We start from the raw sequence: 283,304 nt of genomic DNA on the forward strand, positions 1-283,304 counted from the left end.
GTTCTCCCCTGTGTTGGTACTTGAAAAGGGATAATTTACTTGGTATTTGTGCTTGTATTTAATACCTAAGAGGTTTCAATGACTTAATCATGCACATTAAGATAATTTTATGGGGTTTCCTACTTAATAAGTGAAGTTAGTCACCCATTACTCCTTGTTGACTTGATTTTCTTTATTTCTTGGTGAGCCTAAGATGAAGTAAAACATTTCAAAGTAGCTTTTTATTCATTCCTTCTTTTTCCCAATCATCTTTTTTCCCATGCTGCAGTGGAAACTGAAATTGGACTGGCAGGTTTACTGGTCTGTAAGTATTCAAGCTGCCACCTCCTGCCATAGGTAGCAGTTAGTAAAGACAAGTGTCCCTCTTTGTTGCCTTGCTCAAGTTTCAAGTTTAATATATCATACTAGAGGCCTGGTGTACGGATTTGTGCATTGGTGGGGTCCCTCGGCCTGGCCTGCGGGGATCAGGCTGAAACCGGCTCTCCGACACCTCCTGAGGGGGTCCTGGATTATGAGAGCATGGTTCTCAGGTTACATACCACAGCTTGGCAGCTCCTGCATTGAGCATCTACCCCCTGGTGGTCAGTGCATGTCATAGCTACCAGTTGGACGATCGAACAGCTTAGGCTTTTACATATATAGATTAAAAGGAAAAACTAAAGCACGATGACTAGGGGGCCCCAAGCATTGAATGCTGTCCTGCAGCTTGTCAATAATTTATTTTCCTTTCAGGGTTGAAATAACTCAATGGACTTTTGCATTGACATTTCTGATTGTGCCTCAAATTTTAATCAGGAAAACAAAATTTCAGAGGAATACATTCTACAGGCTCCAAAGGGACACTAAAAGGAGGCTCAATGCCTGGGCATTTACACAAAGGAGAAAACCTTATAAGAGCAATTAATTAAGAACTTTAAAAAGTGACAGTGACTCCTGTTAATCTTGCTGCTTAATTGGGGCTTTAAAAATAGCTTCCAGTTAATGGGCCTGTCAATATTCTCTTGGGAAACAATTTCACTGACTTAATCAGTTATAATACTTAGACTGTCTGCTTAAAAATATCTTTCTCTTTATTGCTATTTTAACGAACCAACTTGGTGGGTCATATATTTGTCCATTGAATATCTTAAGGCCTGGTTTAAAGGGGCCCCTCTTACTTTGCCCCTCCCAGTTCCCCAGTAAAGGGCCTTTGGGGTGTGAGAATGTTCTATACTGCTTTATTACCTGAGAAGGAGGTGGTAAAATGGACCTTGAAATTTATTTTATTTTAGATTAGTTACAGAAAAGTTGTGACAATAGTATGAAGAATTCCCATCTACCCCTCATCCAGTTTCCCCTAATGTTTTCTATTTTACAATAGTATAGTACATTTGTCACAATGGACTAATGGATGCAGTATTAACTAAAGTCCATACTTTATTCTGATTTCCTTAGTTTTCATCTAAAGTCCTTTTTCTGTTCCAGGATCCCATTGAAGATACAATTAGTCATCATGTCTCTGTAGGTACCTCTTTGCTGTGACAGCTTCTTAGACTTTCCTTGTTTTTTGATGACCCTGAGTTTTGAGTCAGGTATTTGTAGAAAGTCCTTCGTTAGGATTGAGTTTTTCTCATTATTAGGTTGGGGTTAAGGGATTTTGAGGAAGACCACGGAGGTAAAGTGCCATTCTCATCACATAATCAAGAATACATAATATCAGCATGATTTATTACTATTTAGAAAAATGATTTCAGTATGTTTTTTGAGAGAGAGAGAAGCTCAATGGGCTGCCTTGAGCCTGCAACTCAGGCATGTGCCCTGCTAGGACTTGAATCGGAGACCTCTTGGTACATTGGACAACACTTAACCAACCAAGCCACACTGGCCATGGGGTGATTTATTACCGTTGATCTTAGCCTTGAAAACCTGGCTTGGGTCTTATTTGCCAGTTTTGTCCATTGTAAAATTCCTCCTCTCTATCCAGTACTGCACTCTGCCATGAAAGTCACCATGTGCAGCCTATACTTAAGGAGAGGGAAGTTTTGCTCTCCTTGGAATTTTTCAGAAATAAACTGGTCTTTTTCTCCTCCATTTATTCAACTTATTTATATCACTGTGGACTTACAGATATTTACTGTATACTTGGAGAAATAATCCAGTAATATTTTTTTTTGTTCAGATTGTTCCAGCTTTGACCATTGGGAGCTCTTTCAGTTCACTCCTGTGTCCCATCAATATGCCCCATCATTGTGGGGTTATTGTTATTTTTTTAAGGACTTCTCACATTATGGCACTATAAAATGCTCCAGGCTCATCTTATATAGTTCCTATCTCAATCCCAGAGTCAACCATTTATTTAATGGGCCCTACTTCCTTTATTATTTAATAGTATTAAGGAACCAAGATCTGGGTGCTCATGGCAGAACTATGAAATATATATGTTTACTAATATATATGTATACCAGGATCCATAGTTCATTGCTTCCTATATTCTATATAATTTCATTTTTTAATATTCAGTGCATTTTGTCCCATTGTCTTTGATTATTCTTTCATCTGGAACAGTGAGCCTATTGCCTTTTATAATGGATGCTGTTGACCCCAAGTGACTAATAGTTTTTACTCTACAAACTCACAGTAGAGGAGGGGAATTTTTTTATCAGCTGCTGGTCAAAGGGAGGAGCCAAGCCCAGGCCTTCGTATCCTAATGAGTTAAAGGAGAATGGAGATGCCCTCAAGAAACAGAGCTTCTTGGGTTAGAATCCTGGCTTTACCAGTGTGGCAGATAGAACTGTTTGTCCTCTTTAGTTGTGACTCTCTAGAGAAGAGCTCAAAGGGATTAACAAATGTAATATGCTGGCCGTCCCAGGCAGTGATGGGTTGGACATGAGGCAATGAACAAAAGAAGGAAAGGACAGAATAGAAAAGTTCTGTCCCAGCCTATACTATTACTCCCATGGCATTCTATCCTTTTCTACACTGGGCTTCCATTTCTTGCCCCTGTAGCACCCAATCATAATCTGTTTCTTCACAGGACTCTTCATATTAAATTTCTCAGATCCCTAAACCCCCTCATTTTTGTATAATAGCTACATGGGGCGATTGAGGAAGAGACAATAACCTATGATAATTAATCATCTTGTCAGAAGACTGGTCATTTAACTCTTACCCTTTTGTGGCTTTAATCAACTGAATCCTATGCTAGATAGTGGGGATAAGTGATGAACCAGACACTGTCCCTACTTACCTTAACATGGCCTGTCAAACCTAGCCCATAACTTTCTCACCCATCTACCACCTTCAGTTTTCCTTCTGGTCACACTGGTTTCTTTTAGTCTTGGTTTATCTCACTCCCGTATATCTAAGCGGCCTCAGTTCTACTGACAGCTAACTAAAGAGCCTCAGCTGGTAATATTAATATTTATGTGTTAAAATGTACCTAGAGTAAGGCCATAAAAATATCCTGTTTTTCAATAATACCCAAGTAAAAGTAATGAGATTGCTAGTTTTCTTTAAAAGTTTTTTGACCCCTGACCAGTTTGGCTCAGTGGATAGAGCGTCGGCCTGCGGACTGAAGGGTCCCGGGTTCGATTCCGGTCAAGGGCATGTACCTTGGCTGCGAGTATACCCCCAGTAGGAGGTGTGCAGGAGGCAGCTGGTCGATGTTCCTCTCTCATCAATGTTTTCTAACTCTATCCTTTTCCCTTCCTCTCTGTAAAAAATCAATAAAATATATACTAAAAAAAAAGTTTTTTTGAAACAAAAATCTTGAAAACAAAGGTGTCAGATTTCCATATCATTTGCTAGTGGACATTAAAAGATAGAATATAGTGTACAAATATTTGAAACTAAATTAAGCTTCAAAAAGTACTTAATGAAAATAATGGGTTTGCAGAGGATTTGTTCAAATTTGATACATCCATTAACTAAAATATGTGGGCTTTTGTGTTTTTTTTTCGGGGGGATAACCTGTAAATGTCTTCATATTAGGAAAATTTGTGAAACATCTTTGTGTATAAGTTATAACTGCAGGAGATGCCAAGATAAAACTTAGAACCAGATTTAAATGGATAATTTTAACATGTTCACTCTGGGGCTCTATAAAAACGAATAATCTTTGAAACGATGGTTTTGTCATTTTAGGATTTTTTATGTAAATATTCTTCAGGATGTGTGGCAACATAGAATATTGACAACATTTGCTGTACATGACTATGTTCCAGAACTGCTAATAAACTCATTCTGCACATCCCTTAATCTTCTCAACAGCCCCACAAAGTAACACAGTTAGTGGACCAGGAACTAATGTGGTGTTCAGTGATTCTCCCCAAAGATGGCAGTTGGTTTAGGGCTTTCATTTATAGTGCTCCCAAGTCTTTACAACTAACTCTCATAAATGTCTACTTGTCTGTTGTCATCAACTCATTCAGACTAGCATCTTTCAGTGTCTACTGAAATGTCTGTCCTCTGGTGTCTTTACACCTATTATAGATGCCAAATACTTTTTTTCAGGCCATTAGCATCTTAGCCACTCTTGCTGCAGCTTTGAGGACAATTCCTTTTGCTCTTAACATACACAGAACGTATACAGATATACCCTTTAGCCTTTAAAAGGAGTCCGCATCTACTTTATTCTTTTTCTCATACATATCATCCATGAGCCACATACCCATGAGTCTCAGGTTTTTACAAATGTCCCTCTGGGGAGTCTGAATGGTCACACATCCCCATCCCTATTCTTACCCTATGGTAAGGCTTATCACTTCCTATTCCTTAAGGACCTATTTAATTAGTATTTAAGAGGATAGGAGTGAAGTTGGGTTCCCTTTTTAGTTTCACATGTATACCTGCCAGATTAAGGGGTAAAAAACTTTAATAGGTACACATTACAAACAAACCATTATGTAATATAACACAAGCCATTTCTAGATTATTTAAGAATACATTGAGGATATTTGCAATTAATCTCAAAAATTACATGATCTCCCTATAATGCTAACATGGTGTTTGCTAAAGTTGCTAAGAGTCAAGATTCCTATCCTATCTTCCCCCAAAAGCCTGTAATGATTAATAGGGAAATTCTAGAAGTGTTCCTAATTTTAAAAAAGCTTTGTTGAAAGACAATCAAGACAAGAAACTAAATGTATAAGTCGGGGGGAAAGGTAAACATCCCTTGTAGATGGTGAATTTTCCTAAATGTTATGAGTGTCAACTAGAAATAGTTCGTTCAACTAGCAAGTAAGCAGTTTGAAGATAAACTGAGAGGAAAATAAAACTTGGAATAGTTATGGAGACATGTATAAGTTACATATGAATAAAACATTAAAATAATGATCAATGAAATCTTAAATGGCAAGCTATACCATGTCCAAGAAATCTCAGCATAATTCTCCCAGAGAAAACTAAGATATTTAAGGACTGAATAAAAGTAACGAGTATTTTTGGAACTAGTCAAGTTGATTCTAACATGCATTTGGAAAAATAATATTGTGGAAAATGAGTCAAAGGAAAAGTAGCCCTACCCCATGTGAAAACTGCAAGAATAAAGTGAGGTGGTATTGGCACATGAATATCAATGAATGGAACAGATAAGTCCAGAATAGATCCTGAAAGAAGTTGTAAGAAAAATAAGCAGTTTTTTTCTTACAATTGTGTATTAGCTTGCCTTCTAAGAAAAGCAAAATGAATACATAAAAGGGAAAGATGTGAGTAGATTTTAAAGATTGTGTGTGGAAAAGCACCATACAAGAATAGGTTTGTGGGTAGGTGTTTGCCAAAGATTAATTACTCTTTAATCCAGTTTCTATAAAGCGAAAGCTCAACAACCCAATAGATAAATGAACAAAATAAACAGTTGAAGGATGATGATTAACCTCAGTTAAAGCAATCAGATTTTCGAACAGCTCTGGATAGCGATTATCAAAGGAATGGGGCAACAGGCACTCGTTTGTTGAGTAAATTGGCATAATCAATGAGGGCAATCTAGTTTTTAAAATTAAAACTCTAAGCAATTCCAGTGTAATCGAAATATTTTGTGACGTAAAAATTATATATTCCAATTTTAATGTTAACACAGTCACTCATTTATTGACCATTTATCTGTGGCTGCTTTTTCTGACAGACCACATGGCCCACAAGCCTAAAATGTCATTTGTCCGTCTACAGAAATTTTGCCTGCTCCCTGCTCTAGAACAGCACTATATAATAAAAATTTGCAATGGCAAAAATGTTCTAGCTATCCACTAGCTATATGTAGATAGTAAGATTGCAAAAGGGAATGTAGCTTATGGCTATTGAACAATGGAATAGCTCTACAATGTATGACCTTTAAGCTTTGTTTAGTGTATTACTGCAACAGAACCACCTTAAAATGTACTAGTACAAACAAGTATTAAATTCTATGGGTTGAGCCTCGGCTGGCGTGGCTTGGTTGGGCTTGTCCCATGCACGGAAAGGTGCAGGAGTGTGTATGCAAGAGGAAGACAATCCATGTTTCTCCCTCTCCTTTGTCTCTAAAAGTCAATAAAAATAGATTTTTTTAAATCATGTGGGTTTGCCCTAACCGGTTTGGCTCAGTGGATACAGTGTCAGCCTGTGGACTGAAAGGTCCCAAGTTCGATTCGGGTCAAGGGCGTGTACCTTGGTTGGGGGCACATCCCGAGTAGGGGGTGTGCAGGAGGCAGCTGATCGATGTTTCTCTCTTGTCGATGTTTCTAACTCTTATCCCTCTCCCTCTCTGTAAAAAATCAATAAAATGTTTAAAAAAAAAAAAATCCTGTGGGTTTATTGGGTTCTGTTGGGTGGTGGTGGTCCACATGGGCTTGGGTAGGGATACAGCCATCTGGAGGTTTCAGTTTGCTTGGCAGTTGGCCTTGGCTCCTGCCTGGGAGTTCAGCTGGAGCGTAAACCGAAGTGCCTTGGTTCTTTTGATGTGGGGCCCTTTCATACTGGTTGAGATTCTCATGACATGGCAACTGGGTTCCACATGGGTTGTCACTTCTGTGATCTGTTGGTCAAAGCCAGTTATGGGAACCTTCCAGATCCAAGGAAAGGGAAAATTGATTCCACTATTCCATGAGAAGCGTGGAATTTGTGGCCATTTTCTCTTAAATATATTTTTATTGATTTCAGGGATGAAGGGAGAGAGAAACATCCATGATGTCATCAAATCGGCTGCCTCCTACACTCCCCACAAGGGTTCAAGCCCACAACTCGGGCATCTGCTCTGAATGGTAAATGGAGCCTCCTGGTTCATAGATGAATGCTCCAGCACTAAGCCACCTCAGCCAGGCTTGTGTCTGTTTTTAATTCATGTTATGTGCACACACAAAGTGTATATGTTTTTATAGAAAATCCTTAGAATACACAAGAAATGATTGATAGAGGCTGCCTTAATAAAGGGAAATAGAGATTGGGGAAAACTTTACTTGTGTTCTTTGAATTTTATTATATGTATTACCTATTCAAAAATTTCTTTTTGAGCTCCTTCACCTCCACCACCATGCCACTGCTAAAAGAACCACTGGTTAACAGTTTTCTGTTTTTTAATAACCCAAAGTATAGAAGTGACCTGGTTCCAGGGAATTAAATCTGATTTAAAGCCCTAACCAGTTTGGCTCAGTGGATAGAGCGTCAGCCTGAGGACTCAAGGGTCCCAGGTTCGATTCCGGTCAAGGGCAGGTACCTTGGTTGCGGGCACATCCCCAGTAGGGAGTGTGCAGGAGGCAGCTGATGTTTCTCTCTCATCGATGTTTCTCATTGATGTTTCTAACTCTCTATCCCCCTCCCTTCCTCTCTGTAAAAAATCAATGAAATATATTTTAAAAAAATAATAAATCTGATTTAAAATAATTACATGGTGGACTTCCAGATAATTCTGAGACCACAGCTCTGCTGAAGGCAGTACATATGCTCAAAAGCTGGGTTTAGATTTATATACGTAGAACTGGGTTCAAATCTTGGCTTTGTCACTATTTAGCTTCATGACCTTAATCTCTTATGTAAAACCAGAATAATGGCACTTAACCCCCAAAATTATAATTAACAATGCATTCTCCGCTGCTGATTGTGTGTTGTCAAAATATATGTCCTCAATGCCTCCTGTGCTCAAAACTGCAGCCAGGCTTCATTATGAACTTGAATCCATACTCTATTCTGTTATTTACACTTGATCTTGAAATGGTTATCATGTTAAAGGGTCAGATAATAGACCCTTGCCAGGCAGCTGAGTAGATTAGAGCGTCTTCCAGATATGTCAAAGTTGCAGTTCAATCTCTGGTTAGGACACGTACAAGAATCAACCAAATGAATGCATAAATAAGTGGAACCACATCAATGTTTCTTCCTTTCTGTAAAATCAATTTTTAAAAATGTAAAGGCTTATATAATACTAGAGGCCCAGTGCACAAAAACACTCGGGGGGGTGGGGGGGGTGTCCCTCCGGCTGGCCTGTATCCTCTCGCAGTCTGTCACCCCTCGGGGGATGTCCACCTGCTGGCTTAGGCCCGCTCCCCAGGGGAACGGGCCTAAGCTGGTAGTCTGGCAGCCCAGGAGCCCTCGGGGAATGTCCACTTGCCAGCAGGGAGCAAGCCTAAGCTGCACTCGGACATTCTTAGCGCTGCTGAGGAGGCAGGAGAGGCTCCCGCCACCACCGCTGTACTGGCAGCTGTCAGTCTGGCTTGTGGCTGAACAGAGCTCCCCCTGTGGGAGTGCACTGACCACCAGAGGGCAGCTCCTGCATTGAACGTCCGCCCCCTGGTGGTCAGTGTGTGTCATAGTGACCAGTCATTCCCAGTCGTTCTGCTGTTAGGGTCTATTTGCATATTACCCTTTTATTATATAGGATAGAGGCCTGGTGCATGGGTGGGGGCCAGCTGGTTTGCCCTGAAGGGTGTCCTGGATCAGGGTGGGGCGGGAGTCCCGCTGGGGTGCCTGGCCAGCCTGGGTGAGTGGCTGAGGGCTGTTTTCAGGCTGGCCACACCCCCTTCAGGGTGGGGGTCCCCACTGGGGTGCCTGGAAAGCCTGGGTGAGGGGCTGAGGGCTGTTTTCAGGCTGGCCACACCCCCTTCAGGGTGGAAGTCCCTACTTGGGTGTCTGACCAGTCTGGGTGAGGGGCTGAGGGCCGTTTTCAGGCTGGCCACAGCCCCTTCATGGTGGGGGTCCCTACTGGGGTGCCTGGCCAGCTGGGGTGAGAGGCTGAGGGCTGTTTTCAGGCTGGCCACGCCCGTGAGCTGGAAGCAGGTATCTGGGACTTATTTAACTTCTATAATTGAAACTTTGTAGTTTTGGTCCAGCTAGAAGCTTCCTGGCAACCCATATTCCCAGCACTTCCTTGAGCAGAGGCCACACCTGCTGGAAGCAGGCATCTGGGGTTTATTTATCTTCTATAATTGAAACTTTGTAGCCTTGAGCGGAGCTCAGGGCTGGAAGGGCAGGTGGGAAGCTTGGATTCCTCCATCACCAGGGGCAACCTGAGCCTCCTGCTGCTCCAGGTCCATGGCCACCCCCATCTTTGTGATGGAGTGAGGGTTAATTTGCATATTACTCTTATCAGGATAGCTGTACCAAACTTTTTACTTAGTCCTTTCAAAGTCTCAGTAGGCATTCTTGCTTTGTACCATCATTACCATCCTTGATGCACACAGCACATCCACTCTCTAGTAACACAAACATGAGAAATCTTGTATTTGGCTTCCAAGATATATTTGCTGATGAGCCACTAAGCCAGTGGTTCTCAATCTGTGGGTCACGACCCCTTTGGCGGTCGAACGACCCTTTCACAGGGGTCGCCTAAGACCATCCTGCATATCAGATATTTACATTATGATTCATAACAGTAGCAACATTACAGTTATGAAGTAGCAACGAAAATAATTTTCTGGTTGGGTCACAACATGAGGAACTGTATTTAAAGGGCCAGAAGGTTGAGAACCACTGCACCAAGCAGATCCTCAATAAATAATTACTCAACTGAAAAAGTTTGACTTTTCTTCATAGAATCACCAGATGGCATTACAACCTTACACAAAAGCATGAGTAAATGCATGTTTCTGTCTCTGGAGGAGCAGAGCTTGTGCCATCAAATAACTGGGGACAACACAAAGGGAAGTCTTAACCAAGATAAATTGGAAACAGAGGTTCAGTAAAAAGCATCTGGTTTTGAGTGGAAGACCCAAGATTCTCTGGAGAATTAGGAGCCCCAAAATTTCATTCCAAAGCTTTGTAGTGTGGGCTTAAACATCGTTTATTCAGAGAAGCTTGAAATTCCTTTTCAAAACCTGTAGAAAATCATGGAGATGTGGGGTTGTAGTTCCGCTCTACAGTGGTTTACTTAAAATTTCCCCAGGTACAACTCTAGACCTCTCAACAGATAACTTAATCACGGAAAATTTTAGTCACCTGATTATAATTCTTGTAAGGAAAAAAATAAGGCCTCTTTTCTTTGCTGTGGCCTTCCACAATTTAGAAGCACCTGGTAATTAAGCCCTAAGATTGTTGACTCCTCTGATTCAAACAGCTCCTCTATTCTTACCCAGCGTGGCTCAGTGGTTGAGCATTGACCTATGAACCAGGAGGTCACAGTTTGATTCCCAGTCAGGGCAGATACCCAGGTTGTGGGTTTGATCCCCAGGGTGCAGGAGGCAGCTAATCAATAATTCTCATTGATGTTTCTGTTTCCCTCCCTTTGAAATCAGTTAAAACATATATATTTAAAGATAAGCAACTTTCAAGGCTACATTCTTTTTTTAAAAAAAATATATTTTATTGATTTTTTTTACAGAGAGGAAAGGAGAGGAACAGAGAGCCAGAAACATGGATGAGAGAGAAACATTGATCAGCTGCCTCTTGCACACCCCCCACTGGGGATGTGCCCACAACCAAGGTACATGCCCTTGACTGGAATTGAACCTGGGACCCTTGAGTCCGCACGACGTGCTCTATCCACTGAGCCAAACCGGCTAGGGCCGTGGTTGGCAAACTGCGGCTCTCGAGCCACATGCGGCTCTTTGGCCCCTTGAGTATGGCTCTTCCACAAAATACCACGTGCGGGCGCGCATGTACAGTGCAATTGAAACTTCGTGGCCCATGCGCAGAAGTCAGTATTTTGTGGAAGAGCCACACTCAAGAGGCCAAAGAGCCACATGTGGCTCGCGAGCTGCAGTTTGCCAACCACTGGGCTAGGGCAATGATGGCGAACCTATGACACGCATGTCAGAGGTGACATGCTAACTCATTTTTTTGGTTGATTTTTCTTTGTTAAATGGCATTTAAATATATAAAATAAGTATCAAAAATATAAATCTTGCCGAAACCGGTTTGGCTCAGTGGATAGAGCGTCGGCCTGTGGACTGAAAGGTCCCAGGTTCGATTCCGGTCAAGGGCATGTATCTGGGTTGCGGGCACATCCCCAGTGGGAGATGTGCAGGAGGCGGCTGATCGATGTTTCTCTCTCATCGATGTTTCTACCTCTCTATCTCTCTCCCTTCCTCTCTGTAAAAAATCAATAAAAATATATTTTAAAAAAAATATATATATGTGTGTGTGTATATATATATATATATATATATAAATCTTAGTTTTACTATGGTTGCAAATATCAAAAAATTTCTATATGTGACACGGCACCAGAGTTAAGTTAGGGTTTTTCAAAATGCTGACACGCCAAGCTCAAAAGGTTCGCCATCACTGGGCTAGGGCAAGGCTACATTCTTGCATACCCCTCCTCCCTGCTGTCTTCACAACTCAAGGATAATTCACACCAAGGTGTCTCTAGTTAATATAAATTTCCCTTTCCCACCTCCCCTTCAAACTAGCCTCTTTTGACCCCTTCATAACTTTTGCTCTAAGCATGTTTTATAGGCTTGGGAGAAATACTGATAAGATGTCTCCCTGGGACATCTGTTGGACTGTCTCATGGAAAGCAAACAAAGTAACTTTTCAAGACAACCTGGTATCGCTCAATTTCAACACAAATCTGCCTCCCTTGTCACTTAGCAACTTTAATTGCTTGCTCTTTAAAAACAGCAGCCACCCTATCTTTCCTGCCCTGTAATGACTAGTAATACTTGCCCCTTTTCCTCCCTTGGAAAGTAAAATAAACTTCCTCTCTGCATCTCTTATTTTAGTTAAGAACTTTTTCACAGCCCACATTACCAGTCAAACCCTAACAATTCCCTAATGAAAACTCAGCACTATCCTCTTCATTTTCCTGTTACAGTAAAGGCATGTCTCCTTCCAATCCCATTCTTACATTAGCATCCGTTATGAATTATCCCTCTTCTTCTGTTTTTTAAACCAATCTGTACCTAAGATACCCTTCCTATCAACATAATTGTGCTCAAAATTTCCCATAGTAAAATAAGAAACATAGCCAATCTTTTCTGCTTTGGATAGTTTTAATCTTCCTGCTTCCCATATACTCGGTGTAGGAAGCATGCCTCTATGATTCATCATCATAGAAAAGAAACAGCATGTGGCCAAGTAGTTACTGAATTTCCCCAGAGCAAACAAGATGTGGGGGTTGGGAAGAGGGTGTGAGAGCTTTGCACGTGACTGATAGCATCTGTCCTAGGAAGATTCCCCTAGAAAAGGCCCCTGCCCTTTTTTTTTTTTTTTTTTTTTTTTAAATAACCCAATGGGAGACAGCAGGACCTAGGAGACCGATTAGGAAATAGGTGACCAAAGAGTACTTGGCCAATGAGGAACTGGAGGGGGGACTAAATAAATAGGCTGTGTTCCTGTACAATGGGCGCCTGCTCTTGAGAGTAAGTCATTTTCTCCATGCTTTTGTTTCTTAGTCCATCATTTGAAATTTGGACAGGTAGTTCAGTTTGTTGGTGGGCAGGTGGATTCTGGTCAGAGCACCTGCAGGAATCAACCAATGGGTGCATGAATGGGTGGAGCAATGGATAGATGTGTTTGTTTTTTCTCTCTAAAATCAAATAAAAGGTATTTTGGCTGTCAAGGCAGCACAATTTCGGTGCCTCCTCTCTTTTGCCAACTTTTTTTTTTGCTTTCCCTCCTCTACCCCAACCCCAACTCTTTCTCCTTTGCCATTCAACTCCACCTGATTAGTTTTCCAAGGATTGATCCTAAGTCCTCCAACTCCCATTGCTTCATTTATATCAAGTTGAATTTGCCACTAACATACACCCATTTCCGTCAGCTCAAGAACTGTAAATCCCAATCCTGACTTTAAAAATTGATGCCAGATTCCACGTGCTTATTGTTTCCCCAGCTGAATCATCTTCCAATGCCCCTTAACAGCACTGCTAACCCTAGAGTTGTCATTCACCCATGACCCGTCTCTCCCTCATCTTCCATATCCAATCAAATTAACAGGACTAGCTGCTTTTTTACTAAATTATCTCGCTTTCTACTTGTCTCTAGTCTTCTCCATTTATGCCCCTCTACAATCTTCACATTGGACCTAGGATAATTTTTCAACGATGCGAATCTGACTCGGCATACTTAAGGTTTAAAAATTTTGAGTGCTATTAATCTGGACTTATATTCACTGATTTACTTCAGAAGACGCCTGTCCCTCTGCATTTGCATTTAAAACCCCAGGGAAATAAATGGCCATTTCCTCCAGCCTGATCTATGCAATTTATCAAAATCCGCCTCAGGTTTTTTGTGTGTGCTTTTTTTTTTTTTTTAATCATTGATGTTTCTTTTTTTAATAATTCTTTATTGTTGAAAGCATTGCACATGCCCGCTCCTTATCCCCTATTGCGCCTCGGTGTGTTTTTGTTTGTTTTGTTTTTAACACGTACTAACAGAGAACCAAGTTTTACATTTAGTCAAATTGACCAAATGGCGGTGGCGGTCTTTTCGGTGGGATGGGTTTGCTGTCTTACCTCTCAATGGCCCTTCACAGAACTCCTGAGATTAAAAACCAGCCAGAATGACATAGGTTCCTCCTTCCTATTGCTTCCTACCATTCCTCCGCAAATAATCAGATTTGCCTGAGAGGATAGAAATCGGATCTAAGCCTAGGACTCCCAAGCCTCGCTTCTAACACATACCCTATTTAAATTTTACACCATGCAATTTAGGAGTTTGGAAAAGGGTTTTGTTTGGAGAAAATTGGACTCGAACCCGTAAACTGTAGCTGCTTCCTTACCTCCCGCCACAGGCGGGCTCCTGGATTAGAGAACCACCTCTGCCGTGAGCGCGGGAGTGCAGTGCGCGCACCAGGGAGGGGGCGGGTCCTGGCGCGTGCCGAATGGAGGCCCGAGGTGGGTGGGGGCAAGCTCTCGCGAGAGTGAGCTCTTTGGCGGCTGCTGTTGCTGCCACCTCTTACCAGCGCCGTTGCTGCGGAGGATTGTGGGAGCCTCCGCGTCCCGCTCGTTAGGAGAGAGGTACCTCTCCTTTTCCCTCTCCCTTTCCTTAAGGTAGGCGTGAAGCGGGTAAGAATCGGGGTGGGGTGGCCGGGGGTTCTCTGCGTCCGCCTGGAGGAGGCAGCGACTGCGACAGGGGCTGCGGGGAGCCGGCGGCGCGCCTTACTTGCTCGCTCCCGCTCGTCCGCTCTGCCTCCCTCCGCGCTGCGTACGTGAGCCGCCTCAACGGCGGCCGCCATGTTAGGAGCGCAGTGGCGGCGCAACCAGCCTCCTCGGGCGGCTGAGGTGAGCGGTCCCGGAAGGACATACGCAGCCAGCCATGGGCCCGGGGTGCGGTGAGAGAGTCGGGGGGCGCGGAGGACAGCCAATCGTCCGAGCTTCCCGCGCCCTGGGCTTTCTGTGGGCGGGGGCGGGACGACGAACCCGTTACACGCGAGCTGCAGCGCTGAGAAGGGAGGAGCACTAGAGGCCTGAGGGACCGACTGTCCATAGGGGGCCTGCCGTTTGGGGAGGACAGTTAAGCGAGGGAAGTCCTTGGATAGTGCCAATTCCACGTATTTGCTTTATTTTTTTTTTCTCTTGCGCCTGGAAGTGTGCACTAAAATGGAGGATTTTGCAGATTGAAAGGCTAGGCGGTTTGAGCAGCGTCGCTTTCTTGGTGTCACGGCCTTCGCTCTGCTCCTCGCCCGTCGCCTCGTAGCGCCCCCTAAGATTCCTCTGTCCCCCGCCCACACACATGCGCGCGCTATTTTAGCCGGACCTCGGAAACAATTCGTCCCCACCCCCAGGCGCTTAAAAATGGCCGAAAAATGAAACGTTAACGCTTTTTTTTTGCATTGCGTCGTGGATAAAGCCATCGGCAGTACACTGCGAGGCAGGAGATTTGTTCTGGTTTAGAGGCTCGCCTCACATTCCTTTTCCTTTCATTAAAATATTATCAGTCTAGGTTCCCTGGAGAGGATCGTGTGGTGTGGGACCTTCCGGTTTCCAGACAAAGGGTTTGGAGTACCGTGGTGCAGTCGCATCGCTGTTCTTTCCATTGCTGCTAGCGCTGTGCGATGTTCTATCTACGGGGATGGTCCCCATTTACCGTGGAGGAATGTTTTCTAGGTGTTTATACTGTTCTGTGGGATATTCCTATTGGATGAGTTACAGTTTTCCAGCTAGATATTTCTAGAACGGTTACGGCGATTCCGAAATTTCTAGTCTTTATCAAGCGCGCTGGAGTAATAATGAATGTGGGAGTCGTTCATTTCCCAGGTCGTAGTCATGAGATTTTGTATTGATGCAGCGTTTTGCTTGTTGAGCAGAGCTTGGTTTAAGATTTTTAAATAGACATGGTTTTCTCCCAGGTTAATTCAAACAGTTGTACTCTCCGGCAAAAATAACATGAGGATTAAATGTTCAGAATAAAATTTCCTTTTAAAAACTCAGTGGTTAGTCATCTATGCTGTCTACTGACAATTTTTTCAACATTAGTATTGTTTTAGTCATCAAAAAGGCGGGGAAGGCAGATTTTTGATGCAAAAAAGCTCTATGGTGTGCCTTTCCACATAACTAAAAACGGTTTTTTTCAAACCCGAAATTAAACATAATTGAAGTACTACATGAAGATTTTTCTAGCTGGTTATGTAACATTTGGAAAATGGATCTTTAGCCAGAAGATGTTTGTGTTGAAGTGCATTAAATTTTTTAAATTTCCATTTCTTCCTTTGCATTTAACATATATTTATAACATTAGCGTATACTTTACCCAGAGAGGAATTTTTCTCTTAATTATCTTTACATATCTCCCTTATCAGCTATGTGTAAGTGGTTTTGCTTTTACCTAACATTTTGAACTAATTCGGTAGGATTTAACCACCCTTAATTTGAATTTCGTATGTTAAAGGAGTATTAAAACACTAATTTTACTAATGCTTTTAGGGAAGCGTAAACGCTAAATAATTCTACAAATCAGTGTATGATAAACAAATTTGAACAACTGAGGAATGCAAAGGAAATGTATTACATAATTTTAGAAATAAAATGTTCTGATCGCTAATTTTATAGAAGATTAAAGCCCAAGAGAGGTAATAGATTTATGTACATGAATGTTAGTCACAGTTATTCAGCATATTAAAAATCCAAGAGATTGAACATTTGGAGATCTGCTAATTATAGTGCGGCCGTCAAATGGAAGTCTGTACAGCCATTTAAAACTGTTTAAGAGTAATGATGTGGAAATGATAATGGAATATAGTATTAATTGGAAAGAAAGAAAATGTAGTAAAATTCTGCTGGTGCCAAATTTAATATTTCGTTGTTGTTTAATGGAATGTGTGAAACAAAAAATAGAAATATGTCCAGAATATTAGCTTTGGATAGGTGTTATGGGTGATTTGCATTTCCTTATGTTTTTCTGAAATATCCACAAGAAATTATATTTGCTTTTGTAATGAAGGGTGAAAGGAAACATTTTTTGTAAATGTTAGTTAGAACTGCTTAAAAGACCAGAATTTTGTGATGTTTTGTTTTTTTCCTCATGTATTTTTTAGGGTAATTGCCAGAAGTGAGACACCTTCCTTAGTCTGAGGTGTAGTTTTCAAAAGTGACAAAAAGTAGTAGTGTTTGTTGTGTAAGATACTCTGGTTATTATGTGTAGACAAACATTGGAATCTAAAGACATTCTCATTTTCAAATATTAAGTTTCCTATTATTGGGACTAATGCTAACTAGTTTACAGTATGAACTGTAGCCATTAATTATGTTATGAGCAAAACCAAAGAATTGGATAATGGTTTATTAGATGTTCTTTCAGTTAAAAAGTACTTTGTTTTGGCCCTGGCCCTTCTGGCTCGGTTGGAGTGTCATCCTGTGTGTCAGGAGGTCGTGGGTTCCATTGCCATCAGGGCACCTACGGGAGTGACAATGGATCCATCTCTCTCCCTTTCTCCCTTCCTCCCTATCTAAAATCAATTTTTAAAAATAAATAAGTAAAATAAAAGTACTTCATTTTTATATGCCTCATTTAGAATTGCTTTGTGTCCCACACTTGTGACTTGTTTTGAGTATACTTGACTGGCTTTGGGTAGACAATACTAAGTTCTTTCAGGGTGGGGTGGAAGGGTTGTAGACAGTAGCTTTGCTCTTTTGATTTTTAGCTATGTAGTGGGCCTTTTCACAGGGTCAATAAATTTTTTTTAAAAGCTATTCTAAAGTTTAAAGCCTAATTTATATAAAATACATGCTTTTTTTCTGGGAAGTTTTTTAAAGGGCTTATGTCTGACACTCTTGATCTAGAGTCCCAATTAACCTGTGATTTTTGGTACATCTCTCTCTTTTTTCTTTTTTTTACATATCATATAGCAGATTTAATTAGTAGAAAAACAAAGAAGGGTGCCCAGGATGGGGGCTGGGTGTCGTTCTTCCCAGACATTGCTATTGGATATACTGCTGGATAAGAAGAGCATAGAGGAAAATAAAGACCATCTATGGTAGATGTCATAATGGGCAAGCAATAAATGCAGCAGGTATGGAAAGAAATCAGTTGATAATAGGGTTTGAAATAAGCTCTTTGATTTGCAGTATCATAGTTTGCTAATGAAGAACTTCGTGATTTTTCAAGGTGATTTGTATGTCGTCGTCCCCTCCCCCCCCCCCTTGTGGGGATTAAACATCTTCCTTTGGTATATTAACTCACAGGAGAAGACCCTATACCAAAATGTGAAATTTTAAAGTTGAGTGTTTGAGCAGGCAGTGGTTGGGAAAGGAACAGCAATATCAAATAAATACAAACATTTGTACTTAAAATATTCTTGCTGTGAGGTGTGAAACGTGAGAACAATTTTAATGCTTAACTGTATCCTTGTACAGGCTCTGGTATTCTGGAATGGCACCATGTAGGAGGCAGTTTCACACTTAAACATTATGAGGCACCAAGAAATTTTCATAGCATTCTTGCTAAGGCAAGAAATTAGAAACAACCTTAAATGTTCATCAGTTGCAGAATAGATAAGCATATGTACTGTAACAGTATATTGTAGCGAAATGTAGGTTTAATTCATGTTGAAATCAGTTTCTAAAAGCAGGTAACAATACATATTATTAAGTCAATTTGTAAAAGAAGTTAATGTAAATGTAACATTTTCTAAGATATAAAGTGGTAAGATAAGGGACTATAAGAGGGAAGGAGGAATGCATTGCAAATTGGTATGTAAAAGGTATCTGAGATCATGTTAATGTTCTGTTTCTAATCTTGAATATTTGTATACACTTGTTTGTATAAAAATGCATTTATAAGAAGTGGAGGTGCTGGGCCATACCAGTATTAAATAAGAGGAGAGACACATTCCAGCTAGTAATTTGCACAAGAGTAGCCTCTATAATTGCTCATAAAATGACCTTTCTCATGAGGTGTTGGCAAATGGTAGAAAGTGGGTTTAGGATGCAACCAATATATATGAAAGTCATAGAAAGCCATAATGTGGACTTCATGTGTAAGTAGTAAGGTGTAGTATGTTTTTAAACAGTGGAGTGTAAGATAATGAGTGATGTTTTAGGAAGTTTATATTGGAAGTTGAACATGCATGGATGCAAGGAGTCCAGTTGAAAGGCCGGAGGACTGGTCTCCAATAAGGTTATGGCAGAGGAAATAGAGAGGTAAGGGCTTTGTTCTGGAGAAGGAAAAGGTAATTTAGAGGTAGATTGGCAGTAGAGAAAGAAGGTAGAGGTTTAATTTGTCTGCTTTCACTGTAATTCACTTCTGTTCTTCAATTTTATTTGTCTGGGTTACTACCAGTCTTTAAATCTGGTCTTTTAAGCTTACCTCAGGTTCAGTAACAAAGTTCAAATATGAATTCTGGCTTTGATAGAAATGGATGGGACATAAAGGTACAATACAAGTGTGCCCTGGTCGTGTGGCTCAGTTGGGCATGGTCCCATGTACAGAAGGGTAGTGGGGTCAATTCCCATCAGGGCACGTGTCCCAGTTTTCAGACTGAATCCCCAGGGTCATGCAGGAGGCAGCCAGTGTTTCACTCTCACATCGATGTTTTTCCCTTTCCCTAAAAATCTATTAAAAATCTTTTTTTAATAGGTACAGTACAAATGAAAGATTTGTAAGTTCTTTATTCATATATCTTGGTCAGTCCTTTTATCTCTAAAGTTTATTTTCTCCTTGGTTTTGAGGATCAGATTACATAGATTACTGTGTGTGCTTAGTATGTGTCAGACACCATTCTAGGTGTTTTGTGTAGGTTAATGTATGAAATCTTAAAGGTCTTACAAAATAGGTATTTTTATTCCCATTTTACGGAATTTGGAAATAAGTAATGTGCCCAAAATCACACTGCTATTTTGTAATAGAATCAGGATTTAGATCAAGGCATTTGGGGCACCAAAAATCTATACTGCATTATATACCAAATCAAAGAGTTGTGCACGTGTTTGTGGAAGCAAAGAAAGTAGAACATAAAGTGAATATAGAGGAAAATTGTAAGGTTGCAGAATGGTGCTTGGATGAAAACCACTAATTTTGCTATTTATTAGAGAAAAGAGTAAGCCAAGTTAATATCAGATCAAATCAAGAGTCAAAATTGTTCGGTAAATGGGATAACTTTCTATCCTGTGATATAGGATTATTAATTACTTCTCTTTCTTGCTCTAATCTGAAAATATTTAATGTCTAATTGAAAGTCACTGGGAAAAATTTTTAAAGCTAGGAAGAAGAAAAATATTTCAAGTCTAAATAGGAATCCCTTCTACTGATTAACACATTTTCTATTTTAGCAGCTGAAAGAACTTTGCACCACTTTTATCATTAGCCTAAGAATCAAGAGTGGACTAGAAGTTGAATCCAGATCTGTAAAATGGATAAAGGACAATAGTCTTAAAGCCCTTAAAAATATTTGTGAGCCTTTCTGGCACTGCATTTTATAATGTTTCATCTTTCCTATTGTAATGAGGCACATATTAGATGCATTGCTTTATACAAAGCTGAAATTATTAGAGCTGAGGCTTTATTTCCTAAGGGGTTTACTATTTAAGTTAGTTATTTGTTTATTAAATATATTCTTGCTGATTTCAGAGAGGAAGAGAGAGAAACAAAAATGATAAGAGAGAATCATCAATCGGCTGCCTCCTGCATGTCCTCTACTGGGGACTTAGCCCACAGCCCTGTCATATGCCCTGACTGGTAATCAAACCATGACCTCCTGGTTCATACTAGTATGTCATTGCTCAACCACTGAACCATACTGGCCGGACTATTTTATTTTGAAAAACATTTTAAGTCATGCATAATTATACAATAGATGAAATTATGACACTGAAGAATAGACATTAAAGTATAAGGCTTTAAAGTGACTCAAGCTCTATAAAAAATTGAGTTGTTCCTTAGATATAATTATTTTAAAAACTCAAACGCTTAAATAAAGTAAAATTTATAAATACGTTGAGAAAAGCCGTGGTGATGTGAAGTAACATTAAAATGAAAATTTACTAACGCTTTAAAATGGAAACTATGTTGGTAAACTGTTTAAAAACAGTGGTCGCCAACCTTTCGGACCTCACAGACCACTGGTTAGCAACCTCTGGTTTAAATCACCATTATAAAATTAAGTGAGAAAGCTTTAAATATGGAATAATTAACCTAACCCTGTACGTTATGCAAAGTTCCAGGCACCATTTCCAGTAGATTCAGTAGTTCTCTCATGGATTCCAGGAATCTACACGTTTTTTAAAAATTGATTTGAGAAAGAGAAACATCGATGTGTTATTCCACCCATTTACACATTCATTGGTTGCTTCTTGTATGTGTCCTGACCTGGGATCAAGCCCACACAGTCTTAGAGTATTGGGATGATCCTCTAGCCAACTGAGCTACCTGGCCAGGGCCCAGCCTTGTACTTCAATTGGAAATTAGTAAAAGTTTTGACCACAGGAATGGATGCCGTGTGTGTGTGTGTGTGTCTGTGTGTGTCTGTGTGTGTAATTGGCAAATTAAGTAGCTACCTTTTCAAATGATGCTTTTTTTTCTTTCTCTTTTTAATCCTCACCAGAGGGTGTTTTTAGAGAGAGCGAGAGCAAAAAACATGGAGGATTGCCTCCTACATGCACTCTAACCTGGGCTCATACCCACAACCTTTTGGTGTATAGGACAACACTCCAGCCAACTGAGCCACCAGCCAGGGCCCAAGTGATGCTGCTTTGAAATTACTAATAATGAGCTGCCCCTGCCATCTTTGGTAACATGGTTAGGGCATTTTTACTGTATTATGGTATTGTTATTTGCTACTTTAAACATATTTGGCATATTTTCACAAGAATAAGTTAACAAATCACAAAGATGTTTGACTTTGATAGAACATTTGGAAAATCTGAAAATTTCTTATACCCTTTGTGTTTTTAATTCCCAAAAGGAAAATACTCTAAGAAAATAGTTTCTGACTATTACTTAAAAGTTTTTATGTGAGGTGAAGGCTTAAAATAATGTCAGTATGAAGGCATCTTTTCCTGAATTATCTCTACAAGTTTTGTGGTTCTGAAAATTTGTTGTAATGAAGTAATTCACACATTTAAGAACATAGCTAAAGAACCATATAGTAGTAGATACCTTTAAAACATAGCATTTTTAAATTTTGAATTTAGGAGCTGAATATTTTCTTCTATATTATCTATTTTTCCTTTTTTAAAAAAAAAATATTTTTACTGATTTTAGGGAGAGGAAGGGAGAGAGATTGATAGAAACATCCATCAGCTGCCTCCTACATGCCCCCCCACTGGGGACTAAGCCCATGTGCCCTGAGTAGGAATTGAATCCTAGCCTCCTGGTTCATGAGCCAAGGTTCAACCACTGTGCCATACCAGTCGGGCTATAATATCTTTTAAAGAACTAAAGTTTGTTTATGCGTATTTTAGTAATCCTGCTGAATAAGTAGTCCTTTGAAGGAATGAATAACAGAACTAATGTAATCTTTATGTTACATAGGAGAGTGTCTAAATATGGAACAACCATTTACTTCAAGAACTTTCTGAGTGTGTTAAGCTTTGTTTTCTGAAATATTTTAGTATTCCACTTTTAATTGGAGATGAAAATAAATCCAGTAAAGAATATCAGATAGCTTTTTATAGAGTGGGGAGGATTGAATATTATTCATGAAACTTAATTCTTAACCATACATCCAGATAATATTTGTTAAGATGTTGAATATGTAGCTAACATATTTAGTATTTACAATTAAGTCATAAACTAGCTTTAAGTTCTAGGTTAATTATTTAATAGAATTGTCTATAAAAATGAGTTTTAAGCCTGTTAAAAATTTGAGTATCAGAATGTAGTAAACGATATTTGTGAAGCCTAATTATGGATGATGTTAGCCCCTTTTTCTTATGTTTTCCTGATTTGGGGGATGGAGATACTTTCTTTTTGGCAAGTGAAAGATTCTGCCCTGATTGGCATTTAGAATTTATTATATAAAGATCTTAAATGGGTAAATTAGATTTTGACATTACATTTTAGAATTCTTTCCAAGGAACTACTTTCAAACTTAATAATCTCATAATATGCTATGAAAAAAGAGCTTTATAATTATGAGGGGGAAACCTACAGTAAAATAAGCTAATCTTTTTAAAGTCTTTAATAATTTAGTGAATATTTGTGCCAACTTGAATAGGTAGGTCTTGTTTTTGCGGGGGGGGGGGGGTATTGATTTCAGAGAGGACGGGAGAGGGAGAGAGAGTGGAAACATCAATGATGAGAGAATCATTGATCAACTTAGGCCAGTCTTGTTTAAATGAGCCTTTAAATGGCTTGTCTTATGTTTACCATTGACCAAAGATATTAAAAGAATTATTTTCATAAAAGCTCTTTAAATAGTCATGCCTGATTTCTTTGAATTTCTTTGTTCTAATAAAATTACGAACTTTAAAGTTATTCTTAAATTATAAGTTGTCATGGGATTTACATTGTCTTACCCTTTTTCTGACATCCATTTTCTGTTTTGTCTTAAGGTTATCTTTTACCTTCTCATAACCTTTCTTTTTGCAGAGCCATTGTTTTCATTGAATCTTACAAAGGAAAGTATTTGAGGTCTCTAATCCAACAATCATTTTCTTAAAATATGATGAATTTAAAAATTTTACACATGATCATAATACTATTGTATAATTTCTCTGAGGGAAAAGAATAGTTCTTTTTAAAAACTGGCTTTTCAGTAACACAAAGTTTTGCCTATAATACGAAGATCAAAAACTGCAATTAATAATAACCTTGGTACTTTAAAATACTGATTTTGAAAAACCCTCTAAGTTTTTTTCAATAAAGTATACATGAAAATTTAGAGGGTCCCTGTCAATGTTTTTACATAGTATTTCAACTGCCTTTCTGTACGGCATTTTTAAGACATATCAAAGAAACTTAAAAGAAGTCCACTTGTCTTTATTTTTATTAATCTCATCTTAAAGCTTTAGTAGTTTATATAACCAATCTCATCCAGAACTAGTTTCTTTGGTGTCTTTTCTCAAATTCATCTTTCTTGGTGTACAAAAACATCTTGTAATTCCAGTCACCTCTGATAGATTTTTCTGTGTCCTTTTAACTTTTTTACATCTTTTTGTAAAATGTAGTTCTGCTTGTAACCTTTTTTTTTAATACTTCATCTACCACTGTATTTGTCCAGTGTTTCCTTGCATTATTCTACTATTAGTGGGATTGGTTCCATAATAGACTTGTAACTATTAAATATTATATTGCCTGGTTTTTACTGTAATAAAGTTTTATGTATTGGTGCACTATCAGTGCTTAGGTGTATGGATCATCAAACATATAAAAACTTAACAGAGCCTCCAAATAGGATTCTATAGCAAACAATTTAAAACATCTGTATGTAGTTGCGATTATAAAAAATTGTTTCAAGGACATTTGTTATGTACATCATTTAATATTTTATGAGAATCATATATAAATGCTTTGCAAATTCTTACATACCTGTTTCTGAGATAAAAGAACGATTTAAGAAAGAAAATGAAAATAATTTCATTCAGAAATACATCTTGGGTGATCATATTCAGAATTTAAATTTTCCAGGTGATTTTGACTATTCTTGTGGAAAGTTTCCAGAAGCCTATGCAAGCATGATCTTGTTTTCAGTTTTACCTGTTTTGAACTCTAGAGGTGCTGAAGCCCTGAGCATTAAATGAGTGTTGATGCATGCTAAACTTGGAGAGTTTCACTTCTTTAAATCACCTACACTTCCTGTATTTGGGTTTTTTTCTTGGGAGGTCTCTTATTTCTGTACCGACCACACTTAATTCTTACCTTATAAGATTAGAAATGAAATAAATACTGCCTGATATAGGGTGGACAGTAAGAAGGCAGTTAGTCATACGGCTTATATTTGTGCAGAAATCCTTGAACTGTAGGAAGCCACTTAATTTTCTTCACATCTGTCTTCACCTCCAATTGATTTTGCTACATAAAGGTCTCAGCTATTGTGTTTGGTCTTATATCTTATACTAGGTACTTGACACCTAACTTCATTTACTTGTGATTTTACTTGGTTCTTTCTGATAGTTATTATAGGTCTCATTTTCTAAAGCAGAATACAACTGATTCATCTTTGACTTGTTGACATTGATTTTTGTTTGTTTTTAGTCTTCTCCTGGAACTTAAGCATCATACTATAGGGTGTATTTTTATTCTTCTGAAAGAAGAGACCCATCTATATTTTTACTGAAATTTTGATGTGCTCAGACATCTATCTACCCCTTCAATTGAAATGTTTTTAAATTTAGTATGAAATTCCCTTTAATAGTTAAACTTTAGCATGAAAGATTACTTTTTAAATATCTATATGCAGGCTCTGCATACATCTGGAATCTGTTTTAAGATATATAATAAGTTCCTTGTAAGTTTGAGATCTTAAATGTTTTTTTTTTTATCAACATGATGCATAAGTTTTTTTTCTTTAAAAAACGGCATCTACTTAAAGGGATTTATGACTAAAATTGCTTATTTTTCTACAGAGTTGTCTGCTGGTTCTCAGCTTGAAGAAGATTCTACAGTCCTTATTGATCCTTTTTCTTGGCGTTACCATTTTTTGAAGCACAGTTAATCTAGTTTTCTAGTTTGAGCTTTCTTTTTGGCCATCTTTTAAAAAAAATTTTTTTTTAATCTATAAACTAGCCAAGAGATAGTTCTACAATGTCCAAGTCATTCCAGCAGTCATCTCTCGGTAGGGACACGCAGGGTCATGGGCGTGACCTGTCTGCAGCAGGAATAGGCCTTCTTGCTGCTGCTACCCAGTCTTTAACTATGCCAGCATCTCTTGGAAGGATGAACCAGGGTACTGCACGCCTTGCTAGTTTAATGAATCTTGGAATGAGTTCTTCATTGAATCAACAAGGAGCTCATAGTGCACTGTCTTCTGCTAGTACTTCTTCCCATAATTTGCAGTCTATATTTAACATTGGAAGTAGAGGTCCACTCCCTTTGTCTTCTCAACACCGTGGAGATGCAGACCAGGCCAGTAACATTTTGGCCAGCTTTGGTCTGTCTGCTAGAGACTTAGATGAACTGAGTCGTTATCCAGAGGACAAGATAACTCCTGAGAATTTGCCCCAAATCCTTCTACAACTTAAAAGGAGGAGAACTGAAGAAGGCCCTACATTGAGTTATGGTAGAGATGGCAGATCTGCTACACGGGAGCCACCATACAGAGTACCTAGGGATGATTGGGAAGAAAAAAGGCACTTTAGAAGAGATAGTTTTGATGATCGTGGGCCTAGTCTCAACCCAGTGCTTGATTATGACCATGGAAGTCGTTCTCAAGAATCTGGTTATTATGACAGAATGGATTATGAAGATGACAGATTAAGAGATGGAGAAAGGTGTAGGGATGATTCTTTTTTTGGTGAGACCTCGCATAACTATCATAAATTTGACAGTGAGTATGAGAGAATGGGACGTGGTCCTGGCCCCTTACAAGAGAGATCTCTCTTTGAGAAAAAGAGGGGCGCTCCTCCAAGTAGCAATATTGAAGACTTCCATGGACTCTTACCGAAGGGTTATCCCCATCTGTGCTCTATATGTGATTTGCCAGTTCATTCTAATAAGGTGAGTTAATACAACAGATGCTTCTAATTTCTTGTACATTGTAGTGTCTATTCTGTATTTACCTATATCTTTTACTCTAATTCTGTAGTCTGGTGACACTGAGTTGATCAAGAATTTTTATACTTTTGAGAACACTTTATTTGGAAGGTAATTGGTTTTTGAGCATTTTAAACCAGGGCTTTACATTAATACAATCTGCCGAGATTACTTCTGGCCACAAAACTGTCATCCACTGGGATTATCTTGTTGGTTTTTGGCATCAGTATAATCTTCTTATTCATATTTAAGCAGTTTTTTGTCTGCTTTGTTGAATTGTTTTAAGTATTTTTTTTTTTTTTGCAGTCAATATGCTCTGCCATTCAGGATGCTAGATTTTAGCTCTCCATCTGTCTTGATTGCTGATTTGTATGTAGTAAAGATGGATTCTTGAAAGATTCTCTTTTTTTCCTTATCTGTGGCTATAGGGAAAGAGTTAATGTAGAGCCCTGGTGTTTGTTTCAGTATGTTTTATATTTTAGATTAGTTCATTCTTCCTTTTTTAATTTCCCTTTAACACAAACTCTCATACTATAACTGAAATTTTTCATCATTTTTTTTCTCCTTTTCCACAACTTTCTTAAACATACTTCAAAACTCACTTTTTATTATCCCATATTGCATCTATCCCTTTAGAGACTTGGAAAAATCAGTTACCGCAGTATCCTGCTCTGTGCTCCTCATAAACATATTCTTTTTCTGACTTAGGCTTAGACTTCTGGTATAGTCATTTGAACAAAAAAATATATTTATATATCTCGATTCTCCTTTGCTTTAATTATCACATCTGGCAAAATGGGAACTTTTACAAAATGCTCTTTTAAATATGTTGTCCTTTTCTCTTTCAATGTTTAGATTTTACTTGTTCTCTGATTATTTTTTCAATATACAGTGCAGTTGACTTAAAGTCAACACGACCATCCGTTTTTCCTGATGTGGTGTATAGTTCATTTCTATTTAACTGGGATATGTTGCCATGAAATTGATGGTTACTGTTACATAGGGTATTTTATTTACAGTAACATTTGGAAAGGTCATTTTCTATTCATAACAATTCCGTTTAAATGCATTTTTCAGTGAGTATTGATTTTGAATTAACTAAATCATAGATTATAATCTAGTGTCTGGACCTCAATATTTTTGTCACAGATAATTAAGAGGAGAGACTTATATTTGAGTTTATAGAGTACTTTGAAAAATGTTTTTTAAAAGTAATTCTGAAGTATTAGAAAAATCCTTTGAATTAATGTATGTTTAAGTACACAAATATTTTCATCTATACCAAAATAGATTAACATTAAATGCTAAATTTAAAATTATAGATCAATTTTCATTAAGATACAGAATTTCAAAATCATGGAAATTCATTTGATAGGTGATTTGACTAATGTCCTTTTTCAATTTTTTTGGCTAATACTAAGTATATATTATGGGATGTAGTTTTTGTTCAGTATTGAACTTCAAGTTCTAGGTCTGATGGGAGTTTGCTTAATAAAAAAGTCCATTAAACTTTGGTGACACAAAATGTTTTCATTACTCCTTGCCTTTTTGCAGTAATGGCAATATTGACTGATGTTTTCAGGTAGGATCTCTAAATTCCAAGGAAAATCACTAGTTACATATCTCAAATGAAAGTGATTTTAAGGGACTTAACATCTTTCTTACTGGAGTAATAAATCAAAACCTGTTGTTAGAAGTCTCCTTTTGACTGAGCATAATTTGACCTTGTTGATTGCACATAGAAAATCAATTGAGTAAAGGAACACAAAAGGAAACCACAGGAGGACCTGAATCAGAAAAGTTTGTTTTATATATAGAATTATTTTTTCTCCAAATTTTGCTACCTCTAGTTCCTAAACAGTGATATTAGTAAATAATAGTAAATGGGGTCTAAACAAACAAAAGAACAGTTTAAAAATATTTGGTGAAACTTTGGGTTCAAGAGTAAGATACCCTAACTCTAGTATAAGAGGTACTTTTAACGTGTAAAAATGCTTAGGCCCTACCTAGTTTTGGTTTTCTGACAATATTGGGAATATTTAAGAACTAGTTTAGAGGTCCTTTGATTGCTTAATTTACAAAATGTGTATTTGTAATTTGGACCAATTTTAAGAAGTGTAACCACCTGAATTCTCAATGTAGTTTCCTTAACATAGCTGATGTTTTCTGGATACCTGCATTATTGAAAAAAATAATTAAATTTTTACATTTAGCAGTGGTTCTTACTCTTTTGATAGCTGATGTAGAAACAGTTACTTCAGAGAAAATTCCTGGGGTGAAAGTAGATAATGACATTTTTTAAAATATTTAATCCTGCTCTCTGGTATTGCTGCATAACTTGGAAAATCTGTTCTTTTCACTTACTGGTAACGTTAAGTAACGTACATGATCAGAACTTCTTAGTATGAAATAAGAAACTTTTAGGTGAAAAAACCTCATCTAATTTGTCATCATTTATTATATTTAAGTGACTTTCAGTGATGGTATTGCTTTTCTTTCTTTCAAGGTCATTTTAGAGCATCAAGTTGCTTTTCTATACAACCTCAAATTCCTTTTACTTAAAGAAAACTGGCCTTTCACTGTCTTGTCACTTGAGTTCATATTTTTCCTTTTAGTATTATTCTAGAAGCCCTTATGTTATTCTTTATTCTGCCATTCCAAAAGTGCTTCTCCAAATTATCCTTTCTTATATAACTTGGTTTTCCTACAGAACTTCTGAATTCAAAAAGAGAATCCTTATTCTTTTTTAATCTGATATGAGAGTTAACCTCTATGGAGAATCCAAGGATTTATAAGTTTTTTAAAAACCCTTTACTCTTAATCCTCACTTTAAACCAAACAGTAAAAGATCAGGTGTGGTAGTGCAGATTAGTAATGTGTGGGTTTGGGGTGGTTTGTAACTGATTCTTTCATCTTGGCCTTCCTTCTAGTACTTGAGTCCCTTGAAAGATCAGCCACACTTTAGCGTAAGTTTGAACCTTTTAAAGGGCATGGAGTGTTAGATATAAATAATTTCTGTTCAACTAGTTAGCCTTTCCCTCTCCAATGAATTAGAAGCATGCCTTAATAGGGTAACTTAACTCCTCTCCCAACACACTACTTTTCAAGGATATTTTATAAATAAAATCTGAGGATATTTTTAGTTCCGAAAATTCTAAATTATTTGTTGAGTCCCTCTTCTGTTTTTTATCAACTTTACCTATGGTGCCTCTTGCTTACAGCCATTTTAAAAGTGGCCTCCAACAAGTCAATGGTCTGTTGCTTTGCCTGTAAAACCCTTTTATATCCCAAATAATCTAGTTGTAGAGCCAGCTGGAGAGATCTCTTTGAATTCCTTATTGATAGCCATTATTCAAAAGACAATCTGGATTTGAGAGATAGCTCTTCAAGTTCTGAGAAATGCCATTCTGTTTGGATGTATTTCATCTTGGTTCTCTCATGGGATTTTAGTTAATTCTATTAGAATGTTTGTAAACTTGTAAGATAAATCAGTTTTTTAAATTTAGGATCCTGTCTATAAAAACAATTCTAAAGCTTTTCAAAAAGTTATCTCTTGTAAATTTGGTTCTTTGTTTTAATTCAGCTCGTGAGAGCCTTTTTTTAAAACATTGCCTGACCATGTTTTATATTCCAAATATTGCATTAGGTAGTGTGGATGTTATAAAAGTTGTTGCCTCATTTTGTGAAACAATAATACTCATACAGCAGGAATTGTAAAACAAGATAGCATTCACTAGCAATGTAATAATAGTTCACTTTCTGAGCACTTTCTATGTGCCTGGCAATAAGAAGTTTATCTTTATTTAATTTACTTTTTATAAAACCATACGAGAATATTGCATCACAATGAATTGTTTTGTACCAGAGATTCACATCTAGCAAGTGATGCCTTGGAAATAGAACCAGGCGGTGTGGCAGCAGAGCCTACTTTTCCTAACAACTCTCTTATATTACTTAAAACATTAATCATTTACTTACTTTTTTTAACTAAAGAAACGAACATTTATTTGCATAAAATAGAAAAGTTAATCCCTTTAAATTTGAAATAAATACAAAGGAGCAAATATTGACCAAATGCAGCGTTTCCCTCCTTTAAAAGTTGGGAGCTGGCATTGAAATTTGCTTCTTTATTTTTGGGAAATATAATGGGAACTTAGATTTGGGGTAAATGGGGAATATGTTCTAAAAAAGCCATTTCTATTGAATCATCTTAGCTTTATGTTTGTAGTATACTTGGATCATATCTCAAAGGCTAGATGAAATTAAAACCTTCATGTTTAGCTAATTGTTCACATTTAAAACATACTTTCTAGGAAAGTAGATATAAGCGTGAATATTTTGTCATATTTAGAGTACTATAAAAAAGCAATTCTAATATTTGACATGAATAATTTAGTTTGTTCTACAGCAGAAATTATGTCTAGCTAATCTCAAGCAAGGTCAGTTACTATTCTTGATCTTTATTATTAACTCTATATCTTTTCCCTGTCAGGCCTATTAATATGTTAACCAAGTTATCCAGTTTTTCCAAGAGTGTGCATGTCGTATTTGAGGGCAGGATCAAGATACAGGGATTCAGAGAAAAGATTTTAAATTCAGTGTGATTAGTGAATGTGCAGGTGTTTGTACAGCCTATGATACTGCATATAAATTAACATCCCAGAGTTTGAATGGTTCAAGTGAAAATATTTTAGCTTTATATTTGTTAATTCTACGAATTTACTTTGCTGCAGGAGTGGAGTCAACATATCAATGGAGCAAGTCACAGTCGTCGATGCCAGCTGCTGCTTGAAATGTAGGAGTTTGAAATACCTTTAAAGCATCCTTAATCGTGAATTGGAAACAACCATTGATTGGTTTGGGGGAGTTGGTCATTTACTTGTAATATCCACATTGTTGTTACTGCATAGGCAATGTTTAGATCTGGGATCTTATATGGAATATTAGATGCAGTGATAGTGATACTTTTGTTAATATTCTAGTATAAATAAACATTGGCCTTTTTATACAAATTGAGAGGATTTTTAATAGACTTAAGATAGCTTTTGATACGTAGGGTATTTCAGTAACAATAATACATGCTCTAAAAATATCAAATATACAAAGAAAGGAAAAGTTGATAGAAGTTACAAATTAGTTGTTAAGCAAAAACTTTCAGGATGTATTTTTTTGTTTTGGTATACATTTGTTTCTGAGTTTAAACTAGAATAAAATTGATTTCATGGAGAATCTTCCTGCCTAAGCAGCACACTAGTATCCATTGTTCACTAGTGTTGCAAGTTTCACATATGCCTACCTCTGTTGGGGCTGTCCTTTCTAGTGTGTTCTTGGTACTTATATAGGAAAAGCAAAACCTGTGTGGTTGGTCCTCATTTCCTTATATAGCCCATATTTCTAATTCCTCATACAGTATTGATTCTATTTAAGACTTAGCAAATACAGGGGGGAAAAGTCAACATTAATTACCTACATTTTCACGCAGTACAAAACAAATTTATTTTCATTCCTTTGGATTAATTTGTAGTTTTGAAGTTTTTCTTTGGGAAATATCAATATATGGCATGTTTTAAACTAAATATTTTAAGACTTAGACTTTCCTATAACTTTACTAATAAGTAACCTCTATTTTAAAGGCCAAACAAGGCTATTTTGTGAAAAGGACAGTTTTATTTTAAAGTTAATTTTCTGGTCTTTTTAAAGCTACCCAGAATGGAACCCTGACAATGATACAGGACACACAATGTAAGTTAAAAATTTTAAGCTTTTGTTTGTAAAGGAGATCAATGTAAGGAATTCAGGTTAAACTTTCAAAATATTTTGTATTGAATGTGAAGGCAAAGTCACTGTGGGTGAAATTTTATTTTTTATAATTTTAACGTTGATTAAAAAGTTTATCATTTTAATGAAATCCAATTTATCATTTCTTTTAATTTTTCTGGTATCTTTTGTGTCTCTCGTGTTAATAAAAAGTTTTTACCGCCCTAGCTGGTTTGGCTCAGTGGATAGAGCGTGGGCCTGCGGACTAAAGGGTCCTGGGTTCAATTCCATACTGTGGGTGAATTTTCAGAAACTATTTTATATAGTAATTTTTATTGTATTACTATTAAGAATTTTCTTCATTGCTTCACACATAAATGCCCCCAAAGATTAGAATCATAGTTATATGGGGGTTGTTTTAATAATGAATTTTAATTATTTCTGGTGGACATCTTTATCATGCTTGTTATATTCATGTCTTCACATTACTAGGGGTGATCCCTTCATGTTGCAACAATCTACAAACCCAGCGCCAGGAATTTTGGGGCCTCCACCTCCCTCGTTTCATCTTGGGGGACCAGCAGTTGGACCAAGAGGAAATCTGGGTGATTATAAAATTTGTGTTATTCCCTAAGAAGTTTTGCCATAAAAATAAACTGATTATGGGCAAAAGAAGACTCATTAAACTGTTATTAAAAAATAATTGCATGAAAAGACATGGTGCTCATATTTGTAATATCTTTTTAGTGTTTGAAAGTTGTTCATTTTTCAATTGAAATAGCCTATTAGAGCAAGTATATTTATTACAAGAATAAAAAAGTACTTTTTCCCACATAAAGGTGCTGGAAATGGGAACCTGCAAGGACCAAGACACATGCAAAAAGGCAGAGTGGTTAGTAACTCAACTCTTGCTTTTACTGTAATTACTGTTTTATGAATGATATGCTAATTGAATTTGTGTCATAGTCCTTTCTATTGAAAGACTGTTATAGTTTGAAAGCCATCAGGCTTTTCTATTACTTTGATCAGAGTTAATCTTTAATATGCCTATAGTTGAGAGGTCTCATCTTGATTCAGGGTCTTAAGAACTTTCCTATCCAGTAATGTTTATAGTATTCAATTTAAAAATCAGTGCGGAGACTGTTTTCTGAACCTGAGATCTACCCTTCCCCACTGACGTGATTTCCTGTATAGTTTTTAAAGTCTCTAGAATGTTATATGACAGTGATGGCGAACCTCTGGAGCTCGGCGTGTCAGCATTTTGAAAAACCCTAACTTAACTCTGGTGCCGTGTCACATAGAGAAATTTTTTGATAGTTGCAACCATAGTAAAACAAAGACTTATATTTTTGGTATTTATTTTGTATACTTAAATGCCATTTAACGAAGAAAAATCAACCAAAAAAATGAGTACGCGTTTCATAGGTTCGCCATCACTGTTACATGAGTTGGTATTTTAAACTAGAGGCCCAATGCATGAAATATGTGCATGGGTAGGGTCCCTAGGCCTGGCTGGCAAACAGGGCCATTGGGGGGCTTTTGCCAGCCCCGCCGCCAGTCACCTCCTGCTGCAGGACAATCGGAGGCAGGGGTCCTGCTGACACCCACCTTGGCTAACCTGGGCCTGCGGGCTGGGGGCAGCTTCTGCATTAAGCGTCTGCCACCAGTAGTCAGTGCGCTTCATAGTGACGGGTCTGTTTGCATATTAGGCTTTTATTATATAGGATTCTTAATCTGTTCTGGTTAACATTAGACTAGACTATAAAATTAGTGTGCATAACTTGTTTCATATTGCTTTTAAAGAGATGTATTGACTTGATTCTCTTTCCCAATGAATAGGAAACTAGCCGAGTTGTTCACATCATGGATTTCCAGCGAGGGAAAAACTTGAGATATCAATTATTACAGCTGGTGGAACCATTTGGAGTCATTTCAAATCATCTGATCTTAAATAAAATTAATGAGGTATGAGTTTAAAATACGTATAGTATTTATTCATCACTAATATATTTCCTAAAGACATTATTGCATGGTTTTGTATTAGAGAAATAATTCAATATAATCTTTTTTTTTTCTTTAAAATATTTTTATTCGTTTCAGAGAAGAAGGGAGAAGAGGGCAGGAGAGGTAGAAACATCAATGATTAGAGAAAATCATTGATCGGCTGCCTCCTGCACACCCCCTACCAGGGATTGAGCCCACAACCTGGGCATGTGCCCTTGTCCGGAATCAAACCCAGGACCCTTCAGTCCACAGGCCAATACTCTATCCACTGAGCCAAACCAGCTAGGGCTCAATGTAATCTTAAATCATCAATATGGAATGAAGTAGATGAAAAGCCAATAGTTGAAGTATGATAATATTTAAGTCTTAATGAATATCAATGTGTTCTTTAAATAAAAGAACATATAACAAAACCATTTTTTACCATAGGCTATAATAAGCAAGACAAGTTCTTATGGTATCTCATCAATGTTGTAATGAAACATTATTCAAGGACCTATTCTAATGCTAAATTCTAGTATTAATAGATAATTAGTGAGCTTATAAATTTAGATTCTTGAGCAGTAAATTGTCATTATTAAATTACTATAAGGGCTGTAAATGGATCAATCTTTGGAATGTCATTTAAAACTTTTACCAAAATCATGCCAAATCATTATTTCAAGTCCATTAGGCATAAGTGATAGTTCAGTGCCATGAAGATAAAATCTGGGACGTTTAAAAAAACAGCGTGCTAGCAATGTTGGTTTTTCTCCTTTTAGATTTTTGAAAGTATTTTTTATTTAATGATTGATTATGTCTGGAAAGACTTTGAACAATGTTTGAAATAGTTTTGTTTTTTATGTTTACAATTGCAGGCATTTATTGAAATGGCAACCACAGAGGATGCTCAGGCTGCAGTGGATTATTACACAACCACACCAGCATTAGTATTTGGCAAGCCAGTGAGAGTCCATTTATCCCAGAAGTATAAAAGAATAAAGGTAAATGTCTTTTTTTCAGATTTATATTGCCATTCATTTAATATATCATTTTAATTAACTTTAGCTACTTTAAATTGTTGCTAATAACTAGGATAATATTAACTAATAATTATAGTGTACCTACCAACATTTGACATGCCCGTTTTTCCTATTTACTAAATTAAAGAAACCAGAAGGGAAACCAGACCAGAAGTTTGATCAGAAACAGGAGCTTGGACGTGTGATACATCTCAGCAACTTACCTCATTCTGGCTATTCTGACAGTGCTGTCCTTAAGCTTGCTGAGCCTTATGGGAAAATAAAGAATTATATACTGATGAGGATGAAAAGTCAGGTAATAATACATGTAGAGATTTTGAAAAAGACTATTCCTTAAAGTGCTTTAAGATTTATTTGTGTGTCTGTGTATTCTCATTTTAAATTTAAAAAAAGCACGGGGAAGTAATTTTTTTTATCTCCTCATAGATTAATTTTTTTAGCTACACGATATTTTCTTCCACATTGAAGTAGATGCATAAGGTAAAGCATCGAATAAATGGAAAGTAAAGCTCTCTTTTGCTCAGGCTAGTTAACAGTATTTGTTTCCAGGGTTTGCTTCCAAAAATCTTCCTATGTGTAGGTATTTAATCTCCCTTTTTTTTTTCTCTTGTTATTTCAACTGGGATACTGTTGTTTCAGAGAGAGGGAGAGAGATAGAAATAGAAACATTGATTGGCTACCTCCTGCATATCTCCTACTGAGGATTGAGCCTGCAACCTGGGCATGTGCCCTGACCAGGAATCAAACCCAGCTACCTCCTGGGTACAGTGCTCAACCAACTGAGCCACAACAGCTGGGTTAATAGTTACTTTGTTTAACAGCATTTTTTATATCCTTTCAGATTTTTTTAATAATTTTTTCTTTTCTTACAGAATTTGATTAATATCTACTAAGCTTATTACTTTTTTGCAGGAAGCCTGTATATAGGTAGTTTTATATTTGGTCCTACCTAATAAGTGGATAGAAAGAATAGTAAGCACCATATTATATACAGTTCTCTAAGAAATAATCTTTCTAACTTTTTAAGGCCTTTATTGAGATGGAGACCAGAGAAGATGCTATGGCAATGGTTGACCACTGTTTGAAAAAGGCCCTTTGGTTTCAGGGGAGATGTGTGAAAGTTGACCTGTCTGAAAAATACAAAAAATTGGTACTAAGGGTATGTAGAACTTGATTTGTCTTACGAATATTGGGTTTAGTAATTGAAAGAAAGCAACCTCCTCTTTTTTTTCTGGTCTTCCTTAGTAGCAGAAGTTTTCTATCTGTTGTTCTGTAAAAGCACCTGGATTCTTTGAACAAAGTTCTGCTACCAAAATGTTTATTATCCACTGATTAATTGAAATGTTGATTGTAAAAAAACTGCTGACTAAAGTTACCTTAAATTCTTAGGTATGTTTATAGGGATGGAATAAGCTTAGTTGGTTATATGAAGGATGGTCATCAGTTATTAATTAACTGGATAATTATGTATTCTGCAAGTGAATATTTTAATATGTTAATTTAACGCAAAATTTTGTATTTTTAGATTCCTAACAGAGGCATTGACTTGCTGAAAAAAGATAAATCCCGGTAATTTCATTTTGTTTGTGTGTGTGTAAATAATGGTATATTAAACTATTGTTTTCCAACTCAGAATTAATTGATGTATATCTCCTTGATTTCAGAAAAAGATCTTATTCTCCAGATGGCAAAGAATCTCCAAGCGATAAGAAAACCAAAACTGATGGTTCCCAGAAGACTGAAGGTACAACTGAAGGTAAAGAACAAGAAGAAAAGTCAGGTGAAGATGGTGAAAAAGATACAAAAGATGACCAGGCAGAACAAGAACCCAGCATGCTTCTAGAATCCGAAGATGAGCTACTGGTAGATGAAGAAGAAGCAGCAGCACTGCTAGAAAGTGGCAGTTCAGTGGGAGATGAGACAGATCTTGCTAATTTAGGTGATGTGACTTCTGATGGGAAAAAGGAACCTTCAGACAAAGCTGTGAAAAAAGATGGAAATGCGAGTGCTTCAGCTGCAAAGAAGAAGCTTAAAAAGGTAAAGGAAGATTGTATTGATCTGTTTTAATAGAAAACTAGACAGATAAATGTTTCAAATTATTTACCTTAGCAGATTAAAGAGATTCAGTCACTTATATTAGGTGTGAACTATAATACAAGCATTTAAGTCTAAACTCTGCAATAATTAGATTAAATAGGACCTCTTAAAGTTGCCCAAAAATGACAGTGCAAAAAGAGGACTTCTTAGTAATGAAGGGAAAATACTTAAAACTATATATACTTCTACATTGTAAGTACTTTGAGGCAGCTGTATAGTTCAGCTTGTTTTTTAAAAGATGAGGTATGATTTTGCAATAAATTAACTGACCAAAAGATGATTAAAACATTTCCACTCATTAAAAAATTGTTGAAAGTAAAAATTCTTCCTATATGGGAAATGTACACTTGATCAGATATTTCAGTAACTTTTAAAATATTTTTCTTAGAATAGATGTTACAAATAGCATATAAGATGAATATAAAAATAGGTACATGATACAAGGAACAATAAATAAAGCAAAGACCCATGTTTACTAAGGATAGGAGCATTAAAATGTCTTTGAAGCCACTTACATTAAATGGTTCTTGAACCCTGGCCAGGTACTTAGGTTGTAGTGTGGTCCCGAGGCCAAGGTTGCAGGTTCAGTCATCAGGTCACATACAAGACTCAACCAATGAATGCATACATGAGTGGGACAACAAATTAATGTTTCTCTCCTCGCATGCCCTCCCTCTCTTCCATTTCCTAAAAATCAATACATAAACCCTTTTTTATCTAATAAAAGGCTAATATGCATATTGACCGAATGGCAGAGCTGCCGGTTGCTGTGACACACACTAGTGGTCAGTGCGCTCCCACAGGAGGAGCACCGCTCAGCCAGTGCCCTGAGCTGGGCTGATGACTGGAAAGCACATTAGTGGCGGCGGGGAGCGGGCCTAAGCTGTCAGAGGGCTCCCGGACTGCAAGAAGGTGCAGGCCAGGCTGAGGGACACCCCCACCCTATCCCCAGTGCAGGAATTTTGTACACTGGGCCTATGGTTTTTTTAAAATTAGGTTATTTATTTATTTATTTATTTATTTAATATATTTTATTGATTTTTCACGGAGAGGAAGGGAGAGAGATAGAGTTAGAAACATCGATGAGAGAGAAACATCGGTCAGCTGCCTCTTTCACATCCCCCACCGGGGATGTGCCCGCAACCCAGGTACATGCCCTTGACCGGAATTGACCCCGGGACCTCTCATTCCGCAGGCTGATGCTCTATCCACTGAGCCAAACCAGTTTCGGCAAAATTAGATTTTTTAAATCCTATTCTATGGTTTCTTTCTAAACAACATTCAACTATTAGAAAGTTTTGTGTTGTTAATCCTCACCTGAGGATATTTTTCCATTGATTTTTAGGGAGAGGGAAAGAGAGAGGGTAAGACAGAAACATCAGGGTGAGAGAAACACATCGATTGGTTGTCTCCTGCACTTGCCCTTGAGCAGAATCGAACCTGGGACCCTATCCACTGAGCCAAACTGAGTAGGGCCAACTATTAGAAATTTTTACCTCCAGACTCTTAAAGAGCTTGTGATTATTAAACATGTATTGCATGCTATGCATTTTTGTAAGCTCTTTATATGTTAATTAGCTTAACCCTCACAGTAACCATATGCAACAGATGTCTTCATTATCATTATCCCTATTTCATGAATGAGGAAATTGAGGCATGGAGAAGTTTATTAATTGTCAGTGGCCATACTACTTATAAGTGGTCAAGCCAAAATTTAAGCCTAGGCCATCATTCTCCAGAGCTTGATTTTTTTAAATTTTATTTTTTTAACTGCTACACTGTTTTGGATTGGGTATTCTCTAAAAAACAGTTGTGTCACAAGATACTATTTTCCAGAGGGCATCATTAAGTTATTTATAACTAATCAGTTACTTGATATACTAGAGGCCCAGTGCACCAGATTCATGCACGGGTAGGGTCCCTAGGCCTGGCCAGCGATCGGGGCTGATTGGGGCCTCCCTCTGTTCTGCGCCACCCCCCTGGTGGTCAGTGCATGTCATAGCAAGCAATTGAACTCCCGAGGGGACACTTTGCATATTAGCCTTTTATATCTATAGATGATAGATAGATAGATAGATAGATAGATAGATAGATAGATTTTCTAGAAATATAAAAGTCTCCAAACGCTTAGAATATGACTATCCTCATCTATTTTTTGCTCTCCGCATAAGGCAAGCCTTCAATTATTTAGTTTTAAAACAAGCTAAGTTTTTTAAAATCAGTGATTTTTAGAGGGGAAAAAGTCAGTATTTTGAGAGAATGAATAAAGACAAAGACGCTGTCCCTTTCCCTTTAAGTAAAGCAAATGGAAGGGATGCTGCAGGATAATTGTTGCAGAGTAAATTTGTCTTTCTTAACAGCGTCGTTTCCCAGGGAATATGGAAGGTTTTGTCACTCTAGATGAGGTTGGTGATGAGGAAGATTCGGAGCTTCAGAAACTTCGTAAATCGGGCATGGCATTTAAATCTGGTGACAAAAATGATGATGGTTTGGTTGAAATTAAGGTGGACAAGATCGAGGAACTTGATCAAGAAAATGAAGCAGCGTTGGAAAATGGAATTAAAAATGAGGAAAATACGGAACCAGGTGCTGAATCTGCTGAGAATGCTGATGATCCCAACAAAGATACAAGTGAGAATGCAGATGGCCAAAGTGATGAAAACAAGGAGGACTATACAATCCCAGATGAGTATAGGATTGGACCCTATCAACCCAATGTTCCTGTTGGTGAGATTTAAGGTTTTGTTCTTCTCCTCTCACCCTTCCCAAACTCTTATATAAGATTTTTAAATTGGTCTTACATAAGCTCTGGTAGCATTTTATTTATTTTTGTATAGAATAATTTGTTAATCTTAATTGATATATTCTTTTTTTTCTTACCCAAGTCTCCTGATTTTGTATTATCTTTTGTTATCATTACAGAAATGTATTCTTTTCTCAAAGCTTTCTAAGAACTTCACTGGCTTTTTGTTTTGTTTACCTGTTATGTTTCTGCCTTTTTTAAGAGTATAATTAGGTGGGACCTTGAACATCAATTAAATACAACTATTAACTAATGTCATTTTTTGTTGTTGGATTTTGTTTTAGCTTAGGCCATTTGGACTTCTCACACAAAAATAACATTTGAGAACACTAAATTACTCAGTTTACTGAATTTGTAAGAATATATGTTTGTGTTCTAGGTATAGACTATGTGATACCTAAAACAGGGTTTTACTGTAAGCTGTGTTCACTCTTTTATACAAATGAAGAAGTTGCAAAGAATACTCATTGCAGCAGCCTTCCTCATTATCAGAAATTAAAGGTAAGGCTAAATCTGAAAGAGGACAGTTCTTTTGTGAAAACAAATAGTGTAAGCTAATGGAGAGTAAAGCATGTATATAACATTTTTCTTTATTGATGGGCCATAAGCAGTTTAATTCTAGAAACATCTATTCTGCCACTTTTTATAGTATCTTCTAATTAAATGATAATTTAATAATTTCTAACCATGTTAAAAATTTTGTAATAAAATTAAATTTATTTTTAATATTCTCAAATGGATATTGGGCTGTAATTTGTCTAATTTGGAAAATACTGGGAGCCTGAAGACCAAGTGACATAAAGCCTTTTTAGCTTCATAAAGTACTATGTCCTGTCATACTTAATGATTTTTACATTGACTTTATTATTTACTAATAATGACACTCTTCAGTAAGTTTTATGATTAACAGGATATAAAGTTAAAGGGGTAAATGCATAGAGCAAAAAATAATCCAAATACCTATTTGGATTTTTTTAAAATTCTATTTTATTGTTTAAAGTATTACAAATAGTAGTACATATGTCTCTTTTTTTTTCCCCATTGACCTCCCCCTAGCCTCCCCTATTCCCCGGCACATGCCCTCACCCCTCACCCCTAGTGTCTTGCGTCCATTGGTTATGCTTAATACAAGTCCTTCAGTTGATTTCTTAAAGTGGGTATTTTAGTTAGTGGCTTCTTTAAGGACGGAATAATGAGATGGATAACAGGGAAAAACCCTAAAAGTAGAGGAGTTGAGCACTCATAATTGTAGGTAACTGTTCTGTAACACAAAATTACAAGAGTAGTTAGTCATCCAACATGTTCTATGCATTTATTAGGATAACATTGAATTTAGGAAATCTAGTTCTTTGCAGTATCACATGTTTTAAATGCGTTCTTTGCTGTGAGTATCTTATCATGGATATGAAAAAAGAATGGTGGTTATTTTCAACAGTAGGGATAATTTTATATATTTCATCTGATTAAGCTGTTTGATGGCAGAAACGATATGTATTACCTAGAGATATATAAATATAAAAGTGGTCTCTGGTTGCTTGACACTTTATAAAGAATACCATGCTTTCTAATATTTTCTAGCTATTCTAATTTTCTAGATATTCTATAAGAGGTAGCTCTCTTATTTCCTATTTTAAATGAATTTGTCAACTTTAAGAATTATTATGTAGCCCTGGCCAGGTGCTCAATTGGTTAGCGCATCATCCCCATACATCATGGTTGCAAGTTTGATCCCCAGTTAGGGTACATACAAGAGTCAGCCAATGAATGTATAAATAAGTGAGCCAACAAATTGATGTTTCTCTCTCCCTTCGTCTCTCCCTCTCTCTCTCTCAAATTAATAAATTTTAAAAGTGAGAATAAAGAATACTTTAAAAAATATTATGTAATACAATATCTTGCTAAGGATAAATTACTTGATACTTTCCAAGATGGTAATTTTTCTTCTTTTTAAGGATATAATGGCTTCTAATCTTCATCAATTTACAATAACTACACAGTTGATAAATTTCAGCCAAAAGTAAAGAAACTTTGAATGTTTTACAGTAGATTTATTTTTATTTTATTTTATTTTTTTTACTTTTATTAACGTCTTAACAGATCTTTGGAGTCCAGGAGCTCTAGAGGTTACACATCTAATACAGGGGTCAGCAAGCTACACTTGCAGCCCAACCACCTTCTTTTATAAATAAAGTTTTCTAGGGACACAGCCACAATGATTGTTTATGGCTACTTACATTGTTGTAGTGGCAGAATTGAATAGTTGAAATAAAGACCAAATGGTTCACAGACCTACAAAATTTACTGCTGGCCCTTTAAGAAAAGGCTGCCCACTTGGTTTACTGGAAGGGGGCATTAAATAAATTCATGTCATTTTAACTGATGTTCTTGGAGTGGTAGCAATTCTATGTAACTGTGGTCTTGAGATTTTCTCATCTTCATAAATTAGTGTTAATTACACATTGAAGTGATTGTTTTTCACATTTCACCATTATTTTCCCATGCCTTATTGTAGTGTTTTGGACCATTTTAGTTTTGTACACTAATAGGAATAACTGAATCTTTTAAAATAGTGATAAGATTATAGGTTAAATTACACTCAAATCCCCAAATCTGGATAGACTGTTTTATTTTGGAGTTAATTAATTTGTGTTTCTCTTAAGGAACTCAACACCTTTAAATTTTTTTACTTTTCAGAAATTTCTGAATAAATTGGCAGAAGAACGCAGGCAGAAGAAAGAAACTTAAGATGTGCAAGAAGCTTAACGATTTCAAGGAAAATAATAGTTCTTCGTTTTTAATGTTAACCTTTTTTAAATACAATACTGATAGTTAGAAGAAAACTATTGTACTCTTTTGTTTTAGTGGAAAAATAATAGGTGTCTGTTCTTGTGTTAAGTGTTATAGCAAAAACACATACGGTTAAATTAATGAAGAATTTTTGTTTTATCAGAATGGTAACAGACAAGTACTTTGTAGAGACTGACTTCGTAAGCTACTTGAGACAACTTGCACCACTAAAAAAATGATACGTAGAACTATTCAAAGAAATGAAATTTAGTAGTTCTAAGCTTCAAAGAAATGTCAAAACTTTCGATTCCATTCAATAAAGAACAAAACCAGTTGTATTTTTATTACTTTTCATCTGAAACATTCCACCTTTTAATCTGAGCCTTGCAGACTTTTCATTTGGCGTTTGAAGCTTTTTTTGATTGCATTTCATTTTTTGGTAACTTCATTAACTGAAGTTAGCAATTAAAATACAGGTGCAGTTTTCTTTTAATGTTATGCTGTTGTTTAGGTAATAAGAAATATTAAGTAACTGGCATTAGATTTTGTAATTTTTCCCCTAAGTTTCTGCTAGATTTTGTTTTCTAGTAGTCAATGTATTTTCAGTGAAATGTAAAAATATTCTCATTCTCTTTGACCAGTATTAATTTCTATAGACCTTATTGCTTGTCACTTGAATCCTGTAGCTGTCATACATCTGGTATAAGCAACATTTGATTTTTGAAGTGTGTAGACCATCTTTTCATATTTTCAAGATGTAATTTTACATTTCTGCATTTAAAAACAGTTTGGCCATAATCTAAACGCACGCTTCTAATCCATATACCTGCACATGTGATCTTTGTGAACAGAAATTTGCATGTATTATCTGTGTTTACTTGTAACTTTCTGGTTATATACTGCTTATATCTGTGGATTCAAGTTTCTGAGGTGAAATACCAATAAAAATCTAGGTCATGTTCATTGGTTATACATGTTTGAAATGTTAACCAATATAATTTGTCAGTTGTGGTTTTTATTTGCTGTTACACTTTTTTGCATGTTTTAACAAATTACTACATTTTAAATCTAAAGTGTTCTAAAGAGTGCTACTAAAGATCTGAATTTTAAAGTTTTGGTGCTGGTGGATTTCTTGTTCCTGTTACATAACCAAGAAACGGGGCTGTTTATGGGTTTTTAAAACCTTGGGAGCTTAAAATGCTAAAGACGAAGAAATAGCAAACACTGATGTTTAGGCATGCTTATTTAATAGTCAAATTGGAAATAACATGTAATAGCAAGAATTAGTTGTAGCAGCCTCTTAAGATATGTTAGGATTCTTGGTTTTCAGGATTATCTGTTCTCAATTTTATTTTTTAATTTAAAAAATAACTTATGAATTCTTTTTGAAACACTTAGGTCCAGGTGTATCAAATGATATATCAAATAGTTGGATGCAATTTTATGCTCTTTCTTTGAAGGGTCAGATGATAATTTTTTAATGTAACATGCACAAAAAAATCCTTGCCAGTTTACTTGTGCAGTTTAATTTTGGCCTTTACTAATTACCCAATTTTGTTTAATTCTGACTTTTACCTAACAGCAACAACAAAGCTTTATGTGTACAACAGCATTCCTAATTGTTTTCTGTCAATAATAGCTTTTTTCCCAGAGGTCCTACTTTGTCAGTGTACCAAGTTGTAGAAAAAAATATTTAATATTTTCATAGTATTTAGAAAGCAGAACATCTCATTAACTGATAGTTTTAAATAAACCTGTAATAGCTATTTCTCAGATTATGCAAACCTTTATTTAGCAATGTTTCTACTCAAACTTGCTGTAAAGTTTAAGAACGTTTTTCCCACCTCAATTTTAGTATTTAGTTTAATCTTAAGTCAATTCTTTTGAGGGAAACTCTTAGGAACACCTATTAATTATTATGGCAGGTGTTATTAAGGTTGTAAAAGCAGAAAGAATACACAAATTTTTATCTGGCTTTGTTCGCAGTTGATTTTTGGTGTCTTTAAACAGTAAAATAGGTTCTTGGTGTGTAGTAGAAATCTGCAGGAATGCTGCAGGGTGGTTTTTTTAAAATTAAGTTAATAAAAATGTTTGGAGTCTGTAGGCTGTTGAAGAAAATTTATAGTAGTGTGCAGAGCATTTCTGTACATTCCCTTACTCATCTCCATTGAATATAGCTGAAAACTCAAGGATTGAGTGGAAAGTGCGTGCCCCTTTGGCTCTGGTTCCTATCCTGTGAATGTCGGGTAAGGCTGAGATTTTTTTTCCTTTATACTGTACTAGTGGTTCTCTATAGTAGTGCATCAAAATTACCTGGAAACTGCTGAAACATTGCTGAGTCCTGCTCCTAGAATTTCTGATGTGTTAGGTTTCAGTTGGGTCTCAATTTGCATTTTTAACAAGTTATGGATGATGGTGATGTCAAGAATAGAGGTCACACTTTTGATGAAATTGCTTTACCTATAGCTGAAGTGTTTTGTTTTGTTTTTTAAATATTTTATTGCTTTTTTAGAGGGAGAAACATTGATCATTTGCCTCCCATGTGTACCCTCCTGGGGATCGAACCTGCAACCTGTGTATGTGCGCCCTCACTGGGAATCGAAAAGGGGACCTTTTGGTGCACGGAACGACACTCAACCAATTGAGCCACACCAGTCAGGGCAAGACGTGTTTTCTGATAGGCATTTTCAGTGAGATGTCTAATATAGATACTATTACTTAAAAGAACTGGTTTTGCTATTGTTTCAAATCGAAAATTAAAGGAAACAAAAATAATCTTCATTTGGGGGCCTGGGCAGGCATTTCTGTTTCTTCTTTAAAATATTTTTATTGATTTGACAGAGAAAAGTGTCAGTGATGAGAGAGGATCATAGTCAATAGCCTGCCTCCTCCATGCCCCACACTGGTGTTGGAATCTGCAACCTGGGCATGTGCCCCAACCGGGAATCGAGATGTGACTTCCTGGTTCATAGGTCGATGCTCAACCACTGAGCCTAGTCGGGCAGGAAAGCATTTCTTTAAAAATGGGTGAAGGCCACCCCATTTTTGAAACAAGTCTATCCTTTATTTTTTTGCTCAGAATATTTAAATTGTAATCTTTTGGGGACCTAATGCATTCAGTCAGACATTTCAAGGATGGAGCAGAAACATTAAGTCTTGGGAATTCACTATTTTGCTGGGCCAGAGGGTTTTTTGTTTGTTTTCTTTTATTGATTTCAAAGGGAGGAATGGAGATAGAAACATACTTGAGAGAATCATCAATCAGCCGCCTCCTGCATGCCCCCTACTGGGAATCAAGTTAACAACATAGGCATGCGCCCTGGTTCATGGGTTGAGGCTGTCCCTGAACCACACCAGTGGGGCTGCCTTACCACTCCATCACAATGTAGAAGTTAATGAAAAGCTTCATAAGACCTACTGTGTTAGTTTTGAGTGAACAGTAAAATGGAAGTAGCTACCTCTCACTATCGGCTACAATTAACTTGCTGTGATTGATCCTGGTTAGAGCTTAATTATTTTTGTCTCCTGCGATGAAGCACATAGCTTGAGGTTACACTTGGTGAGAGTTGGGCTTCATTAGCATTCTGGAACTGTTCCTCACTGCCCTGAGCTCTAATGGGCCGGTACATTCAAGGCTGGCCTGGCCAGGAACCACTTTTTTCAATGGGTTTCTCACCTCCAGGTACATGGAAGAAAGCTCAAGGAAAAGTGTCAGGCACCGGCCGAGTTGGGTTTTTCTGTGGGGAAAGAAACTAGGGCCAGGGCTTTGGGGTTGATATTTGAGGATCTCCCACCTTAGATCAAACCTTTTTGAGTAACAGGCAAAAGAAATTAGCATTTATTCTCTTTTATTTTTTGTTAATCCTCATCTGAGGGTATTTTTTCATTGATTTTTAGAGTGGGAGAGGGAAAGAGAAACATTGATGCGAGAGATAGATCGATTGGTTGCCTCCTGCATGAGACCCGACCAGGGCCCAGGCCAGGGAGGAGCCTGCAACCAAGGCACATGCCCTTGACTGGAGTTGAACTTGGGACTCTCTGGTCCTCATGCCGACGCTCTATACAACCTTGTTACTGGGTCCCATGTGCCCCAGTCTCTGGAAAGTTACTCTCAAAGAATAGTGTGGTACTTAAGAGGTAATTAAGGGTACTTAAAATGCTCTCTTGAGGAATATTCTCATTGCAGTGTGAATTTTAGAAGTAATTTTCTCCACATTTCTGCTTTCCAATGGTTACTCCCTAAAACTACTTCACACCATATCAACACCAAATTCTCCCTGAAAATCTGCGTGGCTTTCCCCTCCTGCCCAATTAAATATTCAGATTACCTTTCTTTAAAAAAATACTAATTAGGTAAATGAAGATATAGGTACCAAATTATTTGAGATCATATAGGAAAAATTCTGGATGTGAAGACTCGGGTAATAAGTTTTAAAAGACTTAAAGGACCTAAAATTTTCAGACCTTTTCTTGAACTTAAGAGTTCTTAGGAAGTTTTATAATTATCACAGCATTGAAGAGCTCTAAAGCCAAGTGTTCAGTAGAGAATATGAAAAGGTAAAAGGGCAATCTGTTGTGTGTAGTACACAAAAGTCAACATTCCCACTCTGATAGTAGGACATCTGTAATATTTTAAAATCTCGGGTGCTGTTTCCCAGAATCTGCTTTTCTCACAAAAAAAGCAGAAGTCTGGAAAATCTCTGCATTCTAATTTATTTTGTAGTGCCCTGAGCCTGTGGAAAAGGGATTGCAGTTTAGATGATTATTGGTGTATATATATTTATTTCAGAAAGGGAGAGAGAGAAATATCAATGATGAGAGTGAATCACTGATCAGCTACCTCCCACATGCCCCACACGGGATCAAGCCCACACACCAGGCATGTTCCCCTGACTGGAATCGAACCCAGGCCCCTTCAGACTGCAGGCCGATGCTATCCACTGAGCCAAACTGGCTAGGGCAAACCCATATCATTTTAAGGAGCAGCCAATCTGCCCAAAACCAGCAGCAGGGAAGGGCTTGACTTGGCTGGAGAAGAGGTATTGGCCTCTGCCCTCCAGTACTCCACACATGTAGGCACACATCACCCTTCTGTGAAAACCTTAAATCTGACAAGTTTTTTGTTTGGGGTTCTTTTTTTATACACATAAAATTTGTCTTAACCATTTTTAAGTGGTGATACGATTGTAGTGTACTATCACCTATCCCCATAAATTCATCTTTTAATACTATACCCATTAAACAGTGACAGCAATTCCAGCTCTTCCCAACCATCATGCAAGTTGTCTGTGATTTTTACTACCTCATATAAGTGAAATCAAAATGTCTTGTGTCATTTCACTTAATGTGATGTAGTATACTGCCGAGTTTCCTTCTTAAAGGCTGAATACTCCATTGTATGTATATACTACATTTTGCTTATTCATCCATTGATGGGCACTTGGTTTGCTTCCTTGTTTGAAGTACTATCTGTGCTGCTATGAACATGTATGTATAAATACCTCTTCAAGACCCTACTTCTAGTTGTGAATATATACCAGTAGTGGAATTGCTGGGTCATATGGTAATTATATTTTTAATTTTATCTCCTCCCCGGAATTGTCAACATTCAGAACAGTGGACCACTGCTTCCCTGCACAGTGCTTGGCTCTTACTCAAGACTCAGTAATGCTGTGGTGTACATGTTCTATACATGATACAAGTGAGCACAGCGACAAGGCTATTACCAAACTACTATAGAAATTGGTTAGACTTCATTTCAGGTGTGATTTTTCTGTTTACAAGTTCAAGCTTTCATAGAAATTCAGACAATAAAAAAATATACAGGCGACAGTAAATCCTTCAAAATCTGACCACCTATCCTATCCTATATAATAAAAGGCTAACATGCAAATTGTCCCCTCCGGAGTTCTACCAACCAGGAGTTCGACCTCTCACTATGATGTGCGCTGACCACCAAGGGGCAGCGCAGAATGAAGGAAGGCCCTAGCTGGCAACTGGCAGCCGGAAGGCCCCGAACAGCTCTGATCACTGGCCAGGCCTAGGGACCCTACCCATTCATGAATTTCATGCACTGACTGGGCTTCTAGTATATAGATATTGCTATTTTATCATATTTGCACTTATACTCATGCCTATACTTTTAGGAAATTATAAATGCTGTTGCAGCCTGCTTTGGGGGAAGATTATGGATATTTCACATCAATGAGTATACATCTAATAACTCTTCAAAATATTTTAATTCCCTGTTGATAAGTTTTTAGTTTTTTTAACATAGATATGAATATATACTTAACATCAAACCTGTATGTGGAGTGTTTCAGTCAGAATATCTACATACAAGGGTGTAAAAGGTTAATAAGAAATAATGTAAAATAAAAGGCTAATATGCAAATCAACTGAACAGTGGAATGACTGGCTGCTATGACATGCACTGACCACCAGGGGGCGGATGCTCAATGCAGGAGCTGCTTCTTGGTGGTCAGTGCACTCCCACAGGGGGAGCGCTGCTTAGCCAGAAGCCAGGCTTATGGCTGGTGAGCGCAGGGACGGTGGCAGGAGCCTCTCCCGTCTCAGTGACAGCACTAAGGATGTCCGACTGATGGCTTAGGAGCCGGCTGGACATCCCCCAAGGGCTCCCAGACTGTGAGAGGGCACAGGCGGGGCTGAGGAACGCCCCCCCACTAGTGCATGCATTTTGTGCACCGGACCTCTAGTATAATAAACTTACATGAACTCGCAACTGTAAACTTGCCACCCCTGTATTTTATATGATAAAAAGGTCTGCAGGAAGGTGAGTTCTAAGTCCCTGTGTTTTTTCAAGGATTTCTTCAATCCAAAACTTCCCTAGTCGCTGCATCCCATCATTCTTGAAATAGGGGAGGGTGTATGGTCAATGGGGGGGCGGGGAGCTCCACTCGAGTATCCCAGTATACCCCGCGGCCGCCAGGGCACGTCGAAAGGCCGTTGCGCATGCACATTTGTGCCGCCTGGGAGATGAGACCTTTGAGGTTGCGCGTTCTATCGCGCGCGCTCTAGTGGCCACAGAGAGCAGCGCTGACAGAACGAGGGGGCGGGGCCCACCGCGGCGGAAGTTAAGTCACTTCCGGGCTGGGTGTTTGTTTGGACTGGAGAAGGGAGGCGACGGGCGAAGCGCGCGTCGAGCGGGGGAGCGGCGCTGCCTGTGGAGATCCGCGGAGGCCGACCGGATTCGTTGGCTGCCGTCCCCGCTGCCGTGCACTGGGTGAGGGATTCTCTCGGGCGGAGCGGCGAGTAGGGTGCAACGGACCTAGCGGTCGGACAGTCCCTCGACGACGGCTGAGGGGCTTAGAGGGTCCCTCGGGTTGTTGGCCACTTAGCCTTGTAGCTTCTTAATTTTTTGCTGCTTTCAGCCGAGTATGAGGGATGAGCTTGAATTGACTTACTCTCTTTTTTCTCTAAGAAATGGCCGTCGCTTTTTTTCTCATTGTCATTATTATTTATGATTTGGATCTCGCAGCACTTTATCCGGGTCCTCGGTGGCGCGCGAGGGTTGCTGGGATGGCACTTTCTCGCTCCCTCCTCCCCCCTTTCCAGTCCCTTCGCGCACACACCCCTCTGGTGCTCTTTTCCCCTGCTCCCCCAAGGCCGCCAGGCAACAAAGCTCATTGTTTCTCCCCCAGTTTACGCCTGCGCGTCACCACGCGCAGCCCCTACTCGCCGCGCGTGCGCGTTCCCGAAGCTGGGAGAGGGTAGAGAAAGGGGCGGAGGGACGGCGGGCTGGCGAGCGTCCTGGGGGAGCTTTCTGCAACGGACCACCGGCCTGTACTCTGATTCCCTTTCTCCCGTTTCTTCGCTTAACGATACTCTTGATTTCTAGTTACGTTGCATTCCATGCTCCAGATAGGAGAGCCTTTGTTACCGGAATCCCTAGTCCCCAGGAGGGTTTTGAGCCACATGAACTTTAAGGGCCTGTCCAATTTATGCTTTGATTCTGGTCACCTTACTTTTAATTTCTCTCTGCTACTTTGTGCTACTCCCCACCATCAACAAAAATATATGGCTTATGATGACGTTTTTCAAAACATTTGTTGAAGCAGCCAGCAGTAGTCTTTTCTAGTGATGCCTAAAAGAGGCCTTTTCTGCTTCCTTTCGTTGCCTTGTTTTCCCTACTTTTGCTGTCGCATCATCTCACAGAAACCACAATTTCTGGAAGGAATTTGGCATCTAATTTGCTATGGGAGAAGGTGACAGCTGACAGCTTTTGGCACTTATTTTGACCAAGGACAATTCCCATTTTACTTGTGCTGGCGAGCCTTGTTCTGTACCTTTGTGGCATGATTTTTCATAAATTGCATTTGAGCATTTGATCAGGTGTTAGTTTGCATTCTTATTAAATAGCCTTTGAATTTTCATACCCTGCAAGGTTAGGACCCCAAATAAGAAAAGGGTCTCTATAAGGATTTTAAATTATATTTCCAGTGTTTATTGTTTGTGCTTTTGTTTCCAGTTTATAAAAGAGGATATCCCACAAGTTACTGGGATATCCTCTTTTATGCTACTTGTTAACTGTGAAGTTGAACTTTCCCCACAATATGTGTCTATGACAAATGAAAATAGGTAACTACAAAAATTATAGCGATGTTTGTTTCTCGGATGGGAATTAGACGATGGAGGCTCAATGTAATGGTTAAAAGGCTTGGAAGCTTGGCAGTTTTTATTATAGTATGTTCCATATTGTTCCTTAAGAGTTCGAATTGAGGTACTTAATCTCTACCCTATTTGGGACAGAATAAATTTATAATAGATTTTTTTCCCCAATAAGTATTCTGCATCTTCAGATTTACATCTTTATGACTCTAGTCTAGAGTCTAGAGAGTGATGCTCCAGTTTTTTTGTTTAAATGTATTTTATTGATTTTTTTTTTTTTACAGAAAGGAAGGGAGGAGGATAGAGAGTTAGAAACATCAGTGAGAGAGAAACATCTACCAGATGCCTCCTGCACACCGTCCCTACTGGGGATGTGCCCGCAACCAAGGTACATGCCCTTGACCGGAATCGAACCTGGGACCCTTCAGTCCGCAGGCGTACGCTCTATCCACTGAGCCAAACCAGTTAGGACTGATGCTCCAGTTTTAATAAAAAATATAGCCAAACCGGTTTGGCTCAGTGGATAGAGCGTCGGCCTGCGGACTGAAGGGTCCCAGGTTCGTTCGGTTCCAGTCAAGGGCATGTACCTTGGTTGCCGGCACATCCCCAGTGGGGGGCGTGCAGGAGGTAGCTGATCGATCTTTCTCATCGATGTTTCTAACTCTCTAGCCCTCTCCCTTCTTCTCTATAAGAAATCAATAAAATATTTAAAAAATATACATATATTTAAAAAATATACATAAACATTCATAAAAAGTCTGAATGTTGTGGAAGATGAAAGAAGATGAACAAGACCACTATTTCTTTTTGTGCTTTTACATGTTCTTATAATTTACAAACTTTTCACATTTATAATCATAACAACCTTGAAATAAGCAGAGCAAGCTTTATCTTGCCCATTTTGAAATTGAGCATAGAAGCTTGAAAGGTTATTTTTATTTTATTAGGCACATACTTCTACAGCATTTAGAAATGCCAGGTATTATTCTAAGGCTTTTAGAAGTATTTAATCTTTGCTGTCTCTAAGAGGTAAGTACTACCTACTAAAGATAACAAATGAGAGATGTGATGTAACTTGCCCAGCGTTCCACAGCTAGTAAGAGCCGGAATTGAAAATCCAAGTAGTCCAGAGATTATGTGCTCTTAACCATTATACTGTGCTGCCTGTGATTTTAGTGACATATCCAGGATCCTGTGGTGCTTAGTGGCATATCTAGGATTTGAACCCAGTCCAAGATTAAAGTTGTCCCAAGTTATTGCCTTTGTGATCTGGACCACCCTTTTTACTATTTTACTATTAAGGTGACTTAATAGTTTGCATTTGATATAGTATATAGTCTAAGGTTCAATTCCAGTAATTCAATCTTTTTTTCCTCTTAATTTTCTCATTTAGAGCAGTGCTTCCCAGTGAGATAGCTACTAAGCAACCATGTCTATTAAGCGCTTGAAATATGGCCTGTGCAACTGAAGAACTAAATTTTAATTGTATTGAATTGTAATTCATTTCAATTTAAATAGTCACATGTCGCCAGTGCTTACCGCATTGGATGGTGTAGTTTAGAAGTTTGAATTGCCTCTGCTTCTTATTTCATTTTTTTAATGATTTTAGAGAGAGGGAGGGAGAGAGAAGCATCAATGTGAGAGAGAAACATTGATCAGTTACCTTCTGCACACACTCCAGCTGGGGATTGAACCTGCAACCTGGCCATGTGCCCTGACCATCTGGTTCATGGGTCGACACTCAACGATTGAGCCTCTCTCACTAACTGATGAAGAGACAAGTTAGTATGCTAAAATGTACATAAATATTTATATGCAAGTAAGGTTAAAAAATCACAGTAGCTCACAGTACAACAAAATAAGGTAGTGTCTTTGGAGTCATATTAATGAAAAAAGAACTTTATTTGAATTTTTTAAAAATTTTTTATTGATTTTTTACAGAGAGGAAGGGAGAGGGATAGAGAGTTAGAAACATCGATGAGACAGCGATCAGCTGCCTCCTGCACACCCCCTACTGGGGATGTGCCTGCAAACAAGGTACATGCCCTTGACCGGAATCAAACCTGGGACCCTTCAGTCCACAGGCCGATGCTCTATCCACTGAGCCAAACCGGTTAGGGCTTTATTTGAATTTTAATGAGAATTTTTACAGGGTGAAATGGGGATGGGTTGGAGTTTCTAAAACTTAAAAGTTTTCCATATTTTAAATTTTTGTAGAGAATATAAAAGAATGGACATTGCTGGGTCTAGCCTGGTGGCTCAGTTGTATCGTCCCATACACCAAAAAGGTGTGGGTTCAATCCCCGGTCAGGGTGTGTATAGGAGGCAACTCATCGATGTTTCTCTCTCCCTCCCACCCCTTCCTTTCCTCTCTTTCTAACATCAAAACATCCTTTGGTGAGGATTAACAAATAAACAAAAATAGATGGACATTGCTGGAAAACATTATATGTAAAAGGCATTTCAGGAAGGGAAAAAACAGCTGAAGGTATAAGTTTGTAGGTTGAAAGTATAGTAAATGATTGGCAGTAAATCTAGAAAACATAAATAGATAATGTGAATTATAAGTTTCGATTTTAAAATTCTCTGAAAAGATACATATTGTAAGGGAAAACCTAGTAGTGTGAAGCTAACAGTGCTAAATTATTTCCATAAAACTCAGGAGAATGAGGTATGGGTGGGGGGAGTTGATAAATAAAATCATTCTGAAGGTCTTGCCTTGACTGGGAGCAAGGACTGGGTTAGGTATACTAAAGAAGGAAAAGCATTCTGAATGTCTTGAATTGGATAGGGGTGTATAGGATATTTTTTTAATTGATGGGAAAGTATTTAAGTATTTAATTTGACAATAGATGTAAGTCATATTATGCTGTATACCTTAAACTTACAGTGTTGATGTCAATTGTATCTCAAACTGGAAAAAGAAAACAACACTGATGCCTCAGTAGTTTGTAAGTCAAAGAAAATAAAAGTATTTTTAAGAATCCATTTAAAATAGGAAAACAAGCACTACAGGAATAGAATGTAAAAAGAAAATCAGATATGGAATTATGATGAAAAACTTCAAATGTCAATTATCAAAACTGTTAATTCCCTATAAGACATTATTTGGGTCAAATAATCTAACTTATAGTAGAGGACTTGATTTAAGTCACTTTCAGAACTTATCAGATAAAGTAAAAAAGATCAACCTATTATATATACATCATTTTTGTACCTTAGAAATTGAAATCAAACATTTTTCCCTGTAGGCCCAAAAAGTAAAGGCTTTTCTGACTATGTTTTATAACAATAAAACTAGAAATTAGGGCATCAAAAGGTAACCAAAAGAACTTTAGCTGCTTGGAAATTAAGAAAGAAAAATAAAATATTCTTCCGAATCTGAGCTCATTATAAATTAAACCAGAGGCCCGGTACATCGATTCATGCACTGGTGGGGCCCCTCGGTCAGGCCTGCAGGGATCGGACCAAAAGGCCCGAGGGGTCCCGGATTGCAAAAGGGCGCAGGCCAGGCCAAGGGACCCCACTGATGCACGACTGGGGCTGGGGAGGGACCGCGGGAGGGCTTCAGGGCATGTCTCATCTTACCCAGTCCTGATTGGCCGGACCCCAGCAACAAGCTAATCTACCAGTCGGAGCATCTACCCCCCGGTGGTCAGTGCACGTCATAACGGCTGGTCAAATGAACAGCCAGACACTTAGCATATTAGGCTTTTATTATATAGGATAATTTGTAATTCTCTAAAATTGATAAGAACTATATTCTATATAAAAACTTCTAGGGATATTTATAGGTACAACATTTTTATTAAGTGAAAAGTTGAAAATAAACATATTTATCAACTTGGAAACAGCCCAAGTGCCCATCCGTAGAAGAGTAGGTAAAAACGATGTGGTACATTTACACCATGGAATACTATGCATCTGTACTAGTAAAAAAAGAAGGATCTCATGCCCTTTGAGACAGCATGGAGGGACCTGGAGAGTATTATGCTAAACGAAATAAGCCAGTCAAAGAAAGATAAGTATCACATGATCTCACTCATATATGGAATCAAACAAACAAACTGGTGAGTAAAATAGATCTAGAGACATAGAAGCGTGGAACAGACTGTGGAATCTCAGAGGGAAGGCTGGAGAGGGTGGGTGCGTGGAAAGAGATCAACCAAAGAACTTGTATACATATATGCATAACCTGTGGACACAGACAATAGGATGGTGAAGGTCTGGGGCAGGGGGTGGGTGGGGAAGGGCCTACAGAAGGTCAATGGGCGGGGCAAAAGGGACATGCAATACTTTAAACAATAAAGATTTTTTTAAAAAATCAACTTTGAAAGCAAAGAGCAATAAATTGGCTGAAATTAAGTAGAAAGGTCAGAAAAATAGTGAAAACTGAAATTAATAAAATAAGTAAAACAATAAAACCAAGAGCAGGGGTTTTATTGGTTAAGTTGAATTATTTAATAGTCTATTTAATACTTAAAAGATAAAACAAAAATATCTCTAGCCACCTAGTTCTCCAGTATTCTGTGTTATTTTTGTTTACTCTTCATCAGAGGATATGTTTTTCAGAGATGAGAGAGAAAGAGAGAGAGGTGAGAGAGAAACATCGATTGGTTGCCTCATGCATGTGCACAAACTGGGGATCGAACCTGCAACCTGGGTATGTGCCCTGACCAGGAATTGAACCTGCAACCCTTTGGTGCATGGGACGACACTCTAACCATTGAGAACACTGACCAGGGCTTTAGTTATTTGCTTAAAAGCTCGTTATTGTACTATAATTCACATACCATGCAATTTACCCATTAAAAGTGTGCAGTAGAGCCCTAACCGGTTTGGCTCAATGGATAAGAGTGTCGGCCTGTGGACTAAAGGTTCCCAGGTTCTATTCTGGTCAAGGACATGTACCTCAGTTGCAGACACATCCCCAGTGGGGGTGTGTGCAGATGATCAATATTTCTCTCTCATCGATGTTTCTAATTCTCTATCCCTCTCCCTTCCTCTCTGTTAAAAAGTCAATAAAAAATATATTTTTAAAAATGAATAAAGTGTGCCTAATAGAGTGGGTTTTTTTAGTATATTCACAGTTGTGCATCCATCACCACAATCAAGTATAAAACATTCTCATTACCTTCAAAAGAAACCATGTATCCCTTAGCTGTTAAGTAATATGTACTCCTTTGTGACTTTTCACTTACCATACTGTTTTCATTGTTCCTGATACAAAGTATCAAGTATTTAATTTTTTTAAATTTACCTTTATTGTTGAAAGTATTACAAATGTCCCCATTTTTACTCCAGGTCCCACCCCAGGTCTTCACCCACACTATTGTCTGTCCATGGAAGTATTCCATTTCTATTAATGTTGAGTAATATTCCATTGTATGGACATACCACATTGTATTTATCCATTTATCAGCTTGGTCCCTTTGGGTTGTATTTAATTTTTGGCTATCCTATATAATAAAAGAGAAACATGTAAATTGACCATCCCTCTGCTATGCTCACCAGCCAATCAGGAATATGCAAATTAACAGACAAAGATGGCAGGTTAATTTGCATACACAGGCACCAGGCAGAGAGCAGAGTGGGAGAGCTGGCAGAGAGTGGAGTGGCTTGGGGAAATTGGCTCCCCAAGCCACCAGATGGAGAGCAGAGAGGGAGAGCTGGTGGCTTGGAGGACTTGGCGGAGTGGGAGGCCATGGGATGGAGACAGAGCAGGAAGGGAAAACCAAGAGCTCCGGGAGCACCAGGAATTCTGGGAATAGTAGTTCTGGTGGCAGCCCCAGGACCGAAGTGGAAGCCCAGAGTGCGGGGAGCACCAGGAATGCTGGGAATCGTAGTTCTGGTGGCAAACAGATCTCCTAGACCAGCCGTGGGCAAACTACGGCCCACGGGCCAGCCCGTTTGAAATGAATAAAACTAAAAAAATAAAATAAAAAAAAAGACCATACCCTTTTATGTAATGATGTTTACTTTGAATTTATATTAGTTCACACAAACACTCCATCCATGCTTTTGTTCCGGCCCTCCGGTCCAGTTTAAGAACCCATTGTGGCCCTCGAGTCAAAAAGTTTGCCCATCCCTGTCCTAGACACTAGAGCAAAGTGAACCTGGAGCAAGTTACTGTTGCGGTGGGGGATGGAGGGAAAGCAAAGGTGAGAGATATAAGTAAAATCAGAGTGTCTAGGAAAAATTAAAGGGAAGATATCCTAAAACTTCCAGGAAATCTCCAATGAAGCAAAGAAAAAAAAACCAAAAACGCCTCTATTATTCTATGAGCAACAAACCAAACTGAGTTGGAGTCTCAGACAATTTGCTCATATGATTGCAAAGACAGAAACTCCCGGATTGGAGAGGGTGCAGGTTGGGCCGAGGGACCCCCACACCCCCCAGTGCACGAATGTCATGCACCAGGCCTCTCGTCTATATTATAAAAGGCCTGTGCCTCTGATGCCGTAATGACCTGCATGTGTGGGCGGGCTGCACAATTTCGCACGCTGGGCTTCTAGTCTTTGCAGATGGGCTCTTGTATATGTTGAGGCCACCTTCAACACTCGGGCAGTTTACAACTCTTAGCAACTCACTTAATGTGCAAAACCTGAAGGTCATCCAGAGGTGAGATTGTAGGGTCTTCTCAGTTCTTTTCCTAAAGCATCTCCTTCACCAGTGTCTCCTCCCAGGCTTTTCACTTTGTCTATTTTTTTTTTTTTTTTGTCCCAATTGTTATTTCTTTTTTTTTCCAAACATATTTTATTGATTTTTCACAGAGAGGAAGGGAGAGGGATAGAGAGTTAGAAACATCGATGAGACAGAAACATCGATCTGTGCCTGAAACCAAGGTACAGTACATGCCCTTAGCTGGAATCGAACCTGGGACCTTTCAGTCCGCAGGCCGACGCTCTATCCACTGAGCCAAACCGGTTAGGGCCCAACTGTTATTTCTTGACCTAGACAGCATTGGCTACTACTACATTCGGCTTTATTTGTTGAAATATGCCAGTACTTTACAATTTTACACTTTAAAATCATAAACCTTATAGTGCTTGAACTATATATTCAATTTTTTCAAATAGTAAACATAAAAAGGAAGCACTGTAAAAAGTGTAATTCAAGAAGTGTCAAGAATAGGTCATCGAAGAAAATTAAAAACCCAATACATTACCTTATATTAGAATATCTTGGGTTAAATAATTATAAGTCTGTTGACTTTCTGAAAGTAAATGATCTTTACCCCTCTGGCTTTCACTTGACTGGCTGTAGCCAGAAATTGGTCAGCAGTTGTTCCTTCCCTTAGCTGTCTAAGGTATAAGATTAGTGCCCAGGCTCCAAGTTCATTCTTTTTGCTTCAATTATGATTTGTTTCCCAACTATTGCATGACAAAGTAATTTCATTTATTTAGATTCCATAGACTCTTTCATTGTAATCTATATCAAATCTATAGGTTGTTTGATGACATGCTAACAGGCAAAAAGCGGAGGTAGGGCCTTGTTGAATACAGAGATTGGGCCCTTTTTGCCAAGGATTGTTTATATTTTATTTATTACTGGTTGGCATTAAACAAGGAGAAAGCCGTCCAAGTTTTTTGGGATTCCCAGACTATAAAGTTTGCTGAAACAGATTTTTCATTGTGTTATGCAAACTTGTGCTCTTAAAATGTATGGAAAACACTTTCTTAAAAAAAAATTTTTTGTCCCTAGCCGGTTTGGCTCAGTGGATAGAGCGTTGGCCTGCAGACCAAAGGGTCCCGGATTCAATTCTGGTCAAGGGCATGTACCTGGTTGCAGGCACCTCCCTGGCCTGGGCCCTGGTCCAGGGCAGGAGGCAACCAATCGACGTGTTTCTCACACATCGATGTTTCTCTCTGTCTTTCCCTCTCTCCCTAAAAACCAATGGAAAAATATCCTCAGGTGAGGATTAACAAAAAATTAATTAATTAAAATGTTAAAAAAAATTTCTTTTGCATTTGTGTGTAGACCTCCTTTAGTCACCTGAAAGCATATTTTATCTGTTTTTATAGGTTTCACAGAGAGGAAGGGAGAAGGAGAGAGAGAATCATTGATCGGCTGCCTCTTGCACACCTCCTACTGGGGATCAAGCCAGCAACCCAGGCATGTCCCATGACAAGGAATTGAACCATGACCTCCTGGTTTATAGGTCGATGCCCAACAACAGCCACACCGGCTGATGGCCTCTGCTTTTCATAATATTTGAGGCGAACCTAAAATTTAATTTGTGTAAAGATGAGCACATAAATGTTCTGTAGCCTGACAATAATTTGCCCTGGCCTGTGTGGATCAGTGGTTAGAGTGTCAGCCCACACACCAGAAGGTTGAGGGTTTGAGACCTGGTCAAGGGCATGTGCCTGGGTTGCAGGTTCAATCCCCTGTCCTGGTTGGGGCCCACACAGGAGGAAGCCAATGAATGTATGTCATTAATATCTCTCCCTGTGTGGGTGTGTGTCTCTCTCTCTTTCTCTCATTAGTGGAACAAATCTCAGGTGAGGATTAACAAAAAAAAAAAAAGTAATTTTCTTTAGAGGAACTGATTCCTTTTTAGGCAAAACTTGTTTTAATAATAAAGGTTTATTTAATTCAAGATTAATGATAAATAAAAATATCAAAGATACTCATTGTTTGTGTTTTGTCTTGTCTGCTTTCACAGTGCCTCAATTTCCTAACCATAATCATGTTTTCTTTTTACCCACACCCTAGCACATAAATCTCAGTCTGTCTCTGCTTCTTTTCATATATTTGTTTCACTAATGTGTGTATATATATATATACACACACACACAAGAACTCAGTAATTTTTAGTTTTACAACCTCTTAATGAAAACCATCAGTACTGTTTTTATTAGTATTCAGTATTAGAGAAAATATGTGTGTATCAGGATAGGACCCCCTACCATCAGCAAATGAATCGATGTTTCTCTCCTCTCTCCCTTTCTCTCTCTCTCAAATCAGTAAACATGCATATATATCATGTGCATCTAACACTTAACCATGATGCCTGGTGATAATAAATACTCACCAAGAAAAAAATGACTGACTAAACTAATTGTATTGTTCTTTTAAGGTTAAAAACGACAACTAACGCCAACCATGAAAGATCCAAGTCGCAGCAGTACTAGCCCAAGCATCATCAATGAAGATGTGATTATTAACGGTCATTCTCATGAAGATGACAATCCATTTGCAGAATACATGTGGATGGAAAATGAAGAAGAATTCAACAGACAAGTTAGTTTTATGTACAAGCATGCTCTTTTTTGTACTCCATGACAACCTTCAAATAATGTAGCTGTATTTGTTCCTTAAATGTGTTTGTTTTTCAATCTGGTACCTTATTTATGAGATATATGGATTTATGTGCCACCACTCCTATTTTATCTGGATGATGATTACCACCAGGTTAGCTAGCTTTTTTCAGGGTTCCACCCCAGAGATTTTGATTCAGGTGGATTAGGGTGTAGCCTGGGAAACTTGTTTTTTAAAAGCTCTCAGATGATTCCAGTGAGCAATTAGGTTTGGAAACCACTACGCTACACCAATCATATTGCTCTACTGCAGTGAAAGTCAAGAGAATGAGATTCAGGAGCAGACGGGCACAGGTACTAGGGTGCAGAACTATTGTGTTTTTCACATGAGGTTCTCAATCTAATCAACCTGAAAATCTGACACTATTCTCTTTAGAAAACTCTACTACATTAATAAATACTATCTTTTATTTTCACATTTTTGACTTCTATTTCCATCTTTTGTCACTTCTTCCCGGATTATGGTTTGGATAATAAGTAGCCAGCTTGATTTTGCCATATCCAATGATGGATAATCAAGAGTTAAACAATGTAGTCTTATTTCAGTGAGAATCAGTTGTGGGAGGGGGGGTTGTTTGTTTAAGTTACTCATGCCCTGAGCCTATCCTCTAAAGATTTTTTTCAGTTACTTTGGGTAGGTTTAGGGTTTATATAGTTTTAAACTGTCATAGGTAATTCTGACATGCATTCCTTAGTGTCAGCACTCCTTTATTTGTTACTTCTTCCCCTCTACCTTCAATGGAAAAAAGTATATTCTGCTATGACAAGTAAAGACATAGCAAAACCCTAAACAGATCTTCCCAGGTGTTACGGTAAACTTTTTTTTCCCTTAGTGCAGAAGAGGAAGTACAACAATGTGCTTTTAAATAGTTCAAGATATTTTAAGCTGTTTCTAGTGATGTCTTACCAAGTATGCTGTAAACTGTCCTTTATTATAAATCCAGATAGAAGAGGAGTTGTGGGAAGAAGAATTTATTGAACGCTGTTTCCAAGAAATGCTGGAAGAGGAAGAAGAACATGAGTGGTTTATTCCAGCTCGAGATCTTCCACAAACTATGGACCAAATACAAGACCAATTTAATGACCTTGTTATCGGTGATGGCTCTTCTCTGGAAGATCTTGTGGTAAAAAGTTATTTTTCATCTTTTTAAAACCTTTCCCATAAATGGAAAAGCCAGCAATCATCTGTTTAAGAAGAGTTCTACATCTCTTCTCCTTCTGAAATTGTACTGCTTTTTACTGTGGAAGCAGAGGCCTCCCAGTCTCACTTATGACATGGAGTGACTTCTGGCAACACTCTGGAATTAGTCTGAGACTACTAACAGACTTCTTGCCACTGCTTTTAGCTTTGATAACTGTTGCCCTAGGATATGTAAATGTCTTAGAAAACATTAATCCAAAAGAAGTACAGTATGTCCATGTGACCTACCTATTCAAAAGTAGCTTGATAGAGAGATTTGGCTGGCTCTTTAATTTTTGTCTTAAACATTTGGTGAAATTTGCAAATTTTCATCTGAAAGGTAAAATTTTGGAGATTTTTCTTCTTCCTGAATTCAGGAACTCCAGGATTTTCACTGAGTTAACCCGAACTCCTTTTGGAACTGTGATTTAATAAGGACATCTATAAGCTCTTAGTAGAAAAGAAACCTATTTGCATCTTTAATTATTTTCAGTGTCTCATTGTTGATGTTATATTAAAATGTATTTTTAGGGAATTGTCATAACTAGGCATTGGTTCTAGAATTGAACCTAATGAGTCAGTCCTTCACTAAAATGAAAAATAATTTAAAGTCAGAATGTTAACCTTTCTCTTCATATTGATAGTCTATTTGCTTCTACAAGGTCTCTGAAATTTACCCCTAAACTCTGAAATATTTTTTGCAATTGTCTTCTGTTCACTGTGTAGTGATTTTCTATAACCTGGCTGTGCAGCATAATTACCTATGAAGCATTAAATACAAAAAAGTTTCTCAGCTACATTTCAGAACAGTAGAATCAATCGTCTACGCATGTTTATTTTTTAAAAAGCACTCCCAGAGGATACTGCCAGCCGACCTTAACAGGCATTGGTAAACCATCCTTCTGAAGGGCTGGATAGAGAACATTGAAAAAAAAAATGTTTAGAATTATTTGTTTTTTAGTTAATTTTATTTATTTTTTAGACAGAGGGGAAGGGGCGGGGGGAGAACATCGATTTGTTGTTCCACTTATGCATTCATTGGTTGATTCTTATATGTGTCCTAATGGGGGATTGAACTCAAAACTTTGGAGTATAGGGATGATACTCTCTAACCAACTGAGCAACCCAGCCAGGGCTAGAGAACACTGAAATTTAAATTGTGGTATAGCCTTTGTTGCCGTAAATGACCCAAATGAGCAGATATGTGATCTGAGTAGTCTGTTGCCTTAGTCCACAAATAATCCTGGTTGCTGTGATGTGTCTAGCCAGCCGTGGGCAAACGACGGCCCACGGGCCGGATCCGGCCCGTTTGAAATGAATAAAACTTAAAAAAAAAAAAAAAAAAGACCGTACCCTTTTATGTAATGATGTTTACTTTGAATTTATATTAGTTCACACAAACACTCCATCCATGCTTTTGTTCCGGCCCTCCGGTCCAGTTTAAGAACCCATTGTGGCCCTTGAGTCAAAAAGTTTTCCCACCCCTGGTCTAGCCCTTTGCTGGATATAATGTAGTATAACTTTAAACTAGAACCGGTAGAAATTTATTCTGTAGAAACTGATTTGTTCATCTCAATCTGTTTAAGATTACATAATTTCTTCTTATTCTTTTGTTGCTGCCAAAAGATTACACATTTAAGAACACTGCTTTTTTAAAAAAAAATAAATGTTTTTATTGATTTCAGAGAAGAAGGGAGAGAAGGGAGAAAAGATAGAAACATCAGTGATGAGAGAGAATCATTGATCGGCTGTCTCCTGTACATCCTCTACTGGGTATTGAGCCCACAAGCCAGGCATGTGCCCTGACCAGGAATCGAACTGTGACCTCCTGGTTCATTTTTCAACGCTCAACCACTGAGCCACACCTGCTGAGCAAGAACACTGCTTTCATTTATTTTATTTTTTTTAACCTCACACTTTTATATATATTTCCTTTGAGAGAAAAAAGAATATGTCCTGTGCAAGGAAATGGTTGTGTATATGTATAAATTATGAAACTAAGATTAAATTATTGCTCCAACATGTTTAATGTGCTTTGGTCTTGAAGTAAGTAACATAGGGGGCTCAGAATTAGTCTAAAAGCCTTCCAGAATGCCTACATTTCAGTCCCTGGAAACCATCCTCGTTTCTTTTTTATCTTTTTCAACTTGCATTCCAAGATGTGGTAGAAGAAAATGCCTAGCTATTCCCTATATGCTGACATACCTGCTTAGGAAAGTAAAGATTGAGAAATACAGGATAACGCTGGTACAAGTCTAAGGTTCTTGGAAACTTTGGCCTGTTCTTTCCCTCACTGATGGAAAAATGAAGTCCCAGGGAGAGTGACTTTGCCAGGCTTACATAGGAAGTTAGGGCCAGAGCTGGGGTTCCAGCTTAGGGCTTCTGGTTCCCCAGGTAGTTTTCTTTTCCTATTAAATACCATGCTTCCTGTGGGGATTAGAATACAACAATGGTTGAAAGATAACTCCACATTTTTAATGAAGACCTTAAAATGAAATTAATCTATAAACACTTCCCAGTCACTTTAATCATCATTTTATTTTTATTTTATTATTATTATTTTTAAATATATACAGAGAGGAAGGGAAAGGGATAGAGAGTTAGAAACATCAATAAGAGAGAAGCATCGATCAGCTGCCTCCTGCACACTCCCTACTGGGGATGTGTCCGCAACCCAGGTACATGCCCTTGACCGGAATCGAACCTGGGACCTTTGAGTCCACAGGTCGATGCTCTATTCACTGAGCCAAACCGGTTAGGGCTTAATCATTTTAATACTTGTTTAATATTTTTGCATATTATGAAACTGCTCAAAGGAAGTCAAATATTACAGGTAAAGGAACAAAATTCCTTGTTCTACACTTTTTTAATTTATGCAGGTTTCTGTTTACACTTAAGCAAAATTAATTTCAATTCCTGCTTGCTCTTCAGAAGGTTGATAAATTTGATATAATACGTATAGCTTACATCTGATTCCTGCCTTCCTAGCCAAAGATATTTTTAGGTTAAGTTTATCAATCTGAGTTCTTGCTTTTGTCTTGGGGTTTTTTAAAGATGTTTTTGCATGTGGATCTAGGTTGAATGCTTCTGAGTATCTGAAGCTACCTGTTAATGAACTTGCTTTTTTATGTACTTATTTTCCAGGTCAAGAGCAATCTGAATCCAAATGCAAAGGAGTTTGTTCCTGGGGTGAAGTACTAAAATATTTGAGTAGACGGGGCCCTCTTTTGGTGGATGTAGCACAATTTCCACACTGTGAAGGCAGTATTAGAAGACTTAATTGTAAAAGCTCTCTCTTGTCACTGTGTTACACTTATGCATTGCCAAAGTTTTGTTAGTCTTGCATGCTTAATAAAAGTGCTGAGACTGTTATTAAGTAAAAAGCTGTCAAACATTTACTGAAAAATAGAATTGGCCCCATGGCTGGATGTGAAGACAGCAAGGAGGAAGCACCAGTCAAGTTGTGACAAGGCACCAAATTAAATGACCTTTAAATCTTAGTGAATTGTCTTTTTTGAGGCTAAACTGGTCCCTTAAGTTTAACTAGCACTCGCTAATAATTCTAAACTTTTTTTAAATCAGTAAATTTAAATTAAGTTCTAGTTAAGCAAATTTCTCAGTTAGACTGAAATTTACGCCCATCAAAAACAATCTTCTGAGGAAGGCTTGTTAGTTAATTTGAAATAATCCATTGTAGACACATCTGTCTTTGGTCACTGATGTTACAAGGTGTAGTGATCAGATTAGAACTAGTCTTGGCTTTTATGGTATGTTATCATGTAAGAAATACATCTGAGAGAGTATGTGATTTGAGAATTACATCTTCTACAATTCTTATTGTAGCTATGCCTTTGTGAAGTCTAACATTTGACCAACTCATAATCTAATTGAACAAAGAGATTGTAACATGTGATTTGAGTGGTGCTTTTCCTTGCTTTGTTAACCATCACTACAGTAGTCTGCAGCACAACTTTTCTTTTAACAAAGCTAGAACAGTTTTGGCTTCTTAAACTTCATATTTGGGTAGGTTAAGCTGCCATACGTGTTCAGTGTGAATAGTGTTTAAGTTGAAAATATTGTAAAAAAATTATATTTTTTCAAAAATATTTAAAAAAATAAATAATAGTAGAACTGAGCTGATGGTTGTGTTTATTGGTGCTGAATGCAGACTCTCCAGTGGTGAGTTGCACTTTAATGTGGGCTCCGTCCCTTAGGACAACCCTGCTGGCAAGAGTTGCTGAGAGAACAGACTTGTTAGATCCCATTGTGTCGAATATCCTATATAATAAAAGCCTAATGTGCAAATTGTCCCCTCAACTGGGAGCTCGACTGCTCCCTATGACATGCGCTGACCACCAGGGGGCGGCACAGAACATGGCAGGCATCGGTGATGTGGTGCTGGCAGCGAGTGGCAGTGGAGGCACTGCTGGCCCCGATGGGCCCCGACGAGAGCGAAACCGCGGCGGGATGGTGGCAGGCAGCGCCAGGCCGAGGCAGGTGCGAGCAGGGGCCTGATGCCCCAAACACAATGACCATTGGCAGCAGTGGGGGGTGGTAGGCCCAGCCCCAATTGATTGATCCACTGGTGGGATGGTGGAACAGGTGCAGGGGTTGGCTGCAGGGCTATGAAGCTGGGGTCGCGAGCTGGGGCCCAATCCCCGCAGGCCACCCCAAGGGACCCCACCTTGCACGAATTTATGCACCAGGCCTCTAGTGTATAAGTATCTAAAATACAATGGCAAAATAAATCACACAGCCCCTACTGTAACTCACATTGATCCCCTCAGGCTATGTTAGGGCAATTATAGGATATCCATGTTAAGAAACTTAGGCTGACCAGTATAGTGGTAATCTTACTCTACTATAATCTTCATTGGCTCTTCCCTTCACAAATCATTGCTGATCTAATTGAACTCGTTTGCTATTTTATTTCATTGGGACCTTCCCCTTTTTACACTCACAAGCTTATTTATATAATACTGGAGGCCCGGTGCATGAATTTGTGCACTGGTGGGGTCCCTGGGCCTGACTGGCGATCAGGGCCGATCAGGTTTCCTGCCGCCTCCTTCCCTCGCCACCTGCATCTGCCACTACCCACCCCCAATTCCCCAGCCCGGGGCCAGCTCTGATCAGTTGATTGGGGCCTGCTGGCCGGGGGGGGGGGGGGGGGGGGTAGGGGGGTGGTGGTGCTGGGCCTGGGAGGTTGGCCACCAGCCCCAAGGAAGGAGCTGGCCTTTGGCCCCCCAGGAAAGGGGCCACATCTGCTGCCACCCACCCCCGGTTCCCCATCCCAGCCCGGAGGCTTGGCCACGATCAGGCGATTGGGGCCTGCTGGGGGCAGCATCTGTCTCCTGGTGGTCAGTGTGGGTTATAGCGACCAGTCGTAATGGTCGCTTAGGCTTTTATATATGTAGATGTTTGTGGCTAATCTTAATTTGGGATAGGTTGTCAACCAACTAGCAAGTTTTTGGTTTCACATACAATTCTGCCTCATGGCCCTACTCAGTTGTTAGTAATGTGCTCTGTGCTTTTTTGTTAAGCTCAAGATTAAGAGGGCCATCTAATCAGTTCTGGCTCACATTCTCCCTGGGGATCCTTGGGTGTGAGCAACTGTGCCCCAGTGGTTTTTAATAGCTAATGTAACAAATTAATAAACAGATAAATTTTTTTAAGAAACTGAAGCAGATGAACCTGCTTAGTTCTCGTTCTTTTGGGGGCCATGATGTAACCAGTCTCCTGTTTTCTAAGAGCTCAGTACCACAAGTGGCACTGCAGGCTGCCAAATCATGAGGCTTACAGATCCTTTTTTCTCTCTCAGCTCAGACATATTTCCACATATTGCCAAATTACTGTAATGCAATAAACTTGGAGATTATAAACTTAGGCATTATAACCTAATGGTTAAGAGCAAAGACTAGCCAGATTTCCTGTGAATCCAGTAAATCATGGGCAAGTCACTTAACCTTTCTGTGACTTAGTTTCCACTGCTTTAAAATGGTAGTAATAACAATATTTGTCTTAGAATTGTGTGATTAGTTAATATACATCAAGCACTTAAGACAATTTGTGGCACATAGAAAGTTCTATTTAAGGGATTATTTCTCATTTTGTTGGAACTTTTCTTAGGGAACATGCACATTAAAACTACTCTGATGATTAGAGAGCCAGGCACCTGCATTTGGTATAGGTAGAGATGGAACGTTTCAAAGCATTGCTACTTCATTTTGAAATCCTTGGGACAGATTATCACCCCAGGGCCTATATGGTACAGTTTTAGGGTAATGAAAGTCATCCTGGTTTTATTTTTTGACCATTACTTAAACAAGGCATATGATAGAATTTTTCTGGTTCTTGTGCTATGTCAGTATTTCTCAACCTTTTCCGTGTCATAAAGTGTTATTTATTCAGTATATGGGATTGCAGAGGTGAGGCTGGCTGCCAGTGGCTGGAGTTTATGTCAGTTGATCCAGCTTCTGCCCAGATACCCAGAAGGCTGAGGGGATCGGTATTTCAGCATACTGTGATCTCTTAGTGTTCCACCAGTTGGGAGGTTCCACTCTCACTTATAAAATGGCTAAGGAATTCTACTCAAAATCCATATATTGACTTTTTAACCCAGTTTACCTTCCCCTTGAAGACACTCAAATGAGTCACAAAAAGGGAAACCAAGTAGTTTGGTTTTCCTTTGGTTAAAGCATATAAGAATGTGATTTTTCAATCCTCGCACAAAAGCCGTAGACTAACACATCCTACCTTTCCTGGGAGTAATTTTTCAGATCTTGGTGCACACAGGCCCAGTTTCTCTATGCTCTGAAATATCTTCTGGAACTGGACGCTGATCTTTTGACCTTGAAGAAAATCCTTTGAAGACTGGGCAGATAGGAATGTATTTCAGAAAGGCAATCCTTTTTATCATGTTCATCCCAAAGGGGAAATCATAGCTCTTGAGACTGGTAGACATCTCACTGTTGGCATGGGCCCCAGCTTTCCACTGTACCAGGCCTCTTTCCTCCGGGCTTCCTGGAAAAGTACAGTGGGGTCACATACCAAAGCCAGTCACCATCGGCTCCTGCCCTTCACATCTAGTTCTGAAGCAGACTTCTGGAATTGAGTGTCTTGACTCTCAAATATCTTCCGGTTCTAAAAACGGTTGAATTCGTTTTTTTCACTGCTAACTTGGCCAGAGCTCTAGGGAACCCTAAAGAATATGGTTATAATTAGTGTTTATTGTGTACCTGTAATGTGCCAGGTTCTGTGCTAAGTGCCTTAATTTCATTATCTTATTTCTTCAAAATATATCTGAAGGAGGTGTAAAGGGACTATTGCACAAAATTTTATGATGAAGAAACTGGCAGAAAGGTTAAGTAGTTGTCATCCTACATCTTGAATATGGGGCTAGTGTATGCTGGGCTGTTGGATACCATAAAGTGCCCAGACTCTGCTGTGGGGGCAGGTTGGTGTATATTGAAACACTATAATCAGTGTTAATATGATTTTATATTTAGAAAATAAACTCTTGTTTTTATAATACAACCTCAGAAAGTCAAGGTAAGGAAAATCTTCAGTAGTGGTGGCAGGGATTTTTTGCAAGAGGGGAATTTGCCCTACAAAGTGGGGAGTGGTACATGAGATCTCTGAGGTTTTCACAAGAGGGCTGGTTGATGAAGACTGGCACAGTGTAAGTCTATGGTGAGAGTGAGATTTCCATATGCTGGCAACCCAGCTTGCGGCCGCCATAAGTAATGCAAATGAAATGTATCCTAGACTCAGAGGAGAGGGCACTAAGGGAGAGCTGGGGTCCTCAAGGCAGACTACTTGGAGGAGGTCCTGTTTGAGCTGGGCCTGGCTGAACAGAGAGCACAGGTAGGCAGAGTGGAAGGGGAAGAGATGGTGTGGCACAGGACTCTGCTGGCTGATGGCACCTCCTCCCCATCGCTGCTAGGACACAACAGGTAGCCCAGAGATCCCTCACCTACCGTTCATATCCCTCCCTGGCTGTAGTGCTCTCTGCTTTTCCAAGTCCCTTCTATCCTAGACACCAGGAAACCCTCCAGATCAGCAGTCGCCAGCCTTTCGGACCTCACGGACCACCGGTTGGCGACCACTGCTCCAGATGACACCAGCCCAGGCTTACTGATCTTCCTGCTTTAAATTGCTTTAAACTCAGTTTTACTTCCTGTCTTGTACTAGGAGCTCCTCAAAACAGACACTTTTTTTTTTTTTTTTTTTTGGCACATCTCCTTTAGTGTCTAACCCAGAGCCAAACTGGTAAGTTCCTCTACCATTTGGACTAAATTGGTTTCCCCTCTAAGGTTGGGTTGTGGCTAGGTAAAGAAAGAGCAAATGCAAAGTGGTATATCAGCAAAGTGTTCTCATCCCACCAAAGAAAACTGATTCCATGGTAAGGACTTGAGTTCTGAGCTAGCCAGACCTGGGTTGGAATCCAGGTTGTACTACCTTAGGCAAGTGATTTCACTAATCTGCGCTTCAGATTCTTCATCAGTGTATATTGAAAGACTTGAAGATTATGTGGTGTAATATATATAATCTAGCAAGGATGGTTGCTGAGATGGCAGTTGGATTGAAGGATGGGATGTAAGACTGTTAACATCTGGTTAGCTTAATCCAGCCACCCAAATCACAGAGAAGCTCAGTTTATAGCTGCCCACCTGATGCCCTCCAACTCCCCAGATTCCCTAGGCCTTGAGGCTGCAAATTTCGTTTCAGGTTCACAGGATGGGCTGCTCCAGTCTCCAGCCCAGCTTCCTCTACATGAGGAGAGGTGGGTACCATGATCACTTACCACCCATCCACCCAATGGGTAGTTGTTGCCAAGAGCTCCCTCACCATCTGATGCTGTCTAAAAGTGCCAGGGAGCCCTGTCCCTTGCCTGCCCACACTCCAACCCACCAGTTGTGCATAGCCAGCCTCTGACTTGTATCTTCAGAGAGAGGGAAGCAAGTGGGGTCTGCTGCCATGTTTAAATTGGCAAATGGTGGGGGATAGAGGGCCATCCTGCTGTTCCCATCCCTCGTCTCCCTGGACGGATGCAGTCTCTACCCTTCTCCATGGAGCTTTCCCTGATCTTCCAGTTCCCCTGAACCCTTCCGGCAGAGGTTCTGTGGTGCCATGACTGATCACAGGCCACAGACTGCATCCGATGGACTTGGTTAAAATCCCAGGTTTGCAAAGTTACAAATCTGCAAAAGTGACCTTCAGTGAATCACTTGATAGTCTGTCTCGCAGGATAGTTTTTGAGGATGAGATGCTTAGCTCCATGCCTGACCCTTAAAAGATGTTTGGTAAATGTTAGCAATGTTTGTTACTAGTTAGGACACCTGGTGACATTTATTTTTTATATATTTACTGAGCACATAAATTTGGTCTAGGAGGATTCTCGGGAACACTCACAAAGTATCCTCCACAATCCCTCCAAAAAGTCCTAATAATAGCAAAGAAAGGACTCTTCCTATTAGCCACTGTTGCAGGCTACTTGCATTGGAGTGGGTTTTGCCAAAAAATGAAAGCTGCATTTGTATCTGTCCTAATAAAGCGAAGGCGCCCCTCACCCCTGTGGCTCTCACAAAATGGAGAGGAAAAGACAAAAGCCCTGGAGTGCCTTCTAGCCCCACCCTCTTCAGAACCTAGGAGGCACGCCTGTACCTGGCTGGCCAGTTTCTCCCGCCAGCCAGTGGGCTCCATCAGCCCATCTGTTCCCTGCTTCTCCCTACCTGCATTGCATTGGACCCAGCCACAGCTCTGGTTCAGGGGCCATCTGTTGAAGTGCAGATGAGCCCAGCCTCATTCTGTTTCCCTCCCAAAGTTGACACATACCTGGCACTGTGTTGTCCAGCAGGAAAGCGAGGCACCCACCCACGAACATCTCCGTGGTCAGTAGCACAGTCAGAATCTGGTCCACTTCAGGAATACCTGTGGAACAGGCCGAGGGCCAGTAGGTGTCAGGACCGCCCTGGAGAACAGACCTCAGGGATTGCCCTCTACTTCTGCAGCCTGCTGACTTCCTTGAGCAGGTATGGAGCTGGATGGTGGGATGCTACAAACCCCGACTTGCAAGCCTGTCAGCACCTCTGCCTCTCCCACCCCTGGACTCATATCCCAGTTTTGCAAGTTAGTTCCTACTTGTCATGGGACAAATCATTTAAGCCTCACTTTCCTCATCTGATGTGGAAATGATAGTATCTATCTCATGAAGCTGCTGTGAAAATGAAATGAGCACATGTAAAGCTCAATACCTATCCACAGGAAGTATCTTAGTAAAGGACACCTGCTAATTAGCTTCTCAGCTGCTGATTAACATCCAGAATTGCGCAGTTGTTGCTCCAGCGGCATGGAGCCTTTGAAAGTCAGGCCCACCACACCTACCCTACCCGCAGTGACATTCAGACAGGTTGGGGCACCTGTGTTGATGGCGCCGGGGTGGGACTCCAGGTAATTTGGCAGCGTAAGTCCAAAGAACATGGAAAATCCGAGCACAAAGAGGTTGCGGGAGGAGTTCATGTCCACGAACTGCAGGTTGGACAGCCCCACAGCGGTTATCATGCCTGAGTGCACAGGAGAACCGCTGGAGAGGCCTGGCGCGGGCTGGGTGGGCTCCACCATTCAGCGACCCGCGCTGTCACCAGGATCCGCGGGCAGCACTCACCGAAGAGGGTGCAGAACATGCCTCCCAGGATGGGGTCAGGGAGCGAAGCGAAGAGGGCTGTGAATTTGCCAATAGTGCCCAGGACCAGCATGATGCCCGCACCATACTGCACCACGCGCCTGCTGCCCACCTGCCAGGGAGCCAGAGGATGGGGCTATATCCAAGAGGATAGGTGGGAAGGGGTGAGTTCTGGGGCCGGGTGGGATGAGGGGGGCGGAGCCTGTGATAAGAGGGAGGCTCAAATGGGCAGGGGCTTGAGGCAGCGCAATGGAGGGGGTGGGGGATGTGGGAGGGGGCCTCTTAAAGACGGGGTGGGGGTAGGCCAAAGTGTGGACCGGCTTGGGGCGAGGTCTGCAGCAAATGGAGTGGTGGTGGGGCTCTTGCTCTTCTGGTTCGGTGAGGCACCTTGGTAATCCCCAGGACGCCAATGTTGGGGCTGGACGAGGTGGACCCATTGCCGGTGCCCAACAGCCCTGCGATGATGCAGCAGATGCCTTCGGTGAAGATGCCCCTGTAAGAAACATGAGCTGGGAGGATTTGGTCCAGGCTCTGCCCATTACCCTGGCTCGGGTGCTGCCTTCTGCAAAAGCCGCACCTATCTGTATTATACTCTTCACTCCAGGGCAAAGGGAGGTCTGGGAGCCAGGAGCCCAGGTCTGAGCACTAATGCAGTGCCTTGGCATTTACTCCCTTTGGCGATTCTGGGTTTCAATTTCCTCCTCTGTCAAACGGGGAATAAGGGAGCTGCCTCACAGTCACTGGTGGATTGCACAAAAGAACACACACTGAGGGCTAGGCACATGGAAGGTTGTCCGATGACTAGTTTCCCTTGGACTTCATTACCTCCTCAACTGCTCACAACATTCAGGGTGAGAGATGAGAGCATCCATCCCCAGTTCATAGGTAAGGAAAATGAGGTCTGGAGAGTATTAGTGACTTGCTCAAGTCCACATCTTTTGCGACTCAACTCTGTCCCCACATTTGCTTCCTGAGTGGCCTCAGGGAGGATCATATTGGGGAGGGCAAATGGGCATACCTGTTGATAGCATGTACTGGAGGGGGGGGTGCACCAGCCAGGCGGGCACAAGCATAGTAATCTCCGATGGATTCAATGATACCCGCCAATGTGGCACTGAACATTCCTAGGACAGCAGCTGCAGTCACTGTGGGCAGGCCCCACTGACCTGGGTGGAGGGGAGACAAGAGGATGGATACAGGGCCCCTGTGTAGGTTAGGTGGTAGACTAGGCAGTTTGCGGGGGCGGGGGGGGGGGCCTAAAGGAATCTCAAGCTGGGGTGGGAGTTGTACAGTTGTGGGAGCTCATTTGGGACCACTCAGAATCACGAAGCTCTGGAGTGAGGCTTTGAGTGAAACAGCACCCTGCCTGGCACACTATACATGTGCAGCTAATGCGAATTTTATCATCAGCTGTACTGGGATCAGAGTTGGAGGCAGAGGGGCCCAGGTGGGGTTGCTCACAGGGGTAGGGGATTCGGATCCAGGGTGCAATAGCCATGATGTCCCCTCGGGCGTCCGTTCGTGCCTGGAAGCCATAGGCTGTAGGGTCTGTGGGCAGCACATCTGTCAGGGTCAGGATGTAGCAGAGCAGCCACACGGTCATGATGGCCAGCACAATCTGAAGGGGGCAGTGGGGAGGGGCACACGGAGGACCCTAGAGGTCTTGTTCCAAGCTAACCAGCCTTTACCTCAGCCCTATCCCTAGCCCCAGCTCTAGATCCCAACCCCAACACCTGCTCCAGTTCCTGGCTGGAATCTCTTCTCTGCTCTGGCTCTAGTTCCCCTGCTTTTCCGGCCCTTTCCCCCACCTTGGCCCTAGACACAAGTTCAGGCCCTGCCCTAGTCCCAGACCCAGCCGTCTGTCAGTTCCTCACAGGAAACATCTTGAAGATCTGGATGCGGAAGAGACTGAAGCCCTTGCCCCAGCGGTAGACTGGCAGCAGGAAGGTGAGGTTGCGCAGGTACTGGGAGAAGAGGACGATCAGGAGAATGGAGCTGAGGGCAGAGGCACAAAGAAGAGATGGCTGGTAGGCCAGGCTGGGGGCAAAAGGTAGGACTGAGGAGGAAGGAAATGTAGGGGTGAGGGGGCTGGGGCTGGGCAAGGATCGATCCTGGTGCCGCTCACCAAGCTGAGATTCCCCAGTGGGAGCCAGCTCGGTCACCAGCAGCTTGGAAAACAGAGAGGCCAATAAGGGAGACAGTGGGGGTGACTGTGAGAGGCCCAATGTAGCTGAGCAGGGCCCCAGGCAGTCCCATCAGCCCAATCACCACTTCCACTATGCTGGAGACCATGATGGCACCCTGGACCTGCAAGAGTGAAGGTCAGTTATACGTCACTATGTAAAAGCCATGACCTCTACATTAAAAAATAAAAAATAAGAAAATAAAAGCCTCTGGACTAACCTACCTTGCATCTCCCAATTCACCTGTGGCCCTTACTCCCATCTAGCCCCTTCCTTAGTCCCCTCCTCAGTCCCCTCCTCAGTCCTGTCTTTTGCCCTTCTACTCCACGTGGGAACCCACCTCTCTCATCCGTGGGTGCCAGATATGAGAAGTGTTCAGAGGCAGACTCCAGTTGCCATAGATCTCCTCTGGGGGCAGAGACAGGGATACACACACATATGAACAGGGAACAGAGACATAGGGAGAGAAGATGCTGCTGCGATAAATGCATCCTGGTGTCTGGACCTCCAGGCTTCTGGTCCCCCTCCCCTCCAGCACACCCCAGAAGTGTGCCCACCTTCTGGGGGACATTTCCATCTCTCCAGGGCCAGGATGGCTTTAGCTGGGATCAGAAATGCAAAGGCGCTAGCCTGGAACAGCGGCAGCCTGGAAGGGGAGGCACAGAGCAAGGTGGGGTGTGGTGGGAGACAGGGACACACAGACAGGGGAGATGGGGACAGAGGGGCACAGAGAGGGACAGGCAGAAAGGATCACACAAAGGGACAGAGACATAGGGACCGGGCAGGGGCAGAGCAGAGGGAAGTCCTTGAGGCCCCAGGCAGGACTCTATAACATTTTGGGGGCCCAAGAAAGAAAACAAATGGAGCCCCTGCCCACCCCTGCCCCTTTCCTTCTCAGCATGTTTCCTGCACTGTGAGGGGCCCATGCACAGAAGTGGACAGCTTGTTTCTTGCATCCACGCTGCACTGACAACCTTTCTCCCTCCTCCTACCACACCGCCACACTTTGGCCACCTGGGGTTGTGCACAAGGGGGTAGGGGCCCCCAGGAAGGTAGACTATTGAAGAGGCCAGGAGGCAGGGAAGCGGGTGGTCCCTGAGTAGGACTTAAGGAGTAGGGCTTAATCAGCTAGGTGAGTGGGCTCCAAGCCCAATCCTTGCCCAGCTAAGGCACAGTCCCTTATATCCACAGACTCCTAGTCTTTGAGGGGTGCCAGGTGCCAGGATAGGACTCCAGCTGCCTGGCTCTAAGGCTGGCCTGGGAGAAGCAGCAGCAGGTTGGGGCAGAGAGCAGCTTTTTTTGTCCCATGAGTCCTCTGAGAGAGACCACCTGCTCCAGCTGCTGCTGCTACATTGTGCGTGTGTCTGTGTGTGTGTGTCTGTGTGGGGGTGGGGGTGGGGCAGCTCACCGGATGCCCAGCGTCGTCTGGATGAGAGTGGTGATGCCCACGCAGGTGAAGATGGTGCCAATGAGCTGGCTGACCATGTGCTGGTCACGGCCCACACACAGCGCCTCAGCCAGGAGGAAGGGCACAGCGATGGTGCCACTGAAGCATGTCAGGTAATGCTGGGGGGTGGGGGAGTGCATGAGACCCACAGAACTCACATGGAAACAGGGCCCCCTAGTAGTTCTCATGCCTGCCTCAGTGGGCCTGAAGCCATGCTGCCCTAGGCAACATACCCACCCAGGATTGACATTCTCACAGGGAATTCCTGGAGGGCTACTGCTCACCTGGCTGGGATTACTTATCTGCCCCCAAATGATTCCTGCATCTGCTGTGGAGTGGGTCCTCCTCCCTGTCACTGATACTTGCTCCCAGGGGATTAATCCTCTCTTGGACCCCATAATCCTCTTCCCCACCCCTGCTTGTTACAGTCACTGTTGCTGACCTTAGGTTTCTCCTCCTGTTACCAAAGATAACCTTGGTGGCCAGGGAGGGGCTGGGGAGTGTGCAATGGGGCGGCTGTTGCGGGGAAGCCCACCTGGAAGCCCAGCAGGATGCACAGATACCAGGGCGGCACATCTTCGATCTTGTACAGCATGTCGAACTTGGGCTCGGTGGGCAGGGGCACCGGGGGGTCCTTCGTGGAGGGCCCTGCTAAGCCCAGGTCCTCATGCTGGGGGCAGCAGAGAACAGTAACTCAGGATGGAGAGGTGGACACTGGAAAGTCGATTCTGCCCCAGAATCAATCAGGTACCTGAGTGGCCTGTCAGCTCCTCAGAATGGGGTCTGAGCCTGGGTTCCTCACTTCGCTCACGGTTCATACACCCAGCTGTCCCTTGGCCTGACTACCTGGCTCCCACCTCATATTGCTTTGTGCAGGATGAGTCCTCTATGCTGGCTCCTGGAGCCCTCAGGACTCAGGCATTCCAGTCAAGGGAATGGGCCCCTAAGTCAGACGGCCTGGGGGGACGCAGGAAAGGGGACCAAGAGGGCTGGAGACTGTGGAGGTCCTTGGGGTGGCACTGTGGGGGGGCGGGGAGGGTTAGGTTGTGTCCCTACTGGCACTCAAGCTGGAGTCAGCGACTCCCTAAGCTGAAGTCTCCTTCACTCCCGCTGCCACCCCCACCCCATCCCCCAATAGCCAGGCTCAGCCTAGGACAGTCACTCTTGATCAAGTTTATAAGAACCTTTGTCTCTGCCCTCCCAGGGAGAAGCCTGTGTGCAGTTCCTCCAGCCCCCACCCCATCCTGCCCCTACCCAGCTCCCAGTCATCCCCCAGCACCTGTGTCTGGCCCTCGGGGTCCTCCTGGGCCCTCATCTCTGGGACACAGGTGTGAGCAGTTCCTGAGGAGAAGAGGCGATGGCTATAGAAAGGCCAAGGAGGACTTTACTCCACGTATCAGACATTGTTCGAAGTAAATCTGTAACCAGATCCCCAACTCCTATCGAGATTGCGAAAGCAGGTCCCGGGTGGAGGTAATGTATTAACTCTGGCCATCGTAGAATGGTAAAGGCCGCCCAAGCTCTGCCACATTCACCCGCTGCCCGCACCTGAGCCTGGACACGGGACCTTGTCTTATTTTCCAAGAAAGGGCCAGAGTGGGCAGTGAGGCATAGTCAGTCTTGGAAGTTTAACAATCTCTGTTTGAGTGACAGGAAAAGGAGTACAAATGGGCACTTGTTATGTCACCATCTGAATATTAATAACAAGTTAATCATTATCATCATCATAACCACTCTCATTGAGGAATGGCTGTGTGCCAGGCAAAATCTCGGTATTGTTGTGTTTAACTCCAGGTGCTGGGCAGTATTAACCTCCTTTACAGCTGATTAGGAGATATGATCTGACAAGGTAGCAAGATTTTAGGAAACCATTCCTAAAACTCAGGTGGGCCTGAACCCCCGCGTTATGCTGTGAATCATACATTAAATGTAAGAAGGCACCACCCTCCCCACCACTGCCACTCACCTCATGGTCCCTGAGGCACACAACAGATGAACCTCTGGAGGAGCTACCAAGGCTGGCCTGGCCTTGCTGTCCCCTGTGTCAAAGGATTCCCTTCCCCTCCCAGCCAGGACCCAATCCAGAACGAAAATGCAGGGCCCCTATCCCAAAAGTCTTATGAATTTTCAAGACAGTAACAGCAGAACTTTAAACACCGTCTGGAGCCTTTCCAAGTGCCAGGCCCTGTGTGACTGTATGTCACACAGCCCCCGAAGCCAGCCCGAGGCCCAGCCTGTCTTTGCCTCCTGGAAGGTCCAGCCCAGTCTGGCCATGGGGCCTGGAGCTGGGGCCTGGGGCTGGGAGGGTCCAGGGGCTGAGGTTCTGCCCCCCACACGGCTGCCCAGGTCCAGCCCCCCAAAGCCCACCTACTTCTGGGTTGTTGTGCCCATGGCCAGACCCGGCCCCGAGCGCCCACAGGCAGCACCGCTCTCCAGCTGGGAAGTAGCTTCATGCCACAGCCCTGAATCCGTCCGCCTGTCCAGCCTCCAGCCTGTTCCTCTGTCTGCCTGTTTTCTCCTCTCCCTTCTTGGCTTTCTGCTCCCAGGTTCCCAAAGTCGTCTGACCAGTTTGAAGCTTCAGAGCTGCTCCTCAGCACTTTCCTTCCCACCCCCTCCTCCCCAGTGCTCCCCAGGGGGCCCTACCTCCTCCAGTCCCCTAGACACTCAGTTCAACCACACGGAGACAAAGCCTGGGGTTGCACAGGGTCTCAGATACAATCACACAAAGGACTCACAACACCCAGATTCAGATGCAGACTCCACATAAAGCCTGGGTGATGTCACAGGCTCCCAACTCCACACCCGATACAGCTCAGCAGTTCCTTGTGCCCTGGGTCCTTTCCTGGTGCCTACAGGTTTCTTTTGGCAGGAGCACCATACAGGGGGGTGGCTCAGGCAGATCAGGAACAGGTGATAGAATATAGGGGGGCTGGGCTGCAGTGTAGCTTAGGAAAGCTGGAGTGGTCAGGGCATGCTTGGGGTACCCCTATTCCTCCAGCAATGACCTTTCCCCACCCCCCAAATCTGAATCGCCTCCAAGTCCTACCACTTTTCAGCCTGGGGCTTGTCCTGAGCCTCTTTTGTTGTCTAAGCCTTGGTGTCTACATCTGTCATCTGGGGATTAGAGTCTGTTCTGTCTACCTCTCAGGTCTTTGAAGGCTCAGAGAGACACTCACAAAGGAAACTGACCCAGGTAGGCCCCCAGGTGGGGCCCTTTTCTCCTTTTGCTAAAGGGAAAAGCCCCAGGACAGAAGAACTTCTGGGGAGAGCAGGACTTAGAGCCAAGATGCTGAAACCAGCCCATTCCAGGAACCCTGTCCCACCCTGTCCAAGGCAGGCACCTAGGACCCAACCATGCCAGCTGGGGTCAGAGACAGACACTAGAAAGTGAGCAGCTGCTGGGTGTAGACCCAGTGAGACTGCTGTTCTGGGAGGGGCACCAACAGCTGATAGCACCCAGTGACTGCTGGAGGCGTGTCCACAAAGTGGCCCGCTTATGGAGCTTCCCATGGCTTTTCTTCTTTCTCATGATGGATCTGGGGTTTCCCATTCACATAACTGGATCTGTATGTCTTTGACTGCTCACTGACATTTCTAACCAGGACAGATCTCACTTACTTCTGGGAAATTTGCAGGGATGTGTATTTGGCCCTCTCCAGGAGCAACATCAGCAGAAACACCAATATCTGTCCTCCCAGCACCCCAAGCACATTTTGCAGAGAGAAGGAATTGAGGTCACTGAGTTTTATTTGAGTCCAGAGGGGAAGGCCTTGGCCCCTCGCCCAGGCCCCAGTGCCCCAAAGCTGGAGGAGGAGAGAGTGGCAGCCTAGGTGAGCAAGTTCTCCTTGTCCTCAGCAGCCTTGCAGAAAGGAGGGGGACAGATCCAGAAGAAGCTCCCCCTGTCTTCAGGGGCTGACCACAAAGGGGAAGCAGGAGCTGGACTAGAGCTCTGCCCTTGTGACTGGTGCCTCCTCTGAGCAGACTCCACGGGGGCCTCCACACAGCAATGCCTTCAGAGCCCCTTGGCCTTGTTGATGGGCTTCATAGATCTGGTCTTCTCCAAACTCCCCCAGGTAGTGCAAACATGTCCTGGAGAGCCTAGGGGAGTCCAACTGGAGCTTCAAACTCTGCCAGCCCACGGGCGGCAGACTAAGGTTCCGAGGATTCCATCTCACCCCCACCCTCCCGTCCTACCTGGTAGGCCAGGGGCCCCCCGTGATCATCACGCTGACGCTTGGCTCTGGCCCATGGCTAAGTCCTGGGCCCATGAGATGTTTCACCTGGTTCACTTCTCGGACCCCGTAGCTGGAGGCAGTGAGGACACAGCATTAGTGAGAGCCTGGCCAGTGGGGACCCGTCTCCATATGAAACTGGGCACACTGGGCCTTTGCTGAGTTCAGTACCCAGATTCTGATCCTCCCGGATGGAAAATAGAGGACCAGAGAGGGGAAGCTCCTGGACCATGAACTTGTCCCTTGGCCACCTACCCTTCTACTTGCTCCTAGCTCTAGAGCTCAGACTTCGTCCCAACCAGTCCCCTATCTTGAACCAGAGCCCTGGTGGAGAATGTGTGTGGTATGAGTGGGAGAGTGGGGACCTCCACCCACCAAGCCCTGCCCCGGGAGGAGGAAGGTAGGGACCGGATTTTCAACTCACTCCTGCCAGGTCTGGGAGCAGCTCTGTTCCAGGACGTCTGTATATACCGACTCACTCAGCTCCTGACGCCCCCCAGGGGTGTGAAGCTTGGCCTCTGCCTTTGCCAGATGTTGCCACATCTGGAACAAGGAGGGGTTGAGAGTCAAGGCTTAGGGACTGCTCAGTGTGGGGGAGGGGAGGATAGAAACCTGGGCCTTCCGGGGAGAGTGAGGTGGCCAGGGGAGGTTTTTGAGCAGGAAGCACCTGTGAGGCAGGCCTCAGGCTCTTCCCCCGGGTCCCAGATACTGGGGCCTGGCCAGCTGAGGCAGGATCACTTTCCTGGGACCGAGGGGGTGGGTGGGAAATGCTGAGGTGGAACGTTAGGCTTAGGCACAGGGGTCTCTCCCCCCAGGGCACACCTGCCCATCAACAAATGCATTTTAAACCGCAAACACAAGGAAAGAAAACCAAACCAAACCAAACCATAGTCCACTCTTCAATGACATGAGTAGTCAGAGGTACTCAGGCGCATTTGACAAGTTTGTGTGTGAACTCAGACACACACATACTCATATATTCACACACTCAGCACATGCACACATACACCAGTGCTCCGCCGTCATATTTTAGGAGGAGTCCAGGCCTGAGGATGGGCCTGGAAAGGGAGGAGTCTGAGACGACAAACTGGTGACTCCCTGGAGTCTCAAGATACTATGGGGTGTCCCAGATCGTCCGCTCTCTGCTGGGCAGACAGACGAGTAAACTGAGGCCTGGAGGTGAAGACGGCAATATCAGGGAAGGCTGGGTCTAGCTGGGTGCCTGGGGGTAGGGGTTTGGAGATGGATCAAAGGCCAGTGGTGGAATCTGAGGTAGGTGGAGGGTTCTGATTTGAGGAGGACTGGGCAGGGGAACTGCTGGGGGAAGGGACTCACCTGGTAGGCCACCGCCCTGCAGGCATCGCAGCGAAGGTGAGCAGGCATATGAGCTGAATACTTCTCCTCATCGTCCAGCTGTGGGGCAGTGGCTGTGAGCGAAGCCCTATTCCCAAGGCCCCCTGGGATGGCCCAAGCCCCCAGTAGCAGCAGGAGCAGTGGCAGTGACAGCCTCATGGTTTCTGGAGCCGGCTCAGTGAGCATGGGCTGTGGCTGGGATGTAAATGTACTTGTGTGTGCAGTGGGGACCTCCCCAGAACGCCTGACCCAGACCAATGGGGAACTGACACCTCACCCCTCCCATTTTCTCCCTTCCCCCAGGAGACACCACATGTGCATCTCCTCCGGTGGGACCCCAGCTCCCGCCAACTTAGCTCCATTTCACAGGCAGAGAACAATGAGGCAAGGAGAGTGGCTGGGCCTGGGCAAGGACACATGGGGGCTAATATCTCCCAAGCCTGGAATCTGGCAGGGCAGGTACTGTGCTGAGTACCTTGGGGGAGGAAGTGGTTGGTTACTGTCCTCTTTAGTCTACCCCCAAGGACACAAAGGCTCAGAGAGAAGTGACAAATCCAAGGCCACATACCTAGAGGGGCCATGCTGAAATTGGAACCCAGGCCTGATTGACCCCAAAGCCCATTGGCCACTCAGCCACCAGGAGGAATGATGCCAGCCTAAGGGCCCCTTCCTGGGAAGCAAATTCACTGAGGTAGGGACACCACTGTGTATGAAAGACACTCATGGTCTTCTTCCCTGAGCCCTATGGTTCACTAGACCCAGGCTGTACCTGGGCATTGAAAGGGCATTGTGGGGGTGTTAAAGGGCCACAGCAGGAAATCAGACACCTTACACCAGTTGTTCTAGCCATCATAGTTCATTGGGTCAGTGATTTATTGCTCACCAGGATGAGGTGATGAGCCCAGGGCCCTCCATGTTATTGGAAACAGCATCTCCAACTATAAAAAGATGTCCAGGTTTTTCTGGCTCATAGTTCTCCCAGTCAGCTTCTAGTTCAAGGCAGGTGGGTAGGGACTCCAAAGGACCCAGGCCCCCCAGGGGCATGGAACTTAAGGCATCCATTTCCATCCCTAAGACTGCTTCTAATGGCCACTCTTCTTCCCCAAACTCATCACATCACATACTTGTCCAGCAAGGCCCAGGCACTTCAAGCTTAGAATTTCACACAGAACCCATACAAAGCACCTCCCACTCACTCCATGCATCTTCCTCTGCCTTCCTCAGAGGCCCTTGAAATCTTAGGGCAATGGGAACACATGCTCTGGTCCTGTCCCTTACTGTGCTGTGACCAGCCTGCATAGCCAGCAGCTCTCTGGGCATGGTTGCCACATCTGCTACTGGGGGAGTAAAACCAGCTGAGGGGTCCAAGTTTCTCTGGCCTGCCCCATACAGGGGCACCCTTTCTACTGCCAGCCCTAACCAACCTTCTACCCCACCCAGAGGGGTCAAGAGGCTCCTCTGGGACAATAGCTCAACCATTTTCCTTGCTTGTAAGTCCTTCCTGATGACTCGCTCCATCTGCTCCCTACCCAGGATGGGAATGACTGAAGCCCCCATTCCTGGCCCCAGGAAGAGCCAGCTTAGCTCTGTGGGCTTAGAGAAGCCAAGTCAGAGGCTAGGGTTGAGAGGAGAATAAAGGGCGGAGCTCCCAGCTAGGGGCTACAGTCACTTCCCCACCTCCCTCCACTACCCCATATCCCAGGCTGACCCTCCACAGCCCCTCCTATATTACTTCCCTGCTCCACCTTCACCTGCTTGTCTCCACAGCTCCCTTTCTCAGATACAGCCTGGCCCAGCTGCACTAGATACAGCCTCCGGGGCCAAGGCTTAGATCCTCTTCCAAAGAATAGCAGACTTGACAGCCAGAGTCCTCCCTCCAGCCCGCTGGTGCTCACTAGCCTGCTCCACCTCACCTGGGCCCACCTTTCAGGGAGGGGCAGACAGCTACTACTTCTGGGGGCAGCCCAGTCCCCTGCTGCTCCTAGGGAACCCCAACAACCCTTCAGGTCAGTTCTTGGGGACAAATCCTGAGACGCCTCACTTTTACACACACACACATACACACACAAACACACCACACTCATGGGAATGCTTGGGGAAGGGGTATACAATGCTGTAGAAGGCAGGCAGTCACTTCCTGAGATCCAGTTCCATCAGCCCCCGGGGTCCAGATACATTCTCTGAAGATAACTTCCGGTCTCAGGACTCGATGAGATGGGTAAAAAAGGTGACAGGAGAAAAGAGGGGCAGGGGCAGGGGACTGGATGCCTGAACCTTAAAAGCCATCGGCAGGCCCCAACACCATGGGGATCAGGCCCTGGGGCCTCACACAGGGAACAAGGAGCTCTTGCCAGGCTGGGCGGGACCCACGCCGGTGGGAGGAGCGCAGAGGAGCAGAGGAGGTGCGGGGCTGGGGGTCCCACTCACTGGCAGGTAGTACATCCTCTCCAGGGGCCCCGCCTCGGAAGCCCAGGGTAGCTGGGTGCCGCTGTAGGCTGGCGGGCCTGGGGATGGTGGCAGTGAGAGGCCGGGGATAGGCCCATAAGCGGGCGGGTAAAGGCCGGGACTCAGGGCCAGCGGGGTGTAGATGCGGCGGGGTGGCCCCGGGGGCGAGGGCGGCAAAAACACCTCCACGTACTGCCCGCTCTCGGGGTCAAAGAGCAGCCGTAGCCGAGGCTGCCGCGGCGCCTCCACAAAGTAGTAGCGGCCGCTCTCGGGGTCCACCAGGACCTTCCCCGTGTTCGTGGCCCCGGGTGGCCTGCGCGCCCCTTGGGAGGGGCCTTCCAGGGACCGGTCCATAGGAGGCGCCGATGCTGCGCGGGGCTGGGGCGGGGCCATTCTGCCCGCCAATGCCTGGGGCTCCCGCGGGTGGGGCGACTGGACGGCAGTGGCAGGCTCGGGGACAGAAGGGGGAGGCTCCAATGTGGGTGCTCTCCCAGGGCTCGAGCTAGGGTGCGCCTGAGGGGAGCTGGGGCGGGATAGGCCGGCTGGGGGGGGCCCTGCTGGCCCTACGGACGACCGCTGGGGTAAGGAGAGAGCTCCACCTAACGGGCTGATCGGACCCTCGCCGTCGGAGACGAGGCGCTGGGCCTCCATAACTCGGTTCTCTCCTGCAGGACCGCGCACCAGGGCTCCCCGGGTTTCCGTCAGTCCGTGGCCCAAGGCCAAGGCACCAGGCAGGCGGATCTCAGTGCGCGCGAAGGGTTTTGCCGTGCTGTTCTCTGCCCTCCGCCGCAGGACCCCGTTGGGCTGCGAAGCGTCCCGGGGGTTTGTGTTGGGGGGTGGCTCTGGAGGCTCGTAGGGGTGCGACACGACAGGCAGAAAGTCCTTGAGATAAACGGAGGTGTAGTGAGCGGGGGCGGGGGTCCCCAGCGCCTGGAGCTCCTGCGTCTTGGATGCACCACCCTTCTCGGGGCGGGGATCCGCAGGAGGCGCCAGCAGCCCTGAGCCGGGGGTTTCCGCCGGGAAGCTCGGCGCGTACGTGGTCTTCACCATCTTGCGCATGTCACGGGGCCGCGGAATAGCCGCGCGCGGGCGTCCGGAGGCCGCTGGTCCAGGGCCCAAGGCTTCCGGGGTCGCATCCGAATCCATGGTGCCCATGAGGCGACTGAGGGGCAGCGCGGGTGCAGCCACCTCTGGCAACGGTTGACTGTCTCGGAAGGCAAGATCCGGCACGTCCGGTGCGGAGGGACTCTGCGCCTCCGTTAGCTCTGGAGTCCTGGGTGCGGGCGGTGTAGGCGGCGCCGGCTCCCCCGGGACTGCGCCATTCAGAGCTTCCTGCGGAGAGGCTACCGAGGAGCCCTGCATTTTGGGACCCCACTTCTCTTGGGGCGATGGACTCCACGGCCCAGTAGGACGATCTGGAGCCTCCCATGAGGACACGGCCGGCAGGGACGGGCTGCTATTCCCCTCGATGGTAGCTCCGATTGTGGGGTGCTGAACCTCCCACGGCGAAGGAGCTTCAGGGGATGGGCTTCTTGCCTTGGCAGCACCCGGGTTCCACTGGGAAAGGGTCGCAGGGGAAGGGCTCCTCCTGCTGACGGTTTCCTCGACGGTGGGATCCTGATTTTCCCACGCGGAGGATTCCTTGGGGGAGGAAGGACTACTCACCCTCGGAGCAGCCGGACTCCGCGGGGACAGGTTCCGGGGGGGTGGGCCGAGAGAAGTCTGCAGGGTTCCATTGGGAGCCGGCCTCGGCGGGGATGGGCTCCTTGGCCTCACAGCCTTACTCGGGACTTCCCAAGGGTCCCTGGGCTCGAAAGGCCTCAGAACGGTTCGCTCCGGAGCGTCTCCTGGGAACCTCGCTTTGAGTTCCTGGTTGTGCGCTTCTTGGGTCTTCTCCCCGGATTGCAGGAAGATGCTTGAACTAACCGGACCCAGTGGCTCAGTCCCGGGCGCGGGCTTGTCACGACGAATCGCGCGTTCGCGGAGGCTGGGCCAGGGCCGGGGGGCCCGGGCAGGGGCTGAACTATAGTGCACGCGGGGTGGGCGAGACCTGCCGTCCTCCTGGGCCCCTCGGGTGCCGCGGGCCGGTGTCCGCGTCTCAGGCTCCGGCCGCTCCGCGGGCCTGAAGGTGGCGCCGCTGGGGGCAGGGGCCGCGGGGCTCAGTTTCCTGGCCAGAGCCGTCTGCACGAGACCCGCGGCGGCCTGCAGGCGGCCCAGCGACTCGTCCAGGGAGCCGGTGCGCAGGAGCGGGCGCGGGCGCGGTGCGCCTGCCTCCCCCTCCCGCGGAGGACTCCGGGGCCGGGGGCGCAGCTCGATCTGACGCTTGGGCACCGTCCGGGACCTGGCGGGCAGGGCACGCTCCTCCAGCGCCACCTCCACGCATTCGAACTGCGCTGGGGTGGCAGGACTCGGCCCGCGGGGCCGCAGCTCCAGGTAGGTGGCCCAGCGGGAGCCACCGTCGGGGGGCTGGGGCTGGGGCTGCGGTGCGGCGGGGGAGGGGGTCGCGGGCGGAGAGAGGCTGTGGAAAGCCCGCGCCGTGAGCTGCTGCACCTCTCTGTCCGCCGAGTCAGAGGGGCTGAACAGGGCCCCGGCGCCGAAGATGACTTCCATCTCCCCCGACGGCAGCATGCGCAGCTGGGGCTGGGGCTGGGGCTGGGGCCGGGGCGGCCGCGGGCCTGCGCCCGGGCCTCGCGGGAAACCCGAGCCGGGCTGGAGCTGCTGGCGGCTATTCTGGGCGCTGATGGACAGGCGAAGCTGCGCCCCCGCCCCCAGCGCAGGGGCCACGCGGGGCCAATGTGCCCGGCCCTCCGCGTCCGGCCCAACGTCCGGGGGCTCTGGGGAACCGGGAGCCGTGTGGTAGGAGCCTGACGAACCGGAGGAGTCCTGGCGCCGCGCGGGGGCCGAGGGTAGTTGACCTGCGAGCCCGGGCAGGGCTGGCGGGGCGAGCGCGATCAGCATGGTGGGGCCGGACGCCGAGCTCTACCTCCCTCGCATTCGCCTGCGCCGGTGCCGCGGACGCCCACACTGTCCCCGCCCCGCCCGCGGAGGCCGGGGGTCACCGCGCCTTAAAGCGGCCGCGTCCGCTCCGGGCCAGCGGTGTCGCCAGCAGGAGAGACCTGGGCCCTGGGCCCTGGGCCTTGCTCTCCCTCGGGGGGCGCTCCAGGGTTTGGCTGTCGGGTGTCCAAAGTGGAGCCGGGAGCTAGGCCCAGCTCCACGCGTCACAGGTGAGGACACGGGCCGAGCGGGGACCTGCCGCAGGGGAAGCACTGCCGATGGCCATCGGATCGGTGTGAGCACCAGGGCACCACACCTTCGGGTCAGGCGACTCAGGTGCTGCCAGCAACTTCATTTTCCCCTCAGAGCCTTCCCATCACGGAATGGCAGCCCTCCTCCCTGCTCTTGACATCCCATCGCAGCTGGAGCTCCGCAGAGTGCAGCCGCTTTCCCGGACCTGGCACCCCACAGCCTTTAAGAGAGGAGCATCGCTTGGAGGGCTCCCCCACTCCCAAAGCGGTGCTGGGGCCTCAGGAAGGTGCTGTCCCTGGCTGGATCCGTTGCCTTTAGTGGCAACGTACTGGAAGAAACTGGAGTGGACAGCTCTTTTACAGGCTGCCTTGGCAACCAAGCTCTGGATCGGATGTGGGCTCTCTCAGGAACCTTTTGGGTAGCTGTGGTCCCCTCTCTAAGGTCCCTGAGGCAGGACTAGCCCTATGTTCCTCCACGTACTCATTTCAGCCCCCACCACCTCGGTATTGCCCTGAGGACAGGCACTGGTGGGGAAGCAGCCACCACCTGTCATTGGGGGACAGTGACAATGGGCACCATTTGTCCTATTCTGACTGCAAGGTACTGCTGTGGTTCAGGTCCCCAGATGGTCTTGGAGCAAGAGCACTGGCCCCTCCTGCCTTGACGAATCTGACTCAGCCTCTCCTGAGTGGGTCCCCTGCCTGGGTGTGTGTCCATGATCACCTGGCCATTAGTGATGGCTTCTGAGAGAATGAAGCCTGTCCATCAGAGGTCAGATTACAACCAGATAACAGAAAGGTAATGATTATTTTATTTTTCCCTGGGACGCTGGTGCCTGTCCGGCCCCAATATGCAGCTTCAGCAAGTCACAGCCCCTTCACAGACTGTTTCCCCACCTTAAAAATAGACATGGCAGCCCTGGCTGAGTGGCTCAGTTAGTTGGAGCATTGTTCCATACACCAAAAGGTTACAGGTTTGATTCCCAGTCAGGGCACATACCCTTTGGTCTGGATATGGGAGGCAATTGATCAGTTTCTCTCTCACATTGATGTTTCTCTCTACCACCTTTCCTCTCTATCGCCCTTCCTCTCTACCTCCCTTCCTTTCTCTCTCCCTTCCTCTCTCTCTACAAAAAAAATCAATGAAAAAAACATATCCTCGGGTGAGGATTAAAACAATAAAAGGGTTCAAACTTTATTTTTTAAAAAATGGCATTATCCTTTTCCCTTCCATTTGTGAAGGCTGATGAGCTGTTTGGGGGAAGTGTATAAGAAGGTGCACATGTAATTTGCAGCGTAACATTTTTGTTTTGTCATGGAAACTGATTTCCTAAGTTTATCGTGGTCCTGGAACCCACTGTCTTCGAAGTCCCCTGTCGGGGCTTTCTCTGCCTCTCTCTCCTACACACACGTGGCTGTTCATATAGGCAGGAGTTAAACACAGAGTAAGAAAGGACAGTGTTCACTAGATAACAAAGCAGTCTTTCTCTAGGCTGCAACCCCATAACTCCATGGGCCCCCTGGTAGGTGGTGGTCCAAGGCCTGTTCCCCACCCAGTCTGTGGTAACTTATTCTCACTTAGGTCACCAAGGTCCATGAGACAGGCAGGGAGGAGGGAAGGAAAGTGCCCTCTGCCTCTTATCCTGCCCCTTCCCTGGGGTCAGGCCACTGGTGAGGCCTGAGAAGGTCAGGATGGGAATGCCCACAGCAGAGAAATCAGAGGTCAGATTACAACCAGATAACAGAAAGGTAATGATTATTTTATTTTTCCCTGGGACGCTGGTGGCTCCGGGCCTGACATGTCCCCGAGACTTTCTTATGCTTCTGGGCTAGCACCTGGGCCATGTAGTTCTCCTGCTGCTTCTGGATCCGGAAGTCAGACATGTGATTCCTGCAAGGAGCCGGCTAGGCTGGGCGTGGGCTGGGGACAGCCCAAGATAGGGACCAGAGGTCTGGATCTCCACTTCCATCAACAACCCCCAACCTGTCCATGACCCCTCACCTGAAGATCTGTTTCTGTTGGCTGATAACTTGCTGCAATTCCTTAATCTCATTCTCTTTGCCATTAAGTATATCTTCTTGCTTTATAATGTGAGACTCAATTTCTGTGGGGGAGAGAGGCAGGGAGGAGGTGGTTCCACCCCATGGGCTCCTTCCTGCGATAAGGCATTCATTCCCTCACAGGTCTTTTCAGAACTTGGTTCCCTCCACCCACAGGCTCTCCACGAGTAGCTGCCAATACCTTAGGAAGAATGAGTTTATTATGGAGTCTTGATGGGGTGGTGGGGACACAATGCCTGATGAATGTGTCAGTGACTTCGCCACTCTATTCTGGACCAGGTGACTCACATGAAGGCAGGCAAAGGAGAGAGGTGGTAGCCCTGCCCACAGGCAGGAGGATGAATAGCTCCTGGCCTCAACTCCTGCAGATCTTTGCAGATATCACCTCTTTGGTGACACCTCTCCTAGTCTAAAATTACAACCCTTCCTAATGCTTCCTATTAAAATAAAGCAGGGAAAAGCTTTATTTTTCTCCTTAGCATTTATACCTAACATACCATTTATTTTACTCACTTACTTTCTCCCCTTCTAGGATGGAAGGACAAGGATTTTTGTTTTATTCACTGTTTTAACCCTAAGGCCTAAAACAATACCTGGCGCATAGTAGGTGCACAATAAATTTGTGGAATGAATGAACAGGATGTCCCCTGAGGATTTAGGACATAGAAACATCACCTAGTTCAGTCATCTCAATCCAACCAGACCTATGAGGGCCAGCCAGATGCCTACTCCTATGCAGGGTCCTTGCCCTCAAGGCAGCAGCTCCTGAAAGGAGTGTTAAGACTCAGGAACTGACCAGAGGACAGAATAAGGTGATGTTTCAATGACATTAATACTGGTGAGACAGTATTACCCCTTTGGGCAAGATGTCTCCTTTTCAGAACCATGTCCTCATCTATATAATATGGGGACAGAGACAGCCTATATGGGGTGGGAAGGACCCAGGGAGATTAGTGGTGGAACAGCTTACCCACTACTTAAGTGCTCATTAGATGCCAGGATGATTTTTTGTGACTTGGGTCAGAATCCAGTGAGGCTGTAGGATTCGGGGGTGCTTCATATACATAACTGTCCCTCAGGAAGCCCTGGAAAATTCTGATCCTCATAGGAAGAAAATGCCACTGCCTTTAAAGGTTGGACAAAGATTAACTAGAACACAAACTCTGAAAATGCAGACATGCCACAGCATTTACGGTTTCAGAAGAGACGGTCTGGCAGAAAAAGAGGAGACACAGGTAAACAAAGAGGAGGAAAACATGAGCTCACGGAATCATAGGAACAGGACTATCATAACTCCTTCCCCAGGGCGCCCAGCTAACCCAGACTCATTGCTTGTGAAGTTCTCTTGAGAAAAAGTATCAGAAATTTGTGTGAATCTTTTAAAATAAATTAAAATCAATAGCACCCAATGAGAGAATAGTTAGAAGAGCCCTTTGAAAAGATTCCGAACTATGTAAGCACAACCAAATTGAAACCACACAAAGGGAGGTGGCAGCGGGGAGGTACAGGTGAGGAGGAGGCCAGGTCACCTGATTTGCTCAGGTGAAGGCTTGTGCCCACTGGAGAGATGCAGGACATGCTAGGGGAGGCAGCCAGGCTCCATCAGCCTGACTCACACCTTCCAGACGCAGAGCCCTGTAGCCTTGGCTGTGCTCTAGGAAATGCCCCAAAGGAAGGATGTTTTTTCCTAACACCACGGGGAAAGAACCCTAGGTTCCTTTCTAGGGAAGTGGGGGTGGGGAGGGGTCAGAGAGAGGGAAAGGGCTAGGGACCAGTGTCTAGGGTATGAAGGCAGTGCCTGCCTGCTGGGCCCCAAGGGGCTCTAAAGGGAGCTCTTGATCAAACAACCATGAGGCCTGTCAGCCTCCCCAGCCAGATCAAGGTGGTAGTCTGCTGGCCACTTCCCAGTGACAATACTCACCAGGGGAGAGAGAAGGCTGGAGTGGAGGATAGAGGGTGCCCAGGGCTCCAGGTGGGGCCCATCAGGAACCTCTTTTAGGCTTGAGCTCTGGGCTCTAGCCTACTCAAAATCTACTGCAGTGAATGAAGCAGATGTATGGAATTCACATCCACTTCTTAAGCTAAGTAAGGGGAGTTTAGCATCCTGGGAAAATGAAAGTGGTTCCTGAGGTCTAGGGACATTGGGTAGTTGACTGAAAGTGCCCTGCAACTCACAGCCCCAACTGAGCCAAGAAGCTACATGCATCTGCATGGAGCAGAGCTGAAAACTAATGGCCTACAGGCATACTTTACTTGGCCCATACCATATTTTTAAAGCTTCTAAATCAGTTGACAATGCTAAAAACTCAGAAAAACTTCCATTAAAACCCAGTTTCTTTTTTTAAAGCTCTGACAGTACTGGACCCCATTCCCACAGCAGAGGAGCTAAGCCCTTGGGAGAGAGCATGGCTCTCCACATTACCACAGTCCCCACTCATCCCAAATCTGAGACTAAGGGTCAGCTCTCAAATAGGACTGTGTGTGCCCTCTTGTTCCACGATACCATTGCACCTGTATCAGAGTTATGAGTAGAGTACATTATTTCTAATATCCATCAAAAGTGGAAAACAAAAGGTGGACTAAGGAAGTTGTACGTTTCAAAAAACTGGGAGCGAGCCCGTTCCTTTATGGCCATGAAGGATATTGTACACCAACTGCTTCCCTCATTTCCGTGGCCTGCCTGGTCCCTGAAGGCATTTGCGAAGGTGTGGCCCGCTTGGGTTTGCCTGTATCCTCAGTCGGGGACAGAAGTTGGGGTGAAACCCTGCCCTGGATACTGGCATTGGGCAGTTGGGGAAGAGCCCGTGTATGTTAACTTGGGAAGGAACACGGGCCTCCCGCCTACCATTGCACTTGGTGATGAGCTGGTCCTTCTTGCTGGACTCCTGCAGGGCTCTGCTCTTGACAGTGGAGAGCCTGGGTGGCGAAGATAAGAAAGGATGGGAAGGCTGACAGGCTGATGGGACCCCTAACCTTACACCCCTACCGAGGCCCACTCACGCCTTTTCAAAGGCCAGCTTCTCTTTCTCCAGCTGTTTAGACAGCACCTCTATCTCTCCAAGGGCAAACTGCAGCTTCTCCTCTTCCTTGGCCAGGAGGACCTTGGTCTTGGCATGAGCAGCTTTCTCTTCCTGCCGGGGCAACACCAGTGACCTTATTACCCAAGCGACCTTGGGTCTCCTAAGCTCCCTTAACCAGCCCCCTTACTCAGAGGGCCACACAGAAGCCAGAGTCCAGGAAGATTCTGTCCTCATTATTGGGGCTGAAGGCTCTCAGAGTCCAATACTCAGTGACTGCTCAACCACAGGGATTCTGGGAAATAGGGCAAGATTAGGAACCTGCAGAGGCCATTACTTACCACCAACTGCTTCTCCACTGCCTGGAACTCTTCTTTACTGACAAAATTTTCATCCTGGAGAACCATCTGCAATAGAGCCTGGCTCAGGGAGGAACTGGGGCTCAGGGACCAGGAGCAAGGGTGGATAATGGGATGATGCCCAGGGCATCTAGGATGAGACTAGGGCCCTGGGGAAGGAGAATTCGGTCCCACAAGTCGCTGAGGCTCATCTCTAGGCCCTGCCCTCAAGGAGCAACCAGTCTCATAGGAGAGACAGCCCATGGCCAGCGCTTGTAACACAGTGTGTGCTGTGATGGAGAAGCACCAAGTGGCGTCCAGAGGAGGTCCCTGACCCGGCCTGGGAAAGGGCAGAACTGCTTCTAGAGGAGGGGACATCAGAACAGACCTGAGCTCTGACCACTATGTAGGGATGAAAAAGTGTTGAGAAAAAGGCCAGGAATGGAGGCTTCCGGGAACTGAAGGGAATGCAATGCCTAGGGCTGCATACTGCCATTGGAATGAGAGATGAGAAGTCATCTTATTTCTGAGAGGGAGGTATCTCCTATCTCCCGGCCTTCCCATCAAGGCAGAAAATGAAAAGAGAAAAACCATGAACTCCACCTGGCCAGGATTTTACCATGCCTGTCCAGATCACTGTGGCTCCAATGCTTTGCACCCATAAACTGTGGTTTGATTGAGAAAGCAAAAGCAGAGAGATATAAAGGCGTCGGAAGCCCTTACGTTATCATGTGCAAGGGCCACATCTGTGCTTACTGCACGTAGATTGGCACTAAATTAGACGCTGGGGAGGGGATGTCCCTAGTAGAAAGGATGTTACAATTTCTTTGCCTCAACACAAAAGAACTAGAAATGGGGAAACTGAGGCTCAGTGAATAGAGAGGGATCTATCTATCAGGTCCTATGCAACCAGGCAAAGAGAGTAGAGAACAATTTTTTGATTAGAATTCCCTTGTGAAATACCCATGAGACCCTGCCCCCTTTGGCTCCACCCCCAGCAGCCATAACACTTTGGGGTCCCGCCTCCTTCTGATGACGCCATTGGCAATGTGCTCTGGGCACGCCCCGGCTCCGGACGCGGTCTCGCCCCGACCCCACCATCTAGACGTCCGGTCCGCCGCTCCCCCTGCTCGTCTGGCTGCGTACCACGTTCCTCAGCTGATGGATCAGTTCCTCCTGAGACTCAATCACGTCCCGCAGTTGGTCGAAGGCGAGACACACCGACCCCGACCCCCCCTGCGCCCATCCTTCGGGCGTCGCCATCCTTTGCCCCCGCCAGCTCGTTGGAAATGGCTGCCGCTGGGTGGCACACCACGTCGCCCACCAATGAGGGTGCGACGCCACAGAGCACCCCGGCTACCGGGGGCGGGGACTTCCTTTGTTACCAGGGAGGGGACCCGCCTCTTAAAGGAGCCGCCCGGGGAATTTAAGTTTATGGGTTTGCATGCAATCTTGCTGCATGTGTTTCTCATGCAATCTTGAGGAGCAGGCTTCTATTTCCTTTATTAGCCAGTGAACAGGCAACACCCGCCCTCAGCCTTCTCCCAGGGCCTGTTAAACTGCAAGACCGTGAAGCAAGACCCATTAAGGCAACACCAGCATCTTTAGCTTCACGCGCCTCTTCTCCCACCCTAATCTCGAAATTTACCGGAGAGTGTGAGACTCCAGCATCCTCTGCTCTCTCTTTCTCCTACAGCATAGTCACTATTTAGGGGGCCTGAACCTAAGCAATGAAAGTGGGGCTCAAGGATAGAAAAGGGGAGTGGTCTCACCTGTAGGAAGGGGGCCTCTGTGACCCATCTGCAGCGAGTCAACTTTTAATGGGCACGGTTACTGCCTTTCCCCAGGGCAAACAGAATGTAGGGAGGAGGGAAGAAGATACAAGAGCAAAGAACTGTGTCCGTGGGCCAGCGTCATGGTGGAAACACACCCAAGGTAAGTCGGCATAGTCTGGTACCACGCTCTGAGCAGTCATGCTTGGAGCCAAGTGCGACCACATGCAGGTGCTGCTGAGGGCACTGAAGAGCCCGAGGAGGTTAGGACTGAAGTGGGCCTGAAGGAGGCTTTTAAAACAGGGCTAGGGCCCTAACCGGTTCGGCTCAGTGGGTGGAGCGTAGGCCTGCGGACTGAAGGGTCCCAGGTTCGATTCGGCAAGGGCACATCCCCAGTAGGGGGTGTGCAGGAGGCAGCTGATCGGGATGTTTCTAACTCTCTATCCCTCTCCCTTCCTCTCTGTAGGATAGCAAGAAAATATATTTTTAAAAAAAGTTTAAAACATGGGTGGGGAAGGACAAGGTGATCACACATCTTCACCAACCCCGCCCCTTTTTTTTGAAATCCAGTAAGATTAAGCTTGGGGAATATCAGAGCTAATGTCTATCGAGTAGTCACTATTTCATGGCACAGTTATGCCATATTAGTGTTATTTCACGTGATCGTCACAATAACCTTGGGAAGTAGGTTCTAATTTCCACACTTTACAGATGAGGAAATGCAGGTTCCCTGAGAGTGAATAACTTGCCCAAGGTCACCCAAGCTGCTAAGCCTCAGTACAAGGTTTTCATGTAGGCAGCTTGATTCTAGAATTCATGTTTGTTGAACATAATAGATACTAAAGTTGTGGAAGCATGAATGACTATATCAAGGAGTTTGCAGCCCTGGCTGCTGTTGCTTAGTGGTTGGAGCATTGACCCTCCCACTGAAGGGGTACGGGATCCCCAGCCTGGTGGGGGCCGTGCAGGAGGCAACCAATTGGTCTGTCTCTGTCACATTGATGTTCCTCTCTCTCTCCCTGCCCCTTCTTACCTTCCACTCTTTCTAAAACTCAATGGAAAAATTATCCTCGGGTGAGGGTTCACAACAAAAAAGGAGTTTGCAAGAAATGTTATCAGTGTCTAAGAAGGGAAGCTGAAAGTTAGGTAAGCCACTCTGATTGCTCCTCAGAACTACCTAGGGGCCTCTTTTTCAGCTATTGTGGCCTGATAAACTTGTCATTCCTATGGGTCTCCCAGTGATAGCCCTTTATAAAAATAAAATTATTGATTGATTGGAGAGAGGAAGAGAGAGAGAGAAACATCAATTTGTTGTTCCACTTGTTTATGCATTCATTGGTTGATTCTTGTATGTTCCCTGACTGGGAACCAAACCCCCAACCTTTGTGTATTGGGAGGATGCTCTAACCAACTGAGCTACCCGGCCAGGGTGTGATACCCTTGTTTTACCTTTCCTTCTTTTTCTTTACTTTTTGTTTTTTTTTAAAACAGAGGTCAGCTTTTATTGTCTGTTACAAAAGAGCCAGTTTAGTCAAAAAGACCAAAGCCCATGTCATCATCAGACTCCTCAGATTCTTCTTTCTTTGCTTCCACTTTCTTCTCCTCAGCTGGGGCAGCAGCAGTGGAGGGGGCAGGACCTTCTGCTGGTGCAGCACTAGCTGCAGGGGCAGATCCCCTAACCCCTAATAGCAGATGAGACTCCCAATGTTGACATTGGCCAGAGTCTTTGCAAATAAGCCTGGCCAGAAAGGCTCAACATTTACACCAGCTGCTTTCATTGATCTTATCCTCCATCATCGTCGTGCAGGATCAGGGCCGAGTAGATGCAGGCGAGAGCTCCGAGACAGAGGCCATGGTGGGGTGAGTGCTGGGCGAGCGCTGCCGGGAGTGGTGAAGTGAGAGCCTCACCCCAAAGCGGCCTTAGCTTCCTCGGAGGAACCGAACCGAGCACCTTACCAGCAGCTGGGGAAAAGGTCCTTTCCTTCTTTTTCATGTCTGTTCTCATATCCTTGAGGGCAGGGCTACTTCTGTGGGCCCATCTGAAAAGGGCCCAGAGCAGTACAGTTCAATAGGACTTCTATGATGGAAATGCTCATCTGCACTGTCCAGTACTGCAGCCGCAGGCCACAGGTGGGCTGTTCAACCCTTGAAATATGGCTCATGTGACTGAGGAATTACTTTTTAAATTAAAAAAATTAATTAGTGACATTTACATTTAAATAGCCTTATATGGCTGGTAGCTACTGTGTTGAACAGCGTGGAACTAGAGCAGCGGTTCTCAACCTGTGGGTCGTGACCCCTTTGGCGGTCGAATGATCCTTTCACAGGGGTCGCCTAAGACCATCCTGCATATCAGATATTTACATTACGATTCATAACAGTAGCAACATTACAGTTATGAAGTAGCAACGAAAATAATTTTATGGCTGGGTCACAACATGAGGAACTGTATTTAAAGGGCCAGAAGGTTGAGAACCACTGGCCTAGAGGATGCTGTATATATAGGTTGTGTGCCTCAGCACAGAGCCTTCTTGTAACTTTATTTATCAAATGTGAATGTTCACCTGAATCACCCTGAACAAAGCTGCACATTCCTCTGGGGCAGGGATCCCTGAATCTTCCCTTTGAACTGTGTCCCTTCTGTAGGGTTTTTCATGAGGTGCTGCTCGATATCTCTTGCCACTCACCATTGACCTCAACCAGCTGGAACAGATGGCCTTGTACACTTAGGCCAAAATCCTGGAGCGCAGTAGGCTCCAGCAGCCAGTTCCCTGAGCAAGAGAGAACACGGGATCCAGGTCTGCACCCTGTGCACCAGCATCGACTGCGGGATGGTCAGCTTGGCTGGGGCTGCCACAGACTCCCACTCTCTATGTCACCAAACTCTATGAGCTCCTGGCCAACCAGGGCTCAGTGGGGCTCAGAATGACATGACACCACAAACAGCTCTGTGATCCTGCCCCAGGAAGGGTGGCTTTCTGCATAGTGTTGTCATCCTGGTTGATTTCCTGGTTATCTATTGCTGTATAATACACCATCCTACATTTATACCTTAAAAAATTTATTTTGCTCAGGAATCATCAGTTTGGGCAGAGTTCAATAGTGAAAGCTCATCTCTGCTCCATGTAGTATCAGCTGTTGGGAGAGAGAGGGAGGCTAGACGTTCCACCACCATGATTCACGGCTCCCTCACATAATTGGCAAATTGGTGCTGTCAGTTGGGAGCTCATCTGAGGCTGAGGGTCTTGTTCCTCTCCATTGGCTGCTTGGGCTTTCTCCTAGCATGTTGACTGGGTTCAAGAGAAAGTATCCAAAGTGGCAGGAAATGGAAGATGCCAGTTTCTTAAGTCCTGGGCCCCCCCAAAAGCAGCATCGTGTCCTTTCTGCTGCTTTCTATTGGTAAATAAGCCACAGAGTCCAGCTTCAAGGAGAGGGGACACATCCCACCTTTTGATGGGAGAAGTTTTAACTTGGGCTGCACTTTCAGAGGAAGTCCTAACAGATGGTGTGTCATTCTGGTCAGGGTTCAGCTCAGATAAAATTAGACTGAAACTTAGTCTAGTGGGGGAGACGGACAATAATAAACACTCAAATCTCTAAGTAAGTCATTATTCAAATAAATAGCACCAGAGTTATGACAGGTGCTGAGAAAGAGAGGAATGAGAATATTTTTAAAGATTTAGCCCAATCTGGGGTACAGGGAAAGCTTCTGTGAGGAAGTGATTTTTGAGCTGAAACCTAGTAAGATAACCAGGTGGCACTTAGCAAAGAGGGGAGAGCCCGGGGAGTGGGAAAGGGTTCCAGAAAGAGGGAACAGAATACACAAAGTTCCTAGGGCCAGACTGGTTGGCAGAGTGGTATAATTAAAAGGCTCGTATGGCAGAAAAAGAAAAAGATGTATAGGGCAAGCAGGGATAGAGGTCAGAAACTTGGTAGAATCTTATTAAGCATTAGGCCATGCTAAGAACTTTGGTAATTTTTATTCTGGGGGCAAAAGAAAACTACTGAAATATTTTAAACAAGAGGGTGACATAATTTATGCTTTGAAAAGATCTCCGTCGCCCTAGACAGTTTGGCTCAGTGGATAGAGCATCAGCTTGCGGACTGAAGGGTCCCAGGTTCGATTCCGGTCAAGGGCATATGCCCGGGTTGCAGGCTCGATCCCCAGTAGGGGACGTTCAGGAGGCAACCAATCAATGATTCTCTCTCATCATTGATGTTTCTATCTCTCTCTTCCTTTCCCTTTCTCTCTGAAATTAATAAAAAATATATTTAAAAATTTTAAAAAACAACAAAGGAAAAACAAAGCCTTTTTTATATATAAAATCATTTAATTTCTTTCTGTGTTAAAATACAATTAATTCAGATGCAGTAGATCAGGTGACCAGATTTCTCAGGACTCCACCGGAGCTGATTCCATCTGTATCAAACCTGGCTCTGGTCACAGAACATTCACATCTTTAATTCCAAATACTGAATGGGATGCAAATGATGTAATTAATATCTAACACATGGGTATATAGTTACTTGGTGGTCATTGCACGAGGTATCAACAACGCAGGCTCAAAAATTAAGATGTACAATAACTTGGCCCTTTCCAAAAACAAGTGTATTAGGATACTAAGCTTACACCTTAAATGAATCCAAAATAAATACTGATTAAGTGCTAGCTCCTGTGAGGATCATGCATGCAGAGACTACTTGCATGTGTGGCCAGTTGTAACAGAAAGCTTCTAGAACCCCAATAGTGCCTCCTCACAAGGCCTGTCCTGAGTGTGAGGATGAAATGAGAATAACACATAGGTTGGCCAGGCTGCTGGATCTCATGTTCCAGTGGGGTTGGGAGTTCAGTGTAATTTTTAATAGTTTCCAACAGAAAGCATAGCAATTGCATTTTTTACTGGTCACTTCTTCCAATCTGTGAGGCCTGGAGCTGATAAGGAAGTTCAGACATTTTCTGGTTTGAGCAGATGAACCCCAGGGTTGCTAATCAGGGGTCATGGATTCCTTCAAGCTGTAGTGTCCTTTGGTGTGAGGATTTTCATGCTCCCCTCCTCACTGCTGATCATGCAGTGCAAAGAGCACTATCATCCTAATGATGAGAGTTTCCATTTTTGCTTGAGCCTCAAGCCTTATTTCTTAGCCCCTCTCCCATTACACATCTTCAGGCTGTCCTAATGCTCATGACATGGACTAGCGCTGCACACCAAGTTCTGACAGCAAGAATAAGCCTTACCTAAAGAGCTTATATATGACTAGGAAACCTTCCAAAGGATGTAGGCTAGAGGAAAATCCTTATGATTACCACCATGTAGACAACCCATCTAAAGTATAACCCAGGAAATTTTAGTTTAACAATATTCTGGACTGTAACAAATAAATTATCCTTCAACCGAATGCAAATATTATCTTGAGGAAAACCAGATGTGAGTGTTGTGGTCTCCTAGGTAATAAATTAAATAGTACCATCAGTTCTATAAAGACAGACAATAGGTCTGACATTTATTGTAGTTAGTATTGCCTCTATTTAGTATCATCACAGATAACTAATGTCTGCCATGAAATCTATAAAACGTGTGGCCACACTCTTCAGGGGCATCTACAGTAGGTTCATCTAACCTGTCAAGTCAGTTTAATTTATGGCCCATTTTCTAGCAGGGGTTGGGGCTGAGAGGAGAGCGTTGATTTTGGTGTGCACAGGAAAATGTTCTATAAGCCTGTTTGCCTCACAGGCACATTTTACTGTGTAAATCTCCTCTGTCACTCAGAGGGAGACAAGAAAGCCTCACAAATCCAGGAGGACAGACATAGTTGGGCAGCAAAATCTGGCTATATCGGGAGCTGCTCCTCCTCCCCACAGCTGAGCAGTTGTCCTCTACCAGCCACTAAAGCCCCACTCTTTACCTCTGGAGGCATCTCCTGACCCTGTGGAATGTCCTCATGTTGAACCGTGCCAGACACATCTGTCTGAATCATGACCGAGCATCTGAAAGGAGAAACTCCACTCTGGAAATCAGTTTTCATGCAGAATCTCCTTCCAACAGGAATTTTTCTTCCATCCTGGAGAAAATATGAGTGTAGACCACAGTCACTTACTGATTCTTCCAGGTTCAGATTCATAATAATCTAGGCAGCTCGGGTAGCTTGGCTCAGCAGGAAGTCTGGAACTACAAGCACAGGAAGCAACTTACTCCTTCCTTGTCACCTGTGGAAAGGGTTGCCTGCCTCTGAGGGACCTTTTGTTTTGTATACAAAGTTGGTATGGAGTCTTGGTTCCTGAAGACCAGGGGGAAAGGTGTCCTGAATGGATGATGGGCTGCCACAGAAAGGATACGGGGTCAGAAGGGAGGGGGCAGGGGCATCTTTGGGAAAGATTCAGCTTTACCAATCTGGCTAGAATGACCTGAGAAATGGGGATGATCTCACACTTTCTACTTGATAATCAGACCTCCGTCTAGCTCTGCCATTACCACTTATGTGACTCGGGTTAACCTTTCATCCTCTCCGGGGCAATATTCTCATTCATAAAAACAGGGATAACATGTCCACTTCACAGAGCTGTGAGGAGGCTAAAGTAGGAAAATGCATTGAGAGCCCTTGCTTCATCCCAGGCACTCAGTCAACGTTGACCACATGAAAAAGCCTCTCATATCACAAACTATAGGATCAGACAAAGTGACCGCTGGAGCCAACACCAGATCCCCAGAGCCATGGAAAGGTCTCTCCCCTCTATCTCTAGGCTTGAGCAAATAGCCCAGTTAGCTGGCAGTGCTTCCTCTTAGTCTGACCACTACACCTCTGGGGTGTAGGGACTCAGTTCCTGTGATGCTACAAGGGGAAATGGCAAAAAGAACATTCTCTGGGTTCTATTGTGGACTAGGGAACTTTCAGTGAGAAGCTGAGACTAAAGGTTACATTTTACCTTCATCCCTGGCCCCTGCTTCCATTGAGCTGTTTCACTCAATAGCTTTTAATTTCTGGTCCCTCTGCAAGAGAGACAATTAAGGAAGTAAAAAACTCAGATCAGGCATTTTGCTAGTAACTCTGAATAGAGATTGGGCAAGTAGGAAACTATTGACTACAATAGTTTACATTTCTCCACATTCCCCTTAGAAAGTGGACATATGAGGAGGAGTATGTTCCACAGGCCGAATCCTGGGGGAGTCTCATGAAGGGAGAGGTCTAATTTTTGGTGCACTTTGCAAACAACTACTATTAAGCTGCTTTGGCTCTGCCTAGGATGAGTGGTTAGCGAAGAGGAGACAAAAGAAGAAAACATGAATCTGCTCTGGGATGCCCTGACTTGCATTCCTAGAGGCAGGGCAGGTGTGGAGCGGGGGGGCTGAATCCAACACTTTGTCATTAATTCAACTCAGATGAGCTGTTCCTGGCCCCTGGAGCCAATCCCCAGGAAGGGATTCTGTGATGACAAGTCTGGCTCCATGCTCAAGCACCTTCAACTCAGCCCACCAAATAAAGTTAGCACATTGTAAAATGTTCATCATTTCCTAGTTTTGTATTATAAAATGGAATTAGGAACATAAGTAGTAACAAGTAGCAAAACCCCGACCCTGCATAGGACTATCATCCTCTCAGCCACCTCTGCGTAGGCCAATGAGTTTGGAAAGTTTTTCACAGTTTTCAAGTTTCAGCGACTCTGCTTTCTCTTTCAATCGTTCATCTCTGTATAATCCTGCCAAATTGGTCAGCTCGGACTCTGAAAGATAAAAGAGAAACCAATTCATCAAAGAACTTGAGGTCCTTTGCTGCATTTCAGTATTTCTGGAATCAAAGCTTCTTTTACTTTATTTAATACTTTCTCTTTCAATTATATTTAAGAAACAGGCATTTATTCAAGACACAGAGTACCAGGCACCTATACTACACCAGGTGCTAAGGGTTAAAGGACACCGTGGTCCTGGAGGGCTACGGCGTCTGTGCTCCGTTGTAAGAGTACCAGACTTAGTTCTTGTCAATAGAACATTTGGCACCAGAGCTGGGAAGCCTGTACGTGTGCAGTAAGAGGAGACTCTTCTTCACGGTCTTCCTACAAATGGTATTCAGATGGCAGTTGGGAGAGAATGGAGTCCAATCGCCTGTTCCTGTCATCTGAAACAAAGACAGCTGCTTCATTCTTTCCCTTGCCTTGCTGGATCATAATTCATACACACCAACTGAGGCAGCCTACTTCTGGTGGGTAAGCCTTCTATAGAAGGCCAGGTTGCTGGAGGATTTCTTCATTCCCTCGCCACATGTGGAGTCCCTGATTCCAAGGCCAGAGGCAGCTGGGCCCTTTTAAAAGTGAAATCATCTGGATCCAGTGACCTTTGTCTCCTTGACTAAAGGAATTTCATTTTCTCTTAATGGTGGGAGAAGGTCATTCTATTTTTAACCAGAATATAATCTGCTGTCTTCCCCAACTCAACATGGTTGGCTGCCTCTACTTTTTATTCTTTTGTAAAGTTTCAGAGACAATATTAGGAGGGAAGGCCTGACAAGCACCTCCAGAGACATGTTTTAACAGGATGCATGCTTGGATGGGCTGTGTGGCTTCTGAAAGCCTCCAACAGTAGGCAGCTACTCAATGTTTCAATGGCCGTACTTGTGAAAATGCTATTTTAATCATTTGGAGATGTGCTATCCATTCTTAATCATCTTGCCGACAGGTTTTGTTTTTCTTGGTGGAACCAGAGGCACCTGTCATTAATCAGCGAGCTGCCTGGGACACAGGAATTAATACTTAGACAGGGGGAACAATGGGCATTGGTTTCTGAATAAGCTTCTATCAACACAAAACACTGTCTGGCATTTCTGCTCACAATGATTCTATTTACACCAAGTAAGGCCCAGAGTGCAGATTAAGTGCAGGACTCCAGGGTGAGGGGTGGATATGCATGAAAACCCTTCCTCTACAATGAGGGCTCAGAGTCTGGGCCCTAGCCCAGCAGTTGCTTGGCAAAGAGCAGGTCTCCCAGGCTTCAGAACAATGTGCTCCCTTCCCTTGGTGCGAGTGCCTGCAGTGCCTGCTGGCCAGAGCTGGCCTTGGCACCGTCATCGTTGCAGGTGATGGGGCTTCATGGAGGATCATGTGCTGCGCCCAAGGGAAAGCCCTCTGCCCTTAGGTGCTGCCCAGAGTGCAGCACTGACTCCGTTTCCCGGGCTCCTCTGGCGCGTGGGGAGCTGGTCAGGAGGCCTCTATAAAGTCAGTCTTCCCCTTGGTTCTCTGGAATCACAGTTACATCAGTGTACGGAGCAGATTCTGTGGCTCTGCTCTTCCTTTAAATGATTGTCGTGGGGTGTTTTATTCTTCTCATCCTTTCATTTTTTTTATTTCCTTAGATTTTTTGCTTACCAAGCTTATCTAAATGCCTCATTCCTGAAATCTCGCTCCAGAAAACATGAAGGCTAGTGATTCTCACTATTTTCTACATTGAAGACCACGGTAGCAAGCTGGGAAAGATAGCTGCACATATATGAATGCCTTTCTCAAAAAGCCACATTACTTCTTGTAAAGTTCATTGAAACTGGGTTTCAATGCTTCTAGGGCAGTGATGGCGAACCTTTTGAGCTCGGCGTGTCAGCATTTTGAAAAACCCTAACTTAACTCTGGTGCTGTGTCACATATAGAAATTTTTTGATATTTGAAACCATAGTAAAACAAAGATTTATATTTTTGATATTTATTTTATATATTTAAATGCCATTTAACAAAGAAAAATCAACCAAAAAAATGAGTTCACGTGTCACCTCTGACACGCTTGTCATAGGTTCGCCATCACTGATCTAGATCTTGAGACCCCTGCTCCAGAGCAATGACCTTGCACAAGTCAGTGTTTTACGGAACCATGTCCCACACCTCTGCCACCATGCTTAGAGAAACTTCTCTCCAAACTGTCAGTGAATCCTTTGCCCTTCAATGAGAAAAAGGTCAACTCAAATAATATGTTACTTTTTACAAGTTCTGTTAATATTCAATAACTTCTAAGAGAAAAAGAAATCTTTGGGAGGGACAGGATTAAGAGAACATCTTTTATTCTTTGCAAAATATTTCCCTTGCCCTCAATGCCAGTGTAATTGATGGACAGAGCTTTGAGTCTTCAAGGTAAACTGACTCAGGCAAATTGCCAAGAGAAGCAAGTCCCAGAACCTCTCCCAGGAGTACTCTGCCCAAAAGCTCAGATCAGAATCTTGACAGTTGGAAGATCCCAGCCACACTGTGAGCAGGCCCCATGAGACAGTGCTGCATCCAGTCTAGCAAGGCCAAGCAAGGCCTGGGCTCCACCACCATGGTAAGCGTTATGCCCATATCATCTTCTATTATCCATAGACACTCTCTAGGAAGAAGTTCATTTATCCCCATTTCAAAGCCTAAGCTTCTACCCACTCTACTACCCTCTCCAGGGCCTGGAGAGGATCTCAGATCAGTTCAGGCAGTTCCTGCCTATCACTTTTGTCCATCCCAGGCCAGTGGCATGGCCACTTCCCCTGGCATCAGGTTTATTATCTAGTTGCAGCTGTGAAGGAGAAAACAGCAATTGTATTCATATTAAAGGATTACTCAGAAGTTCATTCAGATTAAGCATTCTCAGGGAAAGGAGAGAAAAGACATGAACAAAAGATTTAAAAAGATAATGGCTAACTTTGCTAAAAACAGTTTCCACTCAGTATTTTGCCAAGAGTGAACTTTGTTCTCAAGTGGGTTTATTTTTACAACCTCCAAGTGCTAAATTTAACCTTGTTGGCTGCACTTGCTGCTGGAACCGGAGGGCAGATGCTGCTGGTTCTCAAATGGCACTTGGGTTGTGTGGAGGCTGCGGACAACCATCACCATCCTTAAATACCAGAAATAGATTTTTAAGGGATGTGTGCTGATAACCCCATTTAGAACTTGTGGGTACATGCATCATGTTTACTCACTGGATTTTTATTTATATCTGGAGACTGCGAAAGCCCCGAAACTAGGCCTCATGGGGATGAGGACAAAAGCCTAGAAGCCACCTTATTATAGGTGCAATCCTTATTATAAGCTCTTTGCATAGTTTCCGTTGGGGTATGTGTGTGGGTAGGTGTGTGTCTGAACAATGTGAAATGCAGATTTGCATCTAGTTCTTGTGGAAAGCAACAAATTCCAAACCCTCCCAGGGCCCAAAACAATGGGGAACTTTCAGGACACACACTATGGCCTTCCCATGATTTGGATCCACAAATATATGGCCTTTTAGTCTAAGGCAGTGGTTCTCAACCTTCCTCATGCCGCGACCCTTTAATACAGTTCCTCGTGTTGTGGTGACCCCCAACCATAACATTATTTTCGTTGCTACTTCATAACTATAATTTTGCTACTGTTATGAATTGTAATGTAAATATCTGATATGCAGGATGTATTTAGGTGACCCCTGTGAAAGGGTCGTTCGACCCCCAAAGGGGTCGCGACCCACAGGTTGAGAACAGCTGGTCTAAGGCCTTTATCTTGCTCCAATTTCTTTTCTGATTTTTATTTTTATTTTTATTTTTTATTTATTTATTTTTTTAAAATATATTTTATTGATTTTTTACAGAGAGGAAGGGAGAGAGATAGAGAGTTAGAAACATCGATGAGAGAGAAACATCGATCAGCTGCCTCCTGCACATCTCCCACTGGGGATGTGCTCGCAACTCAGGTACATGCCCTTGACCGGAATTGAACCCGGGACCTTTCAGTCCACAGGCTGACGCTCTATCCACTGAGCCAAACCGGTTTCGGCTCTTTTCTGATTTTTAAAAACTTGCAAAACCTAGTTTAACATGAAGTCGGGTACTTTCTGAACCCTCAGACTTTTCAATAAAAAGCAACTTCCTCCTCCTGCTTACTTCCCCCTTGCACCCCGGAGCCATTGCCTACCATGCTCCTAATGTACCTGAGAGTTCAGTTGCTTGTAGGGGGCAGAGACAAGGTCCCTAAGGGCTAGGATTTGGACACTAACCCTGTTCTGTGATTCCTAAGCCTCAGCATTTTCATTGTTTTCCAGTTCTGAGAATCTCCTCTTCAAAAGACACTTGTTGAGCACCTGTTCTGAAACAAGGGCCAGGTGCCTGAGACACAAAATTATTAAGACATGGTTCTTGTCCTCAGAGAGCCCATAGTCCAGCACGGAGACTGACCTGTACCTACGGAACACTAACAGTATGAGGGCAGTACTCTGCTAATAGGACGAGCAGAGTGCTTTAAGAACACAGGAAGGAGAGATTAACTTGGGGGTGGGGCTGGGATGCATGATGGGTCAGCAAGGGCTTAGCAGCACTATGACTGAAGAGCTAATTTTATCAGACACTTTTAGATGTTTAATAATACCCAGTATAAGTTTTTAAAAAATGAGTTAGAGCTCGCTTTTAAAAAATTAACCAAAGCCAAGTTTTATAATAAATAGATACTAATGGTATATGTGTACATGTGCATGTGTGTGTGAGTTTGTGTGTATGTGGAATTCAAGTGGGATGAAAAGTGAACATGCTGGCTGAGAGACAGAGCTACTCTTGCTACCAGCACTCCCCATCAATACTCACTGGAATTGAAAGCCAAGTGGCAGACACTGTTACCCAAACTGTCTTCAGAGAGGGAAACAGAGTAGAAGGCCTTCTCAGACTCACCCATAGCGAAGGGGCAGACCCAGGGACGGTCCCTTTTGTTCTGTGTAGCCTAAGCTGACAGAGGGGAAGGGAGGGGGCCTGTGACTCAATACCAACAGCCTGCAAACCTTTGGTTTGGCTCAAAAAGTAGGCTGGACCTGGCCGAAGTTGTTGGGCATTGTCCCAGGCACCAGGAGGTTTCGGGTTCAAGGGCACATGCCTGGGTTGGGCTCTAGCTCTGGTAGGGGGCGTGCAGGAGACAGCCGATGGATGTTGCATTCTCACATCAATGTTTCTCTCTCTCTCCCCCTCCCTTTCCCTCTCCCTTCCTCTCTCTTGAAAAATCAATAAACTAGTCTTTAGAAAGAAAAATAAAGTTAGGCTGGATCAGACAGATTTCCCTCTAGGGAATGTGGAATTAGGAAACTGGACCAAACTAGGTAGCAAAGAGAACTTCCAGAGGAAGCTTGTGATGTAGAAAGGGGCCAATGACTGGGGGCGGGGGGGGGGCGGCTAGAGAAGTTGGAAGACTGACCATGGCAAGATAAGGTTATGAAGGAGGAGAGCTCGAGGAAGCAAAAGAGGGCAGTTGGCAGAGAGAGGAGAATGGGCAGGTGGGCAGAGAGAGAGAGAGACTCAGAGACAGAAAACAAAAAGGCAACTAAGATTCCAAGTTCTGGCTACGTGTGCCCCCTTTTTACAGTACCCTGAATGGCCTCTGTCCTCTTTCTGTTCGTACGGTGTAAGTATGTGCGGCCCGGACAAGGAGAGGAGGGATCAGGAAGCTGGGGATGCCTTAAGTTGGAAGCACCAGCTAAAGCCCCTTTTAGAGTATCTTACTTTGTTGTTTCTCCTTCCAACAACTCGTCTGGATGTAATCAATGTAATCCTTCTCTATCGTCTTCTCCAGTTCACGCAGAGATGCTCCCCTGTAGACCTTGTCAAAGTTTTTATCCACAAAGTAAGGCACCTGCAGGTTCTGGGTTTCTCTAGAAATGGTATAGCCCATGGCCCTGAAATATGGAGAGAGAGAGGCTCAGGTAAACTTGTTATATTTGGCAATATTACTCATCACTGGCCTCACAAGTACCATGGTCACAATTACCTCTTCATAGGGCAGACGTAGGTGTCATTGTCTAATGCACCTAGCATTTGTAACTTCCCTAGCAAAGCAGTAACTGTAATGTTGTCATTATTGCTACTCTATGAGCATGTTCACACTGTGGATTCACCTCAGCATAGTTACTTTATTCTCTTAAAGAAGCCACCTCTCTTATACTGCTTTCTATGCTAAAAGTAGAATGCTAATGCTTAAAAAACAATTTGGATATTGTGTAGGACCTAGCATGGTACCTGGCACAGAGCAGGCTATTGGTAAATGTTGGTTGAATAAACTGATTGTTACAGTACACTATCCTATATAATAAAAGCCTAATATGCTAAGTGTCCAGTCATCCATTCAACCAATCAAAGCATAATATGCTAATAATATGCTGAGGCCACTCAACTGCTTGCTATGTGTGCACTGACCACCAAGGGGCAGACAGTCGACTGGTTGACCAGCTGGGGTAGACGCTCCTACCGGTAGGTTAGCTTGCTGCTCGGGTCTGAGCAAGACAGGCCGGACATGGCCTGGAGCCCTCCCGCATCCTTCTCCGGCTCTGATCATGCACGGGTGGGGGTCCCTCAGCCTGGCCTGCGCCTTCTCACAATCCGGGACCCCTCGGGGGATGTCGGAGAGCCAGTTTTGGCCCAATCCCGCAGGCCAGGCCGAGGGACCCCACTGGTGCATGAATTTGTGCACTGGACCTCTAGCTTATAAATAACCAGGTAGATTATACCCACCTAGCATCAATCTTTAGGACAAAATAAAATGTACACACATAGCTGCTAAGTGAGAACTGCAAAAAACTAAGAAAAAAATTTTAATGATGCTTCTGGGCTAACTCTCTGTGGTCTAAGATATCCAATGGTATTTGGTGCTTAGAAACATTGACAGGTCTGGGTTAACTAAATTCTAACCATAAAGAAGTATAGAAGGGAACTCAAATTCCAATGAAAACAATGTGACAGCAATGTGCAAAATGCAAGTTGATTTTATTCAAACTGGACAAATTCTATCCCAAATGAGTTACAGCTGACTTTTCCCCAGCCTTCTTCTTTGTTCTCTCTACTTAAGGATCTTGCCGAATGTCTGAGAGCTCAGGTCATGACTTCTCTCACTTCCCTTTGGGAAGCTGTTAGCAGGTTTCTGACTGCCCCACTACCTGACAAGAAAGGAGGTAGCAATAGCGTATGGAAAAACATGGCAAGCAGGAAATGGAGGGAATCAGGCCACTGTAATCTAATAGTAATGACTCATCTCTGAGTCTCAGATTTCTTCTTTGTAAAATGAAGATATTGACTTAAAATGATAGTTTTCAGTCTATAGTGATCATCAACGAAGACTCTTCCTATTGCCCTGGCTGGGCAGCTCAGTTGGTTGGAGTGTCATCCCATACACCAAAAGGTTACCACTTAGATTTCTGGCCAGGGCAAATACCTAGGTTGCAGGTTTGATCCTGGGTCCGGGTGTGTACAGGAGGCAACTGATCAATGTTTCTCTCTCACATCAATGTTTCTCTCTCTCTCAAGTCAATAAAAAAATGTCATCAGCTGAGGATAAAAAAATATATTAAAAAAAAGACTCTTCCTGTTGGGTATTGCCTCATGGACTGCATTTTGTAAGATTTTTGTCTGCTAAACTATAATAATAAGTAATGACTAATTTATCATGACTAATTTTTAAAAATAAATGATTCTTGAACATTCATATGGACCAGGATAATCTGGAAGGCTTGTTGAAACTCACATTATTGCTCTGGCCAGTTTTGCTTAGTGGTTAGAACATCAGCATGTGGACTGAAGGGTTGCAAGTTTGATTTCTGGTCAAGGGCATGTACCTCAATTGCAGATACCCCAGCCAGTGCAGGAGGCAACTAATCTATGTGTCTCTCTCACCTCTCTCTCTCTCTCTCTCTCTCTCTCTCTCTCTCTCTCTCTCTTCCCTCCTCCTCCCTCCTTTCTACTCTCTAGAAATCAATAGAAAAAATATCCAAATATCCTCGGGTGAGGATTAAAAGAAACAACACAGGTTCTCATCCTCAGAGTTTCTGATTCCATAGATATGGAGTGAAACCTAAGAGTATGCATTTCTAATACATTTATGTTTTTTAAAATATATTTTTATTGATTTCAGAGAGGAAGGAAGAGGGAGAGAGAGACAGAAACATCCATGATGAGAGAGAATCATGGATCGGCTGCCTCCTGCAAGTGTCCCACTGGGGATTGAGTCCATAGCCCGGGCATGTGCCCTTGACTGGAATCGAACCTGGGACCTTTCAGTTTGCAGGCTAATGCTCTATCCACTGAGCAAAACAGGCTAGGGCAAGAGTATGCATTTCTAACATGTTGCCAGTTGATGCTGATTATGCTCTGGGGACTAACTTTGAAAATTGAATTAATTGAAATAATTAATGGAAGAAATTAAAATATTCCTATGAGAGCTCATAATCTGCATGAGATACAAAATTACAATGATTTTCTACATTTTCAGCAAAAGAATGTGATACTATGGTTGACTATGGAGCCTTATGAATAAATGTTCTATTTTTGCAATTTCTTAAATTTAAAATCACTGGATCTCAGTTACTATGTTCCCAGATCCAGGTGGGGAGGGGGTGGGGGAGTCCAGCAATCCTATCACAAGCTCAGTAGGCCCTTTCTAACATGGTGTGATAAGGATTTGACCTGAACTTGGAGTTATTTTATTAGTCCTTCAGAAGCCAGTTGTTGCTGTCCTGCAACTGACCAGATGATGTCGCTGTACAACAAAACAATCCATGTCCTGAGCACACAGGAAACTGCCTACAGGATTTTTGAGAATTTTTGCACTATTACTATCCAACTGTTCCTTTAAATACAAAATCTGTGTTTTTACAACAAAAGGTGAAATGAAATGTTAGTAACATACAGGAAAAACCTTCAAGTCTTTTACTCTTCAGATTATTGTTAAGATTCATAAATATTTGACTTACGATTTGTAGAATAGACTGTATGGGGGATTAGTAGCTAGCAGCTGAGTAATAACAGATATAATCACAATCACAAGAACTGGAAGTAACTGAATAAATGCAGAATACGTAGTCTGAAAAAGAAAATATATTTGGTGTAAGTGTTCTTCATCAATATAAAACTTATAGAAAATAAGATTCTTTTCCCAAAGAAAATACAAATTACCAATGCACTGCCCAAAGCCCAAGGCTTTTTTGGGAAGGCTATACTTCGCAGAGAAGTACCAAACAACTCTGTTCTTTCTGCTGAGAAATTTGAAGGGGACCCACCCACAACCTGATTGACACCCAATAATTCTCCTGTATTTCCCTTTTCTAAGACAAATGAAGCAGACACTTCTGGGTGAGTCTGCCCAGACTGTTACTCTCATGGGGTCATGTTAGTATTATATAACTTTGTTGCCGGTCACAGCTGAACAGACTGGGGGACATCTAATCTAGCAAGGATAATCACATTCCCCACCCCATAGGAATTTGGGGTTGAGATCTATCACCAGTGACTGCCAGGGTAGTCACTCTTAGGCACTGGGGATTGGCCATTTGCAAAGGGAAGTAGGACAAACCAGGCTGATTACAGAGAACAAAGCAGATGAAAAGAGATGGGAAAACTGGAGATAATATGGCCCCAACTAGTCACGGAGAGCACAGTTGTGTGGGTGCCTGACAGCACCCCAGTGCCTGGTTTCCATCTATCATGAGACATAGCTGCACTTCCTGCCCTTGAACTTCATGAGACCCCCCTAGATCCCTTACCTTAAATTGATAATTTGTATTTTCTGCATTCAAGAAAACCTTGACTGAAGTACCCCACAAGGGAAATAGTTTCCTGGGCCAGCCACCGAAGAATGGGTAGGTAAGAGAGTTACTATTCTGGCCTCTTTGAGTCAATTACCCAGCTCTTCTTACCATTGCCTCTGCTTTTCTAAAGCACATTTCAGTAACATATCCTCAGGTTAAACTTCTAACACCTGATCAGATACCATAAAGGCCGCTTAGTACAAGTGTTTATGAGCAGCAGTTCTCCTGTCCTCCCCACGTACCTGAGGTTTATCCTCTTCCTCCTCCTTCCGTTTCTGCACCCTCTCCTGTCGGTGCCGCCGGCGGTAATAGTGGGTATCATCTGTCACGTTTGAAAACATATGAATATTTCCTGGAAAAGAAGAAAAACCCTTAGTATGGGATATGGCAAACACTTCTTCCTTGCCTTTTCCAAGGTCCTTCTTCCCAATTAGGTCCTCTGTGGTTAGAGTATTGTCCCATTTTGCCCAGTAGAAAAATAAGACCGTAGGCAAGCCAAGTGAACCAGCTGGAGATGGAATGTGCTTAGCTCTCCTGCCTTTATTTAAATAGTCCTTTATAACCAGTGAGTGAGAGAACTCCAACAGGGGAGTAAAGAAAGAGCATCTGGGCCATGGGTCTTGTCTGACTGCTTATGCTTTTGCTTCCTTGCCCAATATCAGAATCTTTAATAGCAACTCATAAAATTCATCTTACTTCCTGGGCATTTAATTAAACCGATTTCCAACTCTCTGGGGGTGCTTTTCTAACTTTTATCTTTATATAGCTGCTATTTTGCAATAATAATAACAAGAACAAATGGTATATTGTTACTTATTCATAAAGCACTTAGAAATATCTAATCCTCACAGCAGCCCTGTGAGGTAGGTATTACTAACTCCATTTTTCAGGTGATGAAACAGGATAAGAGAGACTAAGGGATTTGGTCAAACTCATGCACAGTTGGAGGCTAGAGACTTGACTCAAATCCCAGTTCGCCTGATTCCAAATTCCTGCTGTTTTCATCATATCATGTCCCTCCATTCAGATCCTCAAACAGGAGCTTGCTGATATATAAATTTTTTCAGGATAATTTTGGGATACTGACCTGTAGGAAATTGTCCTCCAAAGAAGACATTGAATAACTCTTCTGGAGTGATGTCAGCTTCAAAGTCCCTGTAATAATGATAAGATCTGGCTCGAGGGGCAGTGAAAGTCACTTGTTCATCTCCATATTCATCATAGCGGAGTCTCTTGTCCGGATTGCTAAGAACTGCAAAGGCATTTCCTATTGCTGCAACCAAAACAAAAAAGTACCTGAGTACATAGTCTTTGCTGTAGCTGAGGGTGATCACAGTAGCTGCAATGAAAAGCCCAGAGTTGATTGGTGCTGGATAACTTCACAGGGGCCTAAGACCGTGGTCGGCAAACTGCGGCTCATGAGCCACATGCGGCTCTTTGGCCCCTTGAGTGTGGCTCTTCCATAAAATACCACTCGGCCGTGCACGTACAGTGCGACTGAAACTTCGTGGCCCATGCGCAGAAGTCGGGTTTCGGCCTGGGCGAGTCTATTTTGAAGAAGTACTGTTGATATTTGGCTCTTTTGACTAATGAGTTTGCTGACCACTCGAAGGGAAGTGGTTGGGCCTAGAAAGTTCACCAAAGTGCTTGCCCTTGAAATTTTCCATGATCTAGTTTGAAAACAACACTGCACTCAAGATGAACTAAGAACTACTGTTTTCATTCATCAAAAATGTTCTTATTTCATTTGAGAGCTATAGTTTATTACTGGAAATAGTTCATACATAAGTAGTGGTGTTCTACTTGAAGTATAGAAATAATCTCTTGAATGAAATAACCAGTAAAATTATTGTTTGGCTAAAAGCAAAATCCTTACTCACCACAATCTTATTCAGCTTCCTTTACAAAATAGCCTTTAGAAATTAGTGAGAGATCAAAGACTGAATAGATTACATATGCTTATCATCACCTCTCCTCCCTATTTGTCCAATTTCATTTAACATAAACATATAATCCATACCTCTAATTAAAGAATGCCCCCAGAAAAATCTGTTTGTTTGTTTGTTTGTTTTTGTTAATCCTCAACCGAGGATATTTTTCCATTGATTTTTAGGGAGAGTGGAAGGAGAGGGAAAGACAGAAACATCGATGTAAGAGAGACACATCGGTTGGTTGCCGCCTGCATGAGCCCCACCAGGGCCCAGGCTGGGGAGAAGTCAGCAACCAAGGTACGTGTCCTTGACCAGAATCAAACCTGGACCCTTTGGTCTACAAGCTGACACTCTATTCACTGAGCCAAACCGACTAGAGCAGAAAAATCTTTTAAAACATCCCCACCCCTACCCGTGAGTCAGTCAAATCTATCAAAACACAGTCAGAAAGAGCATTTTTTTATGATTCTTCTACCTAAGTAATTATTAAATATTTACAGCAATAAAACAGCTAAACAGAAAAAAACCCCCACAAAAACCTAAATAAAGTTGCTTAAACATTCACATCCCTTGAAATATGGCAGATTTATCAAAGAAATGGCATTAGTCTGTGAGATACCTTACATGAAGGTGTAAAGAGAAGGTGGGTTACCTATTTGTTTCTCTGTAGAAACTGTGGGGAAGAACTAGATTCACAATGGCACATAATCTGAGGCAAATGGTGACTTAAAAAAATTTCTCTGATCTATAATTTTTTAATTTTTCTTTTGAAAAATTTCAAATCTATAAACAAGTTGAAAAAGAGTACAATAAACACATGTATACCCTTTACCTTAATTCATCAATTTTGCCACATTGCTTTCCTTAACTCTCTATACATACATACATACATACATACATACATATCCTATATAATAAGAGGCTAATATGCTAATCAACTGGATGGTGGAACGACTGGTCGCTATGACATGCACTGACCACCAGGGGGCAGACGCTCAATGCAGGAGCTGCCCCCTGGTGGTCAGTGTGCTCCCACAGGTGGGGCACTGCTCAGCCAGAAGCCGGGCTCACTGCTGGCGAGTGCAGCGGCTTTGGCGGGAGCCTCTCCCGCCTCCATGGCAGCACTAAGGATGTCCGACCATGGGCTTAGCTGTCATTTGGACACCCCCCAAGGGCTCCTGGACTGCAAGAGGGCATAGGCCTGGCTGAGGGACCTGCCCCCAGTGCACGAATTTCATGCATCGGGCCTCTAGTTACATAAACATTTCTTTTGCTGAGCCATGGGAAGTAGGCTGCATTATAACACTTTACCCCTAATATTTCAACATATGTCTCCTAAAAAGAAAAACATTTTCCTACATGATCACAATGCCATTATCACAGCTAAGAAAGTAACATTATTACCCAATAAATCCATGCAAGGTTTATGTACTGCATTTGGTTTTACATCTCTTTAGTTTCTTTTAATCCAGAACAGTCTCTCCAAATTACTTGCTTTTCATTATATTGAATTTTTTGAAGAGTAGCTCAGTGTTCTTTGTAGAATGTCTCATATTTTGTTTATTTTCTCAATGTTAAATTCAGGTCAAACATTTTGGCAAGAATACCACATAGGTGCTATACTACATAATGTTAGGTTGTTCCAGTGCTAGTGATAAGTTGGATTATTTGGTTAAAGTGGTAACAGCTAGATATCTCCATTATAAAGGAATTTCCCCCTTTTATAATCAATAAGTATTCTGTGGGGTAATACTTTGACATCATGTGAATATCCTATTCAACAACCACCTATCACCCTTTGGTTTTAACATCCATTGATAATCCTTGCCTGAGTCAATGACTTCACTGGCTTGAAGCTCTTAAGTAAGATTTTTATTTATGTATTGGGTCAAAAATATTTTTAAGAATGTTTCTTAAAGTATCATGGAAATCAATAAAAAAAAGTTTACACAGATTTTTCATATGAACATGTTAATAACAGGTTTCATGAACAAAGAGCTCCATGGCCAGAGAAGCTTAGGAATGCTGTCTAGGCCCTACTTGGCTTATAAGTTCCACAAGAGGAATCATGTTTGTTATACTCACCATGACATCTGGCACACAGATATTCAATAAATATTTGTGGAATCAATGGATATACAGTTCCAAAAAGTATTACAAAGAAACCAAATATTTTTTCCAAAAGCAATTAAGGTGAAGTGAATGAAGACAGGAGGAAGCTATTCTGATAATCACTATTTAAGAGGTGTGGCAGGGGAAAAAAAACCTCTGCTGTGGCTTTATAAAAGAATTACAGGGGAGTCTGAAAACAACTTGTTATGAGAGAACATCACAAGAAGGGCAGAATTAAGCCCTAGTTCAGGACCAGACCTTTGAAAGCATCTGTTGCTCCCGGAGCACAGTTCTTGTCAGGGTGAAATTTCAGGGCAAGTTTTCGGTAAGCTTTCTTAAGCTCTTCATCACTGGCATCTCGAGAAACTCCCAGAATTTCATAGTAATTTCTGCATTTCTTGATTCTAAAAACACACATCAGAAACATATATGTCTACAAAGGCCTCTTTTTTACAAGTAACTGCAAAATAGTACACTGATCCTCCCTCCAACTGGTGAGCCCTAAAACAAACTTAAAAGAAAATTGCTGAAACATTAATGAAACATTCATAGTCATTAACAATGTCCTCCCACTGAGAACTCAATGCCTTTCAAAGCATTTTTACATCTAATATTTTATTCTTTCTATATTCCTGCAAGTGAATAGAACAACTGTGCTAAATCTTACTATCAAGGTGCAGGCTAGGGTCCTGAGAGTTGAACCACAGGACAGTAATGCTAGAAGAAACACCTAACCACCCTAATTTGTGTGCATTTCTCTCTCTCTCTCTCTCTCTCTCTCTCTCTCTCTCTCCCTCTCTCCCCCTCTCTCCTTATGGCTATCTTTTTTTTATTTTATTGATTTTTTACAGAGAGGAAGGGAGAGGGATAGAGAGTTAGAAACATCAATGAGAGAGAAACACCGATCAGCTGCCTCCTGCACACTCCCCACTGGGGATGTGCCTGCAAGCAAGGTACATGCCCTTGACCAGAATCAAACCTGGGACCCTTGAGTCCGCAGGCTGACGCTCTATTCACTGAGCCAAACCGGTCAGGGCTATGGCTATCTTTTTAAACTTTGTTTTTAAAAGTTAATATAGACACATGGTAGAAGAAAAATATCCAACAGTACTAAATTATATACAGTGAAAAAATTTCCTGCTTCCCCATTCCCTGTCACCCAGTAACCCACCCTAAGGACAACCACTGTTATGAGTTTCCTTTGAGTCCTATATACAGAGTGATTATATGTATAGATACCTTTCTATTTTTTCTTACTTAAATGGCAGCTTTTAGATAATTATAATCACCTCTCTAAATTAATCTTGCTTTTATAAACTAACAATTTCTCTTAGAGATTGATCCATAACAAACAGAGATAGGAAGTATAGAATAATAGTTTAGACTAGAGTGTCAGTTCTGAACATTCTGATCTCAGAAAATTTTTTATACTCTTTAAAATTATTAAAGACCCCCAAAGAGCTTTTGTTCATGTGAGTTATATCTATCAATATTTACCTTACTAGAAATGAAAACAAAACAAATTTAAAACACAGCCCTGGCCAGTTTTTCTCAGTGGTTAGAGTACCAGCCTGTGGACTGAAGGGTCGTGGGTTCGATTCCAGTCCAGGGTACCTCAGTTACAGGCTCTATCCCCAGCTGCAGTTGGGGCATGTGCAGGAAGTAACCACTCGATGTGTCTCTCACATCAATGTTTCTCTCTCTGTCTCTTCCCCTCCCTTCCACTCTCTCTGAAAATCAGTGGAAGAAATATCCTCGGGTGAGGATTAACAAAAAAATTTTTTTTTAAACATAAAGTGATGATATAATTACATATAGGTAGCCTCTCAGAAACTTCACTGTACAATCCTGAGAGAATAAGAATGAAAAAAGGCAAATCATGTTTGTATTATAAAATAATTTTACACTTGCAGACCCCTCAAAAGGGTCTTGGGATTCCTAAACCACACTTTGAGACCTGCTGGACCAGAGCATGAACTCTGGAGTCAAAACGCGCTGGCTGGGACCTGATCTCACTGTGTAAGTAACCTCTGTGCCTTAGCGTTGTCTTCTGAAATGGACTCATAATGACTACTGTTTTCACAGAGCTATGATTAAATGAAATATTCACCAAAGTGCTTGACAGCATCTGCCATTACATAAATATTGGCTAGTATTATATATCTACCTCATTCTTTTAAAAAGCTGCACATTATTGATGTATATACTAGTACATCCCCTACTGATGGGCATTTAGAATGTCTCCAGTCTTTTGCTACTACACAATTCAGTTAGGCAGGCAGAGACCCAAAGCCTTGTTGAAGAGTTCATAGTAAGTAACACATCTTTTTTTTTTTTTTAAATATATTTTATTGATTTTTTACAGAGAGGAAGGGAGAGAGATAGAGAGTTAGAAATATTGATGAGAGAGAAACATCGATCAGCTGCCTCCTGCACACCCCCCACTGGGGATGTGCCCGCAACCCAGGTACATGCCCTTGCCCGGAATCGAACCTGGGACCTTTCAGTCCACAGGCCGACGCTCTATCCACTGAGCCAAACCGGTTTTGGCAGTAACACATCTTTTTTATTATAGCCATCCTAGTGGATATGAGATAGTATGATATTTCATTGTGACTTTGATTTGCATATCCCTAATGACTAATGATGCTGAGCAATTTTTCATGTGCTTATTGGCTATTTGTTTGTCTTCTTTGGAGGAATGCCTATTCAGATCCTTTGCCCATTTTACAATTGAATTGTCTTTTTGCTTTTGAATTGTAAGAGTACTTTATATGGGCCCGGCTGGTGTTGCCCAGTGGTTGAGCATCGACCCATGAACCAAGAGCTCATCAGTTTGATTCCAGGTCAGGGCACATCCTATGCCCAGGATGCTGGCTGTAGGGGCGTGCAGGAGGCAGCTGATCAATGCTTCTCATAGATGTTTCTATCTATCCTTCTTTCTCTCTCTCTAAAAAAAAGAGTATTTTATATGGATACAAGTCCTTTATCAGATATATAATTTGAAAATATTTTCTCCTGTACTGTGGGTTGATTTTTCACTTTCTTGATGGTATCTTTTAAAGTACAAAAGTTTTAAATTTTGATAATATCCAATTAATCTATTTTTTCTTTTGTTGTTTGTGTTTTGGGTGGTATATCAAGAGATCATTGCCTAATCCAATGTTACAAAGACTTGCATTTATGTTTTTTTCCTAAGAGTTTAATAGTTTTCACTCTTTTTTTTAAATATATATTTTTATTGATTTCAGAGAGGAAGGGAGAGGGAGAGATAGAAAAATCAATGATGAGAGAGAATCATTGATTGACTGCCTCCTGCATGTCCTCCACTGAGGATCGAGTCTACAGCCCAGGCATGTGCCCTGACCAGGAATCGAACCCTGACCTCCTGGCTCATAGGTCAATACTCAACCACTGAGTCATGTCAGCTGGGCTATAGTTTTCACTCTTACATTTAGGTTTTATATTCGGTCTTTGAATTAATTTTTGTATTTGTGTGAGGAGGGGTCTAAGTTCATTCTTTTGTATGTAGCTATCCAGTTGTCCAAACAACATTTGTTAAAGACAATTTGTTACCCCATTAAATTGTCTTGGCACTCTTGTCAAAAATCAATTGCCCATAATATAAATAAAGGTTTATTTCTGGACTCTCAATTATATTTCATTAATCTACATGTCTATCCTATACTAGTCCACATTGTCTTCATTACTGTAGCTTTGTAGTATGTTTTAAAATTAGGAAATATGAGTCCTCCAACTTTGTTCTTCTTTTTCAAAACTGTTTTGGCTATTCATTTCCATATGAATTTTAGGAACAGCTTGTCAATTTCTGCAACAAGAGCAACTTGATAGGGATGTATTAAATCTGTTGATCAATTTGGGGATTACTACAAATTACCAATAATAAGCCTTCTAATCCATGAACACTTTATCTTCCCATTATTTAGATCTTTAATTTCTTATAATAAAGTTTTATAGTTTTCAATATAAAAGTTTACTCTTCTCTTGCTAAATTTATGCCTAAGCATGTTATTCTTTTTTGATAGTGTTATAAATGAAACTGGCTTTTTGGGCATTGTTTGTCGTCCCCACCCCCACCCCCCATCCCCATTTTTGGATTGTTCATTGTTATTGTATAGAAAAACAAAGATTTCTGTATGCTGATCTTACATTTTGCAACTCTGATGTACTCATTTATTTGTTCTTTTTAAAATATATATATATATATTTTATTGATTTTAAAAAATATATATTTTATTGATATTTTTACAGAGAGGAAGGGAGAGGGATAAAGAGTTAGAAACATAGATGAGAGAGAAACACCCATCAGCTGCCTCCTGCACATTCCCTACTGGGGATGTGCCTGCAACCAAGGTACATGCCCTTGACCAGAACCGAACCGGGGACCCTTCAGTCCGCAGGCTGACGCTCCATCCACTGAGCCAAACCAGTTAGGGCTGTTCTTTTTTAAAAAATTTCTTTATTGATTAAGGTATTACATATGTGTCCTCATCCCATTACCCCCCAAACCTCCCCTATTTGTTCTATAGCGTGTGTGTGTGTGTGTTTTCCTTAGGATTTTCTATACTAGATCATATCACCTGTGAATTCAGTTTTACTTCTTTCCAATCTAGATGGCTTCTAATTCTTTTTATTGATTAACTTCCCTGGCTTGGAGCTCTAGCACAGTGTTGAACAGAAGTGGCTAGAGCAGGGGTGGGCAAACTTTTTGCCTCGGGGGCCACAATGGGTTCTTAAACTGGACCGGAGGGGCGGAACAAAAGCATGGATGGAGTGTTTGTGTGAACTAATATAAATTCAAAGTAAACATCATTACATAAAAGGGTACGGTCTTTTTTTTTTTTTTTTTAGTTTTATTCATTTCAAACGGCCGAATCCAGCCCGCGGGCCGTAGTTTGCCCACGGCTGGGCTAGAGTGAACATACTTGTCTTGTTTCTGATCTTGGAAAGCATCCAATTGTTCATCATTAAGTATGATGGTAGCTGTGGATTATTTGTAAATGGTAGCTGTGGATTATTTGTAGGTTGAGGAAGTGTCCTTCTATTCCTACCATGTTGAGTGTTGTTATTATGAAAGAGTATTAAATTTTGTCAAATGCTTTTTCTGCACCTATTTAAATGATCATGTGGCTTTTGTCCTTTATTCTATTAATATGGTGTATTACATTAATTGATTTTCATATGTTAAGCAACCTTGTATTCCTGGGATAAATACAATTTGGCCAAGTCTATAATCCTTTTTATGTTTTTATATGTTTCTGAAATATATATCCATGGAGACATTAGTTGATAGTTTAAATTTCCTGTGATGTCTTTGTCTGGTTTTGGTTACAGGGTAATACTGGTCTCATAGAGTGGGTTGGAAAGTGTCCCCTTCTCGTGTATTTTTTTGTAATAGTTTGTGAAGGATTAGTTAATTATTGTTCAGTAGATTTTACCAGTGAAGCCATCCTGGCTGGCATTTTCTTAGTGGTAAGTTTTGGGACTATTAACTCAATCTCTTTCTTATAGGTCTATATGATTTTCTGTTTCTTCTGAAACAGTTTCAGTAGTTTGTATCTGCCTAGGAATTTGTCCATTTCATCTAAGTTGTCTAATTGGTTGGCATATAATTATTCATAGTACTTTCCTATAATCATTATTTTTGTAAGATTAGTGTGATGTACCCACTTTCATTCTTGATTTTAGTTATTTAAATATTCTCTCTTTTTTTTTCTTGGTTTGTCTAGATCAGAGATTTCCAAATGGTGTGCCACAAGAATTTTTAAAACATGCAATACCTACTAGCCAGGGGTACTGACCTCTTTTTCTTTAGATCAGGGGTGGGAAACTTTTTTTTCTGGCAAGGGCCATTTGTATATTTATAACATCATTCACTTAACATCATTCACTTAATATAAATTTATGTTGCTATGAAAAAAGCTCCTAGATTTACTGAATTTCAAGTCCCTCTGTGGTTGCCTTGGCAGGGACAGACCAAATGATTTTGTGGGCCTTATACAGCCCAAGGGCTGGATGTTTACCACCCCTGCCTTAGATTGTCAAATAAAAATGATGACAACAACCAACAATAGCCACCCGGTGTAAATGAATCAAAATTATACCTATTCTTTGTTAGATCAAAATATATATTTTTGGTGTGCCACAGAATTTTAGTAATTAGTTTGTGTGTCATGAAATAAATGAAAAAGATGAAAATCGCTGGTGTAGATGAAAGTTTGTTAATTCTGTTGATATTTAAAAAAAAAACACCAACTTTTGGTTTTGTTGCCTTTATTGCCTTTCCATCTTCTATTTCATTTATTTCCACTCTATTATTTCCTTCAGTCTTCTTTCTGGGATTTAGTTTGCTCTTCTTTTTTTGTTTGTTAGTTTGTTAAGGTAGAAGATTAGGTTAGTCATTTGAGATTTAAATATATATTTACAGCTATAAATTTCCTTCTAAGTATTGCTTTAGCTGCATCCATTATGTTTCAGTATGCTGTATTTTCACTTTCATTCATCTCAGAGAATTTTCTGATTTTCCTTGTGATTTCTTCTGTAACCTTTGTTATTTAGGAATATGTTGTTTAATTTTAATATTTGCAAATCCTTCTGTTGTTGATTTCAGAGAACATACACTGTATGATTTTTTTGTTTATCCTCACCCAAGGGATAGAACCTAGGTATGTGCCCTGATTGGGAATCGAATCTGCAACCTTTTGGTGTGTGGGATGACACTCTAACCAACTGAGCCACCTAGCCTGGGCCACTGTATGATTTTTTTTAAAAATTTTTATTTAAAAAAAATTTTTTTTTATTTATTTCAGAGAAAGGAGAGGGAGAGAAGAAACATCAATGATGAGAGAGAATCATCAGTCGGCTGCCTTTTGCAGGCCCCCTACTGGAGATAGAGCCCACAACCCAGGCATGTATGTGCCCTGACCGTGAGTCGAACTGTAACCTCCTGGTTCATAGGTTGAAGCTCAATCTCTGAGCCACACTGGCCGAGCAGGCCACTGTATGATTTTAATTATTTTAAATTTATTGAGGCTTGTTTTATGACTTAACATATGATCTATCCTGGAGACTGTTCCAAATATATTTGAGAAGAAAGTGTATTTTGCTGTTTTGGGGTAGAATGTTATATAGATGTCTGTTATATCTAGTTGATTTTTCCTGCCTCTTTTATAGAAGCAGGAAAGATACCTCAGATTACACCTCACTACTCCATGTCCACCTAGTTCTGCCCCTGAGGTGAAGAAGCTATTATGCTTCAATCATCATCATCATCATCATCATCATCTATAATAAAAAAGCATAATATGCTGATTAAACCAGACGTCCTTCTGGATGACCTTCTGGACAAAGCCAGGGCTGCAAGGAAAGCCCAGGTCCCAGGTGCCAGAGGGAAGCCGGTGCTGGCAGCCGGGGGAAGGAAGGCCTACTCTTGCACGAATTTCGTGCATTGGGCCTCTAGTAATAATAATAAACAATAACAATAGCAGTCAATACTAATAGTATATAGCACATTGTGCCAGGCATTCTACATAAAATCACTCAATTAATCCCATCACAGGCTCACCTTTGTACCCCAAGCAGCTGGTCCTCAGTATAAGTGGCACTCCCCTCGCCCTGCCAGGTCTGATTCCACTCATTCTCAGACTTCTTTTCCTTTTCCGCCTTCATGCAGTTACAGCAACCACAGGGATCATGACTTTCAGGAGGTCTGTCTTCTGGGTATTTGTTTCTTCTAACTGCATCAATGTAAGCTGCAAAGCAACAGCCCCTCCATGAGGTCTCAGTCTGACCTGCAAATCAACTTTGCTACCTCCCTTAGCCATCTGGGAGGCTGCTTGTAGATATGAGCAGGTGAGGGCCAGGCTACTGACATCATGCTAACTTTTAAGCATCCATACAAGAACGAACAAACATCTTCCTTGAGAAAGCAATACAGAAAATGTGGAGGCAAACATGACAAACTTATAATGCCAGAAATATAAAGCATAATAATGTCCACCATAGCTACAGTGGTCAGTCAGCAAATAATTTTGACTCAAACCCAGAAAAGGTGCTCAAGAGTTGTCTGCCCAATACCTTGCCTGTAGTGCAATGCTGTGGGAAGCCCCGTTCTCTGTGGTCCATGGTCAGAAGTGACATTGCTCATAAAATAACAGTTTTTGTTGCAATTCCTCCCACCACTAAGATTTAAAATAGAGATGAGTTCAATTCTTTTAAACTGATGATTAGGACACTGGTTAAATAGATCAAGGAGATGTACAGGTAAGATCTATTCCTGACCATAAAAACATTATAAAGGGAGAGAGTTCAATGAACCCTAACACCTGCAGAATGTAAAGAGGACCATAGTAATCCAGTCAAAGAAGGCAAGTACTCATGTCCCATCTGGAGGATATGGGAAAGGTTTTTAAAACATTCTTCTCCTGCTTAACATCCCCTAGTGACTGTGCACTGCTCATTGGCCAATTCTAATTGCAAATTTCTAATCATGGGCTCAGGTGCCTCTCTAGCCTCATCTCTGACCACATGCTCGTAACCGGTCTATGTTCTAGCCACACCAAACTCCTTTCAGATCAGCAGTGCTTTCTCTTTTCTCTGTTCCTTCTGCCTGCACCATTCTTCCACTAGGTCAGCCTGACTAACTCCAACCATTCGTTATGTCATCCTATGTAACACTATCTCCATAAGACCTCTGACACCCAGGCCATGTTGGGTTCCTTGTCAGTGTGCTTCCCAGAACTAAACCTTGCTGTGTACAGCCCAGGACTTAACTGGCCCTGTTTTGTAATTGGCTGTTTGCCTGTCGTACTCCCTTAGTGAACTAAAGAGTTCTGTGATCTCAGGGGCACACGTCTGTCAAGTCCCCGCTGCGGGATCAGCAAGCATAATGCAGGATTCAAAACAGGTATTGGATCAATACTCTTTGCCTGACTGTAGGATAGAAAAGGCCGGCCTGGCGGCCTTGATGCGGGCTGCAGAGACAAGAGTAAACTGAGACCAAGGATCCAGCAGCCCAGTTTGGTAGCGAGGATAAGGGCCGGGAAAGAAAGCTGCGGGAGACCTCACAGCCTGCTGGCCCTCTGGACACCCAGGTGCAGGCGGTCTGACTGCCGCGGAGCCTGGGCGGGGCCCTGGCGGGGCGGGGCTGGGGGCTGGAGGCAACAAGTCGTCACGGGTGACTCTGGGCTGCCGGTCGGTTCCTCTGCCTGAGCCAGCTCTCCTGGTTTCTGGATCGTACCCTGGGCGGTCCACCACCTCATCCGGAACCCTACTCGGGTTCAACATGTTCTCATAGGCCTCCATTCTTCACCTGAGGCCCAGAATCTCAGCCTTCGGGCACCTTCAAGGTCCCCATCTCTGATCTCTGCCGAACCCTGCCCTGTCCCACCCTAAGACCAAGACCTGGTACCTTCCGTCCAGCGCTCCCCGCTGCCCAGAGTAGCTGCCATTCTGGTTTCCAGTCAGCAGGTCAACCGAACCGCCCCGGCGCCTGAGGCTGAAAAAGATGGGGGGCGGGGCAAGAAGCGCAGGGCATGCTGGTCGTTGTAGTCCAGCCCATTGAAGCTGCGGGACATTGGACTACAACTTCCGGCAGGCTCCGGACGAGGGGACAGTCGGCGATGCTAAGGAGTGAGGGGTTCTCACTTTGTGAAAGCGAGGCCTGTGGGGTGGCTTGCTGCTAGTTGACTGCTGCGCGGCTAGTGGCTCACAGCAGGAAACCATGGCCCTGTGGGCCCAGCTTTTCCTCATCTGCGGAGTGGGGATAGTGGCTTTGGCTCTGCCTAAAACTGGGGACATTCGAGGAGGCGTGATGAGATCCTGCCTGGAAAAGGCTTTGCAAACTATGGGCTAGCTAGACTCTAGCACCGCTAGAGCGTGACAGTATGACTATTTTTCTCCTCAGGATGTCATTTTAAAATATACACTAATGCCCCCTGGTCGGATAGCTCAGTTGATTAGAGCATCGTCGGGATATGCCAAGGTTGCGGGTTCCATCCCAGGTCAGGGCGCATAAAAGAATCAAAACAATGGATGTATAAATGGGAATAGCTGGCTTCTCTCTTTCCCTCCCTCTCTTTCTCTCTCCCTCCCTCCCTCCTTCCTTCCCTCCCTCTTTCCCTCTTTCTCTCTGAGATCAATAAATAAAAATTTAAAGAAACAAATATACACTAATGCCTGTTGGAGATTCAGAGACAGGTTTGGGGATTCTGAACCCAACCCTGGGAACTTAAGAGCCACAAAAGGTAGAAGAGTGAGGTAGGTTTATGTGGTTAGAGAGCAGTCTGGTATGCCCCTCCTCCCCCAGCTCTTCAGGCACAAGGTCATTAGAGGAACCACTAGAGGTCAGGAGTAGAGAAAGAAAGAAAAGAGCAGGTACTCATTGGAGTCGGCCTTTGCTGTTCTTTATCCTTCATCCCCTCCTACTCCAGGACCCTTCTGAGGCTTTTCTTCTCTCCTTCACCCCAGTAGTTTCCTTGGCTCATTCCCTTTTATCTGAAAGACCAGGCCCTAGAAGATTAGCAAAAAGAAAAGGAAGAAATATTCCTGCTTTCCCTCACTCAGGTTTGCATGGAGTCTTTTAGCAAAGAATAAAACCAGTTCTTCATAGGTAGCTGGTACAGTGTCCTTAACTGACGTATGCCTGCAGGTGAGTTGGGATGGCCAGAGATCAGGGGTGCGAAAGTGAAAAATTATCACGGTCATCCCCAAACAAAAAATTACCTGGAATTCACTGAGATCTTATCCAGGAAGACCAAATCAGTTATGCCAATTATGGTGTCAACCAGTATCTACTTAGACAGTTGGGGAGGTGACAGCCCTAGACACAAACTGAAAGGAACAAGCCTTCAATAGTATATACAGTTCCATCCCTTCCCTCTAGCCATGGCCCTGGGATACGTAAGCATCAGCACACTCACAGAAGGCTGGGTTCTGAAGAAGCCACTTGTGCTCTGTAGACGAGGGACCTGATCAGGGACATCCATTATGTAGTTTTGGGAGACTAGACAGATTTCTCAACCTTCTGGCCCTTTAAATACAGTTCCTCATGCTGTGACCCAACCATAAAATTATTTTCGTTGCTACTTCATAACTGTAATGTTGCTACTGTTATGAATCATAATGTAAATATCTGATATGCAGGATGGTCTTAGGCGACCCCCGTGAAAGGGTCGTTCGACCACCAAAGGGGTCGCGACCCACAGGTTGAGAACCGCTGCAGAAGATGGACAGGGAAAGATGGGGCATGCCTTGGAGTCCAGGGGCACAGGGCTAAGATCTAGGGGTACTCAGAGATGTCATAGTAGCATGAAGTTAGAGATATCTGGTTGAGAGTGGGAGTGCTAGAGCACTGTAGGGGGTGATTGGATTGAAAAGCCATGCTATGAATTATGGGGCTACTTAGGAGTAGAGTCCAGGTTCAAGAACGTTGGACAAGCCTTGGTTGGTGTTCTCAGTGGTTAGAGCATCTGCCTGCACGCTGAAGGGTCTTGGGTTTGATTCCCAGTCAAGGGTATGTACCTGGGTTGCAGGTTAGATCCCTGGCCCTAATTGATGTGTCTTTCTCACATTGATGTTTCTCTCTCTCTCTCTTTCTTCGCCCCCCCCCCCCTTCCATTTCTCTCTAAAAATCAATGGGGAAAAATATCATCTGGTGAGAATTAAGAAACAAAAACAAAATGCTGGGCAAGATTTGGGAAACTGGAGCCTCTTGGAAATGGTTGGTATCTCTACAGCCTTTCCCATCATTCTCTGAAACCTCAGTTCCCCCTTCCTTTCTAGATGACTCATTTACTCTAGATCCGTTTTTTTTTAAAGAAAGAAAAGAAAAAAGGTTCAGTCTTGCAACCTTCTCAGATATTGCCATGCAAATGCACCCTTCAGCTCATTTACACCTCAGCTAACACTTCTGGATGAATCTTTCTGACTCTATCACCAAGACTAACTTAGAACTCCAAACCCCAACATTTAGAACACTTCTGTGCCAGGTTTTGTTTACGCACACCAACCACTCAACAAAATAATTCCCACTGTCAAATTCAATCTCTGTGTTTGGTAAGAGGAAGCTGTGGGGTGCAAAGGGTTCAGGATGGTGTTGTCAGGAGAGAGTAACAGCAGGAAGAGTGAGAGAACACCTGGGAAGGATATAAGGGAAGGGAAGTTGGGGCCTCTAAGGCAGCTCACAAAGATAAGAAGGTAGGTATAGAAAGAAGTTCAAAGGAGTGAGAAAGGACATCCATAAATCCAGCGGGATACTGCTGAGCAGAGCCACACAATGTTTTCCAGCAGATTCAAATGGAATTAAGGAGTACTAGCTTGGCTTTGGAAAATGGTGCACAGGAACTAGGCCAAGGGGGGTGGGGGGCATGGAGTCTGCTGTGATTTTTTTGTACACTAAATTATTTTACCCAGAGCCAGCCTCAGATTTCTATCTGTTTTCTCTACTTACTTTTAGAAATGCTTGTTGAACTGCAGTGAATTTTTGCGGGCGATGGTGAGGTTTGCCGTGTGCCCTGTATGACTGAGATCCTGCCCCATCGAGGCCTGGAAGAAAGAGATCATCCTGAGTAAATGATCCCTCTGTCTGACTGGGTCTGCGCATCTGAGCTAGTTTGCTGGTTGCCCTCCCAGAGGATGTGGGGAGAAGGGAAAGAAAGACACTTTACAGCAACCACCCTACCCCCATCACCTGTTCCTGCTTTGGGACCATGTCGTCCTGTGTTAGAATAGGGAGGAAGTGGTCTTATAAATGGCCGCCATCCTGTTGTCTAGACGTTAAGGAAGAGATACGGTCTCAGGGAAGCTTCAGGAGCTGCAGAAGGCTGCGCATGGATTTCCTGTCAGAGGTGGGGTCTTGTTTTTGCATAAATAGTGGGATCCTCCAGCAGAAACCCCTCTCATTCAGCATTAAGTGAATTCATCCTCAACCCTTTTCAAAAGGATACAGTAGTTATTTAGCAATGGGAATATCAGCATGATTAATGGTACTATAGTGTCACTTTCCAGGTAAAAGCCTTTCAATCTCATTAATACCAGTTCACCCTTTATCCCCGACATATAAATAGCTTATGACTAACAGCTCGTATTTGCAGGACATTGTCCAGAGTCAGGGGGACATTGTGATCTTATAATGGAGACACCAACTGAGTGAAGCCCATGTCCTTGACATAATCGCTCTAGTATGATAAGCAGCCCATGACAGTCAGAATAACAACTGAAACAGAATCCAGTACTCGTAGACATTGTTGTGTCACCTGGAGAGTTCTATCCCAATGATGGATTTTTGTACTGGAACTGGCTAAGAAGTCATGTGCTTTTAGCAGTGTGGCTCAAATAAAATATATCTGAATTATTTTTTAAAATATATTTTTATTGCTTTCAGAGAGAGGAAAGGAGAGGGAGAGAGAGATAGAAACATCAATGATGAGAAAGAATCATTGATTGGCTGGCTCCACGCTCCACACTGGGGATCGAGCCTGCAACCAAGGCATGTGCTCTGACCTTGAATTGAACCGTGACCTCCTGGTTCATAGGCTGATACTCAACCACTAAAGCGCGCTGGCCAGGCTGAATTATTTTTTAGAAATGCTGTGGTAATGCTGTCATAGATTGGGTGCTCCAGGAAATAGACTGAGACACTGAGATTTGCATACTGACGGCTTATTGGTGAGTGCTTCTGGGAACAGCTATGAGGTGTAAGGGGGGCAGGATTGGGGCAGAGGGAGAAATGGAGGCAAGAGGTCCAGGTCTTCATCCCCACACCCACTCCCATCAACCAGTCATCAACCAGCTAGGAGCCCTTAGCAACCAACACTTCAGTAGCCAGGGAACAAGCGCCGTGATCCTGAAGTGTGGGATCTCAGCAGTGGTACTCCACCTTCTCTGCTACAGTTGTCAGCTAGTACTTTTACTTCCATTTGCCATTCCATTTTACCTACTAAGTAGCCCACGAGGTAGACAGGTCCAGGTAGGGATCATTCTTCCCTTATACATGTGAATACACAGGGAAATCTAAGCACAGAGAATGTAAAAGACTTGTTCAGAGTCACCTAAGACTTGTCTCTGGCTCCCACCCGGAGCAATATCTACTCAAAAGATTAATTTTTTCCTACATTGAGAGTGTATAGGACATTAGAATATAAGAACCAGAAAAGTCAGGAAAGGCAAGTAGTCCAGCCACCTCACTTGAAAAGAAAATAGGCTCAGAAATGGGGGGTGATTTCGTCAAAGTCAAGCTGTGAGTCTGTGGCCTTGTGATTAGATTTCCTGCACTCAAGGGCCAGTGCACAATGTACGACATAAGAGCTACAGACATGAGCAGTCTACTGGCCCTGCCCGAGAGGATTCAGAATCAGTACTAAGTTTCGTTAGTCCACTTGAATTGTTTCAATGAGACAGAGAAAGTAACACTTGTTGTTCTAGGCTTTCTCTCTCATATCACCTTTCAGAGTCTAAATCCAGCAGAAAATAGCGTATCATGGCTTCAGCATGGGTAATCTGTGTTCTCCCTGTGTTCTAAGCTGCCAACTAGCAGATGCTTATAAAGTTAAACACTGCGTGTAAACATACACAGATGGCTCTTCCATTGACTCTCCCAAGATTTATTTTCAAACACAGATTACCAAGAAAACAGATAACTGCCTTCTTTTCCTCCTTCTCTTTAAATGACTTTACCTTACTTATAATCTTTTATTTTTAGGACACAAAGATAAAGCTGTATGGGGAAAAGTGGGTAGATATTTGCTTTTTGCTTTATAAAGTCATAGACCTGCCCTCGCCGCTGTAGCTCAGTTGATTGAGCATCGTTCCGTGCACCGAAAGGTCATTGGTTTGATTCCTGGTCAGGGCACATGCCCAGGTTGCAGGTTCGATTCCCAGGTGGGGTGCGTACAGGAGGCAATCGATCGCCATCTCTCTCTCTCTCACACACACGCATCAATGTTTCTCTCTCTCAAATCAATAAAAACATATTTAAAGTCATGATCCTGAAGTGTGGGATCTCAGCAGTGGTACTCCACCTTTTCTGCTACCTATCTTTGCTTCACACCTTCCCAGTGTTATTCCCACAGCTAGAACCACAGTGAGGCATGTCTACCCCGGGACATGCAGAGGACATTTGCCCTTACAGTATTTAGCTCTCACCACTGGAGTTTCCTAGTTAGAATGCATTGTGCCTCCCATGTTCTCACCTCCAGATTTAGTATTTCTTACTGGTGACAATTGGCCACTGTCTATAGCTCCTTTTCGCTCCCTCTTTTAGAGCAGTTAGAATAGTCAGTCACTTCATCCTACTTAATAAACTAAATGGACTGAGGCAGACCTGACGAAAGTTCTCTCCCTCCCGAATCTCTCAGAGAACTCCCCACAGGGGCAGAAACTGGCATACACGCTTTACCTAGAAAAGGAGACCCCAGAGCTGCTAGGATGTTCTGTTAAGAATGTGCATGGGGGCATAGACCTTAAAAGAAATGAGACTGCAGGCCAGAAAATAATTTTAATGCCAAGTAGAAAGGACCGATCCACTTTGTCATTTTTCTTGCTTTTGCTCTGCACACTTCTCCTTCCTATGACTTTGAGAAGGTGGATTAGTCAGTCACTTTTTTTTAATGTATATTTTATTGATTTTTTTACAGAGAGGAAGGGAGAGAGATAGTTAGAAACATCGATGAGAGAGAAACATCGATCAGCCACCTCCTGTACATCTCCTACTGGGGATGTGCCCGCAACCAAGGTACATGCCCTTGACCGGAATCGAACCCAGGACCCTTCAGTCCACAGGCCGATGCTCTATCCACTGAGCCACACCGGTTTCGGCTAGTCAGTCACTTTTTAGTTCTCACCACTGGAGTTTCCTAGTTAGTCAGTCCGTGTTTCTGGAGTGGCGGTCCACCTGGGGAAGTGTCTCTCATATTGGTAGCTTGCTCCCATAAATGGAGGAATGTTAGTATCCTTTAGAGCTGCGAGTAGATGTGAAACAATAAAATAATTTATATGTGGCTTATTGCCTCTACTGATAATATCACCTTCCTTCATTTTTTTCTTTTTTTAAATATATTTTATTGACTTTTTACAGAGAGGAAGGGTGAGGGATAGAGAGTTAGAAACATCAATGAGAAAGAAACATCAATCAGCTGCCTCCTGCACACCCCCTACTGGGGATGTGCCCGCAACCAAGGTACATGCCCTTGACCAGAATCAAACTTGGGACCTTTCAGTCCGCAGGCTGACGCTCTATCCACTGAGCCAAACCGGTTAGGGCATCACCTTCCTTCTTGCAGGCACAGGGCAGCTTCATCATCCTCGTACTCATAAGGACCCACGGTTGCTTTTAAAGAACCTGCAAAATAAATACTTAATGAAGGAAGGGTGAACTTCTCGGGAGTAGTAATATAATAGGCAAGAGAAGAGAAGAGCCTGGGTCTTTGAAAGTATCTCCTTTCTGGTTAAAGTACCAGAGCCTTCAGGAAGGAGGAGGAGGGAGAAGGGAGGAGGGAACCAGGAAAAACGTACCTTCTCTGCTGAGCGGCATCCTTTGCTGTTATTCATGTTTATATTCTTCATGGAGATGAGGGTGATGCTGTCTTTCTCTCCATTGGCTGCAGAGCAGCTAGGAATAGGAGGAGAACATGGGTTATGGATAGGAGTGGGAGGGCAATGTGGGGGGTTAAGAAACTGCACAGGGGTTGTTAAAACTTAGACCTTTGTTTTGGGGGTGGATCATAGTGAAATGAGAGTGTGTTTTGAAGCCCCAAAGACTTGTATTTAAATCTTTGTTTTACTACCTACTGCTTGTGTGATTTTGACCAAGTTACGACCTCTCTTAAGTCTCAATTTTTAAATGTATTAGCCTTGAAGAACTGCTCTAAGAATTTGAGATAATATTAACAAATATCTACCAAAGGGCTTGGCACACACAAGGTATTCAATGAACAGTTCCTTAAATAAGTATCTCCTTATTTAAGGGGTATATTAGAATCTGAATTCCTACACTTTTCATGAAGAGGTCAAAGGTGCGTAGGCCTGGGCTGAAGGGTTCCAGTCCATCTCCTGTCAACTGATTGCTTCCTTTCAAGTCTGCTCTTGTCCTGCCTGCCCCTAGTCTGGTCTCAGTGGAGGCTGTCAGGATTCCATGTGTTTGTGTGTGTGTGTGTGTGTGTGTGTGTGTGTAAAGCAGGAAGCTTTGGTTCCCTCTTGGAGGGAAGACTGAGAGGTCAGATAGATAATTCCTACTTACACCTCTGACAGTCTTACCTTTCAGATAGCCCTGAGCTCCCAGGTTTCTGGGGATCTGTAAAAATCCAAAGGCACAGATTGAGGGTCACATGTTGTTACTCAGACGCCCAACCTGCCCCTCAAAGTTCCCCCAAGTGGACCCTCCCATTTCATCTCATGGTGCTGATGTTCCCATTCCTTCCCTCAACTCTAGGCTGCGTGTCAGTCCCAGAATCTCGCTCTGGGTCCCTCAGCAAAGAGGGGCAAAGGAGGGCCCCCAAGGTTCAGGCATGTACCTTCAGATTCCTTGTTCTTCTGACACTTAAACCTTAGACTGACCACACTGACCAGGATGATCACCACAACCACCAGGATGACAATGAAGCTGATAACACCTGAACAGGGAAAGGATGGGGTGAAGAGGAGGGGATAAGAGGGGATAACATGAGTTCAAATTCTCTTCCTAGCTAAGTGCTATGTAGACAGGGTCCAGAGCAAAGTGAATTTTGAATTCCCCTTCTCTGCGAATGAATGAATTCTCAGCTTGCTGCCCTGGCCCGAGTGGGTTCCACAGCCCTTCCTTCCCCCATCTTCCCATAAGAATATGAAACCCAGCAGAACCCAGAAGAGTTGACTAGAGTCAGTGGAGGCTCTTTCCCACCAAAGACTTCTTTGTCAGTCAAACCCTCTAGCACAGCGGTTCTCAACCTGTGGGTCGCGACCCCTTTAGGGGTCGAACGACCCTTTCACAGGGGTCGCCTAAGACCATCGGAAAACACATATATAATTACATATTGTTTTTGTGATTAATTACTATGCTTTAATTATGTTCAATTTGTAACAATGAAAATACATCCTGCATATCAGATATTTACATTATGATTCATAACAGTAGCAAAATTACAGTTATGAAGGAGCAACGAAAATAATTTTATGGTTGGGGGTCACCACAACATGAGGAACTGTATTAAAGGGTCGCGGCATTAGGAAGGTTGAGAACCACTGCTCTAGCACAAATGGGTGAGATTTGAACTTGTGTTTCCTGACCAGAGTCCAAGTCAGTTCAAAGGTGGGGTCCCCTGCCACATCCCACCTTCTCCTTCCTCTCACCAAATGCAGCCACAGTGAGCACTTGCTCTGACACAGGGCTGGGCAGAATGGTGGGGTCTTCTCTTGTCCTCGGGCTCGTGGTGGCCAATTTGGAAGTAACATTTTGAGAGGTGTCTAAAATGGAATGGTGATGGGTGCTTCAGTGAAAGGACTTACTCAGCCTACCAGAGAGAGCTAGCTCCCCCCCACTCCCAGCCCCCCCCCCGCCCCCCACCCCCACCCCCGCCCCCCCGCAGCACTTTCTCCAGGTAGAGGACTGCAGAGAGAGCTCCAGCCCTACAGAAAAGACTTCCTCTCTGCCCCTCTGATCAGGTCCCATGAGGATGGAGGTCAGAAGTGGGTGCTGTTGGATCACATGACTAGATTGCTGGTTGTTTGTGTTACTAGTTCCAAAGGACTCCAGAAAGTTCAGGATGCTTCCCTCATTATGTTCTTCCCACCATATCCCCTTGGAGCCCAGAGGAAAGGGATGTATGCTGCAGACATAGGGGGACAGGCTAGGCAAGGTTGAGCCATCTGTGTTTTGCCAAGAGTTGAAGAGGGAGGAAAGAAGGGCACCGGATGTTTGTCTCCAGGCACTGGCCTAACAAGCCAGCCTGCCAGTTAAAGGGCATGTGTTTCTGGCCCTCTTGAAAAGTGGTATGGCCATCCACCTCATCCCCTCTGAAGCTCTTTGTACTACAGGCCTGATTGCTGTTCCATTTCTTGGTCCTCACCCCCTCTTAAAAATGACTGGGAGTATAAAAACATCCCAGAGCCAAGGGGTAGGATGAGAGAAAGGGTCAGGGTGTTCTTTGTTGTGAGCACAGACAGGACATACCTCTGCTTCTGCTGCCACCGCTGCTGCTGCTTGGGACCCCTGTGCCTGTGCCGTGAACAGCAGGCCAAGGTGGAAGGTAACCACCCCGCCCAGCCTTTCTCCCCTGCTGCTGGGTGAAGCCCAGCCTGCCTTGAGAAGCATGTGACTCTTTCCCAACCTTTTCTGCCTTCCTTTCCATTATTTTGGGTTCTCCTAACCCTTCCTTTCCTTCTCGATGCCTTTATCAATCCTGAGTCGACTCTTTCTACCTTCATTGTGACCAGGTCCTTGTCTCTACTCCTCACCAAACCTCTCTCGTTCTCTCCAGACCAGGGTGCCACTGATGTGGATCCTGAGACCCCCTTACTGTGGGGCAGGACCTGGGCCCCCCCAAGAGGAGAAGAAGGAACCCGGCTTGATACTTACCAAATCCTGACGTGTGCTCCTGTGGGTGGGATGGGGAGTGACCGTCCATGGTGCTTGACCTTGGTGTCGCGGGTTTACTGGGTACTGTGGGGACCCGTGAGGCTTTCTCTGAAGCAGCTGTGGGTTAGGAAGCAGTTGTGGGCCTGCTGTGGCTTCAGCCAGCATGTATACAGGGACGGCCCTTTAGTCCAAAATTGTTATTTTCGTTACTGCTTTCACTTCCAGAAGGAGCCATCCTCCTTTTCACCTCTGGGTCTTCACCTGCACAGTTTGCTCTGCCTGGAATACACCCTACCCTCCTTCACCCCAAGTCTTCATTTGGTCAACTCCTTCTCTGGCCTTAGCTTTAGGAGCACTCTGGGATGTCTTCCCTGGCCCCCAAGTCGGAAGTGGCTGACATTTATCTGGATTCCAATAGCACCTTCATCTTATGCCCATCACAATCCTTCTATCCTATCTGTAATTATCAATGTAAGGTCTTGTTTACTTGTCTGTTTCTCCACTGTATTCTCCTTTAGAGCCGAAACTGTGTCTGCGTCCTCATTGGGCCCTCCCTTGATGGAATTTGTAGTCTCAGTGGCAGAGTACCTGGGGTACTGGTACTGGACAGAGGGCTTGGGCTGTTGGGCTCTGAGGAAGGGCTGTCCCCAGCAAGGACTGAGGCATATGGGGAGTTGAAGGTGGGGCAGGGTTTGATGACAACCACTTCTGACCCATATGAGAACTCTTGGGCTGCAAGCAAGTCTGAAGGGATGGGCAAGGGGCTGGGGAGGGGGGCCAGGGATTGGCCCCTCAGCAACCACACTCACTCACCTGTGTTGGGGGTAGTTGGCTGTATAGTCAGACTTAGACTGACGGCTCCTGACACAGATCATCTGAGGCTGAGGGTCTATTGCCTCTTATTGCTCTGGCTCCCTCTCTTCTTCCTTATAGCTGGTGTTTTCTAGTCTTTCTTCTTACCCCATCCCTCACCTGCAACCATTTATCTCTCTTTTTCAAAACAGGTTAGACTGGGCCAAGCTGAAAAAAGTCCCTAGATGAGCTCAGCTTTGGATGTCCTGAGAGCTCTGGCCCCACCCTAATCGCCTGCGATCTGTGTAAAACAGTGCCTAGAGCTCCCCCCAGCCTTACTAAGCTATCAGACATAATTGCTAGAGGAGTCCCTGTGTGTTTGCTCTTACCCTGAGGGCTAGAGGGCTGCATTGTCGTGGGCTGGGAGTTGTGGCCTGCAAGAGAAAGCAAAAAGCATAGACTAGCTTTGTGAGTCTCCCACCCAGCACAGAGCCCCCCGAAAAACCAAGGCCTTTTGGCTTTCAAGCCTCTCATGCTGACAGAGGACTAAAGGATGTGGCTGCAGCTTACTGCGGGGCTGGCTTCCTCTGAGATCATGACTGAATAGCATCATCACCACCACCTTATGATTCAGTGTCCCAGGGTCCTTTCCTGTCTCTTCAATCCCACATGGGTTCTATAGCAGCCTGATACAACGTCAGGGGAAGGTTATTTTAAAATAGTGATATGTCCAAGGACAGAGGGCCAGACACCTGCCAAGTCTAGACAAAGACCCCAGGTCTCCAGACTAACGCTGACATCATGCTACCACTGTGCCATCCATTCTACCATGCAAATAGTGTCATACGAGTCCTGCCCAAGGGGAGGGGATGGGAAGGTGTGATGAGTAAGATGGAGTTAGGGGTTGGGGTTGGTATCTGGGCTATCTCTGTGCCCTCCTCCAGCCAGAGGTAGGGGCCTACACAGGAGGCAGGGAAGCTCTGGAATGAGTGGCCAACTTAACCCTCACAGGTAGCGGCTTCTTAATAATGGTTGTTGTTGTCCAAACCCAGGGAGGAGGTTACTAGGATGCCCCAGTAGGAAGCTCTCTCCAGATTGTTTTGTAAGTACATGTGTATGACTGTCAACCTCTATGCAGGTGTGTGTGTGTGTGTGTGTGTGTGTGTGCGCGCGCACGCGCGCGCTCATATATGTGTCCCCTGTGTCTGTGGGACCTCAAAGGTCAGGTTGTGTTTGCTCATTTTCCACAATGAAATCATTCTTGAAACCTGTGAACAATGTGAAAGGAAAACGTGGGGAAGTGGAGCCGCCCAGCTGGGTTCCCGTTCCTCCACTCAGGCTGGGATTGCAGCTGCTGGCCTGGCCCTCTGCTCCCTCAGCCCCCATAATCAGGGAAGTACCAAGCTGGGGCCTGGGTGAACAGAGGCAGCTGAGGGCCAGGGGCCCGCCCAGCCAGTGGCAGCCTGTTGGTCTGTTTATTTTCCTTGGCCACTGCCTTCCTCCATGGGGCTATCACTTGGATAGTGTGGAATTAATTGTTCCCAAGCCCACCCTTTCCCAAACCCTAGGCCTTGCCGAGGCTGTTTTTCCAGGTCACCATCTCTGACACTTCTTTCCCTTATTGGCTGGGGGGATCAAGAGGGGAGTTAAAACTTGTAGGTGCCCCAGGCTAGAGAGAACTTTTCCCAGCTGGGGAGTGACCCTTTTAATCCAAGGCATGTTCTGCAAACACCCATCAGAAGGCACCTTAGATGTCCTTGCTGACGGGGTATCTAAGGTCCCGTCTAAGCTCTATATGGTTATAACTTTGGTTTTTAGTGGGAGGGCACAGTGCCTGCCTTCCCATATTTATCTAAAAACAAAACTAGTGCCTTGGAATGAGTTCCAAAGTCACAAGCTCCGATTCTCAGTAGCCTGCTCTTTGTCACCTGCCCCCTCCCCCTCCTGGAACTTTCTGTCACCAGGAGATTCCTCTGTGAGTAGAGGAGGGATTCAGGGAGCGTCTGTTTTTACAGGCCAGGGTGCCTCTGACCACTGGACACGCAGACAACCAAAGGCCACTGGCCACTGGGATTTCTTATTTTCCGGTCTCCCCTTCCTAATCGCTACCTGCCTCTCTCCTCCTCCTCCACCCCCACCATCCTGTTTTTCTCAGCAGCATACCTTAGCAGTTGAAATCACAGACTTTGGAGTTTGACAGGCTTGAGTCGAAGCCCTGGCTGTCACTTACTGGCCTGGGCTTTATTTTTCTCTTCGTTAAATTGCAAGTGATTTTAGGACTTCATAAGTGGTTGTGAGGATAAGAAGATGCATATGAAGTACTCAACATAGTGCCCACCAGACAGAGAGTCCATGCTCAGTAAATGCTAGACGTTTTTAATTTTGCCCCATTCTCTCAAATTCTCCAAGCCTCAAGTCTGCCCTGCCCTGATTCGTGTATCCACAGTCAAGTCCCTTTGTGGGCCTGCATATCCCCAAAAGGATTCCTCAGCCCTCCAAAATGAAGGAGACAGAAAGTGCTCTGGGATACTAGATAAGAGGTTAGGAAACTCAAGCGGTGAGCATGGCTTATGTAGAGTTTACACAGGGCATTCCTAGCTCCGGCACTCGTCCAGGACAGGGCAATGGGTAGGGAAGCTGAGAGAAGCCTAGGCCTATGAAAATGCCACCCTATGAGTTGCACCTTTTAATCTTCTCTGCCGTTTCTGCAGTTTGGACAACAGCCTCGTCCCCCAGCTCCAGATCAAATGCGTGACTCTATCCTCTGGGAAGGAGGTTGCGGGTGGAGTAATCAGAGTTTTACTTCCAAGCCATGGACTTGTAAAGAAATGCCTGATCTCTCCATGAGGCAGTCTCCCGGTGCTCAGGCCTTCCACCCACCACCAAGAAAGCCATCCTCCCTCTCCCATCCAAGCACTCTTGCGTGCGTTCTCTTCGGCTGCTTTGAGCCCAGGTTCATGAATCTTCCACAGAGGATTCATGGACGTGAGGTGGGGGTGGGGAAGGAATGACCGAGGGGAAGTTACTGCCCTGTGAGTCAGAATCTCCTGGATTTCTCATGGTTCCCAGCAACTGCTCCCTAATTAGGGGACCCCTTATGAGCTGTTTCCCCACTCATCAGCTGGCAGAGTCCCGTCTAAGAGGAGTTTTCAAGTTTTCTCCTCTGAAGACCGTCTCATCTAGACCCCTGGCTGAGGGTGTTGAGTACATCCTCTGTGGCAAACAGTTCTTTGTATCTAACTTGAATCCCTCGTGCTGAGTGTGAGCTTAGAGTCAGTATTTGGAATTCCCAGGTTGTTACTCCCCAAATGGAAGAAAAAAAAAAGATCCCTGTAAAGCCCAAGGTGCAGACAGCTTTGTGCTAGAACATCCCAGAAGGAGCTTTCAGACCTGTCTTCCACCAAGACAACCAGGCACATCCCACATTTAAGGAGGCCAGCCTTTATGGGAGCCCCGGCTCACCCTGGAACTTTTCCCACAAAAAGGTTTAACCATGTGCCATTTTACCCTTGCCTGGGAATGACTCCCTCCCAATCCAGCTGATCTCTTTCATAAAAGGCTCTGGAATTTCCCCTGGGCACAGCCCTGGATGGAGAGCTGCGTATGTGGTGTGTGTCCTGAAGGACTGCCAGCCCTGGAGGGGAATGCTGACAGAGTGGCAAGTGCCTCTTACCTCGGAGTAGGAGGAAGCTCAGGATCACCCAGCACAGCTGCGTTGCTCCAGCAGTCCCCATGTCAGCTGGGTCTGTGGTGGGCAGGCAGCTGCTCCGTGGAGGCTCGGTCCATAGTGGAGAAGAGAGAGGGAGTGCTGGGAGGGGGAGGGGCTGGGGGCTGGCTCTCCAGGAGCTTCCTGTCAAAGAATAGAAGGAAACAGATTGGGACTAACTCCAGGGCCCTGCTCTGCCTGACAGCCCAGACGAGGATGTGAGGCTGAAACATCAACGACTGGATTGCGCCCTGGGCTCCAGGAATCTGGGCTAGGGCCACTGTGTCCCCCTCCAGGGCCTGTACTCAGAGACCAATGATGGCAACCTGCCCCTCCCTGGCCCCAGCCCCCCCTCTTCTCCTCCAAGGGGTCCGTCAGGTCCCTGCACACACCACCCCGTGGTTTTCCTGGAATGTAACTCCAGTTCCTCCCCATACTGTTTCAGACCATGGCTGAGCTCTAAAACGCAGCCCACCAGCCGCCCATGCTCTCTAGACTCTGAATACAGCACATTCTTCTCCCTCCTCATGGCTGCCAATGCAGATGGGACTCCCAATATCTTTCATTATTGTTATTCGTAATAGAAAAACAAGAGAACCACATTCCAAGCATCCCTCCCTCAGGCCCTTCCCCTCACTTTGGCGTCAGGCCTTCCCTGGGCTCCAGCAGCACCCTTGTCCGTAGCATCCAGCCAGCACACATCCCACAGCCCTCTCTGCTGCGGACACAGTGTCGCTTTCCCAGGAGCCCTGGACCTGGCCCATTGCCTGCCATACAGTAGGTCTCAGCACATATTTACTAAACTAAACTCTAAAGATTTAGAGCAGAGAAATGTTACACATTTAATATCATTACATCTTTAATATAATCATCGTTGTTGTGGATTTCCTTCCAGCCTGTGATAATAAGCATATATATCATTTTATTGATTTACTTATTTACTTTGGTTAACCCTCACCTGAGGATGTTTTTTCATTGATTTTTGTTTTTTATTTTTTTATTTTTTAGAGAGAGTGGAAGGGAGGGAGGGGAAGAGAGGGGAGAAAGAGAGAGAGAAATATCAATGTGAGAGAGACACCGTCTAATGGTTGCCTACCGCATGCACCCTGATCAGGCTGAGGATCGAAACTGCAATCTAGGTACATGGCCTTGACGAATAGGACTCAAGACCCTTCTGTGCATGGGCCAATGCTCTAACCACTGAGCACACCAGCCAGGACATAATCATTTTATGAATCTGTCCTTTTGTCTCTTATTTTTTTTAACATATATTTTATTGATTTTTTACAGAGAGGAAGAGAGAGGGATAGAGAGTTAGAAACATCGAGGAGAGAGAAACATTGATCAGCTGCCTCTTGCACACCTCCTAGTGGGGATGTGCCCGCAACCAAGGTACATGCCCTTGGCTGGAATCGAACCTGGGACCTTTCAGTCCGCAGGCTGACGCTCTATCCACTGAGCCAAACCGGTTAGGGCTGTCCCTTATTTTTTAATAAATATTTTATGTTGAAGCAATCACAAATGTACAGAAAGTACATTACACAGAACTTTTTTCCTTAAATCATTTGAGAGTAAATTGCCAACAGAATGACTCATCACCCCTGAAGTGTTTGTAGTGTGTATTTCCTACAAACAAGGACAGTCTCTTATATATTCACAATACAGCCATCAACATTAGGAAATTAATATTAATATATTAATACCACCTAGTCCTCAGATTCCATTCAATTTTGACAATTGTCTCAAGAATGGCCTTTATTTTTATTTGTTTTTAATCCTCACCTGAGGATATGTTTTTATTGATTTTCGAGAGTAAGAAAGGAAGAGGGTGAGAGAGAAAGAAAAAGAGGTGAGAGAGAAACGTCAATTGGGATCGGTTGCCTCCCATATGCATTCCAATCAGGGATCAAACTCAAGATCTTTCTGTTTGATCGAACCAACTGCTCCAACCAACTGAGCCACACTACCCAGGGCCCAAGAAAGTCCTTTATAACAAAAGCGTCCAGCCTGGAATTATTCATTGCATATCTCTTTTGTGTCCTCCAATCTGGAACATTTATTCAGTCTTTTCTTGACTTTCATGAGCTTGAATTTTTTTTTTTCTAGAATAAACACCTTTGTTACACGAGCTAAGATAGGAGGGAGGAGGATTAATTTGCCTTTCTAGGCCTTGATTTTCCTCAGATAGAACTCCAGCTCCTTGCCCTTGAGCACATAGCCCTCTGCTCGGCCACACTGGCCTAGTCTTGAAGCGATGCATGCAAGCAGCTTGCCCTACTGGAACTGCTCCTCGAGAAGACTGCTGATTTTGGCATTCTTTTTCCTCTCATCATATTTCTTCTGAATTTCCTTTGATCGTTTTTTGTTCAAAATCTCTTCCTCTTCAGGCGTCAGCTTGGCCCCCTTCTTGCGGCTCAGGGGCAGTGCGAAGTGGGGCTCGTACCGCTGTTGGTACGGTGTGCTGTCAATGAGCAAAAGACAGTTCTTTACTAGGGTCTTGGTGCGGACCAGTTCGTTGTTGGATGCATTGTAAACAACATCAATAATCCTTGTTTTGCGCGTATAACACTCTGAGCCCCAGGAGAAGTTGCCCACGTCCAGCCTCCAGGCTCGGTACTTCTTGTTGCCTCTGCGCACTCGGACTGTGTGTATGCGGCCGGGTCCAACCTTAGTGTTGGCAGCAGGGCGTCCCAGCTCATATTTTCGCTTCTTGTGGTAGGGCTTCCTCTTGCCCCCCGTCTTGTGGCGCTTGTGCCAGTTGTCCCGAGAGATACCCTTAGCTCGGCGAGCTTGAAATTTTTGCAGGTTACAATCCGGTAATTTTGTAGCGTCTCCCTCATTTGGGTTTGTCAGACATTTCCTTACGATTAGATGGTCATGCATCTTTGATGCGAATGTCACAGGAGCAATGCTGTGTTCCTCTCTCTGCATTCTATCAACTGCTGCATGGCTTTGACTTGTTCCATTACTGAGGATGTCCACTCGGTCACTTGCTTAAGGTGGTGTCTGCTAGTGCCTTAGTTTCCTGTGGCTGCATACACATTACCATAAACTGGTGACTTTAAAACAACAGAAACGGACTCTCTCACAATTCTGGAGGCAGGAGTCAAAATTAAGGCATTGGCAGAACTACACTCCTGACGACTCTGGGGAAGAAGCCATTCCTTGCCTCTTCCAGCTTCGGGTGGCTGTTGGGCATTCCTTGACATTCCTTGGTTTGTAGCTGCATCACTTCAATCTCTGTCTTCACATCACCTTCTCCTCTGTGTGCCTCTTCCAAGGACACTTGCCGTTGAATCCAGAGGCCGTCTAGGTAATTCAGGGTGGCCTCCTCAGTCCAAGGTTCTTAACGTATTTGCATCTGCAAAGACTCTTTTTCCAAGAGAGGTAGCAGTCACAGGCTCTCAGGATTAAGATATCGGCATAGCGCTTTGGAGACCACCATTCGGCCACTAGAGTCCGTTTTCTCCACTTCAAAGTTACTCTTTTCCCCTTTGTAAATAGTAAGTGTTTTGTGGGGAGATGCTTTGAAACTATGTGACTATTACATATTACAATCATTTATTATTATTTTGATGCTCAAGTTACCCCCATTTTAGTCATTGGGAACCCCTTCAGGCTGGCTTCTATATCCTTTTACCTTATCTCCGTCATTCTCTGAACACTTCTTTACATTCTGACACAATGAGATGTTCCAGGTTCATCTCATGCTTTACCAGCCCCAGCCCTGTCATCAGCTATCGCTCCAAGGAGCCCGCTGTAACTGCCATCTATCATAGATACAGAGAACAAACTGATGGCTGCCAGATGAGAGGGGGCGGTGGGGAGTCTGAGTGGAAAAGGTGAAGGGATTAAGAAGTACAAATGGGACTCTGGCCAGGTGGCTCAGTTGGTTGGAGTATTATCCCATACACCAAAAGGTTGCAGGTTCAATTCTTAGGGTACTTACCTAGGTTGTGGGTTCAATCCCTGGTCTGGGCATATACAGGAGGCAAATGATTGAAGTTTCTCTCTCACATCTCTCTCTCTCTCTCTCTCTTTCTCTCTCTCTCTCTCTCTCCCCCCCTTCCTCTCTCAAAAGCAATAAAAACATATCCTCCAGTGAGGATTTTTTTTAAAAGGCCCCAAAGACCTACCTTGCTGTTCTGTGTGCTATGAGGACACAGCAAGAAGGCACTATCTGTGAACCAGGAAGTAGGTTCTCATCAGAGTCCAAATCTGTTGGCATCTTGATCTTGGACTTCCCAGCCTCCAGAACTGTGAGAAAAATCTTCTGTTGCATATAGACCACCCAGCTCATGGTATTTTGGTATAGCAGCTTGAACAGACTGAGACATACTGTATACTTTATCCATTAAAGGTGTACACTTTAGTGGCTTTTAGTATATTCAGAGACTTGTGTAACCTTCCCCGCAAACAATTTTATTACCCCACAAATCCCACACCGCTTACAGGTATATAGCTTGTAATAAGAAGGCTGGACATAGGGTGTGGCTGAAATGGGCAGCCTTTGCTCCTGGCTTACTCCAGTGACCCAGAGCTTAAGATGAGGCCTGGAAGTGAGCCGGCTCTCAATGGCTCCCAATCATGGCAACCTCCCATTGGCCTGATCAGAATGTTCCACAAGCCCTTCTCCTTCAGCTTCCTTGGCAGAATCCTAACCCTGGTTGCTTTCAGTGTGGACAGAGTGAGGGAAGAAGGGCTGTTCTTTGCCTTTCTTAGGTTGACAGGGCCACTTCTACCTCCCCTGGGGAGTTGGAAAAGAGATGTGGCCCCCGTGTGCAGCGCTGAGACAGGGAACCAGCCTGGAGGGATGATGGTGGGAGGACCCCAGAACCTTTTCATCTTTGCTCCCAGGACTCACACCTTGAAAGCCAGGACTTTTCTTCTCTGTAAAACAACAGCAGATTCTTAATTATTTTAGCCCCTTGAACCCATTTAAGAGGCTCCATGACAGCAAAAATCCAAGAAGAGACAGAGGGAGTGAGACAGGGAACTTGCTGTGGCTCAGAAGTACCTTTCCACAGGTGAGGGTTGCTTCTTACAAGCCGCTAGTGCTAAAGACGGGACAGGGGTGGGAGTTCATCCACATTCTGGTTCTATTCAGCAAACTTATCCAGCACCTGTGTGTAGTACCAGTTAATGTGGTAGATTCTGGGACACAGACAGGAATGCCTTGATGGGGGTTCACAAGCTAGGAAGAAAAATGAGCCCCCCCCCCACACCACCACCACGTACTTGTAGGATAAGACAAAGTGAGACAAATGTCAGGAGCAAGGTAAGAAACATACTGCTATAGGGTTTAAGGAAAAGAGAAATCTACCTCAGTATAGTGGGCTGAAGAATATATTCCTGGAGGAGATGACACTTGAACTAATCCATAAGGGATGGTTAATATTATCCTGGCCAGTATTGCTAAGTGGTTAGAACGTCAGCACATATACCGAAGGGTCACAGATTCGATTCCAGGTCAAGGGCAAATACCTAGGTTGCAGGTTCCATCCCCAGCCCCAGTTGGGGTCAGGGTACATGTGGGATGTGTGTGTGTGTGTGTGTGTGTGTGACTCCCTCCCTTCTACTCTGTTTTCAGTGGAAAAAAATATTCTCAAGTGAGAATTAACAACAACAACAAAAGATGGTTAATATTTAGATGATAGGAATGGGGGAAGGGTAGCTCACAAGAGTGAGCATGGAAATGGGAAAGTGAGAGAAGGCTGGGGCAATAATCTGGTCCCTGCCCTGGCTGGCATGACTTGGTTGGAGCATCGTCCTGTACACCAAAAAGTTGGAGATTGGATTCCAGTTCAGGGCACATATCCAGGTTACCAGTTCGATCCCTGTTTGGGGTGCATAAGAGAGACAACTGATTGCTGTTTCTTTTCCTCTCTCTTGAAAACCCATGAAAACATATCCTTGGGTGAGGATTTAAAATAATCCTATATAATAAAAGCTTAATATGCAAATTGGCCAAACAGTGGAACGACCAGTCGCTATGATGTGCACTGACCACCAGGGGACAGATGCTCAATGCAGGAGCTGCCCCCAGCCCACAGGCCCCAATCTGCAGTGGTGTTGGTGCAGTGGCGGCGGGCAGGGCCATCACGTGGGTGGCGCCAAGCCAGTCAAGACGGGTGCCAGCAGGGGCCTCCTGATCACCCTGCCAGTCGCCCTGCAGATCGGCCCTGATCACTGGCCAGGCCTAGGGACCCTACCTGTGCATGAATTTTGTGCACTGAGCCTCTAGTAGTAGTAATAATAATAATAATAATAATCTGGTCCCTGAGGTGCCACCCTCTAATCCTTTCTCAAGCCCTTTAGAAGATAAATCCAGGACTGATGAGGGTAGGGAAGGAAAAATTAGCCACTTTAAATCATTAGAAGGACCAAAAAAATGGCTTTTTAGATTTGAGGACTAGAGGCCCAAGTGGTGGTGCATGTGAGAGCAATGGGACATGTGTCTTAAGGAGGCAGGAGGCAAAAGGCAGTGGCTGAAGCTCCGGACTGTGACAGGAGCCAGATTCCCTCTGGCTGATGCCTTCGTGGTCAAGGTGGGAGGTAGAGAATGCCCACAGCCTTTGAGCACATTGGACGGGGACCAGCCTCCTAGTCGACTTCGAGACCAGCCTGCTACTGGTTTCACTCACTTTGCAGGTGAGGTCAGCAGCCCAGTGACCTGGGCTCAAGTGAGTTTGGAGGTCTGAGTGGAGTTCCTGAATGTCAGAGCGTAGAGAGCTTGGCTGAGCGCCAAGGAATCAGGCTCAAGCCACTGGGTGAGGGAAGTTGCTGGAGGTCTCTTGGTCTCCCCATTGGAATGGAGGGTAATACATGCACAACAAGGGACAGAATGAGGGACAGCTGATCCCATGGAGTTAGTTGGGACAAAAAGATTCTCCTTTATAAACTGTCTCCAGACAGGGGAGACCGGTGAGCACTTTTTGTGACTTAGACACAGTAAAGCACACACAGTCTCAAATGAAGTTGCATCCTAACAAATACAGAGGCATTCAGGATTCATATTTATAAAAACTAAAAAAAAAAAAACACCCAAAGAAAAAAGAATGCCTTGCAAGGGACTGAAAAAAATCAAATTCAACAAGATAGTTACCCCAGGGTGAGCAAGAGGGGAGAGATCAGGGAGTGGGGCTCCTATTTTATTTGTGGCATTTTAGTTCTTTAAAATATTTGAAATAAATGTGACAAACTATTGAGATGGACAGAGCTGGTAGTTGGGCCAGAGAGATTTAGTATATTATAATCGTAGACTACGATTTCCAGTACCTTTGAGATATTGCATTAAAAAATCAATCAAAGGATAACCGGTTGGGGTGGGGAAGTCAGTATGTCCTTTTGGGTGGCAGGTGGCTGGGTAGGAACAATGGCTAAGTGTCTGGGATCGGGTGGAGGAGGTGTGGGCAGGCAGACCCAGGCTCCTGAAGCTGTCGGGCGGGGGGGGGGGGGGGGCATGAAAGGAGGTCCAAGGTGTAAAATCAAGGTACTATCAGAGCTAAAAGCTGGCATCAGGGTTTGTTTCTATGTTCAAGGAAGTGAAAGCACAGAAGAGAGCGCTGACGGTGTGTGTGCAGAGGGTGTGTGCCTGTGAGTCCCATAGGACGTGGCAGGTCCGGGTAGGGGCCCAGCTGGGGTGGCAGGCTCTCCTTTGCCCAGCTGGCCATCAGTCTTGAGGGAGTCTTGCGCCCACCGCCCACCGCCCACCGGGGGACAATGCACCAGGTATACTCTCCCTCACCCCGTCCTGCCAGGCTGGCCTGACTCCCAGCCGGGGCCCCTTGCTTTTCACCAGCCTGTGCTTCCTTTTCCCCTGCACATCCGGAGCTACTTCCCCACCCCCTGACTGGGAGCTCTGTGGCCTGGGCCCCAGAGAACCTCAGACTCTCAGGGAGGGGTGGGGTATTAGACTTTTCTACATTCTTAAAGGGACACGTGTTGGGGTAGACAGTGTGACTGAGAGACTAAAGGAAGTGTGTTTGTCCTGGACCCCAAATGCCTACCCATAGGAAAAGCCAGGCTGAGGGCTCAGAGTTAAGGGAGGGGCTCCACCCCCAAGGGTCTGCTTCTGATGGTCCCGCTGGGGACAATGAGGCGAGGGAGAAAACGTTTTTTGAGCCTGTGATGACCTTACCAGCTCTGGGGTTTAGAGTTTGGAGGTTTGCTATCTTTCTGACCCCTCCTCTCCCCGCCATAACCCTATACTTAGCAGCAGGGAGACAGAGAGAGGTAGGGGTCATGACCTCCAGCTTTAGGTGGAAGAACTCTGGGACCCTGAAAGAGGTAGAGCCTGGCACGGCATCTCCTCAATCTGTCCAGGAATCCACACTGGGCACTGCCTCCCTTCCAGGCCCTGGAATTTTACCCTGAGACCTGGGGGGATATTATGGATGAAGTATCCCCCTTGCTAAGTTTCTGGGGTTCCTGTCTCCTCTTCCTCTTTCCCTTACCCCCACCCCACCTCTGCCTTCTTGGTGCATAGTGGGCCCCTAAGATGCTGAACACAATGACTCCCTTTCCCCTGGACTTTAAGAAGCAGTTGATCACTGCCCATTGCCCAGGATGTGGGACAGCAGCCCATAGTGTGCTAAGATTCCTGGCCCAGGACGCAGGCCCTACTTAGGAATTAGGAGAGCTGGGAAGGCAGGGCAGTGAGAGGGGACTTGCAGGACCAAACTCTATATGCCAGACTGTAATGAGGCCCCTGTTTGTCCCTTTCTGAACAACTTTGTCTCTGTCTCTCTCTCTGTATCTCTCTTCACTGCTTTCTTTTTAACTCTTTTTCTTTTTTCTTGTATCTTTCTTTCTCCCTATGTTCCCCTCTGTCTGTCCTCTTCTTCGTTTATTCTCTCTGTTGCTATGTGTATTTATCGCTATGCTTCTGTCTCTCCATGTCTTTATCTCTTTCTTTGTGTCTATTCCTCTTTCCTCCCCCTGAGGTTCTCCGTCTTTCTCTTTCAGTTCCCTTTGGTTGCCTGTCTCTCATTATTTTGGTCTTTTCCTGTGTGTACATGCCCATGTCACCTTCTCTCTCTGCACTCCCCTCCTAGGCTGACCGCTATCCCTGGCTTTCTCCAGCTGTGAACGGCTCAGCGGGGCAGGAGACGCAGAGGCAGCTTCCAGAGGTGCTGAGTGGGGCCCGGGAACCACCTCGAGAGGATGGGCTGCCTCTGCTCACTGTGATCATCGCTATCTTTGTCCTGCTGGCAGTCTGTATCGTGGTGGCAGTCCACTGTGGGCCAAGTCTACACCAGGGCCGTGCCACTCTCCCCACAGAGCCACCAGCCCCAAAGCCAGAGGGTGGCATCTACCTCATCCACTGGCGAGTGCTGGGCTCCCAGGACATTCATGGAGACACCCAGCAGGGCCCTCCTGTCTCTGGCTCCTGCCTTGTGCCAGATGGGCCTAGGCTCAGCATCGACGAAGTCACATATCTGTAGGAGGAAGACTTTGGAAAGTAGGCCAGACCTGGCTCAGAACAAGAAACTGGACAGAGAATTAGGGCAAAGGCAAACTGGGGCCTGGATGTCAGATCTTTGGAAGTGCACACATGGACTAAGCTGGAGCTGCCCTCGGGGCAGAATACAGAGAAAGCCTTGATGGGGAAATAAAGAAGCTTGAGGGCCCTGCCCAGACACATGGTGCTATGAGCATTCCAAGTGCCCGAGGCTGCCCTTACAAAGCTACTCCACTTCTTCAGGGACCACCAGACCCCTGAACCTCCTTCTCCAAGTCCCTCCCCTTCTCCCACCCCTAATCTCCTCTCCTGTGGGTGTCAAGGTAAGTCTGGCTTGGAAGAGTCCACCACCCACCCCATCCCCGTGCAGGGATGGAAGAGGCTCCTGCAGAGGCTCTGCTGCTCCAGCCCCAGGTCCTGTGAGGGCCAGCCAGGGAGTACAAGGCAAGGAACCCAGGGCTCTGCCTTCTCTGGGACTTGGGGAAAGGCAGGAAAAGCTGTTGCCCTTCACTGATTGAGGGACATCCCTTTGGCTGTCAGGGCCCAGGACTTGTTAACAACTTTCAAGGCCCTTATAAAGCCCCAAGCACCAATTATAGCTCCCCAAATTGTTTTTGAATGCCCTCCACTATCTTGGGGCAAGACTGTGTCTTGCCTTCCTATGATGCAATGGGGAAAATTTGGGAGTTCTCATTACCTCCTACTTTCTGTGTGCGTGGGCCTGTTGAAACTAGCCTAGAATTTACCCCAGGAAATTTCCCAAGTGCAGCTGGTAGGAAAACAGGATAGGAAAGGGAGCTTCATGGAGCTTTTATAGAGTAAGAAATGGGTGAGGAGAAGGCCTACAGGGAGAGAGACATGGAGGCTGGGAAGATGCAAGAGGCCAAGAGGGCAGAACTGAGTCTCCCAGGGGCTCCCTGGAAAGGTACTTCTCTCTCTGGCACCTCTGAGCTTCATTTATGTGTAGTCAGGAAGGGGCAGACAGACATTTATGGAGGAGCCTCTGGGTGCTTTACCCTGGGGAACAAGTCAACTCTGGGATTGCCCACAGTGAGACCCCAGCACAGTCAGTAAGGCTGGGAAAGAACAGAAGATAGAGGAACAGAGGTGGAGATTATGCGTGCAGAGGACTGGCTTGCCACCTTTGGGATGATGAGAGGCAGTTATAATGTGAGTAGCTACTCCTTCTTGAAGGCCAGCTACGTGCTTGGCACTGGCCTCCTCCATGGGCCTGCAGATACACCATTCACTCCTCATAACAACCTTGAGAAGAGAGCCATTGTTACTCCCATTTTACAGTTGGGAATATTAAGACATCCAGGTGGACACATGTACTAAGGGGTGGGTCCGGATTTGAACCTGAGGCAGTCTGCACCATGTTGGGGGCTGGAGGGTGGGGAAAGTCATGTTGGGGAGGCCTTTGATTCTGGTCTGGTTTCTAGGTATAGGTGTGATGCTGGAAGATCTTCAGGCCTTGAGGACAGAGTGGCTGGACAGCTGGGGAGAGGAAGGGACTGTTTTCCTCACTCTCTTGGCTCTGTCATCCGTAGAGGCAGTCAGTTCCTTCTGGCAAATGTGTGTCTGTGTCGAGCCTTTCTCCACAGCATGCTGTCCTCAGATATGCATATTGAACCGTTGCAACAAAAACAAAGGTAGGAGGGAGGAAGAAACAATTTCTGGGTGGAATGAATGGAACTGGTAGAAATGGGCCATCTCCCCTCCCAGATGGGGGCACTTTTGCCACCACAGTGTCATTGCAGTGGCTCAGTTCTAACAGCAATAGCAAAAGGTGTGGCAGGTGACTGGCTGTGTTGTCCAAGGTCCCCCATAGAATGTCCCCCCGCCTCACACAAATCCTCTCCCCACTTTATCCCTCATGTAGGCTCTCTCAACAGGGGCTGTTTATTCAGTGGCCCCTACTTCTTTGAGCAACCTCTTGCTCAGGGCACAGCTCATGGTATCTGTGTGCTCCCTCAGGCAGCCCCTGGCCCCTCCCTACCCCCCAAACCTCCCACTGGAGACAAGGGCACTGAAAGGGTAGGTGGAGTGGGGGTGCTGCCCAACTCTCTGCCCTCAGCCTGCCTGTGGGTTCTGTCCACATTGAAATGACACCCACCACCCCACTGCCATGGATGAGGAGGGGTGTAAGGAAGCACGTCTGTGCAAGCCGGTTTGGACATTGCGGATAATAAGTGCCAATAGTTTGTATTAATCGAGTCTAGTCAGAGAAAGATGCACACTGAAGTGTGTAATCTGAGGAGTGTTTAAAAGGGGGACCATTTAGAAAAGGCAGGTATAAGGAAACCAAAAGCAGAGAGTGAATACTACAGGATGAGCTGCAGTAGGGAGCCGATACCGCTGCTAGGCCTGAAGGGGCAAGGAGAGGAAGCAGTTCATGGGACCTGGACAGGGACAGGGTTCCTGAGCTAGTTTGGTCAAGAGATACGGTGAGTTCACAGGGACCTTGACACCACAGGGGAGTGCTAGGGAAATAAATACTTTAACCTCATTCACCTCCTTTCCTCCATTCTCCCATTGACCAAACAAACAGAAGCCTAGAGGCAAGGGAGCCTGTTGATGCTATCCCAGGGCAAAAGGAAGCAGAGAAGGGTGAAGAAGTCGGTCCAGAGGGTCCAATGGAAGACACCTGGCACATTCCTTAAGTTTACCTGGCAATTAGAGTTTACAAGAAACGTCCATGCAGACATTGTCCTCACAACAACCCTGTGAGGTAGGTAGGGCAATTATTATGATCCCATTTCATAGATGAGGACACTGAGGCTCATGTAAAACAACTTGCCCAAGGTCACAGGACTCATCTTGAGATGTCAAGTCCCCGTGACTTCTTTGAGAGGCCCCCCTGTGGGAAGAAGCAGCTTTGCTGGGCATCTAGCCCCTAAAGAAAGCCCTCAGTTCAGAGTCTTGGAGGTCGCTGGGGGATCAGGCAAGGTGACCGTGGCGCTCAGAAGATATCTGTGCGGAGTGGGAGAGGCTTATCCATTTCACTGATGAGGAGCTCGGGCTCTTGGTTCAGTGTGGAAGAGTCAGGCATCACCGAGGTCCCCACACTACCCACAGTAACCTCCTCCCTTTCCTCCTGCTGCAGGTGCCTGAGAATCTCCTGTGACAGGGAGAAGCTGCTTTCCTCTTCAGGTTCTGGAATGGGGGTGGAGAAGGTGGTGGGGAGTGGAGTGAGAAACTCAAACACACCCCAGGGGATTTGCTGGGCAGATCCTTCAACCCACCTCTCTATGCCCCCTCCCCTCCCTAGCCATTGTGGGTAGAGCTTCGTGGAATCCTAGAGCTAGAAATGGCTTTAGAGATCGTAAAATTCCACCCTCTTGCTTTTAGAGATGGTGCTTAGAGAAGGGCAGAGATCTGCCCAAGATCATACAGCAAAAGAGTGGCAGAGCTGAGGTTTCAGCCCCTGTCAGTCTCTTAATTCCTGGCCTGGGGCCTAGGATATTTTGCTTCCTTTGACAGATGAAGTGAGGAGACCCTATAGCCCGCCTCTTCACTCTCCACCCAAGACCCATAGCCAAAGACTTCAGAGCAACCAAGTGTCCCAACCTGGGGAGGTGGACCTCTCTCATGGGAGGAAGGGGCAGGACTTGAATGCCCTGACCACTCGGGAAGTCCCAGGGCATGACGCTTTCACATCTCCTTCTGCCCTCCTGGAAGACCCTTGGGCCCCCTGACTCCTCCTGTCCTCCAAACTATCAATCCCTTACCCTGGTAGACAATGAAGCGACAGTTGTTCTGACACTCAGGGGCATCTGCCAGGATGTCCTCAAGTGTCCGGCAGAAGAGTTTAGCCTGTTCAAGCCGATCTTGCCGACTGAAGCCAGCTCGGCTATCCTGTGACATGGCAAACAGGGTCTTCAAGGGGGTGGCATACTCCAGAACGCAGGTGCCCATCTGGAGAAAATGAGAGGAAGACCAAACTAAACCAGGGCAGACAGACTCTGGACCCCAGTACCACTGCAAGGACCCCACTCCCTCAGTCTGCATAGATGGAGTCCTGGCAGGTGCCGCCCTAATGGGATTATGCTGTCTGGTTGTCTTTTGCCTCTGGCATCCCACCCTTAAGATCAGGGCCAGGGCTGAGCTAAATTTACCCTTCACTGATCCTCCTCCTAGGATCCCAGGGTGAGGCCCACCAAGCTAGGCTGTCAACTGCTCTAGTTTGAAATCAAGTCTGAAGGCTAGTCTCTGGGGTTCAACCGTGGTCTGGGTCTCCCCACCCACCCGTGTGAAATCCATCAGATCTTCTCACAGCCTTCATCTAGGGCAGCTTTATGGTCAAAAGCATGGTGCCCTAGCCGGTTTGGCTCAGTGGATAGAGCATTGCTCCGAGCACTGAGAGACCGTAGGTTCGATTCCAGTCAAGGGCATGTACCTCTGTTTGTAGGCTTGATCCCTGGCCCTGGCTGGGGCATTAGGGAGACAACCAATCGATGTTGTCTCTCTGACTCTCCCCATTCCTTTCACTCTCTTTAAAAAATCAATGGAAAATATCCTCGGTTGAGGATTAACAACAACAACAACAACAACAACAAAAATAGGTGTTTTTTTCAAAAAAGCATCATATACTCAAGTTGAAATTGTCCACTTTCTCCCTGGTTCTCTGAGTCAGTTTCGTCACCTGTAGAATGGGGGTAACAGTCCCTACCCCATAGGGTGGTGGTGAGGATCCATTGAGGTGGTTAGATAAGCATCTAGAATAGCATCTGGCATCCATAAGTGTTCAGTAAATGTTACTTATTATCCTCATTCAGCGTCAAATCTTGTCCAGCCCTGGGACTCACTGGGGAAAATGAGGCTCAGAGGAGGGCAGTACATTTTTACCAGTGGTTGGCCAGAGCCCGGAGTTCTGGTGCTCTAGGTCTGATCCTCTCCAGCAGGACCCACCTTCCTGCACACTCACCAGCCTCCCGTTCTCCAGAAGCTCATAGATGCTGTTTTTGTAAACCCGGCCCTTGATGCCAGCACGGTCAGTGAGTTGCGGGGGCAGCTCATGCAGGAAGCGAATGTTGGGGTCAACCACACTCAGGTCATCAGGCACCCCACAGTCCAATGGGAAGAGGATGTATAGCCGATGGCTTGCCGCGCCTCGTAGGATATTGTTGTGGGACTGATTGTAACTCTGGATCCGGGCCGGAAGCCCTGAGGTGGAGAGGCCCAAGAAGTCATTCCCACTGACCTTGTCTCCCACTGCATCATTGGTCACCCTCAATGTGTGCATGCAAAAGAACCGAGGGCCCAGCCCCCTAGTACTGGCCAGGGGGCACAGCACATCCAAAGACCCTTGCCTCCCCTCCATCTACTCCCACCACTGCTTTCTCCCTTCACTTGTTCTTTATCCAGATTTCTGTCAGCCCCACTCCTTCCCACCGCAGCGCTCAGGCCTTTGAGAGGCAGACAGAGGCCTGAGAGGTGACATTGTCAGCACCCGCAGCTGCACTGAGTCAGGCCTCTAGCATGAGCCATTTCCTAGCAGGAGCCCTGGTGTCAAGGGAAGGCAGCAACAAGATATGGGAGGACTCTCGACTTGGCTGGCCAGTCAGAAGAATGAGACATAACATATAGATTCACAGTAGTGTCAAAAGGTCAAGCCCTGGACAGACCTGGATTCAAATCCCGTCTCCTCTCACTAAGCTGTGTGACTTGGGATAAGTCACTTTAGCTCTCAGAACCACAATTTTCTTATCTTTTAAGCAGGAAGACGATTATCCCTTCCTCATGGGTTGTGAATTAAAAGAGAAAATGCACATGCAAGGCGCACAGCAGTAAATAGTTACTGAAAGAATTCAGAGGCAACCTTGGACACGTCACTTAATATTTCTTCCTCTAAACCAGGCATAACAATATTCTTCATGCCTAGAGGATTGTTTTGGGAATCAAACGATTTGTTAGACATGAAAATACTTGGAAAAATACACCGAGTTGTGGAAATGATGTGTCTTATTGTTTGTGTGTCTTGTAGATCTAGAAATGGGACATAGAGGATGGCCCACCTGGTAGGACCAGCCGCAGGTACCCGATATAAAATGACCATGCCAGCCCATGGGCCACGTTGAAGTTCTTTTGTTCACAGACTGTAGAGATCTCAGCTGGGGCCAGGCCCTGTGGACAGAAGGGTGGGGTAGGGGGAGACCTCCATGAAGGACAACTAGAACCCTCCTCTTCCAAGGAGATTTCTCAGCCTGCTGCTGCTTTCTCCCTTTTCTGTCATTGCTGACCCTGCTGTTCCAGGACATTATAGGTTCAACTCCAAGAACCAACCTCTAAACTAGTCCCACTCCTAGTACTGAGCTCAGAGCAGGTCACAGTAGCCACAGCCTCCACCTGACCATGTCCTCCACTTCCCACTGTGTCATACCTGGAGGTTCAGGATGATGCTCAGTGCCTCTGAGAGGCCCAGGAGGGAAAGCATCCAAGTGAAGGGCAAGCCAGCTTCGTTTGGAAGGGGGTCATAGAAATAGCAGAACAGTAGCACCAGGACCCCACAGCGGATGGGGCTTCCCAGACAGGCCCTCACAGCCCTCCGGTAGCTTCCCTGGTACCTGCAGATGACAGCTCAGCTAGAGAGATTCAAGGAGGGGCAGGGATGGGGGTCAAAGGAGTGAACATGTTGTGTGCCCGATCACCATGGGTGCTGCAGGGAGTCACCTGGAATGGACGTGGCGTAGCTCCTCGACCAGACTGCAGACTCGCTTGAACAGCAGTCCCAGCTGCAGGGAGGCCAGGTGGAGCAACAGACACTGGCGAACGTGTTTTGGCGACTCCCCCAAGAACCAAAAGGCTGCCAGACAGGCAATCAGCAGGACAGCGGCTGCTATCTTCGCCGTGTGACTCCTGGGCCGAGGGATGGATGGGTGCAAGCTGGAGTGGGGCATCTGTAGGTACCAAGAAATCCATGGCCATGCTCCTCTCACTCTCCTGTTGTTCCAGGATGGAGGCCCTGGCTGGGCAGCTTCCCCCAGCTCTCTCCTCCCCAACCCTCTCCCCACCCCCATGCCCAGCCATACCCAGGGGCTGCTTTTGGAGACACCTCTGGGGGACAGGCTGGGCATACAGCATCCCAGAGTTCCAGTCCAGGAGAGATTTGTTGAAAACAGAACAGGTGGAAAAGTGCATGGATTTATACATACACATCCCATCCAACCCCCAGGGAGACTGCGGGGCCGAGAAGAAAGAAGGCAGCAACTCTCCCAGACCCAGACCTATGAGGTGCCACCCACCTCGGGACCCTTGAGGATCCGGGCTTTCCTCTCCCCGGGAAGGATATTAGCCAGAAGGGATCCCCAGGGGCCTCAGCCTTGGAGCTTTGGCTGGGCTGCTTCTGATCCTACCTTCTACCGCCAGACACAGGCTGTTTCTGGGAGACACAGGAAGAGAAGGCTCAGCGCAATAGCTCCCAGTGACTAAGAGCAGCCTCTCCGGTCAGCCTGAAAATGGAAAGTTAAAAGCAATTTGAAGGTTTCTCTACAACACTCCAGCCCTGACATCTCAGACTATAGCTCAAAGTTACAGTGGAGAGGAGGGTATTTCCCGGCCTGGGGAGGAGGGAAGAGCCCTCCCCAAAAGGCCCTAACGAGTCACACCCAGTCCTGGCATGTGTGTGGTTCGGGAAGCTTGTGAAGGCTCCCATTCCTGCAGTTTGCTACCCCAAAGTCAAGGGTGTTCAGAAGTTCTCTCACACTCCCCTGAACCACAGCCTGAACACCAGATTCCCCTTAAGCCCCCACAATTAAACAAACTCTACCAATACTTACACAGGACTCCACACACCCAGCCTGAGACAGCACACACTACACCATGCTCCCTGCCTGATCGCTTATATTCTGATTTCTGGATGAGATCCTCTTTTTCTGAAGACGGTGATATGGAGGAGGGTGGAGGGAGGAGGGCGGGGGAACGAACAGTTGTTTCCTGTAATAACAGCCTTTCAGAGTAAAGGGCTTGGTAGGCGCAGAAAGCCAGCAGGGGAGTGTAGGGTTTGGGCTCTTCACAGGAAGTGGCCACGCCTGAGACTTCTCAGAAAGAATATGGTGGTTCCAGCCAAAAAAAGGCAGCCTCGTGGATAATAATAATAATATATTATGGCAAGTGTTATGTATATTTACTAGTATTCACTTAATCTAGTCAGCCACCCTATCAGATAGGTATAAAACCATTCCCATTTTATAGATGGGTAATCTGAGGCTTAGTGAGATGAATTAACGTTTCCCAGGCCCCACAGACAGTAAATGAGGGGGGAGGGGGGAACTGGAAGTCAGGTGGGTTGCTCCAAAAGGCGCCTTGCTCTGTGCCTTGATTTCCTGGGAAAAGCGGAAAGTGCCAGGATCCTGTTTCATGCTTACATGGAGTAGGGACATCTCTGGCCACTTCCTGGCAACCTGATGAGCTGAGTTGACTTGAGAATGGGCAGGTCCGGAGAGCGGGATTGGGGTGCCACCCACAGAGCAGCAGCAATTCATTTCTGCCCAGGTCAGAGGGTCCTTGCCTTGACCCTCCCCCACATCACAACCAGACTCATGAGGACACAACACATTCATAGATGCCAGTGGCCTCCCAGGAGCAATGAAGCATCCTGAAAACTCTCTTGGTTTTGAAAAGAGAGTTTCATCATTTCCTAAGAATGGAGGTAATTCCCTACATAGTCCCTCCCCTAAAATTGGCTCACAAAGGGGCCTACTAACATGGACAAGGTGTCTGCTGTTTCAAAACTAAAGGAAGTCGACCTTGCCCAAGAGCAGGCCTGAGCAGAGTCCTGCAGGCGTGCGCCCCCAGGCCCAGCTGTGTCAAGCAGCCTCAGGCCTCCAGGATCCTGCTCCGCTGTCCAGCACCAGCTCCCCTGGGTGGCACCCCTGCTGCCAACTCTGCTGCTCCACACTGGTCGTCATTTCCTCTGAAACCTGCTTTTTCTTCATAACCTGCTCTTTCCTTTCTCCTAGAGCAGTGGTTCTCAACCTTTCTAATGCCCCGACCCTTTAATACAGTTCCTCATGTTGTGGTGACCCCCAACCATAAAATTATTTTCGTTGCTACTTCATAACTGTAATTTTGCTACTTTTATGAATCGTAATGTAAATATCTGATATGCAGGATGTATTTTCATTGTTATAAATTGAACATCATTAAAGCATAGAGATTAATCACAAAAACAGTATGTAATTATATATGTGTTTTCCGATGGCCTTAGGCGACGCTTGTGAAAGGGTCGTTCGACCCCCAAAGGGGTCGCGACCCACAGGTTGGGAACGGCTGTCCTAGAGGAAGGTCCTTTATTTTATAGGCCAGGTTGTCACTATGCTTCAGAAGGAGCAGTGAGGGGAGGTGGGGAAGATATTGGTGTAGAACATTGTGGAAGAGCAGCACATATAAAGGCCCTGAGGTTGTGAGAAGGAACTTGGCCTGTGGAGGAACAGAGAAATGGGTGGTATGGCTGCAGCAAGTAAGCATGTTGGGGGCCCGTATGATCTTCATAGGGCTACTGTAACAAAGTACCATAAATGTGGTGGCTTTAAGCAATAGAAACTTATTCTCTCATAGCTCTGGAGGCCAGAAGTCTGAAATCCAGGTGTTGGCAGGGGCGTGCTTCCTTGGAAGCCTCTACGTGAAGCTCTCCCCTTGCCTCTTCCAGCTTCTGGTAGCCCCAGGCGTTCCTTGGTTTGCAGACACAGTACTTCAGTCTCTGCCTCCACCACAGCATGTTCTCCAACTCTGTCTTCACCTGGTGTTTCTTCTTATCAGCATATCAGTCATATTGGATTAGGGCCTACCTTAATGACTTCATCTCAACCCGATTACATCTGCAAGGACACTATTTCCAAATAAGGTCACATTCAAAGGTGCTGGGTGTTAGGATGTCAACATATCTTTTTAAGGGACACAATTCAATCCATGACAGGTTCCGTGGTGTAAGAAGGGGTCCCGAGGGTGGGTCAGAGCCCCACTCTGTGACCAGTGCCTCAGATCCTAGAGAGCATCAAGACAGTTGCATGCATGGGATTGTCCTCAACACGCAGACAGACCAGCTCTTCCAGACAGCTGAGGAGGAAGCTAAGGGCCACAGAGGGAAGTTAGGCCCAAGTCCCATGCTGCCCTGCTCACATGCTGCTGAGTGGCACTGCGTGGTAGTTGGTTCTTCCCTCCAGACACCTGGAAGTGCTGGTCTGGGCCAACTCTCATTTCTGTATCTGGCCCAATCACAGCTTCCATCCTCATCCTCAGTGTGCCTGGGAGAGGACTAAACCTCTAAGCACTTGTTCGGCAGATGCTGGGCCTGGGACAGATTGTGTGTGAGGTAGGGAGGCCTGTGGCCTCCAAGGAGCCACCCTTTGCCTACACAACCTCTTTCATGTTTAAAGGTTCCTGAAATTAATGTGCAAAGGTCCCTGAAATCTGCTAGGACAAGGGACATTGGGGGAATTTTAATATCATAGACCATGGTTCACCTAAGATCCAATATGGCCTCTGTCTCTTCTAGCATGGTTTATCTAAGATCCAATTGGACCTTAGCCCAGTTATTTAGCTTCTTTGAGCCTCAGTTTCCCCATACCTCAAATAGAGATGGTAATAGCTTTTATCTCAGAAGATTGTCATGAGGATGGAAAGAAATAATGTCACTATAGACCTGACTTCTTGTAAATGCTCAGTAACTGCTAACGCTAATCACCACCACCACAACCATCATCATCATCACCTTTAACAATCACTCCTGGATTTGCTAGCCCCTGTCACTTTGACCTCTATCATGGGCTTCAGTCACCTCTGCAGCAGACACAGATATTTGATGTCTCACCCATCGGTGGCTGAGTCTGACCCTGGCCACCTCCTTGTGATAATTCCATTGCACCATCATGGAGTCAACTAGTGTGTCCTGGTCTTTCCTGGACAGGATGATATCTTAGTAGATGCGATAGAGAAAAGGGTCTTCATGATGCACGGCTGGGGGTGAAGAAGCACATCTGGCTTAGCTACTCTATCTTCAGGGAGTAAATAATAAACCCACCTACTCCTGGAAAGAGATATTCAGCAGGGTGGAGAGATCTACAGTTGTTTTTTGTTTGTTTTGGGTAATAGCTTTATTGAGATATAAATCACATACCATACAACTCACTTATTTAAAATGCACAATTAATTGGTTTTTAGTAAATTCACACAGTTGTGCACTATCACCACTATCAACTTTAGAACATTTTCATTACCCCCAAAAGAAACCCTGTAGCCATCACATCTCAACCACCTTTACTCACCCCACCCCCAAGCAACCACCAATCTACTTTCTTTTTCTATAGATATGCCTATTCTGGACATTCATATAAATGGAATCATACACTATGTGATTGTGTCTGTCTTCTTATCATATTACTAGGGGCCCAGTCCACGAATTCGTGCACCTTGAAAGGAACTGTGGCCTGTGAGGCTGTGGTGGGCCTCACAGGGGTGGTTCTCGGCCCATCCTCCACACCCCTGCCAGACCCCTCCTGCTGCAGCCCCTGGTCCCCTCTCTGGTGGCAGCCCTGCTTCCGCTGCCGCCACTCCTATGCACTGACAGCCCCGGCCCTGCTCGCACCTGCTGATAGTGTGGGGTGATTGGGGCCGGTGCCAGCAGCAGTGCGAACACTGGGTGGGACTGTGGTGTGTGGGAGCAAACAATTCTCAGTAACCACCAGAGGCTCACCCCGATGACAGCACCCAGCTCCCCCACTTATCTTCTCCACCATCTCGCCATGCCCAACGCCTGCCATGTTCCATGCATGCCCCCTGGTGGTCAGCGCACATCGTAGTAACCGGTTGTTCTGTTGTTCTGCTGTTTGGTCTATTTGCATATTAATCTTTTTTTTTTTAAATATATTTTATTGATTTTTTACAGAGAGGAAGGGAGAGAGATAGAGAGTTAGAAACATCGATGGGAGAGAAACATCGATCAGCCGCCTCCTGCACATCTCCCACTGGGGATGTGCCTGCAGCCCAGGTACATGCCCCCGATCGGAATCGAACCTGGGACCCCTCAGTCCGCAGGCCGACGCTCCATCCACTGAGCCAAACCGGTTTCGGCTTAATCTTTTATTATATAGAATTATGACAAAATGACAGTATGTGGTGAGCAACCTCAAAAATGATAATGTAGCACTAGATTTACTGACAAATAAAGACATTTATAGTATACTAGAGGCCCAGTGCATGAAATTCATGCACTGGTAGGGTCCCTAGTGGCTGCCCACTGGATACTCCCTCCCTTCCCCCAGCTGGCCCGCCCCCTGGTCAAACTCCCAAATAAACTCTGGGTTGAGAGAACATTTGCATACTACGCTTTTATTATATAGGACTAGAGGCCTGGTGTGCAAAAATTTGTGCACTCGGGGGTGGGGGGGCCCTCAGCCCGGCCTGTGCCCTCTTGCAGTCTGGGACCCCTTGGGGGATAACCACCTGCTGGCTTAGGCCTGCTCCCTGGAGGATTGGGCCTAAGCTGGCAGTCAGACATCCCTCTGGCAGCCCGGGAGCCCTCAGGGGATGCCCACTTGCCAGCAGGGAGCAGGCCTAAGCTGCAGTCAGACATCCTTAGCGCTGCTGAGGAGGCAGGAGAGGCTCCCACCACCACCGCTGTACTAGCAGCCGTCAGCCTGGCTTGTGACTGAGCAGAGCTCCCCCTGTGGGAGCGCACTGACCACCAGGGGGCAGCTCCTGCATTGAACGTCTGCCCCCTGGTGGTCAGTGTGTGTCATAGTGACCAGTCATTCCCAGTCGTTCTGCTGTTGAGATCAATTTGCACATTACCCTTTTATTATATAGGATAGAGGCCTGGTGCTTGGGTCGGGGCTGGCTGGTTTGCCCTGAAGGGTGTCCTGGATCAGGGTGGGGGTCCTGCTGGGGTGCCTGGCCAGCCTGGGTGAGGGGCTGATGGCTGTTTGCAGGCTGGCCACAGCTCCTTCAGGGGGGTGGGGGTCCTGCTGGGGTGCCTGGCCAGTCTGGGTGAGGGTCTGATGGCTGTTTGCAGGCTGACCACAGCTCCTTCAGGGTGGTGGTCCCCCCTGGGATGCCTGGCCAGCCTGGGTGAGGGGCTGATGGCTGTTTGCAGGCTGGCCACGGCCCCCAGCCACCCAAGCTCCCAGTGGAGGCTGGCTGGAAGCAGATATCTGGGGTTTATTTATCTTCTATAATTGAAACTTTGTTGCCTGCCAGAGCCGGCCAGGGCAAGCAGGAAGCTTGGCTTCCTCCATCGCTGGGGCAACCAAGCCTCTGGCTTGCTCCAGTTCCATGGCTGCTGGCCGCCATCGTGGTTGGGTTAATTTGCATATAGTCACTCTGATTGACAGGTGGACGTGGCTTGGGGCATAGCAAAGGTATGCTCAATTTGCATGTTTCTATTTTATTAGATTTTTAAGTCACAATAATAGTTACAAAGTAGTACATATTAAATAAACTGGTATTTCCATTCAAGGAAATACTCTGCAGCTCTTTATTTATTTACTAGAGGCCTGATACACGAAGATTCGTGCAAGAGTAGGCCTTCCTTCCCTCAGCTGCTGGCACCGGCTTCCCTCTGGCACCTGGAACTGGGGCTGCTTTGCTCTGGCTGCCACTATCAGGTACCCGGGACCCGGGCTGCTTCACTCCGGCCACCGATGCCACCCACCCGGTTCCCCGTCAGGTTGTTGGTCATTACAGTGTTACGGTGTTACAGCCACAGGCCTTTTATAATACAGATTTTTTAAATATGTTTTATTGATGTAAGAGAGAGAGGAAGGGAGAAAGATAGAGAGGTAGAAACACCAATGAGAGAGAAACACCGATGAGAGAGAAACATCAATCAGCTGCACCTCCCCGCAAACATCCTCCACTGGATCGAGCCCGCAACCTGGGCAAGTGCCATGACAGGAATCACCAGGGACCTCTTGGTTCATAGGTCAACACTCAACCACTGAACCACACCAGCCAGGCTTCATCTCTTTATAAATGAGACAGCTCTTTATATGCTGATATGGAAATATCTGAGAGAGATATAGTGAGGGAAAAGAGCAAGTTGCAGAACAGTGAGTGTTGAAACAAAAGGACCAATATGCATGTTTGTAATATGGTGAAGGCAGTGGACTGAGTTACTGAAGGAAGTAAGAGAGGGAGACTCACTTAAAAATTTTTTATTTTATTTTTAATGTTTAGATAGAGTGGAAAGGAGATAGAAATAGAATCATCAATGATGATCATCATTGATTGGCTGCCTCCTGCATGCCCCCTACTGGGGATCGAGCCTACAACCGGTTATGTGCCCTGATGGGGAATAGGACCCAGGACCTCTTGGTCCATGGGATGATGCTCAATCCACTGAGCCACACCAACCAGACAGGAGACTCACTTTTAACTGCATTTTTTTTGGTGCTTCTGTACCTTTCAAGTTTTATATTGTGCACATTATCACCTATTCAAACATTAAGTAAAATAGTAATAAACCACAGTATGTGTATTATGTGATACCATTTTTATTTTTTAAAGTAGACGTATATTTGCATGAGAAAAATTCTGATTGTTAATACAACAAAATAGTCATAATGATTATTTTGGCAGGGGTTTAGGATCCCTGGAGGTTTAAAAAGATATCCACAAATTCTTTGACACTCCTTCCTTCAAGAGCGTAGGACTAATTAGATCATAAAAGGCTTTGTGGCTTCTTTCTTGTTCTCTTTCTTGGATCACTTGCTCTGGGGACAGTCAGCTGCCATGTTGTAGACACTCAAGCAGCTATTGAGAGGTCCAAGTGGTGAGCTACAAGGCAAGCAGGAACATTTTGCCAGGTGTGAAAATCAGACACTTTGGAAATGAAACCCCAGCGCCTGTCAATCAGGTTATCGCATCTCTGGCTGACACCCTGATTGCAACCTCATGAGAAACCCAGTTCAGCCACTCCAAAATTCCTGAGTCTGAGAAACTATGAGAGAATAAATGCTTGTTGTTTGAAGCTACTAAGTTTTGGGGTCATTGTTGCACAGCAACAAATACAATCATACAAGGTAATTTTAGAATTTTACTTTGTTTATTGTATTTGTACATTTTTATTAAAATTAATGCATATTAGTTGGGTAATTCAAACTGAGAAAAAAGAGAATGAGCAAGAGAACAATGGGAATACAGTTCCGTCTGAGTTTCATTTACTCAGCTATGTGATCCTTAAATGGGGACACATTGGCCTCTTAGCAGTTTGAGAGAAGAATCCTTAAGGGCTGCTGCCTTCCTAGGTTGTGTTCATGGGAATGTAGTGTCTGCATTAACGTAGATGACCTCGTGGTTCCCCAGACCTCATATCACCAAATCTGGGCATTGGACACTGGTGTCCAGAAGCTGCTGAAGGACCTGAAGCTACCTCCTTTTTGGGCTCCTTGCCTCACTGCTCCTTCCTCAGTTGTACTAGAACATTCCAGCGAGACTGGGCCTGATTGGGACTCCTGATACTCCATGCTCTTTCTCACTATCTGAATGGCTCTTCCTGCTCCCCAAACACTCCCCTTGTCCCCGTGATACTGCATTTCCCCAATGAGCAAACTAAGCTCAGGGTACCAGCAAAACTCTCCAGTTTTTCTTTAAAAACATTGATATTTGAACAGCATTGAAGTTGCCCACTCTTTGCCAACCACAGGGATATCTCCCCAGGAAGTCTTCGCAGGCCCCATGCTGAGGGCCTTGCCTCCCGCTCCCTGTCAGCTCAGATCTCTCCTATTTGGCCTCGTGCACACTTATTGTTACTGCTGGTTTGCTTGTTGATTTCATGGACAGACTAAAAGCAATGGGAGGACAGGAACCAACCTTGCTTGTTCTCTGCGGTGGACTCACGGCCTAATATACAGTAGATGCTCTGTGTATAGTCATGAATGATGAATAAACAAAGAATCTCAGGGGACTTGAGTAGTAATCTCTTCAAGTGTCTGAAGGGCTGTCTGGGGCAGAAGACTCTTCCTCTCTGTGACCACAGGAGGCAGAAGAACTAGGGCAAGTCAACGTGAGTGCCAAATTTTGGTTCCTAAGATAAGAAGAATCTTATAATAATACAGGCTGCTTGTGAAGAGATGAGCTGTAGTCATCAACGGGGTTTCCGAGAAGCCTGGCAGCTCTCTGTGAGGGACAGGCTGCAAAGAGAATTCCAGGCTGGACAAAGGTTGTGAGTTGCCAAGGTCCCAGGCAAGCTGGGGTGTTCAGGAAGTCATGAGGGTATATTTTTGGTGGGGGGAGGGCAAGGAGGTGAGTGTTTTGTTTTTCCCTTTTGAGGAACTTGCTTCTGATTCACCCATCCACACTTCCCCATTCTAGCTCATCTTTCCTCAGACCTTGGAGAGGCCTTGTGACTGGCACTGGTGACACCTGGTGGCCAATTGGACTTGGACAAAGGCAGCTTCACCTCCTGTCTGTCCATTTGGTTCAGGGTTGTATCCCTGGGCCTAGTACAAAGCTAGGTACATTCAATGAATGAATGAATGAGTGAGTGAATGAATTAATGGATGAATACAGACTGTAAAGAAGAGAAAGAAGAAGAGATGCTGTCTCTCTGAGCCTGAGGTCTAACCAGGGGGACCAATTGGAACTGCAGGAGGGGGCTAGACACTTCATCCACTGAGAGATACATAGACAGAAGAGCCTCTGCTCTCTCTCCTGTCTCCTTCCTCGGTGCCCGTCCTGTGTCCCAGGGGTACCTGTGAGGTGAGGAAGGGGGCTATTTAGGGAAAAGACTTAAGTTAATTAAAAACCATTTCTGCATCTGAGATTAATTGTGGTCTGGAGCTGTGAATAAAGAACCATGGGCTCAGTCATAAGTGCCCAAATGAGGCTTCTTTCTGAGATAGGACTGAGATACAGAGAGAGTAGGAACCTGCCTAAGGTGCCACAGCCAGACTCTAGGGGACCAGGGTCCCCACTTTCAGTTCCTAGGTCAAATCATAGCATTTGACCACCTAAAATAGAAACACAGGGGACAGGAGAATTGATGTGGAGCCTAGAGGAGCAAGTACATGCACCTTAGCCTGGCAAATAGGACTTACCCATCAATGGTGATACCTCTACTATTACTATTCATAACAGCCTTTCCTTCCAACCAAAGAGCTACAGCACCGTCTGCCCCAAACTGAATGTGCATCACTTCCTAGAGCCCTCCTCTCACCACTCTGCTTTATACCCACCCCTTCAACTGTATGGACAGGGTTAATCTCCCTGGGCCTCAGTTTCCCGATCTGCTAAGGGATTGTTTGAGGTGTGAGAGAGGCTGCAGGCCAAATGCTTAGAACAGTGTTTGGCACCTGGTAAGAATTCAATAAGAATCATAGCTGTTATTATTGTTGCTACGGTAATTCAGACCCAATTCAAGTCCTTCCCACAACCCACAACCAGATGGAGACATTCTGGAGGGCAGAGGGCAGAATTCCTTGACTCTATACCCAGAGAAGACTCAGGACATGGCAGAGGTCCCTATTGGCTCCAGAGGGCACCTGCTGTCTGGTTTCCCTTAGTGCCTTCCCTATGGGCGGGACTGCAGTCTGAGCCTGGCTTTCTGGCTTTCATTCCTTGAGGCTGTAATAAGACGTTTGTCTGGACTGAGTTTGGGATTTCTCTGATGGGTCAAAAACAGAGTGACAAGGTGCTGCTAGAGTACAAAGATGGCTTCCCCCATTGCCCTGAATGGCATGGAGAGACTCAAAACCCCCAACAGAGGAGCAGGGATAGGCAGGTCTCTGAGGCCAGAGGAGAAAGCTGATCTATAAGCACAGGTTCTCCTGAGCATTCTTGGGAAGTCCTATGCCCCTAAACCAGGCCCCTGTGGATGGTAGCTTGAGGGTACCTGGAAGAGCCTCCCCTGCCCCCAGTCACTCCCTCTCCTCCATCTTCAAGGCTGACTTATTCTGGGCTGTTCTTCTCTCTCATGCCACCATGCCAGGCCCTAACGTTGCTTGGAGCTTGTAGTATGCCCAGATACTAGTCTTTCATTCCGTATTCCAGAAGTATTTATTGAGCCTCTTCTCTGTGACAGCCGCCTTACCCTAGGAGCACACATTCTGATCGGGGGAACAAAGAAGTGGACAGGTGAAACTCCACTTAGGAAGGGCTGTTTCAGAGGTAAGCCCAGGGCTTGGGGAGAGCAGGAGAGAGGTGACCTTTCAACTCAGTCTGAAAGAAGTGGAGGAGGCCTAAGCAAGGAGAACCTGGGTACAGACCAAGAGGGAAGAGAGCCCTGGTATTTTTGAGGAGCTGAGTCCACAGCTGGACAGAGACCAGAGAGGACCAGACCGCACGCAGCTGGGCATGCACAGGTCTCCATGAAAATAACCATTTACCCCCCTCCTCCACTCCAGCTTCCCTGCATGAGTCCCCAGTTCCCCATCCTCCAGGGCCTTCCAAGGGAGGCAAACCTCGCTCTTGGGAGTGGGGACAACAGCAGTGTCTCCATGGGGGCCAATGGTGCTAACCTGATGCCCTAAACCACTTTGCTCTTTCTCAGCATTTAATTTTAAGCATTGCGCTAAATGAAACTTAATTTTCACCAAAGTTTTATCTGTGGGTGCCCTCTGTATCCCCACCTTTTACTGATGGAAGTGGAGTTCTTGGGGTACCACGGGAACAATAATTTCCTGAGGCCACATGGGAGGATGAGGTATGGTGGGAAGCTTTATTGATGATATAACATTAAAGGGGTTCCCTTCCAAGGGCCCATTTCCCTCCATCCCACCTTGGAAAAAGTCCAGCTGTGTCTTCAGCGGGGCAAGAATTAAAGCCACTGCCCAGGGTCTCCACTGCATATTAAACCACAGTTCAGTCCAGCATCTGGATAGGTTAGCTTGCGTTCCTAGCTGCAGTCCATTGTGTGTGGGTCTGCATGGCCATGGCTGCTAAGGCCACATGGCTATGGAGGTGAGTGCAGGTCATGGAGCAAGTGAGAAACAGGAGTGCAAGAGCAAACAAGCAAGATCGAGAGAGAGAGAGAGAGAGAGAGAGAGAGAGAGAGAGAGAGAGAGAGAGAGAACTCCTTAGTCTGGGGTTATAACTAAGAGTTTAATCAATTAACCCTTCAGGATTTTGCACTCTTGCAGCAGCTCCACCCCTCTAGCCAATATCTTTTTCCAAGGTTAGACTGACAGGTAAGCACCTTCCCTATGTCACCCGGACTTCACTGTGCATGCACCCATTTCCTCCTTTGCCTGATCCCTTCCCCCAGTGATTTGCAGAGAATGGATTGGTGATTCCCTGGGAAATGTGAAGTTGCAGCTTCCTGTGAAGCTCCCCAGATGACCATGCTTATAATGTCTGGCCTCCCTTTGCCCCTTTCCTATCCTATATAATAAAAACATAATATGCAAATTGACCAAACAGCCGAACAGCGGAACGGCCATCCAGGATCATGCTATGACACCTATTGGTGCCAGGCCAGACAAGGCGGGTGCGATGTGATTGGTTGGGGGCCAGCTATCCTCCCATGATCGCCCCACGGAGGGAGGCCCAGGCCACCGGTCGGTGGGATGACCAATGGGGGGCTCTATAATCACCCCAAAGAGGTGATTGGCCAGTGGGCTGGGGTGGGTGGGCAGGGCCTCTCTCTGCGAGGGAAGCCTGGGTCCTGGGTGCCTGAGGGAAGCCAGTGCCAGCAGCCAGGGGAAGGAAATCCTACTATGAATTTTGTGCATCATCGGGCCTCTAGTCACTAATAACTAGCCAGATATGGCAGTAACAAAAGTAAATATTATCTTTATTTCCAATTTCTGGATGAGGACAATGAGACACAACGTTGGTAAGTGATTTCTCCAAAGCTCAAGAGCTAGCAGGTGGTGGAGTAAGAATTCTGAATAGGCTAAGCTTTTCCCCACCTTCAACCCTGCTGGTGAGCTGCCTGGATTGGAGCCAAACTTGGCTATCCTGGGAAGGAGGAATTTGACAAAAGAGGATTGAAACTTTGCCTGACCACCTCCCAACCTCCCCCAAGAGCCACATTTTGGCCAGGGCCAGCAGCTGACCTAGGGATGGAGGAGATTTCCACAGAGCTTCTTCCCTCACTGGTGACATTTGATCTTTAAGGGGATTGGCTAGACCCAGAAAGGATGGAGAGCAGGGCTGGACTGGGAGGGATTGGGGAGCTAATATTTTGTGATTCCAGGAGGGTCTTGAATAATTGGAGGGACAATGATTGATGAGGGGGTATTGAAAATCCCAGTGGGTGGTCTAGAGATGAGAGAAGATCCTGGAAAAATCTGATACAGAGGTTAGGGCAGCTGTTCTCAACCTGTGGGTCGCGACCCCTTTGGTGGTCGAACGACCCTTTCACAGGGGTCGCCTAAGACCATCCTGCATATCAGATATTTACATTACGATTCATAACAGTAGCAACATTACAGTTATGAAGTAACAACGAAAATAATGTTATGGTTGGGTCACAACATGAGGAACTGTATTTAAAGGGCCAGAAGGTTGAGAACCACTGGGTTAAAGGGAGCTGAAGTACCCGGCACTGGGACAGATGGACCGGTTTGGAAGTGAAGCTAGCCTGGAGGTAGTGAGCACTGCTTTCAGAGTCTCTGTCACCCCCTCCCCTGCACCCTTTTGTTACCTTGTCACTTGAGTAGTCAAAGACCCTCAGCCTTCTTCCTCCAGTCCGTAATAGTACCTTACTCCCAGAACAGTTGTGAAGGGTTTAGCAGGAGAAGTATAAAGATCTGGGTGAAGCCCGGCTGGTGAGTGTCAACCTATGAACCAGGAGGTTCCCAGTCAGCGTACATGATTCCCAGTCAGGGTACATGCTCAGGTTGCAGGGCGTGCAGGAGGCAGCTGATCAACGATTCTCTCATCATTGATGTTTCTACCTCTCTCTGCCTTCCTCTCTGAAATCAATAAAAATATATTTTAAAAATTTATTTGGATGGATGGTGGTGATAGTTGTACAACAATGTGAATGTACTTAAAGGCACTGAACTTTCCACTTAAAAATGGTTGAAATAACAAATTTTGTCATGTACATGTTACCACAATTTAAAACACTTTTAAAAGCACATTGCCAAATGGAATACTACACAGCAAGGAACAAATATGGATGCACACAACTTGGATTCATTTCAAGGGCATTGAACAGAATGAGAAAAGCCATTTCCAAAATGCACATACTGACCCCGACGGGTGTAGCTCATTGGGTTGGAGCATCGTCCACACACCGAAAGGTCGTGGGTTTGATTTCAGTCACGGCACGTACCTGGGTTTCAGGCTCGGTCCCCGATTGGGGCACGTATAGGAGGGCAACCCATCAATGTTTCTCTCTCACATTGATGTCTCTCTCTCTTTAATCAATAAACATATCCTCAGGTGAGGATTTTTTTAAAAAGTCACATACTGTATGATTCTATTTATATAACATGTATATATGATTCTATTATATGACAGAATTATAGAGGTGAAAAATAGATAAGTAATTGCCAACGGGTAGAAATGCTGGGGTGGTAGTTGTGACTATAAAGAAGTACTATGAAGGAAATCACTGTGGTAATGGAATAGTTCTGAATCTTGATTTTGGTGGTGATTACAGGAACCTGCACATGTCATAAAATGACATGAAACTATATACACACATTGTACCAGCAGTAGTTCCTGGTTATGCTATTGTACTATAATTATGTGATGCAACCAGGAGGGGAAACTAGATGAAGGGCACACTGACATTTTCTGTATAATTCTTGCTCCTTCCTATGAATCTATAAATGTTTTAAAATAAGCTTAAAACAGTACATTCATAGAACCATCTATGTAGTAAGAGTCCGCATATGTAAAAAATTAAAGTAGCAATTATTACTTATTATCCTCATTTTATATTTGAGAAAACTGATGTCCAGATTAAGTGTTGGTTGTCAAAGTCAGCCTGTATTCTTAACCACTAGGTCATGCCATATATATATATATATATATATATATATATATATATATTTATATATACAATATTTACATTAAAAAGTTCGGAGGGGTACACATCATGTGTAATGGTGGCTATTCCTGGGAATTTAGAATTAGGGAAGGGAGCTTGAATTTTCAGCTCTATAGGTTTCTATACTGTTTGACTCATTTACAACAAACGCTTCTAATCAGAGTAAAAATATTTTAAACATTTTTATTTCGGGGGGAGGTAAAGGTAGTGAGGCACCTCTTCCTCCATGCCCTGATAATGGATCTGGGTTATCCTACGTCAGTCACAACATTATTCTGAAAGGAAGCTTGGCAGGTAGGCCCCCAGCCTCTCTCAGAATGCCCCCCTTTCGTGGCCCGATTTTGTGTTCATCAGTTTGGTCATTCTGCTGCGTCTGGGCCCAGCCACCCTCTGCATCCGTGTGGATCCTGGATTGCATGGAGGGCTGGCTGCAGAGGGAGGATGCGCTTCCTATTGGTCTCTAGCCTCACCCTGCAGGAGGGCGGCAGCTGCCCAGACTGGACCCAGCCCAAGCTGTAGGGAAGGACCGGGCAGAGAGGCTGCTTTATCACTCGTGACTGACGCTTCTCAAAGCCATCCCCGCCTCTCAGGTCTCCATGCCTGTTTCCATAGGCTCACTTTTATTGAAACAAGAATATTTCCCCAGGAAGGCTTCTAGGGCATCGGAAAAATAGATGTTTAGAAAGACTGAAAGGTCCCAGGCTCGATTCTGGTCAAGGGCATGTACCTTGGTTGCAGGCACATCCCCAGTGGGAGGTGTGCAGGAGGCAGCTGATGGATGTTTCTCTCTCATCAATGTTTCTAACTCTCTATCCCTCTCCCTTCCTCTCTGTAAAAAATCAATAAAATATATATTTTTTAAAAAGTGATACCGTTCACGCAGAACTTCACCACCAAAGCCTAATTTTAATGTTACAAGGTCATAAGACCATAGCTTTAAGATTCGTCTGCTTTCTCCCTTAAACAAGATCAACTTCAATCAAAAGTTCAATTTCCTTAATATAAATTAGAGAGAAATCAGCAAAATCTTGATCTGGCCTTGACACAATTTGCCTGAAGCATTTAGAATGTTGTCTTCATCCTCTTTACCCATGGAGAGGGAGGGGAGACAGTGGAATGCCCTTAAAATTAATGGAGCGGGTTAGGGAACCCCACAGAAGACAAAGAATATAATTTCTATTTCCTTTTGCTGTTGTTTTTAATAACAAAAGCAAATCATGTTTATATTTTAAAACTAGAAGCTCAGACTGGTCAGCGATCAGGGCAATCAGGGAGATCAGGGCTTACTCGCCTAGTCCTGATCTGGCCGATGGGGTCAGCCTGCCGGGGAGAGACCCGGGAGGGCTCCAGGGAGCATCTGGCCCTCTCGCCCAGTCCCCATCGGCTGGACCCCAGCAGCAAGCTAACCTACTGGTCGGAGTGTCTGCCTTCTGGTGGTCAGTGAGCGGTCACAGTGACTGGTCAAGCTGTCAACTGGTTGGACACTTAGCATATTACGCTTTTATTATATAGGATGTAAATACCGTAGGAATATGCAAAGCAAAATATGAAAGAACCTTCCCTCACTTTCCCCAGGATAAGGAAGTAACCGGTTAAAAATTTGGTCTTCTCTGTCTAGATCAGTGATGGCGAAACTTTTGAGCTCGGCGTGTCAGCATTTTGAAAAATCCTAACTTAATTCTGGTGCCGTGTCACATATAGAAATTTTTTGATATTTACAACCATAGTAAAACAAAGACTTATATTTTTGATATTTATTTTCTATATTTAAATGCCATTTAACAAAGAAAAATCAACCAAAAAAATGAGTTCGCGTGTCACCTCTGACACGCATGTCATAGGTTCGCCATCACTGGTCTAGATGTTTCTATGCACATTCTAACACACATACACACAGACACATGTAACCGGAATTTCGTGAAGATCAAAAAAAACTTTTATTGAGGTATAACTTAGAATAAATTGTGCAAATCATAAATGTACAGCTTCATGGATATATGTGATTATGTAATATATAATATATAATATATAATATATAATATACATATAATAATTTACTGAGACTTTCTTAATCCACAAAAATAAAATATCAACCACATTTCACTGCAGTTGCTCTCTTTTTTAAAAAAGTAATATTTCTATTGATTTCAGAGAGGGAGAGAGAGAGAGAAACATCAATGATGAAAGAAAATTATTGATTGGCTGCCTCCTGCACCTCTACTGGGGATCAAGTCCACAACCTGGGCATGTACCCTTGACCCGAATCAAACCCGGGACCCTTCAGTCAGCAGGCCAACACTCTAGCCACTGAGCCAAACCAGCTAGGGCTGCAGTTGCTTTCTTAAGAATATTTTTGTTTTTATATTTTTAGTTTTAAAAATTGATTTGTGTGTGTGTGAGAAAGAGAGAAACATCAATTTGTTGTTCCACTTATTTATGCATTCATTGATTGATTCTTGTATGTGCCCTGACAGGAGACAATACTCTAACCAACTGAGCTACCTGAACAGGATATATTTTTTATTTTTTAATTATAGTTGACATACCATGTTATATTAGTTTCAGGTGTACAGTTGCCTTTTGTTGTTGTTGTTGTTAATCCTCACCCAAGGATATTTTTTCCATTGATTTTTTTAGAGATAGTGGAAAGGAGGGAGGGGGAGAGAAACATTTATTGGGTTGCCGGCACCTGGGACCAAACCTGTAACCTGGACATGTGCCCTGACAGGGAATCGAATCAGCAACATTTCGGTGCATGGAGCGACCCTCAGCCAGTTGAGCTACACCAGCCAGTGCTACAGTTGCTTTTTTAAAACATCAAAATATTGTGATAGTTCTTCTACAGTGGTACATATGGATGAAACCCAGCCTTTTCATGATGGCATAGTATTTTGTAGTATGAATTATAGTACTGTCTATCCTTTCCCAATTGATGAATAGTTAGACTGTGTTCAATTTTTTTGCTATCATTACATGTTACCTGATTTTAAAAATTTAATTTATTTAAAAAGTATTTTTATTGATTTCAGAGAGAGAAAGGGAGAGGAAGAGAAACATCAATGATGAGAGAGAATCATTGACTGGCTGCCTCCTGCATGCCTCCTACTGGGAATTGAGCCAAAACCTGTCATATGCCCTGACTGGGAATCGAACCCTGACCTCCTGGTTCATGGGTCAATGTTCAACCACTGAGCCATTCGGGCCAGGCTTATTTTTCTTTATATAAAACTAGAGGTCTGGTGCATGAAAATTTGTGCACTCTGGGGTGGGGGGGTGTCCCTCAGCCCTGCCTGTGTCCTCTCACAGTCCCGGACCCTTCAGGGGATGTCCACTTGCCAACTTAGACCCGCTCCCCGGGGGATCAGGCCTAAGCTGGCAGTCAGACATCCCTCTGGCAGCCCGGGAGCCCTTGGGGGTTGTCCTACTGTGGCTTCAGCCCACTCCCAGTCAGACATCCTTAATGCTGCCGAGGAGGTGGGAGAGGCTCCTGCCACTGCTGCTGCACTTGCAGCTGTCAGCCTGGCTTGTGGCTGAGCAGAACTCACCCTGTGGTAGCACATTGACCACTAGAGGGCAGCTCCTGTGTTGAGTGTCTGCCCCCTGGTGGTCAGTGTGCATCATAGCAACCAGTCATTCCAGGTTGTTAGCTGGTAATTTGCATATTACCATTTTATTATATAGGACTAGAGGCCCAATGCACAAAATTTGTGCAAGAGTAGGCCTTCCTTCCCCCTGCTGCCGGCACCGGCTTCCCTCCAGCACCCAGGACCTGGGCTTCTCTCTAACTGCAGGGACCTGGGACCCGGGCTTCCCTGGTAGCCCCGGCTTCATCTGGAGGGTTATCCGGAAGGACATAAAATTAGCATATTATACTTTTATTATTATAGATAATACATGCTCAGCATAAAACATTCAACATTTCAGGAATGTATGGTTTAGAACACAAAAGTCCTTCATAATCCTCTCTCAGACACCAAATACAATGTTATTCTATGCATATACCACATATATAATTTATATTGTGTAGTCTCTATACACTATTGAAAACACAAATAGTGTTATACTATACATCGTGAAGCCATTGGATTTTAAATTATAGGTCTTATCTCTTTCTCAATAGTGAAAAGGCTGGGCCCTTTTAAGCTATGAACTGTGAGAACCACCAACTCCTCAGAAATAGGGACTTTACTTTGCTATCTACACTGCTTTGCCACCTCATCTGCCTCATTGACCTTAGACCCTGCCTCTCCCCCTCCAGGGCAACACCCCTGTCCTTTTCTCCAAGGCTCCTCCCCTACTCCTCTGGGACTCAGAAGCCCTTTTCTGTTCTTGTCTTTACGAATTCCCTCCACCACCCCTTCACACACGATAAATACATGACTTGTCCCACATCCTTTGCTGTGTTAGCCACTTTTACAGATAGGTAAATCCTTTATTTAAGCAGCAGGCTTAAAAGCTAACAGAGTCACATTTTAAAATTGTTTAAACTTTCCCTTTGAGTAAAACCAAATAATAATAACAAATTTGGACCGACTTGTACATGCATAGCCTTCCACTCAAGTGTTTCTTGTCTACCCACCTCTTCTCCAGGATACAGAGGGAGGTTGGGGGGCTATCTTTAGATTGAATGGCCAGGCTGTTTGTTTTCCAGGCTGAAAGCCCCCAAGATTTCTGCCACATGGTGTGCGGGCTGAGCCTGCGGGAAGTGATCTGCCCCTTTGCTAAGGCATTCTCATCCCAGCCACAAGATCCACAGGAAAGAGCAGTCAGTGGTTGAGGGCTCTGAGAACCTGGAACGGAACACCAATCCCAGTTTCACAGGGACTGATGTTGTAGACATCTTTCAAGGGTAAATGTTGTCTGGGACCAGTCTTTTAAAATACTACTTTTGTAAAGAAAAAATATCACCATCATCATCATAGCTAATATTTGATGAGTACTTCCTTCAGTCCAGGAACTTTTTACATACCTTTTGTTATTTAATCTCATCTCACAATCGTATGAAGATGCTAACATCATCCCTGTTTTACTGATGAGAAAAACTGAGTTTTAAGAGGCCAAGTGACTTAAGCAAACTTCACACTATAAATAGCAGAATAAAGCTCAAACCCACTGATTGCAAAGCCCCAGTTCTAAACCACAATGTCACTAATTACATTACCTCTCAGCACCGCTGACTTCAGTAAGGGAAGAAGCACAGGTGTGCACAAACATCTCCTCATTTCCAATGATTTCACCAGGAGGAAGTCTCGCTTTGCACAACTATATCTTCCCCAAGGACAGAGTAAAGAGTGTTTCTCTTTCCTATTAGATTTTGAACCCCTCTACACTGGGTTAAACTATAGTTCTGTGACATACAATCTGGACATACGTCCGAGGGGTTTTGCTTGTTTGTTTTTTAAGGGAACTGTTATTTTATCCAACAACTTGTGAGTATAAAGTTTTCTTGAGCTGCTCATTCAGCCAGTCATTTATTAATTAATTCAACAAGTATCTTTGATATGCCAGACATTGGTGATTAAAAGGAGGAACAAAAGAGGCAATATCTCTGCTCCAGAAACTGACCATCTATTGAATGAGACAGTTGTCTAACCATTATGATAAAGTGTGATTAATCTCTGATGGCAGGACTCTAATCTAAAGGCACCTAACCTAGTCTGGGATGACTGGTACGGAAAACTTCCTCAAAGATGACTTTTAGGATAAAATCAGGCTGCCAACAAACATAACGAAGTGTTGTAGGAGTCAGGCGGCAAAGTTAGCGCCATTTCTTTATTTAGCAATTCCTATGAAGTAGGGTGTGGATATTGGACCAGACCTCAGCGATAGAATAAATGATGATAGGCAGAACACACCCCAAATTGTATATAGCAAGAGAGAGTGACTGAACAAAAAGAATGTAAGTTGAATACTATAATTTCTTTGCTAAACCACTGTTCTGATTTTTTTTTTTTATCATGAAAAAAAAAAGAGCTACTTCAAACTCATAAAACTGGGTTTCTAAGGAAATAGATTGGTCTCTAATAATAACCTCTAGTGGTGGTACTATCTTAAAGAGACTGGAATGTTTGGGGGCAGTTTTATGTTTTAACACTATACCTTAGAAAATATCACAAAAAGGGATCATACTGATACAGCTAGAAAATCAATTCCTAGTTTACCTAATACTTTTTACTCAGTCATTTTTAATAAGATACAATAAACTCTCCTATAGAGATGCTGAGATCTAAAATCAGAGTTTCCAAATTGCTTGGGCTCTACTATTTACTCAACCCATAGCAATCATCTGCCATTGAGAAGAGTGCCCTCTAGCATTTAATCACAGCTGTCAGCTCTGGGAACATCTTTGCCAAGAGAAAGCCTTTAACCACTATAATGCTTACAGTGTTGGGTAAACTACCAACAGGGGAGATCAAACTCCAAGAATATGCAGTGTACTCACAATTTCAGTAGGATAATGAGCCTGCGGGAAGTGATCTGCCCCTTTGCTAAGGCTATAAGATCCATGCAGGGTGAGTATGAGGAAAAATCACCTCAAGGAGAAATCTATTAAATAAGACCTAAAAATTCTGCATACTCTAAAATTTTTATATTATTTTATTACATACATACAACTTACAAATAAAATGTACAGATATTTAATGTTAATTCCATGAGTTTTGACAATTGTGTGTGTGTGTGTGTGTGTGTGTGTGTGTGTGTGTGTTTCCTCAATCCCTCTCTGGACAAATGATCTCTCCAATAACAGCAACCAATTCAAACACCAAAGGTTAGTTTTGTCTGTTTCTGGACTTCATATAAGTGGACTTATACAGCTCATATTTTTTTGTGTCTTTCTTCTTTTGCTTAACATAATCATTTGAGACTCATACCTGTTGTTGAGTATATCAATAGATCATCCTTTTTTTGTTGTAGAATTCCATTGTATGAATATATCATAATTTGTTATCCCATTCTTCTATGGATGGAATTTGGTTGTCTCCACTTTTGGACTATATATGAGTAAGGCTGTTATGAACATTTGTGTACAAGTCATTTTGTGGACATGTTTTCAATACCTAAGAGTAGAATTGCTAGGTCATATGGTAGATATATGTTTAATTTTATAAGAAATTACCAAACAGCTTTTCAAAAGGGTATAGTATTTTACACTCTCACCTGCAATGTATGAGAGTTCCAATTGCTGTACTTCCTTGCTATCACTTATTGTTGTCAATGTCTTTTATTTTAGCCATTCCAGTAAGTGTGAAATGTTATCTCATTATAATTTTAATTTGCATTTCCCTGATGACTAATAAATTCCAAACTATTTGAAAATAACCCCTGGTCAAAGAATAAATCAGAGAGAGATTAGACTATTTTAAAGGGAATGAAAATGGAAAAAAACAACACATAAAATTGTGGGATGCAGCAAAAACACTGTGCTTTTAATGCTTTATTAGAAAGTGCTTAGCCCTGACCGGTTTGGCTCAGTGGATAGAGCGTTGGCCTGCAGACTGAAGGGTCCCAGGTTCGATTCCGATCAGGGACATGTGCTTTGGTTGCGGGCACATCCCCAGTGGGGGGTGTGCAGGAGGCAGCTGATCGATGTTTCTCTCTCATCGATGTTTCTAACTCTCTACCCCTCTCCCTTCCTCTCTGTAAAAAAAGAAAAAGAAAAAAAGAAAGTGCTTATATTAGAAAAAAGGAAAAGTGTAAAATTGGTGATCTAAGCTCCTACTTTAAGAAGCTTAAAAAATAACAAATTATATCAAAAAATAAGTAGAAGAAAGAAAATAATAAAAATAAGAGCAGAGCCCTGGCCAGTGTGGCTCACTGGTTGGAGCATCGGCCAGTGCACTGGAAGGTGATGGGTTCGATTCCTGGTCAGGAACCCAGTTTGTGGGTTCATTCCCTGGTTGGGTGTATACAGGAGGCAAATGATCAATGTTTCTCTCACATCGATGTTTCTCTCTCTGCCCCCCTTTCTCTTTCTCTCTAAAAATCAATCAATAAATTTAAAAATATTAAAAAATAAGAGCAGAAATCAATAAAACAGAAAATAGACCAGTGGTTCTCAACCTGTGGGTCGCAACCCCTTGGGGGTCGAATGACCCTTTCACAGGGGTCGCCTAAGACCATTGGAAAACACATATATAATTACATATTGTTTTTGTGATTAATCACTATGCTTTAATTATGTTCAATTTGTAACAATGAAAATACATCCTGCATATCAGATATTTACATGATGATTCATAACAGTAGCAAAATTATAGTTATGAAGTAGCAACGAAAATAATTTATGGTTGCGGGTCACCACAACATGAGGAACTGTATTAAAGGGTTGCGGCATTAGGAAGGTTGAGAACCACTGAAATAGACAGAGAAAACAAGGTCAAAATTTGGTTCTTTATAGGATTACTAAAATTGATAAATCTCTAGTAAGATTTATCAAGAAAAATATGGAGAAAACACAAATAACCAATATTAGACATACAAAAAGGAATATAATTATGGATGCTACAGACGGTGAAGAAAAAAATAAGATATTATGAGTAACTTTATTCTAATACTGTAAATTGGACAACTTAAATTAAATGGAAAAATTCCTTTAAAAACACAAATGATTACAATGGACACAAGAAGCAAAAATAAAAATACCCATCTTTATTTATTGATTGATTTTGAAGAAGAGAGAGAGAGAGAGGGAGAGAGAGAAACATCAGCTCCATCCATCCGTGCATTCATTGACCCATTCGGACTACTCAGCCAGGACTAAATACCCTATATTTATTAAAGAAATTGAACTTAGTGTCAAACTCTTTTCATAAAGAAAACTCAAGGTCCAGATGTCTTTACTGGTGAACTATACCACATATTTAAGGAAGAAAAAATAATCATACAGAAAGTCTTTCATAGGAGGAACCACTTCCCAATTTATTTTATGAGGCCAAAATAACCTTGACATGAAAACTTGATAAAGATATTATAAGAAAAAATATTACAAACTGATATCCTTCATGAAAAAATGATGGATATAATGATGCAAAAATCTGATTACTTTTGATGCAGCAATTTCATTTCTAGTTTATCCTTAAGAGGCCAGGCCCTCTTGGAGTTGTACACGGATTAACTACAGGATATCCACTATAGTAACATATTTTTTAACTTTGAAATTTTTTTTTATCCTATGGGAATTGAATCTGAAACCTTTCAGTATATGGGATGATGCTCTAACCAACTGAGCCACACCAGTCAGGGCTATAGTAATATTTTTAACAGTTAAAATTGGAAACAACTTAAATGTCCCCAAAGTATGACCAGTTAAATAAATATGGTTCATTTATATGATAGAATAGCTATTAAAATGATAGAAATGTGCATTGAAAAAGAAATACTCATTATATTGTTTATTTTAAAAGTAGATTCTAAAGCCTTCAGGTGTTCTTAACTATAGTAAATCATTTCACTGTGTTTATGTAAATCATATCATCATGTTGTCCACCTTATTTATAATTTTTATTTTCAAATAAAGGTATTAGCAAATAGTTTTATGGTTTGCTATTTTTTTTCAAAGAAAAATATGTATAATTTATATGTAAGGATAAAATATTGGAAGGACATAAACCAAAAATAGATAATCATTGGATGAGAGCGTGGTTCACTTTTATTTCCTTCCTTTCGCTTACCTGTATTTCTTACACACACACATATATATATATATATGTCTCGCTTTTCTAATACAAAAAAAGCTGTTGAAGAAAATTTTTTATTTTTTAAAATTTTTATTTATTGATTTTAAAGAGTGGAAGAGAGAGAGAGGGAGAGAGAGACATATTTGTTATTCCACTTATTTATACATTCATTGGTTGCTCTTGCATGTGTCCTGACCAGGGATCAAACCCAAAACTTTGACACAATGCTTTAACCAACTGAGCTACTCAGCCAGGGCTAAATAAAAATGAAATATGACTGATGGGCATTTTTTTACTTCTCCCTCACATTTATTAGGAAGAAAAGAGTTGGGGCTGTGGAATGTTCCTCATCACACCCACCCTGGATGACTAGATCCAGTTTTCCTTCCTCTGACTGAGTCCGCAGTGGCCTGTCCTGTTGGCTTAACCTTCTCTACTCAGTAAGTGAGACAGTCTAAGTGTTGTAACTGCCCTACTGTGTGACTTTGGGCAAGATCCTCCTCTTAGGGGCTCCAGTTTCTCCTCTTTAAATTTACAAGTTAGAATCAATGATCTTCAAGGTCCCTTCCAGACAGAGAAAAAAACACAGATTTAGAATCAGAAAACCTCGGGGTGCGCTTGAGAATGTGGGTATCGCCTCTCAGGAAAAGATTCCTTATTACTTTCCCGTGAGTGTCTCCAGCCAAATAGTAAGCACCTCCCAGCTCAGGCCTGGCCTTATCCCGCGCTGGTCCTGGTGTAGGGCTTGACACATAGTAGTTGCTCAGTGAATTAGCTTTTTGCCTCCACCTCCTGAAACACCCCCTCCAGAATAGGTTTCCTAGGCTTGCTCCTGGTGGTGATCTAAACCACAGAGTGGTTTTAACTACTGGAGCACACATTTTATGTTATTGTGCAAGATTTTCCCCCTCTCCCTGAGGTAATTGGTACAGTACTTGTTTCATCCATCCATCCATTCATTTTAGTGAGAAAAAGAGAGAAACAGCCATTGATGGTTTCTTTTTAAAAAAATATATATTTTTATTTATTCCAGAGAGGAATGGAGAGGGAGAGAGAGAAACATCCATGACGAGAGTCACTGATCAGCTGCCTCCTGCACGCCCCACACTGGAGACTGAGCCCGCAACCCAGGCAGGTCCCTGGCCTCCAGGTGTATAGGTCCAGGCTCAACCTCTGAGCCACGCCGACTGGGCCATGGATTGATTCTTTCAGGTGTCCTGAGCCATGGATTGAGTCTTTTACGTGTCCTGACGGGGATTGATCCACAACCATGGCTTCTCTGGACGTTGCCCTAAAAGGCAACGGAACTCTCTGGCCAGGGCGGTACGGTGCTTGTTTGCAACAACTGACCAAAGTGAGGTCTGGGCACTTCTACGATGGCCATGTCTGAGACACATTCAAGTTGCCATCTAGCTGAGGCCTTGATCAAAAAAGCCATCTCAGGGCTGCCCGCGTGACAGCGGAGGAACACATTCCCCGTAGGCGAGCAGGCGGGGACCACAGGCTTCGGGAAGAGGGTCTGGCGAGTCCGTTTTGCCACAGTTGGCACTGTGTGACCTTGGGCAAGTCCCTTCTTCCTTCAGGACCGATGCAGCGGGCATTACTGCCTCCTCCCGGATCGGTCTATGGCACATAGACTCTATGCTGTGGGGACGACCAAGTGACCTGGAAAACTTTCCACTTTAAACGTTTACCGACCACCGAAGACACTCGCGTGGGTGACCCGAAGCAAGAGAACCCAGGGTCACGGCGCGCGAGGACCCTCGACCCGCGCAACGGCTCTCGCGAGATCTCTTGCCGGAGCTCCTTGGCGTCAGCCTCTCCGCGGCCGTGGCGGCGACGGCGGAGGCACGTAAGATCCTCACAGGGGCGGCCCGTATCCCTCCGCCGCCGGCGCAGCCCGGCCCTCCTTCCCTTGGCCCGCCAATCCCCGCGCCTCCCGACCTGCCCCTCGGCCTGGGCCCACCCCGCGCTCGGGCGGCCCCACCCCGGCGGCGCCGCCCGCCCGTCCACCCGCGCGTCCCTCGGTCCACCTGCAGCAGGCTGTCCCTCCGGCTGCCCGACCGGGAGGCGCCGGCCGAGCCCGAGGCCTGGGCTCAGTCCACGGCGGAGGGATTCGCGACGGCCGAGGAGGCGGCGCTGAGCTGAGAAGGAAGAGGCCCCTACCGCGGCGGCGGTGGCGGCTGCTCGGGCGGCAGCGCATAAAGAGGCCGCTGCCGGGTGATGCGGTGACCGCTGCGGCAGGCTCAGGAGCCGAGCGGGCCTCGGCCCTCAGTTGGTCCCGCCGGGCCCGCGCTGCCGAGCTTTCCATCTTCTCCGGTCGAGACCCGCGATCACCGAGGCGGCCTCGCTCTCCTTCGCCCCTTCCCCGTCCCTTCCCTGTCCCCGTCCCCGCTCCGGGGGCGGCCGCCACCCGCCTTCCACGATGGCTCTGAAGAGAATCCACAAGGTAAGCGGCCGGAGGTCGGCGGTGCGTTGGGGCCGCTGGCTGAGCAGCAGGCTGCGGCCTGCACTTCCCGCCGTCGCCTCCGCCGGGCTCGCGGCCTCTTCGGACACGGCTACGGGCGAGGGCCTCGCCGGGCGGCCTTCACACCCCGCTCCTTGTGATGGCGCCCGCGGAGGCCCCGGCGCGCACCCCGCGCTTAGGCCGGAGGGGCGTTCGTCTGCTCAGCGTTCCTCCCCAGCCCCCTTCCCCGGCTCTGCGTGGTGTGGAGCCCCGGGGTCTCTCTCCGGCCCGGGGCTGCTGCGCTGGAGGGTCATTGTCCGAGCTGCCAGGAGGGGGGGCTGGGGCTGGGGCTGGGGCGTGGGGGAGCCCCGCCGGCCGAGGTCGAAGGCGCTCGCCCCATCTTGGCGGGTTCTCTGCCCCACCCTCCTCCCGGCCCCCTCCGCGGAACCACCTGAACTCGGGGCCGGTACCTCAGATGGACCGACAGAGCCTTTTTGTCCGACCCACAGCGTTTCTTAAGTTCGCCCGCCTCGAGGCCGCACACTTCGGTCCACTCTACCTGCCCAGAAACTGTTAGAGTCGGAAGTTCAGAGGGAAAAGCACACGAGCCCTTGGATGGGGAGGCAAGTCGAGGGAGAAGCATTTTATTCCTTGAGATTGCCAGGTGTCGTCAGAAATTAACACTGCAAGTTTGCAGGAGTGGATCTAATAGGAAAGCTGTTAGATTGGCGAGGGTAGAGGTAGAAACCTGAGCATTGAAAGCTACTGGAGAATATTACGCAGTTTTCTTTTAAGATTAAATTAGGTGATACGTTCAGAGAGACCGTTTTAATTTAGAAGGGATTTTGCTAGATTGTTTCCATTAGGAGGGACTTCTTTGCCCTTTAAGACAAAGGGTTCTTTATTTAGTTATTTATACGGAGGTGTTCCTAATACTGCTTCTATAATATTGGCTTGGCTTAAAATTTAGGGTACACCGCCCCCCCCCCCCGCAATATTGTAACTTTCTAGTATCTTTCGCTGTCTCTTTTCTTCTTCTTTCTTTAAGGAAGTGGGGAAGTGCCACTGGTGATTGTTGTTTGGCGTTTCACTTGGCTGTATTAAACCTAGCCACTTAGAAGTAGATCCTGAAGGATGGGATAGAGAACCAGTTTCCACTTTGCCTTAAACTCAGTGAAAATGCAGATTGTTGGACAATTTCAACACTGCAGCTCAGCAGTTGGTCTTCATTTTATTCTTGATAAAAGACCTTTAAAGTGAAATTGATCCCACTGGTTACTGTAAATTAGGTTAGATGCTTACCAAATTCTTTGGCTTCTTTGATTTCTAACAAATGAAAAAGGGCAGAATTTAGAAAGAGTAAATCTTGTACTGAAAAGGAAGCAGGTTATTTGTTAAAAGAAGCTTGAACCTTAATCCAATATCTCTTAAAGAACCATTCAAGGGGCAGGAGCCCATCCAGGAATGGTAATCGAAGTAAAAATGTATATGTGTTATTTTTAAGGCTTTTAGGAGTTACTAGGTTCCTATAGATAGAAGCTAATTGGGAAGTTGTCAACTTGAGATTCTACCTGTAGAAAATTGTGCACTTATTTTAAAACCTGAAGAGGAGTGAGTATAATGTGTAATAACTTACAGTCAAGAAATGTAGCCTTTCATCTCTACATTGATTGATATCTGTGTTTCTTTCAGAGAAGGGAATAGCTCTCAAAACATGCATTTTAATTTTTAAATATATTTGCCCCCAGTAATATGGTTCCTTAGAGTTACTAGATATTATCTAAATTTTCTCTAAAATATGACTGTATACAAATTTTAATAAGGGAAATCAAGGTTATACAATGATAATTGAATTTTTGAAACCCAATATTAACCGTTTTTCTCCCTGGTTTATTACCTAGAGCCCTCCTTAAGTATGGTTCAGCTTCTGAGACTACCAGGGATTAGAAAAATAAAATTTATTTGGTATACCAGTCAATAAGATTGTGAAAACAAAATGAAGGTTTTCCCCTCAAACTTTTTGTATGACACCAATTTTAAGTTGCAGACTTACCTAGGTATGGATGAGATCAATCCTATCTTATCCTTAGCCCTAGTAATGTATCTACAGTGGAATCCCCAAAAGACTTAGGTTTAGGTGGCTTATATAATTGGACTTGGTCTTGAACCTTCCCAATTATCATTCTCTGGAATAACTAGTTCTATTTGAATACCCTCTCAACTATCAGAACTGCTGCATCAGGGTTCTAATAAAACTTTGCTAAGAACAAGTACATTTGACACGTGGCATCTTGAGGAATTCCTTATCTTGTTTCTTTGACAGGGAAATAGTATTCTGTGAATTTGACAATGCCATGTCTTATTTGGAAATAGCTTTTGATGGACTTCATTTTGATGTACACTTTAAGATCTCCTGACCCTATGTTTTAACAGTGTACCAAAGAGGGTCATTATGAACATCCAGTGTAGTTTTGTGCAGGGATCGGGACCCTCTGGGATTGTTTGTATCTAACAGCAAATGGCCCCAGCCTGGTATGTTTTGAGGTTTTTCTGCTGACTTTATAAGTCTTGAGCTTTGATTTTGATGCTTTGAGTGTTTGCCTCTAGCAGCACCACCCCCAGACTTTTTCTAGTTGGCTGCATCTCATCTGTTGTGGGCTGGGAAACCAGATCACGGAGCTTATTAAAATTATGTCTAAAATAAGATCCAGTAGGCTCTGAATGAAGAGGGCTTCATGTATTCTGTGAACTGTGTGGTCTCTTTGGTTGATCAGAGACCTTTTTAACTCGCTTCCTGTTTTTCTTTTTACTTTTGTTATATACATATGCAGGAGGCTTTTTGGTGCTCTTACAGTACCATAGATTGAAATACAGGGTTAATTTCTTTATTCTTGGGAACAGTTTAAGGCTGAATATCTTGATTCTTAGAGTAAAGACAGACCAGTTAGAATGCTAAAAACTTTTCTTAACATCAACAGTGCCTTGTACATTTTAATGGTATTCTGCTAGTTATAGTTAACATTTGTTATACTATATGATCCTTTACTGCCAGGATCATTACTTGATTTAATCTATTTCTTTTTTTTCCCCCCTTCAAAATACGTTTTTATTGATTTTAGGGAGAGGGAGAGAGACACGGATCGCACATTCCCTACTGGGGATCAATCCCACAATCCAGGTGTGTGCTCTGATCGGAATTGAACCAGCAACCTTTTGGTACATTAGACAATGTTCAACCAACTGAGCCATACAGGCCAGGACTTGATTTAGTCTGTTACCATGTTGAAGATTTTAAAAAATATATCTTCCAATTACAGTTGACATCAATATTTTTATTAGTTTCAGATGTACAACATAGTGACTAGACATTTATGTACCTTACAAAGTGATTATCCCAGTAAGTCTAGTATACACCTGACACCATACATAGTTATTGCAATATTATTGTCTGTATTCCCTATGCTGTACTTTATATTCTCGTGACTATGTTTATAACTGGCAGTTTGTATTTCTTAATCCTTTTCACTTTTTTTCACCCATTCTCCCAATACCCCTCTCAGTGACCATCAGTTTGTTCTCTGTAACCATGATAAAGATTTTTATGACTAGCTTCTGTTAAGGCTCCTTAAGAGGCAATAAATACATACATACATACATACAATTCTCAGTAAAATAAAGATTTCAAACTCTGATGGTATAAAGGCCAGGCAGGTAACTACAGTGAGCAAAGAGAAGTGGGGGTGGGGGTGGGAGAGCTAGAAGTTGCATGTGCTGTCAGAAGAGTGCAGCTGCTACCCAAATTTCTCCAAGTGTTGCTATTGCTAGAATCTGTGAGCCTAATGTTGCCAGATCTATCTGTCTTTCTTCCTTTCTTTCCTTCCTTTTCTTTTCTCTTTTCTTTTTCTTTCCTCCCTCCCTCCCTTCCCCTCCCTCCCTTCCTTCCTTCCTTCCTTCCTTCCTTCCTTCCTTCCTTCCAAAACAACAAATCCAGATTTTTGACAACCAATTCAAATTTTAAAACAACCACCACACTCTTTTGGTAGGTTGGTAAGCACCAGTTTAATGTGTGAATTAAAAATAACAAAAGTGAGGTTCAGTAAGTGAGGTTCAGGAGTGTAAGGATTAAATAATATTTTCTATCTTTTTAAAAGTTTCAAAGTATTGCTTTATGTAGATGAGCAAGATTAGGTAGTTCACGTAAACTTCTAATTAACTTTGCTTAGGTTTTATATAGTTATGTGTAAGGTTATAGGGAAAGCCAATTTAGTAGATGCACTGATTCCATAGAAGAAGTTTACGTCTTAATCTTAACTTCATTATGATGTGTTCATGTTAGGAATCATCTTTCTGTAGACTGCATACTTTCAAAATGTCTAAGATTTGGAAATTACCAAAGGTTGATTCTTAAAGATATGGGAAAGGAGTTGAAACACTTACAAATTTACTAAATTTTAAAAAACTTATTTTAAAATACTTTACTAGAAGTGTGATACAAGTAGTTTTACATTAATATTATCAGAGGTAAGGATTGAGTGAATTCCAGTCAAAATGATGAGACAAATTTGCAAATAGTCCCGTGGAGTACTGGGAATCTTAATGTAATCAATGGTTGGCTGAAGATAGCTATTTGAATTAATTCTGTCTTGGAAAGCAGACATACTGTCTTATTCCAAAAGGTAAGCTTGAAATCTCCAGGAAGTTATTATTTTTGTTTGTTTGTTTAGAAAAGGATGCTTTACAAAAAATTCATTGAGTTGAAAAACTTTCTTTTCCTTTTCTAGGTTGCTATTTACATGTAATTTAAATAGCCACCATTGAAGAGGAATTGTTAGTAAATCTAGGTTTTCTTTAAAACATAAATATATATATATATATATATATATATATAGAGAGAGAGAGAGAGAGAGAGAGAGAGAGAGAGAGAGATTGATTTCAGAAAGGAAGGGAGAGGACGAGAGATAGAAACATCAATGATGAGAGAGAATCATTGATTAGCTGCCTCTTGCATGTTCCCTGTTGGGGATAGAGTCTACAACTCGGGTATGTGCCCTGACCTCTTAGTTCATAGGTCAGCGCTCAACCACTGAGCAACACCATCCAGGCAAATCTAGGTTTTCTTTAAAGTCTCCCCTGAGTATTACTGTACTGTTGCCTGACAAAGAGGAAGTGTTGACAAAGTCCATTTCTGGATATTTTAGCCCAGAGAGAGAGGACTGCTGAAATATCCTAGGCAGTTCCTAGGATACCTGACTCATGCCTGATGCTGCCAGCAACATCTGCAGAAATGCAGAAGCACGCTTGTTTTTTCTGTAGAAATAAAGTTTTGCTGGTTAGGTTCCTAGGCAAACCTTCAAAGCCGTAATAAATGATAATGTAGAAAAATAAAATATCATTTGTTCTTTTAACTACAGAGTCATCGAGATACCAAGTAATCTATATAAAAGCCTAAGCGACCGGGCCGACTGGTAGCTATGATGCATACTGACCACCAGGGGGCAGATACTCAATGCAGGAGCTGCCGAGCTTCAGTGACTCGGCAGCTGCGGTTCTCGGGTGACACACCTGTAACCAGAGAGGAGGGAGCCTGATTCCAGAATGTGTCACCTGAGAACTGCCCTCTCGCAATCCGGGACCCCTACTAAAATCATAAAAGTTTAGCACTGCAACACATCTTAGAGCTGCTTTCTGAAAAGGCCCCGTGACTTACTAGGGTTGGATCAAGAACCTGGATTTCTTGACTGTGTCCAGTGTCTTTCTGGCAGGCCATGTACCCCTTATATAGCAGTTAGGTATGTAAATAGAAGATGCAATTTTTTTCTTGTGTTCAGACAATTGGGTATTTAAAACTATGCTCTGGAACCAGAAGATCTTTTCCTCAACATCTCTTTATTATTGGAGAGGTATCTCTAACTCCCTTAAAACTATGCAGAGTTTGGATGTTGTATCCGCCATATATTCCTGAGTCAAATTAGTTTGTTAGTCTCTCCAAAAAGGTTAAGAATCACTTTCTTGCCTCCTTAAACACTTTTAATCTCAGTAGGTGACCCAATTACCTATTTTATTTTTTAATATATTTTATTGATTTTTTACAGAGAGAAAGGGAGAGGTATAGAGAGTTAGAAACATCAATGAGAGAGAAACATTCATTCAGCTGCCTCCTGCACACTCCCAACTGGGGATGTGCCCGCAACCAAGGTACATGTCCATGACCGGAATCGAATCTGGGACCCTTCAGTCCACAGGCTGACCAATTACCTATTTTACAGAGAAAATAGAAGTTTTTTTAAGTGTGAATTTGTTTTATTTTTTCTTTATTTCCTTTGAAGCCTTTCAAAACAAAACAAATCCCCACAGCTACCATATTTAGAGTACGCTGTATCAGAATTACTTAATCTCCTGAATATCCCTGTTAGCATTCTGTTCTCCCTGGTTAGATGAGACAATGGAGACTTGGAGAAGTAAACAAACTTGCCTATCATTATATGGTTATGGTAGGAAGAGCCAGGATTTAGATTAAAGCATTCTTGGCTACAGAGCCAGCCATTGCTCGAAAATTCCCTTAATCATTGTTCTTCTTTCTCTTTTCTCCAGCCACTTTTCTCTGGATAAGCTATAGTTTCCCCTTTGCCAAGCTAACTTTAGTTTCCATTTTTTTCTTTCTGCCGGATCCTTGCTCTCTAGTAATTGTCCCTGTGCTCCTAGTTCCAATATCTTCTCTACTAATTCCCCTCAGCATCCAAAGTTATCCAGGATTTCCCTCATCCTAAAAACAAAACAAACAAAAAAACCTTTAACTCCCTTCCCCCACTAGAGCCAATGCCTTCCTCTTCTTTATCCTTCCCATCTCTGGCATTTCAGTGCCAAAAAGTTCTTGAAAGAATAGTCTGTTCACAGTTTATTAGGAAGGTTACTTAATTGCCAGATTCAGTGGATACCTCAGTTTTTATTTAACTTTTGTAACAGTTAACATGGTTATCACTCATTTCCCTCAGATTGTGATAAACTGCCTCCTCTTTCCTCATATCTAGTGTTTTCCAACTGTATTAGAATACTTTTCAAACTACTGTTATTGATGGGTACAAATGAGTTCATGAAATAATGCACACTTGGATTAAAATTGACAGCACAAATGGTACCAGGTAAATTGATAAAAATATATAATTAAAATATCACAAACACAAAATTAAATTACTTAAAAACAAAATATATTAAGATAGACCTTTATTCATTGTCGTTTTGTTATAAAGTAAGATACACTTGAAGAATCGTGTTTTCTTATATAATAAAAGGGATCTTCATCAGGTTCTGCATTAAATATGTTATTGTATATTGTTTTCATTATAGTATAATAGGAAAATTTGTTTCAAGCAGGTGCATTGTAGCAAAAGAATGAAAGCTGTCAATTTCCAATATTTATACAATTAGTCTAGTACCAACATTGTTTCATAGGCCACCTAGTTTAAAAAACTAGAAGTCTATGCTTTGCTCATGTTTTATTTTAAAATAATCTGACTTTGGGTTTAAAAATCGAAGGACTTTAATTTTTATTTACATTCTTTTTAAAAATTGAATTTATTGGGGTGACATCCTATATAATAAAAGGGTAATATCCAAATTGACTGAACAGCAGAACGACCAGTCACTATGATGTGCACTGACCACCAGGGGGCAGATGCTCAATGCAGGAGCTGCCCCCTGGTGGTCAGTGCACTCCCACAGGGGAAGTGCAGCTCAGCCAGAAGCCCTGAGCCAGGCTCACGGCTGGTGAGTGCAGCAGGAGAGCAGGCCTAAGCCATCAGTTGGACATCCCCTAAGTGCTCCTGGACTGTGAGAGGGTGCAGGCTGGGCTGAGGGACATTCTGCCTCCAGTGCACAAATTTCGTGCATTGGGCCTTTAGTTGGTTAATAAAATTACACAGGTTTCAGGTATACAATACAACAATACATCATCTGTATATTCTATTGTATGTTTACCGCCCGAAGTCAAGTCTCCTCAAAAGTCACATTCTTCTAGTGCAGCGGTTCTCAACCTGTGGGTCGCGACCCCTTTGGGGGTCGAACAACCCTTTCGCAGGGGTCACCTAAGACCATCGGAAAACACATATATAATTACATATTGTTTTTGTGATTAATCACTATGCTTTAATTATGTTCAATTTGTAACAATGAAAATACATCCTGCATATCAGATACTTACATTACGATTCATAACAGTAGCAAAATTACAGTTATGAAGTAGCAACGAAAATAATTTATGGTTGGGGGTCACCACAACATGAAGAACTGTTTTAAAGGGTCGTGGCATTAGGAAGGTTGAGAACCACCATTCTAGTGGTTCCTGGGCAGCCCCAGGTAAGAACCACTTTTTGGTAACATTGAGGTGGCTGAAAGGGTTGACCAGCATCCTATGCTGTGGGAACTTGGCCTTGCTGGATGCCTTGATGGGCCTGGAAGGCAACCGCCCTGAAGGTGCAGTGTACCCCAACTCCTGCGGGGCCATTAGTGATTCTCTGCCTTCATCTCAGACCAGGTTCTGCTTCGCATGGAAGGACACAGATTGCAGTCGCTGCTGCTTTTCGATCCACTGCTGGCTAGGAATGCGGTTGTGGTGCAGTCAGGAACATGGTGCCAGTCCTGTGCCTCTGCACCCTGGCTGACGCACTGCTGAAAGTGCCAACTTTGATTTTTATTTATAACTTCCGTATTCTAGCTATAAGTCAGTGGGGAATGGGTTAGTATAGTAGAAATATTTAATATACAATAATCTTTTATTAAAATAACTTCGCAAATATATATTGAATTATAACAAGAAATAAGAGAGATTATGGAGTCAAATAGTAAGGCCTATGATTAAATGCTGTTTGTGCACCAGAACATTGGTTATCATTTGCTTTGTGTGTGCAAGTTTCTTGAGGCAGGTTATTCCTTTAAATGTGCAGAAATATGTAGTATTTCTTAAAAACGTATTAAAAGTGGCTCCAGCCAGGTGGCTCAGTTGGTTGGAGTGTAGTCCCTCACACCAAAAAGGTTGCGGGTTGGATTCTTGGTCAGGGCACATATCTAGGTTGCTCTTGGATCCCCCAGTTGGTTGGGGTGTATAAGGGAGGCAACTGATTGATATTTCTCTCTCAAATTTGTAAACATCCTCAGGTGAGGGTGGGTTTTTTGTTTGTTTTAAGTATTAAAAGTGGACAAAATTTAGGGCAAAAAATATTGCCACCTTTATTCCTATAATACATATTAGTATCTCAAGAGAAATATTACTGTAATGGAAACAGTTCTGATTGGTCCTACTCAGCATCATTTTCCTATAGTCATTGTGCTTTTCCTTATACAAGAATGTATTCTGCTGAATTCTTTATTCATCATTGAAGATCCAACAGAAAGGCTTCTCTGTGAGGTATACCCCAGGCATGCAGGCAGTAGGGTTCCATTTTATAACTGTTTCTTAGTATTTGGACATGATTGATTATTCCCCCCTCTAGGCTTAGCTCTCCTGGTCAAAGTCTGTCTTAGTTGTTATATTCCCTTCATATTACTAAATGCCTGATGCATAGTAGGCATTCAGTTTTGCCAACAACATTCAGGAAATGCCAACAGCAAGTTGTGTGGTGGGGACTAAATAGTGGGATTTTGGAGCACCATGCCTACTGAGTCTTGTTCTAACAGTGTGGCCTTAGGCAACTCACTTAGCTGGTTTTCTTTAGCCTCACGTTCCTTGTCTACAGAATGGAGATAATGTCACATACCCTGCAAGCCTGTAGAGGATGAGTAGAAAGAAAATATGGACTACATAAAGGTAGTTTTTGTTTTGAAATCCTCACCCAAGGATATGTTTTTATTGATTTTGAGGGGGGGGGGAAGGAGAGGAGAGAGAGAGAGAGAGAGAGAGAGAGAGAGAGAGAGAAGAGAAGAGAAGAGAAGAGAAGAGGGGAGGGGAGGGGAGGGGAGGGGAGGGGAGGGGAGGGGAGGGGAGGGGAGAGAGGAGAGAGGAGAGAGGAGAGAGAAACATCTATGTGAGAAACATTGATCAGTTGCCTCCTGTATGTGCCCTGACCAGGAATTGAACCTCAACCTTTTTGGTGTAGGGGAAGACACTCAACCAAATGAGCCACGTGGCCAGGGCAAAAGGTAGTTTTTAGTATTAATTATCTCTGTGGGTTAACTGCCCAGTAATGTTGATCCATGGAATTGGTAGAATCTTGAAATCTTAGGTGTCAGTGTTGTCTGTTTAGCATTTCACTTCATTGCTATCCCAAACAAAAAAAGAAAACACCATGGTGTTGTAAAAGTAATGTCTTATAATATTTCTAAGTGGAAACGACTGAATTCCAAATTTTTCAACAGTCTTCAAAATATTGTCTCCTCAATGTGTTTCTAGTACATGTGATATTTTTTTTTAAACTTTTTTTTTTTAAATATATTCTATTGATTTTTTTACAGAGAGGAAGGGAGAGAGATAGAGAGTCAGAAACATCGATGAGAGAGAAACATCGATCAGCTGCCTCCTGCACATCCCCCACTGGGGATGTGCTCGCAACCCAGGCATGTGATATTTTTGTTGGTTTAGAAGTGAAAACAATTCTCTTTAACATCTTGTAATAGAAGTATCTGCTGCTGTCCTTTGAGCACTTCCCCCTACCACTTGTAGAGCATCATGCCAGTATAAATGATAGTATTCCTTTGCCAACTTCTTAAGGGCTTGTATCAGATGGCATTTTTGAAAAATCAGAGTTGTTTTACAGAAGTGACAATGATACCTGTTTAGAAGTAGATTCCTTAAAATAATAGTATACTAATGGGAATCATAGATTTCCTTTAGATTAAATGTCTCCTTATTTACCATCTATATTAGTTTCATAGGGTTACCCTAAATTACCAAATAACTAAATAGCTTAAGACAACAGGGTTTATTCTCTCACAGTATTGGAGCTCAGAAGTCCAAAATCAGCAGGGTTACACTCCCTCTGGGTTACACTTCTTCTGGTGGCTGGCTGTTAAGCATTCCTTGGCTTCCTTAATTTGTGGCGACACCCCTTCAGTCTGCCTTCATCTTTATCACCGTACCCTCTGTGTGTGTCTTCTCCACTTTTGTCTCTTATAAGGACACTAATATTAAATTTAAGGCTTACACATGTAATCCAGGATGATCTTATCAAGATCCTTAATTTTTAAAAAAATACATATTTTTTATTGATTTCAGAGAGGAAGGGAAAGGGGGAGAGATAGAAACATCAATGATGAGAGAGATTCATTGATCAGCTGTCTCCTGCACGCCCCCTACTGGGCATTGAGCCCACAACCTGGGCATATGCCCTTGACCAGAATCAAACCTGGGACCCTTCAGTCCACAGGCTGACGCTCTATCCACTAAGCTTAACTGGCTAGGGCAAGATCCTTAATTTAAGGCCCTGATCAGGTTAGCTCAGTTAGTTAGAGTGTTGTCCTGATACCTCAAGGTTGCAGGTTTGATCCCTGGTCAGGGCACATAAAAGAAGCAACCAGTCGCCCTAGCTGGTTTTGCTCAGTGGATAGAGCGTCAGCCTGTGGACTGAAGGGTTCCAGGTTCGATTCTGGTTGAGGGCACATGCCTGGGTAGCGGGCTTGATCCCCATTAGGGGACGTGCAAGAGGCAACCAATTAGTGGTTCTCTCTCATCATTGATCTTTCTATCTCTCTCTTTCCTTCTCCCTTCCTCTCTGAAATCAATAAAGATATATTTTAAAAAAAGAAACAACCAATCAATGCATAAATAAGTGGAATAACAAAATCGATGTTTCTCTCTCCCTTTCTCTTTAAAAACCAGTAAGTAAATTTTTAAAAAATCCTTAATTGCCCTAATTGGTTTGGCTCGGTGGATAGAGCATCGGCCTGTGGACTGAAAGGTCCCAGGTTCAATTCCGGTCAAGGGCATGTACCTTGGTTGTGGGCACATCCCCAGTTGAGGGGTGTGCAGAAGGCAGCTGATCAATATTTCTCTCTCATTGATGTTTCTAACTCTCTATCTCTCTCCCTTCCTCTCTGTAAAAAAGCAGTAAAATATATTTAAAAAATAAAAAAAAATCCTTAATTTAATTATATCTACAAAAGACCCTTTTTTTCCAAATAACCTTCACATTTCCCAGGAATTAAGATGTGCCACATATCTTTTTGGGGACCATTCAATCCAGTATATTCTCTAACCACAAACCGGACAAGTACCCTGACTGGGAATCAAACCGTGACCTCCTGGTTCATAGTTTGACGCTCAACCACAGCCATACTGGTTGGGCTAATTTTCTAAAATTTTGAAACAATTTCAAACCTACAAAAGTTACAAATACAATACTTAGAATATTTTTTCTTTAACCATTTTAGAGTAAATTGTCAACATGATGCCTCATCTACCCCAAATACTTTAATGTGTATTTCTTACAAACAGTGACATTATTCTACACAATCACAATACAGTCATCAAAATTAGGAAATTTCCATTGAGATCTCACTGCCTTCTCATTCCCAGACCCCCTTCCAGTTTTGCCAGTTGTGCCAATAATGTCCTATATGTATAGGAAAGGATCCAGTCCAGAGTTATCTTGCATTTAGTTATCTGTCTTTAGTGTCTTTTATTCCCTTAGTTTTTCCTTGGCTTCGTGACCTTGATACTTTTAGAAATGATAGTCCAGTAATGTCGACCCATGGAATTGGTGGAATCTTAAAATCTTAGGTGTCAATCTTGTCTGTTTAGCATTTCACTTCATTGCCACCACCCCAACCAAAAAAGAAAAGAAAAAGAAAAACAAATACACAACTCCATGGTATTGTAAAAGCAATGTCTTATAATATTTGTTATTTTGGAGACTGTCCCTCAGCTTGGGTTTGTCTGATATTTTCTCGTGATCAGATTTAAGCCATATATCTTTCGAAGGAATATCACAGTAGCAGTGCCGTATCTCATTTTTTGTATCCTATGAAGTGGTGTATGATCTTGGTTGGATTCTGTCAGGGAGTATGCAGTTTTACTTTGACCCATTACTGGGAATTTTTACTTCCATCTCTTGACTAAGGTGATATCTACCAGCATTCCTTTTCCCTTCATAGTGAATAAGTGATTTATTAGGAGACATGTACTTAGCCTGTTTGTATTTTTTTAAAATCTAATCCTGCATAGGAAAGTACCCAGAATTTAGCTGCTTAAAATAATAAGCATTTATTGTCACATAATTTCTGAAGATCAGGAATCTGAGAATGTTTTAGGTCAGTGATGGCGAACCTGTGACATGCGAACTCATTTTTTTGGTTGATTTTTCTTTGTTAAATGGCATTTAAATATATAAAATAAAAGTCTTTGTTTTACTATGGTTGCAGATATCAAAAAATTTCTATATGTGACACGGCACCAGAATTAAGTTAGGGTTTTTCAAAATGCTGACACGCTGAGCTCAAAAGGTTCACCATCTCTGTCTTAGGTGGTTCTGGCTCAGAGTTGCCTGGGGCTACAGTTCAATACGATAGGACTTGTCCTATAATTCTTTTTGTCAGTATTGGTATTCCTTTTCTGACAGTGAGAAACCTGTCTTCTATAGTTCTTAATATATTTATTAACTCATTTGATGAGTTCCCCTGTATATAATCAACCTCCCATTGCTGTGGCTCACCTGCATAAATAGCATTCTTGCTCTCCGCAGATGCCCTTTTTAACTCTGTCCTGACTTGGACATCCTGTACTGGGTCATGTCCATCCCTCTGTGGATGTCCTCACCATTTTTTTTTTAATCCTCACCTGAGAATATTCTCTTCATTGATTTTTCTTTTCTTTTTTTTTTTTTTAGCTAGAGAGTGGAGGGGAGGGAGGAGGGAGAGAAACGTTGATGTGAGAGAGACACATCAATTTATTGCCTCCCGTTTGCACCCTGGGCCTGGCATTGAGCCTGCAACCTAGGTGTACATGCCTTGGGGAATTGAACCCTTGACTCTTCAGTCAGAGGGCTGATGCTTTAACCACTGAGCCAAACCAACCAGTGCTTTTTTTTGTTTTTTTAATCTTCACTTGAGAACATGCTTAGAGAGAGAAAGGGAGAGTAAGATAAAAACATCATTGTGAAAGAGAAACATCTATCAGTTGCCTTCTGTACATGCCCAGACTGGGACTCGATCCCGCAACCTTTCAGTGCACAGGACAAGCTCAACCAACTGAGCCACTCTGGCCAGACACCATTTTTAGAAAACTAAGTAAAATACATGATTTATTTGACCTAAATAATTAGATTAAAAACTATTTAAAACAGTAGTGCTAGTCATGTAGAACATAATTTAAAACAGAAGTTCAACCCAGTGATGGTGACCACATAGAACTTTTCCAAGCTAGGGAACATAGCATTTTCTATAGCCCATTCTTGGAGAAAACTAAGACCATAATTTTAGTTTAGTATTACTATTCTGAGACAATTTTTGCTAACTTTAGTAATCAGTAGTCTCCTAAAAATATCTGGAGTCCCAAAATTTATCTTTCATTATAAAATATTTTATGTATAAAAAAGGTTTTAGCCCTAACCGGTTTGGCTCAGTGGATAGAGCACCGGCCTGCGGACTCAGGGGGTCCCAGGTTCGATTCCAGTCAAGGGCATGTACCTTGGTTGTGGGCACATCCCCAGTGGGGAGTGTGCAAGAGGCAGCTGATGTTTCTCTCTCATCGATGTTTCTAACTCTGTATCCCTCTCCCTCTCCCTTCCTCTCTGTAAAAAATCAATAAAATATATTAAAAAAAAAAAAAAAAAAAGGTTTAGCCCAGCCAGCATGGCTCAGTAGTTGAGCATCGACCTATGAACCAGAAGGTCATGGTTCCATTCCTGGTTAGGGCACATGCCCAGGCTGCAGGCTCAATCCCCGGGGGGGGGGGGGGGTGCAGGAGGCAGTTGATCAATGATTCTCTCTCATCGATGTTTCTATCTCTCCCTCTCCCTTCCTCTCTGAAATCAATAAAAATATATTAAAAAAAAGATTTTGTATACTGATATGGCCAATACCTATGTACTTTCTGCTCCAGCTTAAGATTCAGACCTACCTAATTTATCTTAAAGTGTTAAAGTTTAGTCGGGAGCGATGGCTTCTCTTGATAATTAATGAGCTTGACATCTTTGCATATTTAGAAATATTCATGTTTTGATAAGGGTGCATTGTTGTAAGTGATGGGGAATTACTTTTAGAACCTCCCCTACTTTACTTATTGCATTAAGACAATAATATATCATCACTTAGTTTAGTAATAGGCCAGATTCCTGTCCATTGAAAGGTTATTTTATTTTATTAAATATATTTCTTTATTGATTTCAGAGAGGAAGGGAGAAGGAGAGAGAGATAGAAACATCAATGATGAGAGAGAATCATTGATTGGGTGCCTCCTGCACATCCCCCACTGGGGATCAAGCCCGAAACCCAGGCATGTGCCCTTGACCGGAATCAAACCTGGGACCCTTCAGTCCACAGGCTGATGCTCTATCCACTGAGCCAAGCTGGCTAGGGCCGAAAAGTTATTTTTATATGTAATCATTGTGCTTCACTTTTGTGAATAACAAATAATAAAAACTTTTAAATTATTGATCTTACCAGGAGTATATTGTATGTTTGTAGGCTCTTTTTAAAACTGTGAATTGCTATAAGACTGATTAAATTGACTTAAGACAGAAATTTGAATTTCTTTTCAAGAGAGAAATAGTTATGACCTTTAGTTCTATCATATAGGACAAACCTCTAATAAATAAAATCTGTTTGACTTGCAGTGGCAATCCCAAAACATACTTAAGCAGTACCTTTTTATTTTTTCAGTATATGTGTGTTATTTTCATTCTTTATTGAATCTATAACTTGATGTGGAAATTAAATTGTATGAGGTCATATACAAATAAATAGTATTCTATTGATAGAAGGTTAAGAAAATTGTTCAGACTTTGAGGAACAACTTGAAGCTAGCAGTGCTTATTGGCATTTGGAAAGGAGCCAGCTATTAGTTTCTTAGGCTGCACCACGAACATAACTTGATCTCTCTAATCTTAGAGCCTGAGATAGGACCACCAGTAGTGGTGGCATTGTTTTTTATTTTGTAGTAAGTGTTTTCCTTGTCTTCTAGTTTCCAGTATTGCTGTTCAATCCAAAACCATTCTAGTTCCTGATCCTATATATATGTGAACAGTTTCACTTCTGAAAGCTTATAGGTTTTCTTTGTCCTCGATGTTGTAAAATTTCATGATGTGTGGTGGTGTAGGTCAATTTTCATTTATTTTGGGGGGTATTCAGTTGATCTTTTTTGAGCCATAAATGCATGTTCTGAAGTTTTGAGATCTTTTCTTGAATCATTTCTCCCCTCCCCCCATGGTTTCATTAACTTCATTTTCTCTGTTCTCCCTTTTTAAAAACTATTTTTGGATGTTGGACTTTGTCGACTGATCCCCAACCCTACCCCCCATTAATTGGGATTCGCCTGTTCTGGACATTTCATATAAATTGCATTATACAATATGAGACCTTTTGTGTCTAGCTGCTTTTGTTCAGTGTTTTCAAGATTTAGCCAAGTTGTAGTATGTATTAGTATGTAATGCCTTTTGACAGCTGAATAATAATATTCCATTGTATAGATACAACACATTTTATTCTTCCATTTATGATCTGATGTGCATTTGGGTTGTTTCCACTTTGTAACTATTAAAAAATACTGCTATGAACTTATTTTTCAAAAATTTTGTGAGCATATGTTTTCATTCCTCTTGGGTATATGCCTACAAGTAGAATTGCTGAATCGTGTGGTCATTCTGTTTAACTTTTTGAGAACCAAACTGGCTGTACTATATAACATTCCCACCAACAATTTTTGAGGTTTCCATTTCTCTACATCCTCACCAGTGCTTGTTACTTTATTATTTTGGTGATAGCTTTCCTAGTACATCTCAAGTGTTACATCATTGTGATAATGGTTTGCATTTTTCTAATGACTAAATGATGTTGAGCATCTCTTCATATGCTCATTGGCCATATACTAGTATATCCTCTTTGGAGAAATGTGTATCCTTTGCCCATTTTTAAGATGGGTTGCCTTTTTATTGAGCTGTAAGAATTTCTTATATATTCTGGATACTAAAACATGATCAGATATGTAATTTGCAAAATGTTTTTCTCATTTTGTGGGTTGCCTTTTCACTGGCTTTATGGATATACAAAATTTATCATATTAACAATATTTTTACTTACTGATTTTAGGGAAAGAGACAGACAGACATCAACTTGTTCCACTTATTCATGCATTCACTGGTAGATTCTTGTATGTGCTCTGACCAGGATCGAACCCAAAACTTTGGTGTATCAGGACGACTCTAGCCAACTGAACTTCCCAACCAAGGCTACCATACAATTCAGTGGTAATAAGTACATTCATATTGTTCTGCAACCATTATCACCATCCATCTTGGGAACTCTCTTATCTTTTCACAACTGAAACTGTATACCCATTGAACAATAACTCCCATCCTCTCTCCTCTCAGCCCCTTGCAACCACTAATCAACTTTTTCTATTTTGACTAGATTTCTTATAAGTGTAATCATATAGTATTTATCCATTAGTGACTGGCTTAGCTCATTCATCCATTTTTTAAGGCTAAATAGTATTCCATTTTTTAAGGCTAAATAGTATTCCATTTTATGTATATACCCCATTTTGCCTATCCATTTATCTACTGTTGGACACTTGGATTGCTTACATTTTAATTTATTTATTTACTAGAGGCCCGATGCACAAAATTCATGCAAGGGGCTCTGCCCTCGCAGTCCCCCGGCTTCGTCCAGAAGGAAATCGGCTGTCTGGTCTAATTAGCATATTACACTTTTATTATTATATATATGTTAATCCTCAATCAAGGATATTTTTTTCCATTGATTTGTATTTTTTTGCATTTTTTTATTTTAGTAAATCTTTATTGTTCAGATTATTATATTTGTTCCTCTTTTTTCCCCCCATAGCTCCCCTCCACCCAGTTCCCACCCCACCCTCTGTCCTTACCCCCCCCCCCCCACTGTCCTCATCCCTAGGTGCACAATTTTTGTCCAGTCTCTTCCCGCATCTCCCACACCCCTTTCCCCACCAAGAATAGTGAGTGCATTCCCTTTCTATGTCCCTGATTCTATTATAATCACCAGTTCATTCTGTTGATCAGATTATTTATTCACTTGATTCTTAGATTCACTTGTTGATAGATGCATATTTGTTGTTCATAATTAGTATCTTTACCTTTTTCTTCTTCTTCCTCTTCTTAAAGGATACCTTTCAGCATTTCATATAATCCTGGTTTGGTGGTGATGAACTCCTTTAGCTTTTCCTTATCTGTGAAGCTCTTTACCTGACCTTCAATTCTGAATGATAGCTTTGCTGGATAAAGTAATCTTGGTTGTAGGTTCTTGGCATTCATCACTTTGAATATTTCTTGCCACTCCCTTCTGGCCTGCAAAGTTTCTGTTGAGAAATCAGCTGACAGTCGTATGGGTATTCCCTTGTAGGTAACTGAGTTTCTTTCTCTTGCTGCTTTTAAGGTTCTCTCTTTGTCTTTTGCTCTTGGCATTTTAATTATGATGTGTCTTGGTGTGGTCCTCTTTGGATTCCTTTTGTTTGGGGTTCTCTGCGCTTCCTGGACTTGTAAGTCCATTTCTTTCACCAGGTGGGGGAAGTTTTCTGTCATTATTTCTTCAAATAGGTTTTCAATATCTTGCTCTCTCTCATCTTCTGGCACCCCTATAATTCTGATGTTGGTACACTTGAAGCTGTCCCAGAGGCTCCTTACACTATCTTCGTATTTTCGGATTCTTTTTTCATTTTGCTTTTCTGGTTGGGTGTTTTTTGCTTCTTCATATTTCAAATCTTTGCCTTGATTCTTGCGCTCCTCTGGTCTGCTGTTGGGAGTCTGTATAATATTCGTTATTTCAGTCCGTGTATGCTTAATTTCTACTTGGTTCTTTATCATAACATCGAGGGTCTCATTAGATTTCTTGAGGATCTCAATAACTTTATCGGCAGCTTCTAGACAGTTCTTGAGAGACCTTAAAAGTGTGGTTCTGAACTCACTATCCTCCATTGACAGTTTTGTCCTGTTTCTTTGTCTCTGCATTTTTTATGCTTTCTTGGTGCACCCCCTAGTGGTCTTTGTGTGCAGTCTTGTTGTAGTTAAGCCTTGATTGTTGTAGTTAATACTAGGGGGATTTGACCTCCAGGCCAACTGGCTGTGAGAATCAGCTGTGTCTGCAGTGGGAAAACTTCTGTCCTCTAGGGAGGTGCTAATCTAGCCTTTGCCTGAGGCTATCTGGCAAATGGCTCTGCGCAGGGCTTGGGCGGGTCATATGGGATCAAACAGGGCGGGCAGAGGGAGCAGTTATGGCTGCTCTCAGTCCAGTCCCCAGAGGCTCTGCCTCTCAGAGTCCCAGCAACCGCTGCAAACCTCGGAGAGAAAGCTGCCTTCACGTTCCGACCGATGCTAGACAGTCCCGCTTCTCCCGTTTGAGTCTGGGTCCCTAGAGACTCGCCCAGAACTGGAGCTCAGAATCTGAGACTCCCTCCCGATTGAAAACGACAACTGCGCCCTCAGCTACCAGTCCTCTCCGCGCATACCTCCGCACCTTTTTATTTTCTGCACTGCGCCTCCTCTGAGTCTCGTATGCTGTTCTCTTTCCTTCTAGTTGAAGAATTTCCCCTCAGCCAGCTTTCCTGTGGTTCTGGGTGATGTCCGTTGCGTCTTTTAGTTGTATTTGTAAAGTGGTTGTTCGAGGCAGCTAACTCCGGTGTTTACCTATGCCGCCATCTTGGTTTCTCTCCATTGATTTTTAGAGAGAGTGGAAGGGAAGCGACTGGGACTGGGAATCAAACCTGCAACCCAGGTATGTGCCCTTGACCAGGAATTGAACCTAAGACCTTTTGGTTCACTGAGTAACACTGGCCAGGGCTGGATTGCTTACACTTTTTAGGTATTCTGAATTATACTGCTATGAACATTGGTGTGCAAATTCTCTTTTAGACCCTTCTCTTGGGGTATATACTTAAAAGTAGAATTGCTAGATCATATGGTAATTCTATTTTTAATTTTTTGAGGAACTGCCAATACTGTTTTCCACAGTAGCTGTACCATTTTACATTTTCATTAACAGTGCACAAGGGTTCCAGTTTTTCTACATCCTCACCCACAGTTATTATTTTGTTTTTGTTTGTTTGTTTTTATAGTAAATATCTCTACGGGTGTGAAATGGTGGTCTTTTATCTATTTTATGCTAAGTTTCGTAGATCGTGTGAGGTAGGAGAATTCTCAATTCATCATTTGTATGGATTAGTTCTCCTAGCACCATTTGTTGAAAAGACTACTCTTTCTCCCACTGAATTGTTTTGGCAGCTGTGTCAAAAACCAATTGGTCATTAATGTATGGTTTTATTTCTGGACTCTCAATTCTTTTTTGTTGATCTATATGCCTGTTCTTATACTAGTACCATACTGTCTTGAATACTATAATTTATATTAAGTTTTGAAATCAGGAACTGTGTGTCTTCCAACTTTGTTCTTTCCCGAAATTGTTTTGTGTTTGGGTCCCTTGCATTCGCATATGAACTTAAGGATCAGCTTGCCATTTCTGTAAAATAAAACAGCAAAAAAAAAACACAGTTGGAATTTTTATGGACATTGCATGGATTTGGACTAGTCTTCCTATATTTTCATTTCTACTTTCCATCTTTGTCTTTTATCTACTTCCTTTTTATTTTATTTTATTTTTTAATTCCAGTTTACATTCAATATTATTTTGTATTAGTTTCATTGAGTAGACAGTCATATACTTTACAAAGTGGTCTCCCTGATATTTTATTTTTGTTACCCAAAGATATTTTTCCATTTATTTTTAGAGACAGTGGAAGGGAAGGGGTGAGACAGAGAGAAAGAAACATCAGTGAGAGAGAGAGAGACACATAGATTGGTTGCCTCCCATATGTGCCTCGACTAGAGCTGGGGATCCAGCCTGCAACCAAGGTATGTGCCCTTGACTGGAATTGAATCCAGGATCCTTCAGTCCATGGGTTGACGCTCTATCCACTGAGCAAACTGGCTAGAGCTCCCTGATATTTTAAACACCCACCTGGCACTGTACAGTTATAGCAATATTATTGACTATATTCCCTATGCTGTATTTACATCCCCGTGACTGTTTTATGACTGCCAATCTGTACTTAATCTCTTCACCTTTTTCATCCAGCCCCCCAACTCCCTCTCCCCTCTGGCAGCCATCAGTCTGATCTCTGTATTTATGAGTCAGTTTCTGTGTTCTTTGCTTATTTTGCTCTTTAGACTCCACCTGTAAGTGAAATCACGTGATATTTATCCTTCTCTGTCTGATTTATTTCACTTAACATAATACACTGTAGGTCCATCCATGTTGTTACAAATGTAAGATTTCGTTCTTTTTTTTAAGGACAAGTAATACTCCATTGTATATGTACCACAGCTTTTTTATCCACTTGTCTATTGATGGGCATTTGGGTTGCTTCTATATCTTGGTTATTGTAAATAATACTGCAAGTCTTTTATGTATTTTATGAAACACTTTCTCATTCCCAGAATATGTTTATTTGTTTTAAGGATTTTGTTCTTATTTCATAGGAGCAATAGCTTTTCTTACCTTTAAGGCAGGGGTCCTCAAACTACGGCCCGCGGGCCACATGCACATACAAATATTGTATTTGTTCCCGTTTTGTTTTTTTACTTCAAAATAAGATATGTGCAGTGTGCATAAGAATTTGTTCATAGTTTTTTTTTTTTAAACTATAGTCTGGCCCTCCAACAGTCTGAGGGACAGTGAACTGGCCCCCTTTTTAAAAAATTTGAGGACCCCTGCTTTAAGGGTATTTATGATAGTTTTTTGTTTGTTTGTTTGTTTTGACATTTTCTTCTTCCTGTATGGTCTTTGTTTCTTACTGCTTTTTTCCTCTACATTGTTTTGGTTTTTGAAGGTGTTGAAGATGAATCATATGGCTGATTCTCTAAGAGTAGGGCATAACAAACTGATTAAAAGGTCTGAGCATATGGGGGTAAGGTTTGGCAACTGTGGAATTCAATTTATGGTTTACTGGCCTGGCTATTTCTCCAGATGAACCACAAATGCCAGTAAATTGTATAGCTCTTTATCTTATGTTGGTCAAGTTTTCTCAAGGATCATTTAATCTCCTGCCTGGAAGGAATAGGCTAGGCTTAGAGTGTTCTCAGAACCACTGTGAACAAAGTGTGTATGGAAACGTTCACTTAACCTTCCTGTTTTTCATACATCTTCCATGCCCTTGTTAGTGTCTCTTAGTTCTAAGACCTGTTTTATCCTCTCCAGAGAACAAACCAGCCTGTTGCTTGGGTGGGGAGGATTTTCACTGGAGGATTCCAGAGTCAGAGAAGTGATCTAGACATCATTTTATTAGTTGTACATTTTAAAGTTTTAAGATTTTTATCCATAAGCAACAGATAGTGTTGTTTTGAATGTTGTCATAATTTACATAGATGTTAAGGAAATATGCAGATTCTCCTCAATTTACAATGGAATTTCTTTCCAATAAACCCATTGTGAGTTGAAAATGTCCTGTCAAAAATGCATGCAAGTCACCTAGCCTACTGAACATCATAACTTACTTAGCCTAGTCTGTCTTATACTTGCTTAGAACACTTAAGTTAGCCTATAGTTGGGCAGTTATCTTGAGTTTAATCTCAAGAGTAATTGCCTTCCTCTTTTCACCAGAAGCAGGAGACACAGATAGGTGATTTTAGACATGATGGGATGTGAAAACCCAAAACACAATATTTAGAAAATGATAGCAACATAGTACATTGTTGAATATTGGTTATTTACCCTCATGAACATGTGGCTGACTGGGAGCTGTGGCTCACTGCCACTGCCCAGTGTCATGAGAGTATCATACCACATGTTGCTAGCCCAAGGAAAAGATCAAAATTCAGAGTACGGTTTCTAATGAATGTGTATCATTTTCCCACCATTGTAAAGTCAAAAAATTGTAAGTGGAACCATTATAAGCCAGGGATTGTCTGTATACATTTCATATAACATGCATTTTCATGGAACACAAATATACCAACAATACATTTTTAAAAAATTCTTCCCTTATGATAGATATTTGTTTCCAAGATTTTGCTGCAAACACTTAAGCTTCAGATATTCCCCATACATGTCTCTTAATGCACATGGGTGCTTCTCTTTATAGTCAGTAAAATTGTTTGGTTCTAGAGTGTGAGCCTTTTCATTTTTTTGTAAGATATTGCCAAAATGTTTCCGAAAGTTTTTAAACAACCAACTACAGGATATGAGAATTTGTAATTAACTTTTTTCCTTTATATTTTCCTTATTACAAACATAATACACTATAGGAAAATACATAAAATAGATGTCCAATAAACTGCAATAAAATTTTCAAGCACAATCGAACATTGAGTGTTCCATAACAGATTTCTATGTGCCCCATAATCCCTTATGTTGTGTTAATTCTTGATTATCTCTTCTACCCTCACTGTATTATTTTGAAGCCAACCAAATATCATATGGTTTTATCTGTAAATAATTCAGAATGTATTCAGAGAGATAAGCCAGTGGTTCTCAACTGGGGACAAGTTTGCCCACCAGGTGACATTTGGCATTGTTTGTAGACACTTTTGGTTTTCACAGCTGGAAGGCTACTGGCATTTAGAAGGTAGTGGCTAGGATGCTGCTAAACATCCTACAATGTATAGGAGAGCTCCCCAAAAAACAGAATTATCTGGCCCCAAATGTCTGTAGTACCAGATTAAGAAACCCAGAGAAAAGAACTCTAAAAAATTACACACACAATGCAATGATTATATCTATAATATTAACAATAATTTCCTGATACTAAATGTCCAATCAGTTAAAAATTTTTTCTTTCAAATTTGATTTTTTTATATTTGATTGGTTTGAATCAATATATAAACAAAGTCAACTAATTGGTTGATATCTTTTAAGTCTTTGCTAATATATAGCTTTCCTTCTTTTTTCATATGCTTTTTTTCAATCTTTTAATCCTCATTTAAGGACATTCTGAGAGAGAGAGAGAGAGAGAGAGAGAGAGAGAGAGAGAGAGAGAGAGAGAGAGAGAAAGAGAAACACATTGATGTGAGAGAGAAATATTGATCCGTTGCCTTCTGTACTTGGGGACCAAACCCACAATCCAGGTATGTGCCCTGACTGAGAATCAAACTGATAACCTTTTGGTGGTACACATGACAACGCTCAACCAACTGAGCCAGTGGATCTGGGTCACTTTTTTTTTTTTAAGAGAAACATCAATATGATAGCAAAACATCCATTAGCTGCCCACTGCACTCCCCCTACTGGGGATAGAGCCTGCAACCTGGGCTTGTGCCTGGACTGGGAATCCCCAAGCCAGCAACCTTTTAGTGCATGGAGGATGCGACCATGATAAAACAACTGAGCCAGGGCTTTTCATACACTGTTTTTACTGTTGAATAAAACAGGTCCCTTATCCTATATACTGTCCCACATTTTGCAGATACTGCTGATTATATCCTTGTCTACTTAAACAGTCTTTCAAACAGTCAACTTCTGAGGCTTTGTAAATTAAATTTGGTTCCTTCTTGAGTTTTTCCCATTAATTAGGATTCACCTTCTTGTGACTGCTAAGTCACTGTCACTTATCAGTCTCCTTTGTAGCTTCCAAAAGTGTTGCTGCTGTTATCTTGCTCATTCTTTGTACTTGTGGGTTAAGCCTTAAAAAATTTTTTTCTGTTTCCTCTTATTATAGTAGGATTTAGGGAAAGAGTAAAAGTAATCTTTGTCACTTTGCCTGGAAGTCTGAGATACTTTCAATGGTTCTTCCTGTATGTACTGTCGTACCAAAATTTATATTTCTAGGAATTCTAACTCTAAAGGAATTGTACTTCGAAAGTCATAAAAATAGCCCTAGCCCGCGTGGCTCAGTGGGAAGGGTCCCAGATTTGATTCCAGTCAAGGGCACATGCCTGTGTTGCGGGCTCCATGCCCAGTAGGGGGCTTGCAGGAAGCAGCCGATCAATGATTCTCTCTCATCATTGATGTTTCTATCTCTCTCCTTCTCCCTACCTCCCTGAAATCAATAAAGAAACATATTTTTAAAAGGAGTCATAAAAATATAGAGCCCCTATGGCTGTAATTATCCTTATGTGTAGCTGGTAAAACTATTCGACATTTACATATTTTATTTTATTTATTTTAAAGGCTCATAAAGTGGGAATCTATTTTTAAAAAAACATTTTTTCTTTAATTTCAAAGAGGAAGGGAGAGAGAAAAAGAGAGAGAGAAAGAAAGAGAGAGAAAGAGAAACATCAATGATGAGAGAGAATCCTCAATTGGCTGCCTCCTGTATGCCTCCTATTAGGGATTGACCAGGGCATGTGTTCTGACCTGGAATCAAACTGTGACACCAGCTGGGCAGTTACAACTTTTAATAGTTATTTTAATCCAAATTTACAGTTAGGAACTGGACATTTATTTTTTTCAAATAGGAAATAAATATACTTGTTATCGAATTTAGAAGGTATAAAAGGACTATATAGTTCCTATTCTCACCCCTCCAAAGCAGGCTTTCTTCTTGAAGGCAAATACTGTTAATAGTTTCTTGCATATTCTTCAGAAATATTTTATGCATATGCAAAGATGGATAAATATATGTTTTCTAAAAAATAAACAGCTTTGAAATATATATTACATACAATAAAATTCAACAATTATAAATATCACTTTGAGTTTTGATAAATATTGTGCAATCTCTACTAAAGTCATGATATAACTTCCCACATTTTCATTGTTCTTTATAGTCAATCTCTCCAAATCCCTCCCTCCCTCCCCATGAACTATTATTGATGTTTTCTGTCAATATAAATTTGCCTTTTCTTGAATATCGTATTAATGGAATCATACAGAACATAGTCTTTTCTTTTTCAGACTGTAGTCTTTTTATGTCTGACTACTTTCACTTAGCAGAGTGCTTGTGAGATTAATCCATATCTGTGCCTTGAACCAAGGAAGTGTTGAATGAGTGTGTTAAATGTATTGGCCTAAGTTTGGGTTAGGTTTTTTAAGTTATATCATATTAGCTCATGAAATGGACTAATGAATTTTATATTCACCTTAAATAAATTTAGCTCTCATTGTTAAACCTTGATGTCATTCAGCATGGAAAAAAGTGACGTAATTTGAAACAAAATATTAAGGGTAAGTCACAAGTAAAATTTTATTTAATGAACATGGTAGGACATCAGTATAGCTTGTTCAGTTAAATTTTTTTTTTTTCAATCCTCACCCAGGGATATGCTTATTGATTTTAGGGGGAAGGGAAAGGAGGAAGAGAAACATCAGTGTGAGAGAGAACATGGTTTGGTAGTTTTCCTTACATGACCTGACCAGGAATGGAACCTGTAACCTTTTCAGAGTATGGGACGTTGCTCCAACCAACTGAGCCACACCAGCCACAGCCAAATTATATTTTAGTAGCAATCTATTGCTATATTAGGGAAAAAAAAAAAAGAATTGTGTTTTAAATCAGGCAAGCATTCTTGGTTGTACTGACATTTTTTACAAACATTTGGGGATGGGCATTGTATATAGGTTAATTTTTTCTTGAGTTGGATATGGAATCTTTGTTGTAGAGGGGTACAAAATCCAAAAATTGAGATACTTGAGAAAGTAATTATTGTTAAATCTTTATCTCAATCTCAGCATTTTAAAAAGACAAATTTTATTTCTATACTTTTATGCTTTGTACTCAAGCTTACAGATAGGATAAAACAGAATAATGTACCAAAATGACTTGGTTGAATAAGTTAACAGAAAGGGCTAACATAACTATGGTATTACAAATGGAAAAGTATATAATACAGTGGGGCCTTGACTTACGAGTTTAATTCGTTCCGTGACGGAGCTCGTAACTCAGATTACTCGTATGTCAAATCAAAAAGTGAACGAGTGAGACACGTGATGCTGGGCTGATGTTGTGGTGTTCACTGTGCCGTTCGCTGCGCCAACTAGCAGTGGGGTATCTGAAGCTGGCTCATAACCCGAATTTTAGCTCGCAACCCAAAGCAAAAAATCGGCTGAGAGACAGCTCGTATCTCGAAAAACTCGTTAGTCGGGACACTCGTAAGTCAAGGCCCCACTGTATTTGGAATATTAAAGTCATACCTTTGTTAACTAATTAAGATTCTAAGTAGTTTTTATCGTACTTAAAAATATTGAATTTTACTGTTATATTGTAAAAATAAAATCTAAACTAATCCTTCCCCAGAGCTTGATTTTACCTCAAATACCAAGCCAAAGGGAAGGGGAATACAGTATGATTCCTGCCTTGAATTTTTTTAGGCATCTCCACACAGTAAAAAAATCTCATGTTTGTGGGCTCTTATGTTAAAACTAGAGGCTTGGTGCACAAGATTTGTGCATTTGGGTGGGGGGGTTCCTTCAGCCCGTCCTGCACCCTCTTGCAGTCCGGAAGCCCTTGGGGGATGTCCGACTGATGGCTTAGGCCTGCTCCCCAAAGCGGGCCTAACTTGGCAGTTGGACATCCTTAGCCCTGCCATGGAGGCAGGAGAGGCTTCTGCCACCGCTGCTGCGCTCACCAGCCGTGAGCCCGACTCAGGGCTTCTGGCTGAGCAGCGCTCCTCCTGTGGGAGAACACTGATCACCAGGGGGCAGCTCCTGCGTTGAGCGTCTGCCCCCTGGTGGTCAGTGCATGTCATTGCCACCAGTCGTTCCGCTATTTGGTCGATATGCATATTAGCCTTTTATTATATAGGACTAGAGGCCCAGTGTACGAATTCGTGCACATTGAAAGGATGTTAATTAGAAATATTTTAATATCACTATTCGCCTTTTTTCTATAATAGAAGTGTCAACCAAATTCACGATTGACAATGACAGATGAAAACACATGTGTGAGATTGGCACCAGTGAGAGCTTTATATCTATACATATAAAAGCCAAAGTGACTGAACGACCAGTTGACCGGTTGCTCTGATGCACACTTACCACCAGGGGGCAGACGCTCAATGCAGGGGCTGCACCCTGGTGGTCAGTGTGCTTCCATAGTCAACCTTCCGCAGTCCCCCTGGCCGGCCCTGATCACTCCGATAGGGACTAGGTGGTCCCAATGGGTCCCGATTGCCGGCCAGGCTGAGGGACCCCACCTGTGCATGAATTTGTGCACCAGGCCTCTAGTATATAAATTTGTTTAATTAGACCTGCTCTCTGATTTAGCTAAACTTTTTCCAGCCCAGTGAAGCACCCCAACTTCTCTTTCAGGTAGTTGTCAGCAACACAGCAGTAAATATCAACATGAAGTAGATTATTATTGCAGATCACACAGGGAGAACAAAGGGTGAAATATTTAACTGTAGCAGTGTTTGACTATATTCTGCGCAGAGAGAAAACCTGAAGTCATTTTCAAGTTCCACCATTTCTTTTCAGTCGGGTCAAGTTTTTAAAATTTCTTCTTTTTTTTTTTTAATATATTTTATTGATTTTTTACAGAGAGGAAGGGAGAAAGACAGAGAGCTAGAAACATCGATGAGAGAGAATCATCAATCAGCTGCCTCCTGCACATCTCCTACTGGGGATATGCCCGCAACCCAGGTACATGCCCTTGACCGGAATCGAACCTAGGACCTCTCAGTCCGCAGGCCGACGCTCTATCCACTGAGCCAAACCGGCTTCGGCAAGTTTTTAAAGTTTCTAAATCTCTGTTTTCTGGCTAATGAAAAGAAAATAGGATTCTATCGAGTCTCCTACCTACCTACTCCAGGACTTCTGTGAGGATCAAATGAGATGAGGCACATGAAAACACTTCACAGACATTTGGTTAAAGTGTAAAATGTTTGCACTTGGCTATAAAGTAAGTCGTATTCCTGGGCTGAAGAATATCCAAGGGGGCTAGGAAGCCAGGTGTTGCTACGTGACGTCATTACCCGTTGCTCATAGCCACCATTTCTGCACTGGGCTGGGCTGGGCTGTGGGCTGCATTTTGTGCCATGGAGTCTTGGCAGCGTTGGCTGGGATTTGGTGGGCTGTTGCTCCAGGGTGGTGGCGGGGCCTGTATCCCACTTGGGGAAGCTGAGTGTTGCTTTGTCAGCACGGCAGGTCTGTGGTGCCATTTCTTTGTAAATGGCCAGTGCATGTCACGGCAGCTTCTGCGTTGAGCGTCTGCCCCCCTGGTGGTCAGTGTGCATCATAACGACTGGTCAGATGGTTGGAGGGACACTTAGCAAATTAGCCTATTATATATATATATATACTAGAGGCCCGGTGCACAAAAATTTGTGTGCTCGGGGGGGAGGGAGGGGTCCCTCAGCCCGGCCTGTGCCCTCTCACAGTCTGGGACCCCTCGGGAGATAACGACCTGCTGGCTTAGGCCTGCTCCCGGGTGGCAGAGGGCAGGCCCAATCCCTAGGTACAGCCCCTGGTCGGGCTCAGAGCAGGGCCGATTGGGGAGTTGGGGCACCGCCCCGTCATGCACAGAGCAGGGCAGATTGGGAGGTTGTGATGCCACCCTCAATCACGCTCAGGGTAGGGCCAATTGGGGGTTGGGGCACCGTCCCCTATCACACTCAAGGCCGGGTCGATGGGGAGGTTGCAGCGCCACCCCCTTGTCACGCACAGAGCAGGGCCAATCAGGGGGTTGGGGCGCCGCCCTCTATCACCCACAGAGCAGGGCCGATCAGGGGGTTGGGGTGCTGCCACTCTCACACTCAGGGCAGGGCCGATGGGGAGGTTATGGCTCTACCCCGTCACACACAGAGCAGGGCCCGTGGGGGTGGGGGGGTTGGGGAGCTCCCCCCTATCAGGCACAGAGCAGGGCTGCTCAGGGGGTTGGGGCCCCGCTCCCTGTCACACACAGAGCCGCAGGGCGATCAGGGGGTTTGGGCGCTGCCCCCTGTCACGCTGATCCCGGTGCTGGGAGGCATATTACCCATTTATTATATAGGGTAGAGGCCTGGTGCATGGGTGGGGCCAGCTGGTTCGCCCTGAAGGGTGTCCTGGATCAGGGTGGGGGTCCCCACTGGGGTGCCTGGCCACTCTGGGTGAGGGGCTGAGGGCTGTTTTCAGGCTGGGAGTGACTGAAGTTCCCAACCGCTCCTTTTTTTCTTTTTCTTTTTTATTCTGGGCCAGCTTTACCTTGAGGCTTGGCTCCAGCTCTTAGGCCTCCCTCCAGTGCTGAAAGTAGATTTCTGGCCTTTGCTTACAATGTTACGAATCTGCTGGCTGAAGTCCGGAGGTATTTGTTACAATGTTTCATAAACTGCCCGCTCAGAGGCCTGCAGCCGCAGGCGGGGAACATTGGTTTCCTCCAACGATCCTCCGTCACTGAGGCAACCAAGCTTCATGTTAGTTTCAAGCTGCCTCGCTGCAGGCCGCCATCTTGGCTGACAGTTAATTTGCATATCTCGCTGATTAGCCAATGAAAAGGGTAGCGGTCGTACGCCAATTACCATGTTTCTCTTTTATTAGTGTAGAATATAGATAACTTCAGCCAGCGTTTTTAATGTATCCTTTTTTAAGTTTTTTTCTATGACCTTTGTAACCCTGGTAGTAGATACCATCCGAAAACATCAATATCTTGTTAGATGGATGGTCTCATATAATTTGGAATATTTATGATATCAAGAGCTTTAAATGTAACCTTATAGTTCTGTGACTCTAGTCACATAATCATGTTTACCTTATTTTTACTTACTGAACTGTAAGCAAAAATGATCCATTATTTAAAACGTACATGTGTACTTAAGAATCTAAAATACTTTAACCTATCCACCCCTCTCTGACTCTGAAGGAGTGCTCCCAAAAGAGCTGTACTGGTGGGACAGAGAATATTGTAATAGTGAAAAATTGTATTAATGGATAACAGATTTATGTTGAATACATTTCTTCTTTCTCCTTTCTTAAGGAATTGAATGACCTGGCCCGGGACCCCCCAGCACAGTGTTCAGCAGGTCCTGTTGGAGATGATAGTAAGTATTTAGAAGGAATAATAGAGTAAAAGAATACAATAACTTGCCTCTGGGAACTTGAGAACTGATGAATTACCTCTCCTAAGGTTATTTTGGGTGAAGGATAATTTTGCTTTAGGAAAGAGGTAGTGTTTACCCTTACTTGTCCATGAAAGATGCACTTCTATGTATATCCCATCATCTTCTGTATTGTTCATTACAGTTTGAACCTCTTTTGCCAGACAGTGTCTGTGTAATTTATTCTGACCCCTTCCTATCTATCTTTCACCCCATTTGTGTATTCTTTTTCCTTTTACTCCTCACCTGAGAACATGCATAAAGAGGAAAGGAGAGAGAGAGAGAAACATTGATCAGTTGCCTTCTGTTTGTGCCCCAACTGTGCCCTAACTGGCAGTCTAAACTAGCAACCCAGGTATGTGCCCTGACCAGGAATCAGACCAGCAACCCTGCTGTGCACAGGATGATGCTCAACCAACTGAATCACTCCATCTGGGTATTTTGGTACATAATATTAGTACAACTAGATATTGCTCTTTAAGACAATACTATGGATGATTGTGTGTATATGCATGTGTCTGTCTTTCTATTGGATCATACTTGTAAAGATGGGTACAATTTGCTTATTTTGTTACATTTTTTTAATCCTCACCCAACAATTTTTTTCTTACTGATTTTTAGAGAGAGAAGCGAAGAGGAAGGGAGGAAAGCAGGGGTGGGGGGGGGGGGGGAGCAGTGGGAGAGAGACAGACAGACAGACAGACAGACACATTGGTGGTTGCCTCCTGTATGCGCCCAGTGATCAAGCCCACAACTGAAGTATGTACCCTTTACCGGGAATCAAACCCTCAACCCTATGATCCACGGGCTGACACTCTAATCATTAAGCATACTGGCCAGAGCCAGTTTGCTTATTTTTAATGTCCAATGTATCTGCTTAATCCTGTCTAAAATAATTTATTAAATCTTACCACATATGTTGGATAATAATTTTCCTTTCATTCCATTTTGTCTCAACATAGCTTTTTCCCCCCGTATACCATCATCTAGCCTTTTTTAAAGTGAAGATAAGTGAATAAGACTGATTATTTTTTTACACAAGACTCACACAAAAAATGAAACATTTAGCAAATAGAAAAAATGACCATACTTGGAAACATTTGTGTAAGAGAAGTAGATTGTGTAGCTTAAGACAAGTAAACATGAAGTTATATATTATCTTGTGTTTAAAACCTATTTTTTCCTGATATTTCTTAAGAATGGTGTTTGTAGCTCTTGCTGGTGTGACTCAGTTGGTTGAGCCGTCCTGTGATAAACCATGAATTCACTGGTTCGGTTTGATGTCAGGGCACATGCCCAGGTTGCAGGCTCGATCCCCAGTAAGGGGTGTTCAGGAGACAGCCAATAGATGTTTTTCTCTCCCTCTCCTTTCCTCTCTCTAAAAATCAATAAAAACATACAAAAAAATATTGTTTTTAGTTTGCTAAATCCGTAAGAATCAAAGCAAGGCCCTATTATAAGTATTGCTTTACAGATAAACAGATAGATGTTATCCTATATAATAAAAACCTAATATGCTAAGTGTCCAGTCATCTGGTTGTCTGTTCAACCAAAGTGTAATATGCTAATGATATGCTAAGGCTGCTCAACCGCTTGCTATGACATGCACTGACCACCAGGGGGCAGACACTCCGACTAGTAGGTTAGCTTGTTGCTGGGGTCCAGCTGATCAGGACTGAGCGAGATGGGCCAGAGACACCTGGAGCCCTCCCGCGGTCCCTCCCCGGCTGGCCAACCTCCCACATCCTTCCCTGGCCCCGATCGTGCACCAGTGGGGTCCCAAGGCCTGGCCTGCGCCCTATCACAATCCAGGACCCCTTGGGGGATGTCAGAGAGCCGGTTTCAGCCTGATCCTGCAGGCCAGGCCAAGGGACCCCACTGGTGCACGAATTCATGCACCGGGCCTCTAGTAAAGTATAAGACCAAATGCATGTGATGAAAAATCCCATATACATGATTATATTTAGACCTGTCCAGTATGAATAACTATGGTACTTGATACTAAACAGGATAGGCCAAATACTTAAACAAATGTTATCTCATTTAAGCTTCACAATAATAGTTTGGGTGAGTGGAGTTAGAAGTTGTAAATTATTTTAGAAAAAAATCTAGTGAGAGGCTCATAGAGGTTCCCAGAGTAGTCTCATATTTAGGTTTTCTGATTCTAGTTGTCATTCCACAGTATTATATAGTGTACCTGCATTTGTATGCTCTTTCAAAAGTGGTTTTACTTACGACAAATTCCTCAAAATTGAGAATAGCTAATCTTTACTTGAAAGTGTTTGAAGTCTGGGGATTAAATTTCATTTTTTAAGTTCTCTTCAGTGTGCTTAAGTAATTTCCCTTTGCTTCTAAACTAGTTAATACTATCACATTTCTTTCTCAGATAGAAAACTTATTACCTGAGAAAGTTAAATAAAACTCCCAAAGTATAAGCAATAAAAGAAAATGAAAAAAGAGAAATTAGAATCCATCAAAATTTAAAATCTAGGTGCTGCAATTGGTATCTTTAAGAAAGCAAAAAGACACAGTATGGGAGGGAAATTTTGCAGGTCATAATTTCTGATAAGGCATATTTATCCAACATCTATATATATATAAAAAGGCAGTATCTGTCACGACCAGGATGACCAAAGGACCGACTGGTCACCTTCCCCCAGCCCATAGGGGACTAGCGAGCTGCAGTGGGTAGCAAGCAGCTCGCGCTGGGCCAGCCCCTATCTTCCCCCTGCTGGCAGCGCAGTGGACCCCATGCCAGGCGGAGGCAGAAGAGGCGCATCCCACACCCCGCCAGGTTCTCAGACTCAGATGCCAGTGCTTTGTTATCCGCCACAACTCCGTGGCCCCGGCACTGCCTGGGCAGAAGTTTTGCCCGCCTCACCTATGCAGCCCGGGGCCAGTTTCTCCATCTACTCTTGCCACCTGCTGCCTGCCCGCTGCTCAGACACCCGAGCCAGGACTCGCTGCAGGGCAGGCCCAGTCGCTCCTTCCCACCCACAAGGGTCTAGCGGCCTCGGCCTCGGCAGCACCTGAACCCATGACCTGCCTCTGGGAGGGTGGGTCTGGGCTAGGGATCCACAGCCCCTCCTCCACAACATCCCACCCAGCAGTGGGGGAGGGGGCAGCCTCCCTCCTTTCCAGCTCCATCCCAGCACAGAGGCTGGGGCCTGTCTCCACCCCCAATACCCTCCAAAACCCTGGGAAGAAGTGCCCGCCCACCCAGCCAGGACCAGTGCCTCAGGCTCCCGTGGCTGCTGCTCCCCTCAGCCATCAGCCCACCAGCAGGGGAGGGGTTGAGGAGGGAAGCTGTTGGTGCAACTCTGTCTGGTTCAGCCGGCTCTCACCCTGTGCCTCCCTGCTCCACTTCTGCGGAGGGGACCCCAGCACCTTATGCGCGTTTGTCAGGGTTGCCGCCATCTTGGGAAGGTCAACGCCCCGCTTACTGCTGAAGCCTCAGGCAGTAGACGCCCTGCGGTCGCCATGACAGAGAGGTCATGGAGTGTCAAGACACTGCCTCTGGTTGAAGCAGGTGCTGTGGGAGCAATGGAACCAAAAATGGTTATGTCCAACAGCCATCTAACTCCACACGGGGTGTGCGAATTAGTCATTATTAGAACCGAATTTAGTACCGGTGTGCCCCATTTTAAGCAGGACCCCCCCCCCCCAAATAGACGTGCCATGTTGGTAATTCACTTTACTATAGGAAGAATGCACAAAGATTCTTGAAATAAGCAAAATATTTTGCACCTCACAGTCTGAAACGTTTAAACATCATTAAAAATAATCTCTGTGAGTAAAGGGAGTTGATATTAACAAAATCTAATATACCCAATTCAAAATGTCATTCAGAAATGCACCTACTATGTAAAATCAAAGTATGGGATCTAGTGTTTAGAAAAAGCAACTTTACTTCCACTCTACCTACTCATCCCCTCAGCCTTATGCTTTGCACAAAAGTCTCAAAGGGATGGAGCAGAAGGAAAAGTAATGCCTCATGGCACTGAAATTTATCAGTTTCTTTAACAAATATTTATAAAAGTTGTATTAACTTTGTGCCTGTATTATAGAAACACAATACAGCTCTGTCCCTATCTTCAAAGGGCTTAAAGTCTCTGTGAGTTCCCAGTAAGGTAAACCCGTAAACAGCCAAAGGAGGAGCAGGTTCCAATACAATTCTTACAAAAATTACTGAGTAAAAAACTGTCCTCACTCTCCCTCTAGAACAAGAATTAAAAGGAGCAAATAAATATAATGAATGAATCCAAACCCCTTTGTGAACCCCAACCCTCAGGGACTAACACAGGTTTTGTGAGGCCTAAAGTTTACTGAACCTGAAAGACTAATTTTAAGGGGGGGGATTTTTTTTTAATAAGGTTCAAAAATGACTTTATTTAGAATAAGAAAATAAATTACAAATAACTGTAGGCTTGGGGAATCTGTCCCTTTTTCTTTTAAATCATTTCAGGCAGGTTATCCAAAATGCTGCTGGTTGCAACTTGCTTGCTCTCTCCCCCAGAACAAACCCAGCCCTCACAGGGGCTCTGCAGTTTCCTTGGCTTTACCATAAAAAAAATAAAAATAAAAACATTTCAACAACACTCCTTTCTGGACAAAATTCTTTCTTTTTAAATTTTTAAATTTTATCAAAGTAGTAAATACATAGTTCATAATGTATCTTTTTCCTAATAGGTGTGTAGTGTAGTGGTATATGATTGTTGTTTTTATTCTATTGTTGACACTATTATAGATGTCTCCCATTTCCCCCCCTTTACCCTCCTCTACCCAGCCCCTCCACCTCTGGCCATCACCACACTTTTGTCTATGTCCATCCTCCTCCCCTCTGATCTCTGTCAGTCCCTCCCATCCTGTATAATAAAAGGCTAATATGCAAATCGACCAAATGATGGCGCAACTAGTCACTATGATGCCCACTGATCACCAGGGGGCAGATGCTCAATGCAGGAGATGCCCCCCCTGGTGGTCAGTGCACTCCCACAGGGGGAGTGCCGCTCAGCCAGAAGCCCTGAGCTGGGCTCATGGCTGGCAAGCACCACAGCAGTGGCGGGAGCCTCTCCCGCCTCTGTAGCAGAGCTAAGGATGTCTGACTGCTGGCTTAGGCTCACTCCCCCGAGGACATCCTTTCCCCCGAGGGCATCCTTTCCCCCGAGGGCTCCTGGACTGTGAGAGGGCACAGGCCAGGCTGAGGGACCCCAGCCATATGCACATTGGGGGGCGACCAGGCCAGCAAGGGGAGGGCCGTTAGGGGCGACCAGGCAGGCAGGCAGAGACAGTTAGGGGCGATCAGGCAGGCAGAGGAGCAGTTATAGGGGCATTAGGCAGGCAAACAGGTAGTGGTTAGGAGCCAGTGGTCCTGGATTGTGAGAGGGATGTCCGACTGCCGGTTTCTGGCAGTCGGACATCCCCCAAGGGGTCCCAGATTGGAGAGGGTGCAGGCTGGGCTGAGGGGACCCCCCTCCTCACCCCCATGCACGAATTTTGTGTATCGGGCCTCTAGTATATTTATAAAAACTAAAACTCAACAATATAACCAATCCAATTTTAAAATGGGTAAAGGATCTGAATAGACATTTCTTCAAAGAAAATACGCAAGTGGCCAATAAGCACATGGAAAGATGCTCAACATCATTAGTCATTAAGGAAATGCAGATTTCACTTTATACCCACCATGATAGCTAGAATGAAAAAGGCAAATATAGTGGAACCTCATTTCTTGAACGTCTCCCATCTCAAACAATTCACTTCTCAACTGACAACCCTTTCATGCTGATACCTGTATGATCAGTCACGCACCTCTTAGGTGACAAAGAGAATGCACGAATGAATATGAATCAGTTTACCACTGTTAAAATTTCAGGATATTATGCTGTGAATATTTTCATGTTTTTTTTGCTTTTGTTGCTGCTTATAATTATTGTTAAATTTTCAATTTTTACGGTTCATTTGCTTTTTGTTAATTTTCATTTACATTTCATGTTCTTTTTGTTTTTAAAGTGTTTATAGGTTAAACAGTAAGTGGAGATGTACTGTATATAAGAAAGGTTAAAATAGGGAATCATTGGGGCGTCTGGAATGGCTTAATTCAATTTACATTATTTCTAATGGGGAAAAATGATTCGGTTTTTGAATGGCCTTCCGGAATAAATTAAGTTCAAGAGATTAGGTTCCACTGTAATACCAAGTGTTGATGAGCAGGTGGAGAAATTGGAACCTTCATACATTGCTGATTAGAACACAAAAACGGTACAGCCAATTTGGAAAACAGTCTGGCAGGTCCTCAAAAAATTAACACATATGTGACCCAGTGAGTTCACTCCTTAGGTATATATCCAAGAGAAATGAAAACATATATTCACACAAAAACTTGTGCGTAAGTGTTCATAGAAGCGTTATTTATAATTGCCAAAAAAAGTGAACATCCCAAATATCCAACAACTGATGAAGTGATAAACAAAATGTGGTATATACATACAATGGAATATTATTCGGCCACAAAAGGAGTGATCCCCAGTAGAGGGTTTGCAGGAGGCAGCGATCAATATTTCCATCTTTCTCTTTTCCCCTCTCTCTAAAAATCAATAAAATCATATTTTTAAAGAAGTTGATTGGCAGAAGAGTAGTCTTAAGAAGGGAAGCCTCAGCAATACCTGTCCTTCATTTTTAAAAAAATATATTTTTACAGAGAGGAAGGGAGAGAGAGTCAGAAACATCGATGAGAGAGAAACATTGGTCAGCTGCCTCCTGCACGCCCCTCACTGGGGATGTGCCCACAACCAAGGCACATGCCCCTGACCAGAATCGAACCCGGGATCCTCCAGTCCGCAGGCCGACACTCCATCCACTGAGCCAAACCGGCCAGGGCATGTCCTTTATTTTTAATTCCTAATAAACAGGCTGCTATTTGTGGGTTCAGGTCTCAATGAGGAGCAAAAAAATCATAGTCATAGTTTCACATGCAGAGGTAGAGGATTTGGACTGACATTCCATTGGATTTTCATATGACTTCTTAGTTTTCACATTTCCTCCTTGTGACAGCCTAGCTGGTTTGGGTTGTTCACATGTAATCTCAGGGATGACTTCCCTTAGTTTGCCAAGATCTTAGTATGAATGTTAAGTGCTGAGTAGCTTGCTTGTAAGTGAAAACTCTGGCTTTTTGGTCTCTATACTGTACTTAGTTACACCACCCTTGAAATGGAACAAGCGTCATTTTTTGCTGTTTGAAGAGAATATTTCATTATTATGCAACTTTATAATTTCTTTGGCTTACCCTTGGAGCTTATAATCAAGCTTTAAGCTTTCAGCTAATGTTTTCTTTTTTTATTGTGAAACCAATAATTCTAAGCATCTACACAGAGAGCTTTTAGAAATTGTTTCTCATTTGTAAAAATTATTCTTTCCTAATTTGAGTATTATCTACTTTGTAGTAAATTATATATATTTGTGTTGGGGAAATGATATAACACATCAAAGAATTGAATTTTTTGGCTCTTTTTTATCCTTTGAGGTGAGGAAATATCTGTTTAAAAGTGGAACTTTGAAGCTTGTCAAGAATTCTGTCTCCTTGACATGAATTTTCATGTTTCAGCCCAAATACTTTTTTTTTTTTTTTAAATATTTCATTGATCTTCCACAGAGAGGAAGAGAGAGAGACAGAGAGTCAGAAACATCGATCAGCTGCCTCCTGCACATCCATCCCCCACCGGGGAAGTGCCCGCAACCCAGGTACATGCCCTTGACCAGAATCGAACCCGGGACCCCCCAGTCCACAGGCCAACGCTCCATCCACTGAGCCAAACCGGTTTTGGCTCAAATACTTTTTCATTGAGCATCTTATCAGTGTGCTAGACCATGCTAGTCCTTTTTCTCACTTCAGGCTAAAAAAATTTGATTTAGAGATTCCTCATCCTGCCTAAGACTCATCATATTGCTTATAAATGAACTGAGATTAAATGAGGAATGTTATGATGTAGGTACAGTGTGGATATTGCTTCATGGTAATTTTCTTGTTGTTCTTTTCCAGTGTTCCATTGGCAAGCTACAATAATGGGGCCAGTAAGTATTCATATTAATTTCAGAATAAATAGTTTATGTAATTGATTCATTTTAATCCCACTTTTCTTGTTATCAACAGAACGACAGTCCCTATCAGGGTGGAGTATTTTTCTTGACAATTCATTTCCCAACAGATTATCCCTTCAAACCACCTAAGGTAATTGGGATATGTTAATTGCTTTTCATGTGTTTCCTATGATACTAATAAACCAGTTTACAAAAATTTTTTTCTTTTTTCTATAGGTTGCATTTACAACAAGAATTTATCATCCAAATATTAACAGTAATGGCAGCATTTGTCTTGATATTCTACGGTCACAGTGGTCTCCAGCACTAACTATTTCAAAAGGTAATGGAATGGGTATTCAATATCAAGATAAAGGAACTGTGTTTTAAAAGTCTTCGTAAGGTTATTTTTAAAAATTACTTATATTTTTAAGAGGAAGTAGCAATTCCCCTTATTTTTGAATAGATCTTGAGACCAATGGAAAGCATTGGATTTTCAAGTATATATATTTCTTTGTGTTGTGACTATTGTGTTCATTTTGCTATTCTAAATGCTATAGATTGGAAAATAAATTTTTATTTGAGCATCTTAACAATCTTTGGTATATAGTTGCCTGTGCATTTGAAAATGTATAGAGAAAGTTAGTTACTAATTTTGTGATGAAAGATCCAGTAGCTCTTTTTTTTTTAAAATATATTTCTTTATTGATTTCAGAGAGGAAGGGAGAAGGAGAGAGATAGAACATCAATGATGAGAGAGAATCATTGATTGGCTGCCTCCTGCACACCCCACACTGGGGATGGAGCCCACAACCCAGGCATGTGCCCTTGGCCGGAATCGAACCTGGGACCCTTCAGTCCACAGGCTGACGCTCTATCCTCTGAGCCAAGCTGGCCAGGGCCCAGTAGCTCTTTAAATAAGACATAATTAATTGCATGAGTAGATGGGTTGTTTTTTTTTTTTTCACATTATAACATTTTTATTTATTTTTCAGTTACAGTTTACATTCAGTATTATTTTGTATAAGTTTCAGGTGTACAGTACAGTGGTTAGATAATCATATACTTCACAAAGTGGTCCTCCTGATATTTCAAGTACTCACCTGGCACCATACATGGTTATTACAATATTATTGACTATATTCCCCATGCTGTACTTTATATTCCTGGAACTGTTTTGTGACTACAAATTCTTAGTTCTTAAGCCTTTTTTACCTAGCCCGGGGATTTTTTTTTTTTTTTATGTCCCAGTGAGCTGATTGGGTAGTTAATAAACATTATCTGATGTGTTGATTTGAAATTGTGCAACCCTTCAATATCATACCTTTAATCACAAGTGGGTTAAAGTTGTCAAAATACAAATATAAGCCATGGGCCATCCTACATGATAAAAGCCTAATATGCTCTGTGTCCAGTCTTCTGGTCATCCATTCAATCAATCAAAGCATAATATGCTAATGATATGCTAAGGCTGCTCAACCACTCACTATGACGTACACTGACTACCAGGGGGCAGACACTCCGACCAGTAGGTTAGCTTGCTGCTGGGGTCCAGCCAGTTGGGACTGAGCAAGACAGGCCAGACATGCCCTGGAGCCCTCCCATGGTCCTTCTCCTGCTGGCCAACCTCCCGCATCCCTCCCTGGCCCCAGTCGTGCACCAGTGGGGTCCCAAGGCCTGGCCTGCGCCCTCTTGCAATCCAGAACCCCTCGGGGGATATCGGAGAGCTGGTTTCGGCCTGATCCCACAGGCCAAGCCGAGGGACCCCACTGGTGCACAAATTCATGCACCGGGCCTCTAGTAAATAAGATAATGGGCTAATATATTTACAATACAAATAACATGTATAAATCAGAGAAAAAAACCTATATTCCAATGGATGAGAGGACAGAAAGGAACAAAATAAAGAAATGAAAATTAATATAGTTCCCATTATTCACTTTTTTAAATAACAAAAGATCTTTCCAAAAGAAAACTAAATGCTGATAAGGTACATTACAATGAGTGTTCATATACTACAGAAGCATAGGTTTGTATAGCCCAGGATGTATTAAGAGATGAGATTTAGTAATACCCTCTGACCCAGTAATTCTGGTTTTATTCATTTGTATTAAGAAAACAACCCCAAATAATGAAAAAGCATTGTGTGCAAGTACATTTGTGACAGTGCTATTTATTTCTGAAAATTAGGAATTATTTATAGGCCCAACTATAGAGGAAGAAATAAATCAGTTCTAACACGTGCATGTAAAGGAGGATTGAGCCTTACAAATATTGTGAAAATGGGGAAATGCTGTGTTTGAAAAAAGCAGAAAAGATAAAATTAATATACACTGTAACAAGTTATATGGAAAAGTATATTAAATAGCTACAAAGAAACATTTTGTGTATCTCGGTGCTGAAATTTGATGTATAAAAATATTTTTGTTTTCTATCTTATAGTTTATCATTTCTTTAATGTACACATTTAGACAAGAGGAAGCATAGTTTCATGTTAAAGAACATAGATTCATTCTGGTTTTAACTACCCATATTCAAATATCAGCTTTACCTCTTATTGAATGAGACTTAAGACAACTAAGTTTCTGTTCTCTTTCATCTATAGAATAGGGATGATAATTACTATTTCATGGTTATGACGAAGATTGAAAAAGCAAAAATGCACAGTTAACTGATTCTTTATAAGTACTCAAATAACTGGGATAAAGGTACTATTATTGTAAAAAGTGTTGTATATTTGTCGTGTTATAACTATTATAAGACTTGTATACTCTGACATTAATTTTTCAGAGGAAACAAGAACTCTGGGGCATTAAATTAAAATTTGGGGGGTTCTAGGCAAAAATAAAAACAAAGAATTAGAGGACCACGTTTTTAAAAATTGTAACGGAAATAATTTTTCGAGATAAGTGGCCTCTTTTCTTTTTGTAGGCCCCTTGCACGTCATGGGCTACTTGTGAAAGTGTTCATATACTTTTCTTGTGACTTCTTGGCCTGCTTGCTCTTCATTCACAAAGTAGCAGTTAGCAGTAGAGAAATAAATCTAGTAAAGTAATGGGGCCAAAAGAGGTGGAATAGTGTGTGTGTGTGTGTGTGTGTGTGTGTGTGTGTGTGTGTGTGTGTGTGTTGGGAAGTGGGGAGGTCTGTATACCTGAAATTGTTACCACAGGTTTCTTTCCCTTCCTCTTCTGTGCCTAGTGTTGATTTTTCAGTTATTCTCAATCATAAGGGCTGCTAGTTTTATTAGACTTAATGTTCCTTCTATCTGGGTAGCTATCTTTTAAAATCATTGAGGTGCCATTTTAGTGAATTTGATTATATCAGGGTATCTAGGTTTAATGTTTTAATGATTCCCTTTTGTAAATGGAATGTATGAGCAAGCAATTCTGCGAAAGACCTGAGTCTTGTGTGTAAAAATAATTTTTTCTCCTTTTTCTTTTGTTAATCCTCACCAGAGGATTTTTTTTTTCCCATTGATTTTTAGTGGAAGGGAGAGGGGCAGTAAGAGACAGAGGCAGAGAGAGAGAGAGAGACAGAGAGACAGAGACAGAGACATCGATTGGTTGTAGCGCAAGTATGTACCCTTGACAGGGAATCAAACCTACAATCCTTCAGCGCTCAGGCCAACGCTCTAACCACTGAGAAATACCAGTCAGGGCAATTTTTCCTTTAATGTAGTCTGCTTTCAAGGGCCATAATTTTGACTCGAATTTCTCTCTACTTTGACTATATATGTTAGATATCTAAATATATTGAAAACTTAAGCAGATAAATGTGCCATAAAGCCTCTTTGTTATATGTTTTTAGAATTGGAAGTGACTATGGGTTATGACACTAATGAAAATGAATATATACAGATGAAGATGTATATGTAGGTGAAAAATTAGTTATTTCAGTGAAGAGTCTATGCAGGTTGTAGAAATAGGAGTTAGTCTCTTTACAGTGAAGGAAGGTATAATGCAGTATAAGGCAAAATTAATTTTCTATGAATTAAAGGAACTAGTATACTAAGAATCCTTTTACCAGGTCCAGATAACCACCACTCCAGCTTCCTTTCCTGGAAAGAAAGACAAGTTATTTCTTTAAAATGTACCTTTTAAAATAGCCTTATTGGAATGATCGGAATTGTAAATAAAGAAAATTTGTAGCCCTAGCTGGTTTGGCTCAGTGTCTAGAGCAGGGGTCCTCAAACTACGGCCCGCGGGCCACATGCACATACAAATATTGTATTTGTTCCTGTTTTGTTTTTTTACCTCAAAATAAGATATGTGCAGTGTGCATAGGAATTTGTTCATAGTTTTTTTTTAAACTATAGTCCGGCCCTCCAACGGTCTGAGGGACAGTGAACTGGCCCCCTGTTTAAAAAGTTTGAGGACCCCTGTTCTAGAGTGTCGGCCTATGGACTGAAGGGTCCTGGGTTCGGCTCCGGTCAAGGACACATGCCCCAGTTGTGGGCTCAATCCCCAGTGAGGGGTGTGCAGGAGACAGCTGATCAATGATTCTCATCATTGATGTTTCTCTCTCTCTCTCTCTATCCCTTCCTCACTGAAATCAATAAAAAATATATATTAATAAAAAAAATTTATAACTGATACTGTTTTGGTAGTATGTCTAATTTTAGGTGACGAATCAGTTGTACTCTAATTTTAGGTGAAGAATCAGTTGTACTCTTCCCAGTTTGATAGGCTGGACAAGTTTCTTCTTTTTATAGTCAGTAATTTCATGAACATTCAAAAATCTATAACTCCCTGTTGTCATTTCCAGGAAATACATGAAATCTTTCCTAATTGCTGTTAGGATGTTCTGTGCTTGAAGAGGGCATCAGGTGATACACCTGACAATGGGAAGAGAAGATGTTTTGGGAATGCCATCTGCCAGAATTGTGGGCAACGGGAATGAAGAGTCAGAAAACATCTTTCCTGATGTTTTTTATTTTCCATATATTCTTAAGGCAAGGAAATAGCTTTTTTGTTAAACTGAATGATAAAGGGCATGTAAACTTTTTCTTTACCTCTCAGAAGCCCTTGATCTCTACAAAATAGATTTGATAGGAAAATGAGTAAATCCTTTCCTGCTGAATTGATGTTTTGGGAGTAAAGTGGGATCAGAATTATTATCTCTTACTGCCAAACATTAAAGCTGAGTTCTATTAGTCTCAGAATAGAAGGATTGGGATTTATTTCAGTATACCAGAAGCCACTGGATTTTATGTAATTAGTGGCCTTGGCTTCCTTTTTACATTCAATAATGAATACATAAATTAACAACAAATTTAACAGAGGAAATTGTACTATTGAGATTTTCTGCTATATTCCAGGTTGTCACTGAGGAAATGGCTTAGATGAGATTCTAAATTGTCACTGAAAAGAATTTGAGATTTTAGTAGAAGTACCCTCTGTAATAAGTATAGCTAGCCCCATTTGAGGGCAGATACTAGCCTTTATGTTTTTGGACTAAATTGTTTTCAACTGAAAATGAAACAAATCCATTGCATCTGAATGTAATATCTGCCATTGAGAAAGCAGTGATAGTTGGATTTCATGTTGGTTATTTCTGACTAAGAACATTCAGTAGTGTGGTTTCTTTGGAATTTTGAAAGCCATTTATTCCTGAACATGGACTTCTAAAAAATGAAAGTTTATGAGCTCTGAAAAGTGTCATTGGTCTGGGATTTGGAAGACCTGGATTCTAATTTCACTATAATTACTCACTAATGGGACATTGGGCAAGTCACTTCACCAGCCTGGGCTAACTTCCTTAGGGTTTAAGCATAGAGAAGTTTAAGCATAGAGAAATCTTATAATCTTTGTTGATTACTGTAACTATAAAGTTAGGTAGAGCTTAACAAAGCTGCTAGGCACTGCAATATAAATAGATTCTTAGAATTTTCTCATGTGTTGGCACCTCATGTTTCTTTGAATTCTTTGCTTTTATCTTTACTAATTTATATGTTTTCTTCATTCTAGTACTCTTGTCCATCTGTTCTCTGTTGTGTGATCCTAATCCAGATGATCCTTTAGTGCCTGAGATTGCTCGGATCTACAAAACAGATAGAGAAAAGTAAGTATGGCCACCAGACAGAAACGGACTTGTGGTAGGGTAGAAATGTTTGTGACTCGCATCTTTCTTAACTAAGGGCTGGGTATGGATCAGATATTTAAAATGAAATCCTAATACACTCACCTGGGGATAGAAAAGAGGAGTGTTTGCATTGAGTATCATTACATGTAGATGACACTGATACTTTTTATTGATTTGAGAGAGAGAGAGACATTAATATGTTGTTTCGCTTATTAATTGCATTCATTGGTTGGTTTTTTTATGTGCCCTGACCAGGGATTGAACCCACAACTTTGGTGTATCGGGCCAATGCTCTAACCAACTGAGCTTCCCAGCCAGGGCTGGTATTATCTCTTAATTATTTGATATGACTCCTACTGTCTAGAGCAGCGGTCACCAACCTGTCAAACCTCACAGACCCCCGTGAGGTCTGAAAGGTTGGCAACAGCTGGTCTAGAGAAACTTTTCTGCATTATATTTTCAACAGTTTTATGTCTTCTTGGCTTTTGATATTATAACTCATTTTGCATCAAGAGCCCATTTATCTTAGGTATTTGAAAATTAATGAGGAAAGGAAATTGTTTTTCTACCATTTGGTATATTTTTAAAAAAGAAAGAGAATAAATGCCACCAGACATAAAAACCCAAAATTTCCTTCAAAAAAATAAAACTTAATGAAACTTAATGTAGAATTTACATATTTTAGAATTGTACTACGAACTATTAAGAATGGCCAGGATATCCAAAGAAATAGTAACTAAAAGTATTCTGATCGTTTTCTTTCTTTTTTTTTTTTTTTGGTATATTCATTAAAATAGGAGGAAATAGATGGGGGAAAGTGGATAATTTTCTAAAGTTAAAATATAAAGAATTATTTAAATCCTTCTGGATAAGCAAGGCATATAGATACAACGTTTGTGTGTGTGTGTGTTTTCTTGATCTTCACACAGGGGTTAGGTTTTTTTTATTATTATTATTAGAGGAACGCAAAAGCGGGGGGTGGGGGAAAGAAAAACATAAATTGGCTGCCTCTTGTACTCCCCCCCCCTCCCCCCCAGTTGTGGACTGAAACCGCAACCTAGGTATGTGCCCTGGCCAGGAATTGAATCTGCAACCTTTTGGTGTATGGGATGGCACTTCACCCAACCAAGCCATACCAGCCAAGGCTAGATACCATATTTTTAGGTGGGGCATTGGGGGATTGTAACAGCAATTGGTTATTAGTTTAGTTTTGTCTGTATTTAGGTCTAAATAGTCTTTGTAGTCATGTATTTCTGGCTGCATTCAGAATAAAATTAGATCATGCTTTTTTCTGTTTGTGAATTTATGCAAATACATTTCTTTTATTGGAGAACCATTTTGTCAAATATCTGGAATTGTGGGCATAACAAAAAGGCATTTCCTAAGCCATTGTTGTTGTAATGTTCAGAAGAACTTGCCTGCATCCCTTTTTATTTATTTTTATCGTTTTTTAAATATGTGTTTGTTGTTTATCCTCACCTGAGGATATTTTTCCATTGATTTTTAGAGAGAGTAGAAAGGAGGGGGAGAGACAGAGAGAGAGAAACATCGATGTGACAGACACACATAAATTGGTTGTTCCCACATGGGCCCAAACCAGGGTGGGAATCTAGCCTGCAACCGAGGTACATGCCTTTGACTGGGAATTGAAACTGTGACCCTTCAGTCCATGGTGCCAATGCTCTGTCCACTGAGCCAAACCAGCTAGGGCTAATATGTTTTTATTGATTTCAGAGAGAGGAAGGGAGAGGGAGAGAGAGAGAAACATCGATGGCCTCCTGGAGGTCCCCCCCTTCCACCTCTGCTACTGGGAATGGATCCTGCAACCCAGACATGTGCCCTGACTGGGAAATGAATTGTGATCTCCTGGTTCATGGGTTGATATTCAACCACTGGGCAACACTGGCTGGGCCTGCATCCCTTTTTATTTTTTTTTTATTTTTTTTTAATATATTTTATTGATATTTTTACAGAGAGGAAGGGAGAGGGATAGAGAGTTAGAAACATCGATGAGAGAGAAACATTGACCAGCTGCCTCCTGCACACCTCCTACTGGGGATGTGCCTGCAACGAAGGTACATGCCCTTGACCGGAATCGAACCTGGGACCTTTCAGTCCACAGGCCGACGCTCTATCCACTGAGCCAAACCGGTTTCGGCTGCATCCCTTTTTAAATCAAAGAATTGTAGAACCTTTGGCCTCCTTATTTTACTACTAGAATGTTCTTCTGGAGCAATAGACCTATTCATTTTAGAAACCAAATTGTTAAAATACATTCTGCCAGAACTAGTGATTTTATTGAGGCAGAGGAAATTATTATATCAATTTAATCACTATATGTATATGATTTCAAGAACCATATAATGTAGAAGTATATAATTTGAAGAACTCCAAGTAAATGAACAAGGGTTGAAGATCTTTCCTAGAAATAAGTCAAGCAAGTGTAGAATAAGGGTATGCCAGCAAATGCTAAAATTGAATCAGAACCCTCTATTACAGTGGTTGCCACCCTTTCAGACCTCACGGACCACCAGTAGCCTGCGGACCACCAGTTGGCAACCGCTGCTCTATTAGTAGCATTTTCAGGACATTGTTTTTCTCTTAACAGCTTTTTTTTACCACTATCATTAAATAAATTAGAAATTTGGGATAAAAGGTGGTTTTACTTGAATGTACATTTCCCCCCTCAAGTTATGGGTATGTGTTTGTTTATTTGTTTGTTTTTGTTCATCCTTACTGGAGGATATTTTTCCCATTGATTTTTAGAGAATGGAAGCAGGGTAGGGAGAAGGGGGGAGAGAGAGAGAGAGAGAGAAACATCAATCAGTTGTCTCCTGCATGCGCTCCTATCAGTGCTGGGGATTGAACCTGCAACCCAAGCACATGCCCTTGACTGGGAATCGAAACTGAGACCCTGTGGTGCTCAGGTCAGCGCTTTAACCACTGAGCACACCTGCCATGGTACTACATGGGTTTTTAATAAAGAACACCAGAGAGGATAAAAATGTTACTAAATGGGATAATGAATGATGCCTTCTCACCTGTGTTAAGCTAAGCTTCTCTTTGTGTGTACAGGTACAACAGAATAGCTCGGGAATGGACTCAGAAGTATGCGATGTAATTAAAGAAATTATTGGATAACCTCTACAAATAAAGATAGGGGAACTCTCAAAGAGAAAGTCCTTTTGATTTCCATTTGACTGCTTTCTATGAGCCCACGCCTCATCTTCCCCTGTGCACATGTTTACCTGATACAGCAGTGCTGCGTGTTGTACATACTTCGAACAACAAATAGAAATACTGTACTTCTGTACCAACATTGCCTCCTAGCAGAGAAGTGTGTATGTGACAAGCCAGTTCTTCAGACATAACCTAGGTGTGAGACTAAAAGCTTTCCTATTGACTTAAATTTGGATAACTGCAAGTTGAGGGGTGGTGGGTATGTTGTGTGCTTGGATGGGAAAGAAAAGCTCCACTGACCTGTAGGAGATGTTTTTTAAGTGGAATCCTTTTAAACTCAAAACAGATATGAAAAGCAAGGCGAAGAACATGAAGCTGTTTCTGTATTCATTTTATGCTGAAGGACCTACGTCTTAGGTGAAAGTTATGACCAACCAGATTAAAATCTACCCACATCCTGTATTTTAAGGTCTAAGTTTAACTGGATTGGAGCTATTAGTATATAAAGTGTGATGGGCTTTGTTCCCACCTCTTACATTTCCCCACCCTTTAACCCTCGTCCTTTCAGCCCCTCTTTCTCTCTTCCATATTCTTTGGTTTGTATGTGGTTTCTCAGTTAATACATAGCTAATAGCTCTTATTTTTCTTATGTTTTTAACTACTTAGGTCTTTCTGGATGTAAGGGTGAAAATTCATTTGATGGAAATACTTGTGTATATTTAAAGACCCAGTTGCTCCTCTGGAGCTTGTACGTTCAAGAATGATTAATCTGTGTAATAAACTGATTACTACAGTCATTACATATAATTTTGTGTGAATAGGCTTTTTGATTTTAAGAACTTTATCTAGCTGAGATTAGTGGTGGATTTTCCCCTTATTCTTTAAATGTCCACTGCTTTTCGTTTTCATTTATACTGGTTGCATTTTAAAATCATGAAACAATTCCAGTTTACATAGTAAAAAGGATATCTTGAAAGTAATTTCACTGAACAAGATAAGGGCATAAGCTTAAAAGCTTTTCCATGAAATTTATATGTGTAGTATTCCAGGAACATGACTGTTAAACTAAGAAATTTGCTTTATTAATGAAACCAAGCTGCATATCACCAAAACCTTGTGACATTCCCTTGATACATAGGACATAGAACAAAGGCATTGCTATTTGGTAAGTTAAGCTTCTGTGATTGTAAAAGAGCAACATTGACCAAACCTGGGAAACATGAGCACAATCTTGTATTGGAGAGTCTTCATAATTACTTTGCACTAACATTGCAGGATGTTCATTCCATTTTAAATTGTACTGTATGTGGCTTTTTTGAAGTCTTCCCTTGACTCTAGTAAAATGTAGTTTGAAACTTGTAAACAACTGTGTTTGCCAGAAACATCATTCGTGTGAACTAGGCAAGTTACCTTTTTTCCCCTCCTCCTAATCTAATTGTAAACCTGGCCAGCCTGAAGGCCATGGCTGGTGCTCACTAGCCATCAGGTTCTTTCAAATGCATCTTTACACTCTTGCACAAAAATTGAGGAATAAATGTCCACTGCTTTTGGTTTTAAACTTGTTCAACTTGTCTTATCTTCAGTGTCACTATTCTCCCATCTCAGAACTAAAGTGTGACATAACCTGAAAACTATTAAAGTGTTGCATTTTAGCTGCTGGTTATTATTAGTATTTCTAGCATTCTTGACCTTGCAAAGAAGGTTTGACTGTTAACAGTTGTGGTGAAAGGAGTTAAAATTGAGCTCTAACTTAAAATTATCCTGTATTCTCATTATCGTGGGCAGGTGGGAATTCATTAATTTTTGACTTGCTATTAACTATATTGTTGACTATGGGTCAATTGCACACATCCTGAAAGCTGATTCTTTGTTATCTTAGAGAGCTGCCAGTTCATTACTATTTATTAGGTCAAAATGTAAATACTTTTACAAAAGTGTCCGTATTTTTTTAAGTGCTAAGTAAGACGTTATCCTGGTGTGCAAGTTTCTAATGAAAGGGATTTCATAGTCATAAACATTAGACCCTTGAATGCAGTTTGGTTTTGCTCATTTGAGTGTGGAGCTTATTTGGTCCAGTCCATATATATATATATGCCTTGGTCAGAATGAAGGCTCAGTCAGGGAGGCCACCTTCCCCACTCACCAAACAAACAAAAAAGTGTCACTTAGGATGGTTCTCACATTGCTTTTTACAGGAGTGTCTCAGCTTTATCACATGTGAAAGCTTGTTTGCAGTAACCCTGATTAGTGAGGCAGTGGTTATAAGGGAATGTCAATTGTATGGTTTCCCTTTGCTTTGCTTTGCTTTGCTTTGCTTTGCTTTGCTTCTTAATTACATAGAGTGCTGGGTCAAGTTATAATTGGAGTAGTTTCTTTTAGTGAAACTACATGATTTCAGATACTTACATGCTCTGTTATTGGCCAGTGGTCAAAGTTAGCGTTGTCCTGCTGGTTTCTATACTTTGGGTAGTACAAAGACTTGGAAGAAAGGCTGTTGAGGTAGGGAGTGGCAGGGTCTATAGAGAAAAGGATATGGTGGTGGTCAGAGAGGGATTCATGTTCTCTGCCCTGATCTAGCAATAGAGGCAATCATTGTACTTCCTACTGCTCCAGTATTACACTTTTTGAGTCATTCTTTGCCTTAACAAATTATTTTGAGCCCTAGGTAGATTGTCAAGAGAGATGAATTATTTCTACATTATAGTTGTAAACTGTTCCTTGTTTGCAATTAAGGTGAAACTGTGGGTTTTGTTTCAGTCTGCTCTAAGGTACTCCTTAATACAGGGGTCCTCAAACTTTTTAAACAGGGGGCCAGTTCACTGTCCCTCAGACCGTTGGAGGGCCAGACTATAGTTTAAAAAAAAACTATGAACAAATTCCTATGCACACTGCACATATCTTATTTTGAAGTAAAAAAAACAAAACAATATACAATATTTGTATTTGCATGTGGCCCGCGGGCCGTAGTTTGAGGACCCCTGCCTAACACAGGTGGCGAGATTTTAATAGAACTTTCTTCAGTTCCTGGGTCTTCTGAATTATGAACATATATTTTCTTACTACTCAGAAATAAGCATCTTTATTGCCCCTGAAGAAAATAGTCACCAGTGTTAAGGACCCATTACCTCTTGATTTCATTTGTGAGTACTCCTTATTTCAAGTGATGATGGGTTATTTTGGTGGATGTGATATTATATAAGAGAAAGCAAATTTTTAATACGAAAATAACTGTGAAGGTAGTAGACTGTCAAATATTCATTCATACACGTCTAAGAAGAGAAAATAGACCTTGGGGACATTCCTGGAGCCTGTTCCCTATTTAATTTTTCCTTATGTTGTGTATGCACTTAGATGAAAAGTGGCTCTAAGTTTGCTACCCGACAAAAGCCTTTCTTCAAAATCTTATTCTAATCATCCTAAGCCCTGGCAGGTGTAAGTGGTTAATATTCAGGCCTTCTGACTATTTCCAGGCCAATTCCTGGGATGAGCTTAGAAATATGAAAACTGGCCATAGGATCACTTTGCCAGGGTTAGTATTTATAATATTCATTCCCCCATTGTTGCCATATTTTATCTTAGTTAATATAAGTGGGAAAGTTCAAAAGTTGGGACTACTAAAGCCTTAAGGCCTTGGGTCTCAGTGGCTGAATGTATAACAACAGTCAACAACCAGCTTCGCCCTTTCTCTGACTGTTCCTGGACTGGTTGAGGCAGAGGCAACATTTTTCTAAGTGGTCACTTTTCATCTTTGAATTGTTTGGGGAGTTGCACCTCATTGAAGGCAAAGTATAATCTGCCTCTTAGCATATGTAGAGCTATGAATATCTCAGCATCAAGACAGCAACTTAATAGTTTTGAATTGAGGTTTTTGTTTTTAACCTCCTGTATAAGTTACTGGTAGAATGCCTTTTCCAGGGCTAGGGCTCATGATTGCCCTACGGTGTACTCTGAAAGCAAATGGTTGACTACATTTGGAAATGCCGAGAAGAAGCCACTAAGTGCCTGGCCAGGTCTCTGGTAACTGCTGTCCAGGGAAGAGCCGTGGCAGCCTTGGTAAATGTGCTGTGCATTCTTTTTCAGACTTTGAAGGATATGAATGGTGGTAGCTACCATTTTTCCAGGAACCGATCTCTCCTTGCCCTGAGTCACTTGTTCTCCTATTGTTTCTTCCGTAGTACTGAAAAATCTTGGCTGTTTATTAAAGGGTTCACTCTTGCCCCAAATTGTAGGACCCCTAGAGAACAAGTATGAGTAGGGAGGATTTAGTTTTGCTGACCTCAAGACCAACCACTCCCCAAATCGCCAGCTTTCTCAGCTTTGATGTTTTTCATAAGAAATTAGGATAGCTTTGGAAGCTCCAAAGCTTGGGGCTCCCTTGGAGGTTTTCTAGACCCAGGTCACAAATACAACCTGACCCAGCACCATCTCGGGTGATAGTTAAGCAAAAGCTAGGCTGCCTATCTGTTAGAAGGGGCATCTGAACTTCCCCCAGCTAATTAGAGGCAATACTGGTTAGGTCTTTCTCAGCAGTTTCCCCTACCTCCAAGCTGGATAGAAAGGGTACTTTCTTTTGAAGTTTCAGGTATAAATTTTGGGGAGAGGGGCTTAGTGATGTTTCTTCTGACACACTGTGTCCCGGGGTTTATTCTTGCTTATTCTACCCCACACCCACTGACTGTAGTTATAGATGGTTTGGAGTTTCTGTGCCCACTGATGGAGAGGATGTATTTGAAGTACATTTGCTTAGAGTGGATGCTAGTGCTTGAGTGGCCAGCAGAGGGCAGTGTTGACCCACAGCTGTAACAACCGTGAGGTGGGTGGTCAGTAAATCTGCTTGGATAGAATCTGAGAGGGGCTTTTTGTTGGGATGTGAAGGCCTGTTTGGGCTTGACTTTGTTCACAAGTTTATCCAGGACTGGATGGTCAGTGCCTACCTCAGGAAGGCTCCATCATAGGCTTAGCCAGGAAACAGGTTAGTATTCTAGCCTTAAAGCCTGCCAGAAGAAGTGTCAAACTGCCAGCCTTCCTCTCCCCTCCTCATTGGTATAGCAGCCATATTCTTGTGTGTGGACAGGTTAGTAGGGTCCAGACCAGGACCTTTGCCCACTTGGCTGCAGGTTGCATGAGGGCAAAGGTTTGTCCATTGCTTTATGTGAACAGGGGGACTCATATGTCTGGCCGCTCTCTGCCTGGTGCTCACTGTTGACTTTTGCCAGAGGAAGGCAGTCCCTATGACCCCAACCAACTTAGCCCAATCTCATTTGCCTGCCCACTTATTCTGGGCAACCAGAACATGGCTTTTCATACCCTGAGAGAGGGTGGCCTAGGGACTGGAGTAACAGAACTGGGGGCTGGTGATAAAACCTAGGAAATGTTCTTGTCCTTTTCAATCTATCTTATGTTTTGGGGCCCCGGGCTCCCCAGTCTTCCAGCCGAACAGCTGTGAGCCTCCAGAGCCACTACCCATAAGCCAGCTGCCTCTTCTTGGGGAATTCTTTGAAATTCCAGACTTGGCCATCTGGGTATGCAAATAGCTCCAGATCTGCTGAGTTCGCCAAGTGGCTGTATCCCAAACAGAGCTGTGAGAATTAACCCCCACTACCCCCAGATGGGGAAAGCTGCCTTGGGGCTGTTGGTGCCTGGAACCCAGGCTTTCACCTGCTGAAAGATTCTTAAGAGGGGGAGGGAGAGAGGAGTCCTGGAGGCTCCCAGAGCCTGCTCTAGCTCCTAACTTTATAAGATGTTTTATATCCAAAAGGTGGGTTGAAAGACTTTCTGGAGCAGAAATTCTGGACCTAAGAAAATCTCTGGAATAAGGAAGAAAGCCTTGGGTCTAGCCTGTCTAGAGAAGTGGGGGATCCCTGCAGGGAAAGCTAGCTCCTACCATGCCATACCCAGGCAGTAGAGCCGTTTTTAGGCAGCCCAGAGTAGGGCCAGCAGCCTGGCCCCCAGAATGCCTTGCTCTCCCCCTGGCCTCCCCTTGGGGCTGGTTATCTGGCTGCAGCAGGAATGTGTGCTCTGCGTAGGGAGGGGGTGGGGGTCAGGGTCAGGGCGGAAACCTGGGAATGTGGACTGCCTGCCCCTGTCCCTGTTGGAGGGAGGGAGCCGTGGAGAATGTGGCTGACAGGCCTCAGGCGTGGGAGAGTGTAGGCCTGTGTGTGTGTGTGTGTGTGTGTGTGCGCGCGCGCGCGCGCGCGCGCATGCAGGGGGGGCTGCTCGTGTGTACAGGAACTTGTAAGAGTGTGAGAATTGTGAGCATGAACATTCCTTAGTGTTTATGCATATGGGTGTGAGCCTAAGCTGTGTAGCCTTTGAGGAGCAAGAATCAAGTCTGGTTTTGAATTTCAGGCCCATGACTTCAGTTGTATATTCTTAAGCAACTAATTTATTTCTCCTTTATTTGGTTTTCTCATCTAGAAGATATCCCTCCTTCCATCCATAGGCAATGCTTGGTGGAAAATGTCCTTATCAAATTAAAGGGTTGTGGCTGTGGATGCTTATAGGTTAAGGGAGGTAGGCATGGACAGTGGGGCATCTTTCCTGGGTTCCTGTACAAGCCAGAGATTTGCTTCTCTTGGAGCAGGACCAGCTCCTAGGACACCCAAGGACCCTAAGCAGGCTGTCCAGGCCCCTTTGGGACCCACTTGGCAAGGCTTGTAAGTATCCATGAGCAGAAAGGGTAGGCATTTGGATGGATAAGCCTAACCATCCTGTGTGACTGTGACCTTGCCCAGGGTCTGTCTGTCCATCTGCTTCTCTTGGGGGACAAAGAGGAATCCAGCTTTCTCTTTCAGTAAATAAAAGCCTGAGCTGGTGGTAGGAAGAGTTGCCTCCAGCCATATTACCCCCTCCAGGTTAGGGGGTAATATGAAGGGAGGCCAGACTTCCCCCATTTGTTTCTCAGACCTACCTGAAGGATGAGAGTAAGGATAAGCCATGGATGATTTGTAGCATTGCCTACAGCCCAGGATCCTTACATCCCATCCTAGGTCACAGGCCACCTAGTGGACCTACAAGTCTCCCTGGTTAAAGTGTGTGTGTGTGTGTGTGTGTGTGTGTCTTGGACCAGCAGGCAGGATTTGGAATCCAGGTACATAGAGTTTAAGGAATTAGCTAAGGTCACAACCAGGCAAAACTTGGGAATCTTGGAAGTTTTTCCAGATGAAACCTTAAGAGGGAGCTCCCTGGCTGCAAGGGATTCCTGGAAGCCCTTGGAGAGGACCCAGGCCTTAACTGGAGGAAGTGGCCCTACACTGGAACCACAGGAGTGGCCTATAAGGGTGTGTTGAAGGAATGATCATCGGGCTCTGCTCCCATGCACATGCACCAACTGAGAATTGGGGCGGGGAGGGGGAGGGCTCTTGAACTGATGCCTCAGTTTATGCATGGGGAAATAATGGGTTACAGAGAGTGACTGGTTAGGGATGGTCCTTAGTAAGTTTATGTGGGAGGTTCTGGGACCCTATGTAACTGGATCACTGTTGGGTGGGAGGTGCTTTGTGTTCTATGACTGTGAGAGTGGCAGGAAATAGGGTCAGTAGCTATGTACCTGGTAAGAGATTGGGGGTGGTTTCCCCATCGAAGTCCCAGAGTGTGTGGCTGTTCTGACTTTACTAGGTGAAGTGATAATGTGTGGCCACTATGTGGATGAGTGCAGCAGGGCAGCCCCACAAAACCATACAGTTGGTCACACTGTCACACAACCAGTGAGTTGTGTTTGTGACACTTGAGTTAGGTTTTCAAGGTGTGTGTAATGATAGATTATTATGATATGTATAATAATGGTAGATCCCAAGACTCTGTGTTTTGAGCACTTACCAGGTGCCTGGCTCTGTGAGTTAATGCTGGTTTGCCTGTGCCACAGTATTTGTTTATTGTGCCATGTTATACAGGGTGTCCCCCAAAAATGTATACAGATTTTAACTGATAGCTCAATTTTGAAAATGAAATGTATTTTAATAAACACTGCCTTTATAATATTCAAAGTGTATGTATAGCCTTAGTTGGTTTGGCTCAGTGGATAGAGCATCGGCCTGTGGACTGAAGGGTCCCGGGTTCGATTCCGGACAAGGGCACATGCCTGGGTTGCAAGCTCGATCCCCAGTGTGGGACGTGCAGGAGGCAGCGAACCAATGATTCTCATCATTGATGTTTCTATCTCTCTCTCCCTCTTCCTTCCTCTCTGAAATAAATAAAAATATATTTAAGAAACAACAACAAAGTGTATGTATACATTTTTGGGGACACCCTATATTTGTGTTAGGGCAGTGGTCGGTAAACCGCGGCTCGTGAGCCACATGCGGCTCTTTGGCCCCTTGAGTGTGGCTCTTCCACAAAATACCACGTGCAGGTGCGCACGTACAGTGCGATTGAAACTTCGTGGCCCATGCGCAGAAGTCGGTATTTTGTGAAAGAGCCACACTCAAGGGGCCAAAGAGCCGCATGTGACTCGCGAGCCACAGTTTGCCCACCACTGTGTTAGGGGCTATGAGACAGCTGCTTCTGTGTCTTAGTTGCGGGGGTACAATTTGTGCTGTGTGGCTCTGTTGTATACTTGGGCTCATGATCTTGTGTTGCCAATATGGGGCACCATTGTATTGTTGCATAGTGTGATACCCACTTGACAATGTTTTGTTTTTAAATTGTGGTGATGATGTATAATTTGGCTGTGTAACTTTTTTGTTTTGTTGTGTGACTTTGTTGTGCAGCCAAAGTATATAACTCCCTTCTGTTGTGTGGTTGAGACCAGCTAGTGGAATGTATGACTCATTTTGTGTCCTGGTGATGTAGGTGTCTGGTATAGGGTCATCCATTGTGGTATGAGGCCCTGTTGTGGTGAAGTGAACTGGTTGTGTGATAGTGTGACCAACTGTATAGTTGTGTGTATGTGACCCTATTGTATGTATCCACATGAACCATTTGTTTGACCCCAGTTGTGTCAGACTGTTGTGGTGTAACTCCTTGTGGTGAGTGTGCCTCCTTTGTGGTGGCAGTGCCCCAAATTGGTGTTTCCCTAGACAGATTGTGTGTCTGTGTGACCCCTCTGTGCTGCTGTTCCCCTTTTTGGGTCTATGTGTTGTTTGACCTCAGCCCCCGCCGCCCCTCCCCCTCACTGTCCGCCAGCGCCGTGCAGCAATCGATCGCCATTGATTGTCCCTGACGAGCTGCTCCACTTTCCAGCCAATGTCAGGAGGGGGGATCTCCGCCGCCCTGGCGGTGTCATTTCCACACACTCCCTGGGCTGCTGCCAGTGTGGGCGCCGCCAAGAGCAGGCATGGATTGCCCAGAGCTTGGACTGGAGTGTCCATCCGGTCCACACCACCCGGACAGCATACCGACCCTTGTCTGCCTGGCCTGCACCCAGGCCCCTCCCCTTCTCTGGGTGGGTGTCTGTTGTCGCTACACCAGTTTGGGCGGGGCGGTGCTAGTCCAAGTGCCTGCCTGGGTGGGGGTGATGCGGGCCTTTTCTTGCGGGTGGAGGCTCAGGCCTGCCAACTTTGCTGTGGCCCAAACAGATGCTAATGATTTTCCTGGAGGCTCCAGTTATCTCTGGCCTCAGCCAGCCAGAGTGCAGGCCTGGGCGGGCACAGACTGCTCCCCACCCCCCTCCTCACCCTCATGAACACCTGGCCCCAGTGGACAGTAGGGGTCACAGGCTGCCCAAGGGCAGCCCCACACAACCATAAGTTAGTCACACTGTCACACAACCAGTTCATCCCACCACTCTGGCTGTGTGGGAATGTTTGCTCTCTGTCCACCCTGTATGCTATACTGTGTCCTTTTTGAGCCCCTTTCCAAAGCTGTTTCCACCCACCCACACAGGAGAAACTGAGGCTCAGAAGCGTGGCCCAAGGTCATAAGACCCTTTGCCTGCTTGGCTGAGTGGGTCACCCTCTCTTTGAGCCTTCCCTGGTCCCCCATTGCCCAGGGGCCAGAGTCAGTTTCCAGGCTCCCCGTGGAAGTGCTGACGTGGCTCTGAGCAGCTGTCTGGGGCCAGGAAGCAGGGCAGATGTCACAGTGCCCAGGGGAGGAGGTGGCTCCATGGGGAGGGTAGGCAGGGCCTCTTGCCTGGCTAGACAAGTTTCCTCCCCCTCCAGGCCTGGTTGGCTGTCTGGGGCTGGGGCACAGCCATGGGCCAGGCTGTCCTGCCTCCAAATTGAGCTCCAGCTCCTCTGTGTGGCTGCTGACAAGTGTTGCAACCTCTCTGAGCTTCCTTCCCTGTCAAAGGAGAATAATAGCATCTGCTTTGAATAGGTGTGAGCCTCAAATGAAAGCAGAGATGTGCAAAGCCCCCAATCCCATGCTGTATACTCTGTTCCTGCTCAATAAATGTCAGTTATTATTGTCTTTGCAAGTGAGAATCTGGTGTGTCCAAAGGTAAAACTGGGTCCTTAGGGTGCCAGCTGGCTTCAGAGGTCATTCTAGCCAGCCTCTTGCCTTGTTGCCCCTGGCCTTCTGCATTTCTCATGCCTGTCTAGCTTTGTTCCTTCTCATTGAAGTGTCAGCCCCCCTCAGCTCTGCCTGTTGCCTAGCTGTCCCCAACCACTCCCTCTTATCGGTGTGGTTCCCTCCTATCTGGCCTATACATAGGGTCCCTCAAGCAGCACAGCCTCCTGGGAACAGCAATCGATGGAGCGGAACAGCCTCCCTGACAGATGGATCCACGGAAGCTGGGCTGCTTCAGCAGAGCTCCCTAGGAAACCAGAGACAGGAGCTGAGCCACCATGACTGCCTCCTAAATAGAAATGGAAGGTGATAGGGAAATGAGGAGGCCAGAACTTCCAACCAGCCACAGGTTGGGCCAGCCCTCGGAATGGGAGGGCAGGGCAGCCCTTATTTTTTTCCATAGGCTCACAATCCTCTTGGGGAGAGGGCTCTGTAGAGCTTGCCTAGTGGGTGGGATATGTCTGAGTCCCTCTCCATGGGCAGGTGAAGAGTTTTGACAGCTCTCCCACACACACATTGTGGGCACACTTCTAACAAACCCAGAGGTCGGTGGGTGGGTAGTTGAACAGGCAGGTTGCACACCACATTCCGCAGTCCTCAGGGGCCTTTGAAGCCAGAATGGCAGAAGGACCCTCTCTGATTGTGGGGTGGGAGATGATGAGCCTAGCCCCGTGTATATGTGTAAAATACGCCTTGCCTCCTACTAGTCTCCCAGATTAATCAGGGAAGTTCTTCCCAAGGTTTTTCATCCTCGGCACTATTGGCATTTTGGGCCATTTAATTCTTTGTCTTATGCATTATAGAATATTTAGCAACATCCTTGGTCTCTACCCATTGGATGCTAGTAGCAGCAGTTGTGACAAACAAAAAACACCTCCACACATGCCTCAATATCCCTTGTGAGGCAAAATCAGTTATAGTTGGGAACCATTGGTCTAACATGAAGGCCAGCCCTCTAGGTTGGGAGGGGCAGCCAGGAACCTTGTGAATGCCAACGATCCTCTGCAGCAGAGGGGAAAGTTTCCAAAACAGCCCCGTTCCTAGATCTCAGGCTCAGGAGGGCGAGAGACACCCTTTCCCCTCAGCCTCCATGGCCCCAACTGCAGGTTGGGGGGAACTATGCTTGCCTGTGATGGCAGGGCTGTTGGTGTCACTGCTCAGCTGCACCAGGTTTGGTGCCAACAACTCACTGCTGGACTACACAGCATGGGGGTGAGGGAGCGGGTGCAGTCATGGGGGTACTCAGCCTGCCTGGATGCCCTTCTGTCCAGCCAGCTTGAGGTGAGGGGAACCAGCATGGGTGATCAGCCTCCTCTCTTCCCTTGGTGCCCTGGCAATGTCTGCTGGGTAGGGGTGGGGCTGACAGGCCTCAGAACCAGTGGGGGCTACTGCCTAAAGTAGAAGGATTATAGACACAAGTCCAGCAGGCTCAGCCAGCTGACAGCTGGGCCACCTGAGTGCCAATCTGTCCCCTCCAAGAAGGGGGTGGGGGTGGGGCAGAGAGAAAGGCACACTGGGCTGGCTGCATGGTCCCTAAGTCCCCTATCCCATAAGTCCTTGAGCCAGACTCCCTCTGGAGTCATCGCCTTCCTTTTCCTGCTCAAACTGGCAAGTAGGCATTGATGTGAAGGAAAGTTCTCTAGTGTACAGTCTCACTGCTGGGAAGTCCCTACTTATGTCTAACCTACTTCCTTCCTTCTATAGCATCTACCCTATCCTGGCCTGCATGCTCTGGCCCCCGCAGAGTCAGAGCCCAACATTTCAGTTTCTGTGGCCAGAGTGAACCCTTAACTCTAGTGGAAGAGAACCCTTATCCATGGGGAGATTCAGTCAGAATACAGACCAATGGGTCCCTCTGTGAGTAGAGAGCAAGACTGAAGGAATGGAGAGAGGCATTGATGCCAATTGACAGACTAAGGCCCACAGAGAGCAGGGTTGCCCCTAGACACATTGAACCCAGCCCGGGTCTAGGGGGCTCCCAGGGTGGAGAGGAGGAAGTGGCTGGGAGGTGGGCAGTGGCTTTGTAACCAGAGATGGGCCAGGCTGGCTGAGGTGGCAGTTTGGGGCTGGGGTTTAAAATAGTGCCTCGGCCTGGCCAGGATCGGGTTCGGGTCACCCACAAGGCAGCGTGGCCACCACCATCCGTCTCGAGTTTCTTGCTTTCCTTGATGATTTGATGGAAGCGAGGTCTATCCAGGCAGATGGACCTAAGGAAAGGGGTCTGTCTAGGCACTTACCATTACAGTCCCCTCACCAGGCTCTGGCCCATCTCCCTTCTCCACACCCACTCTCAGGGGACAGATTGCCCAGCCTCTCCTGATTTTCTCCCTCCACTTCAATAAACATTTAACACCAACTGGGGACCAGGCCTTAACCAAGCATGGAGACCTTGACCCTGTCCCAGGTCCCAAGAGTCCTGGCCTCCAAGATTGCACAGAATTGGGAGGGTGATCAGTATCCAGCCAGGATCCTCCATGTTTCACTAATGCCCTGGCCTCTGAAAGCCCTAGGCATGGGGAAAGCAAGGAGCAGAAAGACCCCTGCGGGCTACAGGACAGGAGGGTTAGACCTCAGATAATATGCCTGCGACCAGAAAAATGAAGGTGGCTACAATGGGGAGGGACAATGTTCTATTAAGAGCTAGTGATCATCCTTGAAAACTGCCCCCTCACACCCCCCCCTCCCCGCCACCGGGGAGGAGGTTCACTTCCCCCAGTTTTCCCTGGAGAGAGGAACCAAAGGAATGACTTGCCCTCTTCCCCAAGGGCAAAGCCCTGAGATACAATTTTGAAAGGGCATTCTGGTCCTTCTGTGTCCAAATAGGGCACCCACTTCCTCAGGCTGAGCCAAGAATTAGGGAAAGGGGTCCCCTCTTTAGTTTTTCAGGGCAAGTATGTAGTTCTTGCCCTGCTACATCCCATTATGCTACTGGAAAGGGGAAAAGCTCCTTGAAACACTAAAAAGTTCTGCTTAACCCTAATCCCTTCTACTCCACTCTCCCTTACTAGAGTCTCTGGGCTCCTAGGGGCAGTGGCTCCTGGGGCCTGGCAAATAAGCCATGGGTCTGAGTGGGAGGAGGTGACACTAGAGGCCAAGCACCAGCTCAGGGCCAGATCTAACTGGAGCAGTGGCCAGCCCTCCTGACAGAGCTCACATATATCTAAAAAATTGTCTTGTATATCTTAATGATTTCTCAGCCCCTGATTGAAGCATGCCCAATTTAGCCCTGCCGTAAGTAACTTTTTATATTTCCTCAGGGAATCATTTCACTTATGAATCTTTTCTGAATCTGCAATCTTGATTAAAAGTTGAATTTTATTTATTTTTTGTCTCCATCTCTTCACTTCTGAGATGCCTCCCTAGCGAAAAGGGTGGTAGCACCACCATCAATCCTCCCTCATTAACTTGTCTGGGGCAGGAGAATTCTTACTGGGGGTCTGGGGAGCAGCAGCTGGGCCTCCCCTGTGGTAGCACCTGGGGGTATGTGACCTAAGGGAGGGAAGATGGCCCAAAGGAGAGGCTCACAGAGAGTGGTGGGGGACATTGCCTGTCTCCTGCCCACTATACTCCCCTATGTGCCCCATATCAGACCCTCCCCTACCCCAGCACACAAACCCTACTGGAGCGGATGAGCAGCCCATTTTGCCTTTAGGGTGTCTCCTCACCTGTAGTTTAGCAATTTGAGGAGACAGAGAACCCTTAAGGATTCAACTTGAGAGCACTAAATTGGTTAAAATCCTGGCCTTGATCCTGTACAGCTGACACAGCTTGGGTAAGTCATCTCTCCTCTCAGAGCCTCAGTTTCCTTATCTGCAAAATGGGAATGTGATTGCTAAACAGATGACTAAGCAGGTAAAGGGTTTCCTTAGCACAATGCCTCTAGAAAGGCAGCCTTTATTATTTCCTTTGGAGGATCCCAGCACCAGGAAGCAGGGTTGGAACAATGCTAAGGGTCCTATCCCAGTTCTGACCTGTACCTAGTTCTTTTGCTCAATCCATTCATTATGTAGTCCTGGTGACACTCCTTGAGGTAGAGTGGGTGGGCCTGGCATAATTATCTCCTTGAGGAAAATAAAGGTCTGATGGGGTTGGGACTTGTCCAGGGGCTGCCCTAAGAGGCAAAGGTTAGGGCTGCAGCAGGAAAGCTAGAGGGCAAACTAGGGTGAGAAGCTCTGAACTTAGAAGTGCCTTCCCCATAGGCACCCTCCCTGCCCCTCTTCCCCCATAGTTGGAGGAGGGTCTTGCTCAGGTGCTGGGACCTCTGGCTTTTACCTCTAACCTCTGACTTCTGGCCTGGGGTGGGCTCTGTGAGAGCCAGAGTCACAGCTGGGGGTGGGGCCCAAATGGACAGGCAGTGGTGGCAGTGGAGGTGGCAGCTGTGGGAGTTAACGATTTACGAGGGGCCCCTTCCTGAGGCCTCCCTCCCAGGCCTGGCAGGCAACCCGTGACTTCCCAGGCGGCTAGACACAGAACCAGTCCCGCCAGTTCAAAGAGCAGTTCATTCCGGGCCCACCCCCAGGCACTGTCTGAGCACCCCTTTCTCAGGAATCTGAAGGGGAAGGCAAAGCAGGGGCTGGTGAGTGGAGTCCTCTGATCTGAGGAGGGAGGCTCAGGTCTGTTTTCAAAAGTCCCAGTGTGAGGGGCATTTACCACCCTTCCCTGCCTTTTGGGCCTGGTCTGTAAGGGGAGGCTGAGACTCACCCCTTCAACTTCAGCAAGCCCTCCCCATACCACCCCACCCTAGCCTACAGGTCTTGGGTAGGACACTTTCAGGCCTGGCTGGCTTCTGGATGCCCAAGGCACCCCTCCCTTTGGGCCTGGTCTGGGGCCTCCAGGTTTGGGACGCTGTACCCTCCCCCAGGCCCCATTAATTTACCTCTAGGCTCCTCCCTCTTCCTGACAGGGACGGGGTGGGCCCTCGAACCACAGCTTTGGCCTCTGGGAACACGCTGTCCATTCCTATAAGAGAGACAGTTGAACCATGATTGTGCATAGAAAAGTCAAGAGTTACTGTCAGGGACAAGGCACCTCCCACGTTCCCCACCCCCCACCCCAAACTGCCCCACTCCACAAACAGGCTGAATTCCCTGTGCCTGGCAGAGATTGGGGCTATGTCTGGTTGTCTGTGGCATGTATGTAGCTGTGCCTGGCCTAGGGGAAATACGAAGTGTGAATGTTGGCTTGGTCTCTGCTACCTCCCAGCCTCCCCCAGTCACTTTGTTCTGGAACTGGAGTCCCCCTCAGCTCTCCTCCCTTCCCCCCTGTTCACATAGCTCAGGGCCAGGCTTGGACCACCAAACTAACTTCTCAGGAATGGATGAGCCTTGGCCTCCTAAGAGACCTGACTTTTCTGATTTTCCCCTCTAGTTTCACAGCTCTTTTGTCCCTTCAAAGATCGTGGGGGCTGGAGTAGGAAGATTTAATGACTAATGGCACTTATGTGAAGGCTGAGACCCCAAAGGCCCAAGCCTGTGACTTTTCCCCTGCCCATGTTTGCACTCCCAGGCCTGCCCTGGGATTTTGGTTGAAGTAATACAGTCCAGTGTGACTCCACTGAAGACTTACTGTCCTGAGTCAGGGCTCCAGATGACCCTGCTTCCATCCTCTGTGATACATTATGGGGGTGCGGGGTGAGACTGGGGCCCAAGAGGGGTAGACATTAGGCCAGGCTCTGGATTGGCTATCTTTATTGGACACCGTACTATACTTCTCTCCATGCAGCCATTTCCCAGTCATTGAATGTTTAATCAATGACCGACGTTAGCTGATAAATGGCAGTCGTGGAAAAGGCAGATCCCTCAGACAAGGCATGGATTTAAATCCCGGTTTTGCTACTCGGTAACCTTGAGCAGGTGTCTGAGCCTGATGATTAAGTAAGCATATACATGTAGAGCAATTAATGTGATGCCTGACATATAGAAAGTTCTCAGAAGATGTTGGCTACAATTGTTATTAGTGGTACCTACTTAGTGCCCAGGCTCCAGACCCAGGGCAGGTAGATTTTCCCTTAGCCTCAAAGAATTATCATGGGTGGTGGTAATGAGGGGGTGGGGAGACAACTAAGCAAATAAAAGCTATTTTTGTGCAGCGTGGTCACTGCGGCCATAGGAGGGAACAGATGAGGGGCCCCAAAGCCTGGCCACAGAGTACAGTTCAGTGCATGCACTGCAAAAGCCCCTGACAAAGGAAGACTGAAAGACAGTCCATAATCTGCTACCAAAGGGGTGCGTATATCTGCCCAAAGGGAGAACTGTTTTCTAATTTGCACAAAGGCTAATGGTGGCCCTGTAGATATGGGCCAAACAGTCTGGGAATCAGAGGTTTCCAGTGGAGGTGACACATGCTGTTGGTCTTAAGTGAGGAGTTCATGAGATGAACTTGATTATGCGCCCTCCTGGGCAGAGGGAGCATGTAAAGCCATTGAAACTTGAAGGAAGAGTTTTGGGGTTTCTGAGGGAACCACTAGTGTTGGGTGTTATTGGTCAGCAGGGCCCAGGGATTTCAGGGAGGCATAGGGGTGGTTAGCAAAGCCAGGTCCAGCCGGGGAAGGGGCTTGGGCTCTGAGGAATCACTACAGGATGTAAAGCAAATGAACCTCAGGGCAGATCTGTATGTGAGAAGCCTCACTTTGGCTTCAGTCTCACTTGTTTCCTCATCTGGAAAATGGGGATGATACTACTGCTGGGGCTGATGTAAGGCTTAAATGAGATAATGCATGTCAGCTGTTTAGCACAATGCCCTGCCCAGAGAGGGTATTGTGCTAAACATACTCCTTCCTAGAGGACAGGCCCCTCTCTCCTCCAAAGGTGCTGGACACTTAAGGAATTTGCTTCCTGAATCTAAACTGATTGAATAACAATGTGAAACTTAAATATTCCTCTTTGGAGGCAGGGAGAAAGGACAGAAATAGTGAGTCAGGGCTGCTTCACATCCCATGGAAGGGGACTAGAATGGGGATGATCTCCCCCAAGGCCAGACTGACACTGGATCCTTCCTGGGTGTCCCCTACTTGTCTCATTTGTGATGGTGGAGAGTTCTGTGTGGATGGTTTGCACACGACATTTCCTGTTCATGTTGCATTTTCCATGTCAACAATTCTGCCCTTCTCCCCTCTGGTTCCTACCTGGGTTGGATAGGGGAGGGTCTGGATCTCCCTCCAGTTCTTAATTTCCAGGAGCAGGGAAGACTCCTAGATCCATCCTCTAAACCGGGCAGGTGTGCACCAAAACCCCTACTCCGAGAACCCCTACACCTTTGGAATCACCTGGCTCATCTCTATTGCAGCCTGCAGCTCTTCTGAATTGGGGGCAGAAGTCTCCAGTAAAAAAGTGGATACTAGTAATTCCCTAAGGTGGAAGCCACTATCCACCCTCCCGCATGAATGCTAGCATGAAGCTTCTTTTAGGTGTGCAGACCTGATTCTGCACTGACCCTTAGCTTCAGGAGCTCCGGGACTGAGCTTCATTTCTTGGATCCTAATCCTCTGAGGCCTGCTGCTAACTCTTGGGGAACAGGTGCCTCCTCACATTCTGTGCCTCAGCTTCCCCAGGTAGATGGAGGTGGGCTAAGTGTTTGGAGATCCCGGCTGTATCTACATGTGGGACCCTCCCTCCTTTTTCTTTGTATGGTCAGTGCCAGCATGGTACCTGACATCAGAGTGGGACCTAGAATGTGTCTTTAAGTAGTTTAGGGGTGATAAGAGGTGTTCACTTGTCTTAAAACTGTGTTCCCAGAGCAAGTACCTTGCTTTTGCTCACATAGTATGTTTGCTTGGGTTGACTTTTAGGAGGGTTGTTGGAGAGGAGAGGAAAGGCTAAACATCTCCCCTAGGGAACCATTCCTTGAATAAAGTTAAGAGTACACTTGGAATTTGTGGAAGGAAGGGAGGAAGTGTCCACAATGTTTGGGGAGGGGCCACTCCTTATGGCCCAGGAGGCCAGTAGGGGTAGAGAGGCAACAAACACATTCCAGGTGAACTCTGCCCTTTGACACCTCTCTCACTCCCCGACCTCCTGGCTAAGTAAGTCAAGGTCCCAGGGCCAAATTTAGACTTGGAGGGTGGGCAGTTGTCTGCTCCCTTAAACAACTGGCCTCAAGGCCCTCCACTGCCTCCTAGGAGACAGGCAGGCTGCACAGAGGAGGAGAGGAAGTAGCGAGGTGGGAGCTGGTTTCGCTTCTCCCACGACTTCTCTCACAGAGGCCAGGCTGGGAGGCCTGTGGCTGGAGGCACCGGGTCACCAGAGTTAACTCCCTGTTATCTGGGCCCCAATTGATCTAGGGTTGCAACTGTTTAACTCAAGGCAGACTTCCCCCAACTGCTCTGCTCCCTATCACCCCAGGGTCTGGAGTCTGGGGGCTGTGTTTTCTCTGCCTCAAAGAAGAAACACAAACCCACCCCCACTCGCACCTCCACGAATTCCACAGAATTGCAGAAATTTTTCATTTTGGAATTATCTGCAGTTTGGAATTACAGCAGCCGGGGTTTTACTCTGGATCCCTGAGATGGCGAAAAAAGGACTTCTGCCATATCATCAGCCCGGCATGGATATGCCGGACTAAAATCTGTACCCAGTGGGCTTTTATAATCTCTTTCAATCAGTGTCTGTTGCGCGCTGTTTTAAGATAGGCACTATTTCATCCTTGGAGTTTGTAGGCCAGGGTTCCAGGGCACCACACACAAATGTGAGTGCCTTAGCCCCAGGACTCGGGGCTGCAGACTGCCACTGGCGGCATAGGACGCAAAAATGTGTTTTCTTGAATCAGTTTCTTCATCTGTGAAATGGGAACAGGAATCTCTGCCCTTTTTCTCCCTGGGAACCAGAGCCCACCCAGTCCAAGAAAGCGCTCTGGAAAGGTGGGGCCCTTGAACCGCGTCTAGCTCCAAGAGACCTCTGCTAGGAGATACCGGACCTACAGGCATCTGATCTGAGGGGCACGGCCGAAGAGGGGGCGGAGGGACGGCAGATTTTAAAGTATGGTGGGTGTCCAAGCCTATGCACCCCTCATAAAACGGGGAGGTCCTCTTATTTTTGTAAAGTTGTGGAGAAAGAGGTGAAGACGAGGCGTGATGGGGAGCTGAGCCTGGGCCAATGTCGTCAGAGCGCGGGGAGCTGGAGGCGCCGCGGCTGCGGCTCGGGCCTCAGAGCCTGCGGCGTCTAAGTGGCCGGTGCTGCGCTGGGAGGGAGGCAGCGGGAGGAGGGAGGGGAGCCGAGGTAGCGGGGGTGGGGTGTGTGTGCGGGGGGAGGAGCAGTGAGTCCGGTCCGGGTTTTGCCGGCAGCCCCCGGGCAGCGTTCAGAGCTCCTGCCCGGGCGGGCGCGCGGCGGCGGCGGCGGCGGCGGCGGCGGCAGAGGCGGCGGAGCCTGAGCGGGGATGTAGAGGCGGCGGCACTGGCGGCAGCAGAGGCGACGCGGCAGCGAGAGCAGGCGCCCGAGCCCAGCGAGAAGAGCAGCCGAACCTTGCCCCCGAAGCCGGGCCCCGCGTCCCAGCCCAGGCCAGCCCGCGTCCAGCCATGCGCGCCGCCTGCTGAGTCCGGGCGCCTCACGCTTCGCCCTCCGCCCGCCGCGGCGCGCTCTGCTTGGGGGTGATTAGTTGCTTTTTGTTGTTTTTTAATTTGGGCCGCGGGGAGGGGGAGGAGGGGCAGGTGCTGCAAGCTCCCCCCCCTCCCCGCCTCGGGCCAGCCTAGGCGGCGTGACTCCGGCTCCGGACCCGGGCACGGCGGACGGCGGGGCTGGAGAGGAGCGCACCGCGGCGGCGGTGCCCAGAGCGGAGCGCTGCTCCCCGCCCCGCCCCTCCCCCTCGTCCTCGCGGCGGCAGCGGCGGTGGCGGCTTGGACGACTCTGAGAGCCGGTAGGTGTCGAGCCACGGCCCTCCCCCGACCCCCCCGGAGGCCGGCCCCCTCCCCTTCCCCGCCTACCTCCCTCTCCTCCCCCGGGGCCCGGTGCGCGGCCAGGGCCGGAGTTCGCTGCAAGTCGGCGGAAAGTTTGGCGGCGCGGGCTCCCCCGAAGTTCAGGTGCGGAGAGCCAGGGACAGGGAAGGAGGGGTCCTGTTTGGGAGGGGTGGGGGACGCCTGCAGCCCAAGTGCTGGAGCCCCGGAGGCTGGGAACCCTAGCGCCGGCGATCGCTCGGTGGCCGCTGCTGTACCCAAGCTTCCCCTAGCCGCAGTTGGCGCGGTCGCAGATCACTGAGTTCAGACAAAAAGAGGGGTTTTAGGGTCGGGACTGCGGGTTGGGCGCCCTGGGTTGGGGCTGGGGCTCTTCCTGCGGGGGTACCGTCCTCTTCCCAAGTACTCAAGCTGGAGGGCGTTGAGGTGGCGGGACCCGGGGTCCTCACCTCCCGGTGTTGGGCGGGCGCTCCGCCTGCGGGGGCGGCTGATTGGCGATCCCTGGCGCGCACTCCCCCATCTGACCCCGCTCTTAGCCCGGTGTTTTGGGGGCGACGGTGACTGTCCGGGACCACGCGTGGCGGAGTCTCCCCCTCCACTTGGAGCGGGCGGCGGCCACATTTCCCCCTCCGGCTCTTCCCCGCTGCCCTCAGGGTGCCTGGCGGGCTGATCAAGTTTGACCTTTTTTCCCGTCAAAGTATCACGCCCCCCCCCCCTTCACCGCGCCCGGCGGCCTCACTCCCTTCCTCTCCAGCTTTGAGGGGGGTGGGGGTGTCTTTCAGGCTGTCTCCCGAGCCCCGCGTGGCCAAGCAGCGCGCAAAGCCAGGGAAGGAGAATGGGGGTGTTCCTCTCGCTGCGGAGCTGTGGGAGGCGGGTGTCCCAGGCGCCCGCCTCGCGGTTCTGGCCCCGCATTTACTCAATAAGTTCGGCCCCGAATCACCTCCCCGTGGGTTCCCCTGAGGGGGAGGGGGGTGGGGCATGAACCGCTGCGTTAAGAATGTGTTAATTTTCTTGCTGGGGGAAGTTGTCCTAGCCAGCAATGGGCTGCTTTCCGGAGGGGAGTGTGGGGTGCGCCTGGCTTTGTTTATTTGTAGGATCGACAGAAAGTGAGTGACCCCAGTTTTTAAATGGGGGGCCGCCTCCGGAACCTGTCAGAAGAGCTGAAGCGCCCGATGTGGGAGCAAGATCGCATTTTGTTGTTTGTTTTCCCCCCTCCCCCCAGGAATCGGAAGGGGTTCGCAGAGTTGGGTTCGTGTCATGGGCTTCAAGGAGGCACCGGCAGATTGGGGGGCGGGGGGGGGTGTTCCGTAGATACTCATCCGGAAAGATTCTCTCTCTCTCTCTCTCTCTCTCTCTCTCTCTCTCTCTCTCTCTCGTCTCCTGTTACGGGGGTCTGTGGGGTTGGCAGCCGCGCCCTACTTTGCCCCTGGACGCTGGGTGGTCTGAGAGTTGCGTCTTCGGGTGGGGGGGCTGCCGGGGGTCCCGGCGAACCAGCCTCTTGACCTCCGCCTTTCCCCGCGCCGCGGGTGCCGTTCGGTTTTGTGGCCCGCCCTGCCTCCCCGCTCCGCATTTGCGCAGGAAGCGCTGGGGAGGGGGGCGTGTGTGAGGGTTCAGCCCTCGCCCCCGCCCGAGCTGCCCCAGGGCGGCCGGCGGAGTCCCTTTCAAGTTTTCCGCTGGGGCCGCCTGGCGGGGGCTGCGTGCGCGTTGGTTGCGGGCTTGTTTGGAGCGCTGTTTGAAAGCCCGGCGCCACCTCAGCTGCCCCGGCCCGCGGGGGCGGCGGGGGGGGGGGGGGGAGGGTGCGGGGGTGTCCTTCGTGCAACTGAGGAGCATTTAAATTAGACGTTTTAAGGGGGTGTATTGGCCTCAGCATGGCCTGATCCTCTCTCCAAAGACCTCGACCCGCAGTGGGAAACCCAGAAACTGGGACCTGAAATCTCCCAAACCCCCTTTTGAGATCGCTGCGGAGAGACGAGACCGGCGTTACCTACTACTGCGTAGTGTTGATTTAGCAGTTTCCCTGGATGAGACTCAAGCAAGACTGGGGGAGGGGGGCCGAGGGGGGTTAGTGGCCCGCTCTGCAGCTGTCACCCCCCCCTCCCAGAACGGAAATTGTTCTCTCTCCTTGGGGAGGAGGGAGAGGGGATGATTTTTGCCCTGGGAAGGGGTGGGAACTGCTTAGGGAGGTTGGTCTCTGGAGGTCGTGGTAAAAGCCCCACGAACCCCCAATTCTGGCAGATGCCGAAGCTATCCCAGGGAAGCCCCTAGCCAGCCTTGCACCTCCCTCCCCCATGCCACCTCCTTTTTCAAGGTTCCTCTGCAGAAGCAGACCCTTGGCTGGCTGGCTGGCTGGCTGTCCGTCCGTTGGCGCCTTATTTATGTGTGTGTGTTTGGGCCAGGCTGTTTTCTCGGCTCAGCAGGTGACCCTGGCCCAGGCCTCCTATCTCCCCCGACAGAGCCTGTTGACTTACCCGTGGGCCAGCGGCCTCGTCTTTATCACGTGAGGCCTGGAATGTCCACCCGGCTGGGCTGGGCTGGGCTGGGCTGGGCTGGGCTGGATGGGGGAAGGGAAGGGAAGGGGAGAGGAGGATTCTGCATCCAGGGCCCAAGCCAGTGCAGGCCTATGTTCTGTGGGCTCCCACTGTGACCCCCAACTCTTGCTGCCTCTTTCTAGCTTTTAGCTTGCCTTCTACCCATTTAACAAGTGTGAAACTGAGGCTCATAGGAGTGTGGGGCTGGGGTGGGCAGAATTGCATCTGTAGAAAGAACCAAGTCTTTGGGCATTAAATACCCCACCTTCGTTCGGATCCCACCTAGTTATGGGAGTGGGTAATGGAGGTGGGGTTCTCCTTGGGAGGGAGAATTGTGGGCTTGGCTGAGGCCAGCTAACTTTCCAGGGTGCGGGATAAGGTGGAAGAAGGGGGAGGATCCTGATGAGCCAGACCTAGGCATGCTTCCTGAGCCCCTGTCTGGAGGGATGACCATGATGCCAGAACTCCCCAGGCCTGGCCAAGGATGGGGTGGGGCTCACTTATTGTTATTACTGTTATTATTGCCTGCTCTCTCTATATAATTCACTTATTCATTCATTGGCCCAGTGTGTGTTTATCCAGCACCTACTTTGTGTCAAGCCCCACCCTTTTGGGGGGGGGTGCAGAAATGAATCACTGACTCCGCCCCTGCTCTGGAGGCAGGCCCAGGGTGGAAGCTCCACCCTCTTTCCCCACCTCCTGAAGTCCTGATTGGGGCTTTTCCTTTTTTTTCCCCCCCCCTGGGCTCTCCCTCTTATCCTCATCACCTGGTCCCATTCTAGTCTCTAGTCTAGCGTGTGTGTGTGTGTGTGTGTGTGTGTGTGTGTGTGTGTGTGTGTATGAAGTGTCCTTGATTAAGTGTATTAATAGTTAAACTCTCACTCATAGCTGGAACTCACCAGACCACAAAAAGCCTCCCCTGTTACTCACGCACTACTGCCCAACAAGAATATCCCACTCAAGTTTTTTTTTTTTTGCTTTCTCTTACTTCCCTCTTAATTCCCCCCAACTCTGAGCCCACCTCCCACGCTGCAGGCAATGAGAAAGGACTGGCCCCCTCAAAGACCCAGGAATCGCCCACCATTCCACCTGCTCCCTAAAGTCAGCCAGTGTCAGCTGTTAGATGAGGCTGTGTGGGTATAGTCTGTTGGCCTGGGGTGTGGGAATCTAGGCTGCCTGGGTGCTTATGACTCAGGACGTGTATCTCTGTGAATGTGTGTCTGTCTTGGGGTGGGGTAGTCTGCGCGTGTGTATCCGGGGATCTAGGAGTTTGTGTGTCTGCATTGCATTTATTTGTCCCTGTGAATCTGGGAATATGTATATTCTGAGTTATGTATGCTTGGAATTTTGTAGAGTGTATATTTATGATTTGTGTATACCTCTGTGTTTGTATATGCTTGTAAATCTGGGAGTGGCTGATGCTCCCAAAGTGGTGTATCTGAATTGTGAAAGTGTGAACGTGAACCTGGGCATATCTGAGCTGTGAGGGCATTAGTCTATGTCTGTTTTTGGTGGCTGTGTTCCTTTCTCTTTCTGTATCTTTGTCTTCCAGTCTGTCTTTCTGAGTCTCTCCCACCAGGTCCTTTCCGTCCCCTGCCCTCCCTGGCAGTAATTGGGCAGCTTCCCCGTCTGCCTGCCTGCTGAGAGTTTTGGAAGCCGTGGAGGGAGACAGGCTGGGGCCAGGGTGACAGCACGTATCCACGTCAATGGCAGCCTGTGATTACAGGAATAAAAGGATTTTAAGGTCATGGGTGTATTTTTTTTAGTCCCCCACCCCTTTGGAGCCAGTGGCAACAAAGGGCCAGAGTTCTGTGTCTGCTGGTTGTGAGTCTGTCTCCATGCACGTTTACACATGTGGGGCTTTCCTGGGCATATGAACACATATGTGTACATGCATGAACAGAGCCTGTGACAGCATGTGTTCCTATCTGCCTGCTCCCTATGTGAGAGTCCCCAGGGCTCTTGGGTGTTAAATGGGGCTGTTCTCTGTGTGCTGAGGAGCCTTCTGGCTCCAAATCCTTTCTTACCTGTCTTCTGCAACCCTCCCAGTAGGGTGTCTCTGGCCAGAGACTGGCTAGGCCCAGTCACCTGGGCCAGGCCACATCTCAGGGTGTCAGTGCCCCTGGCCCTGCTCCAGCCCCTGTAATTGCATTCTGCCGCCTAATCCCCCGCCAGCTCAATTAGATCGCAAATTCTTCTTCATTTCCTGCCTCTGATGCTGGCCTCCCTCTGGGCTTGGAGGGCCTAGAAGGGAAGGAGGGGATCCTGCCCCCCTTCTGCTAGCACTAAGGGCTCTTGGGGTGGGGGTGAGATTAGTTCCTGGCACACTGGCCCTGGGGTGCATGTTGGAACCTTGGGGATCAACAGGACAGGTTCTGGTGGTTCTTTTTGGATTAGCCTCAGTATCCCCAAAGCTTGGAGAGGGGGCTTGTGTCATCTGGTACACAGACTGTGAGTAGACCAGGCACATCACTCTGGCCAGGCCCCTGGGCAGTACCCTCACCTCCGGCCTCCACAGGCTCTGCCCATCTCTTGCTCCCAGAGCAGTTGCTGGCCATTCCCCTAGCACAGGGCTTGTGACCTTGTTTTTTACTTTTTCGTGTCCATTATGGGGGCCAGCAGAATCACTGAGCTCCCTCTCCTCTACTGAGCCCTCCTCGCCCAGTCAAGTGTGTTTGAGCTCTGGCTCTGGAGTCAGACCTAGTTCCAAATCCTGGCCATGTGTGATCTTGTATCCTGTGATCATCAGATTCCTTATCCCTGATATGGGATGATAAGAGTGCCTGATCCACAAGACCATTTTCAAATGGACACACAGGCGATTGTGCAGTGCCTAGCACCAGAGGCTGACCCACAGTCAGCATTCAATTGGAGTTGGCTTTTATGGAGAAGAGGACTTCGTATCCCCCAGTGAAAAGGAAGAAGAAAAACAGGAGGCTCACATTTAGTCTTTCGGTTTCCATTATGTTAATCATCAGGTGTGTGACTTTGGGCGCACGCTGCCTGTCTGAGTTTCTTTTCCCCATCTCTAAAAGGGGGACTGATAATAGGCTTGACCTCACAGAGGCTTGGGAGGATTGTCTACGTGCAGGTGCTTGGTCCCAGGTGCCCTAGCAGGTTTTCAACATATTACTTACCGGCTTTCTTTCCACTCACCACGCCTGGGTTGGGTGGGGCTGGTGAAGACACAGGCTCAAGGACAAGGGGACTGACCAAGGTCATAAGGCTGGTAATAGGGCTTGGGTGGGGTGGGAGGGCTAAGGCATGACCTGCTGGCTTGCTCGCTGGCTTAGCTGAGCGTTGAGCCATGGCCTTCCCTCCCCGCTGGTCTCTGCGGAAAGTGGTAGCTTGGCTGATTTTTTTCGTAAAGGAGAAGCTGGAAGTCCACCCCTTCCTCCCCCAGGAGGCACCGTGGCAGTGGCTGTGCTGACAGGCCTCCTGGCCTTGCTAGGGTGGCTGGCAGCTCTGGAAGGCCGCCTGAGCACAGATCAGCCAGAGGGAAGAGGGAACTGCAAAGGTCCCCTGCCATCACTAATCCCCGTGGCCCCTCCCACCCCCAGCCTGTCCTCTAAGGGTGGAAAGACTGAAAGGAGCCACAGCAGGAGGAAAGCTGGGGAGACTGGCTCGGCTGGAGGTGGTGGAGAGGGACAGGTGGTGAGGGGCGGGGGTCCCCGTTTTCCCCGGCAAGTCTCCTTATTTCTATGACCTCTGTCACTCATTGGCCTAGGCTCTTTAATATTTCATGGCCCATGGAGCCAGCCCCCTGCCCCAGCCCACAGGCCCCCTTTGTCTGCCTGTCGCTGAATTGCTGAATTACTGACCAGAGGCTGCCTCGGCCTTCTCTCAACTGGCCCTGACACCTTCCCTGTCCCTCCTGACCTGCCTCCCTGACACCTCTACTTGTCACGCCCTCCATCTCCCATACTCCACCTCTCCCCTTCTCTGACCATCTCTTTGCCCTTTTTCTCCATTTTCCTCTTTTGTTGGCCGCCTCCTTCCCAGTGGAACAGAAACCTCAGCAACTGGTCTGCCTGCCTGCCTGCCTCCCCTCTCCTGGGTCCACCCCTTCCTGCCCCCTCTCACCCCCCTCCCCTCCGCCCCAGCCGTGCTGGCTGTGAGAGCTGGTTTTATTTATTTTTCTGTTTGTTTGGGAAGAGGGCAGTGGCAGTTCTGGGCCCTGGCTGCTGTGTTCTGCCTAGAGCAGCGGGCAGGCTGGCCGTCCTGGCCTCCCAGGAATGTGGCCGGGACGCCCCGCGCTATATTTACTCCCCTCCAGCTGCCGGCCCCAGCAGGGCAGAGCCAGGCCTGCCTGGTGGCCCCAGGGGGAGCCCGGTACCCACCCTCCCTGTCTAGGAGACCCCACATGGCCCTTGGGCCCACTGTTCCCTCCCTTTCCTCTGACCTCCTCTGACCTCTTAGGACTTGCCAGGCCTACCAGCAGGAACACTCTTAGTGGTGCCAGTACAGGCATAAAGTGTGGGCTCTGGGGCCTGATTCCTGTGGGCCAGCACCTGGAAGTGCCTTCCCCCAACCCCCACCCAGGGCCTAGCCTAGGCCTGTAATCTGGTGGCCAGAACTATGTAAAGCATCTTTCCAGGCCTCTCCCCACCAGGCCTGGTCCTTGCTCTTGCCACATCCTCTGATCACTGGCAGGGGTGGGGTGGGGTTGGGGGGGGAACCTTACCTGGTATGAGCAACTGTGTTCCCTGCACTGCTGCCCCACTGCCACATAATTTGCCCTCTGCTGGAACTCCCAGGTCCCTCACATGCACATACATGTGCACATCTCAGTGTTTGCACGTATATGTGCAACATGCATGAACATATGCTGGATTGTACCTTCCTTGGAGACAGGGCCATGCCTCCTGTCATTGACTCCCTCATTCATCAGATGCTTGTGGGATCCTTCGAGCCTGCTCCTTGCCAGCCTTGCAGTGGGATGTAGCAGTGATTCCTTCCCGTCCTCCCATGCCTGGCACCAGCTAAGTGTTTCAAGAGCTCTAGCTGTTGCTCTAATCAATTGCTGTTCTCCCAATTATTACAATAAGAAGAAGTTGTAACAATGGTAATGACAAGGGCTAACTGGCATTGTGTTTCTAGTCTTCACTTTAATCCTCACAGTAGCCCATTGAGTTGGATGCTGTTGGCTTCCCCACGTACTGATGAGGAAACTGAGGCTGGAGAGTTTGTGACTTGCCCCAGGACATGCCACTGACAAGTGGAATTAGGTCCTAGCAGAGCCCTTGCCTGGCTGTGAACACCATGACATCCAGGGTTGGTCTGCATATGGTTTTTCCTACAACTTCCACACTGCCTGGCACACAGCAGGGATTCCCTCAATACTTGCTGACTTCAGGCTTTACTATTCTTGAGATCCCCGTACCCTTGTCAAGGGTCCTGGCATGTGGTGGGAAAATGGGCTGATTGGCCAGTTAGGTGAATGAGAGAATGAATTAATGAATGACCAGATGATTAGTTGTGGGGATGAGTGCTCTCCAGGGACACTGGGATAGGGGTTGTGCTTCTGATCAAATTGGTATGTAGAGATCCACTGGCCCTGCAGAGCATCCGGGAAATGAGGTCGGGGATAGGGCTGAAAGATGTGGCCAGCGACCAGTAGGCTGCGGGGGCTGAGCACCTGGGGCAGGTCACATCTTCCCCTTGCACCTCAGTTTTTCTATCTGTCAATGGGCTTGGGAGCCTTTGCCCTGGGGCTGTGTGCTGGCCTGATTTGGGGCTAGCCTGGGAGCCTGAGAGGTGAGGGGACTGGTGGGAAGAAGGAAGTAGTGGGTGGTGAAGACAGGAAGATGAATCGTGGAGCTTGGCTTGGAACCTGAGAAGCAGAGACCAGCCCTGACCTGACGCCCATCCTCCCTCTGAGCTGCAGGGTGTGGGTGCAGGCTCACAAACCTCTAGTTACCCACTCTTGCTCTGACGAGGGCTGTGCTTCCTGACACCTGCAGTGTCAGTGGCTGTGTGTGCCCTGAGGAGCTGGTCTGTCCTCCAGGACTAGACCAGCTATTACCCACAGGCCCACAGGCCCCCTCCCCCAGCCTTAGGTCCAGTCCCTGTTGACCCTGATGGGAGAGATCCAGTCACTCACCTCACCCAAAGCTAGCTAGGAAATGGATTAGCTGGACCCATAGCAGGAGGTGGGAGTGGGCTTGGCCATCTTTATTCCTTCGGGTGTCAGATTTTGGTGGTCTAGAGTTTTTAGTCACAGGAATCTAGAATCATAGAACACGTAGAGCAGAAGAATTCCTGTTCTGGTGGGATTCTAGAATCACAGGACCATGGGTTTTACTGCTGGAGGAAAGCATGAATGGCTATGTTTCAATCTCGTTTGATGGTAGGGGATATTGAGGATCTGAAGGGAGGGGCTTCCCTGTGGTGCCCTCAGGTGACATGAGTACATACCTGAGGCAGAAAACCTAGTTCTGTTCTTGGCCCACTGCTCTTTGGAGATCTATCCAGTGTGGGGAGTGGGTTGTGTGGGCCCAGTGAGGCGAGCAAGGGGATGTGGCTGACCTGCAGGCACAGTGGGGGTCCTCTTGGTGGTACCCGCCTACCTGCTGCCCACGCTTCCCACGGCACCAGTATGAGGAGGAAATGTAGGCTGTTGCTTCCAGCGACAGCCGGCAGGGCCGGGCAGCTTCCCAGCTCCCCTTCTGATTCATGGCTGTCTGCAGCTCCCCCTTCCCCTGGGGGCCTCAGCAGCCCCATCTGTGCAATGGGAGAGGAGACTATCCTATAGTCTAGCTTCACAAAGACCGGGCAGTTGGAATTCTTTTGTGGGAGAGTAGTCCAAGCTAGCCAGCTGGACATTTCGACCCAAAGCACAGAGATACCCTTCTTGGAGTCACCCTAACGCCTGCAGCAGCTTGGGAGGGCTGAATTGGTGCCTGGGGCAGAAAGTGTTGGTGTGGAGTAAATGGATAGAGAAGGGACCTACCGTTAGAGTCTCTCTCCTTCAGGAAGAAGAGCAGTGAATGGGAGGGCCAGCTCTCCAGGCTATCTCCTGACCTCAGTACAGCCATCTCTAAAATGGAGGCTGTTCTTCCATGAGGTCATTCATTCAGGGTCTGCTCTGTGCCTGGATATGTGCTGAGTGCTGTGGACATGGGAGTGTCGAGACAAGTGGCAGAGTGGTGGGGCGGGAGGGGAGCTCCTTGGCTGCAGACATGGGGTGGGAGTGGGATTTGGCTGAAGGGGTGACTCTGGGAGAAGGAATGAGGTGGGGGAAGATAAAGGCGCTGGCTAGTCAGGCAATGTCCATCGGAAAATCCCAGCAGATCTCAGGAAGTGTTTCCTCCACTGGTCTCCTGGGAAGGAGGCAAGGCAAGCAGGAAATAGGGTAGCTGGGGGCAAATAAGGCCCCCCAGGCAGTCCAAGTGAAGACATGCCAGGCCTGGCAGCTGGGCGGGTGTGCCCCTCATACTGCGGGAGGGCTGGAATGCATCGCCTTTCCCCCCTGCTCTGAGGCTGGGCCTTTGGTGGGGGGCCAGTGCTGCCATGAGGCGCAGGGCCATAGTCCAGATTTCAAAGCCTTCCCCAGGGGCCTCTCGTGCCCCCCACCCTGTCCTGCCCTGTCCTGAGCTGCAACAGCGGGGGTGGCAGATGCTGTTTCATCGGCTGAGGCGAGTGGGAGGCCTCCGGAAGGTCCTCCTGGGAGGTTCCGGGGGGCAGTGGGGCGTTGGCAGCTGCCTCCCAGCCAGGGCTGGCTCTAGTGGCCTCCCAGGTCTCTCGGTCCCCCAGGCCTGGGGGTGGGGGATTGGAGCCTCAGAGTTGAGACTGGTCCCTCCTGCCTTCAGTCTCCCCACTGCCCACCAAGCTTCTTGGCTCTGGCCCCCTCCCATCCCTGGCTGCGTCTGCAGAGCCCCCCTGGGGAAGGCAGGGGAGGAGGCGCAGCGGGCTCAGAACAGCGGGTGCCCGCGCAGCCAAGTATTTGCTCGAGCTGTCAGAGACAGACAGGCATGTGGGGAATTTGGTGCGTGTGGGACTGGGGGAAGCAGCCGGGTGGGCAGGCAGGCAGGAGGTGGGAAGCTGGGGCTGCCTACCCCGCCTGTTGAGCCCTGCAGAGACCACCGTTCTCCCAGTCCAGATCAGAAGGCATATCCAGCAGCTTCTTCCTTCCTGTAGCAGTACAGTGAGGGGAGTGGACTGTGACCCTGGCTGGGGTCTGATGACAGAGCTGACATTGGGGAAGGGAGTGCCCTGTTAAGGGCCTGATCCTGGGAGAGGCTGTCTGGTAGAGTGTGGAGCCAGGCAGGAATCCGGGTTATGCCCGATGGTGGCCTCCAGGAAATAGCAGCTGTCATGCTCCCAAGTCTCCCCTCCTCGCCCCCCCTCCCCCAAACCTGGCACAACTTGTTTCCTGGCCAGGGTCTGGCTGGGGCAGATTGGAGGAACCTGGTATTGCCCAGCCTGGGTGAGGAACAGGCAGGGTAGAGGGGGCCATGTTTATAAGCCTAAAGGTATTGGGCTGCTGGGTAGGGCTCCCCCAGTTATCATTTTGCTGAGGCAGATGGGAGTCGCTTTGGAGGAGGGGACCACAGCCCTTATCTCCCTGGACAAAGACCCCAATTTAGTAGCCTTTGTGGTCTCCTTTCCAATAGTGCCTGTTAGGCAGGTCAGTGCCTAGAGCTGAATAATACTTGGTGTTTGTAGCTGAGAGCCCAGAGAGGCGAAACACTGGCCCAAGGTCACATGGTGGGCTCCCAGCCTTCCTCCTATCCTCATGTGGGTGGAGCCAATGGGAAGAGGTGAACGCTGGGGGTGGGGGGCTATATTTAGTCAGTCCTGTAGAGCCATAGGGCCCCTGGGAGCAGCTGTTGGTGGTGGGGGGTGCAGACAGAATCCTGGAGCTGCATTTAGTCTGGACAGAAATATCCTCCCCCCACCCACCCACCCACTGGCTCGGTGGCCAGGCTGCGGGCTTGTCCCCTGAGGGGCAGCTTGCCTGGGCCTGGCGGCCGGCGGGACAGGCAAGATGACCCGATAGGCTTTTCCCAGCTCAGGTTTCGATGAAACAGGAACCGGAGCCGCAGCCTGGGCTGTGGGGGCCAGGGCAGCCGGAGCCTGGGGGGCCAGGGCTGCCTCCCCCTTCCTCCTCCCCCTTCTCTCCCTTCTCTCCGCGATGCAGCCTCCCTTTCTCAGAGGCCTGGGGAAGCAGCAGGTTATTTATCAAGCCAGCCTCCCTGCCGTGTCTTGCGCTGGCGGCCATGAGCCCAGCAGAGCAGGGTGAGCTGGGCGGGCGGGCGGGCAGCAGGATGAGCTCAGGAGATGTGAGTCACCCCATCCCCAGCAGCCCCACAAGGCCCTTCAGCCTGGCAGGCAGAGCACACGCACGCACTCCCCATGTGGCACACCCAGGGGCACACACTTTGGACAAACATAGCCATTTAGCTCATGCAGTTCCACATGACCTGCGCACACAACTGACACACATGTTATGGGCTTGATCACCTTCGCCCTGGACATTCCAGAAGCACACTCGCTGTTACACTCACAGCCCCAGCCTCCGGTGCATACACACAATGGCACGTATATCAGCAAATGGACACACACAGTCACACGTGTGTGACATGCCTCTGGGGAGACCCCACACACGCTCCATAAGCAGTTGTGTGTGTGCCCCGTCCCATCACAGGCTCAGGCAGTCATCCTCGGGCCATAGCTCACACGCAGATGGTGCCACAGAGTTGGGTCAGGACCACGGATACAGTAGCGCCTGGCGCATGCACACAAACTGGCTGGGCTCCTCTCACCCAAATGCCCCCTGTTTAGGCTCGCAGAAGGGAGGCTCCACCCTTGGCCACGTAGAGGCAGCTGAGTTCTGTCAGGTGGGTGTGAGAAGGAAGACGTTTTTCCCCAGTCTTCCAGACTGGCTGGCCCTCTCTGAGGAGGAGGCACAAGTATCAGGCATGGAACTGTTACACCCAACCCTCTCTCCAGGATGGGGCACTCTCGCCATGGCAGAGCTGGTTGGGGTAGATGGGGAGGGATGCAGAGGAGCTAGGAAAAGGACACGCTAGAAAAGAAAAGCCATGGAAAACTGATTTTTTTTTCCGGGAGTGGCAAGTGATCAGCTGCTCCTTCCACTTGGTGTGGGGTCTTTGGGAGATTGGGGATGCCAGAGATTGGGGGAGGAATGAGACCCCCTTGATCTAATGGGTTGTACCCCAGGAGTCTTGTCTTGCCACCCTCCCTGCACCCACTTTCCTCTGTCCCCTTCATTTCCAAGCCCCTCATTATTTCCCCCCTGTTCTTGGTTTATTCGCCTGCAAAATGGTTGCAGAGCTGGGCTGCAGGGTTGGAGGGATGCCTCTAAGCTTCTGCTGCCCGCTGGGACGGGGACCTGCCTTCCCCGGACTAGGCAGAGCTGGGGACACACCCATTTTTCATTTACTCGAAAATGTACCATTTTTCAAATGAGAGAATTGAGTTTAATGGGGATGGCTTCATAGTCGCCCAGCACCCAGACTACACATTGTTCTGGGCCTACTGGATTGAGACAACCCAACAGGGGTCAAGGAGCAGGTGGCTATCAGGCCTCAGCCCAGGCTGGCTTCCTCTTTCTGGTCACACAGGTCTCCCCCATAAAGGCCTGGACAGTGGTCAGGGAGGGAAGAGAAGCCCAAGTGTCCCGAGGAAAACAAATGACAATGGCCAGTCAGGGGGACTGGATGTCCCGAGTCATGGATTCTTGAGTTGGACAGGCTTGGTCACTGCCTGCTGTGCAATCGCGGGCCAGGATGCTAACCTCTCTGACTTCACTTTTGCCACTTATAAAGTGGTTATGAGCCTTATCTCTGTCTCAAAGCTGCAAGACCTGAAGTAGATGGTGGGGTGTGGTTCTCACCATGTCACACCTGAATCTCCAGCCTTCCCCCCCCCCCCCCCACACACATCTGCTCCATCGAAGCTGGCATTTTCCTGGGAGTGGTACCCCACAACATGGACTCTTTAATTAGAAAGTCTTGGATTTAGCCTTCTCAGATGGGAATGCTGAGGTGTGGGAGAGAAGAGGCTGACCTTTGGGCCACAGGGAGGGGGAGGGATAGGAAAGGGTTGGACCCCGGGCAGAGGGACCTAGGTTTCTTGGGTGTCTGGTCATTCCCGGGGGCTTCAAAGTATGAAGAAACATAAAGAGCCAAGGCTTTCTGTGTCCCTCCCACTCCCCAGCACACAGCAAGGCTGCGTGTTAGTTTCAAATAGGGACTTCCAGGTGGCAAATGAGGCCTTTGCAGGGTAGTGAGAGCTTGGCACATGCCTGGGTGGAAGAGCTGTTTGGGACTGTGGGAGATGGAAGAAGTGCTGACAGACAGGGCTGAGGGACCCGGGCAGGAAAAGGAACTGTAAGCCTGGACAGCTGAGTGCTGCCTCCTTTTAGCCTTCAGACCTCTCCTGTATGCTCATCTCCCCATGTTCTTGCAGGTATGAGGGTGGGGAGGGGAGAATATTTATTTGGGGCTAAGGAAACTGAGGCACAAGGGATTGGCTCAGACTCAAAGGCAAACAGTGGCAGAACTGGGGCCACAACCTAGGTTCCCCAACACTCCTGGCTTAAGCTGTCCTTGATACTCATGCTGGCTGGTGATGACACTAGGATGGAGCCTGCAGAGTGGAAGAGGAACCCGGACTCCATTGCCCTGTGGACCCTTTCATGGCCTGCGTCTGTGCCTTTGGAGACTCCCACCCATTCCCCCGGTCACACACACTGAGTAATGTGCCCAGTTGGGCCAGTCCCCTCTTCACCTATGCCCAGGCCCATGAGTCTCTCAGGGATCTCTGCTCTTGGCACTCCCCAGGTTGGGACCAAAGGGCCTTGGACTGCTGACCCCTGAGGCCTGGACAGGGTGAGCCCTGTTGGCCTTGGCTTCAGAAGTGGTTCACTGGGAGTGGGATAGGGGGTCAGGGATTCCCCAGGGAGAAGTTTGCCGCCCTGATGCAGACAACTTCCTGGACACTCAATTGTGAGAGCCGCCTAGGGGCCTGATCAGGGTCATTCACTGTCCCCATCCCCCAACCTCCCACCTTCCTGGGGGCTCCTTTCCCCTTCTGGGGAGCCCTGCAGGGAGTCGTTGAGTGAGGGCCCTCGAGATGACAATACCTTCCTTTTTGTACACAGGGATAGTCACAGTGACCCCCACACTCACTCCTGATCAGTGTGCTGGTTAGCCAAAGACAACCCGGCACCATTGTGGCCCTGGGTTGGGGCTCACTGAAGGTCACTGAGTCAAGTTGATGTTGCTGGAAGTTGGTGCCGGCCTCAAATGGAGGAGCAGACTCTGGGTTTGGGGCCTTATGCCGCGTGGCAAGTCACTTCCCTTTTCTGGTCTCCGCCTCTACATCTGCTCTGTACACTCTCTGAGGAAGGACACACCCACATGCCCTTCCACTGGTGTCCCCAGGTCTCCAGGCTCCTGCAGCTCCATCTCGTGAGCACAGGATCCAGGGGCAGCTGGGTGGCCTCTAGAGTTGGGCCAGCCTGGGTTTTAGTCTCCCTTCCACCATCTACAACCTCGGTGTCCTCATCTGTGACATGGATGGACCGTGATGCCTACCTCTTTGCACCTGGCACAAACTTGATTGATGGTGGTGACATTGTGTCCCCCCCCAACCCCCCCAGGACGGCGGCTGTCCTGGTTTTGGTCCCCCCAGCCTTGGTCTCAGGGATTCTGGGAAGGAGACAATGCCAGTCTGCTGGCTCAGCCAGCTTGGCCACTGACCTTCAGAGCACCCAGGCTGTCAAGGCCACCTGACTGCCTGCTGGGCGGGCGGCGGCAGGGGTGAGCGTCAGCCAGCTCCTCGCCTGACACTGCCCTCCCCTGCTCCCACTCTCCTCTCTCTGCGCCTGTGTGTGAGCTAATTAATCTCAGCCCCTTTGGGAAATTAGAACGCTGCAGCCAAGGCCTTCTCAGCCTCACAGTGCCTGTGCTGCTTCTGGTCCCCGCCAAGATCCACTGTGGTTTGGGGGCATGGGGTTAGGGATGGGGGCAGCAGGAAGAGCTGCACAGCCATGCGTCTCCCTGAGCTCCCCACCTCCTGGCTGGGGTGGGGGGGGGCGGCCTCTGGCTTCTCAGCCCCCTCCCTTTCCAGACAGCATCCATAAGGACATGGGGCATTCCCCCTGCTTTGGTGAAACCCAACCCCCAGCGCTTCTCTGACCTGGTCCTGGGGCTGGTAGGGTCACCCCCTCACCCTACATTCTATCTCATTGTGGGGTCTTCTTGCCTGCCCAGCTTGGATGAGACAGATGTAATTATGAAATTTTGCTTGGAAAATTAATTCAAAAAAGTTAATTAATTGACAGTTCCAGAAGTGGCAGGCTCCATACCCAGCCAGTTCTACTGACATGAGTGCTGCGCCACCCAAGACATGCAGCTTCCTGGGAGGCTGGGAGAGGGACCCCAGTGAGCTGGCTGGGCAGCCCTGGGACGGGCAGCAGATGCACAGTGAGGAAGAAAGCATAGACTAGTGTTGTGACCCAGAGTGGGCACCTGGAAAGGGTTTGTCAACTGAATCTGCTGAGATAAACATGGCATCCTGAGAACTCAGCCACTTGTTTGTATGTTCAACAAGCCATTGTCAAGCTTCTACTGTACACCGATTCTGTTGTCTCACGTGCCCCCGCTGACATAGACCACTGAAGGTTTTGTCCAGGTCTTCCGAATCCCTTTTCTCAAGGAACCGTCTCAACCTGTACCGAAAGGCTTTTCCAAAAGGCTCAGGGACATTATTGGGCCCATTGTGCAGATGAAGCAACTGAGGCTCAGAGAGGATGTGACTTGCCCAAGTCATTCAGCTGTATCCTCCAGCAGGATGGGGCAGGGGGTCATATAACACTTAGGCTTCTTCCCAAGGGCCGAATGCTCCCTGATCCACCTGGCAGGCAGTGTTCTGGGTGTCCAGTCCCTCCCAAGTGTCAGTGACAGGAGCCTTGAAGTCGACTCTCTTTCCCAAGGAGAAGGCCTGAGAATATGACCAACCCTTTTCACCCTGGCACTCCTGGAACCATTGTGTGTTGTCCCCCCCCCCCCCCCCCACACACACACACACATCCCACCCTCAGATATTTCTGTGTACATGTAGGGGCTTCCCCCACCACCCCACCCAAACTTCAGGATATCCCAGCGAGGTTAAGGCAGGAGGCCCCATATCCTAGGGCTCCCTCAGTATACAGGGGGCCCACTTCCAGGGCCCCTCATTACAACAGCCCAACTAAGTCTGAGTGGAGGAGTGTGGGCTTGGTACACAGTATTATCCAGATAGAAGAGGGTCAGGGCTGGGGCACGAGGTGGCTAAGCCAGGGACAGGTCAGAGATACGGCAGGAGGCCAGCAAGGTGAAGAATTTGGGCTTTCAAGAGGTTGTGTGACCTTAGGCAGGTCCCTTAGCTTCTCTGAGCCTCATCTTCCTCATCTGAGAAACAGGGATGGCCGTATATACCACTCAGAAGGTTCTGGTGCGGTGCAGGCATTGGGCTGAGTGGGACAGCAGGGAGCCAATGGGACTGCGACGGCCAGCAGGTTTGGGACCTAACAGCCCAGAGTCCTGGGGCCTCTAGGGGGAGTCAGTCTATACAGCATCCACTCAGATTTGCTTGGTACCATACAAAATTGTCAACTTAAAAGTTAGCTTGCTGTACTTGGTCAGACATTTCATTAGCTCACCTTTCATGCCTTGGCCGGGCCAGGCCAAATGATTTCACGGGCCTTATACGGCCTGTGGGCCAGACGTTCCCCACCCCTGGTGTAGGCCTTGCCTCTCGTAGTGGTTCAGAATAAAAGTGACCATCATGAGCGGCTGAGCCGAGCTCTTCGTGTTCCATATCAGGGATGCGGTCTGTAGTTCTGGGTTTCTTCAAGGACTGACCTCTAGTCTTGGGTTTAAGCGGGACACACCGGCTCCTGAGCATCCTTTGTGGGCTGGTTAAGGGGTTAAGGGGTCAGAGGGAAGAAGCTTCCTCTGCCCACCTCACCTCCTCCAAACGCCCTCGTTGGCACCACCACCACCACCCAACTCCAGTACGTGAGGCCATTGGCTGGACACTTGGGGTTCTCTGCATAGACTGGTAACCCTTCTCTGTGTGCGTCTGTCCACTTCCCCCCCAGACTGGGAGCTTCCTGAGGGTGGGGTCCATGGCATCTTTCTATATCCCATGCCCAGCACAGAGTTAGTGCTGGACGTGGGTTATAGGGCTCCTGTTTTCCTATTGTACAGATGGCCCCGTGAGCATGTTGCTCAGCTAAGGTTACAGTTGTTTGAGGGGCAGAGCTAACTTGGCCCAGATGGGTGTGGAGCTGCTGGCTCCTCTGGGGTCTTCCTGGAGACCTCAGGAGCTCACTTCCCAGACTTCTTTGGGGCCTGCAGCTCCTGCTCCAGCCGCAGGCCGTGTTCTGGGTGTCCAGCCTTGAGCCCTGTGCTCCTGAGAGCTTAGGGAGTGGGGATTTTTGACATCAGGTGGCGGGCCTTCATTTCTCCCAGCCTCTGCGTCTTTATCTGTAAAATGGGGATCCTGGCACCTCTCCCTGGTGGTGCTTGGTGGGGAGGGGATTAAAGTAAATAACGGATGCCTGGGACTTAGTAAGAACTCCTTAAGCGTTCCCCATCGTTACTATTACTAACACTGTTATTTTTATTTTTATTTTTTTCTGTCGCATTATTATTCATGCTCCCAGGGCCCTAGCAGCTGCCGTGGCTCTGGGCCTGGGCAGAATTCTGGTCGGCAGAGAAGTTGCAGTTTCTAATTAGTCAGTGCCCCGAGGAGAGGGCCTGGGTTTTTATTTTTGCTGGAAGATCCCACCTGCCCAAGGCTTCCCCGGCCCAACATCCACTGGGCTTGGGCTGTGCCGGTCTCCAGCCTCAGGTAGGGGGCCTGGCTCCAGGCAAAAGCCTCCCCAAATTTCCCCGGCCACTCCCTCCGCCTCCCAGACCTCCGGGGCCATGAATCATTTATGAGGCAAAAATGAAACCAATTAAGGACAAACTTTGAAAGCCTCTAATTGCTGTGCCTGGTGGCACCCAGGCATGAGGGGAGGCAGGCCCGCCCGGTGCGGAATCTCCTCGCCCGGCCTTCCCAGGCCTCCTGTCCCACCGCATCGCAGGGCGCCACGGCTCCCCGCCGCCCCCCGGCTCCCCGCCGCCCCCCGGCTCCCCGCCGCCCCCCGGCTCCCCGCCGCCCCCCGGCTCCCCGCCGCCCCCCGGCTCCCCGCCGCCTCCGGCCGGCCACGGACGTGCCTGCGCGCCCCGGCGGCGGCGGCTGCTGCTGCGTCTGCCGCCCGGCGCCCGCCCGCCCGCCCGGGTCCCAGGCCGGCTAATTAGGGCCGCTCCCCTCCCTTCCCCTCCCCTCCCCGCCGCCCGCGCCGGCCCGAGGTGATGGCGGCTGTGCCTGCCCTTCTGGGGTCTGTGACCCAGAGCTGGCCGCGCTCCTCGGGCGGGAGCCAGCTCTGCTCGCCCAGCTTAACCCAGACAACCAGGACTCCCTGTCCCTGAACGAGGGCGGCTGGGGCGCCCGGGGCCCCACTGTGGGGTACGGTTCGTGTAGGCTCCGGGTAATGGCGGGGTACATGGCTTGGACAGGCCCATTCAGTCTCCGGGAGAGAGACGCTCATCCCGCTCATCCCGGGGAGAGTGGAGGGGGGAGAAGAACTGATGAGATGGAAGCTGGGGGACGCGGGGAGGGGCGGGGTGCGGGCGGTGAGCGCCTGAGGTGGTGGCTGGGTGCAGCGGGATCCAACTCTTCCTCCCAGCTTTGCCACCGACAGAGTGATCTCTCACAGGTTGCTCACCTCCGTTTCCCCGTTTGTAAACTATCAGGGCTGACTCTCTTCTGGACTGGGGAGTTGAGGTTTCGTTTGCCCCCCACTCCCCTCTCTTGGGGGCTGCCGAGGAGGTGAGGTCAGGGGCTGGATGTGGACCCAGCAGGGCCGGCCTCCGTGCCAAGAGAGCTGGGCACCAGTGACCAGCCTGCTCTCTGTGCTGAGGGCCAGGCAGGCCCTGGGCACTCAGGCACGTTGTTTGCTGAAACCGAATTTCTGTGCTTGTGTTTTTCCATAATTATATTAGCAGGTGGGATTTTTCCTCGGGGGAAGCGGTGGGAGGGGGAGCGCCATGGCAGTGTCCCCGCCCGCTCTGAGCATGAGCTGGGCTCTGCCCGCCTGCCCGTAATGATTTTTTAATTATGCAGCCAGTGCTCGGAATTGCTAATCCACCTCCAGCGCAGCATCCCCTCCTGCAGCTCACACCCCAACCCCTCACTGGTGTCCCCGGAGTGGCGGTGCCCTACCCCACGCCCTTCGCTGATGCCGTGCTGGGTTCCACTGCCACCCTGGGAGAGGGGAGACCAGGCACTGGTCTGGCTGCTCATGGAAGAACTTGGTGGTGGGGCCTGTGTCTCTCTTTGCCCCCCCCCCCGACCCCCAGCACGGCTTGCCCCCCCAGGACAGCTGTGGCTCTGGAAGGGGGCAGGGGAATTATCAGTGCCCACCCCTGTGCGATGTGGCCACACCGTTTCAGGGACATCAGCCCATCTCCCCAGCCTGTGTGAACCCCAAAGACACACCGAAGTATGATCTTTGATTCTGTCACACTCACAGTTTACTTCCCTTCCCCACACACCTCCGCCTCACAGTTACACGGGCACAACATCACACTGTGTGTGTTTCTGATATGTAGAGCCATACCTGAGGACCAGGGCACCCTCAGGAGACCTCGTTCCCTGCCCTGCAGTGGCCCTGCCCCCACTCCCCTGTCTCCATACCCTCCCACACCCCCACCCTCACCCCTGACTGGGACCCATTCAGGTCTCCCCGCTCCCACCTGGTGGGGTGGCTTCCTGTGGCTGGGGCCTGCCTGAACCTCCATCGACCTGGCCTGGGGGAGGCGGAGGGGGGTAGGGGGATTTTGCAGCGCTGTGGCTGCAGCTCCTCTCCAGGCGCCCAGCTGTGGCATCTGTCAAGGTCAGATAGCGACTCCGGAACCAGCCGGCTCGGCCCCACGGCCCCTCTCGCCTCATTATTTTTGTGTTCCGGGGCTGTGGCGGGCAGCGACACCTCCCTCCTCCTCAGCCTCCCGCCTCCCGCCTCTTGCCTGCCTCCCCCGCGCCTCTGCAGGGAGGGCCTTCGGTCTGGGGGCTTTTGTTTTCCAGTGTTTTTTTTTCATGCTCAGGCCAGGCAGGCGGGTAGAGACGCTGGCCAGAGCTGTTGGGGTTTGAATGCAGACAAGGCAGGTGCCTCCCTCATGGCTGTGACAGGCTAGTGGAACCCTGGATTGGTTTCTCAGGGGGACAAACTGAAGCTGGGTGGAGCCAGCCTCACCACAGCCCCAGTGCACCTGTGGGCAGCTTCCTGTTTCCATAGGGGCCCCAGCACCTGGCATCAGTTCCTGTCTGCATCATCCCCAGCCCAGTCGGGCCTCAGACTCACATCCCAGACCCCTTAGAAGCCCCGATACTACTCACAGTACACACACACACACACACACACACACACACACACACACACACTGGTGTACACGTGGCAGAGATGTGTTGACACCCACAGGCCAGAAGAACCCACAAACATCTGTCCACCGTGTAAACCACTATACTTGCACACATACTCTCGGGCACTCAGGTACATCACCAGTGTAGATGGCACACGTTTCACTTTTACACAGGGAGGTCACACAAAGGCCTCTACAGACTACACTGGTATCTGAGCTGCATGTACACATCAATGCTGAAGCCCACATGCACCTAGGCACCACAGACACACGTATGCACACAGCATGCACAGGTGTCGGGCACACCTCCCGGGCGGACACACATAGCTATCCTTGTCCATAGTGCTGCTCCGCCCAATACTCCGACCCGAGCTCACTCCTTGGGGCCTAGTGTTCCTTGAGCACAGTTATGCCACCCAAGGGGCTTTTGTCCCCTGAAATGATGAAGGGAGCTTGACACCTCCCCCTTGATGTGCTCTGTGTTTCCAGGAAGCCCCTGGACAGTGGGAAATGGCAGTTGACAGATGGCTGCTCTACCCACATGGCCAGACTCCTTATGCATACCACCCTGAGCCCCAGAGCACCAAGATGGAGTGGGATGGGGTCCCAGAGGGCGTCATGATGGGCTTGGTGGCTACCAGCAGCAAGGGCAGGCTTGGGGGAGGCCTTTCAGGCACTGTCTCTGGGACCTTCTGCCTTACCTCCAGCTCCTGATTAGGGTGTGTATGTGTTGGGGGGATGAGATGTGGGCAGACTCCAGGCCCCCGAGGGTCTCTGGGGTATCCCTGGCCATCCTCTCACTTCCTCCTCCAGCTGTGGACTGCTGTGACCGCCCCTCAGAGGGGGAGGTAGCTGGAGGTTTAGCAGGGGCAGGGCCCCCACCCCCCAGGAAACTCAAAACCCTGGGCCAGCCGCGGGTGGCGGGTTGGGGCAGGCACAAAGAGGGCCTCTGTGCGCCCGGCTGGGCTGCCCACAGGATTCTGGGGGAGGAGGCAGGAGCCGGTTTCCGTCCCATTCTGCTTCCTGCGGAGGCCGCCGGAATGCCCGGAGCTCTGGCCCAGCCTGGCCTGTCCGGCCCACCCGCAGCCCCTTCCCCTGCCTTTTCCTGGGCCTTAGGGTACAGCTGCAGACTTTGCTACAACAGTGCCCTAACGTGTTTTGACCAGAGCCCGAGAGCCAGGACCCATGGGAAACTTAGAGAGGGTTCCCCTGGACTGAGAGCTGAAAAGCCCAAATCCCTCCTCCGTGTGCCTCAGAGCCTTTGGCCAGTGTTGGAGAGCCAGGCCCTGTAGTCACACAGACCCGGTTTCAGGTCCTGGCTCTGCCACGAATTGACCTGGTGACCTCAGGCAGACCTGGTGACCTTAGTCAGGTGACTTTATTTCCCGAAACCTAAGTTGCCTCATCTGTAAATAGGGATAATAATTTTAAAGTTATAGAGAGAATTCAGTGAGTAAAATGCTTAGCACCTGGCAGAGAGTATGCACTCATTATTAGGGCCTGCCGTCATCTGGGAAGATGGAGGCAGGAGGGGGCTGGATGCTGCTCACCCCAATAAGTCTCATATCATCTGGGGTTTAGTCCCAACCCTATGACCTAACCCCAAACCCTTCTCTCTATTCCTCAGTTTCCGTAGCTGTAGATCACCAATCAAGGACCAATTTAGGCTCTCTGGGGCGCTCCTAGGTACAGTGATGGCGAATCTTTTGAGCTCGGCGTGTCAGCATTTTGAAAAACACTAACTTAACTCTGGTGCTGTGTCACATACAGAAATTTTTTGATATTTGCAACCATAGTAAAACAAAGATTTATATTTTTGATATTTATTTTATATGTTTAAATGCCATTTAACAAAGAAAAATCTACCAAAAAAATGAGTTTGCGTGTCACCTCCGACATGCGTGTCATAGGTTCGCCATCACTGTTAGGATTTGGAGAATGACCCTGTCACACTCTGGAGTGTTTTTTGTGTTTTTTTTTTTCCTGTATTCTCTACCTCCTTCCCCCTCTGGAATCATGACTCCTGCAGTTTGGGATGAAGAATAAGAACCATTCTCCATTTTACAATGGGAAACTGGGGTGCAGTGTGGGGGAAAGGTTTGGTCACAGTTAACGGGGAAGGAAAAGATGGAGGCACAAACCTAGACCTCAGGACTCCAGTCCCCTTGCCAGTCATAACACCCCCCCGCAAACTGCAGAAGGACTGACCCCCCCCCAATTCCTTGGGCCAAGTGTCTGAACTGGCCTTCCCTGGCTTGCCTAGTAGTGAGACCCACAAGCAGGGAGGTCCTAAGCACGTGTATGGGCTCTGGTTCCAGGCTGATGTCACCACTTTGCAAAACGTTAGCTAAGGTCCAGGTGGTTTTCAATGGGGAAGGCATCATTTTCTCTACATCATAACTGCTTATCAAATTAACTGCTCTAAAAGGGGCAATAATAATCCTTAAGAAAGTACGTATGAGGATTCAGTGAGACAAGGAATGATCAGTGTTTGGCTCACAGGGAGGCCCTCACTCATGTTAGCTCTTACCTACACGGTCCCATGTTACAGATGGGGAAATTGGCTCAGAGGCCATCGGCCAAGGTCACACTGCAAGGAAGACCCCTCCTCATCCTTTCACTCGTCCAGAGAAGGAACCTGGCTGTTGAGGAAGGCCTTGTCTTTTGGAGGTGTCCCGGGCTCTGCACCTCACTCCCTCGAGCCCCAGGTCAGGGTATACCTCCTGGGCCTCCTATCCATGAAATAGGCTGATCCCCTCTTCCAGAACTTTTTGGGAGTTCTGTGAGGAAGCACAGAGCCTATGTACTCCTGGGGTTTTCTCAGGAGCCTGTTTCTGTCCCCAGGCAGGGGGTTGTGCCTGCCCTGGGAGGAGGGGCATAAGAGTGTCAGGGGATGTGGAATCCAGGAAACATGATTGCAGCCCCCTGTTCTGTTCTTGGCAGTCAATTTTGGGGTAGTAGTCTTGGGGAGACCCTAGTGTATTGAGGGCATGTCCCACCCCAGGCCATCTGCTAGGTGCTAGGAATGGTCAATGTGTCCTTGTATGTGTGTCCATTCGTAGCTGGACTTGTGCTCTGCTCTCTGGCCAGGTCTGCACTTCTCCCAGCCTCCAAGACCAGTGTCCCATGGGCATCTCCTTGGGCCTGAGTGGGGCTTTTGTTCCCTCTGGAAACTCCCCAGGCTGAATCATGGAAATCAGAGACGGACCCCCCCCCCCTCCCCCTACACACACACACACACATGCACCCAATTGCTCAGCTCAGTTCAACCACCATAGCCTGTGGTCTACTTACTGCCTGCCACCACTGGCCAGTTTTCCATCAGTCTGTCTGTCCATCTCGCCTCCCTTGGAGGCCAAGGAGACCAGCCCACCAAGGTGGGTGGAGGAGTCTAAGAGGGTGGAACAGGGATGCCAGGAGTGAGCGTGGAACTATGGGGGAAGGGTACTGCAATGAGCCAGGGCAGGGGTGGGCAAACTTTTTGACTCGAGGGCCACAATGGGTTCTTAAACTGGACCGGAGGGCCGGAACAAAAGCATGGATGGAGTGTTTGTGTGAACTAATATAAATTCAAAGTAAACATCATTACATAAAAGGGTACGGTCTTTTTTTTTTTTTTTTTTAGTTTTATTCATTCTGCCTGCGGGCCATAGTTTGCCCACGGCTGAGCCAGGGTATGAAAGTCTGCAAAGCTGGCTTGCCCGGCCTATGGCAGCTCTGGCTCCCCTGCAGGGCCCTGAAGTCCCCACTGAAATGCAGCCTCCTCCAGGAGGCCTTACCTCAGCAGAAGGGACAGCTGGGAGGCTGTTCCAGCCAGCGAAGGAGAGAGGGAGGGAGGGAGGGTTGGCCCCTTGTTCACACTCTGCTCGTGGTAGTGGTAATTGTACAACTCTGTAAATTTATGAAAAAGTATTGAATTGTTTAGCCACTTATAAATGGCTGATTTTTATAGTATATTAACTATATCTCAGTAAAGCAATAAAAAAAAATTCTCACAGCCACTTCTCCATTTCTTAGGAACCCTTTCAGGCTTGTGTCCCCCCTGGTAACCTCTCTTTTATCCTTAACTCACAGGCTACTGGTCCCTTCTTCCAGGAAGGCCCTTCATCCCATGCCCCACTCGGTTCCCTTCTTGCTCTTGTTTCACATTGGGTGGCCCAGCTCCTGCGCCCTTTTCCAGAAGGTCTGTGTCCTTCCTGTCTTCAGCAGCCCAGGGCATGGGGCTGCTATTGGGTCGGTTGGGGGCTGTGTGTAACTGAGCACTAGAACGTCTCACTGTGGGCCACCTGCGTGCACGTCTACATGCAGACAGTACCATCCCTCGCCACGGTGCCCCCGTGCCCCACCCCCTGCTGTCTGGCTTGAGAAGCTTAAGACAGAGCTCTATTGGGGGTGAATCCTGGTTCCTCTGGGGCTGAGGGTGGGGTGAAGGTACAGCTACCACCTCTGGTGACCTCATTGTCAGTTGGCATTATGTTGTCACTGGCCCAGCATTCTGGGTTCCTGCCTGGGTATTTCCAAGCCCCCCAGGTGGGGGTACTCCCCTGGGGGTCTGTGACAGCTCACCCCCTGACCACGTAAAGGTGACAGGCACGGTAACAACTCTGGGAGATGGAGGCAGTCTCGGGGTAGCTGGGTCACCTTGCTCTGGATTATTCTTGTCAATTGCCCAGGTGAGCAAAGGCAGTCGCCAGAGCAGGGTGGCAACTAACACTTGAGCTCTGGGTTCGAGTTCTACCCCAAACAGCACCAGCTGTTTGACCTTGTCCTGACAGCTCAAATCTCTCTGAGCCTTAATTTCCTCATCTCTAAAACTGGTTAAAAGTTCCTGTTTCCCAGGTTCTGGAAAGGAGTCAAGGAGGGAGAGAAGAATGTAAAACATAAGAGCACAGGGCCTGGGACACAGTAAGTGCTCAGTAAATGCTAGCTGATAGGGTTGGTTAGGTAAGGGAGCCTTTGTGTCACTAAGGGAGCTGGGTAGAGGAAGGCAGAGTCTTTGCCTTCTGGGGCTGACCAGGGTCTGGGGTCACAGACAAGAGGTGGCCCACTGACAGGAGAGTGGCCCCAGCTTTGACTCTCTCTCTTCCCAGCCCAGCGAGTGAACTTGAACCCACAAGAGATTGGTCCCCATGGCCAAGCCCTGAGGCCTCCGGCCAGAGCGGGCTGGGGCCCTAGGGAGTGGATCTCATCTGGGCTCCCCCAAACCTCCCCCTCTACCTTCCTCTCCCATGGGTATGACCAATTGCTTTCTCTTGGTCCCCAGGTCCCCAAGTCTGGGATTCTCCCCTCAGGGCTCTGCCTCCATGTCGCTCAGACCCGGGTTGGTGCGCTGGGTCTCTTTGAGCCTGGCCACTCCTCTGCTTTCTGTGATGCTGTGTCCCCTCGCCTCCACCATGTGCCGTATCCTCTCAAGCCCTCCTTTCTCGGACCCACCCCTCAGTTCTCTGTCTCATGATCCTCTGTCCCCACCACCTGTCTCTGTTCTTCAGCCCCCATGTTCCCCTTTGCCCCCCAGCTCTCTAAGACTGATCCCCCCACCCCCCTGCACCCCCCTCGGGCTCTGTCCCGCCCGTCAGCCCCTGGTCCCAGCTCCTGGCCGGCCCGGCTCCTGCATGGACAAAGGGGTCCTTTGTGGGCTGACCGCGCCTGGCGGGGCGGCGGGGCGCTGGCTCCACATTGCTGATGAAACGGAGCCCTTTGTTGTCCCTCCTCAGGCGCAGTATTTCTTTTTGGGGGCTGGATGCGTTCCTGGCAGGGCCGATGATGGATGCGCCCGCCGCCGCCCGCCTGCCCGCCAGCTTTCCCTCCCGCTCATTCCCGCTCCGCTTCAACGCAGCCCCAGCTCCTCCCCTGCTGCCTTGGCACTGCCAGGCCCTTCCTGGCCTGGGAAGGGTTGCTGTGTGCCCTGCAGTAGAAGGCTGGGGCCTGGGAGATGGCCTTCTCTTATGTCCTCCCGTTCCACGAGTAGAGCAAACAGGCCCTGTGGTCAGGGGTCCACTGAGACCAGGGCATCAGCTTTTCCCGGGTCTGAAGGAGGGGATGAGCCAGGTAGAGGGGCAGATTTGGACCGTCTAAGGGACCAGGACTTGGGGACTAAGTGTTGGTGTCTGCCCACTCTGGGGTTTGAAGGTAGTGAGCCTGCATGCCAGTTCCCCTTGTGTGCTCCCCACCTTCAGTTGCTGTGGCTGAGAAACCACAGTGTTCTGCCTGCAGCACCTGTTCAATGACATATCACGTCCTCGGTTCCTGAGCTCAGCATGTCCCAGGACCTGGGGGGCTGGGAGAGGGTAGTCCCTGAGAAAAGACAGAAAAATGGAAGATTTAAAGAGGGATTCAAAGACAGGGCCAGAGATGAACAGAACATGAGGTTTGGTCCCCACCACATGAGACTCAGGATGGAGACAAAGCAGGGAGGTTCAGCCAGAGCACCAGCCCTGAACGCAGGCCGGGCTGTGTTGGAGGGAGCTGACTTCTAATTGACCTGCCAGCCCCGCACGCAGAGCCAGATCCTGGAGCTGGGAGGTGGGGGAGGGTGGGGGGGTGAGTAGAGCAAGAGCAGAGTTAATGCCGCTATCGATTTCTGCCACCAGCCAGCAGGCCGCAGAGGCGTGGGGGGGGGGGGGGATGCGCACAGGGGCTAGGGCACAGACTGCTCCCCTCCCCAGCTCTCCAACCCTCGGGCGCCTGCCTTCTCCTGTCGGGCTGCTAGGAATGTCGTCTGGGGCTGGGTAGTTGAGCTCAGATGGGCAGGAGCTCGGTGAGTTGACTTGTGGTGATGGTCTCTGGCCTGATCTCGCTAGCCCTAGTCCCCAACACCTAGCCAGGGTCACTGGTGCCTGGAGGGATACTGACCTCTGAGGAGAGAGGCCGAAGAGCTAGCCTGGGCTTGGCCCTTAGGAGGTAGGGTGGAGCAAAGCTATCCTTGGGGATATATGACCCTCTTTCTCTTACTACAACTCTGACGTCTGTGACACCTGAAGCCCAGCCTGGACAGGCCCTCCTGGGTTTGTCCTGGTGGAATCTGCCAGCTTGCCCAGCTCTTCCTCACCATTCATCTACTTTCACTAGGAAGGAGCCTCAGTGGGCTGGTGCCCACTGGGGCAGGCCAAAGAGTGCCTGGCTTTCTACTAATGCCTGCCATTTGTCTCACCCTGGAGATAAGGGTTTCCCTTTCCTACACTTGCTCCTCCTCGTTACCACTGCTTAGCAGTCTGGGGGCAGAGGCCCTGCCTGCTTGGGGTCTCGATTTTCCTCTGTCTGTGCAGAGGGTTGGACTAGATGACCTCCTGGGACACACCGAGTCCCGTGACTGGGGGATGGTGGGGTTGCCTGGGGACAAAGATGCAGTGTGTGCCGCCCCCAAGGCCAGGGCGGGGCAGGCCCAGCCAGATGTGTGCCTCCCCCTTGATCCACCAGCTGCTTAGGCTGAGCCCTGTCCTCCCGCCTCTTTTCTGGGGGTTGCTAGGCCAAGGCAAGCAGACAGGGAAGGAATGCTAGAGAGCCAGGGCTGATGAGGAAACTGCCACTCCGCTCCATCTGGAATAGTTCCTCCCAGAGCTCCTGGCCAAGGAGCCCGGCTGCTCATGTGCCTTCGTCTTGGGGCCTGAGCAGAACAGGCTCTGTCCTGGGAAGGGTCACACCTAATCTCAGTTCCAACTTGCACCAGCCAGAGGTCCCTCCTGCCCACAGCCCAGGTCCATCTGGAAGTCAGGCTGGAACACAGCAGTGAGGCCTGAGTAGAGATAAGAGTGGGGTCTGTGGTTTGAGAGTGAGAAGGAAGTGTGTGCTGATGTGTGCACACGTGTGTCCCCCCGACTCTTGCAGGTGAAGGCTTGTCCTCTGGCACAGTATCCTGTCTGCCCTGTAGCAGGATACATGCTCCTTGAAATAAGGTTTCTGAGCTCTTATTTGGCAAATTCTGTTAAACAACAGCAAACTGTTTCTTTACCTGCAGGACTTACCAGAGCCTTGACATCATTGATGTGATAGGAATATCCAATGAAAATCCAGGGGCAGCTTCCCACACTTTTTGGTCTACACCTTCTGTTGGTCTACCCTTCGGAGGCTGTTCCAACTCCTCCATAGTTGGGCCAGGGAAGGAAGATTAGGAAGTAGAAGGTGACTTTATAATCTCCCCAAGCTCGATGAACATCTCCAGCTCTCAGCCCAGGAAGGACTGCCTGCCTCCATCAGGTCTCCCAGATCCGAGCAAGGCAGTTCTGGCTGAGCCACTTCATTTATCATCCATAGGCTAGTCAATTCTCTTAAACCTTGTCTTCCTCATCTATAAAATAGGATATTACTAGTCATTACTTCATAGGGTTCTTGTGAGTCTTAACTGAGATAATACAAGTTTAAAAATCCTACCTATGGGCGCGGGCTGGCACTTATTAAATGCCTCGTGGTTGTTAGATACTGGCGGTGGCGGTGGCGGTGGTAGAGGAGATGCTTACCGCTGCTCTGACGCTGTATCCTCTTGTCCTGACAGAGTGAAGACACTTCCACGTGAACAGCTGACCATGTGCCTGCCCTGAGCATCGCGGCCCTCCAGGCGTCTCTGTTGTGGGCAGCAGGGCCCAGCATTTGTCTGAGGACTCCCACAGTTGGCAGGCTCCCCCAGCACCCGGGCCTGGGCCTCGGCCCCACCATGTCGAGCCTCAGTAGTGGCTCCCAGGACACCAGTGGCAGTAGCAACACCACCAATGGCGGCAGTGGCAGTGGCAGTGGCCCGAAGGCAGGAGTGGCCAACAAGAGTGCAGCGGTGGCTACTGCTGCACCAGCCTCCGTGGCCGATGACGCACCACCCCCCGAACGTCGGAACAAAAGCGGCATCATCAGCGAACCCCTCAACAAGAGCCTGCGCCGCTCCCGCCCTCTCTCCCACTACTCTTCCTTTGGGGGCAGTGGGGGCGGTGGCGGTGGCAGCATGATGGGTGGGGAGTCTGCCGACAAGGCTGCTGCAGCCGCAGCTGCTGCCTCCCTGTTGGCCAATGGGCACGACCTGGCCGCAGCCTTGGCTGTGGACAAAAGCAACCCTACCTCAAAGCACAAAAGTGGTGCTGTGGCCAGCCTGCTGAGCAAGGCTGAGCGGGCCACGGAGCTAGCAGCTGAAGGACAGCTGACGCTGCAGCAGTTCGCGCAGTCTACGGAGATGCTAAAGCGCGTGGTGCAGGAGCACCTACCGCTGATGAGCGAGGCGGGTGCGGGCCTGCCCGACATGGAGGCCGTGGCAGGTGCCGAAGCCCTCAATGGCCAGTCCGACTTCCCCTACCTGGGCACCTTCCCCATCAACCCAGGCCTCTTCATCATGACCCCGGCGGGTGTGTTCCTGGCTGAGAGTGCGCTGCACATGGCAGGCCTGGCCGAGTACCCCATGCAGGGCGAGCTGGCCTCCGCCATCAGCTCAGGCAAGAAGAAGCGGAAACGCTGCGGCATGTGCCCGCCCTGCCGGCGGCGCATCAACTGCGAGCAGTGCAGCAGTTGTAGGAACCGAAAGACTGGCCATCAGATTTGCAAATTCAGAAAATGTGAGGAACTCAAAAA

The 283,304-nt window shown here is 45.4% G+C and overlaps 12 protein-coding genes and 2 pseudogenes across 28 annotated transcripts in view; 5 read left to right on the forward strand and 9 right to left on the reverse strand.

Moving 5' to 3' along the window:
- Positions 1 to 14,236: 14,236 nt before the first annotated feature.
- MATR3 (matrin 3) lies at positions 14,237 to 45,022 on the forward strand. Of its 10 annotated transcripts, none has more exons than XM_081090796.1 (15): positions 14,242 to 14,342; positions 25,326 to 26,415; positions 31,185 to 31,246; positions 32,152 to 32,193; positions 32,701 to 32,813; positions 33,048 to 33,100; positions 34,048 to 34,173; positions 35,070 to 35,195; positions 35,362 to 35,529; positions 36,262 to 36,393; positions 36,760 to 36,803; positions 36,899 to 37,271; positions 39,836 to 40,058; positions 40,514 to 40,635; positions 42,829 to 45,022. In XM_081090796.1, exons 2-15 carry the CDS (start codon positions 25,504 to 25,506, stop codon positions 42,877 to 42,879), a joined length of 2,547 nt encoding a protein of 848 aa, XP_080946922.1. In that variant the 5' UTR covers positions 14,242 to 14,342; positions 25,326 to 25,503; the 3' UTR covers positions 42,880 to 45,022. The 10 variants fall into 10 exon arrangements, with proteins under 10 accessions (XP_080946928.1, XP_080946923.1, XP_080946922.1 ...); XM_081090798.1 differs by lacking the exon at positions 14,242 to 14,342 and adding an exon at positions 14,425 to 14,606; XM_081090802.1 differs by lacking the exon at positions 25,326 to 26,415 and having other exon boundaries at positions 14,237 to 14,375; positions 39,692 to 40,058.
- Positions 45,023 to 50,027: 5,005 nt separating this feature from the next.
- PAIP2 (poly(A) binding protein interacting protein 2) lies at positions 50,028 to 66,187 on the forward strand. Its single transcript, XM_081091707.1, has 4 exons — positions 50,028 to 50,164; positions 60,632 to 60,795; positions 61,817 to 61,996; positions 65,197 to 66,187. The coding sequence occupies exons 2-4, from the start codon at positions 60,658 to 60,660 to the stop codon at positions 65,251 to 65,253; spliced, it is 375 nt and encodes a 124-aa protein (XP_080947833.1). The 5' UTR covers positions 50,028 to 50,164; positions 60,632 to 60,657; the 3' UTR covers positions 65,254 to 66,187.
- A 2,141-nt stretch (positions 66,188 to 68,328) lies between these two features.
- SLC23A1 (solute carrier family 23 member 1) lies at positions 68,329 to 77,767 on the reverse strand (the record flags this gene model as incomplete). Its single annotated transcript, XM_081093281.1, is given in 15 exon segments — positions 68,329 to 69,072; positions 71,887 to 71,982; positions 72,471 to 72,614; positions 72,716 to 72,845; positions 73,121 to 73,226; positions 73,752 to 73,899; positions 74,195 to 74,351; positions 74,608 to 74,728; positions 74,859 to 75,040; positions 75,257 to 75,324; positions 75,474 to 75,562; positions 76,325 to 76,482; positions 76,899 to 77,033; positions 77,643 to 77,717; positions 77,720 to 77,767. Coding segments are annotated over 15 exon segments (1,905 nt in total). The 3' UTR covers positions 68,329 to 68,824.
- A 2,327-nt stretch (positions 77,768 to 80,094) lies between these two features.
- MZB1 (marginal zone B and B1 cell specific protein) lies at positions 80,095 to 82,457 on the reverse strand. The gene is made up of 4 exons (XM_081091182.1): positions 81,931 to 82,457; positions 81,020 to 81,138; positions 80,558 to 80,668; positions 80,095 to 80,461 (listed from the first exon to the last, which is right to left on the reverse strand). The coding sequence occupies exons 1-4, from the start codon at positions 82,132 to 82,134 to the stop codon at positions 80,305 to 80,307; spliced, it is 591 nt and encodes a 196-aa protein (XP_080947308.1). The 5' UTR covers positions 82,135 to 82,457; the 3' UTR covers positions 80,095 to 80,304.
- A 1,803-nt stretch (positions 82,458 to 84,260) lies between these two features.
- Positions 84,261 to 87,351, reverse strand: PROB1 (proline rich basic protein 1; the record flags this gene model as incomplete). The annotated part of the gene is made up of 1 exon (XM_081091183.1): positions 84,261 to 87,351. One exon carries the CDS (start codon positions 87,349 to 87,351, stop codon positions 84,274 to 84,276), a length of 3,078 nt encoding a protein of 1,025 aa, XP_080947309.1. The 3' UTR covers positions 84,261 to 84,273.
- Positions 87,352 to 88,434: 1,083 nt separating this feature from the next.
- SPATA24 (spermatogenesis associated 24) lies at positions 88,435 to 94,370 on the reverse strand. 2 transcript variants are annotated; one of them, XM_081091185.1, is made up of 6 exons: positions 94,201 to 94,370; positions 93,058 to 93,123; positions 92,700 to 92,830; positions 92,545 to 92,615; positions 89,641 to 89,743; positions 88,435 to 89,529 (listed from the first exon to the last, which is right to left on the reverse strand). In XM_081091185.1, exons 1-6 carry the CDS (start codon positions 94,315 to 94,317, stop codon positions 89,400 to 89,402), a joined length of 618 nt encoding a protein of 205 aa, XP_080947311.1. In that variant the 5' UTR covers positions 94,318 to 94,370; the 3' UTR covers positions 88,435 to 89,399. The 2 variants fall into 2 exon arrangements, with proteins under 2 accessions (XP_080947311.1, XP_080947312.1); XM_081091186.1 differs by having other exon boundaries at positions 89,379 to 89,559.
- Positions 94,371 to 96,280: 1,910 nt separating this feature from the next.
- LOC308519912 (large ribosomal subunit protein P1-like) lies at positions 96,281 to 96,680 on the reverse strand (annotated as a pseudogene). The gene has a single exon. The product of its transcript is annotated as a large ribosomal subunit protein P1-like (transcript).
- Positions 96,681 to 99,141: 2,461 nt separating this feature from the next.
- On the reverse strand, positions 99,142 to 126,362 carry DNAJC18 (DnaJ heat shock protein family (Hsp40) member C18). 2 transcript variants are annotated; one of them, XR_013996049.1, is made up of 10 exons: positions 125,816 to 125,920; positions 123,971 to 124,157; positions 116,644 to 116,789; positions 113,430 to 113,615; positions 112,585 to 112,694; positions 111,509 to 111,618; positions 108,273 to 108,445; positions 102,397 to 102,543; positions 100,731 to 100,886; positions 99,142 to 99,299 (listed from the first exon to the last, which is right to left on the reverse strand). XR_013996049.1 is itself a non-coding variant. In XM_081092268.1 (8 exons), the coding sequence occupies exons 1-8, from the start codon at positions 125,853 to 125,855 to the stop codon at positions 102,419 to 102,421; spliced, it is 1,077 nt and encodes a 358-aa protein (XP_080948394.1). In that variant the 5' UTR covers positions 125,856 to 126,362; the 3' UTR covers positions 102,319 to 102,418. The 2 variants fall into 2 exon arrangements, 1 of the variants encoding a protein (XP_080948394.1); XM_081092268.1 differs by lacking the exons at positions 99,142 to 99,299; positions 100,731 to 100,886 and having other exon boundaries at positions 102,319 to 102,543; positions 125,816 to 126,362.
- Positions 126,363 to 131,885: 5,523 nt separating this feature from the next.
- On the reverse strand, positions 131,886 to 140,588 carry ECSCR (endothelial cell surface expressed chemotaxis and apoptosis regulator). Its single transcript, XM_081093248.1, has 8 exons — positions 140,418 to 140,588; positions 137,134 to 137,178; positions 135,953 to 136,069; positions 134,728 to 134,841; positions 133,914 to 134,012; positions 133,657 to 133,693; positions 132,916 to 133,012; positions 131,886 to 132,742 (listed from the first exon to the last, which is right to left on the reverse strand). The coding sequence occupies exons 1-8, from the start codon at positions 140,476 to 140,478 to the stop codon at positions 132,734 to 132,736; spliced, it is 579 nt and encodes a 192-aa protein (XP_080949374.1). The 5' UTR covers positions 140,479 to 140,588; the 3' UTR covers positions 131,886 to 132,733.
- Positions 140,589 to 142,613: 2,025 nt separating this feature from the next.
- LOC308519244 (small ribosomal subunit protein eS8-like) lies at positions 142,614 to 143,333 on the reverse strand (annotated as a pseudogene). The gene has a single exon. The product of its transcript is annotated as a small ribosomal subunit protein eS8-like (transcript).
- Positions 143,334 to 146,902: 3,569 nt separating this feature from the next.
- On the forward strand, positions 146,903 to 149,896 carry SMIM33 (small integral membrane protein 33; the record flags this gene model as incomplete). The annotated part of the gene is given in 3 exon segments (XM_081091234.1): positions 146,903 to 146,998; positions 149,418 to 149,502; positions 149,505 to 149,896. Coding segments are annotated over 3 exon segments (573 nt in total).
- Positions 149,897 to 152,163: 2,267 nt separating this feature from the next.
- On the reverse strand, positions 152,164 to 157,793 carry STING1 (stimulator of interferon response cGAMP interactor 1). 2 transcript variants are annotated; one of them, XM_081092687.1, is made up of 8 exons: positions 157,692 to 157,793; positions 157,269 to 157,364; positions 156,586 to 156,812; positions 156,296 to 156,479; positions 155,931 to 156,039; positions 154,841 to 155,079; positions 153,645 to 153,831; positions 152,164 to 153,069 (listed from the first exon to the last, which is right to left on the reverse strand). In XM_081092687.1, the coding sequence occupies exons 3-8, from the start codon at positions 156,810 to 156,812 to the stop codon at positions 152,876 to 152,878; spliced, it is 1,140 nt and encodes a 379-aa protein (XP_080948813.1). In that variant the 5' UTR covers positions 157,269 to 157,364; positions 157,692 to 157,793; the 3' UTR covers positions 152,164 to 152,875. The 2 variants fall into 2 exon arrangements, with proteins under 2 accessions (XP_080948813.1, XP_080948814.1); XM_081092688.1 differs by having other exon boundaries at positions 157,158 to 157,364.
- A 25,567-nt stretch (positions 157,794 to 183,360) lies between these two features.
- Positions 183,361 to 233,984, forward strand: UBE2D2 (ubiquitin conjugating enzyme E2 D2). Its single transcript, XM_081091187.1, has 7 exons — positions 183,361 to 183,979; positions 214,965 to 215,028; positions 223,124 to 223,155; positions 223,235 to 223,312; positions 223,399 to 223,504; positions 229,128 to 229,221; positions 232,318 to 233,984. Exons 1-7 carry the CDS (start codon positions 183,956 to 183,958, stop codon positions 232,361 to 232,363), a joined length of 444 nt encoding a protein of 147 aa, XP_080947313.1. The 5' UTR covers positions 183,361 to 183,955; the 3' UTR covers positions 232,364 to 233,984.
- An 18,211-nt stretch (positions 233,985 to 252,195) lies between these two features.
- CXXC5 (CXXC finger protein 5) overlaps positions 252,196 to 283,304 on the forward strand; it is a 33,647-nt gene continuing 2,538 nt past the window's right edge. The window contains exons 1-2 of one of the 3 annotated variants that reach the window (XM_081091189.1): positions 252,196 to 252,448; positions 282,250 to 283,304. The exon at positions 282,250 to 283,304 is cut by the window's right edge and continues 22 nt beyond it. In XM_081091189.1, the coding sequence (XP_080947315.1) occupies positions 282,409 to 283,304 (896 nt within the window). In that variant the 5' untranslated portion in view covers positions 252,196 to 252,448; positions 282,250 to 282,408. Of the gene's footprint in view, positions 252,715 to 271,000; positions 271,147 to 282,249 lie in introns of those variants that run through there. The other 2 variants (XM_081091188.1, XM_081091190.1) reach the window with 2 other exon arrangements.

The sequence above is a fragment of the Myotis nattereri genome (genome assembly GCF_964212035.1).
Source record: "Myotis nattereri genome assembly, chromosome: 5".
In the NCBI taxonomy this organism is placed as follows: Eukaryota; Metazoa; Chordata; class Mammalia; order Chiroptera; family Vespertilionidae; genus Myotis; species Myotis nattereri.

What these genes read in the sequence shown, in the direction of transcription:
- UBE2D2 (XM_081091187.1), top strand. Translation starts at nt 183,956, where the DNA reads ATGGCTCTGAAGAGAATCCACAAG. An exon ending in ATCCCTTCAAACCACCTAAG is followed by an intron (nt 223,313 to 223,398) that starts GTAATTGGGATA and finishes TTTTTTCTATAG; the next exon opens with GTTGCATTTACAACAAGAAT. An exon ending in TACAAAACAGATAGAGAAAA is followed by an intron (nt 229,222 to 232,317) that starts GTAAGTATGGCC and finishes TTGTGTGTACAG; the next exon opens with GTACAACAGAATAGCTCGGG.
- SPATA24 (XM_081091185.1), bottom strand. Translation starts at nt 94,317, where the DNA reads ATGGCGACGCCCGAAGGATGGGCGCAGGGGGGGTCGGGGTCGGTGTGT. An exon ending in TCCATCAGCTGAGGAACGTG is followed by an intron (nt 93,124 to 94,200) that starts GTACGCAGCCAG and finishes GCTCTATTGCAG; the next exon opens with ATGGTTCTCCAGGATGAAAA. An exon ending in AAGCTGGCCTTTGAAAAGGC is followed by an intron (nt 92,616 to 92,699) that starts GTGAGTGGGCCT and finishes TTCGCCACCCAG; the next exon opens with GCTCTCCACTGTCAAGAGCA.
- MATR3 (XM_081090796.1), top strand. Translation starts at nt 25,504, where the DNA reads ATGTCCAAGTCATTCCAGCAGTCATCTCTCGGTAGGGACACGCAGGGT. An exon ending in AATGATACAGGACACACAAT is followed by an intron (nt 32,194 to 32,700) that starts GTAAGTTAAAAA and finishes TCACATTACTAG; the next exon opens with GGGTGATCCCTTCATGTTGC. An exon ending in CTCATTATCAGAAATTAAAG is followed by an intron (nt 40,636 to 42,828) that starts GTAAGGCTAAAT and finishes TTTACTTTTCAG; the next exon opens with AAATTTCTGAATAAATTGGC.
- DNAJC18 (XM_081092268.1), bottom strand. Translation starts at nt 125,855, where the DNA reads ATGGCAGCTACTCTGGGCAGCGGGGAGCGCTGGACGGAAG. An exon ending in AGCAACAGATGCTTTCAAAG is followed by an intron (nt 113,616 to 116,643) that starts GTCTGGTCCTGA and finishes TTTTGGTTGCAG; the next exon opens with CAATAGGAAATGCCTTTGCA. An exon ending in TGGAGGACAATTTCCTACAG is followed by an intron (nt 112,695 to 113,429) that starts GTCAGTATCCCA and finishes CTTCTTTTCCAG; the next exon opens with GAAATATTCATATGTTTTCA.
- ECSCR (XM_081093248.1), bottom strand. Translation starts at nt 140,478, where the DNA reads ATGGGGACTGCTGGAGCAACGCAGCTGTGCTGGGTGATCCTGAGCTTC. An exon ending in GCTCACTGTGGCTGCATTTG is followed by an intron (nt 134,013 to 134,727) that starts GTGAGAGGAAGG and finishes TTCCCTGTTCAG; the next exon opens with GTGTTATCAGCTTCATTGTC. An exon ending in GAAGAACAAGGAATCTGAAG is followed by an intron (nt 133,694 to 133,913) that starts GTACATGCCTGA and finishes GGATTTTTACAG; the next exon opens with ATCCCCAGAAACCTGGGAGC.
- MZB1 (XM_081091182.1), bottom strand. Translation starts at nt 82,134, where the DNA reads ATGCTCACTGAGCCGGCTCCAGAAACCATGAGGCTGTCACTGCCACTG. An exon ending in GCAGGGCGGTGGCCTACCAG is followed by an intron (nt 81,139 to 81,930) that starts GTGAGTCCCTTC and finishes TCCTTGTTCCAG; the next exon opens with ATGTGGCAACATCTGGCAAA. An exon ending in GGGGGCCCCTGGCCTACCAG is followed by an intron (nt 80,462 to 80,557) that starts GTAGGACGGGAG and finishes GGACTCCCCTAG; the next exon opens with GCTCTCCAGGACATGTTTGC.
- PAIP2 (XM_081091707.1), top strand. Translation starts at nt 60,658, where the DNA reads ATGAAAGATCCAAGTCGCAGCAGTACTAGCCCAAGCATCATCAATGAA. An exon ending in AAGAAGAATTCAACAGACAA is followed by an intron (nt 60,796 to 61,816) that starts GTTAGTTTTATG and finishes TTATAAATCCAG; the next exon opens with ATAGAAGAGGAGTTGTGGGA. An exon ending in CTTCTCTGGAAGATCTTGTG is followed by an intron (nt 61,997 to 65,196) that starts GTAAAAAGTTAT and finishes CTTATTTTCCAG; the next exon opens with GTCAAGAGCAATCTGAATCC.
- STING1 (XM_081092687.1), bottom strand. Translation starts at nt 156,812, where the DNA reads ATGCCCCACTCCAGCTTGCACCCATCCATCCCTCGGCCCAGGAGTCAC. An exon ending in TTCTGGAGAACGGGAGGCTG is followed by an intron (nt 153,832 to 154,840) that starts GTGAGTGTGCAG and finishes CATTTTCTCCAG; the next exon opens with ATGGGCACCTGCGTTCTGGA. An exon ending in TCGCTTCATTGTCTACCAGG is followed by an intron (nt 153,070 to 153,644) that starts GTAAGGGATTGA and finishes CCCCCATTCCAG; the next exon opens with AACCTGAAGAGGAAAGCAGC.